Source organism: Oncorhynchus clarkii, chromosome 8, assembly GCF_045791955.1.
Source record: "Oncorhynchus clarkii lewisi isolate Uvic-CL-2024 chromosome 8, UVic_Ocla_1.0, whole genome shotgun sequence".
NCBI classification, from domain to species: Eukaryota; Metazoa; Chordata; class Actinopteri; order Salmoniformes; family Salmonidae; genus Oncorhynchus; species Oncorhynchus clarkii.
In genome coordinates, this window is record NC_092154.1 from 26,635,162 (window position 1) to 26,923,519 (window position 288,358).

At 43.3% G+C, this 288,358-nt stretch overlaps 12 protein-coding genes across 23 annotated transcripts in view; 9 read left to right on the forward strand and 3 right to left on the reverse strand.

The window, feature by feature from the left end:
- LOC139415611 (cdc42 effector protein 3-like) overlaps positions 1-2,859 on the forward strand; it is a 3,619-nt gene extending 760 nt beyond the window's left edge. For both annotated transcript variants that reach the window (XM_071163725.1, XM_071163726.1), the window contains exon 2: positions 869-2,859. In XM_071163725.1, coding sequence (XP_071019826.1) covers positions 965-1,585 — 621 coding nt within the window. In that variant the 5' untranslated portion in view covers positions 869-964 and the 3' untranslated portion in view covers positions 1,586-2,859. The remainder of the gene's footprint in view (positions 1-868) is intronic.
- Positions 2,860-21,857: 18,998 nt separating this feature from the next.
- LOC139415181 (inverted formin-2-like) lies at positions 21,858-49,373 on the forward strand. 3 transcript variants are annotated; one of them, XM_071163075.1, is made up of 22 exons: positions 21,858-22,051; positions 31,895-32,310; positions 32,425-32,540; positions 32,830-32,989; positions 34,372-34,405; positions 34,573-34,714; positions 34,802-34,934; positions 35,073-35,801; positions 35,952-36,091; positions 36,247-36,308; positions 42,167-42,269; positions 42,441-42,526; positions 42,618-42,718; positions 42,829-42,899; positions 44,402-44,580; positions 44,677-44,800; positions 44,955-45,119; positions 45,343-45,445; positions 45,900-46,052; positions 46,287-46,829; positions 46,946-47,002; positions 48,457-49,373. In XM_071163075.1, the coding sequence occupies exons 2-21, from the start codon at positions 31,914-31,916 to the stop codon at positions 46,999-47,001; spliced, it is 3,597 nt and encodes a 1,198-aa protein (XP_071019176.1). In that variant the 5' UTR covers positions 21,858-22,051; positions 31,895-31,913; the 3' UTR covers position 47,002; positions 48,457-49,373. The 3 variants fall into 3 exon arrangements, with proteins under 3 accessions (XP_071019176.1, XP_071019177.1, XP_071019175.1); XM_071163074.1 differs by lacking the exon at positions 46,946-47,002 and adding an exon at positions 47,023-47,163 and having other exon boundaries at positions 21,895-22,051; XM_071163076.1 differs by lacking the exon at positions 46,946-47,002 and having other exon boundaries at positions 21,882-22,051.
- Positions 49,374-49,512: 139 nt separating this feature from the next.
- On the forward strand, positions 49,513-62,561 carry LOC139415182 (adenylosuccinate synthetase isozyme 1 A). 2 transcript variants are annotated; one of them, XM_071163078.1, is made up of 14 exons: positions 49,615-49,951; positions 56,329-56,431; positions 57,743-57,805; positions 57,960-58,010; positions 58,543-58,609; positions 59,442-59,549; positions 59,658-59,739; positions 60,038-60,164; positions 60,465-60,619; positions 60,777-60,901; positions 61,127-61,224; positions 61,376-61,525; positions 61,611-61,701; positions 61,778-62,561. In XM_071163078.1, exons 1-13 carry the CDS (start codon positions 49,784-49,786, stop codon positions 61,661-61,663), a joined length of 1,350 nt encoding a protein of 449 aa, XP_071019179.1. In that variant the 5' UTR covers positions 49,615-49,783; the 3' UTR covers positions 61,664-61,701; positions 61,778-62,561. The 2 variants fall into 2 exon arrangements, with proteins under 2 accessions (XP_071019178.1, XP_071019179.1); XM_071163077.1 differs by having other exon boundaries at positions 49,513-49,951; positions 61,611-62,561.
- Positions 62,562-68,905: 6,344 nt separating this feature from the next.
- On the forward strand, positions 68,906-113,136 carry LOC139415190 (RAC-alpha serine/threonine-protein kinase). Of its 4 annotated transcripts, none has more exons than XM_071163089.1 (14): positions 68,906-69,079; positions 84,765-84,950; positions 101,372-101,500; positions 101,728-101,839; positions 105,034-105,160; positions 105,294-105,425; positions 105,528-105,593; positions 105,711-105,779; positions 106,389-106,514; positions 106,602-106,730; positions 106,895-107,109; positions 107,842-107,929; positions 108,210-108,312; positions 109,196-113,136. In XM_071163089.1, exons 2-14 carry the CDS (start codon positions 84,905-84,907, stop codon positions 109,273-109,275), a joined length of 1,422 nt encoding a protein of 473 aa, XP_071019190.1. In that variant the 5' UTR covers positions 68,906-69,079; positions 84,765-84,904; the 3' UTR covers positions 109,276-113,136. The 4 variants fall into 4 exon arrangements, with proteins under 4 accessions (XP_071019190.1, XP_071019189.1, XP_071019192.1 ...); XM_071163088.1 differs by having other exon boundaries at positions 68,931-69,079; positions 101,725-101,839; XM_071163090.1 differs by lacking the exons at positions 68,906-69,079; positions 84,765-84,950 and adding an exon at positions 87,072-87,266 and having other exon boundaries at positions 101,725-101,839.
- A 1,133-nt stretch (positions 113,137-114,269) lies between these two features.
- LOC139415427 (centrosomal protein of 170 kDa protein B-like) lies at positions 114,270-123,315 on the forward strand. The gene is made up of 5 exons (XM_071163526.1): positions 114,270-114,422; positions 116,719-116,856; positions 120,264-120,353; positions 123,023-123,082; positions 123,232-123,315. The coding sequence occupies exons 2-5, from the start codon at positions 116,752-116,754 to the stop codon at positions 123,313-123,315; spliced, it is 339 nt and encodes a 112-aa protein (XP_071019627.1). The 5' UTR covers positions 114,270-114,422; positions 116,719-116,751.
- On the forward strand, positions 123,245-136,702 carry LOC139415202 (centrosomal protein of 170 kDa protein B-like). The gene is made up of 16 exons (XM_071163102.1): positions 123,245-123,297; positions 123,456-123,573; positions 124,806-124,922; positions 125,086-125,604; positions 125,730-127,003; positions 127,349-127,537; positions 127,744-127,864; positions 127,964-129,754; positions 133,275-133,530; positions 133,666-133,837; positions 134,118-134,156; positions 134,688-134,825; positions 135,057-135,145; positions 135,286-135,379; positions 135,483-135,534; positions 135,744-136,702. The coding sequence occupies exons 2-16, from the start codon at positions 123,483-123,485 to the stop codon at positions 135,998-136,000; spliced, it is 5,199 nt and encodes a 1,732-aa protein (XP_071019203.1). The 5' UTR covers positions 123,245-123,297; positions 123,456-123,482; the 3' UTR covers positions 136,001-136,702.
- Positions 136,703-139,556: 2,854 nt separating this feature from the next.
- Positions 139,557-146,829, forward strand: LOC139415204 (G patch domain-containing protein 2-like). Of its 2 annotated transcripts, XR_011634948.1 has the most exons (11): positions 139,557-139,735; positions 140,269-140,512; positions 140,697-141,235; positions 141,463-141,527; positions 142,630-142,806; positions 143,051-143,171; positions 143,312-143,351; positions 143,474-143,538; positions 143,670-143,758; positions 144,384-145,783; positions 145,829-146,829. XR_011634948.1 is itself a non-coding variant. In XM_071163104.1 (10 exons), exons 1-10 carry the CDS (start codon positions 139,686-139,688, stop codon positions 144,551-144,553), a joined length of 1,563 nt encoding a protein of 520 aa, XP_071019205.1. In that variant the 5' UTR covers positions 139,577-139,685; the 3' UTR covers positions 144,554-144,729. The 2 variants fall into 2 exon arrangements, 1 of the variants encoding a protein (XP_071019205.1); XM_071163104.1 differs by lacking the exon at positions 145,829-146,829 and having other exon boundaries at positions 139,577-139,735; positions 140,697-141,238; positions 144,384-144,729.
- An 11,237-nt stretch (positions 146,830-158,066) lies between these two features.
- Positions 158,067-191,947, forward strand: LOC139415203 (estrogen-related receptor gamma-like). The gene is made up of 8 exons (XM_071163103.1): positions 158,067-158,391; positions 171,053-171,298; positions 171,390-171,547; positions 172,254-172,370; positions 178,354-178,464; positions 179,149-179,331; positions 189,179-189,448; positions 189,690-191,947. The coding sequence occupies exons 1-8, from the start codon at positions 158,336-158,338 to the stop codon at positions 189,932-189,934; spliced, it is 1,386 nt and encodes a 461-aa protein (XP_071019204.1). The 5' UTR covers positions 158,067-158,335; the 3' UTR covers positions 189,935-191,947.
- A 14,837-nt stretch (positions 191,948-206,784) lies between these two features.
- LOC139415205 (fasciculation and elongation protein zeta-2-like) lies at positions 206,785-222,345 on the reverse strand. 3 transcript variants are annotated; one of them, XR_011634949.1, is made up of 10 exons: positions 221,897-222,306; positions 218,613-218,721; positions 215,828-215,944; positions 215,566-215,707; positions 214,625-214,890; positions 213,958-214,038; positions 210,565-210,640; positions 210,367-210,432; positions 209,435-209,574; positions 206,875-209,382 (listed from the first exon to the last, which is right to left on the reverse strand). XR_011634949.1 is itself a non-coding variant. In XM_071163106.1 (9 exons), exons 1-9 carry the CDS (start codon positions 222,202-222,204, stop codon positions 209,558-209,560), a joined length of 1,182 nt encoding a protein of 393 aa, XP_071019207.1. In that variant the 5' UTR covers positions 222,205-222,306; the 3' UTR covers positions 206,875-209,557. The 3 variants fall into 3 exon arrangements, 2 of the variants coding, with proteins under 2 accessions (XP_071019208.1, XP_071019207.1); XM_071163106.1 differs by having other exon boundaries at positions 206,875-209,574; XM_071163107.1 differs by lacking the exon at positions 213,958-214,038 and having other exon boundaries at positions 206,785-209,574; positions 221,897-222,345.
- Positions 222,346-224,108: 1,763 nt separating this feature from the next.
- On the reverse strand, positions 224,109-238,845 carry LOC139415206 (WD repeat-containing protein 26). 2 transcript variants are annotated; one of them, XM_071163109.1, is made up of 14 exons: positions 238,104-238,845; positions 235,929-236,028; positions 235,313-235,369; positions 231,124-231,260; positions 230,236-230,333; positions 229,859-230,015; positions 229,071-229,209; positions 228,758-228,898; positions 227,957-228,076; positions 227,449-227,594; positions 227,021-227,099; positions 226,684-226,813; positions 226,184-226,378; positions 224,109-226,069 (listed from the first exon to the last, which is right to left on the reverse strand). In XM_071163109.1, exons 1-14 carry the CDS (start codon positions 238,394-238,396, stop codon positions 226,044-226,046), a joined length of 1,818 nt encoding a protein of 605 aa, XP_071019210.1. In that variant the 5' UTR covers positions 238,397-238,845; the 3' UTR covers positions 224,109-226,043. The 2 variants fall into 2 exon arrangements, with proteins under 2 accessions (XP_071019210.1, XP_071019209.1); XM_071163108.1 differs by having other exon boundaries at positions 229,841-230,015.
- Positions 238,846-283,273: 44,428 nt separating this feature from the next.
- On the reverse strand, positions 283,274-285,553 carry LOC139415613 (uncharacterized). Its single transcript, XM_071163727.1, has 2 exons — positions 285,523-285,553; positions 283,274-284,793 (listed from the first exon to the last, which is right to left on the reverse strand). The coding sequence occupies exons 1-2, from the start codon at positions 285,539-285,541 to the stop codon at positions 283,442-283,444; spliced, it is 1,371 nt and encodes a 456-aa protein (XP_071019828.1). The 5' UTR covers positions 285,542-285,553; the 3' UTR covers positions 283,274-283,441.
- Positions 285,554-286,031: 478 nt separating this feature from the next.
- LOC139415614 (alpha-N-acetylgalactosaminidase-like) overlaps positions 286,032-288,358 on the forward strand; it is a 3,993-nt gene continuing 1,666 nt past the window's right edge. The window contains exons 1-5 of the mRNA XM_071163728.1: positions 286,032-286,160; positions 287,028-287,184; positions 287,361-287,501; positions 287,821-288,032; positions 288,163-288,257. Coding sequence (XP_071019829.1) covers positions 287,030-287,184; positions 287,361-287,501; positions 287,821-288,032; positions 288,163-288,257 — 603 coding nt within the window. The 5' untranslated portion in view covers positions 286,032-286,160; positions 287,028-287,029. The remainder of the gene's footprint in view (positions 286,161-287,027; positions 287,185-287,360; positions 287,502-287,820; positions 288,033-288,162; positions 288,258-288,358) is intronic.

Genomic DNA, 288,358 nt, shown 5'->3' on the forward strand with positions numbered 1-288,358 from the left:
TTTTGCTATGACTATAAAATACAAATAAGACAGCATCAACTTCACATTTTAGGCAAATTAGGAAAGTCCCTAACCAGGTTGTCTTCCAGTCAGGAGTAAACCATTTTCCTTAGAATTCTCAAGGCACTGTTCCTTTACAGGTAACATGAAACACTGCCCTGGGGAAAAACGCTCACCTTCTTAATGAGAAGAAATGTGATACTACCAGTTACAACAAGCCACGACTGCAACACTGTCTCAAACGTTCAAGTAGCTTTAGACACATAAACATAGTGTGAACAATGACAACGAGTGAAACCAAAGCTAAAGCAATCACAGAAACACCAACAGTCAAAGAAAAAAGCATTTTTATCAGGTCAGAGATAAAAGTAATGGCCCTGAAATAAAACAAGTCTCCAAGGTTACTTATTAACAGACTAATGTGCCTCAGTGTTCACTTTCCAGTACAAGAGGTTGTTTAGACTTTTCCTTCCACGAGACAAATAATTCAGCATTCAGCACTCTTTAGGCATCAATTCTTACTAGATTAAGGTCACACCCATGACAAAACCTTTGTGCCGCAAGCTGTGTGTGTGAAGTTACACATGTATACAAGAAAAACAGGTTATTTTATTATACAGTCATGGCTGCAGTTACCAGTCCATATATGGCCATTGCTAGCTACCGATCTCAACCTGGAATCCAATTTCATGACAATCGTGGCAAATGATCATGATGATCATAAAAATTGTGGCAAAGGTTGTTTAGCATGGGCATTTTTAGGCTGTGTAGCTATGAAATGCCAAAATAAAAAATAAACAAAAGAAGGAGTATCAAATCATTTGAAGTGAGTTTTCTTAACCTAGTCTGTTTGTCCTCACATTTTCAGAGCTGCCTAAAGGTCAACTGGACCCTTCAACTGAGTGACCTCCACTTCAGCCTAAAAGTGTTGAACTCACTGACAGTACACGCCATTAAGTCCAAGATGCCTCTGAAGACCACCTTGTACCTCAAATCAGCCAGCATGCGCTGGCCCCGCAAGCAGAAGCGCCGTGAGCTGCTATCAGTCAACATGATCAGCCTACCCTTGGGTGACTTCCGCCACCTCTCCCACATCGGATTGGATGCCCACGGAGATGTCTTCGGCGACCTCGCAACCTTCCAGCGGACCGGAAGTCTCATCCTCCACAGCTCTCAAAGCCACCAGGACCTCTACTCAAACATCACCCCCAATGAGACCCCCCCACCCCCACCCAAGCCCCCACGCCTCCTCAGCCCAGAAGAGATGGATGCACAGGCCTCCAAAGCCAGAACCGATCCCCAGAGGTGCCTCTTTCTGCCTTTACTGGATGTTGTGGAGGTGGTGGCGCATGACAGGTTGCACCACGAAGAGGAGGTAAAGCAGGAGCAGGAAAAGAAGGAGGAGGGAGGGTTAACGATGGGGCCGGATGGATCCGAATTGAACACGGCCCCCCAACAGGCTCCTTGTCCCCCAGTGGAGGCCCCTCCAGGGGTCGATGAAGACTCGTCTTTTGTCCTGAACCTTGACTTGGGGCCGTCCATACTAGAAGACGTGCTGCAAGTGATGAACCAGCTTCACCAGTGAGACTTTGAGAAGTGTGGCCCTCGTGTAATATATTTTATTCTAAGGGCCTTTCAAGAAACACAACATATATAGGGGAGAAAGGGGTTATGTCATGGATGGAAAAATGAGCTGGACTATTTTCAATTGCCAGGATGCTAATTGGCACATTTATTTTTAATTACTGTCTTCATAGAAGACAGATTGTATAATATTTTCTTATTTTGGATGCAAGATGATATGAGCCTCTATTGTTAGTTTGGCTAACTAGAGCAATGTGTCATATCTGGGTCAACGCTTTGAATAGTTGCCTTTCTCAGGTGAAAGCTCTGTGAGCCAATGACACTCCACCTGGATCATGTGACTTTTGTAACGCAGGTGTATAGAGGAGACATGTTGTGAAAGGTAAGAAAGACAGACGGTAAACTACTTATGAGACATAGCTCTGAGGCAGATGTTTATCTGACAACTTCTATTGTGAAACACTGAAATAAGACTGGTGGATTTTGCTTTTCAATGTTTAGGCCTACTATACAGGGACAATGAACACTAGCTCTCCCATAGTCAGACATATGCAGTAGCAATAAGGACAGAAGCTGGGTCATTCTACGAAATGAGTCCCTTTTGCGTCCCTTTGATATTTTAAGTATAAATTGTGCACCAATCTAACATTTTAAAAGACTTTTTTTACATGAATCAATACTTGCTAAAGTGCCAAATCTATGCACCCTCTGTGACTTCTCGGAAGATTTTAACCCGCTTAACTCCAACATTTCTCCAAGTTGTCACCATCATTGTAAAGCCCTAGTTGTTTGGTTGCTTCGACAAAGTAATTTCTACATGTGATTATTGATTCATTTTTAGGTAAAAAAAAAAAACGTGTCCCTCATTTTAAGGTCAACCCTGTTAAGTGAACTGAACTCTGGTGTTAATATGGTGAAACTGTTACTTTAAAAAAAACATTGAACATCTAATAGTCAAATCATAATGTAATTTCAGTTTTTTTGTGTGTTGAAATACTGAGTGGGTCAAGCATAACACGTCAAACTTGTTACCCATAGATTGACAATTACACATTTTTGTATAGCTTGCATTCAATTGCTCCTTCCTGTTGCACACAACAAGCTTCCATTCCTCATGTCACAAGGGGATTTATTGCTGATTTAAGATGAAATCGTCAACCCTGTTTATATCGCAGAATGTTAAAATTAGTTGAAATAAAATGTTATTTTTGGGGGGGACCAAGTTGCACTACCCAAAAGGGACTTATTTCTAAAACGACCCAGCAGACTCACAAGAGTGTAGGCCTATTTTATATTTCTTGTTTTTCTTACAAAGGGGAAAGTTCAAATCTATTATAAGTTATTACAGGGTTTATGGTGTGACTGTGAACAGTATCAGTCTATAATAAATGTCTTTAGAAAATTAAAGCTCACCGACAATCCTCTCGTTCCTCATATCATAAACTTTTAGATATAATTTTGTTTTGGCTAAGGTGGAGCATGAACTCTGCCCGGCACAAGGAAATCACATTTGTGCACAATCTGTAAGCTTTCATTTGTACAATAAAAACCATAAAGCCAAGTAAAGATGCCTCTTATCGTTCGCATCGCTGAGCCAATCTTATTCTTTAACAACACTGCCACCTACTGGTGCCCTATCTTCTAACAACTATCACATCAGTTTGTCATTCCTCACCACCCGATGGCAGTATTTCCCAGCCTTTTATTGGGTGGCATGTAGTTTACTTCATTATTTAACGGTCAAGTCGGTACATGGCGATTATTTGATAGATAGATAGATAGACACATCTTTATTTATCTCACTCAAGCTATTTGACAGAAACTGAAATCAATGATAATCCATACATCTAATTTGCCCAATAACAAATAAAAATGTAATAAGAAACTGATGAATTTATTAGCTATATACTCAATATGGCCATCCATCTTTATAGTATGCTTTTACCACACTCAGACAGTTAGAATTTGGCAAATTTTCCTCCCTGTATCCTATTTAATATCCTACATTTTGTTCACTCTACTCTTGGGATTCAGAAAATCTCAACAATGGGACTGAGGCACAACCACACCATTGATTCTCTTCCACATCTGTGTGTGAGATAACATGAATCAGCTTTTGTCTGGGCCAGAATCACTATGTCAGGCTAGATCTACATCCCACTGCTGACCAGGGAAATGTCTAGGATTTGAAGACATTGGGGGCTTAGCCCAAAGCCAGTAGGGGGGTCCGGAGATGTCCTTCCCTAGTAAGAGAAAAGGAATTTCAACAGCTAAATGCATGAATTTGCTGCACTTTGAGATGAACATTGAGAGATTAGATCTTTTTCAGGAAACTTGCACTTGCCACAGCAGACACTGCCAGTACTCAATTACAGTAGCTACTTTGGGTCTCGCTACTCTGGAACACTCTCTATTCTGGAACACATACAGTACCAGTCAAAAGTTTGGACACACCTACTCGTTCCAGAGTTTTTCTTGATTTTTACTATTTTCTACATTGTAGAATAATAGTGAAGACATCCAAACTATGAAATAACACATGTGGAGTCATGTGGTAACCAAAAAAGTGTTATAAACAAAATATATTTTATATTGAGATTCTTAGCCACCCTTTGCCTTGACAGCTTTGCACACTCTTGGCATTCTCTCAACCAGCTTCATGAGATAGTCGCCTGGAGTGCATTTCAATTAACAGGTGTGCCTTGTTAAAAGTTGATTTGTGGAAAGTCTTTTAATGTGTTTGAGCCAGTCAGTTATGGTGTGACAAAATAAGGGTGATATACAGAATATAGCCTTATTTGGTAAAAATCCAAATCCATATTAAGGCAAGAACAGCTCAAATAAGCAAAGAGAAATGACAGTATAATGAAAATGGCTCTCATGAGGACCGCCACAGGAAAGGAAGACCAAATAAATGCTTAAGAGTTCAAGTAACAGACACATCTCAACATCAACTCTTCAGAGTAGATAACCTGGCCTCCACAATCCCCCAACTTCAACCCAATTGAGATGGGTTGGGATGAGTTGGATCACAGAGTGAAAGAAAATCAGCCAACAAGTGTTCAGGATATGTGGGAACTCCTTCAAGACGAGGTACGATCACGAATATCCTATCAATGGGACATCAAAAACTGTAATATCCTGTTTCACAGAATCGTGGCTGAATGACGACATGGATATTCAGCTAGCGGGATATACGCTGCACCGGCAAGTTAGTGGGCAAGATGGGGATGGGGGTTCTGTGCATAGTTGTAAACAACAGCTGGTGCACGAAATCTAAGGAAGTCTCTAGATTTTGCTCGCCTGAAGTAGAGTATATTGGGATAAATTGCAGGCCACACTACTTGCCTAGAGATTTTTCAGCTATACTTTTTGTGGCTGTTTATTTACCACCACAGACAGATGCTGGCACTAAGACCGCACTCAGTCAGCTGTATAAGGAAATAAGCAAACAGGAAACCACTCACCCAGAAGCGGTGCTCCTAGTGGCCGGAGTCTTTAATGCAGGGAAACTTAAATCAGTTCTACCAAATTTCTATCAACATGTTAAATGTGCAAACAGAGGGAAAACAATTCTAGGTCACCTGTACTCCACACACAGACGCGTACAAAGCTCTCCCTCGCCCTCCATTTGGTAAATTCGACCACAACTCTATCCTCATGATTCCTACTTTCAAGCTAAAATTTAAGCAGTAAGCACCAGTGACTCGGTCTATAAAAAAGTGGTCAGATGAAGCAGATGCTAAACTACAGGACTGTTTTGCTATCACAGACTGGAACATGTTCCGGGATTCCTCCGATGGCATTGAGGAGTACACCACATCAGTCACTGTCTTTATCAATAAGTGCATCGAGGACATCGTCCCCACAGTGACTGTACGTACATACCCCAAACAGAAGCCATGGATTACAGGCCACATTCACACTGAGCTAAAGGATAGAGCTGCCACTTTCAAGGTGCGGGACTCTAACCCGGAAGCTAATAAGAAATCCTGCTATACCCTGTGACGAATCATAAAACAGGCAAAGCGTCAATACAGGGCTAAGATTGAATCATACTACACCGGCTCCGACACTCGTCTAATGTGGCAGGGCTTGCAAACTATTACAGACTACAAAGGGAAGCACAGCCGCGAGCTGCCCAGTGACACGAGCCTACCAGACGAACTAAATCACTTCTATGCTTGCTTCGAGGCAGGCAACACTAAGGCATGCATGAGAGCATTAGCTGTTCCGGACGACTACGTGATCACGCTCTCCATAGCCGACACATGGACAAAAGGTACACATATGTGAGAATGTTATTCATTGACTAAAGCTCAGCGTTTAACACCATAGTACCCTCAAAGCTAATCACTAAGCTAAGGATCCTGGGACTAAACACCCCCCTGCAACTGGATCCTGGACTTCCTGACAGGCCACCCCCAGGTGGTGAGGGTAGGTAGCAACACATCTGCCACGCTGATCCTCAATACTGGAGCCCCCCAGGGGTGCGTGCTCAGTCCCCTCCTGTACTCCCTGTTCACCCACGACTGCATGGCCAGGCACGACTCCAACCCCATCATTAAGTTTGCAGACGACACAACAGCTGTCTCACCGATAACGATGAGACAGCCTATAGGGAGGAGGTCATAAACCTGGCCGGGTGGTGACAGAATAACAACCTATCCCTCAATGTAACCAAGACTAAGGAGATGATTGTGGACTACAGGAAAAGGCAGACCGAGTATGCCCCCATTCTCATTGATGGGGCTGTAGTAGAGCAGGTTGAGAGCTTTAAATTCCTTGGTGTCCACATCAACAACAAACTAGAATGGTCCAAACACACCAAGACAGTCGTGAAGAGGGCACGACAAAGCCTATTCCCCCTCAGGAAACTAAAAAGATTTGGCATGGGTCCTGAGATCCTCAAAAGGTTCTATAGCTGCAACATCGAGAGCATCCTGACCGGTTGCGTACGTGCGTACGGCCCAGTACAACACTGGGGCTAAGCTTCCTGCCATCCAGGACCTCTACACCAGGCGATGTCAGAGGAAGGCCCTAAAAATTGTCAAAGATCCAAGCTACTCCAGTCTTAGACTGTTCTCTCTACTACCGCATGGCAAGCTGTGCAGGAGTACCAAGTCTAGGACAAAAAGGCTCCTCAACAGTTTTTACCCCAAGCCATAAGACCCCTGAACAGGTAATCAAATGGTTACCCGGACTATTTACATTGTGTACCCCAACCCCTCTTTTACGCTGCTGCTACTCTCTGTTTATCATATATGCATAGTCACTTTAACTATACATTCATGTACATACTACCTCAATTGGCCCGACCAACCAGTGTTCCCGCACATTGGCTAACCGGGCTATCTGCATTGTGTCCTGTCACCCGCCACCCGCCAACCCCTCTTTTACGCAACTGCTACTCTCCGTTCATCATATATGCATAGTCACTTTAACCATATCTACATGTACATACTACCTCAATTAGCTCGACTAACCGGCGTCTGTATGTAGCCTCGCTACTTTTTTAGCCTCGCTACTGTATATAGCCTCGCTACTGTTACTTTTCACTGTCTTTTTACTGTTGTTTTTATTACTTTACTTAACTATTGTTCACCTAATAACTTTTTTTAGTTTTTTTTTTGCACTATTGGTTAGAGCCTGTAAGTAAGCGTTTCACTGTAAGATCAACACCTGTTGTTCGGCGCACGTGACAAATAAAGTTTGATTTGAAGACTGTTGGAAAAGCTGGTTGAAAGAATGCCAAGAATGTGCAAAGCTGTAATCAAGGCAAAGGGTGGCTAGTTTGAAGAATCCCAAATATAAAATATAGTTTGACTTAGTACATATGTAATTTCATAGTTTTGATGTCTTCACTGTTATTCTACAATGTAGAAAATTGTAAAAAAAAAAAAACCCTGGAATGAGTAGGTGTGTCCCAACTTTAGACTGGTAGTGTATATCAACATACTTAGCTTGCCTATCAACTAAATATACTGTTAAATAACTGATACCCACTAGCCTAAGGATGCTGAGTGCTAACGCTAGTTTATTAGCATATTCAACCTTGATGCTGATGGAAACTAGCTAGTTAGCTACAAACAACCCTACACAAACATGTGGCTAACTCTGCTGCTGCTGCACTTTGACTTTCTGGCTGTTCTGCCCTCTCCACCCCTGCCTGCTTGTGCTTAACCTGCTAGCTTTTTTTGCCTCTCTTTCGGAAGAAGTTCTGAATAGCATTATGCTCTGTGCTATACTACAGACAGGCGTTTTGTTGAATGATGACATTGACATCTAACCAGGGACGTATCACAGCATCTACCGTGTCACTTCAAAGGCTTCTTGCGATGCAAACTACTGGGTTTCCATTAGGTAACACAGCCACAAAGTCAGAATCCACAGCCAAAAAGTTAAAATTGGCTACAAAAATGTGCTTTGTGGTCTTAATTCAAGGTTAGGGCTAGGCATAATGTTAGCAGTGTGGTTACGGTTAGGTTAAAAATATGATTTAAAAAATATAAATTGTGGAAATGGGCAGGGTTTAGCCATATTTATGACTTTGTTAAGAAGTGACAACCCTACTACATTTAAGCAGATGCATTTATCCAGAGCAACTAGGGTTAAATTCCTTGCTCAAGGGCACATTGACAGCTTTTTCACTTAATCAGCACAGAGATTTGAACCAGCAACCTTCAGGTTACTGGCCCAACACTCTTAACTGCTAGGCTACCTGCCTAACATGGTATTCTATATTGTTTATTTTTGTCATAAGTTTGTCAGTAATTTATTTTTTTCTTATATACTGAATAGTGCAAGTGATCTGTGGTTATGGAAACTCTTATCAAACTGAAAAAATATATAAAATCTAGATATTTTTGACCATCAAAAGGTTCAGGGCTGGACCAAAAACATCTGGGGCTGAAGCCACTACTGCTGACTCATTCAAACACACAGCTGTCCTTGACAGGTCTCCCTTTTAGCAGTCTCTTTCACAGGCGTGGTAGAAGCCTGGGCATGGCATAGGTTATCCTTTAGCAAACCTCCACTGTTCCAAAGACATTTGCTGTGTTTGTTGACATGGTCATTGTATTGTAATAATTAATCCACGCTACAGTCTTATCATCATCTGGGTTCGCTTAATTTTCCGTTCTTTAAAAATCGAAATAAAGGTAACTGATTAAGGGTTATAGTCTGTTTTTATCGACTTAGTTAAATGCCGGATGTGTGAGAGATAACGATTGCAGTCAGCATGACTCAATGTTTACACACCCAGTGCTGAAAAATCTATTCAGCTTTAATCAAATTTGGAAGCTAAACTACTGTACCTTTTGGAGGAGCAGTGAAACAAAAGTTCCAAATACAGATCCCATCACAGGCTGAATAAGAGCAGCATTCTTCAATATATCATGGGTTAGGACAACCACATAAAAAGTTTATATTTGGAGAGTCATGTTTTCTCTAGTTACCCAGACAGCCTGTGTGATTGACTGACTTTGAACTTGAATCGTCTGTGTGCCCCTAGAATGTGTTAACCCGCTGAGCTAAAGCATAGTGGCCCACTCCTTATCATTGATCAGTTTACTGTTTTAAGGAGAACGTCAAGGTGCCTAAGTAGGCCTATGTTTTGAGGGACATCTTCCTGTAATGTGCATTGACTGACCCAGTCACAACAACATGATTATCCATTATCCAAACTGGCATGGTCATGTTCGTATATGAGCTAGGTTGACACTGGCAGGTAGCCTGTAGCAACAGGATAGAGTGTATCTTACGGACTGTTGAGATGAGGATTGCTTCTTTATGACTATCTATCATTAAAGGTGGGTATCTATCTATGCATGGTTGGCATTCCAATGACAGGTGGTAATACCGGAAATGCATTGGGCATGGTACATAGAAGCATAGCCGTAACTAGGGTCTGAGTTTTAGTGAGGTCCAGACAGGTGGCTCATTAAAGCTCATTTACTGCATTTCTATATAATTTAAAAACTCTAAAATGCTATTTGGAGAACAGCAAAAACTAGGAAAAATAACCACTGCAATTATCACATTGTCACGACTTCCACCGAAGGTGGCTCCTCTCCCTGTTCGGGCGGCGCTCGGCGGTCGTCGTCACCGGTCTACTAGCTGCCACCGATTCCCTTTTCTTTTCTGTTAGTTTTGTCTTGATTGTTTTCACCTGTTACTTATTTGTTGTTAATTATGGCCTATCTAAACTTCCAGGGCCCGCCTGCTTTTGTGCGGGCTTATTCTCACTGTCAGTGGGGAAATTGTTTTGATTATACGTATTTTGCTGTCTGTTATTTTCCCTGGTTTTGGGGACATACCTGATTATTGGTCATTTGATCTGTTTTTTGGCTAGACCAAGCTTAATAAACGTTTGCATTGGAAACATTGCTGTCTGCGCCTGACTCCACACCCACCACTCCTAGCTATCCATGACACTCATTGGTTGCTGGAACTTCATTCACCTCAGTCGATCTACAAACACATAGTCAATTAGCTATACAATTAGCCACTACACATTAACTCACATTAACTCAGCACCGGGATTAAAAAATATAATTTAATAATACATAGATCTGTTAGCAAAAAAAAACAGATTTAATTAACAAAAAGTTAATAAATGAGTTAGCTCTACATAACTTTTTGTTGCAGTTTTACAGCTGATTTCCTTGCAATTCTACAAATTTTGCCATGACTTATGTAATGTTAATATATCTAAGTGAGAGTTAACAAAATAAATTGGGGCCCCCTGGAGTTCAGGGCCCATGGGCACATGCCCTGCGTGCCTGATCGGTAATTGGGCCATGATTACTACTAGTTTAGATTGCTGGCTAGACTAATTTACTAATCTAAAAAATTGTTTACTGACATGGGCTAATTAAGTGACAGTCAGTGAGTGACATACAGGTTAAACATGAGGAAAACTGCTGAAAATTCAAAGAAATTACAATGTCCTCATATGTAGTTATAGCCCTGCGTACAAGGCATGTCAGGTAAGGAGAGCACATCGCCTGCATGAGCATGTATAGACTTGTTTTGAAATGTCTGTTCTCACTTTACCCTCCTGTGACCTAGCCTGGGTGGATTTGACTATCAGACGGCTTTACGTTTCATGTAGACCTAGACCCTTCACCCTTTATCTTAACCTATACAACCCATACTTCTCCAGCTAGAATAATGTTGAAGACTTCCTTATAGACATTTAAAACTTTTCAAGTGTACTCCTACACTTAACATGTGTGAATAGTGAGGTCAAGCACCAGGGGTAAAATAATTTTTATCTTGGATATTCGATTTTCTCTTGTCAATAGCTATTGAACCAAGCATGCCATGACTATGAAGACGGTATATTCTGAATCAGGAGTTGATGGAAAACAATATACCTTTTTTTGTGTGAAAATAAATTAAATACAATTTTTGGATTTCAATCTTCAATAGCTCTTACAGAAAAAGGTGGCATGACTATGAAAATTATATGTTCAGAATCAGGGGAGGACGGAGAAAAATCCACTGCTTTATTTTGTTGTTGATATTCATATACAGTACCGGTCAAAAGTTTTAGAACACCTACTCATTCAAAGGTTTTTCTTTATGTTTTACTGTTTTCTACATTGTAGAATAATAGTGAAGGCAACAAAACTATGAAATAACACATATGGAATCATGTAGTAACCAAAACGAGTGTTAAACAAATCAAGATATATTTTATATTTGAGATTCTTCAAATAGCCACCCTTTACCTTGATGACAGCTTTGCACACTCTTGGCATTCTCTCAACCAGCTTCATGAGGTAGGTAGCAGGTAGCCTCGTGGTTAGAGCGTTGGGCCAGTAACCGAAAGGTTGCTGGATCGAATTCCTGAGCTGACAGGTCATCTGTCATTCTGCCACTGAGCAAGGCAGTTAACCCACTGTTTCCTGGGCGCTGAAGACGTGGATGTCAATTAAGGCAGGCTCCTGCACCTCTCTGATTCAGAGGGGTTATGTTAAATGCGGAAGACACATATCAGTTGTACAACTGACTATCCTTTCCCAATAATAAGAAGCGACTTGCTTGGGCCAAGAAACATGAGCAATGGACATTAGACTGGTGGAAAATTGGTATTGAGTCCAAATTCGAGATTTTTGGATCCAACCGTGTCTTTGTAACTATGCAGTAATCAGAAACTTTCTGTCCAAAAATTATGCAGAAAACTGTATCCATGCTTTTGTCACTGTCACGACTTCCGCCGAAGTCGGTACCTCTCCTTGTTTGGGCGGCGTTCGGCAGCCGACGTCACCGGTCTTCTAGCCATCGCCGATCCACCTTTCATTTTCCATTTGTTTTGTCTAGTTTTCCCGCACACCTGGTTTACATTCCCTCATTACTTGACGTGCATATAACCCTCTGTTCCCCCCATGTCTGTGTGTGGAATTGTTTGTTGTAAAGTGTATGTACACTTCAGACTAGTTTGCGATGGGTTAGTTCAACCCGTAATTTGTTGTTCTGGGTGCAGTTTGTTTTGCCTCATTAAACTGCTCCTGTTGTTACCCATTTCTGCTCTCCTGCGCCTGACTTCCCTGCAGCCAGTTACGCACCTCTTACAGAATTCCACACCTGAATATGGAGTCAGCAGGAGCAGGTGCCCCTGGTATAGGGGTCAAGGAGCGCGTCCGGGAGCACGTGGCGATGCTCCATCATCTCGGCGCTGCCATGGACAGTGTCGTCTAAACCATGGACCGCTGGGAGAGACAGGGAGTTCCTCCAGTGCCTCCAACAGCACAACAAGGATCTCCACTACTCAACCCCCCTGCACCTGGTCCCAGTGGGATTTGTCTCGCCCTTCCCCGGGAGTACAATGCGACGGCTGCACGCTGCCAGGGTTTCGTGCTGCAGCTGGATCTATACCTGGCAACCATCCACCCGTCTTCTTCGGGCCGTGAGAGGGTGTCCACCCTCGTCTCGTGCCTCTTGGGGGAAGCCCTGGAGTGGGCCCACGCTGTGTGGGGAGAAGGGGACGCGGCGCTCGACCACTTCGAGGATTTCACTTCCATCTGAGGCAGGGGACGAAGAGCGCCCAACAGTTCGCAATGGACTTTCGGACCCTGGCCGCGAGATGGAACAACAGGGCCCTGATCGACCACTATCGCTGCAGTTTGCGCGAGGACGTCCATCGGGAGTTGGCCTGCAGGAACACCACCCTCACCTCTGACCAGCTGGTGGACCTGTCCATGTGGCTGGATAACCTGCTGGCGACCCGTGGACGTCCAGAGCGGGATCTGTTGGTTCCATCCCCCAGCACCACTGCTCCGATGCCCATGGAGCTGGGAGGTGCTGCTCTCAGGGAGACCGGAGGAGAAACCTTCACGTGCACCATCTGTGGCCGCAGAGGTCACACTGCCGGTCGGTGCCGGGTTGGTTCCTCTGGGGTTCCTCTCGAGGCAGCAGGCAGGGCACTCTGGCGTCACCCCAGGTGGGCCGGCACCATTCTCACCCAGAGCCCCTGTTGCACACCTGTTTTGTATGTTACTTTTCCTGAGTTTTCCCCGCATTCCCAGCATAAGGCGCTCGTCGATTCAGGCATGGCTGGGAATTTCATAGACCGATCATTCGCCCATATTTTAGGGATCCCCATTGTTCCAGTGGCTATGCCCTTCCCAGTTCATGCCTTAGACAGTCGACCATTAGGGTCAGGGTTGATTAGGGAGGCCACCGCTCCCCTAGGCAAGGTGACGCAGGTGGGTCACAAGGAGAGAGTCAGTCTCTTCCTCATTGACTCCTGCGTTTTCCGTAGTGCTAGGCCTACCCTGGTTAGCCTGTCATGACCCCACTGTTTCATGGCAATGGGGTTGTCGCGAGAGTGCTCGGGGAGGTGTTTAGGGGTTTCCGTTGGTGCTACTACGGTGGAAAGACAAGACCAGGTCTTCACCGTGCGTATTCCCCCCGAGTATTCCGATTTGGCTCTCACCTTCTCCAAAAAGAAGACCACTCAATTACCACCTTATCGTCGGGGGGATTGTGCGATAAATATCCTGGTAGACGCCGCACTTCCCAGGAGTCACGTGTATCCAATGTCACAGGCGGAGACGGCGGCTATGGAAACATATGTCTCCGAATCCCTGCGTCAGGGGTACATTTGGTCCTCTACTTCACACGCCTCCTTGAGTTTATTTTTTGTGAAGAAGAAGGAGGGGGATCTGCGCCCATGTATTGACTATCGAGAACTTAACCAGATCACTGTGAAGTACAGTTACCTGCTACCTCTCATAGCCAAAGCTTCTTCACGAAACTAGATCTCAGGAGCGCTTACAACCTATCCAGTATCCAGGAGGGAGACGAGTGGAAGACAGCGTTCAGTACCACCTGAGGGCATTATGAGTACCTTGTCATGCCATACGGGTTGATGAATGCTCCGTCAGTCTTCCAAGTCTTTGTGGACGAGATTTTCAGGGACCTGCACAGGCAGGGTGTAGTGGTGTATATCGATGACATTCTGATATACTCTCCTGCACGCACCGAGCATGTGTCCTTGGTGCGCAGGGTGCTTGGTCGACTGTTGGAGCATGACCTGTATGTCAAGGCTGAGAAATGCCTGTTCTTCCAGCAGTCCGTCTCCTTCCTAGGATACCGCATTTCCACCTCAGGGGTGGAGATGGAGAGTGACCGCATTTCAGCAGCGCGTATTTGACCGAGCGTTTTCTAGGGTTTTCCAATTACTACCAAAGGTTTATCCGGGGGTTTTGGTGAGGTAGCGGCTCTCTCTGGGATAGGAGCCGTGCACTCTCAGCGCTCGGGTACGCCACCGAAGCTCCGCCCTTGGGCCTTCTTCTCGAGGATGCTCAGCCCGGCGGAGCAAAACTATGATGTGGGGGACCGGGAGCTGTTGGCTGTCGTCAAGGCTTTGAAGGCGTGGAGACATTGGCTTGAGGGGGCTAAACACCCTTTTCTCATCTGGACTGACAACCGCAATCCGAAGTACATCCGGGCAGCGAATCCTCACCAGGCAAGGTGGGCCATGTTTTTTATCCGTTTTGTTTTCACCCTTTCATACAGACCAGGTTCCCAGAATGTCAAGGCAGACGCATTGTCCTGGCTGTATGACACAGAGGAGCGGCCCATGGATTCCACCCCCATACTCCCGGCCTCCTGCCTGGTGGCGCCGGTAGTGTGGGAGCTGGATGTGGACATTGAGCAGGCGTTACGTGCAGAGCCCGCTCCCCTCCAGTGTCCCGCTGGGCATCTGTACGTTCCGTCTGCTGTCCGTGACCGGCTGATCTATTGGGCTCACACGTCACCCTCCTCTGGTCATCCAGGTATCGGTCGGACAGTGCGCTGTTTGAGTGGGAAGTACTGGTGGTCCACCTTGGCCAAGGACGTGAGGGGTATGTTTGCTCCTGCTCGGTGTGCACCCAGTGTAAGGCTCCCAGGCACCTGCCCAGAGGTAAGTTACACCCCTTACCCGTTCCACAATGGCCATGGTCTCACCTGTTGATAGATTTCCTCACAGATCTCTCCCTATCACAGGGTAACACCACAATCCTGGTCGTTGTGGACCATTTCTCCAAGTCCTGCTGTCTCCTTCCCCTGCCCGGTCTCCATATGGCCCTTCAGACTGCGGAGGCCTTGTTCACTCATGTCTTCCGGCACTACGGGGTGCCTGAGAATATAGTGTCTGACCGAGGTCCCCAGTTCACGTCGAGGGTCTGGAGAGCGTTCATGGAGCGTCTGGGTGTCTCGATCAGCTTTACCACAGGTTTTCTCCCCGAGAGTAACGGACAGGTACGAGAGAGAAAACCAGGATGTGGGTAGGTTTCTGAGGTCTTATTGCCAGGACCGGCCGGGGGAGTGGACGGCGTTCGTGCCCTGGGCAGAGATGGCCCAGAACTCACTTCACCACTCCTCCACTAACCTCTCCCCCTTCCAGTGCATACCTTCGCATCAGAGTCAGACCGAGCCTCCTGCGGGGGACGACTGGTTCCGGTGCGCGGAGGAGACATGGGACGCCGCCCATGTTCACCTTCAGCATGCCGTTCTGCGCCAAAAAGCCAGCGCAGTGAGCCGCAGTGAGGCGGACAGGGCTATTGTCACCGCAGTGAGGCCCCGTTGTTCTTGGTCTGGCTCTCGACCTGAAACCTGCCCTGTCGGAAGCTGGGTCCGCAGTTTGTGGAACCGTTTAAAGTCCTGAGGAGACTGAACGAGGTTTGTTACAGGTTACAGCTCCCCCCAATTACCGTATTAACCCCTCGTTCCATGTGTCTCTCCTCAGGCCGGTGGTGGCTGGTCCGCTCCAGGAGTCTGATGTGCGGGAGGTTCCCCCGCCCCCTCTGGACATCGAGGTGGCCCCGGCGTACGCCGTTCGCTCCATACTGGATCCGAGGCGTCGGGCGAGGGGCCTTCAGTACCTCATGGAGTGGGAGGGGTACGGTCCAGAGGAGAGATGCTGGATTCCAGTGGAGGACGGGTTGGACCCTTCAATAATGCGGGAGTTCCACCGTCTCCGTCCGGATCGCCCTGCGCCTTGCCCTCCGGGTCGTCCCCGAGGCCGGTGTCGGCGCGCTGCTTGGGCCGCGTGTCAAAGGGGGGTACTGTCACGACTTCCGCTGAAGTCGGTTCCTCTCCTTGTTCGGGCGGCGTTCGGTAGTCGACGTCACCGGTCTTCTAGCCATCTCCGATTCATCTTTCATTTTCCATTTATTTTGTCTTGTTTTCCCGCACACCTGGTTTACATTCCCTCATTACTTGTCGTGCATGTCTGTGTGTGGAATTGTTTGTTGTAAAGTGTATCTGCAATTCAGACTGGTTTGCGATGGATTAGTTCAACCCGTAATTTGTTGTTCTGGGTGCAGTTTGTTTTGCCTCATTAAACTGCTCCGGTTGTCACCCATTTCTGCTCTCCTGCACCTGACTTCCCTGCAGCCAGTTACACACCTCTTGCAGTCACTTCTAGGTTAGACTATGCTCTACTTTCCGTCTACCCGGATAAAGCACTAAATAAACAGTAAATAAATAGTTAGTGCTAAAGACGTCTGCTAGAATCTTGACTAGAACCAAAACATTTGATCATATTACTCCAGTGCTAGCCTCTCTACACTGGCTTCCTGTTAAGGCAAGGGCTGATTTCAAGATTTTACTGCTAACCTACAAAGCATTACATGGGCTTGCTCCTAGCTATCTTTCCGATTTGGTCCTGCCTTACATACCTACAAGTACTCTAAGGTCTCAAGACGCAGGTCTCCTTATTGTCCCTAGGATTTCTAAGCAAACAGCTGGAGGCAGGGCTTTCTCCTATAGAGCTCCATTTTTATGGAATGGTCTGCCTATCCATGTGAGAGACGCAGACTCTGTCTCAACCTCTCTTCAGTAGGTCCTATGATTGAGTGTAGTCTAGCCCTGGAGTGTGAAGGTGAACGGAAAGGCACTGGAGCAACAAACTGCCCTTGCTGTCTCTGCCTAACTCATTCCCCTCTCTCCACTGGGATTCTCTGCCTGAAACCCTATTACAGGGGCTGAGTCACTGGCTTACTGGTGCTCTTTCATGCCATCCCTAGGAGGGGTGCGTCACTTGAGTGGGTTGAGACAATGACGTGATCTTCCTGTCCGGGTTGTCACCCCTTTGCTGGTGACACTGTCTGTGATTTATTTAGAATTCAAGGCACACTTAACCAGGATGGCTACCACAGAATTCTGCAGCGATACGCCATCCCATCTGGTTTGCGCTAAGTGGAACTATAATTTGTTTTTCAACAGGACAATGACCCAATACACCTCCAGGCTGTGTAAGGGCTATTTTTACCAAGAAGTAGAGTGATGGAGTCTTGCATCAGATGACCTGGCCTCCACAATCCCCCGACCTAAACCAAATTGAGAGGTTTTGGAATTAGTTGGACGGCAGAGTGAAGGAAAAGCAGCCAACAAGTGCTCAGGATATGTGGAAACTCCTTGAAGACTGTTGGAAAACCATTCCAGGTAAAGCTGGTTGAGAGAATGCCAAGAGTGTGCAAATCTATCATCAAGGCAAAGGGTAGCTATTTGAAGAATCTCAAATATAAAATATATTTTGATTTGTTTAACACGTGTTTGATTACTACATGATTCCATAAGTGTTATTTCATAGTTTTGATGTCTTCACTATTATTCTACAATGAAGAAAATAGTAAAAATGAAGAAAAACCCTTGAATGAGTAGGTGTTCTAGAACTTTTGACCGGTATTGTATATACAGTGCATTTGGAAAATATTCAGACCCCTTGACTTTTTCCACATTTTGTTACGATACAGCCTTCTTCTGAAATTGATTAAATTGTCCCCACCCCTCCTCATCAATCCACACACACAAGACCCCATAAAGACAAATCAAAAACAGGTTGAGACATTTTTGCAATTTTGTAAAAAATAAAACTGAAATATCAGATTTACATAAGTATTTAGACCCTTTACTCAGTACTTTGTTAAAGCACCAGCCTCAAGTCTTCTTGGGTATGATGCTACAAGCACGCCTGTACTTGGGGAGTTTCTCCCATTTTTCTCTGCAAGTCCTCTCAAGCTCTGTCAGGTTGGATGGGGAGCGTCGCTGCACAGCTATTTTCAAGTCTCTCCAGTGATGTTCGATTGGGCTCTGGCTGGGCCACTCAAGGACCTCCAGAGACTTGCCCCGAAGCCACTACTGCGCTGTCTTGGCTTTGTGCTTAGGGTTGTTGTCCTATTGGAAGGTGAACCTTCGCACCAGTCTGAGGTCCGGAGCGCTTTGGAGCAGGTTTTCATCAAGGATCTCTATGTACTTTGCTTTGTTCATGTTTCCCTCGATCCTGACTTGTCTTTAGAATAAGGCTGTACCATAACAAAATGTTTTTTTGGGGGAGCTTTAAATCTTCCATAGCTCTTCCACAGAGCCCCTATGACAATGAAAATGGCATATTCTGAACATGGGGCAAATGGAAAAAAAATCCACAGGTTGTTCTTGTTGATGAAATGTCGTTATTTTGTCCCATATCACAAGTTGTGGAAACTGAAAGCAGCGGCAAGCTGCTAAGTGGATGGGAGTGACTGAGATTCGAAGCAGATCGACATAAGGAATAGCTTCGCCTTCATCGCTGGGACTGCCTGTGTCTGCGACGGCAGGGCTAACTCCAACTACGCTGACTACAGCAGCAGCTTTGTCATCGAGTTCGGCTCCTTTCGCTCTCTCATCTGACGGGGCACTGCCTACTTGGGAGGTCTGGACCGATCGCCGGGAGCAGCGGTCATACGCTAATCTGCTTCTCACAGGCCTGTGAAAGACTCAACGACTTGTGTGAGGGGTGGGAATTCCCTTCTCCGGCCGTTGTATTGAACAGTTCATTGGCAAGAAATGTCTCAGTCCCTGGAGCAAAGATGTTGTGCTATCTGGGAGCACAAGTACAGGACATTAATAAGCTGCTCCCAAATATGTTAAACCAGCATCAGGAAATTGAGTCTTTCATAGTTGGTTCATTTGGTATTCAATGACATTACAAAGGGCAGCTCAGAACAGCTGAAGATGTATTTTAAAGAACTGATTGGCTCACTCTGCCATCCCTAAATCGTGGCATTGAACGTTCAGCAGACTTTTAGTCCTACATAATTGGCTACGAGACTATTGAAGCTCTGCGGGTGTTACATTTATTGACACTTTTGATACCTTCTGGAAACAAAGCTCATGTTATAAGGAGGATGGGATCCACCCACATCATTTGGACTCCTGGATCCTTTCACAGCAATTTAAGGCTGCGTTGAAACAATGACTTATCAATGACTCAAGCCCAGCTCATTTAAGCCCTACCATTGTGTCGCTGAGTTGTCATAATGCTTCAGTAAATGTACATTATCCCAGAGGGGCTGAAGGACTTAATGTAAGTACCCTAATGTATGTCCCTCTTACTGTCCTAAATGCTTCTGCTGATCCTACAGCTATTGTATGCAGTAATCATGTGCCTATGAACCAGAGTTATACTGTTGACAATGAGGCGGTGTCCTCTAGCAGGAAGTCCACTGTGTGCAGCTCACCCTGCACTAACGTAAATAACCTGAGCATGTCTACCTCTGCTAAGCTTCCGAGTAAAGCAATAAAAACAGAAAAGTGCTAAAAATAGCCCACATTAACATATGTAACTTAAGAAACAAGGTTCATTAAATCAATAATTTGCTAGTAACAGATGGCATTCATGTTCTGATTTTCTCTGAGACTCAATTACTAACTTTAAACATCAGCTATCTGAGCAGCTAACAGATTGCTGCAGCTGTACATAGTCCTTCTGTAAATAGCCCACCCAATCTACCTACCTCATCCCCATATTGCTTTTATTTACTTTTCTGCTCTTTTACACACCAGTATCTCTACTTGCACATCATCATCTGCTCATTTATCACTCCAGTGTTAATCTGCTAAATTGTAATTACTTCGCTACTATAGCCTATTTATTGCCTACCTCCTCACGCCATTTGCACACACTGTATATAGACTTTCTTTTTTTCTCTATTTTGTAATTGACTGTACTCTTGTTTATTCCATGTGTAACTCTGTGTTGTTGTATGTGTCGAACTGCTTTGTTTTATCTTGGCCAGGTTGCAGTTGCAAATGAGAACTTGTTCTCAACTAGCCTACCTGGTTAAATAAAGGTGAAATTAAATTAAATATAAAGAAATGAGGCAAAAGAAATGGCAACTAATTCTGGCTGCACAACCGATTGGCTAACATACTGCAAATTGAGAAATCATGTGACTAAACTGAATAAAAACAAGAAGAAACTACACCATGAAACAAAGATAAATTACATAAAGAATGATAGTTAAACGCTTTGGAGCACCTTAAATGAAATTTTGGGGAAAATGGTAAACTCCGCTCCGACAACTTGGATGGAAAATTACTGAGGATAATAGCGGACGATATTGCCACTACTATTTGCCATATCTTCAATTTAAGCCTACTAGAAAGTGTTTACCCTCAGGCCTGGAGGGAAGCAAAAGTAATTCCCCTACCTAAGAATAGTAAAGCCCCTTTTACTGGCTCAAATAGCCAACCAATCAGCCTGTTACCAACCCTTAGTAAACGTTTGACCAGATACAATGCTATTTTACAGTAAACAAATTGACAACAGACTTTCAGCACACTTATAGGGAAGGACATTCAACAAGCACAGCACTTACACAGCGATTGGCTGAGAGAAAATGATGATAAAAAGATTGTGGGGGCTGTTTTGTTAGACTTCAGTGCAGCTTCTTACATTATCCATCATAGTCTACTGCTGGAAAAACATATGTGTTATGGCTTTACACCCCCTGCTATATTGTGGATAAAGAGTAACCTGTCTAACAGAGCACAGAGGGTGTTCTTTACTGGAATGCTCTCCAACACAATGCGGGTAGAATCAGGAACTGCAGCTGTCTAGGCCCAGTGTGTCTGTGTATGCGGATTACTCAACACTATATACGTCAGCTACTACAGCGACTGAAATGACTGCAACACTTAACAAATAGTTGCAGTTGGTTTCAGAATGGGTGGCAATGAATAAGTTAATTCTAAATAGTTTAACATTGTATTTGGGACAAATTCACTAAACCCTAAACCTCAAATCTTGTAATGAATAATGTGGATATTGAGCCAGATGAGGTGACATATTGATACAACAGTCTGTCCATAACAAAGCACTGCTCTGCCTTCTTAACAGCAAGGTAGGTCCTACAGGCCCTAGTTTTGTCGCACCTGGACTACTGTTCAGTCATGTGGACAGGTGCCACAAATAGGGACGTAGGTAAATTGCAATTGGTTCAGAACAGGGCAGGAAGAGTAGCAGCTAATAGGGATCCAAAATAAATACATAATATAAAATGAGACATTCTGAATCAGGGGAAGATGAAGGCGTTTTTTTTGGGGGGGGGGGGGGGGGGGGGCTTGAGTTAGCTTGTTCCACAATAGGTGCATCCACTATTTATTTGGCCCTAGACATACATTGCACCTCTCAGGCTAATGTGACTGTTTCATCTAACTTGGCATGGAAATATGATGACATTGCTAAAGTAGGCAAATAATTAGTTGGAAACAACTTATCCATATTATGATGAGATCAAATATTAGGTACAGATATCCAATATGAAACCAATTTTCCCTCAGTATGACAGCCCTTTTCATATTACCTAGTCTAGAACATTTGAGAAGATGAATGATATAACAAGAGCATTGAGCCATTGAACAACTAACAGGACGACTGGTCCAAACTGGTCCATTTCGCTGAATTCATCAAAATCCAGATGTGTGGGTGAGGAGGCGGAGCTATGTTACTCTCTACCCTCACAATTTTTGTCACGCGCAGTCCGTGAGATGCAGAGAACAGCGCAGCAGGGTTTGGACACAACATTCTATATTCCATAGTTTCTACTAGAACGCAGGAATTGTGGGAAAGCGGTTACTTTTCGATATAAGTGTTGCCTTCGATTTGCTGTGGAATTCGTCCTTCGTGCAGGCTAAGGGACTCAGTAACGTAAGAGTAACACATTTCATAATGAAGACTTTATGGGAAAAAAATTGTAGCATCTGTAATTTGTTCAACTTAAGCAATTGTACGGAGAGAACCACATCACTCATTAACAATAACTTTTTGTCCAACATATGATAGTTGTATACTGTACCATGATGCGAATTCTACTGTCTTGCTCGTTCATAGCCTGGGCAAACAGCCTAGACTCAGGGGTAGACGTAACATAGTAAATGTAAATCCGGGATACATACTCTAATTAGTATGATGCTGTATGTTAAGTTCCATTGGTACTAATTTGATGATGTCCATCATCAATTTCGTATGTTATGAATTGGAATTCGTACAATATGTCACGAATCTGCAAAAACGTATGATTTGTTACAAATCCAATTTGTGGTAGCTGTAGTTAGTTAGGGTGGCTAGGTTGCTAATGCTAACATTAGCTAAGTGATTAACTTTAACTAGGCTAGGGGTTAAGGATACGGGTTAAGGGTTAGGATTAGCTAACATGCTAAGTAGTCACAAAGTAGCTAAAAAGTAGTAAATAGTTACAAAGTTGCAAATGAGCTAAAATGCTAAATTAGCTAAAAGTTGTCTGTGAAGTTATTCAAACACGAACCATTGGGTTGCTAGACGTTCACGTTATATATGCCTATCCTGACCAACCACCTTACTTTCATTTTTTGCCTTAGGTATCCTTCTGTCTATTGTAACCATACCAAACCTAACATTATACTAATTATACTAATTTGAGTGTGTTAGATTTACATGTATTATGTAACATCTAGTGTGAGAGACCAGGCTGGGGCAAATGTGAAGTTCCATTGCACACCTTCAATGTTCTGCCACTTTTGTGTCAGGCTTGTGAAGATAGCAATGGGCACAATATGTCACAAGGTAGCCTATTTCTTTACTACTAATTTACCAATTAGTAGTAAAGATCAAGATATATGTACAAATGTTAGTATGGGATTGTGTCTGTTCCTAGAGAACTGACATTGCACTTCACATTTGGTGATTGTTAGCCATATCTTTGACTAAGACGAGATACAAAGAACTCAGATTAGAAAACATATTTTCTTTTTAGTCATAGATATGGCTAGGTGATAGTGTGACGTGTATGTCTGTTTAATGACTGGATTATGTAAGTGGGCTATGTCCACTGAACTCTAGAGGGACTAATTTGTTCCTATGTCCATGTATTGTTTACATGTGTGAGTGACACAAAGGGACGGACACAAGGGGGCAGTCAGTGCTACCATGGCATGCCCATCTCACATACACAGCTGACCATGACAGTCTGGTGTTTCTACAGGCACATAGGCTTTACAGATCAGATGAGATGGGGTGTGTGCGTTATGTGTTGTATGCAGTTGTGCATGCGGCACAACCATGCACTCTGTAAACAAAATAAAACACAGCCACACAAATGCGGCCAATTAGATGTATGTGTTTGATTCAAAATCAGGGTCATTAAATATTGTGTGGATGAAGGGCAGATTGAATAAAGAGAAAAAATACCTTAAAAAATCCATAAATGTATAATTATTGTGCAATTTATATCTATAGGCTATAGGTTTTTCTTTAATTATTTTAAGCTAAATGGCATTAGTGCGTAAGCCTATAAGCTTTAGGGCCTAACTGTAGGCGTGCCAAATAGTCTACACGCCAATCGCCACATGTTTTTGGGAATGGGAACTCGTCAATCCACAGAGGCAAAAAGGACAATGTCGCAGTTTAATTAGAGAAAAGCTGTGAAATGGAGAGTTGAAAATAAAGAGGGACAGAAAAGTAAATGTTTGGGAAAGATTTGGTGAAATGGTAGGCTAAAAGAGGATGATAGCAGCTATGTTAGGACTATATGTGATGATTGTGAAGAGCCATACAAATTCAACAGTCACAAGATGGGGACTTCAAATAGGGAAATTCAAGGGAACTGTAGCCTACTGTTCAGATGGGTTAAATCTTCAGCTGTCTTTGACTGTAGCCTACAGCACATTTTCTATATTAGTGGGCTAGGGCCGGGTGCTGGCCTCAGATTTTCACCTTATCACATATAATCTGGTGGTTGAAGATGGGTTATTAGCAATTGCGGAAGGGTCCGGGTGACCCGGGCACCACTAGTGTTGGCATGGTGATGCTGACTAACAATCTGCTGACTGGGTCCCAAAGGGTGATGCCCTGGATTTATAGGGAAGAGGAACTGCTAGTGGAGATCCTCTGCTGACAAAGGTGCACATGCAGCTAGCTAGAAGGTCAACAGCTGTTGATTATGTTACTGCTCCCAGGGGCGGACTTAGTGATTTGGAGGCCCTATGCCGAGGCCAGTCTGAGGCCACTGCCCTTGTCTATAAAACACATTCATGGCTACTGAACGAAGAGCTTTTCGGGGGGTGGCTCTTTTAGATGAATGAACCAAAATGAAAAGTCTAGCTGAAAAGATTTGAAATGCCCTTCACTAGTAAGGTTTTTGTATCACTACATTGAACAGCAGTGGGCAATACTTTTGGTCCGAGGGTCACATTGAGGTGTCAGTTTTGTTCCGGACCCATTTGTTAATCAAAAGCAATTTGCGGGCCAGAAAAGGGCAGTTATTTTTAAATAGATAAGTCCATTAACATTTCTACATGTTTTCTATTTAGTTTTAGATGTTCAAGTTAGGGACCATAGACAACTCATCTTTTGCCCCATTATGGTGTCAACTCATCCCAAACCATCTCACTTTTTTTGCATCAAACCGTGAGTGAGTCTCATCAATCGGTAATAGCTTCCGTTCAAAAGCTGGAGCCAAATTCAAAGAAAACAAAAGGATTTTGAGATGCGCCAGATGATACATTTTTATGAACAAAACAGAAACCGCTCCGTTTACTGCTAATAGCGTACCTCGGAGGTAACTCACGAGTGGAGGAAGGCCTCAAGTGGAGGAGGCAAGATAACAGAGAAATTATGTATTATTAAACTAAATAATGGCAAGTTCACGAGGCCCCTGATGGATGCGAGGCCCCAGGCAATTGCCTTAGTTGTGTAATAGTAAGTCCGCCACTGACTGCACCAGATATGATATTGTTATAAAACCATTCCTTTGCATGAGATGAGCCAAGGTTTATTAGGTTTCAAACTTCCATGGCTACAGAACATCTTTATTCAGGTCTTTTATAGTGATTCCATCATCATAAACTGCATAGATTGCTCAGTTGCTCTGTAAGCATTTAAGGAGGTCACATTACATAGCCCATGGCCTGGTTCCTTATTTCACATGACTCCAGGAAGATTCTCTCTGCCAGGGTCATGCTGGTCTAGATAATGTTGATGTTGACAAGAAGTCCAATTGTACAGTATATCCAGCACTCCAGGAATGTCATGCTACACATTCTAAGGGACAGAATGCGCGTAAATGACAGTGGGGTGTGAATGAATGAATAACCAGAGTTTCTGCATAATTTGCATGCGTATCACATCCGACACAGTACTGTACGTCTTAGACTGCAAACACATCTGTGCTCGTGCTGTTTAGTTCCTGAATTGATTTAATTCAGTTGAACCCAACCTTGTTGATAACTGCATGGTATTGCCATTGAGGCCTCTATATGAACCAATAATGATCTCTGGGCTCTTTCATAAATCTCTGTCAATATAAACAAGCAAATCCATATAGATGACCCCAGGTCAACTTTGGGAGGAATGTGACTGAGAGAATAACACAACAAAAGTTAATAACTCTTTCCTAAAGAGTCTTTTTCTCTGTCTCTCTGTCTGTCCCCATCCCATCTTAAGCTGCAGGAAATATGTCTGTTTCCTTCAGCCTTTCCCTTCCAGGCAGCATAGAAGCAGAAGCCTGTTCAAATAATGTACCCTTTCAGACCAGGGATTCCTGTATCCACGGTAATGTGTTCTCAAGACTATGTCATTGTAGCTCCCGAAATTCCACAACTTGTTGAATGTCAGCATGTGCTTAGTTTAGGAAACGAAGCATGAACATTCCAGTCACATGGCAAGACTGTTTTCCTATAATGCCACTGAGTGTGGATTGGTTGTTACTTGTTAGCCCTGTATGCATGTGCTAAGTTAGAGGTATGGTGTCATTCCGGTTGGACAGGAAGCCTGAGGATTAGTGAGCAGCAATAGGGAAAAAAGCCATCAGCACAGATCAGGATTTTGTGTTTATGGAAAATCTTAGCCTTTCTACTCCAGCACCACTGGAAAGCGCAACATTAAAAACCTTCAAACTGACCTCGAAGTTGATGTCACAACTTCAAATAGACACACACGTGATGTCATAATGTAGCTTCTGTTGCAAACAGTTGCCTCAGAGTTTATTCATTAATTATTTTTTCTGTCAGTAGTATATTTCAAGCCTGGCTTGGATAATCAATGCAAACGGATGCAGAGTTTAAAGGCACTGTAATAGAGAGAGAGTGGACAGAACACAGACTACAGCAGGAGGATATGATTCACTAGCCTGAACTGTGTGAGTCACATTTCCTCAGTAGGATGTCTCCGCAGTGTAGTGCAGAGGGCATTCTGCACATTGAGGTTTCTGCTCATGTGGACCCCACCCATTCTCAGAACCGTGGTCTCTTAAAGGAGCACTTCATTGATTTTCTTCTCCCTATGCTAGAAGGAGGATACTCCAACCTCACCAATACGTCTGGCATGGATTCTTTGCATTCTTGTGCAATCACTGGAATGTGGATTTATCTACCATAGGGCAGTGGTAAAGGAATTTCATTGAGACTCTGATTTTTCACTTTAAAATGTATTCCAAACAAAAACAATTGATTTCAAAGTTTAACAAACCATACAACTCTATGCACAATGACTACTTTGAACAATTTACACAGTAAAATAAAAACATTTACTGGAAAAACTTGTAAATGAAAAGTTTGGTAACAGTTTTATTCTGTTACCAAACTTTGCATCTGCACAGTTTTTCCTGCAAATATGTTTTTTGGTAAATCTTCAGTGGAAATTGTTAAAATTAGCACAATTGGTGCAGCTCCACTTGAGAAATGCCTCATCGAGGTAAGAGTCTGCCACTTGCTTTAATCTATGAAACACACCAATTGACAGTTTAAGATGTCATACCACCTGAAGTTCCTATTTGTTACTACTGGTTTGGAAAGACTCCGGCATCTAACAAAGTTGAGAAACAAAGAAAGGGTGAGTGAGAGAGGGAGAAAAGGGGAGGGTCAGGGAAAAAGAGTCATAGAAAGAGAAATAGAAGGAAGGAAGTGTCCGAGAGAGAGACAGACAGGACAAAAATGTTTGTGTGTGAGGGGGAGAGAGAGACGGAGCACTCATATCAGATTCACTGCGAAGTATGTGATCATGTAGGCTAACAGGCCTGAATAGCTGACTGGGTCACTCTAGGGTTGGGCGGTATCCATATTTTCATACCTTTATACTGTTCCTGTAGCATACCGGGGTATATGGTATTACCGGCAGTGCACATATGGGGCGTTATTTCTTTCCAAAAGAAAACATTTAATAAAAAATAGGCATCAGGGATCTTCATCCAGGAGGGGGTTGATTGTCTCTACTGTAACCAATCTTGCAAGCTGGTCACTTAGCCAGCAAGTTAGCAAACCAAATAAATAGCTGGAGCCCTGAGCTGGAGATAATACATTTGGCACGTTTTAGATAGTTAACTTATAGTTAGTTCTAAGCAGTGGCTTATAACTCATGCTTGACGGTATTGAAAATCATACCATCGGTATTTTATAATACCCTGGTATACGGCAAACACGGTATACCGCCCAAGCCTAGGTCACTCCCTGTCTGTCTGTCCTCACAAAGTTGAGTGGCTGTAAATGTGCCAATCTGTCAGTCACTAATCTATGTCCCAATGGCACTGAATACTCTTTAAACCGCAGCTCCAAGCAACAATGGGACTGAATCAGTATACTCACAGAGCTGTTGCAAATTCAGCAAGTATGACACCAAATGTACTATGCATTATCCCATATTATGCTGATGGCTGTTGGTTGCAGCAAATTTTACAGAATGGCTTTTCAATTGAACCTGACTATACAAAAGCCTTTAACTTTTTCAATCAAAGTCAATGGAGGCTCGGTGATCGTCTATTAACTGTCTTGTCTATCAGTAAATGCCCCTCTTCTCACATTCGTCCATGACAACTTTTCACCTCCTTTTTGTGGTGGCCCATGGGGCTTAATTTCTGCCACATGCTGTCCATCTCCAGTTGCATGACCTGCAGTCAGATCTTACGACCTCAGTGAAAGACACAGCGATAGTGACTGATATTTGAGCTTTCTGTCTGGGACAGGGCATAGGCCTACTAGTAGTGTGCCCTCTATAGAACTCTGTCCAAACAGTCACACTCAGAACTGAAGTGGAAGTGATAGTTCACCCAACTTTAATTTACGTTTAATCTTCATCTTATACTGAAAGTGGTACAGTTGAAGTCGGAAGTTTACATACACTTAGGTTGGAGTCATTAAACTTGTTTTTCAACCAGTCCACACATTTCTTGTTAACAAACTATAATGTTGGGAAGTCAGTTAGAATATCTACTTTGTGCATGACACAAGTCATTTTTCCAGCAGTTGTTTACAGACAGATTATTTCACTTATAATTCACTGTATCACAATTCCAGTGGGTCAGAAGTTTAGATACACTAAGTTGACTGTGCCTTTAAACAGCTTGAGAAAATTCCAGAAAATGATGGCATGGCTTTAGAAGCTTCTGATAGGCTAATTGACATCATTTGAGTCAATTTGAGGTGTACCTATGGATGTATTTCATGGCCTACCTTCAAACTCAGTGCCACTTTACTTGACATAATGGGAAAATCAAAAGAAATCAGCCAAGATCTCAGAAAAAAATTGTAGATCCACAAGTCTGGTTCATCCTTGGGAGCAATTCCAAACGCCTGAAGGTACCATGTTCATCTGTACAAACAATAGTACGCAAGTATAAACACCATGGGACCATGCAGCCGTCATACTGCTCAGGAAGGAGACGTCTTCTGTCTCCTAGAGATGAATGTACTTTGGTGCGAAAAGTGCAAATCAATCCCAGAACAACAGCAAAGGACCTTGTGAAGATGCCGGAGGAAACAGGTACAAAAGTATCTATATCCACAGTAAAACAAGTCCTATATCAACATAACCTGAAAGACCGCTCAGCAAGGAAGAAGCCACTGCTCCAAAACCGCCATAAAAAATATTGTACTTTTTGGAGAAATGTCCTCTGGTCTGATGAAACAAAAATAGAACTGTTTGGCTATAATGATTATCATTGTGTTTGAAGGAAAAAGGGGGAAGCTTGCAAGCCGAAGAACACCATCCCAACTGTGAAGCACGGGGTGGCAGCATCATGTTGTGGGGGTGCTTTGCTGCAGGAGGGACTGGTGCACTTCACAAAAGAGACACCCCAGCAACTAGCAACTAATCGGGATGGCCGATTAATTAGGGCCGATTTCAAGTTTTCATAACAATCTGTAACCGTCATTTTTGGATGCCGATTATGGCCGATTACATTGCACTCCACGAGGAGACTGCGTGGCAGGCTGCCCATCTGTTACGTGAGTGCAGCAAGGAGCCAAGATAAGTTGCTAGCTAGCATAAAAAAAAAAAAACAATCAATCTTAACAATCACTCGTTAACTACACATGGTTGATATTACTAGTTATCTAGCTTGTCCTGCATTGCATATAATCAATGCGGTGCCTGTTAATTTATCATCGAATCACAGCCTACTTTGCCAAACGGGTGATGATTTAACAAGCGCATTCGCGACAAAGGCACTGTGGTTGCACCAATATATACCTAACCATAAACATCAATGCCTTTCTTAAAATCAATACACAAGTATATATTTTTAAACCTGCATATTTAGTTAATATTGCCTGCTAACATGAATTTATTTTAACTTGGAAAAATGGTGTCACTTCTTTTGTGTTCTGTGCAAGCAGAGTCAGGGTAAATGCAGCAGTTTGGGCCGCCTGGCTCGTAGCGAACTGTGTGAAGACCATTTCTTCCTAACAAAGACCGTAATTAATTTGGCAGAATTTTACGTAATTATGACATCACATTGAAGGTTGTGCAATGTAACAGGAGTATTTAGACTTATGGATGTCACCCGTTCGATAAAATACGTAACTGTTCCGTATTTCACTGAAAGAATGAACGTTTTGTTTTCAAAAAGGATAGTTTCTGGATTTTACCATATTATTGACCTAAGGCTCGTATTTCTGTGTTTTTATTATATTATAATTAAGTCTATGATTTGATATTTGATAGAGCAGTCTGACTGAGTGGTGGTAGGCAGCAGAAGGCTCGTAAGCATTCATTCAAACAGCACTTTCCTGTGTTTGCCAGCAGCTCTTCGCTGTGCTTCAAGCATTGCGCTGTTTATGACTTCAAGCCTATCAACTCCCGAGATTAGGATGGCAATACTATAGTGCCTATAAGAACATCCAACAGTCAAAGGTATATGAAATTCAAATGGTATAGAGTGAAATAATTCCTATAATAACTACAACCTAAAACTTCTTAACTGAGAATATTGAAGAGTCATGTTAAAAGCAACCACCAGCTTTCATATGTTCTCATGTTCTGAGCAAGGAACTTAAACGTTAGCTTTTTTACATGTTACATATAGCAATTTTACTTTCTTCTCCAACACTGTGTTTTGGCATTATTTAAACCAAATTGAACATGTTTCATTATTTATTTGAGACTAAATTGATTTTATTTATGTATTATATTAAGTTAAAATAAAAGTGTTAATTCAGTATTGTTGTAATTGTCATTATTACAATTATATATATATAAAAATCGGCCAATTAATCGGTGTCATCTTTTTTTGGTCCTCCAATAATCGGTATCGGAGTTTAAAAATCATAATCAGTCGACCTCTACAAGCAACAGCAACCAACTTCTGCATTTTAGACAATGCTAACGCTGCATTCATAGCATCTCATATATTCGTAAATGTGAACATACAACTGGGAATAATCCACTTCAATGCCCCTCCAAATCTTAATTGATAGGTGGAACTCTTGTGTCATTTCATCCTGAGCTCCGACTTCTCCCACATGATGAACTCTGACGTCACCTAGGCTCTTAGAGAAAAAAGGGTTCAAAAGGGTTCTTCGGTTGTCCCCATAGGAGAAACCTTTTTGGTCTCCACTCTGTGAAAAGGGTTCTAAATGGAATCCAAAAGGGTTCTACCTAGTACCAAAAAGGGTTCTACAAAGGGTTATCCTATGGGTTATCCTATAGATAGCACCTAGTATACTAAGGAAATTACCTCAATAACAGCATTATTTGCTGTTAAATGCAACAACAAAACATTATTTATAAAAATACATTTAGTTAATATTGTTTCTGAACACTATAAATTGGTTATGAGCATGATAGCTGTACTTTTTGTTTATGGTTGACACAGCTTGTTTGCCATTAGCCAATTAGGGGTTCTCACCAAGTTCAAAGCATGTGAATGGACACAACTTGTTGCTCCCAGTTCACAAGTAGGATTTTCAGAGTTTCAGCATTAAAGGATGTTTGTTTTTCTTTTACGCTTCCTGAGTTCAGAGGAAGTTCCTCTTCGGGCAGTTCCTGATGAGTTCCTCTTCTTTTACCCCCCCTGAGGTCAGAGGAAGTTCCTCTTCAGGCAGGTCTTTGACAATGGAGACCCTGCTTTCACGATCTCCAATTTTAGTGTTGTGTATCTTTCCAATAATGCTTTGTAGTTCCTCCAAATCAAACCAATGCATAGTTTACAGACTTATTTTTACATTTATTTTCAATTGTTGTGGGTCTCTGTTTCACTCTTATGTGTCACAACACGAACATTGCCCGATTTTTCTCTACCTCTAGCTCACCTTTATTGGTTGCCATGGCAGCCAAGGCATCCAAAGGGAAGTGGGAGGCCCTAAAGGAGCATCTGACCAGCAGCCCCCCGGACCCAGATGCTCACCTAGAGGCCAACTTGGAGAACGCAGATCCAGAGCTATGCATACGACTGCTACAGGTACCCACGGTGGTCAACTACTCAGGGCTGCGGAGGCGTCTGGAGGGGAGTGACCAGGACTGGATGGTGCAGTTCCTGGAGCTCAATGGGCTGGATCTGCTGATGGAGGCCCTGGAGAGGCTGTCTGGCCGGGGTTGTGCCCGCATCGCTGACGCCATCCTCCAGCTCACCTGTGTGGCCTGTGTGAAGGCGGTGATGAACTCCTCCGCTGGGCTGCACTTTATACTGGACAATGAGGGATACGTCAGGACCCTGTCACAAGGTGAGAAAGAAGGGTGGCAAGAGTTTTGGCAAAGGCCTGTCTGTCTGCCTGTCTGTCTGTCTGTCTGTATGTCTGTCTGCCTGTTGGAACATGATCTCTTTTTTTGATTGGCAGCACTGGACACGTCCAACACCATGGTGAAGATGCAGGTGTTTGAGCTGCTGGCAGCCCTCACCATGTTCAACCCACAGGGACACCACCTGGTCATGGACGCCCTGGATCACTATAAAGTAAGGTGTAACCCTGCCATCACCTTTTTTTATACAGAACAGCATAAATATACACAAAGACAAATTCTGATAATTATTTTCATATGGTTTACTTTCAAAGCAAATGTCAGCTGAAGCAGCATTGATACCCCCTTGAATTCATACAAAGTATTAAAAGAGGCCTATGAAAATGTATTGTACCTCGTCTAAGATAAGGAAAACCTACTTTAGATAAGGCATCTATCTCCCTGCTCTTCATGAATTAGGGATGCTGACTTATGTTATCTTCATAACTATATATCTTTGTCAGAGTGTGAAGATCCACCAGTACCGCTTCAGCGTCATCATGAACGAGCTGCATGCGACGGACAACGTGCCCTATATGGTCATCCTCATGAGTGTGGTCAACGTGATCATCTACAGGGTACAGGACCTGAGGAAGAGGGACAAACTACGCAAAGAGTTCATCGGTATCACTACCTCTTCATCATGATTTTTCAACAGTCACATACATAGAGAAGCACGGGTGTGAATGGAAGAAAAGAAACAAGGAGACCCTGCTTTCACTACCTCCAATTTTAGTTTTGTGTATCTTCCCAATAATGCTTTTTCTTATTTAGATTCACTTATTGTTTCTTGAGAAAGGTTTCCATTGCCATGTATATGTCTACTTGACCTTCCAATACTGTTGCCCAGGAAACGGAGAGGCTTAAGGAGTGTCTGTAGCCCTTTAAAGATCAACCATGCACAAATGTATTACTAGTAGTACCACAATAATGCTTATATACTGTAGCCTACATGGTGTAGAGTGCTTCATATGTTGAAAAATCTATCATAATGATGAAGATATTGCAGTCGTTATAAACAATGGCTTGAATACAGGAAATAGAGATGGACATTCATAGAATTAAGAATTAGAGTACTAGAATGGTCATGAACCTTCTTATGATGGCGTTAAGGTCAGCCATTTTGGTCAGGGAGTTGGTCAACCATGGTTTGCCCGTGCTGCGATAAGATATTGTGTAAAATAATGAATTTGAAGAATTTATCTGCACAGTATGTTTGTTAGTTTGATATCCAGCCAGTTTTAGAGGAATGATTCCATTAATTTGTTTAATTGCCAGTATGCCAATATCCAAACAATGCAGTCCACAGCCATACGCTGGCGGAAATCAATAGATGATATGACTTAGAAAAGTTGTAAATGCAACAAGCACTGATATTGTATCAAATAATAGGGCGGCAGGTAGCCTAGCCGTTAGCGCAGTGTGATAGTAACCGAAAAGTCGCTGGTTTGAATACCCGACCCAACAAGGTGAAAAATGTGCCGATGTGCCCTTGAGCAAGGTATTTAACCCTAATTTGCTCCAGTGGCGCTGTACTACTATGGCTGATCCTGTAAACCAACACATCTCACTGCACCTATCAGCAAAATAGTAAAACATATTTTTTAGATTTATTATATATACACTGTATACACAATAGCATGTTGACATGTTCTGTTTAAATATATTTTAGATGATTTTTATACAAAAAAAATGGTATAAAACCTGTTTAAACAGTATTTATAATTATATGACAATATTTTAGTTTGACAATAATTGTATTACACAATTTATGATATATATCACATGCCTTACTTTATAAGTAAAATCAGGATTATGCCTCTACTGCCATTAATTCAATTAGACTGGTTTGGATTTCTCCCTGTCCAATATGGCTGCCATTTTCATCCCATTGTAGAACTTTTAGGATTTGTAACATAGCCACTCTAGTAATTGAATAGGATCTCTATGTGGACATGTCAAACTGAATGAAAATGTCTAACTGTGATTTATTCTTTGTCTCGCAGGGCTACAATTACTGGATTTACTTCCAAAACTGAGGTAAGTTGAGTCTTTTGCAAAATACATTTTTATTTATTTCAAATATATATAAACTTTTTCGGAATAAGCAAATGCTCTGTTATGCACAGCACACCAATTTTCTTTCACACTGTTACTTGTTTTTTCCTGTGGAAATACGTATTTGTGTATGTTTGTGTGTGTTACAGGGAGACGGATGATGTGGACCTGAACATCCAGTGTGAGACCTTTGAGGACACCATGGCATATGATGATGCTGAGATGGAGAGCATGTACGGAGGTATTGACATGAGCAGTCACCAGGAAGTCTTCGCCATACTCTTTACCAAAGTAAGCACCAATTAAGGGTGTATTTATTTGTAAATTAAAACCCACAGCAGATAATACAAGTAATTTAACCCCCTCCCCTCGCTCCAGGTGAGTAGCTCCCCTGCCTCGGTGCAGTTGCTGTCCATCCTGCACGCGCTGTTGTTGTTGGGGCCGGAACACAGCGAGGTGTGGCTGGCCCTGGAGGCCCTGGCTGACCGTGCTAGTCTGCTGGCACAGGAACGTGAGTCTGAGATCAATCACCTTCATAGTCCATAAAAACATAATTTTCACCATTTATTTAGTGTGGCCATGTACATGTTTTGGCTGGTTTATATTATGTCACTCTGACATTGTCTCTGTGTGTGTGTGTGTTCTTTAGCTGAAGTTGACTCCACCGAGCGCTTGATGGAACGTCTGGTGTCCTCCAAGGCTCAGCAAGGGTTACCTAAGGTCAAGGTCAAGACCACAGACAGGGGCGTTCAGATAGACTTGAGAGAAAGATTGACCGATCATTTAGTCGTCCTCGTTAAAGGATCTACCTCCCCTGTTGCCACTGCACCCCCCCCTCCTTCTCCTCCTCCACCACCACCACTACAAGGCATGGCAGCTTTCGGCACACCCCCACCGCAACCTCCACCCCCACCACTTCTTGGCTTCTCTGGGATGCTGCCCCCTCCCCCTCCCCCGCCTCTCCCCGGTCTCCCTCATACCCAACCTCATCTACCAGGGATGGGGTATGGGAGTCCACCGCATCCCCCACCCCTGCCTGGCATGGGTCCCCCCCCACCACCACCCCTACCTGGCACAATGGGTCCCTACCCACCACCACCACCACCCCTGCCTGGGATGGGTCCCCCACCACCACCACCCCTGCCTGGGATGGGTCCCCCACCACCACCACCCCTGCCTGGGATGGGTCCCCCACCCCCACCACCACTGCCTGGTATGGGCCCCCCACCTCCCCCTTGTGGCGGTGACATGATTATGGCCCAGAGTGTGCAGACGCTGGGCCGATCCTACTATGCCCCTCCACCCAAGGCGGGCCGCTGCCCCACACTACGCATGAAGAAGCTCAACTGGCAGAAGCTGCCATCCAGAGTGGTGACTGGTAAGGGACCTGTCAGATTGTGTCACCATTGAATTAAACCAACAAATACAGTTGACCCTGACAAGTGCAAATTTGATACATTTCAACTCAAGGGTGTAGTGTATAAGTCATAATTCAAATACTGTACACCATTTTGTTCTTTTGCTCCAGACAGTCACTCCATGTGGACATCGGTACAGTCAGATTCTCTGGAGCCTGACTACTCCAGTATTGAGGAGCTCTTCTGTCTGCCAGTGACAGAGTCAAAGGCCAAAGGCAGCGCCCCTGCGGTCAAAAAGGAGCCCAAAGAGGTAGAGAGAGTAATCAATGTGGTCTTACCCCATCTCATTAGACTTTGAAATGGCCTTATAATCTCACTCTCTCTTCTCCCTTCATCATTATTGTCATTTTCCTTAACACATCCCCTGTTTTAATTTCAAGCATCACACTTTTTCTCCATCTACAGATTTCTTTCATCGATGCCAAGAAAAATCTCAACCTGAACATATTCTTAAAACAATTCAGATGGTGAGTATTTTCAGGCAAGAAATATGAAGAAGAGAGTCTTAGTAAAGGAGGCAACACAATAATTGATAGGTACTGTAGAAGAGTGTTGAAATACAGTGCCTTCAGAAAGTATTCGCATCCCTTGACTTTTTGTTGTGTTACAGACAGAATTTAAAATGGATGACATTTTGTGTCACTGGCCTACACGTACAACTCTATAATATCAAAGTGGAATGATGGTTTTTGAAATTTGTACAAATGAATTCAAAATGAAAAGCTGAAAATGTTTTGAGTCAATAAGTATTCAACTCATTGTAATGTCCGGGATGTAGTGGAGGAAGAAGTCAGACGCAGGAAACAGAGAGTTCAGAGTAGCGATACTTCTTTATTCACCACACAGGTGAAAACGACGCCACTCAAAAAAATGCCCCAAAACACAGGGGAACTAAACAGTATACACGTATACGCAAAACCGTGACTTACAGGCATGCACTAGAGTACACATAAAACAATCCCGCACACCCAGCAGGCGGGCCAGCTGGATAATAAAGCCCAACTAATTAACCTAACTAAACACAGGTGTAACTAATAAACAGACAAGGGGGAGGAAAAGGATCAGTGGCAGCTAGTAGGCCGGTGACGACGACCGCAGAGCGCCACCCGAACAGGAAGGGGAGCCACCTTCGGTAGGAGTCGTGACAGTTCGGTCAAGCCTAAATAAGATCAGGAGTAAAAATGTGCTTAACAAGTCACATAATAAGTAGCATTGGACTCACTTTGTGTGCAATAATAGTGTTTAACATGATTATTGTATGGCTACCTCACCTCTGTACACCACACATACAATTATCTGTAAGGTCCCTCAGTCAAGCAGTAAATATCAAACACAGATTCAACCACAAAGACCAGGGAGGGTTTCCAATGCTTCGCTTTGAAGGGCACCTATTGAAAAAGAAGGAAGCCTGTACAGAATTTAAATATTTCAAAATATGCATCCTCTTTGCAATAAAGTAAGTAAAGTAAGTTTTACTAAAGTAAAACTGCAAAAAATATGGCGAATAAATTAACTTTATGTCCTGAATACAGGTTAAAGTCTGCTTGAAAGAGCCGCTAACCTAGCTAAGCTGCTAACGTTAGCCATAAAGCTAACAAAGTTAGTCCCAGATGAGTTTTCCAATGGGGCCCTCTTTGTCTGGAGAGGTAAATGAACGGTTCCAGCGCTGTAGGAGTTGTATCTATTATTCTGTGTTTTAGGACAAACTGGATCACTCAGAGTTACAATGCGGCAATTGTTTGCTTGTCAAGGATTATAGGCTTGAGGTGGCTTCCTTGATCCCGCAGGTAGCCAGCCTACGTAAGAAATTGGGGAAAAACGCAGAGTGAAATGTTTACCTTTTCTACGCCGGTTGCTAGATGGCTTCCGCACATGTTGGATGCATCTCCGTCTTGTCGTTTGTCGTTATCGGACTGGCCGGTGTTGCCCGGAGTTTGTTCGCCAGGGGAGCCATCTCCTGCCTCTTCTCCCCAATCTGATAGCGGAGTCGAAGGAGCACAGCAAGAGGAGCATGGCAATCAACAATGGTCGCATGTCACGAGCCGTGTAAGCCGAAGATAGCGGCCTGCCGCAAAGCAATACTACACTCCCAATGAGAGGCCTGGAGTAGATACAAACAACGAATAGTTTCACCGCCCTGGGGCCTGATCTTCCTGCACCTTCGTCACTGGGGTTACCTGTGTCTGCAGCCGCTGTGCCTACTCCGTATGGGCTTCAGGCAGAAGTCATCACACTTTTTGATGTATTGTGACTGCAGTTTCCTCTGCTTGGAGCAACAGTGAAGTGGGCAGGGCAGTATGGATTTCTTCTCTTACATCTGCAAGCAGAGTCTGAACATCAAACAGGATGGCATTGTCTCCCTCAATCTGTGCAATGACTACTGCTATAGGTTTCAGGAGTTTCAGGCTGCTTACCACTCTCCCACAAAATAAATCATCCAGGAGGATGCTCTTGATGGGGTTGTCCATATCGGCAGACTGTGATATGGACATTTCTTGGAGAGACTCCTTCCCCTCCAGGAGACTGTCAAACATGATGACAGCACCACACCAAAAGGTGTTGCTGGGCAGCTTCAATGTGGTGCTCTTATTATTCTCACTTTGCTTGGTGAGGTAGATTGCTGCTGTAACTTGATGACCCTTCACATACCTAACCATTTCCTTGGCTCTCTTGTAGAGTGTATCCATTGTTTTCAGTGCCATGATGTCCTTGGGTGGGTGTGATGTGAGGGTGGGACTCCTCCACTTTAGACCAAGCAGCATTGTCTGTGAAAATACCTTCTGTGGTTAAAGGTCATTGATGACTGCCTTTAGCTCACCTGCAATGTAGAGACCAGTGTGTCTGTTGTCCCTTGTGTCTGTGCACTTGTAGAATACTGGTTGAAGGGTGGAGATATAGTTCATTATTCCTTGCCCACGAACATTCGACCACCCATCAGAGATGATTGCAATATAGTCTGCTTTCTCTATGATTTGCTTGACCTTCACTTGAACTATGTTGAACTCTGCATCCAGCAAATGAGTAGATAAAGCATGTCTGGTTGGAGGGGTGTATGCTGGGCAAAGAACATTCAGAAATCTCTTCCAATACACATTGCCAGTGAGCATCAGAGGTGAACTAGTTGCATACACAGCTCAAGCAAGACATTCGTCAGCATTTCTCTGACTATGTTCCTCCATTGAGTAAAAAAAACTTCTGATTCCAGAAGGACAATGAGCTGTTGCTACTGATAAGGTGTCTGATTCATAATTTTCACCTCAAATAGAAGTAGAGGGACTTTTGTCAGAGGCTGCTTGTTGTGAGCGCTGAGGGAACTTTATGCACTTGGCCAGATGATTCTGCATCTTTGTTGTATTCTTCACATATGATTTGGCACAGTATTTGCAAATGTACACAGCTTTTCCTTCTACATTAGCTGCAGTGAAATGTCTCCACACATCAGATAGTGCCAGATCAGATTTATTTTGGTAAAAAAACACAAAATAAACCCTATGTACAGATAAATAGTTAAGCAGTTAGATTAAACAACTCCTTTGTAAGATAAATGTTTTCAAATTAAACATGTATGGAAACAGGTGAATTAACACTCCTCATTTAGCAGGCTCAAGCAAGCTAGATCCCACATGGTAGCAAAAACTAACTAGCAGAAGTGGTTAGTTAGAAATAATTTAAACACACTTTGCTGTAGGCTACTATTTACTAATTAAGAAAAAATAATGCATGTCAAATAAAATATATTCACATCACCGAGTATAGTAATCAAAACTTACCAGAAAGAATGTAATCCTTGGCTTAGACAGTGTAGTAGTGTGGGCTCAATAGCATCTCATTAGGGTGGAAGATCTTAAGAATCAGCTGTACATGTGATGGAAGAGTGCACTGCACATGTGATGGAAGAATGCAGAGGGTTGCAATTCCATTGAATTGGGGATAGTTTAACCAAAATATGCCACAAGACCTAGAATTGCCTTAAAAAAGGTTCACTGTTATAAGCTTTTTTGAGGAATTTAATCAAAATTCACCAAATTCCAGGGCTTAAATTCCCATGGAAAATGTCGTACAAATTCCAGAAATTTACTGGAAAGTTTCCAACCCTTTGCAACCCTAGTTAAGAGGGATGAGGCAAAAGGAATGGAAAATAATTCTGGCTGCACAACCGATTGGCAAACGTACTACAAATTGAGAAATCATGTGACAACTGAATAAATAGAAGAATAAACTACACTATGAAACAAAGATAAATGACAAAGAATGATAGTAAAAAGCACCGTCAATGAAATGCTGGGGAAAAAGGCCAACTCAGCTCCATCATTCATTGAATCAGATCATTACAAAACTGACTGATATTCCCAACTACTTTAATCATTTTTTCATTGGCAAACTTGCCAGCAACATGCCAGCCACAAACGCTGACACTACACATCCAAATATATCTGACCAAATTAGGAAAGACAAGAATTGTAATTTTGAATTCCTTAAAGTGAGTGTGGAAGAGGTGAAAAAATTATCTATCAACAATGACAAGCCACCGGCCGGGGTCTGACAACTTGGATGGAAAATGACTGAGGATAATAGCGGACGATATTGCCAGTCCTATTTGCCATATCTTAAATTTATGCCTACTTGAAAGTAGGAGGGCAGCAAAAGTCATTCCGCTACCTAAGAATAGTAAAGCCCCCTTCACTGGCTCAAATAGCCCACCAATCATCCTGTTACCAACCCTTAGTAAAGTTTTGGAAAACATTGTGTTTGACCAGATACAATTCTATTTTACAGTAAACAAATTTACAACAGACTTTCTGCACGCTTATAGGGAAGGTCATTCAACAAGCACTGCACTTACACAAATGACTGATGATTGGTTGAGAGAAATTGATGATAAAAAGATTGTGGGAGCCATTTTGTTAGACTTCAGTGAGTTTTTTGACATTATCCATCATAGTCTGCTGCTGGAAAAACGTATGTGTTATGGCTTTACACCCCCTGCTATATTGTGGATACAGAGTTACCTGTCTAACAGAACACAGAAGGTTTTCTTTAATGGAAGCCTCTCCAACATAATCCAGGTAGAATCAGGAATTCCCCATGGCAGCTGTCTAAGCCCCATACTTTCTTTCAATCTTTACTAACGACATATCACTTGGCTTTGAGTAAAGCCATTGTGTCTGTGTATGCAGATGACTCAACACTATTATACATGTCAGCTACTACAGCAACTAAAATGACTGCAACACTAAACAAAGAGCTGCAGGTAGTTTCAGAATGGGTGGCAAGGAATAAGTTAGCCCTAAATATTTCAAAAACTAAATGCATTGTATTTGGGACAAATCATTGTGTAAATTTAGCAAGTTGAGGTGACTAAACTGCTTGGAGTAACCCTGTATTGTAAACTGTCATAGTCAAAACATATTGATACAACAGTAGCTAAGATGGGGAGAAGTCTGTCAATACTAAAGTGTTGCTCTGCTTTCTTGACAGCACTATTAACAAGGCAGGTCCTACAGGCTATAGTTTTGTCGCACCTAGATTACTGTTCAGTCTTGTAGTCAGGTGCCACAAAAGGGGACCTTTGAAAGGTATTACATGTTGAAAATCACAGAGCTTTCTGTTTAAAACAACTAGCACACAGTTCAGAAACCCATGCATACCCCACAAAACATGCCACCAATGGTCTCTTCACAGTCCCCAAGTCCAGAACAGACCATGGGAGGCGCACAGTTATACACAGAGCCATGACAATATGGAACTATTCCACATCAGGTAACTGATGCAAGCAGTAGAATCTTTTTTAAAATTTTAAATACAGATAAAAATACACCTTCTGGAACAGCGGGGACTGTGAAGAAACACAAACATAGGCACAGTCACATGCATATATACACATTATATTTGTGTTGATTTTGTGTTGTAGATATGTGGTACTGGAGTATGGGCCTGAGGGCACACACTTAATGTGTTGTGAATTCTGTAATGAATGTACTCTGATGTTTAAATTTTTTTTTATAACTGCCTTAATTTTGCCAGACCCCAGGAAGAGTAGCTGCTGCCGTGGCATTAACTAATGGGGATCTTTAATAAATACAAATACAAAGTGTTATGTTTGCAGTAAATCCAACACATCACTGAGTACAACGGTTCATATTTTCAGGCATGGTGGTAGCTGCATCATGTTATGTCATTATGGGGTATTGTGTGTAGATGGGTGAGATAAAAAAAAATCAATTTAATCCATTTTGAATTCAGGCTGTAACACTACTAAATGTAGAATAAGTCAAGGGGTATGAATACTTTCTGAAGACACTGTAATTTGTATGTCCCCTAACAGCTCACATGAGGACATTGTGGCCATGATCCAAAAAGGGGACCGCTCCAAGTTCGATGTGGAGGTGCTGAAACAGCTACAGAAGCTACAACCAGAGAAGCATGAGGTGCGTGCCGGCACAGGAATCCCTGCCAAGTTCATTGGTTCATTTCAAGCGGCCACACTGTATTTCTAGATCTAAATACATTTCCCATTTTGATAGGGACATAATGTTGGGAACCAAATGTTTGTTGTCAGTTTATGTTCATAGAAAGTTTTTTTTCTTCCCACCACTCAGATGGATAACCTCACGTCCTACCAGGGAGAGAGACAGAAGTTAGCTGGTGTGGACCAGTTTTATCTCCAGCTCCTAGCTGTTCCTTGGTAAAGTTCTCCACCTTTTTGCTGTTCAATGAGCTAGGACCGATTCACCCTGGATGTTGACCTTGGTTGTGTGTATGTGTTTGACCCCCAGCTATGCCCTGAGGATCGAGTGCATGTTGCTGTGTGAGGAGATCAGCTCAGTGTTACAGATGATGCAGCCTAAAGCCGAGCTGCTGGATGAGGCCTGTGAGAGTAAGTCCAGGCACCAGGCTGGCTGCCCTACAACTCTCATCACCCCTACGACTAATTAAAATTCCTTTTATTTAATTCTCTTTAATCGGTTATTATTTCTATCCTATAAGGTCTGAGGGTGAGCACTCGACTGCCAAGCTTCTGCAAGCTCATTCTGGATGTTGGAAACTTTCTTAACTACGTAAGAATCCATAACATGTGATGCCATATAGTACTAAACTCAGCAAAAAAAGAAACATCATCTCACTGTCAACTGTGTTTATTTTCAGCAAACTTAACATGTGTAAATATTTGAATGAACATAAGATTCAACAACTGAGACATAAACTGAACAAGTTCCACAGACATGTGACTAACAGAAATGGAATAATGTGTCCCTGAACAAAGGGGGGGGGGTCAAAATCAAAAGTAACAGTCAGTTTCTGGTGTGGCCACCATCTGCATTAAGTACTGCAGTGCATCTCCTCCTCATGGACTGCACCAGATTTGCCAGTTCTTGCTGTGAGATGTTACCCCACTCTTCCACCAAGGCACCTGCAAGTTCCTGGACATTTCTGGGGGGAATGGCCCTAGTCCACACCCTCCGATCCAACAGGTCCCAGACGTACTGAATGGGATTGAGATCCGGGCTCTTCGCTGGTCATGGCAGATCACTGACACTCCTGTCTTGCAAGAAATCACGCACAGAATGAGAAGTATGGCTGGTGGCATTGTCATGCTGGAGGGTCATGTCAGGATGAGCCTGCAGGAGGGGTACCACATGAGGCAGGAGGATGTCTTCCCTGTAACGCACAGCGTTGAGATTGCCTGCAATGACATCAAGCTCAGTCCGATGATGCTGTGACACACCGCCCCAGACCATGACGGACCCTCCACCTCCAAATCGATCCCGCTCCAGAGTACAGGCCTCGGTGTAACGCTGACTCCTTTGACGATACACGCGAATCCGACCATCACCCCTGGTGAGACAAAACCGCGACTCGTCAGTGAAGAGCACTTTTTGCCAGTCCTGTCTGGTCCACCTATGGGTTTGTGCCCATAAGCAACTTTGTTGCCGGTGATGTCTGGTGAGGACCTGCCTTACATCAGGCCTACAAGCCCTCAGTCCAGCCTCTCTCAGCCTAATGCGGACAGTCTGAGCACTAATGGAGGGATTGTGCATTCCTGGTGTAACTCGGGCAGTTGTTGTTGCCATCCTGTACCTGTCCCGCAGGTGTGATGTTCAGATGTACCGATCTTGTGCAGGTGTTGTTACACGTGGTCTGCCACTGCGAGGACGATCAGCTGTTCATCCTGTCTCCCTGTAACACTGTCTTAGGCGTCTCACAGTAAGGACATTGGCCATGTCTGCAGAGTCAGTAGAAAGGCCTCTTTAGTGTCCTAAGTTTTCATAACTGTGACCTTAATTGTCTACCGTCTGAAAGCTGTTAGTGTCTTAATGACCGTTCCACAGGTGCATGTTCATTAATTGTTTATGGTTCATTGAACAAGCATGGGGAACAGTGTTTAAACCCTTTACTGTGAAGTTATTTGGATTTTTACCAATTATCTTTCAAAGACAGGGTCCTGAAAAAGGGACGTTTCTTTTTTTGCTGAGTTTATAACCAAACACAAAAAAGATGGTCTCACAACAACGTTGTTAGTTGTTAGTGAGAGAACTGTCTGTCTATCTCTGTTCTACAGGGGAGCCACACGGGGAACGCGGAGGGCTTCAAGATCGGAACCCTGCTAAAGCTCACTGAGACCAAGGCCAATAAAAGTCGCATAACTCTGCTCCACCACATCCTACAGGAGGCGGAGCAGAACCATGATGACCTCTTGAACCTTCCAGATGATTTGGAGATCTGTGAAAAGGCTGCTGGGTATTGGAAAAAGCTGTATACAACATTGTGGAGTCTAATCAAAGCTTCATACGGAGGCTATGCTAACCTTACCACGTTTATTGTTTACTTCCACAGTGTGAATCTGGAGTCTATCCAGACTGAGGTGAGCTCGCTCATCAAGCGATTGAAAGATTCAGAGAAGAAGGTGGCTTCCTCTTCTGTGGAGGACATCAAGGAGCAGTATCTAACGGCAATGCAGGTGGGTTACAATACCTCTCCTCACCACCAGAGAGCAGGTGACTTTGTAGTTTCGCAAAAGCTCCCCTTTAATGGTTTTAGAGATGTGTGACTTCATCGTGATTGTTGCCAGATCATAACTAAATAAATCCCCCTGAATTGGCTGTCTACTCTAGGGAAGCCTGGAGGCCTGCAGGGAGCTGGAGGAGAGGTTTTTCTCCATTGACAGGAAGAAGGAGGATCTGGCACTGTATCTGTGTGAGGACTCATCCCGTCTCTCTCTGGAGGAGCTGTTCAGCACTATAAAGACCTTCAGGGGACTCTTCATCAAAGCTCTCAAGGTGAGAGAAGCAAATAACTAATGGACCTACTTAACCTATTGACGTTCCTATATAAAACCATTCAATTTAAGTATATCTTTCTGTGTTTATTCCACAAACCGGGTCATACATTTTGACTGCATAGGTCCTCCAATTTTGTTCAGAGATTAAATACCACATTGCTATTGTTTCACATTCTGGATACCTGTATTACTGTGTTTTCTCTTGCTTTTTAAAATCCCAGGACAATCAGACCCGCCGAGAGCAAGCCATCAAGGCAGAGAAGAGGAAGAAACAGCAGGAGGAGGAGGATTCCAAGCGACCAAGAGGGGATAACGGGAAGATAAGTGAGTCTAACCGCCAGCCAACACTCCAAATAACACTGTTACCTCAAGGCACTCCCTGGTGACTATAGTCATAACTCAACAGTGTCCCATTACCAACATCATAATCCTACATGGATCATTTGTAGCTTCTGAAAGGGATTCTCCCTGGCTGTGTCTCAATAGTCTTCAGAAGATCCCTTTCCTCGTCTCCTCCTCCTTCATCTGCAGAAGAACTGGGGAGGTGAAAGCATTGCTCACAAAATAGAAGGTTTCCATTGCCTTTAACTGTCCAGTCTTTCAGTGCAGATTAAGGAAAGGAGACTAGGAAATGATGCCACTTTCTAAGGACAGTTGACACCTATAAGTGCATGTTTGATAATTGCAATTCACCAGTCCAAATTCAAACGCACTACCAGAGCATTGCATGTATCAGGGTGGACTGTTTTGAGATGAACCCTCTGTCCCTCAACCCCAGTTCGTAAAGCCCCCCCAGTCCAAGAAGAGGGCTGCATAATCGACCACCTGCTGTCTGACATCAGGAAGGGCTATGCACTGAGGAAGACCAGGCCCCGGGCTGACAGGACAAGCCTGCCCTCTGCAGACAAGAAAAGGGACAGCAGTCTGCCGGGTGAGCATGAGGATGGGACTGGCCATTGATTCTGCTGCTGCCTTGAGCTGTTTGAAAGATATTACAAAGGCCCTGTCCAGAAACACCCTCTTACCTCTAAGCACTAGGCACTTGGGTAGATCTGAAAGGCTTGCATGTAGAATGTAGAAGAGGTTTGTAGAGGAGGTAAATGTAGTTAGTTATGCTTTATGTTACTATCTTTAATGAATAATTGTCCTTTCTCTCCTCCCCTAGAGCAGGGCACACAGCCTGAGGGATTGTCTGCTATAGATGCTAAAGATGGAGATGAAGTTGAAAAGGTGACATCACCCAATGACCAAAGACAACAAGACAGAGATTCAGTCGTAGGGGAGTCCTCATCCGGCCTCCCCACACACCCATCACTCATATCACGTTCACCCGAAACCTTAGGCCCCTCAGACCTCCATACCACCACCACCAAGGACCAGGGAACCTGTGATCACACACAGAGTGAGGACCTCAAACCTGGGATGGATTCCTTGGCTGACCGCCTGGTCGAGGAGGAGTCCCCAGAGGTGGAGAGGGTTAAGGCTGCTGATTCAGAGGTTGAGGATGTGAACAGGAATGCATTCTCAGCTGGTGGGGATGTTCCAAAGAGCGGAGACACAGAGATAGATGGGAACCAGGAAAGTGGAGCTGATGGAAAGGGGTTAGAGGAGAGTCAATCATCAGAGTCCCCCTCAAACACAGCTGCTGGTGACGCAGAGCCCAAACCACAGGCACAGAAACGGGAGGATACAAAGAGACATAGAGAAGGTAATGTCTTCAGAACTAGCCTCATCTCGATAGAAAATGAACCATTCTTGCTTATCTTGATTTTTTTTGTCCTGTAAGGAAAACTTTGTTTCTTGTCTTTAATTCCCTAAAAACAGACATGGGCTATGGAAAAGGCCACACTAAACCTAAAAAGAGTTGTGTATTACATTGAGGTAGGTTCTCCTCCTTTCAGGCTTTTCAGAATCCCAGAAACAACATCCACTAACCCTGCATGGATCTAACCAGGTCATTGGTGGGGCGTCAGGTAGCCTAGTGGTTAGAGCTTTGGACTAGTAACCGAAAGGTTGCAAGATCAAATCCCTGAGCTGACAAGGTAAACATCTGTCATTCTGCTCCTGAACAAGGCAGTTGAAAATAAGAATTTGTTCTTAAAACTGACTTGCCTAGTTTAAAAAAACGTAATAATAAATTGGTGATTTATGGGTCCTGTTTCACTGGTTTCCTTTCAATTCTGTGTCTTGTCCATCCTGCATATCCCTCCCCTTTCCTCAGTACCTTTCATACACCAGTTACTGTTCCTGCTCCAACTCTCTTCCATGTCTGGGCGGTATGTGGTGTGGTTAGCCTGGCTGGCTATGTGTTGGTGCTTTATGGATGACTCCCAGGGGCTTTTTGTTGGTTGTATATTGTCTGTCAGCTAGCACTGGGTGGTTGGAGATTTGTAGGCTTGCCATCATTGGATCCCCCCAGTACCCAAGGTGACCTTATGATGGGAGATGTGATACACCTCGCGCCTGGCGGAACGCATACCGACCTACTGAACACTGCAGGACCTCAGCCGAACTGCCTGTTCTCCCTACCAACAACCACCACCACACACAAACACATGCACGTGCACACACACACACACACAGAGTAAATCATTGAATTAGATCAGATCTGGGCCAGTGGTTTTGTGGGTCATTTCTAGGTTGTTATTGATTCACTCGGTTTAAGCAACATTTTGTGTATGTTACATGTAGTGCCTAACAAGGAACAAGTCTCTATAAAAATGATGTTGCATTTGATGTTAAGAACAACCCACTGGGCAAAGACGCCATCTATTCCACATTGGTTCAATGTAATTTCATTGAAATGGCGTGGAAACAACAATGATTCAACCAGTGTGAGCCCAGTGGGAACTTACTACTGCAAACTAATCCTTTTTACCAGATTTTCCCCCATTTTTTGTTTATTTTATGAATTTTTGCCCCCATTTTTATTTTATTTTATAAATGAACATGTCAGGGAAGCAATTTGTCGTCAGTGTGCTGTAAATCTTTGTCACTCTGCTATGGGATGTTAAAATCACAGATTAAAATATCTGACCCTAGATCAATTGTTAGGCGACAATTCTACCGACTTCACCTGAACGTACACAGCTTCACTAAAATCCCACAACATCAAGCTTAACCTATATTTGTGTCCTTGTCTCCATTGTTTGGGGGTGCTTCCTTTCCATGCGCTCTCATCTTGTTGATTTACTTTACTTATTCCTTTCAGCTCCTAGTGTAGCAACGGGTCTCAACTGTCTATCGTCTTGTATTCTGGGTGAAATTAAATTAGCTATAGCTGTGTGGTTGGTATATGCAACAACACTGATTCTATCTTGTATCTCTATTTCTAGGTGGACGCAAGAAGAAGGACAAGGCCAAAGGCAAAAAGAAACAATGACTGTTGACGCCATCTTCCAGTGCTCCACCCCTGTCTGCCAAACAAATACTATGGTATACATTAACATTATACTGTACTTACAAATATCTATATCAGCCATGCATGTTTTTCCTACTTTTTTCAACGAACCTAGGTGATGCTTGTTTTTCAAAATGGAGACTTCCTTATTAACCCCTATAGTGGGGTCTTTGTATGATTTACTACATCAATAACAGGATTTGACAATGATATGACAGGAACTGCTTTGCAACCAACCCCAGGAAGTATGGATGATGATGATGATGATGGGATAATTTGCATGTTACAATTTCATCATGGACATTCAATGTATTGGACACAATTTCATTGAAATATTATACATTATTTGACAATAATCAACATGTCTATGTATAGAATGTTTCAATTTGATACTGAGACAAATGTTTACAGTAGGTCTACATGTTATGTTTACTTGTTGATACAGACTCTCATTTCATTTGGCAAATAGAGGGCCCCTCATTTAATTTAGCAAATAGAGGGCCCCTCATTTCATTTAGCAAATAGAGGGCCCCTCATTTCATTTGGCAAATAGAGGGCCTCTTTTGCCTACAGCCAAGCATTGTTGTAATGACTGTAATGAATATTGGTTCATGATCAGTTAGCCATTAAATATAAAGGTAACAGCATAGATAGACCATAATAATAAACTCACCTGTTTTTCCAGACACAACAATGTTATAGTGATAATTTGCTCTAGTCTCTTTTGTAACAGTTATTGTTTCTTATCGCACTCTGCATTAACACTGTCATTTAAAAAAGGCTATGCTAATCAGGGATTTAGTAGGCTATAAAAATACTCTAATTACAATAAAATTATCTGATACACTCCCATGCATTTTTTTATTCGATTTCTCTATCTCGTTTATATGTGTGCTAATAGCTAGGGACAGTATGTTCACAGTTAAAATTGTTGCATATGGTGGTTCAACATACTGTGCGCAACGTGTGCGAGTAGTTTCATCCAAACGAGACTAGCGCTCGGAGAATGATTAGGCCTACACTATATGAATTCTCATTGGCTCTCGCTTTCGTGGTAGTCTTGACCAACGGATAAGGGTCTGACGGTAAATAGAGACACGAGGTCATGTGCAGTCTAGACTACGGTTGGTGTACCCCCTCGTAATCAGGCGGCATACCCGTTTTTGGTTAGACCGAATTCTTCTTGAGCACTGAGGGGACATTTTTCTCATCACATACGAGTTGTCATTTTACTGCGAGCTGTGCGCTGGCGTAGGATAAATATGTCTCACAAAAGTTGTTATACAAACCCTGGCACAGGGGGGAAGCGACCTCGAAACGACAAGGGGAACAAGGTGACAGTTGTACTTGGTGCACAATGGGGCGATGAAGGGAAGGGGAAAGTGGTCGATTTGTTGGCGACAGAGTCGGACATCATTTGCAGATGCCAGGTGAGGAAATAAAATACATAAAGAAATGTACTCATTGTTATATGTGTCTGCGTTTTTCTTTATTTGAGAAGTTTACACTTGCAAGACCTTTATGTTTATTTGGACACATTGTTTTACGCACCTGTTAACAATTCCAGCTGTTCCGCTGTGCATCTCTATGCAATGTCAGTCAGTGTAAAGTAGGTGCCATTGTGAAAACTATCTATTGATTCATAGTGCCTTAACGTTAATTTTGTTTCCAGGCGCATGAGAGAAAGCAGATTGGGCATTAACTATTTCAATGCAGCACCGTGAAATGTTGGGTTGAAAGACCCTGTGTTTATTCAAGGAAATACCTGTCTGTTGTAACATGAACCCGGCTCAACAGGAGTTAGGAGCTCTTTTTATGTGCTTAAGGGCTCTTTATATTTGCTTAAGGGCTAGGGCCCTTTTTTCAGAATTTCTGCCTGACTGACGTGCCCAGGACCAGCAATTGGTACCATTGGATAGAAAACACTTTGACGTTTGTAGAATGTTAAAATAATGTATGAGACTATAACATAATTGATATGGTAGCCGAAAATCCCCTGCTCTTTCAATGGAAAGCTATGGGTCCGATGCAATTCCCTCTTCCAGAATGCAATTCCTAAGGCTTCCACTAGATGTCAACTCTTTGTTCAAGGTTTCGGGCTTGTTTCTTCCAAAACGAGGAAGAATTTTGAGTTTTGGTACAAGGAGTCACAGTTGGAAATCCGTCTGTGGGTGCACACTTGCCAATTTTACTTTTCTATTGAACATACTTCTTTCCGTATGAAATATTATAGTTTAATTAGATTTTAGGGTACCTGAGGATTGATTAGAAACGTAGTTTGGCTTGCTTTAACAAAGCGCTTTAGCGGTAGCTTTTTGGACTCCTTTGTCTGCATGTTGAACGAGTGGATTACTGAAATCGATGGTGCCAACTAAACAAACTTTTTGGGATATAACAAAACGACCATTACTATTTCCTACATTGTAGAATAATAGTGAAGACATCAATAGTATGAAATAACACATATGGAATCACATAGTAACCAAAAAAGTGTTAAACAAATCTAAATATATTTTACTTTTGACATTCTTCAAAGTAGCCACCCTTTGTCTTGATGACAGCTTTGCACACTCTTGGCATTCTCTCAAACAGCTTCACCTGGAAAAATGCTTTTCCAACAGTCTTAATGGACTTCCCACATATGCTGAGCACTTGTTGGATGCTCTTCCTTCACTCTGCACTCCAACTCATCCCAAACAATCTCAATTGGGTTGATTGTGAAGGCCAGGTCATCTGATGCAGCACTCCATCACTCTCCTTCTTGGTAAAATAGCCCTTACACAGCCTGGAGGTGTGTTGGGTCATTGTCCTGTTGAAAAACAAGTGATAGTCCCATGAAGCGCAAACCAGATGTGATGGCGTATCACTGCAGAAGGCTGTGGTAGCCATGATGGTTAAGTATAGAGGTAGACCGATTATTATTTTTCAATACCGATACCGATTATTGGAGGACCCAAAAAAGCTGAAACCGATTAATCTGACGATTTTTTATTTATTTATTTGTAATAATGACAATTACAACAATACTGAATGAACACTTATTTTAACTTAATATAATACATGAAAATCAATTTAGCCTCAAATAAATAATGAAACATGTTCAATTTGGTTTAGATAATGCAAAAACAAAGTGTTGGAGAAGTAAAAGTGCAACATGTGCCATGTAAGAAAGCTAACGTTTGAGTTCCTTGCTCAGAACATGAGAACATTTGAAAGTTGGTGGTTCCTTTTAACATGAGACTTCAATATTCCAAGGTAAGAGGTTTTTAGGTTGTAGTTAATATAGTATTTATAGGACTATTTCTCTCTATACGAATTGTATTTCATATACCTTTGACTATTGGATGTTCTTATAGGCACTATAGTATTGCCAGTGTAACATTGTAGCTTCCGTCCCTCTCCTCGCCCCTACCTGGGCTTGAACCAGGAACACATCGACAACAGCCACACTCGAAGCAGCGTTACCCATCGCTCCACAAAAGCTGCGGCCCTTGCAGAGCAAGGGGAATAACTACTTAAAGTCTTAGAGCGAGTGACGTTTGAAACGCTATTAGCGCACACCCAGCTAACTAGCTAGCCATGTCACATGGGTTACACCAGCCATTAGGCTGATAGGCCTGAAGTCATAAACAGCGCTGTGCTTGGGAAGAGCTGCTGGCAAAACGCACAAAAGTGTTGTTTGAATGAATGCTTACCAGCCTGCTGCTGCCTACCATCGCTCAGTCAGACTGCTCTATCAAGTCATAGACTTAATTATAACATAATAACACACAGATATACAAGCTTTTGGTCATTAATATGGGCGAAATCCGGAAACTATCATTTCGAAAACAAAACGTTTATTATTTTAGTGAAATACGGAACCGTTCGGTATTTTATCTAACGGGTGGCATCCCTAAGTCTAAATATTTTTGTTACATTGCACAACCTTCAATGTTATGTCATAATTACGTAAAATTCTGGCAAATTAGTTCGCAATGAGCCAGGCGGCCCAAACTGTTGCATATACCCTGACTCTGCGTGCAATGAACGCAAGAGAAATGACACAGTTTCACCTGGTTAATATTGCCTGCTAACCTGGATTTCTTTTAGCTAAATATGCAGTTTAAAAAATATATACTTCTGTGTATTGATTTTAAGAAAGGCATTGGTGTTTATGGTTAGGTACAGTCGTCCTACGATTGTGCTTTTTTCGCAAATGCGCTGTTGTTAAATCATCCCCCAGCGTTGCATCGATTATATGCAACGCAGGACACGCTAGATAAACTAGTAATATCATCAACCATGTGTAGTTATAACTAGTGATTATGATTGATTGTTTTTTATAAGATACGTTTAATGCTAGCTAGCAACTTACCTTGGCTTCTACTGCATTCGTGTAACAGGCAGGCTCCTCGTGGAGTGCAATGAGAGGCAGGTGGTTAGAGCGTTGGACTAGTTAACTGTAAGTTTGCAAGATTGGTTCTCCGAACTGACAAGGTGAAAATCTGTCATTCTGCCCCTGAACAAGGCAGTTAACCCACCGTTCCTAGGCCGTCATTGAAATTAAGAATGTGTTCTTAACTGACTTGCCTAGTTAATTAAAGGTATAACAAAATTTAATTTTTTAAAAATCGGCGCCCAAAAATACAGATTTCCGATTGTTATGAAAACTTGAAATCAGCGCTAATTAATCGGCCATTCTGATTAATCGGTCGACCTCTAATTAAGTATGCCTTGAATTCTAAATAAATCACAAACAGTGTCACCAGCAAAACACCCACACACCATCGCACCTCCTCCTCCATGATTCACGTTGGGAACTATACATGCGGAGATCATCCTTTCACTTACTCTGTGTCTCACAAAAGCACGGCGGTTGAAACCAAAAATCTCAAATTTGGACTCATCAGACCAAAGGACAGATTTCCACTGTTCTAATGTCCATTGCTCGTGTTTCTTGGCCCAAGCAAGTCTCTTCTTATTATTGGTGTCATTTGGTAGTGGTTTCTTTGCAACAATTCGACCATGAAGGCCTGATTAATGCAGTCTCCTCTGAACAGTTGATGTTGAGATGTGTCTGTTACTTGAACTCTGTGAAGCATTTATTTGGTCTGCAATCTGAGGTGCAGTTAACTCTAATGAGCTTATCCTCTGCAGCAGAGGTAACTCTGGGTATTTATTTTGTGTTGTCGGTACTCATGAGAGCCAGTTTCATCATATCACTTGATGGTTTTTCCGACTGCACTTGAAGAAACGTTCAAAGTTCTTGAAATTTTCCTCTCAAAAATAAAATATATTTAGATTTGTTTAACACTTTTTTGGTTACTACGGTATTCCATATGTGTTATTTCATAGTTTTGATGTCTTCACTATTATTCTGCAATGTAGAAAATAGTCAAAATAAAGAAAAACCTTGCAATGAGTAGGTGTGTCCAAACCTTTGACTGGTACTGTAAATATTTTTGCAATAGTGAGGCACCGCCCCTAATGCTGTAATGGACGGGCTGCCACTGAGTCCGTCAGCTCACACTTTATAGATTGCTAGGTAAGTTAGTCTAGCCAGCTATCTGAACCTTGTAGTAATTATAGCAAAATGCTAATTGTTTTCTCCAAATCTTGCTTAGGCCTCCCAAAAAGCTAGAAACGGTCCTGACTGAAAGGGATACATTACTTATTTATTGGAAAGGCTCCTGTCAACATATTGCAACCAATTAGGGTGACAGTGTGGTTTCTGGGATTTGGACCCTTGTTAGTCCCCCTGTCAGCGCATCCCTTTACAAATGGATCACAAGCCTTTGACAGTTTGCATCCATCGTGTCAGTAGCTCCAGACCCCTTTCTATGGGATACAGCTTATAATGCATTCCATTATGCAACTCTAGCCCCACTGACGTGGACAGTATACACACTGTATCTCTCCTACTTCTGACACCGATGTCACCCAAGGGAATTTAATCCGTGTTATAGTTATGCAAAGTGACAGAGACATGTTGGCTTTCGTCTGTGTTCTCTGATTAACACTGGGGTCTTCGGAATGTTTTGAGATAAAAGATGTTAAAATCAGGAATCAATTTTAGCAGCTTCAGCATGTTTACCATTTGGTCACAAAAAAGTTACTGCAGTGGAAAAATACAGTGTTTTCCCCTGGCGTTTCATCCAAATTTATCTTGACTCTCTTGAGATGCTTGGGACGTTAAGTGACCACTTTGTCCAGCGACAACACAAAACTACAAGTCAGAGATACAAAATCTCCCATCAATTGGACGCCGAAATATTCTCTATCCGGTATTCAAAACCATGGCATTTTTGAAGAGTGGTGTTCAGTCATCCTAATTGAGAGTGTTTGGCAGTGAAAATGGGCAGCAGTGTCCTAAGGTCACTCAATGCTATCATTCTGAGTTGTCTGTGTAGATAAGGCTGTTTTCATGGATTTTGTAATGAATTATGTTATTGAATATCGCCAAATGGTGTTTAATCTCTGAACTTTTGTTGGCATGTTTGACTAACGTAAGTATTTTTCTAGATTCATTCTTTCATACTAGCCTCACGTTGTTCACTCCGTATTCATTTTCAGTGCTCCGGTGGAAATCATTTGAATCAAGAACATTCTGGTCCTTTGACTGGCTTTGACTGGCAACACTAGTCTTTTGTCGGAAAGTAGCCTTACAAATATGGCAGAGCGTATTTATAGTAAGTTTCTGCTGATGACAGAGATGTCTTCATGTTTATTTACTGTAATTGGCAGAGGTGTTACACGTGTTGGTTAACATTAGCACATTGGGATTGAGACGGGTATTGGTAAACCTGACAGCAAGTCTGTGATCCCACTGGTGGAGACGTAAGAGAGGTTCCTGCAGAAAGACAGGATTGAAATACAGCTGCAGAGGGGACACTGGAAGTAACAACATACTGTACACATCACATTTAGGACAATGATGCAAGGTCCTTAAATGCAACGTTTAACATCCTCAAACAAAGATACTTCAAATTGTGTGTATTGTGATTTTTTTTGATATTACTTGCTAAATATTACTGCACTGTTGCAGCTAGAAACACAAGCATTTCGCCTACACCCGCAATAATATCTGCTATACATGTGTATCTGACCAATAAAATGTTATTTGATTTAAGTGTCAGTTTGGGATGCCCCCATTCCTCCAGTGTGCCTGCCAGCCTAGGGGATAAAGAGGAGTCACATGCCTGGGGAAGCATGGATACATGAGAAGGGCAGACTGCACTCCACTCCCCATATCCCAGACTACATGGAGTACGTGTGTGTGGGGGTGTCGTGTCACCTTGTCCCGATCGTTGCTGCTGCTAAAATAGCCTATAGTCTAGTTCTGCAGACTGCCGGTTAGTTTGATCTGGGAAAAACGATTTCTCCAGGCACCCTTCCCCCAGGGCGTGTTATAGAGTGACTAGTCAGTCTTGTGTATCTGCAGGCAGGGGGGGCTGGAACAGAGAAGAGGGGATTAGGGGAGGAGGGGATGGCCTAGATAGGGGAGGAGGGGATGGCCTAGATAGGGGAGGAGGGGATGGCCTAGATAGGGGAGGAGGGGATGGCCTAGATAGGGGAGGAGGGGATGGCCTAGATAGGGGAGGAGGGGATGGCCTAGATAGGGGAGGAGGGGATGGCCTAGATAGGGGAGGAGGGGATGGCCTAGATAGGGGAGGAGGGGATGGCCTAGATAGGGGAGGAGGGGATGGCCTAGATAGGGGAGGAGGGGATGGCCTAGATAGGGGAGACTTGTTGGATTAGATAAAATAACCCATACGTTTGTTAAATTCCTGAGTGCCCTCTGTTCTTCTTGTTTTTCGGACCACAGGGCGGTAACAACGCAGGTCACACGGTGGTGGTGGATGGGAAGGAATATGACTTCCACCTCCTCCCCAGTGGGATCATCAACTCCAAAGCTGTTTCTGTGATCGGTGTGTACATTTCTATTCCCTATCACCAGCAGTTTGCCACTGTTCACCCTGACCAGTCACTCTGCTCTTTGGTTTGCCAGGAAGATGTAGGCCTACTGTCAAATCATTCAGTTCCAGTCAAAAGTTTGGACACACCTACTCAAGGGTTTTTCTTTATTTTTACTATTTTCTACATTGTAGAATAATAGTGGAGACATCAAAACTATGAAATAACACATGGAATCATGTGGTAACCAAAAAAGTGTTAAGCAAATCAAAATAGATTTTAGATTCTCGAATATAGACACCCTTTGTCATGATGACAGCTTTGCACACTCTTGGCACAAACCAGATGGGATGGCGTATCGCTGCAGACTGCTGTGGTAGCCATGCTGGTGAAGTGTGCCTTGAATTCTAAATAAATCCCAGATAGTGTCACCGGCAAAGCACCATCACACCTCCTCCTCCATGCTTCACGGTGGGAACCACACATGTGGTTACCTACTCTGCGTCTCACAAAGACACAGCAGTTGCAACCAAAAATCGCAAATTTGAACTCAGACCAAAGGACAGATTTCCACCAGTCAAATGTCCATTGCTCGTGTTTCTTGGCCCAAGCAAGTCTCTTCTTCTTATTGGTGTCCTTTATTAGTTGTTTCTTTTCAGCAATTCGACCATGAAGGCCTGATTCACTCAGTCTCCTCTGAACAGTTGATGTTGAGACTCTGTTAAGCATTTATTTGGTCTTCCTTTCCTGTGGCGGTCCTCATGAGAGCCAATTTCATCATAGCGCTTGATGATTTTTGCAACTGCACTTTAAAAACTTTAAAAGTTCTTGACATTTTCCGTATTGGCTGACCTTCATGTCTTAAAGTAATGATGGACTGTCGTTTCTCTTTGCTTATTTGAGCTGTTCTTGCCATAATATGGACTTGGTCTTTTACCAAATAGGGCTATCTTCTGTATACCACCCTTACCTTGTCACAACACAACTGGTTGGCTCAAACACATTAAGAAGGGACAAAATCCACAAATGAACTTTTAACAAGGCTTAATTGAATTGTTAATTGAAATGCATTCCAGGTGACTACCTCATGAAGCTGGTTGAGAGAATGCCAAGAGTGTTCAAAGCAGTCATCAAGGCAAAGGGTGGCTACTTTGAAGAATCTCCAAAATAAAATACACTTTTTTGGTTACTACATGATTCCGTGTGTGTTATTTCATAGTTTTGATGTCTTCACTATTGTGTCCAAACTTTTGACTGGTACTGTATGTAAAAATCATATCAAATCGCATCTATTTTTACACACAACATCCCTTCTCTCTCTGCAGGGAATGGTGTGGTCATTCATCTGCCAGGCTTGTTAGAAGAAGCGGAAAAAAATGAAAAGAAAGGTTGGAAGATTCAGATATCAATGTTAAGTGGAGTAATTAGCCTATAGTTTGTCTTAGAATGTTCACATTGATAATCTATTTAGAAAGGAACAGCAGTCAGCAGATGAGAGGACAGAGGGATTTTGCCTCACTATTTTATGTTTCCTTCCCACAGGCCTTAAAGACTGGGAGAAGAGACTGATCATATCAGACAGGGCCCACATTGGTAACTAACTGTCTCATGGGAAAACAGCTGCATTTAAAAGAGAGGGCAAAGGACATGTCGTTCAGATAGCACTTAAAACAGACAAACAAGATAGCACTTAAAACAGACAAACAAGATAGCACTTAAAACAGACAAACAAGATAGCACTTAAAACAGACAAACAAGATAGCACTTAAAACAGACAAACAAGATAGCACTTAAAACAGACAAACAAGATAGCACTTAAAACAGACAAACAAGATAGCACTTAAAACAGACAAACAAGATAGCACTTAAAACAGACAAACAAGCACAGTAACGGATGTGATTATTGCTGATTGTTCGCAAATCAATTGCTAATTGATGTATATGTTTGTACTTCGTGTCGTTGGTGTTGTGACAACAGTTTGTCAACAGTTGTTGCAGATAATTATAGAACCTGGAGATGCATTTATCCCATAGACTCTCATGTTGCTCACATGTTCCAGTGACACGTTATGCTGTTGTGTTTATGTGTCCATGGCGTGAAATAACCTGTTTACCCTTTGGACAGTGTTTGACTTCCACCAGGCAGTCGACGGGCTCCAGGAGGTACAGAGACAAGCACAGGACGGGATAAAGTAAGAACAGTAAATTACACCTTTTTTCTGCAGGGCTCAAACAACACTACTAAAAAAGTACACAATTGCATTATTTTAGTAAAGTTAAGATACCTTAACAGAAAATGACTCAAGTAAAAGTGAAAGTCAGCCAATAAAATACTACTTGAGTAAAAGTCTAAAAGTATTTGGTTTTGAATTTACAGTACGCAAGTATCAAAAGTAAATGTAATTGCTCAACTATACTTACTGTAGGTATCAAAAGTAAAAGTAAACATAATTTCAAATTCCTTATATTAAGCAAACCAGACTGAATTTTTTTTTCTTGTTTTTATAATTGACCTATATCCAGGGGAATACTCCAACACTCAGGCATAATTTACAAACTAAGCATTTGTGTTTAGTGAATCCGCCAGTTCAGAGACAGTAGGGATGAGCAGGGATGTTCTCTTGATAAGTGCCTGAATTGGACCATTTTTCTGTACTGCTAAGCATGAACAATGTAACGAGTACTTCTGGGTGTCAGGGAAAATATATGAAGTAAAAAGTACATTATTTTCTTTAGGAATGTAGTGCAGTAAAAGTTGTCAAAAATATAAGTAGTAAAGTAAAGTGCAGATACCCCAGAAGAGAAACATAATTAGTACTTACATGACACCACTGAATAATGCATTGTAAGACTTGAATCATGATTCATTACAAAGGCACACAACGCTTGTAATGTCCTATTAAGCATTACCTGCAGGCTTTAAGTAAAGTGTTACCAGATTAAGTGTTTTATTAGCATTCCTGTAGTGTTGAAATATTATTTTCCTCAATTCTAGTGTTATAATTCAACATTTACTTCATACAGTATTGGAACCACAAAGAAAGGCATCGGACCGACCTACTCTAGCAAAGCGTCACGTACGGGGCTGCGTATCTGTGACCTTCTAGATGATTTCAAAGACTTTTCTACGAGGTAAGGTTATGGGGAGGACCAGTTGGCATTTGGCTCTCTGGACAATAGGAACATTTATAATGAAAATAACAGTATATTCATGTTCTTCTGATGGTGACTTGGTTCTAGGTTCAAGAACCTTGCTCAGCAGTACCAGGCCATGTTCCCCACACTGGTGGTAGATGTTGATGGTCAGCTGAACAAATTAAAGGTGAGTTTCATGAAGTGCACTTTTTTACGTGTTTGTTTGTGTACACTATGTGTTGACATGGCGATGGGGTAAACAATCCCCCTCAGCTAGTAGAAAAAGTATGTCTGAATTGGGCATACTCCTAACTCATCATAATCATCATCACCCCATAATGACCCTGAAATGTACCACATAATGGGGTGATGTCTAAATTTAGCATCGGAGAAGCAGATGACAATTACAGTAGCTCTGCTCTCATGATCCATCTATCCATACAGTAGGAACAAATCTCACCTATGCACCCTGTCTAACCTTTTAGGAGTATGCTGAGCGGATAAGACCCATGGTGCGAGACGGTGTCTATTTCATGTACGACGCTATTAATGGACCCCCTAAGAAGATACTGGTGGAGGGCGCGAACGCTGCCCTGCTTGACATTGACTTTGGTAAGGAAATACTATACTCCCCTATGGCTGACCGTACGAGGTGGGTATAGATGCATGAATATGAGTAAGCACTGTTGGCCCGAGAATCATGGTATGTTCGTAGGCATGGTATGTATCCTTAGAGTAGGTTTGTGTTTGGGTCTACACAGTCCTTGTTTACACCTGTTGACACCACATATAGTCATTATAATGGAATAAGGACATTTCAAAAGTAGACATTGCCCGATAGTTCTGGGTCTGGTGCACATCCAGGAGGCTATCACAAATGCATTCCTTTAAAATCTTGCGCTCATCTCCCAGGTACATACCCATTTGTGACATCATCAAACTGCACCGTGGGTGGTGTGTGTACAGGACTGGGCATCCCCCCTCTGAACATTGGTGATGTGTACGGGGTGGTGAAGGCCTACACCACTAGGGTGGGCATCGGGGCGTTCCCCACTGAACAACTCAATGTGAGTCGAACCCCAAACATGATACATTAAATACAAATTAGAGGAGATCTATATTGTAGAACATGATGTTAGAATTCAACTCGAAGTAGTCAAGTCTACACAGAATAGAGTAGTTGATTGCTCAGACCAGCTTCTCTACTGTCATCCGTTCTTACAGGAGGTTGGGGAGCTGCTGCAGACGCGGGGCCATGAGGTGGGCGTGACCACAGGGAGGAAACGACGCTGTGGTTGGCTGGATCTGGTCATCCTGCGTTACGCCAATATGATAAACGGCTTCACGGCGTGAGTTTCACTGCAGGGTTTGCCCTGCCCTACGGTTGTGCAGTCCTGTATTTTTAATAGAAAAGTTGGGCTACTTTGCCACCTAGTGGATCTTATTGGGAACTTTAAGCTTAGATGCCATTTTTTAATTACATGTTTATTTTTTATTGAACCTTTATTTAATTAGGGGTTGACAAGAGATTAGAGATATATGTTACGTTTTTACCCTGTTTTCTTCAATAACAGGTTTGCATTAACCAAACTTGATATCCTTGATGTGATGGATGAAATCAAAGTGGGAGTGTCTTATAAACTCAAGGGCAAAAAGATTCCCTATTTTCCAGGTAAGACTGACAAGACAAGTGTACATATTCTCTTCATACATGTATACGTGGTGAATCAAACAAAGAAGATGATGTTGGCGTTATAAGATTCATTTGGAAATTGTTAACACGAAACCTTTCTCTATATTCTGTATGACCCATGTCCCCATAGCTAACATGGACGTCCTGCAGAAAGTGGAGGTGGAGTACGAGAAACTGCCTGGCTGGAAGAGTGACACCTCAGCCTGTAGGAAGTGGGAAGATCTGCCAGGCAAAGCCCAGAACTACATTCGCTTTGTGGAGAACCACGTTGGTGTACCCAGTAAGTATTCTCTTCCAAATGCAGGACTTACATGTTATTTTAAAATTCAATAAATCAATATGGAATCAACTTTTTCTCTTTCCAGTCAAATGGGTTGGAGTGGGCAAGGCCAGGGAGTCTATGATCCAGACGTTCTAGGACACAACAAGACCTTTGTCCTTCTTCTCTCCATGAAGGTGAATTGAGGTGGTATGGCTTTATCTTCTCTGGTCAGATTTCTTCTGTTTTGAAAATGTTTTTTTTTTTTTTAAGGGGCTGCAGCAGCTGCACAGACCCCAACTCCTGGACTAACAAACAGGTTCAAATGAGAGTTTGTGCAACCACCATGCTCTACTATACATGGTTCAAAAAGCACAATAACGTGAGCAAATAATAGTTATATTGATTGTGTCACAGTAGTTCTTCTCTGTTGCAATTTACAAACCATGAAATTGTCTTAGGTGAGTTCAAATAGACTTGTTTCTGTTCCAATTACGTTCTTTGCACTGATCCAGCATTTTCGTCTTTTGTTGAATATTGTTTTGATTTGATATTGCCGTCATGTCAGCTAACCTACGTTGTTTAGACTTTAATTAACATTGGCCAGTATCTGCTGTCTAATATAGTACTTGCATGCTAGAACTACAGCTGATATGTCAAACTATTTTGAACAATGCAATGTGCAATGGCCAGAAGGAGGTAGTTGTATGACATGTTGTTGTCAAGGTGGAAGTCATGTGTCCTGATACTTGTCCATGAACTGAAGTGCAATACTGTATTTTGCTGTCCACACTATGTTGAAAAATCACAGGGAACTTGTTATTTGCTTCTGTGACACATTTGGTTATATAAAACAAATGTATTGTTGTAGCAATTAGAGCTCGGTTTCTATGGATTTTTCTGCCAGTCAAATTGATTTTTTCCCAGTAATAGTATGTCCCCCATTGACACTGTACTGTAACAGCTAAGAAAATGACACTGTGAGACCTAAGAAGTTTTCTAGTGCAAGACTTTTACAAGTGGAAATCTGATATGCAAATAAATCTGCTACATCACATACATTGATCTGTTGTGTATTATCTATGTTTTGTTTGTCTAGTTTGAGAAACAGATGGCTCACATGTCCTCAACTGGCAGCGTCATTAAATAGCACCCGCAAAACACCAGTATCAACGTCAACAGTGAAGAGGCGACTCCGGGATGTCTGTTTCTCAAACTAGACACTCTAATGTACTTGTCCTCTTACTCAGTTGTGTACCGGGGCCTCCCACTTCTCTTCTATTCTGGGTAGATCCATTTTGCGCTGTTCTGTGAGGGGAGTAGTACACAGCGTTGTACGAGATCTTCAGTTTCTTGGCAATTTCTCGCATGGAATAGCCATCATTTCTCAGAACAAGAATAGACTAATGAGTTTCAGAAGGAAGGTCTTTGTTTCTGGCCATTTTCAGCCTGTAATCGAACCCACAAATGCTGATGCTCCAGATACTCAACCAGTCTAAAGAAGGCCAGTTTTATTGCTTCTTTAATCAGAACAACAGTTTTCAGCTGTGCTAACATAATTGCAAAAGGGTTTTCTAATAATCAATTAGCCTTTAAAATGATAAACTTGGATTAGCTAACACAACATGCCATTGGAACACAGGAGTGATGGTTGCTGATAATGGGCCTCTGTAAGCCTATGTAGATATTCCATAAAATCTGCCGTTTCCAGCTACAATAGTCATTTACAACATTAACAATACAGTATCTACACAGTCTTTCTGATCAATTTGATGTTATTTTAATGGACAAAAAATTAGCTTTTCTATCAAAAACAAGGACATTTCTAAGTGACCCCAAACTTTTGAACGGTAGTGTACATCTCTGGCTCACCCCTCTGTCAAGAAAAGATAACAGTAGGCAGAACTCTGGCGAATACTGGGGAATTGACATCATGTACCGCACTGGATTATTTAAATTGGCTGCATATCTCTACAGTCTGAAGGGGTTTCCTCTTTCTATCTCCTTACCTTTATCTGCACCATTCTGAGAACACAATAGGTGGACATAATACATAGGAAAATGTCATTCAAGGGACTTTCTTTCCACCTGTCAGAACCTGAAATCCCTCTATTTATTTGGCATCGGTGTGGATAGTAACCTGCTGGTGAGTCAGTGGTGATGGGAACATTGTCTCTATTTAGTCTCATCAGACAGGCCGGTACGACTGCACCGCCATTCACTGCTGAAATAGTGGCAATGAGGCTCCTGTTTGGCCATTTCAGGTTATCAGATTAAGACCCTTTGAAATCAAATCACAGCCACTTGTCCCTTTTACCACACCTGGTCCCCATGACCCTCCCACCTGCTCTTGAGTGTCACCCCAGAAGGCCACCGCCACCCGCTGTCACTTCCCTGAAAATAGCCAGAGACCGTGACCCAGGGATGGGCTGTGTCATGAGAAGGTTAGAGCATATTAGATACAAGCCTGCTGGAGTTTCTCATCCGGTTAGCAGGGGGCCATTGTGTCTCTTTTACTGACATTAAATCCATAGTTGCTATGAGAAAATGTTCCTGGAACTGTGTCCCTGCAGGGGAGGAACAGGAGGTATTTTCACCTGTTTCGCTACTTAACATCTCTTCCTCTCCTTGTACATTTATATTTATGTGTTTGTGCCTTCTTTTCTGGATGCTTGTTGTTATACCTGTTGTGTTCCTCTGGTCCAGCAGGAGCCAATACTAACGTAATGTTGAAGCGAGGTCATATCTTTGCTTCTGGCTTTATACTGGCTGTTGGAAAACTTTTAATTACCGATATTGAGGAGGATGTCCACGTTCTTTATTTCTTGTAATGTAATTTACAACATGCTAGAGTCTGGGTTTCAGAAGCACCTCAGAGAGATATGTACGAGCTAAAATGGCTCTGATTTCAAACAAAGCCATTAAATCCCACATAGAACTTGAACAGTTGAAGCACAATACTTAAATTGAGGTGAGTTACATTGCAATTACTTTAGATTGTAGTTGCATTACTATTACATCGTTGTTGTAGATTGATACTGTAGGTGTGTCTCAATTACAATAACCTTCCCAGTAGGACCCTCACTATAAGTGGGCAACACAGCAAAGACAGATTGGGCTTGAAGAGAAAAGGTGCTCTGTGTGGCTTTCTTTCACAGACTGGCACTCAGTATTTTGCACAGTAGGGGTGTCGCTGTCTTCTGTCACACCATCTGCCTCCAATTCTGCTGTTGCTCTATCTTTCTATTCACCTCACATTCTTCCTCTCTCTCTTGCTTTCTCTCTTTCTCACTCTCCCTCTTGCTTTCTCTTTCTTGCTTTCTGCCTCCCCCTCTCTATCTCTTGCTTTCTCTCGTTCTTTCTCTCTTTGCTTCATCTGGGAAAACATCCAGTCATAATAACACTCAAAGACCTGACAGATATTAGTGAAAAATAATTTGTTGCAGCTTGAGTTAAAACATACAGTAACCATACTGTGGTTTTGCCATGGAAATTCCTTTTTGAAGAGGTAGCGATGTGTAAAAGTGAAAGCTGTGGTCAATTAAAGTGTTAAATGACACCTAAAACAGTTCTCGGCAGGTGTCTGTTGCTTTGGGCAATACCGTATTTCTCTTTTAGAAGAAAACAAAACCTTGCATCACTAAATGTGTCATCACAAAGACCCAAGGGAGAAACGGTTATCTTCTCATTAATTGGATTTAAGAGCTCTATTTTTTTCTGGCTGTGTGTAATTGTAAGAAAAACACTTCAGGGGAGAAGAAGGTGCCAGATGCTTTGGCAATCTGACCTTTGCTTTGGGGGGCTGAGTTCTTACCGGAAAATATATACATATATATATATATATATATATATATATACACAGTGCATTCAAAAAGTATTGAGACCCCTTCACTTTTTCCATATTTTGTTACGTTACAGCCTTAAATTGTTTCCCCCCACATCAATCTACACACAATACCCCATAATGACAAACAAAACCAGGTTTAGACATTTTTACAAATGTATTAAAAAATACACTGCTCAAAAAAATAAAGGGAACACTTAAACAACACAATGTAACTCCAAGTCAATCACACTTCTGTGAAATCAAACTGTCCACTTAGGAAGCAACACTGATTGACAATAAATTTCACATGCTGTTGTGCAAATGGAATAGACAACAGGTGGAAATTATAGGCAATTAGCAAGACACCCCCAAAAAAGGAGTGGTTCTGCAGGTGGTGACCACAGACCACTTATCAGTTCCTATGCTTCCTGGCTGATGTTTTGGTCACTTTTGAATGCTGGCGGTGCTTTCACTCTAGTGGTAGCATGAGACGGAGTCTACAACCCACACAAGTGGCTCAGGTAGTGCAGCTCATCCAGGATGGCACATCAATGCGAGCTGTGGCAAGAAGGTTTGCTGTGTCTGTCAGCGTAGTGTCCAGAGCATGGAGGCGCTACCAGGAGACAGGCCAGTACATCAGGAGACGTGGAGAAGGCCGTAGGAGGGCAACAACCCAGCAGCAGGACCGCTACCTCTGCCTTTGGGCAAGGAGGAGCAGGAGGAGCACTGCCAGAGCCCTGCAAAATGACCTCCAGCAGGCCACAAATGTGCATGTGTCTGCTCAAACGGTCAGAAACAGACTCCATGAGGGTGGTATGAGGGCCCGACGTCCACAGGTGGGGGTTGTGCTTACAGCCCAACACCGTGCAGGACGTTTGGCATTTGCCAGAGAACACCAAGATTGGCAAATTCGCCACTGGCGCCCTGTGCTCTTCACAGATGAAAGCAGGTTCATACTGAGCACATGTGACAGACGTGACAGAGTCTGGAGACGCCGTGGAGAACGTTCTGCTGCCTGCAACATCCTCCAGCATGACCGGTTTGGCGGTGGGTCAGTCATGGTGTGGGGTGGCATTTCTTTGGGGGGCCACACAGCCCTCCATGTGCTCACCAGAGGTAGCCTGACTGCCATTAGGTACCGAGATGAGATCCTCAGACCCCTTGAGACCATATGCTGGTGCGGTTGGCCCTGGGTTCCTCCTAATGCAAGACAATGCTAGACCTCATGTGGCTGGAGTGTGTCAGCAGTTCCTGCAAGAGGAAGGCATTGATGCTATGGACTGGCACGCCCGTTCCCCAGACCTGAATCCAATTGAGCACATCTGGGACATCATGTCTCACTCCAACCACAGACTGTCCAGGAGTTGGCGGATGCTTTAGTCCAGGTCTGGGAGGAGATCCCTCAGGAGACCATCCGCCACCTCATCAGGAGCATGCCCAGGCGTTGTAGGGAAGTCATACAGGCACGTGGAGGCCACACACACTACTGAGCCTCATTTTGACTTGTTTTAAGGACATTACATCAAAGTTGGATCAGCCTGTAGTGTGGTTTTCCCCTTTAATTTAGGTCCTGAGCGCTCTGGAGCAGGTTATCATCAAGGATCTCTCTGTACTTTGCGCTGTTCATCTTTCCCTCGATCCTGACTAGTTTCCCAGTTCCTGCCGCTGAAAAACATCCCCACAAGATGATGCTGCCACCACCATGCTTCACCGTAGGAATGGTATTGTCCAGGTGATGAGCGGTGCCTGGTTTCTTCCAGACGTGACGCTTGGCATTCAGACCAAAGAGTTCAATCAGAGAATCTTGTTTCTCATGATCTGAGAGTCTTTTATGTGCCTCTTGGCAAACTTCTAGCGGGCTGTAATATGCCTTTTGCTGAGGAGTGGCTTCCGTCTGGCCACTCTACCATAAAGGCCTGATTGGTGGAGTGCTGCAGAGATGGTTGTCCCTTTGGAAGGTTCCACAGAGGAACTCTGGAGCTCTGTCAGAGTGACCATCAGGTTCTTCTCTCCTGATTGCCAGATCTAGGAAGAGTCTTGGTGGTTCCAAACTTCTTCCATTTAAGAATGATGTAGGCCACTGTGTTCTTGGGGATGTTCAATGCTGCAGAAATGTTTTGGTGCCCTTCCCCAGATCTGCGCTTCGACATAATCCTGACTCAGAGGTCTACGGACAATTCCTTCGACTTCATGGCTTTTGCTCTGACATGCACTGTCAACTGTGGGACCTTATATAGATAAATGTTTTCCCTTTGTCATTATGGGGTATTGTGTGTAGATTGAGGACATTTGTTTTATTTAATCCATTTTAGAATAAGGCTGTAATGTAACAAAATGTGGAGAAAGTGAAGGGGTGTGAATACTTTATGAATGCACTGTAAAGAGAGAGAGAGAGAGAGAGAGAGAGAGAGAAAGAGAGGGTGAAAGAGAGAGAACGAGTGAGGGGGGTCAATATACAGTATAATATACAGTAAAGGTTTGCTCGTTAATCCATTTCTGTTGATTACTTTAAACAACAGTAATACTATAAAAGCCAAACTCTCTGTGTCACAAAGTAAAGAGGTATGGAAATAAACAACCTACATATAAGCTTCCTGATCTCATAACTAAACAAATTATGACTGATAATGAAAGTGTAGACATTTAAGGAAATATAGTTTCTTTTTGAGACAAAGTCTGTGAGACAGAACAGTTAGACAGCAGTAGCCTTGTTAAGCATATAACTACTCCAAATGAGGTCAATGAACCAAAGTGGTGTCACAGAACACTGAAAAGTGTCCGAGTAGTTTTCCAATAACAAATAGCTCATGAAGCACGGCTGTGTGTGTGTTTCTCGTAGTTGAGCCAGCTGAATGGAGGCCTTTTGTCCTGCTGGCAGACCCACTCTGCTCTGACTTCTTGTTTACCGGCTGAGGCTCTGACAGGGGATTTCCTCTGTGGCAAAAAAAGAATCCCTAAATCTCATCATGGAGGCTTTTTACCGAAACTGTGTTGAAGTGTTGTCATTGTGGCATTACCTTTATTACACACTTACACCTTTATTACACACTTTCATGTGTACTATGAGTAGGCACACACACACTACTCCCCACCCCACACACACAAACGCTGCACCATAATTCTAATGCACTCCCTCCCAATTATTATGGTAAATATGTGCCATTCATGTAACCTATCAAGAAAGAAGAGCCCAACTAATGGTTTGCTAAACTGTATACTGTAAGTAATTACCTTACATAACTAATGGGTATTTTTCTGCATAAATTATAGACTCATAATGGGTATTAATTCTCATTTTAGCAATAATGATGATAGAATATTCTCTCAATTAAACAAAATATTCTCTCAATTACCCGTAAATACATTAGATAGATACAAAGCAAGTTGTTTCTGCCTACAGTAAAGTGCTCAATTTTATCCTCATCATCCCGTACAACGTTCTAGTTTAACAACACAGTCCCAGAAAACGTGGCATTTTGCATCTTGAGTGACACACTCAATGCAACGCACACACTGAACTCTTGAAACGGGTGAAAAGGCAAATGAGGTTACGGTACAGGTATAGAGTTGGCTTTAGGACCCAGGAGCGATTCAAATGTCGTTCAGACATAAGGCTCGGTTGGTTTAATGGGAGAAAGGCTAGACTTCTTGTGCACGAGGATACATTAACGAATACGCATGGACATATCTGCTGATAAATTGTCAAAGAGTCCAAGCAATGGCCCGGAATAACATTTGAATTGGTTAAGGTACAGTACTGTGTTTGATTTCTTATTTTGTTGTTTCAGTCTTCAGTCATGCCAGAAAGGGTAGTTCCCATTGTAGTCAGTGGGATGCGGATATCTTCTTCACCCAATCTACTGCTAGGCCTAGAACTGTAAAAAAAAAACGAGCCAAAATATGAGAAATATTTACAATTCGGGATATTGTTCCACTTAGCCGACTGTGTGTAATGTGTAGCTTTGTGACGCATAGCTCATTTCCACAGTAATGCACGTTATTACATTTCTTACATTATATTTACGAAGGGTTCACATAATTACTATAAAATCTTATTTTTTTAGGTGTCGCGCACAGTGCTCGGGAAACTAAAGTCATTTCTCTGTCATTAATTGTTATGTTAGTAGTACATTTGCTTTATGCCGCTTGGCATCATTTGGCCACAGCAAGGAGTGTAAATCCGCCGTACAGCGTTATTAGTGAGAAGTCCAATAAGTTTTCCAACATCTTTTTGTTCTTTGGTGAAGCTCAGCCTATTCACTCATTATTGTCTTGTAGCCTAATTTAGTTGAAACTTCGTTCAATTATTTTATTGATGAACCTAAAATAACTGACCGGGACTTGAAGGTTGTTCCATTGATATATTTTCTACATAGTAGGCTAACCATTGAGAATAAGGGAACCTGCTTTTTGCAGTAGGCTAACACGTGTGCTGTAACCCTACTGTACCAATGGCCCCCACTTATTGCGTTATAGTGTGGAAACGTATCCATATCGTGTGTCAACCCTAAAAGTTTGGCTGAAACGTTGTATTCAAACGGTGATTTAATTACAAAATGTATTTCATGAAAAGCAACCACTGTATGAAGTTCTAAATTACCTATTTTACTGCATAAAAAATATAGGATTTCACACTGTCTTTGTGTGATAGATTTGTGTCATGACATGCCATTTGCAAAAATGATGTGATGTTAAACTGTCAGATTTACAGTGCATCTGCCTATTCTCAATTATGGATTTTGCCATAGGTGAGGAAGTGCAGTAATCACCATGATTCTTTATGATTTTTTAACTTTTACTCCATATTACTTAGAGAACAAAATATAGAAAGTTTAGGAGATAGTGAGATTGTGTGTTTGTGTTGAAGCATTTAAAAACAAGATGTGATGGACAGAGGCTAGTATTCATTATCAATCTCCAGGAATAATTGAGCTGAAATTATGCCTACAGCAAAAATACCTCTCAAAACACTACAATTACATAACAGAAAAATTTACTTAAAACCCTTACACTGACAAAGTGACCAGTGAAAATGTAGCAAGGCTTTCCTCTGGTACCCAACTCAGCATCTTTCGATACCAATGTCCAAGCCAAGGGCAGGGTTATTGTGAGCATAATGAATAACACGCAAATTAAATCAGACACCACGCACACACGTTGTCTCTCTCACACAACTGCTATCTCCTCTTAGACATGCTCCTAAAATCTAGTGTGTGTGGATTACCTTGAGAAGAGAGAGAGCACACACTAACAAGGAGGTCAGACAGGATTCAAGGCAGAGTTGTGGTGATGCCAGGGTACCACTGACAGTTTTTCGGAGGAGGAAGGGGGATCATAGTGAGGCTTAAAACAAACAAGTTGCCATGAAAATAATCCATTCCAGTTGGGAACAGTTCTCCACTAAATGTCAATATCTTTGTTTGATCATGGTCATTACTCACAGTTGTTGCTAAACATGGCAGATAAATAATTTTGAAGCCAGAAATGAGATGGTTACGAACGTCTCACATATAACGTGTGTGCCTGGGGTTGTTTTGAGGAACAGGAGACCTAAAACATAATACAAAGACTGAAAAAACACACCAGAGGATGGAGAGTGCAAGAGACAGGCTGTGACAACTTTTTGAAGTAAGCAGCAGTGTGAACTGTTTGCCCTGTGGATGTAAATACCTCATATTTGGTTGTAGCCTGAATATGAGGAATGTCTCTGGAGTCTGCTGCTGTAGCACAGACAAGCGTATTGTGCCGGTCAGCGAGCCAAGAGGTTCAGATGTACTATCAGACAATGTCAACCGCGCGCACACACACAGACATACACACAACCTCCAGATCTCATGACATTTTGACAAGGGGTCCACCCTCACCTCTTACAACCCTCAAAGCATTTCACTGTCTCTGTGTGTTTGGGAAAGATAACCCTTTGAATCCCATCAGAGGTCAAGGAGTGGGGCAGCATGAAGGATATCAGTCAAACAACATGTCAGTATTTGAGTCTTTCAACCCAATTTATTGTCTAGACAGATGAGGTCTGGAAGAAACGTCTAATCATGGCTACTTCTCAAGGGTTTACGAATTAACTAGCCACAGCCACCTTAAAACAGCCACTTCTGTTTGCAATCCATAGTCAGTCTCTTTTGAACTCTTTCTCACGCACAGACATCCAGTCAAGCTTACAGCGCCAGCCTAGTTGTTACACCCAGTAATAGTCTCTCTTAACTAAGCTGAGTGTATTTCATATGCTTATGTTTTACAGGGAGGTAAAATATGCTGTACACTAATTGCATAAATAAGCACTCTTTTACCCATCTTCACGCTCCTCAGGAAAAATGTGGCGACTCACTCAAGGTGGTCCATTTGAAAACAAGGGGGGGTGGTGGTTGCTTAGTTACCTAACATAAAAACAAACAACAATCTAAACACTGTAATTCAGAGGCGAACCACCCTGTCCAAAGTCATTAGAATTCAAGGAATGGATCTGGAAATGAGTTTTATATTTGGGTCCTGTAAATGCTCCTTCTATGCTATTCACCCAATCATTGTTCCCTTTTGCTCAGCCTGTTCCCGAACATTAGCAATTAATGCAAAGAATGTTGACAGCCTACTGAATGTGAGGATGTTGACAGCCTGCTGAATGTGAGAATATTGACAGCCTGCTGAATGTGAGAATATTGACAGCCTGCTGAATGTGAGGATATTGACAGCCTGCTGAATGTGAGGATATTGACAGCCTGCTGAATGTGAGAATATTGACAGCCTGCTGAATGTGAGGATATTGACGGCCTGCTGAATGTGAGGATATTGACAGCCTCTTTTAAACAACTCCTAACAGAAGTTACCTCCACACTGATTACATGAGTAACGTTTGTCACGTTTCTGTCTCAATTGATTCTGGCAGATTATTCAAAGTTGCCAGACATGATTGGAAACAACAGTCAATCTGAAGAAAGTCGCACAACACAGGATTGGGGGTCTTTCTTTAGAATATTGTGTACTAGAAGATGAGGGATCATTAGCTAACATGGTCAGTGGTCACCTGGTTAGTAACCAAACAGAACAGCAAATAAAATAGTATGTCTAGTATGGGCAACGTGGCTGACTCTTGTATTTGCATCATTTCACCCATTTAGTGGAATGAACCTGGGGAACTCTACCTGTCAGGAACTGTACCTGGCAGAAACAGCTGCTACATGTATGAGTCGTTAGGACTAAGGGTGATTCCACATAAAAGTCCTCCCTCAGCCTTTACACTGCACACACTGGCTCATGCATATTATCTACCGTCTGCAGTTTCGGGCCTGGCAGACTTTGTGTGTTAACTCAATCCGTTGACAAAACTGCAGGTTTATTTTCCTGCTATCATCCTTTTCAAGGGCCAACATCTCCTGTACTTTGAAAGGCACACTTGCACAGAGCCGCTGCTGGGATGCACCCTATTCACCATAAAACCCTGCTACTCCACATGTTAATTAATGTCAAGGCATGTCCACTGACATCCCCCAAATCCCAGCTGTGGATGTGCAGCTGCGTGGCATGAAGAAGAGTCCATCCTCTTTCTTGCTGTATTTTATACACTCCCTCTCTCTTCTCTGCAGCAGCTTCCCTGGCTCCCTGACACTGGGGCGCGTGGTGCACACTCCACCATGACGAGGCCACAAATGTCGAACTAGGCGTGGCGGTGGCAGCCCTAAGGGGCCTCTGTTTTTCCTCTTTCCCTCTTTCTTTCTTTCCCTCCCTCATTTCCCATTCCTCCCTCTCGTTCTCCCTCCCTCTGTATCAGTCTTTCTCTCGCTCCTACTCTTTCTCCTTCTTTCTTCCTTCTCTCCTCCCCTCCCTCTCTGGCTTGGCCACGTGACCAGCTGTGAGGGCGTTGGGTTCATTCGAGTGCTGCAGTGTGTGTGTGTGTGTGTGTGTGTGTGTGTGTGTGTGTGTGTGTGTGTGTGTGTGTGTGTGTGTGTGTGTGTGTGTGTGTGTGTGTGTGTGTGTGTGTGTGTGTGTGTGTGTGTGTGTGTGTGTGTGTGTGTGTGTGTGTGTGTGTGTGTGTGTCTGAGGGAGCGAGTGTTTTGGCCATGGGCCAAGTCTCTTTTCCCCTTAGCAGCCAGCCGGCAGTGGCGGGGTGGGCGGGTGGGGGGGACGTGCAGGCGTCTTTGGGAGGGGTGGAGCGCTCTGGGCTGCAGGAGTGTGCATGAACCAGGAGGAGATGTCAGTGTGTGTGTGTGTGTGTTGTATGTATGAGACATTTTTGTGTGGTTTTGGTACGGTAGCATTTGTTAGAGTTATTAGTCTGGTTTTGTGTGTGCATGACATGACCATTTGTATCAGCCTGTAGGTGTTTTTGTGAGAATGTGTTTACTGCACATGTTTCTATGTGCTCCCATGTGTTGGGCTGCATGCTGTTGATAAGGTGTGAGAGGAGTGAGTGTTTCTGTTTCTTACATGTTTTGTATGTCTGTTGTTGGATGATTTAGTGTTAGCTGTTTTGTGTGCATCAATGTGCTTCTGCTAGCATAATACGAGTGTGTGTTTGTGCATCCGTGTGCTTCTGCTGGCATAATACGAGTGTGTGTTTGTGCATCCATGTGCTTCTGCTGGCATAATACGAGTGTGTGTTTGTGCATCCATGTGCTTCTGCTGGCATAATACGAGTGTGTGTTTGTGCTGCACGTTGGGGCAGGGGAGTTAACCACATGGGCAAGAGGGCTGTTGTTAAAGATTTCTGTCGTTTACAGGCAGGAACACTGTGGTCTCTTTCTGTGCGTACCAAGGAAATCGGAAAGGGACCATCGCGCTCTCCCAGAAGTTTGGTTGATGCGTAAAATCTGTGAATTCTCAAAGCAAAAGGGTGTGATGGGTCCGCACTAAAGAATGTCACATAAAGCTTACTTCATTTTTGACCTTTTTCAACTGTTTGAGTACTCGCACTACTTTTTTTTTCTTCCAGTACTCTTAATAATAAATAAATAAAAGCTGTTTTTAGAACACATTGCCTGCACTGGAATTTGTTTGTGGTGAATTTGTCTACATGCCTAGGTTTCCCATGCTCGGTCTTGGGGACCCAAAGGGGTGCACATTTAGTTTTTGCCCTAGTACTACACAGCTGATTCAACTAATCATCAAGCTTTTATCATTTGAACCTTCAGCAGTGTGGTGCTTGTTTGTAGGAGCCTATGGCTGTGCAATGGCATAGCCTTGTTTTGTTAATTTAGCAGACAAGATGCTCTTATTTCCCGAGCCCTTATCACAGTCAAGACACATTTTCTAGTAAAAAATAGAATAGAAGTGATGCACATCTCCTGTCTGGAACACTTATTCTCAAACAGTGATCATTTGAGAGTTGAAAAAAATTTTTTAGGGGTACAAACCAAAAAATCGGTCTTCTTTTCGATATACAGACATTTTTGATATAGTTTATCCTGACTGTTAACAATTCCACATTGGGACACCAGTGTTTGGTGAGTAGGTCTATTCTTAATGATTCTGATGAAAATATGAACTTTGTCTTTATCAAAATAATGTTTAGCATATTTTCAGTCTGGAACCTGTCTATTTAGGGTGGTTATACCCTAGTCTAACCAATTATAAATGGCACTAGCAATTTGCAAAGTAGGGGTCATCACTAGCTACCACAGCCACAAAGTCATAAACAATAAATTGTTAATCATAAACCCTGCCTGTTTCTAAATCAAATCAAATCAAATGTATTTGTATAGCTCTTCGTACATCAGCTGATATCTCAAATTGCTGTACAGAAACCCAGCCTAAAACCCCAAACAGCAAGCAATGCAGGTGTAGAAGCACGGTGGCTAGGAAAAACTCCCTAGGAAGAAACCTAGAGGGGAACCAGGCTATGTGGGGTGGCCAGTCCTCTTCTGGCTGTGCCGGGTGGAGATTATAACAGAACATGGCCAAGATGTTCAAATGTTCATAAATGACCAGCATGGTCAAATAATAATAATCACAGGCAGAACAGTTGAAACTGGAGCAGCAGCACGGACAGGTGGACTGGGGACAGCAAGGAGTCATCATGTCAGGTAGTCCTGAGGCATTTCTACAATTTCTCTTTTTAAAATCAGATTTTAAACTTAACCCTGAACCACACTGCTAACCTTATGCCCAACCTTTCATGAGTTTTTCTAATATAGAGACTTTGATTTTGTGACTGGCAGCTAGTGACAACCGCAAAGTAGCTGAAGCGGGAAATTACGCAATTGTTCCAAACTTGCAGCTCATTATTGTAACACATATTTTGCTACTTCAGTCAACCAGTCCATTTTACATTTGTGATAAAACTGTCGTCATCCCATCAGTTAGATATGTTTTTAAAGGCATTTATTTCTGTAGGCACACTCCAGTGTGTAGAGGGAGCGCTCGGAACACAATTGAGTGAGACACGGAGGTGTAAAGGCTTTTAGGGAGCAGAATGTGTGATGCTTGGCTTGGTTAGTTTTTTCTTGTGTCCCGCAAATGCACAGGTACAAATGGAACACTAGAGTTAAAGTAAATGACAACATTTTGACCAAATAGTTTTACGGTATTAGACTTTCTTTAAAACATTTGTTTATTTTTTATCTCTAGTTGAGTTTTGACGTCTGTTTGAGTACTTGATTATTCATGCCCACCCCTACCAGATATTAATGGGTGGTGGGTGTGTGTGTAGCAAGGAGGAAGAGGGGTGTATGCTGGGGGCAGCAGGATTTTTATCTGGAATTAGTCTACCTTTTACCGTCTCTGTTCTCATTGGCTAGTCCCAGTCAATAGGGCCCTTGCCCCCCCTTGCTATCACTGGATCATCTCAAAGCAATTCCTCTGGTCTGCCTATAGGTCCATCTGAGATTCATTACACTGTACATTCCATTCTGGGTGAAAAAACGTGACTTCAAATCAAATGTACAGTCGTGGCCAAAAGTTTGGAGTATGACACAAATATTAATTTTCACAAAGTCTGCTGCCTCAGTTTGTATGATGGCAATTTGCATATACTCCAGAATGTTATGAAGAGTCATCAGATGAATTGCAATTAATTGCAAAGTCCCTCTTTACCATGCAAATGAAATGAATCCCCCAAAAACATTTCCACTGCATTTCGGCCCTGCCACAAAAGGACCAGCTGACATCATGTCAGTGATTCTCTCGTTAACACAGGTGTGGGTGTTGACGAGGACTAGGCTGGAGATCAATCCAGATTGATCCCCAATCTGTCATGCTGATTGAGTTCGATTAACAGACTGGAAGCTTCAAAAGGAGGGTGGTGCTTGGAATCATTGTTCTTCCTCTCTCAATCATGGTTAACTGCAAGGAAACACGTGCCGTCATCATTGCTTTGCACAAAAAGGGCTTCACAGGCAAGGATATTGCTGCCAGTAAGATTGCACCTAAATCAACCATTTATCGGATCATCAAGAACTTCAAGGAGAGCGGTTCAATTGTTGTGAAGAAGGCTTCAGGGCGCCCAAGAAAGTCCAGCAAGCGCCAGGACCGTCTCCTAAAGTTGATTTAGCTGCGGGATCGGGGCACTACCACTACAGAGCTTGCTCAGGAATGGCAGCAGGCAGGTGTGAGTGCATCTGCACGCACAGTGAGGCGAAGACTTTTGGAGGATGGCCTGGTGTCAAGAAGGGCAGCAAAGAAGCCACTTCTCTCCAGGAAAAACATCAGGGACAGACTGATATTCTGCAAAAGGTACAGGGATTGGACGGCTGAGGACTGGGGTAAAGTCATTTTCTCTGATGAATCCCCTTTCTGATTGTTTGGGGCATCCGGAAAAAAGCTTGTCCAGAGAAGACAAGGTGAGCGCTACCATCAGTCCTGTGTCATGCCAACAGTAAAGCATCCTGAGACCATTCATGTGTGGGGTTGCTTCTCAGCCAAGGGAGTGGACTAACTCACACTTTTGCCTAAGAACACAGCCATGAATAAAGAATGGTACCAACACATCCTCTGAGAGCAACTTCTCCCAACCATCCAGGAACAGTTTGGTGACAAACAATGCCTTTTCCAGCATGATGGAGCACCTTGCCATAAGGCGAAAGTGATAACTAAGTGGCTCAGGGAACAAAACATCAATATTTTGGGGTCCATGGCCAGGTAACTCCCCAGACCTTAATCCCATTGAGAACTTGTGGTCAATCCTCAAGAGGAATTCCCAAGAGAAATTCTGACAAACTCCAAGCATTGATTATGCAAGAATGGGCTGCCATCAGTCAGGATGTGGCCTAGAAGTTAATTGACAGCATTCCAGGGCGGATTGCAGAGGTCTTGAAAAAGAAGGGTCAACACTTCAAATATTGACTCTTTGCATCAACTTCATGTAATTGTCAATAAAAGCCTTTGACACTTATGAAATTGTCACGATGTTTGTAATAATGATGGTCGGACCAAGGCGTACTTCGAGTTCCACATACTTTTAATGAATAAAGTGAAACTTAAGCAAATACAACACAAATAAAGAACAAACGAACCGTGACAAACAATGCAGTGCGAAAAGGCAACTAAACATAAACAATATCCCATAACCCACAGGTGGAAAAAATGCTATTTAAGTATGATCCCCAATTAGAGACAATGATAACCAGCTGCCTCTAATTAGGAATCATGCAAATCACCAACATAGAAAATCAAACATTGAACCCCACATAGAACATATAAACTAGAACAACCCCCCCAGTCCCACCCTGACCTACTCTACCATAGAAAATAAAAGCTTTCTATGGTCAGGATGTGACAGTACCCCTCCAACGCAGAATAAGACTCTGTCCTTGGAGCTGGACTGGAAGCCGTGTTTAGACTGGGCATCGGCGCAGGGGAAGGCTCCGGCCATGGAGCTGGAGGTTTCGGACCATTTACCGTCTCAGGAGGTTCCGGACCGTGGACCGTCTCAGGAGGTTCCGGACCGTGGACCGTCTCAGGAGGTTCCGGACCGTGGACCGTCTCAGGAGGTTCCGGACCGCGGACCGTCTCAGGAGGTCCCGGACCGCGGACCGTCTCAGGAGGTCCCGGACCGCGGACCGTCTCAGGAGGTCCCGGACCGCGGACCGTCTCAGGAGGTCCCGGACCGCGGACCGTCTCAGGAGGTCCCGGACCGCGGACCGTCTCAGGAGGTCCCGTACCGTGGACCGTCTCAGGAAGTCCCGGACCGTGGACCGTCTCAGGAGGTTCCGGACTCTGAAACGTCGCCGGAAGCTCTGGACTGGGAAGTGTCGCCAGAAGCTCTGGACTGGGGAGGCGCACTGGAGGCCTGATGCGTGGGGCCGGTACAGGTGGCACCGGACTTGTGACACGCACTTCAGGGCGAGTGCGAGGAGCAGGAACAGGATGCACCTGACTGGAAAGGCACACTTGAGGGAGAGTGCGAGGAGCAGGAGCAGGACACGCCTGACTGGGAAATCGCACTTGAGGAAGTGTGCGAGGAGCAGGCACAGGACGTACCTGACTGGGAAGGCACACTTGAGAGAGAGTGCGAGGAGCAGGAACAGGACATACCGGACTGGGGGAGGCGCACTGGAGGTCTGATGCGTGGGGCCGGTACAGGTGGCACCGGACTGGTGACACGCACTTCAGGGCGAGTGCGGGGAGGAGGCACAGGACATACTGAACTGGGGACATGCACTTCAGGGAAAGTGCGAGGAGCAGGCACAGGACGTACCTGACTGGGAAGACGCACTTGAGGTAGAGTGCGAGGTGCAGGCACAGGACATACTGCGCTGTGAAGGCGCACTGGACACCTGGTGCGTATAGCCGGCATCAATTGTACCGGAACTATAACACACTTCTCAGGACGAGTACCGGGAATTGGCAAAGGACGTACTGGGCTGGGAAGGCATACTGGAGACCTGGTGCGTATAGCCGGCATCACTTCTACCGGAACTTTAACATACGGAGAGCTGACTCAGGTGGCTTTAAATCGATAACACGCTCCTTATGGCAAATGTCGTGCAACCTCCACCAATTCAATAACTCTCATTTCTCTCTCCTCCACATTCTCCCTCAACTCACTGACAGTCTCTGGTTCACTCCCCTCAACTTTCTCCGACCACTCCTCGCTCAATCTGTCCCAATATTCCTCCTCAGTCTCTGACTCAACCCTCAGCGTCGCCGACCACTCTGTGTGCCCCCTCCCCAAACAATTTGGTCTGTCTTTTGGGCTTGCGTCGTGGCCGCGAACCCTGGTGTCGTCGCTGTCCTTCCCTCACCTCTTGCGTCTGTTTCCACGGAAGGCGATCCTGTCCTGCCAGGATTTCTTCCCAAGTCCAGGATCCCTTCCCATCCAGAATCTCTTCCCAAGTCCAGGATACTTCCTCCTCCTGGGCACGCTGCTTGGTCCTTTTGTAGATGGGATATTCTGTCACGATGTTCGTAATAGTGATGGTCGGACCAAGGCGCAGTGTACTTCGAGTTCCACATACTTTTAATGAATAAAGTGAAACCCAAGCAAATACAAAACAAATAAAGAACAAATGAACTGTGACAACAATGCAGAGTGAACAGGGAACTAAACATAAACGATATCCCATAACCCACAGGTGGGAAAAATGCTACTTAAGTATGATCCCCAATTAGAGACAACAATAACCAGCTGCCTCTAATTGGGAATCATACAAATCACCAACATAGAAAATATAAACTAGAACAAGCCCGAGTCACGCCCTGACCTACTCTACCATAGAAAATAAAAGCTTTCTATTGTCAGGACGTGACAGAAATGCTTGTAATTATACTTCAGTATTCCATAGTAAAATCTGACAAAAATATCTAAAGACACTGAAGCGGCAAACTTTGTGGAAATTAATATTTGTGTCATTCTCAAAACTTTTGGCCACAACTGTACAGTTAGGGGCCTGTCTGATTTGTTGAAGACTACATATGTCTTCAATGCGCCTTAAAACATCACAACGGATGTAGTCTGACCTATAGTGAGTTTGTACATCCTATGGAAATGTGCGTTTTATGTTGACGGACAGTTTCCCACAAAGTCTAATCACTGAAAAAACACTGTCTCGCAATCTCCCCCTTCCTGGCTTCCTCACCTTAACCTCTGCTTAGTCCTGTCAGCATTCTTTCTGTGCTGTGCAACGTGAGTGTGGTTTGACAGTGGGGCTCCATGTACTGCAAGGCAGCAAGCAAAAAAGGTCACTGCAAGGTCTCTAACTTCATGTTTGCCTCAACGCAGACAAAACATGCCTCTGGGAGCTGTGTACGACCTCCTGGTGAACCCCTCCGGGTTTGTTCGCTCTCTCCTACAGGCAACTCATTACACGAGACATTGCATACACACAACCTCTTGACCCTTGGCTTGCCCCTTTGTACTGCACAGATTGAAGCCCTACCAGGGCTTTAGAATAACGTGTAGATTTCTAATATTTTGCAATTCACCTTTTGTTGTTGTTGTTACTGTGGGGTAGCCTAACTAGTTAGATTTGACTGGCCAATTGCAACCACCTTGCATAGTGCAGGATTTCTTCAAACTCTACCAATGGGAGATGACAGCCTTTAAGCAGCCTTGCTTGCAACCAAAAACCCACAAGAGTAAACCTGCAGATCCGTCGATCTCATGTTTGCTTGATTTAGTTACACATTTTAGATGTGGACAGTTCAGGGATGTTTTATTTTCCCCTCTTGATAAGAAATTACTATTAATACAAATTATTAAAGTAATTGTCCAGTGTTTCCAGATTTCTATGAAGTTTGACTTATATGAGTGAAATAGTTTTCCTTACCAACATTTTTGGAATGATGTATGTTAAAAGCAGCTTTTCCGTGTTGGAATAGTGTGAGCGTATCCCAACAACAGAATGGTGTGGGCGTATCCCAACAACAGAATGGTGTGAGCGTATCCCAACAACAGAATGGTGTGAGCGTATCCCAACAACAGAATGGTGTGGGCGTATCCCAACAACAGAATGGTGTGGGCGTATCCCAACAACAGAATGGTGTGGGCGTATCCCAACAACAGAATGGTGTGGGCGAATCCCAACAACTGAATGGTGTGGGCGTATCCCAACAACTGAATGGTGTGGGCGTATCCCAACAACAGAATGGTGTGGGCGTATCCCAACAACTGAATGGTGTGGGCGTATCCCAACAACTGAATGGTGTGGACGTATCCCAACAACAGAATGGTGTGGGCGTATCCCAACAACAGAATGGTGTGGGCGTATCCCAACAACAGAATGGTGTGTGCGTATACTGGTCATAAAATAATATTTATACTGATAGTAGGCTGATTGGCCAGCTCATCCTCCTCAGGAGTATGACATACTTTATGAGGAAATAGCAAACATTTTTTTAATGGTCTGTTTTATATACAGTTTAGGGTGTTTTGTTGTGTGTGTTTTTTCTTCAATTTATGCTTTGGCCACAAATACAGGATCAGTCAACAACATTTATATGGGTATGAGTTAACAGAATAAGAACTTTTAAAAGTACATTTTCACTGGACAGTTACTTAGCACTTGTATTGATGGTTTAACTGGAGCTCCCCTGGATATAATTTGGTGACCACCGATGGTTGCAATAGGCCTGGAGAGAGGTTTTCAAATGAAGAAATCAGAACATGGCTAGCAGCTAGTTAGTTAAACAGAACCAAATAGTCTGGTGGGCTACGATCGACTGAATTGCCATTTTGTAAACATACTTGCTCCTCCTGTCTTTCATGTCTGTTTGTTTTGGGCTTCTGAACAGTTCACTATGGGCATCTGTTATTTTTTATCCTAGGTGAAATGATACTTGATCGGTAGATCAAAAACATGAAGCTGCATAGTAAAGACAGTTTCAGGTTGTTTTATGTAATTAGCTGCTAGATGGAGCATGTAGTGTTGTGCAGTGGGGAGGGGTGTTCTGTCTGGGCTTCGTCTACAGAACTGCTGCCTCCTTCCCCAGCCCTGTGCCTTGAAGTCATTGGATGACATCTTTACCATCTCAGCACAACCACATCAACATGCTATAACCATCCTGTAATTTGTATAGACGTGCAGAAAATGTATATCTGGAATGCATCCATTTCCATACAGAGTTTGACAGTAGCAGTAGAAACACTTGGCATATTGCTGTGCTAGACAGCACCTGCTGTCTGTTGAAGCCATATTAAATCATGTGAACCTGCATTAACCCCTCTCTATATCGTACAGATCTTCTGCCAATGCATTCATAAGCTCTTTTCATGGCTAGTCATATCATTCTGATGAACAGGGGTGTCATTTAATATAATATCATTGGGTTGCAGTCAAGGGGCAGGATTTCAACAACCAGAGGATTTGGACAAATAAAGATCCGCAAGGCTCAGCAACGGTTCTCTTTATTTTTTAGCCTAGCACTAATATTAATCATGGTGATCATAGTGTAGTTATAGTACAATATTATAATTTTTAGGCCTACCAATGGAAATCTGAAATGTCCCTAATTCCTTGAATATACCTGATTTAGTTTGGTCTAACAGCAGAACACCCAACCTGTGAACCACCTTGATTATTATTTAATTTCATACAACGGGTGGTTCTAATGCTGATTGGTTAAAACTGCATTTCAGCCGGTGTCTTTTCTGTTCCATCTGACTGCACAATCCACTGTCTCATCAGCCCAGCCAGGCAATTTGTAAACTTGATCTCCACTATAAAAATACGTTACCTCACATTTTATTTTTAGACTAACACTTTGTTTTCTACAGCGGAGGTTTGTATAAACCTAGCTGTCTGGCTCTCTGACATTCGATCTCAAGCTGTCCCATAGTAATGAACGTGTCGGGATGAGACAGACAGGCAGGCAGCTTTTCTTAGCCATTCGAAATCATGAAACAGCTGGCATAATTTTTATGGCTATATATATATATATATATATATATATATATACACACACAAAAAAATGTCAATTGAGAAAAGAAAATGAAACGAAGTGCAGCTAGCTTGTAGTCTTTCCAGCTTAATTTTGAAGTGATTGTATTAGTTGTGTTGTTGACTAGCTCCTCTGAACAACAGTGTCCTGATGAGAGAGCACATTTTCTATACCAGGTGAAATCGCGCCTATGGATGCATCCAAATAAATGTCACTAGAAAACTGCTTAAACAAATGCAGCTACTGTTCTGGCTGCACTGTTTGACATGACTGTAAGTTAGCTGTAGTTGGCTAGCAAGCAAGGGATAAGAATGTTGTCAGCCAGTATGGAAATGGAACATTTAGATTGAAGACCTGTGTCGCGTCCATAGATACAGTACAAAAAGACTGAACGACTGGGTCGCGTCCATAGATACAGAACAAAAAGACTGAACGACTGGGTCGCGTCCAAAGATACAGAACAAAAAGACTGAACGACTGGGTCGCGTCCATAGATACAGAACAAAAAGACTGAACGACTGGGTCGCGTCCATAGATACAGTACAAAAAGACTGAACGACTGAGTTGCGTCTCTGGCAACCAAACCGATAGAACGAACGACCAGCTGGCTTGGCTAGGAACTCTAGTTCTGTGTTGGGACTATATCTTGTGGAAGGATGAAATAGTATGAATACATTTATCAAAAACATTTTTTTAATGAAAATATGTCGATCTTTATTTGAATATGTTGGTAACTCGGTTTGCCTTCCCTTGACTTTGTCTGGGGCCTAACAACACCCGTGCCAATATATCCTTCAAACACCGGCTTCAAGGGCATTATCACTTAAACGTATTAAATGATCTTATTTGGCATTGCACAAAGTAGGCTATATATCCAAGGGACAATTTTGGTGCAATATTTCCACTGTTGAGGGATACGTGAGGGTGGTAGCCATAACAAGGTAAAAAGATATGACAGCTGCTAAACGGTCTGCATAGTTCTGTGTCTTGGTGCCATCCGAGTAAAGACCCGGTCTTCTAATTTAACAAATAAGGCACGAGGGGGTGTGGTATATGGCCAATATACCACGGCTAAAGGCTGTTCTTACGCACGATGCAATGCGGAGTGCCTGGACACAGCCCTTAGCTGTGGTATACTGGCGATATATCAGAAACCCTGAGGTGCCTTATTGCTATTATAAACTGGTTACCAATGTAATTGTAAAAATAAATATACGGTCTTATAGACCACGGCTGTCAGCCAATCAGCATTCAGGGTTTGAACCACCCAGTTTATAATTACAAATACCAGACACTTGTTCAGTAGGGTGCAACGCTACAGAAAATACAGATAGAAGTGGCAACACTAAATGAATTTGTCCTTATTCATGTGTAGTAAAACTGTAATTACTCTAACATTGTATTTTGTTACATAGTGATTTAATAATGGCTTTGTAATTGTATAGTAAATGATTTTCTGGAATAATAACTGATTGCCATTTGTAGTCCTTGTTTCTTTGTCTTTTAATGTTGCTTTATCACTGCCTGTGGTGTGTTAATATATGCAGCATTGAAAAATGTGTAATAGGGTGTCCTAGTTCAAATCCAGCCTGTCTCTTTGTCTTACTCCAATAGGTAACCAGTGCTGTCTGAAACCTTCCCCAGCACTAGACCGCTTCTGATTTGAGTGAAGGGGACCAGAGTGTCCTCTCCTTCTGTGGGACTCCCTCAGTGGACAGAACCTCCCCCTTACCCCCATTCCTCCACAGACCACCATGGGCGAAGTAGTCATTGTGAAGGAGGGATGGCTTCACAAACGAGGTAAATACATATTCCCTCAATCTCCCCCACCCTCTTAACTAAGGCTTTGGAAATCACACAATCTTTCATTGATTCTTCCTGTTTTGATATAAAATAAGTGTAGATTTCTTTGTTGATTTTTCTGGTCATTTTTGCATCTTTTTCAATTAGCCAACCTGTTGTTTTTGGACAGATAACCAGGTCTACAATGCAAGTGATGCAATGTCTATGGTCCTCAATATTGTTTACGGTCTATAAGAATGTTTACTGTTCTGAAGTATTTAATTGCCTCTACGAAGGTCCATAAAATGTTTGTTACTGACACCTACGGCCTGTGAATACATCCTCATAACAAATCTGTTAGTGCACACACACTAGTAAAGGTTATATCAGGACTTAGGTGGGTGAAACAAAATATTTGCCCTTTTCTGGATAGAAATGCACTATTAAATTCAAAGGGTTGTTTTTCAACCATTTCTATTGTTTTGGATTAGTCTGTGTGTAGGTTGAACTCTGGGTCTCTGCTGTGACCCAAGCCAAACCTTGTGCATGTTTTCCACTTGCACCTGCTTCACCTTTGACCCTTTCTGTGTTCTATAAACAAAGAGGATGACACCCCCCACTGTATGACTGAACTGTCGCCAGCGCACGCCGCCTCACCTCGACACAGCTGTAGCCACGGGGAAGAACGGATTGCAAAATGAAGGAGTTCAGAGAATGACTGACAATGACAAACGATGGTTTCAGCCACTTATGTTTGTTTTCACATATGAAATCCTCTAATTGCCTACACGGGATATTTCCGAGTGAATTCTGTTATTGGGTTGTGTACAACACCCTTTTTCAATCACAGAGGCGCAACTTAACTTTCTGCAATGGAGCAGGGATAAGGGTGTGGTGGAGGGCGACAGCAGCAGTAAGACTCCTACACACTCTGTGGAAGTTGGACGGTCGAGGAGTTTGCAAGGCCAATGGGTTATTACGGGAGAATCCTCCCTCCCTCCAGCCTCGGACAGTCGGACAGTGTAGCGCCGTGTCTAGGAGTTTGGGGGTCATCCCAGTTCAGCTATGCAGACAGACACCACCCGGAATGGCTCTGGGCCCTGTTCAAAAGGAAGGCAGCCGACGCTGGATTTGTGCCGCTTAGTGTGGCGGCAAGCCTGTTTTGCCCACAAGGGATTTGGGGGGAGATGTTTTTTCTCTCTCGATGTGGCCATGGTGACATCACCCATGGGAAACCATGAAGGCTGCAGGGTGGTGCTGTCAGGCTCTTTCAGCTCAGAGTGCATTTTAAAAATGCTCATGCTTTGCCCACCTGTCACTCTCAAACTTTATACAACAACTTTAGGTTAGGAGGGTCATGCTCATTCAGGCACTGTATGCCAGTCACCTAATTTAAACATGCCAATGTGCATCATGTCTCCTCTGTATGGTTGACAATATGCTGAACTGGTTTGTATGTAATTGAAGCAAGGTATATAACTGTAGCCTGAATGACCCGATTATGCCAGGTTTCTTTCATCAGATAGGGCTGTATTTTAGCGTGAAGTGGGTCAACTATTTGGATTTAAGCGATTACTGAAGGGCATTGGTTCCATCACTGCAGACCGAGTTTGGACTTTCCCACTGTTCCAGGGATAATCAAAGCCACGGATGGATGCTAGGACGACCTCCATGGGACTCTTCACATTGAAACACGGCAGGGCCTCCAACTAAGGTGTTAGTCAACCATTGGAAAAGCTCTGAGGAAAACATCTGGACTCCCTGGAACGCATCTACCTTTCCCTTTTTTTGCCAATATCTCAGCATGGCTCGGAGTCCTCTGATTCCAAGCAAATGAGTCATACACGAGGTAGGAGAAAAATGTGGTTTGGATGTGACTCCTGGACTCAAAATTCACAACTGGAAAGGCTTATTCTTAAATCCCATCCTCAGCCTAAACACTATTTAGTGTCCTGGCAGCTGGTTGGTTCCTGATATGGCAAAGTAGCCACACCCTTTAGCCTGCGGCTATGTGGCTTGCGATAGTGTGCCACTCTTGCCTGATCAAAGCATTCCGTTCGCAAACGTTGCAGAGGAGACGGGTACACATATTGAGGAGTGGCTGCAAGGCAGAGACATACTGGTAGTGGTGGCTCCTCTTAACACTTACATATGGATGAGAAATGTGTGCCGAGTTATCAAAGGGATACACACAGCACTTACTGTACCACATTGTTGTGTTACCGAGGCCTAGCATAAGGTTCATAGTTGCTTGCAAATGGGACCGCTAACCAGAAGACAACGGGCGCACTCGGTCGTCTGTGCTTGTGCTTGAAAGGAAGAGTTCAGAGACAGGTATGATATCTGACTGATGTTTTGACCCACTTGTCTATCTCAAGTATAGATAGGAACTGTCTACCCTTGCATTCATTCTGCTCACAAGCAATTTGCATGGCATACTCTTTTCACAGTGATATATATATATATACAGTGGGGGAGAACAAGTATTTGATACACTTGTCCTACTTACAAAGCATGTAGAGAGAGGTCTGTCATTTTTATCATAGGTACACTTCAACTGTGAGAGATGGAATCTAAAACATAAATCCAGAAAATCACATTGTATGATTTTTAAGTAATTAATTAGCATTTTATTGCATGACATAAGTATTTGAAGTATTAAGTATTCTTACCAACCAGTAAGAATTCCGGCTCTCACAGACCTGTTAGTTTTTCTTTAAGACGCCCTACTATTCTCCACTCATTACCTGTATTAACTGCACCTGTTTGAACTCGTTACCTGTATAAAAGACACCTGTCCACACACTCAATCAAACAGACTCCAACCTCTCCACAATGGCCAAGACCGGAGAGCTGTGTAATGACATCAGGGATGAAATTGTAGACCTGCACAAGGCTGGGATGGGCTACAGGACAATAGGCAAGCAGCTTGGTGAGTAGGCAACAACTGTTGGCGCAATTATTAGAAAATGGAAGACGTTCAAGATGACGGTCAATCACCCTCGGTCTGGGACTCCATACAAGATCTCACCTCGTGGGGCATCAATGATCATGAGGAAGGTGAGGGATCAGCCCAGAACTATATGGCAGGACCTGGTCAATGACCTGAAGAGAGCTGGGACCACAGTCTCAAAGAAAACCATTAGTAACACATTACGCCTTCATGGATTAAAATCCTGCAGCGCACGCAAGGTCCCCCTGCTCAAGCCAGCGCATGTCCAGGCCCGTCTGAAGTGTACCTATGATAAAAATGACAGACCTCTACATGCTTTGTAAGTAGGAAACACTGCCGATTTTGCAGGTTATCAAATACTTGTTCTCTCCACTGTATATATACATACACATACATGGATGATCGCTCCCCCAATAAAGGTGGTGGTACTTAGTTTGAGTTGCTGCTGTTGTAGCTATTCACATGCATACAACACAATAGTGTACAGTGTTTGCCTCTTTTAGAAGAAACTGCCTATTCGAGGGGCCTGGTTACCACACTGTAGGCTGAGCTGAATTAGATTAGGCCTTTGTGTGTGGGTGTGTGTGGGTGTGTGTCCCCGAGTGGGCGTGTATCAGAGCGAGTGTGTGTGGGTGTGTTTCCGAGTGTGTATGTGTGGGGGAGGTACAGGAGGAAGTGGATTCTTATTATAAGCCACACAGTTCCTTTGAAACCACATCCTCCTCCTATCCCAGACTGCACTGGTATCTCTTATCTTCCCTGTCACTGCACCACTATGCTCAGCCACTGTTGACTTATGTCAGCAGTCATAGAATTGCTATAGCGCCATCCACCCTATGAGAGAACAACTGGGGCCTACCACAATCCTTACTACCACACCCTCACATCCCCTCATCAGCAGTACCACAGCTTCTCATAGTGGACCTCCCATAATTCAGACACTCAGCACAAGAGTTCAGTAACCAGACCCAGTGCAACTCCTCACTACCCACACCAGCACATTCCCCTCGTCAGATAGGTCTGACCAGACCTCCCTTAGATCCTCACATCCCAGTCCCAGAGTGCCAGCAGAGCCATGCTGGGACCCTCAGGAGAGAGGAAGACAAGGAAAGGCCACCTGTGGTCTTGGTTTTTTCCGGTTATTAAACAGCCAATTGACCGACGTCTGATCAATTACTTGAGTTCCATTTAGGGTTTTTTTGTGAGCCCAATGCACCGTTTCTCTGGAGAGAAATCAAATCATTCACAAGATAAATTAAGTCAAGAACTATATGGGAAGATGGGCTGAAGGGAGCTGTTTTACTTGAGCAACCAAGTTCAGCAACCAAGTTCAGCAAATAAACGTGGCAATTAACTACACTAACCATAATCCATTGTGCCTGTTCTTTTCTGGCTCGGACACAGATGGATACACTTTTACGCCTGCTACTTTAGGCTACTTTAGGTTAGATACACACACACCACATACGCCGGCACATGAGAGGAATGTAGACAACACAACGATGAGAGGAAGGGATAGAGAGTTCATTAAATGACTGAGCCCTCTCCTGTACTCCCTGTTCACCCACGACTGTGTGGCCATGCACGCCTCCAACTCAATCATCACGTTTGCAGACGACACTACAGTGGTAGGCTTGATTACCAACAACAACGAGACAGCCTACAGGGAGGAGGTGAGGGCCCTCGGAGTGTAGTGTCAGGAAAATAACCTCACACTCAACGTCAACAAAACAAAGGAGATGATTGTGGACTTCAGGAAACAGCAGAGGGAGCACCCCCCTATCCACATCGACGGGACAGTAGTGAAGAGGGTAGTAAGTTTTAACCTCAGGAGGCTGAAGAAATACAGCTTGTCACCAAAAGCACTCACAAACTTCTACAGATGCACAATCGAGAGCATCCTGTCGGGCTGTATCACCGCCTGGTAGGGCAACTGCTCCGCCCACAACCGTAAGGCTCTCCAGAGGGTATTCAGTTCTGCACAGCGCATCACCGGGGGCAAACTACCTGCCCTCCAGAACACCTACACCACACGATGTCACAGGAAGGCCATAAAGATCATCAAGGACAACAACCACCAGAGCCACTGCCTGTTCCCCCCGCTATCATCCAGGAGGCGAGGTTAGTACAGGTGCATCAAAGCAGGGACCGAGAGACTGAAAAACAGCTTCTATCTCAAGGCCATCAGACTGTTAAACAGCCACCACTAACATAGAGTGGCTGCTGCCAACATACTGACTCAACTCCAGTCACTTTAATATTGGAAAAATTTATGTAAAAAATGTATCACTAGCCTCTTTAAACAATGCCTCTTAATATAATGTTTACATACCCTACATTACTCATCTCATATGTATATACTGTACTCGATACCATCTACTGCATCTTGCCTATGCCGTTCTGTACCATCACTCATTCATATATCTTTATGTACATATTCGTCATCCCTTTACACTTATGTGTATAAGGTAGTTGTGAAATTGTTAGGTTAGATTACTCGTTGGTTATTACTGCATTGTTGGAACTAGAAGCACAAGCATTTCGCTACACTTGCATTAACATCTGCTAACCATGTGTATGTGACAAATAAAATTTGATTTGATTCTGCAGCATACTTAGGCAGGCTAGCCTAGCTAAATAGGATGACTAAAGACAGTATAGTATGGGGAGAACAGAGATGATGTTAGATGGTTGGCTGGCTGGGTGCTAGTGCCTGAGCAGAGATGAGATGATTACTTTAAGGAATGAAAAATTATAAAGTCATCAAATAAAACTAAGTAATATACACAATTGAAATATATTTTATTTAATAGTAATTTCCTACTTTTCTATGTGGCCCTGACCGAGACAATGGAATATTTTCAAGGTTTTGGCAGTTGAATGTTCACAATTTGTGGCTTTGTTATTTCCATGAAAAAGCACTAATCATTTAAATTTAATGATTTTAATAATTAATTTAATGTTTAAAAAAATTGCATAAACCGTGATTGTTCTTTTTAATGATTGAACTGAAACCGAACCGACCTTAAAAAGCAGTACAAGTTCAGCACTACTGGCATGTCAGTCTGTCAAGCAATACATTAAATGGGGTCAAAGGATGCCATACATCCTCCAAGATCAAGACCACCCAGAGAAACAAGCACCACCCTGCACCACCAGCCCCCACCCAGAGAAACAAGCACCACCCTGCATCACCAGCCCCCACCCAGAGAAACAAGCACCACCCTGCACCACCAGCCCCCACCCAGACAAACAAGCACCACCCTGCACCACCAGCCCCTACCCAGAGAAACCAGCACCACCCTGCACCATCGGGCTCCACCCAGGAAAAACAGCACCACCCTGCACCATCGGGCCCCACCCAGAGAAACCAGCACCACCCTGCATCATCGGGCCCCATCTAGAGAAACCAGCTCCACCCTGCACCATCGGGCCGCGGGCAGAGAATCCAGCTCCATCCTGCACCATCGGGCCTGCGGGCAGAGAATCCAGCTCCACTCTGCACCATCGGGCTGCGGGCAGAGAATCCAGCTCCATCCAACACCATCGGGTCCCATCTAGAGAAACCAGCTCCACCCTGCACCATTGGACCCCATCCAGAAAAGCTAGCACCACCCTGCACCATCGGGCCCCATCCAGAGAATCCAGCTCCACCCTGCACCATCGGGCCGCGGGCAGAGAATCCAGCTCCATCCTGCACCATCGGGCCTGCGGGCAGAGAATCCAGCTCCACTCTGCACCATCGGGCTGCGGGCAGAGAATCCAGCTCCATCCAACACCATCGGGTCCCATCCAGAGCGGCCAACACCACCCTGCACCATCGGGCCGCGGGCAGAGAATCCAGCTCCATCCAACACCATCGGGTCCCATCCAGAGCGGCCAACACCACCCTGCACCATCGGGCCGCGGGCAGAGAATCCAGCTCCATCCTGCACCATCGGGCCCCTTCCAGATTGGACAGCACCCCCCCCCCCCCCCCCCGCATCCCACTACCTCCATGCTTACAGGACAACACCCCAATCAGAAGGGACCAGCAGTCCAGAAGTGGAACGAAGAATAGAGCACCGTGCTGCAGCTGTCACGACTTCTTCCCTCTCCTTGTTCGGGCGGCGTTCGGCGGTCGAAGTCCCCGGCCTTCTAGCCGCCGCCGATCCACCTGTCATTTTCCATTTGTTTTGTCTTTGTTTTACACACCTGATTTCAATCCCACTATTACTTGTTCATTATTTAACCCTCTGATCCCCCATGGGTTTTTGTGAGTGATTGTTTGTTGTATTTTCGTTCTGCCATGGTGTGCGTGTATTTGTACCTTTTGTATATTTCTATTTTGAGTAAAAGTACGTTGATTACTCATCTGCTGTCCTGAGCCTGACTCTCTACACCAGCTACACATAGGACCCATTACAGAATCACTCACCTGAAGAATGGAGTCAGCAGGAGCAGACGCCCTCCCTGTTCCAGTGGAGGAGCGGATTAAGCAGCACCGACCATGTTGCAACGTCTCGGCACTGCCATGGATCGCGTGCTGCAAACTATGGATCGTTTGGAGAGAGGAGGAGTTTTTTTTCCCCTGGTCCCAGTGGGATTCGACTTGCGCTCCCGAGGGAGTATGATGGGACGGCTGCCGGATGCCAGGGTTTTCTACTACAACTGGAGCTCTACCTGGCGACCGTCCACCTGGCTCCTTCGGGGCGTGAGAGTGTTTCCGCCCTCGTCTCCAGCCTCTCAGGCAAAGCCCTGGAGTGGGCCAATGCTGTATGGTGTGAGGAAGATGCAGCGTTGGATCACTACGCAGAGTTCACCTTCCACTTTCGGGCAGTGTTCGACCACCCGCCTGAGGGTCGAGCGGCAGGTGAACGTCTGTTCCACCTGAGGCAGGGGACGAGGAGCGCGCAGGAGTTCACCTTGGACTTCCGGACCCTGGCCACCAGCGCGGGATGGAACGACAGGGCCCTGATCGATCACTACAGGTGGAGTCTGCGCCAGGACGTCCATCGGGAGTTGGCCTGCCAAGACACCACCCTCACATTGAACCAGCTGGTGGACCTGTCCATCCGGCTGGACAACCTGCTGACTGCCCGCGGACGTCCGGATCGGGACCTGTCAGTTCCATCCCCCAGCACCCCTGCTCCGACGCCCATGGAGCTGGGAGGTGCTGCACTTAGCGCGACCGGAGGAGGGGCTATTCCCTGCACCATCTGTGGCTGCAGAGGGCACACTGCTGGTCGGTGCTGGAGTGGTTCCTCAGGGAGTCGAGGCAGCAGGCAGGGCACTATCGTGTCACCCCAGGTGAGTCGACACCAGGCTCATCCAGAGCCACCTGTTGCTCACATGTATGTGTTTATTTCATTTCCTGAGTTTTCCCCACATTCCCAGCATAAGGCACTAGTAGATTCAGGTGCAGCTGGGAATTTTATTGACCTTTCATTTGCTCATAGTTTAGGGACTCCCCTTGTTCCTGTGGATATGCCTTTCCCTGTGCACGCCCTAGATAGTCGACCATTAAGGTCAGGGCTGATTAGGGAGGCCACTGCTCCACTTGACATGGTTATGCAGAAGGGTCATGATGAGAGAATCAGTCCTTATTCCTAATTGATTCTCCTGCATTTCCCGTGGTTGGCCTATCATGACCCCACTATTTCGTGGCAACAAAGGGCTCTCAAGGGGTGGTCACGAGAGTGCTCAGGGAGGTGTGGGGGTTTCCATCGGTGTGACTACCTTGGAAAGTCCAGACCAGGTCTCCATCGTGCACATCCCCTCAGAATATGCTGATTTGGCTCTCGCCTTCTGTAAGAAGAGGGCGACTAAATTACTACCTCATCGATGGGGGGATTGTGCGATAAATCTCCTAGTAGACGCAGCACTTCCCAGGAGTCACGTGTATCCTCTGTCACAGGAGGAAACGGTGGCTATGGAAACATGTCTCCGAATCCCTGGGGCAGGGATACATTCGGCCCTCCACTTCACCTGCCTCCTCAAGTTTATTTTTTGTGAAGAAGAAGGATGGGGGTCTGCGCCCGTGTATTGACAATCAAGGGATCAATCAGATCACTGTGAGGTACAGCTACCCGCTGCCTCTCATCGCCAGTGCGATCGAGTCAATGCACGGGGCGCGCTTCTTCACAAAATTGGAACTCAGGAGAGCTTACAACCTGGTGCATAATCGGGAGGGGGACTAGTGGAAGACGGCATTTAGTACCACCTCTGAGCACTATGAGTACCTAGTCATGCCGCACGGGTTGATGAATGCTCCAGTCTTCCAGGCCTTTGTTGACAAGATTTTCTGGGTCCTGCACGGGCAGGGTGTAGTGGTGTATATTGATGACATTCTGATAGACTCCGCTACATGCGCCGAGCATGTGTCCCTAGTGCGCAGGGTGCTTGGTCGACTGTTGTAGCATGACCTGTACGTCAAGGCTGAGAAATGTCTCTTCTTCCAACAGTCCGTCTCCTTCTTAGGGTACCGCATTTACACCTCAGGGGTGGAGATGGAGAGTGACCGCATTTCAGCCGTGCGTAATTGGCCGACTCCCACCACGATAAAGGAAGTGCAGCGGCTTCTGGGGTTTGCCAACTACTACCGGAGGTTTATCCGGGGGTTTGGTCAGGTAGCAGCTCCCATTACCTCACTGCTGAAGAGGGGACCGGTGCAGCTGCAGTGGTCGGCTGAGGCGGACAGGGCTTTTAGTCACCTGAAGGCTCTTTTTACCTCGGCTCCCGTGCTGGCTCATCCGGATCCCTCTTTGGCATTCATAGTGGAGGTGGACGCGTCCGAGGCTGGGATAGGAGCTGTGCTCTCTCAGCGCTCGGGCACACCACCAAAGCTCCGCCCCTGTGCCTTCTTTTCGAAGAAGCTCAGCCCGGCGGAACGAAACTATGATGTGGGGGACCGGGAGTTGTTGGCTGTTGTGAAGACTCTGAAGGCGTGGAGACATTGGCTTGAGGGGGCTAAACACCCTTTTCTCATCTGGACTGACCACCGCAATCTGGAGTACATCCGGGCGGTGAGGAGACTGAACCCTCGCCAGGCAAGGTGGGCTATGTTCTTTACCCGTTTTATTTTCACCCTATCCTACAGACCAGGTTCCCAGAACGCTAAGGCAGACACACTAACCCGGATGTATGACACAGAGGAGCGGTCCATGGATCATACTCCCATACTTCCGGCCTCTTGCCTGGTGGCACCGGTGGTGTGGGAGCTGGACGCGGACATCGAGCGGGCGTTACGCACAGAGCCCACTCCCCCCCAGTGTCCAGCTGGGCGCCTGTACGTTCCGTCTGCTGTCCGCAACCGTTTGATCTATTGGGCCCATACGTCACCCTCCTCTGGTCATCCTGGCATCGGGCGGACGGTGCATTGCCTTAGTGGGAAGTACTGGTGGCCCACCTTGGCCAAGGACGTGAGGGTTTATGTTTCCTCCTGCTCCGTGTGCGCCCAGTGCAAGGCTCCCAGGCACCTGCCCAGAGGGAAATTACAACCCCTACCCGTTCCACAACAGCCGTGGTCACACCTGTCGGTGGACTTCCTGACGGATCTTCCTCCCTCACAGGGCAACATCACGATCCAGGTCATTGTGGATCGGTTTTCTAAGTCCTGCCGTCTCCTCCCTTTTCCCGGTCTCCCTACGGCCCTACAGACTGTGGAGGCCCTGTTCACTCATGTCTTCCCGTTCTACGGGGTGCCTGCAGGTGGAGAGAGAGAACCAGGATGTGGGTAGGTTTCTGCGGTCATATTGCCTGGACAAACCGGGGGAGTGGGAGGCGTTTATCCCCTGGGCAGAGATGGCCCAAAACTCACTCCGCCACTCCTCCACTAACCTCTCTCCTTTCCAGTACGTACTGGGGTATCAGCCGGTTCTGGCACCGTGGCATCAGAGCCAGATCAATGCTCCTGCGGTGGACGAATGGTTCAAGCGCTCGGAGGAGACCTGGGACGCCACCCTGGCTCTCGACCCGAAACCTGCCCTGCCGGAAGCTGGGTTTGTGTGGCCATTGAAAGTCCTAAGGAGACTGAACGAGGTACGCTACAGGTTACAGCTTCCCCCAGATTATCATATTAATCCCTCGTTCCATGTGTCTGTCCTCAGGCCGGTGGTGGCTGGTCCACTCCAGGAAGCTGGGAGGTTCCTCCGCCCCCTCTGGACATCGAAGGGGCCCCGGCGTATGTTGTTTGAGCTATCCTGAACTCGAGGCATCGGGAGAGGGGCCTTCAGTACCTCGTGGAGTGGGAGGGGTACAGTCCGAAAGAGAGATGCTGGGTGCCGGTGGAGGACCTCCTGGACCCTTCGTTGCTGCGGGATTTCCACCGTCTCCATCCGGATCGCCCTGCGCCTCGTCCTCTGGGTCGTCCCAGAGGTCGGTGTCGGCGCACTGCTGGAGCCACACGTCAAGGTGGGGGGGTACTGTCACGACTTCCCCTGAAGTCTGTCCCTCTCCTTGTTCGGGCGGCATTTGGTGGTCGACGTCACCGGCTTTCTAGCTACCGCCAATCCACTTTTAATTTTCCATTTGTTTTGTCTTTGTTTTACACACCTGATTTCAAACCCACTATTATTTGTTCATTATTTAACCCTCTGTTCCCCCATGGGTTTTTGTGAGTGATTGTTTATTGTATTATCGTTCTGTCATGGTGTACTTGTATTTGACTATTTTTAGTAAAAGTACGTTGATTACTCATATCTGCTGTCCTGTGCCTGACTCTCTACACCAGCTACACATAGGACCCATTACAGCAGCCGAGCTAAACCAGGCATCTGCTTAACATAATCTCCTCAAAAATCGATGAATTCCTTTAGTTAATTATCATAAATAGAATTATTAGAAATCCAACCTATTTATCATTGAGTTCAGTTTTATATAAGCTACCCCAGAAAGGATTAAAGTTAGCTCATATAAATATATCTAGCCTCATGAGATGAATAATTTGCTAATCTAAGATACAATTTATATATTAGCCTTTTCTAGGTGCTGACAGCACCTTTGATACAGCAGTAGAAATACAAGGATATAACATATACTGAATGAAAATATAAATGCAACATACAACAATTTCAAAGATTTTACAGGGTTACAGTTCATATAAGGAAATCAGTCAAATGAAATAAATTCATTAGGCCATAATCTATGGATTTCACATGATTGGGAATACAGATATGCTTCTGTTGGTCACAGATACCTTGGAGAAGAAAAAAAGTAGGGGCTTGTATCAGAAAACCAGTCAGTATCTGGTGTGACCACCATTTGCCTCATGCTGCGCGACACATCTCCTTCACATAGAGTTGATCAGGCTGTTGATTGTGGCCTGTGGAATGTTTTTAGATATTGGCGGGAACTGGAACACGCTGTCGATCCAGAGCATCGTGAGCATTTGCCCCACTGAAGTCAGTTAAGACACCGAACTGCAGTCAGGTCAAGACCCTGGTGAGTGCAATGAGCACGCAGGTGAGCTTCCGTGAGACCGTTTCTGACAGTTTGTGCAGAAATTCTTCAGTTGTGCCAAATTCTCTAAAACGTTGGAGGCGGCTTATGGTAGAGAAATTAACTTTAAATTATCTGGCAACAGCACTGCTGGACATTCCTGCAGTCAGCAAGCCAATTGCACTCTCCCTCAACTTGAGACATATCTGGCATTGTGTTGTGTGACAAAACTGTACATTTTAAAGTGGCCTTTTATTGTCCCCAGCACAATGTGCATCTGTGTAATGATCATGCTGTTTAATCAGCTTCTTGAAATGCCACATCTGGCAGGTGGATGGATTATCTTGGCAAAGGAGAAATGCCCACTAACAGGGATGTAAACAAATGTCTGCACAAAATTAGAGAAATAAGCTTTTTGTTGCTAATGGAACATTTCTGGGAACTTTAATTTCAGCGCATGAAACATGGGACCAATACTTTACATGTTGCGTTTTATATTTTTGTTAAGTGTATATTGAAAAGACAGGAATGTCTAGGGGGGAGGCGTTCCTGTATATATTCAGAGCCATATTCCTGTAAAGCTCAGAGAGGATCTCATGACAAATGAAATAGAAGTGCTGTGATGCAGATTCACCTGCTACACCCGAAGTCTCTTATTTTAGGGTGCTGCTATAGGCCAACAAGTACAAATTGTCAGTATGTGGAGAATATGTGTGTGATGTTAGATAAGGTCTCTGATGCAAACATAAATGTATTTTCTACCTAAAAATGGTAAAGCACCCTTTGCTGGCTGTAACAGCTGCCTGTTCTTAGTAAGCTGTTGGAGAGTGTTGTGTTAGAACAAATGCAATGCTAACTACAGACACTCAGCATGCATATAGGGAAGGGCACCTAACTTGTACTGCATTGACTCAGATGACTGATGATTGGCCAAAATAAATGGATAATAAGATGATAGTTGGAGCTGTATTGCTAGATTTCAGTGTTCCATTTGTTATTGATCCTCATTTGTTATTAAAAAAAACTCTGGCTTTACATCACCTGTCATCGCATGGTTGGAGAGTTACTTATCCAATATAACTCAGTATCCTTCAATGGAAGCTTCTCTAACATCAGATATGTACAGTGTCGGGTCGTTGTCCTGTTGGAAGGTGAACCTTCGCACCAGTCTTGAGAGCAAGTTTTCATCAACAATCTCTGTACTTTGCTCTGTTCATCTTTGCCTCGATCCTGACTAGTCTCCCAGTCCCTGCCACTGAAACACATCCCCACAGTCCGTTGCTACCTCCACCATGCTTCACTGTAGGGATGGTGCCATGTTTCCTCCAGATGTGACGCTTGGCATTCAGGCCAAATAGTTCAATCTTGTTTTCATTAGACCAGAGAATCTTGTTTCTCGTGGTCTGAGAGTCTTTAGGTGCTTTTTGGCAAACTCCAAGCATGCTGTCATGTGCCTTTTTACTGAGGAGTGGCTTCCGTCTGGCCACTCTACCATAAAAACCTGATTGGTGGAGTGCTGCAGAGACGGTTGTCCTTCTGGAAGGTTCTCCCATCTCCACAGAGGAACTCTATATATAAAAAATATAATATTTGGAGGATTAGAAATGATGCAGACAATTACATTGATGATGTAATACATGCATGATAGTCTTTCATGGTTGAGAAATTGACTGACTACTAAGAAGTAATTGTGTGTTGAAAATGCCTAATCACATGCATAATCTATTTGCATACACTTCAAACAGACATACAGTACCTACCCCACCAGACATGCCACTATGGCTTTTTTCACTGTACCCAAACCAAAAACAGATTTAATGCATCGCTCGGTTATGTATAGAGCCATGTCATCATGGAATGTTCTGCCACCACAGGTTACTCAAGCAAAAAGCAAGTTTAACTTAAAAGAATTATCTTAGAGCCTCTCCTCTTTCTAAAGATCTAATTTAACTGTACTGAATATGTATACACAGTGAACAAAACATTACAAACACCTTATTATTGAGTTGCACCCCCCCTTTGCCCTCAGATCAGCCTCAATGACCTCTAACCTGTACCCCCGCACACTGACTCTGTACCGGTACCCCCTGTATATCGCCTTGTTATTGTGTTACTTTTTATTATTTTTTACTTTAGTTTATTTGGTAAATATTTTCTTAACTCTTTTTGAACTGCACTGTTGGTTAATGGCTTGTAAGTAAGCATTTCACGGTAAGGTCAACACTTGTTGTATTCGGCGCATGTGACAATTAGAGTTTGATTTGAATTCGTTGGGGCATGGACTCTACAAGGTGTCGAAAGCATTCCACAGGGATGCGGGCCCATGTTGACTCCAATGCGTGCCACAGTTGTCAAGTTGGCTGAATGTTCTTTGGGTGGTGGACCATTCTTGATACAGATGGGTAACTGTTGATCGTGAGAAACCCAGCAGCGTTTCAGTTCTTGACGCACTCATACTGGTGCTCCTAGCACCTACTACCATACCCTGTTCAAAGGCACTTAAATATGTTGTCTTTCCCATTCACCCTCTGAATAGCACACAGACACAATCCATGTCTCCATTGTTTAAAGGCTTAAAACTCCTTCTTTAACCTGCCTCCTCCCCTTCATCTACACAGATTGAAGTGGATTTAACAGGTGATATTATTGTCATGGAAAGAGCAGGTGTTCCTAATATTTTGTACACTGTCAATATATATTTTTTATCTTGTGGTCTTTCCTATATATAACTCATATTTATTTTGAATTGAATGTACTATCTCATGTCGTTCTTGTCTATTACTGTTCTGTACTTTGTCATGTATTTGTACGTTTTGTGGACCCCAGGATGAGTAGTTGCTGCGTAGTAAGTAGCTAATGAGGATCCCAATAAACTGAACTTCCTGCCTGCCTGGGTAGCGCTCCATCATTTATGCATTATTAGTGTGCATCTCAATTTTCTACTGCGTCTTCCTCGACTTCCCTCCTTTACCCCAACTGCACCGATCTGGCATTAGGGTGGAGGTGTATGGATGGATTGCTTTCACCTGTCCAGTTCTGTCACTAGAAATCACTGTCCTTGGAGTATCTATTTAGCAGCACACTGCACAGGTACTTACAGCACAGTACATTATCATAGGCTCACCCACTTAAAACATGTACCTTCAAACATGTTTTCAGGCTTATGTGCTGTTTGTAAAGAAATGGGTTGGAGATGAGTGGCATTGGTGTGTGAGTCTAGACAGGCACCATGCAACAACACTTAATAGACAGAGATGGATTGACTTTATAAGTTAACAGCTTGTTCATTAGCTCACTCTTTGCCCCAGGAGCATCCTGTGCACCTGCAGCTGTTGGCTATGTGAAAACACCATCCGGTCCATGCCACGTGCATGCACACACGAAAACGTGCACAGGCTCGGTAGCATGCACACACTCCGCTGCTTTATTCATTAGGCATGCCATTGCAGTGTGTGCGTGTGAAAATAAAACTATTTTCCGAGGATTCTGATCTCATCGCACCTCCTTTGAGCGGTTAACAAATGAGTCAGCAGCAGCAGCACTGACATTAGACCTGATTGGGGTTTGTTCTTTTCTAACTGTGGTGTTTACCCATGCTGTTAGTGTGTCACTTCCTGTTTTCTAGAATCTGGTTGTTGATTACCAGAAGTACCTCTAGCCACAGTTATAAAAATAAAAAAACTGGGTGAGACCCCGTGTTTACTAGCTGCCTGTCTTAAAGCTACAGTACAGGTTGGCAACACACACCATAATGTGTAAAGAGGAGATAAACAAGCAATAATACAAATACATAAAAAGGAGAAGGAAAAGGCCTAATGAGAGAAGTTCCGTTTTCTCTGAAACCACCAGGAGAAAGGCCTCAGTTTGCGGTCAACCAGACTGAGAGAATCTGTCTTTCTCACACACTTGTCCAAGGTGCTATCATTACTAGCTTACCCTAGGGTTAGCGATAGCGCTGTGTTGTTAATGCTCTTCTAGGATTGCACTTTCCAAGGTTGACAGAGTATTGTCCTTTCTGATGTGATATGCACTCGCTCACTCTCTGTGTCTCTCTCTTTTGCTCTCTCAGGAGAGTACATAAAGACTTGGAGACCCAGGTATTTCTTGCTGAAGAGCGACGGTACGTTCATTGGCTACAAGGAGCGACCGCAAGACATCGACCAACTGGAGACGCCACTCAATAACTTCTCAGTAGCACGTAAGGCAACCCTATGACACTCTCTGCCCTAACCACAACATTTTACAAAATAGTTGTGCAGTGTTTCTCAACTCTGGTCCTCGAGTTCCTTCGAGGTTCCACATTTTTGTTCTATCCTTGCACTATACTCTGTGCATCCCTGATGTTTCACTTGACCGCATGACATATCTCTCGCTCGCTCCCTGTCTTTCTCTCCCTCCCTCTTTCTTCTTCCTTATGACCAGCAGAATGTCAGCTGATGAAAACAGAGCGTCCTAAGCCCAACACATTCATCATCCGCTGCCTGCAGTGGACCACTGTCATAGAGCGCACCTTCCACGTGGATAGCCCCGAGGAGAGGTAGGTTACACACGTGCACACACAGTACTCTATTTTAACGAACCTAACATAATGGTAAATCTTAGCGCTGGTGGTTGGGTCAGGGGTGTGTCTGAAGTACTTTAGCTATTTTCACAACCAGAATTATGGGCGTAGTAGCTGACGGTGTCGCGAAAGGGCTGGGTTTTGATTGATAAGTAACTTGTGGGTGTGTCTAGGCTTGATCCCTGGCTGGCCAACCAGAATGTGCTCCATGGCTAAATATGTGGATGCTTCAAGTTGTGTATGTAAAGGATTTTATATATTGTGTTTTCACAACTCCAATTCGAGTGTTAGTCTGTTGTAGCCTAGTTTGTTAAATAGCCTACAGAAACAAAAAAACTAAATGTAGGCCTATCCCATATTTTCTAAATATGTTGAGCATAAGAAATTGCACGGCTTCAAAATGGATTCACACTGAAATAGGCCTACTGTAAAATGCATTATGTCTGAGCCATGGACATGCCAAACATGGTCAATAATCAATATTAAATTCATTATTGATGAGACCTAAAAAGACAGTGAATAATTCCAATAAAACATTTTTAACAAAAAACAACAACTTGTTTTAAAAAGGCTGTCTAAATACAGTTACAGGCACCATAATTCTTCCACGTGGGCATATGATATTAGGCCTAAGACGACGTAGACTATGGAGGGTTTTACACACATCCAAACGAAACGTTTGAGTAGGTGTGTCCAAACTTTTGACTGGTACTGTATATTTGGGAGCAGTATAACAGTGAGTGGACATTCCCACTTTCTCCTTACAGTTGATCTTCTTCCAGCTCCTATGTTTCATAGGAGCTGGAAGAAGATCAACTGTAAGGAGAAAGTGGGAATGTCCACTCACTGTTATACTGCTCCCAAATATACAGTACCAGTCAAAAGTTTGGACACACCTACTCATTCAAGGCTTTTTCTTAATTTTTTAAAACTATTTTCTACATTGTAGAATAATAGTGAAGACATCAAAACTATGAAATAACATGTATGGAATCATTTTTGTAACCAAAAAAGTGTCAAAGAATATCAAAATATATTTTATATTTGAGGTTCTTCGAAGTAGCCACCCTTTTCCTTGATGACAGCTTTGCACACTCTTGGCATTCTCTCAACCAGCTTCATGAGGTAGTCACCTGGAATGCATTTCAATTAACAGTGAAAAAGTTAATTTGTGAAAAGTTAATTTGTGGAATTTCTTTCCTTAATACGTTTGAGCCAATCAGTTGTGTTGTGATAAGTTAGGGGTGGTATACAGAAGACAACCCTATTTGGTAAAAGACCAAGTCCATATTATGGCAAGAACAGCTTGAATAAGCAAAGTAAAATGACAGTCCATCATTACTTTAAGACTTGAAGGTCAGTCAATGCTGAACATTTCAAGAACTTTGAAAGTTTCTTCAAGTGCAGTTGCAAAAACCATTGAGCGCTCTGATGAAACTGGCTCTCATGAGGACCGCCACAGGAAACAAAAACCCAGAGTTACCTCTGCTGAGGATAGGTTCATTAGAGTTACCAGCCTCAGAAATTGCAGTCCAAATAAATGCTTCACAGAGTTCAAGTAACAGACACATCTCAACATCAGCTGTTCAGAGGAGACTGTGAATCAGGCCTTCACGATCGAATTGTTGCAAAGAAACCACTACTAAAGGACACCAATAATGAGAAGAGACTTGCTTGGGCCAAGAAACATGAGCAATAGACACTAGACAGGTGGAAATCTGTCCTTTGGTCTGATGAGTCCAAATTTGAGATTTTTGGTTCCAACTGCCGTGTCTTTGTGAGACGCAGAGTAGGTGAACAGATGATCTCTGCATGTGTGGTTCCCATTTGTGATGACATGGAGCAGTTGGTTGTGATGGTGTGCGTGTGCTTTGCGGGTGACACTGTCTGTGATTTATTTAGAATTCAAGGCAAACTTAACCAGCATGGCTACCACAGCATTCTGCAGCGAAATGTCATCCCATCTAGTTTGAGCTTAGTGGGACTATCATTTATTTTTCAAAATGACAATGACCCAACACACCTTCAGGATATGTAAAGGCTATTTGACCAAGAAGGAGAGTGATGGAGTGCTGCATCAGATGACCTGGCCTCCACAATCACCTGACCTCAACCAAATTGAGATGGTTTGGAATGAGTTGGACAACAGAGTGAATGAAAAGCAACGAACAAGTGCTCAGCGTATGTGGAAACTCCTTCAAGACTGTTGGAAAAGCATTCTTCATGAAGCTGGTTGAGAGAATGCCAAGAGTGTGCAAAGCTGTCATCAAAGCGAAGGGTGGCTACTTTGTAAGAATCTCAAATATATTTTGACTTGTTTAACACTTTTTTGGTTTCTACATGATTCCATATGTGTTATTTCATAGTTTTGAGGTCTTCACTATTGTTCTACAATGTAGAAAATAGTAAAAAATAATAAAAAGCCTTGAATGAGTAGGCTTGTCCAAACTTTTGACATGTAATGTGTATATATAGCTATAGCCTACCATTGCCGTTGATATGCTTTGCCACGTGAAAGGTAAACAAATGGGCAAATATAGCCTACAAGCGGATTAAGCACCACAGACAGCGATCAGATCTCCCCCAATTTGCCACAATTTGGAAGATTTTTTGATCAACAAAAACAATAAGCAGTCTTTTTCAATAACTTGATGTTCCTAAACAGGCTTCCTACAGTTACAGACACCTTTCATGCGCATCACAGATAATGAGTCCAAACTTTTCACAGAAGCTGAAAAAAAAGAATGAAAGGGGAAGTTCTGTGACTGTTTTGCTGCTCTGATATTTGAATAAAACATTAGTGATGTAAACTAATGTAAGGCTACTGTTTGTGCCTCCGCTGGCAAAATCAATGCCGTAACCAATTGAGTTAGCGCTAAGACCAGATGTTGGTTGGCCTTAAATATCTCTAGTTTCACTGACTGAATTATTATTTTTTTTTTCGCTTACCAAAATTGGCTTATTATTTCCATCCCTCCCACCTCAGTGCAAGCGAGTTGATGTGAGACATGTAAATTACCAAACCTGGCCTAAGGTGGGGAAAATGAAAGTGCGTCTGTTTTTACTTGACGGAATTGCAAACTAATGTTCATTTGACACTTGCGCTTCCTTAGCACCAGCCGAAAATAGAGCCCGTAGAGTCATCCCCCTCTGGTTCCTTCCATCCTTAGGGAGCAGTGGACGAAGGCCATCCAGGAGGTGGCTGATGGGCTGCAGAAACAGGAGGAGGAGAGGATGGACTCCTCGCCAGACCCCATGGACATGGAGATGTACCTCACCAAACCAAAACTTAAAGTGGTGCGTACACCCAACCCTAGCCCTAACCCTTTCTACTTAGCATATTTTGTTACTTTAATACAAGACAAATACCAGCGGCAGGGTTTTAGATATGGTCAAATAAAGTGAATCCAACTCTGTTCTCAACTCCTAGACTATGCCCGACTTTGAATACCTCAAGCTCTTGGGAAAAGGCACTTTTGGGAAGGTTATCCTGGTGAAGGAAAAAGCCACAGGAAAATACTACGCTATGAAAATCCTCAAGAAAGAAGTGATTGTGGCGAAAGTGAGTAGACGAGTGTGTGCGTGTGTCTTTGTCTCAGTTTGTGTCTGCACATACTGGTATTTCCTTTACTTGGATCATGCTCATCTCCTTACTCTTTTCTAGGATGAAGTAGCTCACACGCTCACTGAAAACAGAGTACTGCAGAACTCCAAACACCCCTTCTTAACGGTGAGAGACCATTCCATTGGTGTGCATCAGCAAATGTGTTCCCTCTGTTTGCTGTTATCCTAATATAAATGGGTAGCATTGTGTTTCTTAAACGTTTTCCTTCTCCTTACCATTAAGGGTTTGAAGTACTCCTTCCAGACGCCTGACCGCTTGTGTTTCGTCATGGAGTATGCCAATGGAGGAGAGGTGAGTACTGTGTTGCATTTTACCTGGGGTATTATAGGTCTTATCAGTGAAGTGAAATACTCTGAACCTTGCAGATTAACTGTAATAAATAGAACAGACATGGTTCCTTAATCTACATGTAAGACAATTGATGGGAGTGAACTTAATACCGGTAAGGGTGAGGGGAAATGGGTTGGATTTATGTGACCCTAAATGTATGTAATTGGGTGCGTGCTGGTGGCAGGGAAGTCAGGCGCAGGAGAACGGAATTGGTATAAACAGAGTTATTTAATAAATGCTTACAAACTCCGAAAACCAACATACTAAATAAAAAAAGTGTGTAAAAATCCGCCGCACACCATAACATACTTGGCACCAATACATACAACGAACAATTCCCGACAAGGACGGGGGGGAAACAGAGGGAAAATATACAATATGTAATTAAGGAATTGAAACCAGGTGAGTGTGAAAACAAGACAAAACAAATGAAACATGAAAAATGGATCGGTGATGACTTGAAGGCCGGTGACGTCGACCGCCGAACATCGCCCAAACAAGGAGAGGAACCGACTTCGGGCAGAAGTCGTGACAATGTAATTGACACAATCGCCATCTCCTTCCACCTAGCTGTTCTTTCACCTATCACGAGACCGTGTGTTCTCCGAGGAGAGGGCCCGGTTCTACGGAGCGGAGATCGTGTCGGCGCTGGACTACCTCCACTCGGAGAAGAACGTGGTTTACAGGGACCTGAAGGTAAGTTAAGGAGTCGGAAAACGTTTCGCAAGGACAATAAAAATATGTGTTCTTATTGGAACCTCCCTAACTCTCTCTCTACTGTAGCTGGAAAACCTGATGCTGGACAAAGACGGCCACATCAAGATCACAGACTTTGGCCTGTGTAAGGAGGGCATCAAGGACGGGGCCACCATGAAGACCTTCTGTGGGACGCCAGAGTACCTGGCCCCCGAGGTAAACACCTACCCATCAACCCTGTTCTTCCACTGATAGAAAGCTATCATCAGTGAATCAGAACCACTAACATAGAAGTTAAGGGTTTGAAAGCCCTTCCAGAGGATCTACTAGCCATCTGTACATGACACTCATGTTCTACCTCCCCCTTTCCTAACACACAGGTGCTGGAGGACAATGACTACGGTCGTGCTGTGGACTGGTGGGGTCTGGGTGTGGTCATGTATGAGATGATGTGCGGTCGGCTGCCCTTCTACAACCAGGACCATGAGAAGCTGTTTGAGCTGATCCTGATGGAGGAGATCCGCTTCCCTAGAACCCTGGGGCCCGAAGGAAAGTCCCTGCTCTCTGGCCTGCTCAAGAAGGACCCCAAGCAGAGGTAAGACAGGGGTGTGTGTGAAGTATGTTTCTGCATGTGTATGTGGTGGTGTTACATACCCAAGCAAGAAAACCAAAAATGGTGCTAAACAGAAGGGGAACTAACAAAGAGTCACTGACCAACAAGCAAAAACGGGGGGTTTAGGATCAATAACAACTGGAACCTAAAAGACGTCGACTAAATTTGCCCAAGAAGAGGCAAAAAAAAATCTTACACCAAACTTAAAGATAGGAAGCAAACAAAAAAGGTGGAGCAAAATTAGATCAGGGAAATCAGAGAAATTAATGTTTTTCTAGAAACCAAATAAGGAGAGCCAAATAAAGGTGTTGACCCTCCACATCTCTCAAGACAACTGGAGCGCTGGGCCAGACACTCTTAAATTGCACCTGAGCCAGCACAGATGAAACGCCTTCCCACTAACGAGATGGCAACCAGCACAGGTGTAACACTGACTAAGGTAACACCAATCGGAGCGCCCTACGTGCTAACGACCAATACGTGCTAAAGCTGTCCTCCACTCTGTAAAGCACTTTGTGACATCGGCTGATGTGAAAAGGGCTTTATAAATACATTTGATTGATTGAAAGTACAACCTCAAAACACCTTGCTTGTAACAATGGTCATTCAATAAATGAAGTGCTATGGCAGCCTGAAAAAGAAAGGCTCTTAACTATAGCTAAAGTAGTGCAAGACACTGAGTCAGTGTGTGTGTGTGTGTGTGTGTGTCTTTAGGTTAGGTGGAGGGCCTGATGACGCCAAGGAGATAATGCAGCACAAGTTCTTCGCTGGGATCGAGTGGCAAGACGTGTATGAGAAGAAGGTATCCTTAGCTTTCTATGTGTTCTCATCGCAGGAGGTCGGTGCTACCTTAACTGGGGAGGACGAGCTCGTGGTAATGGCTGGAGTGGAAGAAGTGAATTGGTATCAAATACATCAAACACAGGGTTTCCTTGTGTTTGATGCCATTCGCTCCGTTCCAGCCTTTATTATGATCTGTCCTCCCCTCAGCAGCCTCCACTAGTTCTCATTGTTCTCATGGTTATGACAAGTGTTATGACATGTAGGTACCCACTATCATGACTCCTTCCTTTTCTTCTCAGCTGGTCCCACCCTTCAAGCCCCAGGTCACCTCGGAAACAGACACCCGCTATTTTGATGTGGAGTTCACCGGGCAGACCATCACCATCACGCCTCCAGGACAAAGTACCCTCCCTCCCCTTATATATATTGTATGTTAAGCATATGGGGCAGCAGGTAGCCTAGTGATTAGAGTGTTGGGCCATTAATTGAAAGGTTGCTGGATCGAATCCCTGAGCTGACAAGGTCGTTCTACCCCTGAACAAGGTTGTTAACCCACTGTTCCCCGGTAGGCTGTCATTGTAAATAAGAATTTGTTCTTAACTGACTCACCTAGTTAAATAAAGGTAAAATAAAAATCCACTCATGGAAACACAACATCGCTATCAGCGAAGATGATTGGAGAGATGGACTATCCTGCTAGAATACAGTCACTGCTTTGCCTATCCCGTTCTTCTCATCAGCCTCTCTGCTTGTTTCGCCTTCCCGCTTCTCGCTTTAGAGGCACTAATTCGTCCAATTTCAGCAAACTCTGTACACCATTCCACAAGCAAGGTGCAAAATAGCTAAAGGCAGATTTACCTAACTCTGTTGAGATCAAAGGGATCTCCAGAGTTAGCCTGAGACGGTGTCTGATATCTGGTATTTCTGTAGGTTAACAGAGAAGTGGGGTACGGTGGTAGTTTATGCAAAAAGGCTGTATAAACAAAAATGTGCAATGCATCGATCTACAAGACTTCAAAGAGGATCACCCTATTTTCTGATACTGAGTGCAGTAATTTGTGCCCCCGCGGGCCATATGTTTGACACCCCTGCTTTAAAGAGTTTATGGATTTATAGCACAATGACTACCCCTAGTGGGCTTAGTAGCTTTCATACTACTAGTTAAACCACAATTTGCCTTAATTGCTTTGTTGTTGAGTTTTATTATTTTGGAACATGAATGTCAGTTTTGAATTAATTTTGCTTTAACTCTCTTTCTCGAACTTGCCCTCCTTTTCCTTCCCAGATGACAGCATGGAGTCTTTCGACAGCGACAGAAGACCCCACTTCCCCCAGTTCTCCTACTCTGCCAGTGGAACAGCCTGAACCTAAACCGAAGCCTAGACCCCCTACCCTCTCCTCACCCTCTTATAGACCATACTGCTCTCACCTTAATGCACCAATCTCTGAACAGACCTCATCCTCATAGGCCATCTATGACCTTACTCATGTTTATCTTCTTTTTTGTCTGTTTGTTCTGTAATTGTTGGGGCACATCTCAATTGTCTAGTGTGGCTTCTTAGCCTGTTCTCCTCTTCAGATGAGTCCAGGGGACGAGAGGAGATGAGGAGTGGAAGGCCACTTTCGACTATTGAGTCTCCCTTGTTGTCACCAGTGTTTCAAATACTGTACTTGTGTTGCTTAGAGGGGAGGAGTCGGTTACCTGCCAATAGGAACACACTTGGACTAGAGGTCAAAAGTCACTAAGATACAGTGGTGACCGGCCAACCTAATTCTTCATGGCAACATGATTTCCTGTCAATGATACATATGCAGCTAGCCTCAAAAGAGAAAAAGAGAAGCACAGTTATAAACAATCTTTGAAAATGAGCTTTTTAAACGGTACACTATCTATTTCTACAAATTATTAGCTTTATATTTTGATGGAGCAAAGGAAACATCATAGCGTGATCTTTAGAAATAGTCCTCCTTCTTCCCATCTTCTACTAGCCACCACTGCCATTGTGCTCTCAAAGACTCACAGATATTCAGAGGTTTGTGAGAGGTAACACTAAAGCTCCACACCTGGGTTGTGTTCAGTAAGGCACCACAAAGCAAAACATTTTGAAATAGAAAATGAAAATATGTGTTCTTATTAAACAAGTTCCCGTAGCACAGGGATGGGCAACTTTGGTGAGGGTGGGGGCCACAAAAAAACGGAACTCATCACGAGGGGCCGCAGTGGCTCGCGGGTCTGCTTACCCAAATCCATACCCACACATGCAGTCAGTCCGGCCCTAGCCTTTTGAGGGGCCCTAAGTTAGAATTGCAATTCTACACATTTTGCCTATGGGAGGAGAGAGACTTTTTCAGTTTTACAGCTAATTTGCTGCTATTCTACACATTTTGCCATAGGGTGGAGAGAAATGTTTTTAATATGCAGTTTTGCAGTTTTTAATATATCTGAGTGAGAGTGACTAATAAAATAAAATGGGGCCCCCGGCCGTTAAATTGACCATAATTACTACAAGTTTAGATAGCTGGTTAGACTAACTACCAATCTATAATATCTTAGCTGACATGGGCTAATTGAGGGACTGTCAGTGACTGATATAACAAGAGAAACTGCTTATGCACAACCTAATTTCAAAATTGCACCTTGTGTATTCTACTATTATTACTCTAAACAATCAGATACTTTGTTTTTGGAAAGCTGCCCATCCCTGCCGTAGCACCTCCTGTTTGCTTTCTCCTATTTTGTGACTTCTGAACATGACCCTGCTGTCTCTCACCTCTCAAATGTTGATCCTCCCAAACACACACACCTTCTAGTAGCAGTGAGGACTAGAGTACTGAAATGGAGTCTATAGAATGATCTGTTATTCTACTTTTCTTCAGTGTTCCTGGCCTCCCTCGCCTTCTGGCCTAAGCTTTCCTTAGTTAGAGTGACTACAGTACAGTGAAAGTTTGGTGAACGGGATCACACCATCTGTGAATTGGCGTGGCGCAGAGTGAAATTCACAAAACGGTGATTATAAAGGACATTTTTTGTGGGGTGTTGGTGTATCTGGCTACTTTTATGATTTGGGAAATAGATTGTTTTCATGCGAATAGCAATCTTGGTATTCCGGTACAACTCAGCGGGCAAAAGTTGCTGCTCCAACCACAGTAGGGAAGATATGTATTTTCCCTGATACATATTAGGTTGTATGGTGAAATGACTGGATGTACGTACTTATTTTGTTAGAAAGGCCACTATATCCATTTACCCATTAAACAAATGGGCTCTGTTGAAATCATGTGTAAGGAACCCTTTTGTTGGTTTATATTTCTCTATCAAAGCTATAGACATATACAACTTCAAAGTACATTGAGATAGCTAATAAAAGTCACTTTTTTATATCTAGCAGAGAACCATGCTCGTAGACCTGTTAGCTGCTAGCTACATGATGATAATAGAAATCAACTTTAAAAAACAAATGTGTTTTTCTACCAGCATGCCATTGAATGCTGACACATGCATGGCTTTAACAACGGAAGAGTCTGAAGCTCGCCTGTAAAGATTTTAAAACGATTTACCAACCAAGCAGTTGCTCCACAACTATCTGGTATTGAGAGCACAGGTCACAGTCCGAACAATATATAACAAAACTCTTACCAGCCATGTTCCAGTACATATTCTGAAGACCCTTAGCTTGGTGGACAGTTTCTGTATACTGTGGGAAGACTACCTGGTCTAAGTAAATGTAATTGTGCAATAACATAGGGCTGTGATATGAGAGGAAAGAAGGAGCAAACATATTTGTGACTGGAATCCTCGTGAGGGTAGATGGGATAGGGGGCTGGGCAAAGCTGATACAAAATGGATGGTTTGAAATGAATGTCTTTCTTTTAGCTAGAACTGTGACCAAAGTCTTGTTTAGTTTGTGTGAGATTTACAACCTCGCCCTGACCCTTAACCTTACCGGAGTCGCACTGACTGACAACTGGGGGATATGATCATCTGAAAGGCATGCTCATGTACTGATACGAACCTTTGGAATTGAGTGTACAAAATGAATGGTGTGAATGTTCTGTTCTACCAACAAATTGACCTTCTCTTTGCTGTTAGATTGTCAACAGGTAGCCTATTATTTGTTTGTACGTTGAATTGTTCTATTGTTTTGCGATCCTTTCCAGTTATTGGGTGTTTTCTCCCCAGTGCTTTTAGCAACACCTCACTGAGGTCACTGTTACAATACTCAACCCTTTTAGACAGACAGCTACTGTACATAGACAGTTACTGGTGCAGCGAAACACACCAAGGCTGTGACTATCCACCATCAAGGAAGGAGGACTATGTATTTGTGTGTGTGTACACAAGCGATTGTGCGGACAGGTCTGTGAGGCCAACAATTCAATGCATTTGTATCAGTGATTTGTCACAAACTCACTGGCTATGTATGGTATGTTAGTCAAGGAAAACAAATGAGAATCTTAACTTTTTACATATTAAATCACAAATATTTGAGACGTAAATACCTCAATGGTCTTAATTGAATCCAAGTGAGGGTATCCACATTTTGCTAATGGTAATTTATGTTGTGTCCAGATGCCCTAGATTCTAGGTTTGTTAAGTGTTAAGGCCTTATTTAATTTGAAGTTAGTTGAAACCCCTCTGAATATAAATTATTTATTTAGGAAATGGTTCAAAATGTTCACTGAACAATACAATTAATAATTAATGTTAAAGAAATTATAAATGAATGTAAAACATATATTTAATTTTGTTGACCCATTCCAGTTTTGTATATTTACTTATTTTTTTACTTCCTTATTTTGAAATCATTGACCTAATTGTTGATTATCGACCGGTCCTTCCCTGGTGATTCACCATGTAAGTTGGGGGGGTAAGAAAATGTTAAAGAATTTATATTTAAGTTATTTCATTCCCTTTGATGCCCCCTTTGTAGATGAGAAACTGAACAATTGAATGCACCAGCTTTTGTGAACAAAGAACCAGTGTAGGCTGCTGAAGGGAGGACTGGCTGGAACGGCGCTAATGGAATGGCATCAAACACATGTAAACCATGTGTTTGCTGTATTTGATACCATTCCACTGATTCCGCTCCAGCCATTACCACAAACCATCCTCCCCAATTAAGGTGCCACCAACCTCCTGTGCAAAGAATGTTTTCCTTTGCTGTGTGGGCATAAATGTGGCATTATTTTTCATTGGGATTCAGAAATAAAGACTTTTTGGACAAATATTATGATTTTGATTTGTTCAATTCACTCAAGCTCCCCACTTGTATAAAGAGTATATCAAGTAGCCTACAAATATTGTCCAGCACATAATTTGCTGGCTCATCCTCTGGATCTCTGTATTGGGCTGACAATGGCGGCCCAGAGCCAAGTGCAGATTGCCCAGGCCAGCCCAGGATAAGGAGAAGAGTTCTAGGGAGACAAACACAGGGTTTTCGGGGTCCAGCTGTGAGCTCGGTTCTGGAGCATTACATTTGGGATGTTATTTCTTCAGCTAGTTCCTCAAGGAAATTCTAGTTCAGCAAAGCCATATTTGGCATGCATAGTGCGCCATCTTCTGGCTCAAAAGGCTATGCAGTTTATTATTAAATGTAGTAAATAGTGAAGGTTGCATTATTTTCCGTTAATCTTAATCAAGATAGGCCCATCTTGGATCAAGTGTAATCATAAGATCACAAAATAAGAACAGACATGAAAGGTTAATCATTAGATTTTTTGGGGCACATAATGGCCAAATTAAGCATCTAAATCATCCATGACATGATAGTTTTACAGGAAGCTGATTTGAATTCATTATTTATAATTGACCATTAACAGAAATTACACCAATTTCAATAGCCTCCTGTAGGCTACTATGTAATCAAGGGCGTGGATTTACAGGCTATCCAAAAGCGCGAGGTACAGACATGTAGTTTACCAGGCCTACCTGGCAGTCCGGGTGGGATGAGAAGGCACAGTCAATATCCGTAATAATAACACACTTTTGCAACATTTGAATTCGTATCAGCAATTCAAAATTCGCTGTCAGCCTACACTACAATAATTTGTTTTATTATAATGAAAACAAAAGACGTGACGTCATCACATAACGGTGTCCAATGCCCCTCACGTGAATGATTTTGAAACCACATTTTCAATATCCAAAAATATTTCAGCAAGAATCTGCAACGAATCTTCGTTAGACAACGCTTGTTCATATTTATTTGGGATAGACATAGCTATATAATCCTGCATTCGGCATACATTAGAGCAGGTGCACCACCAGATAACTGAGCATCAGATATTCGCCGTTGGTCCTGCTGGGCGTTTGGAGGCGGCGCGCTGGGCAGACAGAAATGCCATAACAGCAGCATCGATATCCTCACCCGAAGTGCAAGTTGTTCACCTGGACCCGCGTAACGAGATCGATTTGAAGCCACATTTGACCACAGACTGGGCTGGTGCTGTCTATTTGATGGTGACATCGTTTGTTGCTTTTTTTGTGGGGAGCAGCATCTGGAATATTGTAGGTAGGTCGTGAGGATTTCAATATTAGAAAATTACATTATTTCATCATGCCAGTGGCCTAGGCCTATTTTATTTGGTATGGTCGACGGCGATATATTTTGGGTTAAAACGATAAAGATCTAGCTGGTCCTCACTGAATGGGGCAGTAGACTACTCCAGCCTTTTGGCGCTAAACGCGCCTTTTTAATGTTAGCTACATTGATTGTAGCATTCTGTCCATGGCAGTATCGACAGTTGCATCCTCTGCCTATAGCTATTAGGCTATTGCGCCCAGTCAATTGTATAAGTTGTATCGCAGTAGGACTATTTGAACTAACAATAGTGCTGGGCTGGGCATATAAGGCAGACATCATCATCCAGCGAGCATCCGGCACCAGCTGCGCTGTCTGATCCGGTTATTTAATGAACAAATTAAAGGCGTTGGAGAAACTATTGAAGAAGCGAGTCAGGTCGCCTCAAGGACACATTTAGGTTGAGCTTGAATGTAAATGGGATTTCAATTATCCTATAACGGTGCATGTTTCAAAGAGGGCATACAGACATTATGTAGGCTATCACGTGCATCTTATTGGCTACTGACACCGGCCTGTAAATGTAGTGTGGAAATTGATGCGATGCCTATTCTTAGTATGAATAATACGTGTGTTTATGAATCATTAAGATTTGCTTCAGAAATATGTTCCATTGTTTCCATTTGAGATGAGATTTCTTATAGTCAGTATGTCGCTACCTATTATGCAGTAATAATATTCATCACCATAGGCCTACATTGTTATTTTGTATGGGCAGCTCTGGTTTTGGGTGTCTGTAAGGCTTACTTAGCAGCAATACCACTTTCTCGGGTGTTCACTGTAACACGGAGCTATTGTAGTGAGGATTCTAGTTAGGGAAAAACTATTGAATGTGAGAAACCTCAATGAAATGTGATATTACACAAAACCGTGGTCTTAAGAAGTAATATCACAGTGCTGTAGGGATAGGGCAGGGATCTTCCATCCACATTCTAGCTGCTATAAAGACCTCTCCATCTTCTTCTCTCCATTTATTTCTAATGTGAGCATTGTTGCCTTCGTTTTGGTATCAGAGCAACACCACCCTTGTCCATTGCAGTACATTGGCCCTTTTTTAAGCTTAAACCTCCCTGTTGAAAGACAAGCATTCAGATTACAGATCAGAGGCCTGCGATGCTGTTTGCTGCTATTAAAGCCCCTCATCATTTCAGTGCTATAAGGCTGTGCTATATCGCTATCGCCGTGCTAGCAGTATCCCCCTGTCCTTAACAACCCTGATCTAATACACGTGACTCAGCATCCTGATGAGCAGCTAATGAGTTACATCAGGCGTGTTAGAGCAGGGCTGGAACAAAAGCCTGAGCAGCCAGTAGCTCTCTAGGAGAGGGCTGGCCCTCTCTGGTCTAGGGCGTGGTTCCAGTGTTTTAGTTACAACGTAGCATCTTGGGCCCTCTGTTTCACATCCCTTGCCACCAGTCCCAAAGCGTGTGGTGTCATAGCAGCGCTGACTTCTAAACAGAGGGCTATGGGCTTACCTACACCACTGACCTAGCTACAGTACCATTCATTCCCTGTTGGTGACATTGAACCATTGCAAAGACACACTGACAGTAGTTACTGATCATTCTCACAGAATGCTTCATTAGTGTCATTTGAAAAAAATGCTCTCAATCTCATTTCCATCCAAGCATAAGCCTGCCTTTGATTTTTCACTGATACCACCACCCTTTCTCATGTTATTTCCTGTGAATCAGCATCCTGCACGGCATGTTGGGACTGCAGTATGAATAGTCCTGTGAGTGAACAAGTGAACTCAAATAACAGGTCAATCAATTCATGTCCTGCTCCCTCAAGGGTGTCCATAGCCAGGCCTACGTTGAGCAGATCGATGTACAATGGAAAGTGACAGCATTGAAATCAGCAGTTGATAGTTTGTTGGTTGAGTTGATGAATAGGTTACGGTTCTTTGACGTTTTCTAGACATCGTTTAACTCTATTTGCTGATGTGTCTACAAGACTTGACAGTGTGCTGGACTTTGTGTGTTACCACAACACTGGAGCAATGTAAATATTTATGTGCCACAAAATGTCTATCTAATGGAGAGACCTGCCCATTGGATGCATTTTATGATGGCAAAAAAACATTTAGACATATTTTAAGGGACAATTGGTCAGTATGATCGATTGTTCATGATTATGGTGATGGCTACCTCCCGGAATGGATACCATACTGTACGTTGCACGTGTCCTACCCTGACATACTGTATGCGTCTCCTGTGTGTCCCAGGATGCAAAGGGGTTTCCCAGGGGGCCTGTGAAGATGAGCGTGACATCATGGTTCCTGGTCAGCAGCTCTGGCACCCGCCACCGTCTTCCACGAGAGATGATCTTCGTGGGCCGGGAGGACTGTGAGCTGATGCTGCAAGTAGGTGACGTGGCCCTGGCCCTGACGACCTCCTTTAAAAAGCTTAATATTGATGTTACTCTCTAATCTAATGCATCATCTTACCCTCAGGCGCAGATAACTAGAGATACTATTGTATACCATGTAGTCCTCTTCTTCATGAGGAAGAGGGGGAGTCTGTGAGTAAAACTCAGTGACTACTAAGATCATTCAGAGTTGATGTCTGTGGCTGGAGTAGGGCAGTAAATAAAACTGTGTTGTCTGTCATGCTACACGGGAAAGCGAGAAAGGCTGAAGAGGGTTGTCTGATGGGGTAGTTTACTCACTGTCCCATGGGCACCATTAGCAGAAGGTAGTTGTGCCCATGGGACAGTGAGTCATCCACCCAGTCAGAAAAGCCTCTTCAGCCGCTGTCTCTTTCCTGTGTAGCATGAAAGACAACAAATTGATCAACACTCAAAATATGTCAATCTATCCTCCTTCTGAAAGCATGCTCACTTTTATCCGATCATGTCAGCGTTTGCTGTCTGGAGGACCTGTGCAAGGGTTTCTACAGTGCAGTAGCAGAGACTAGTATTTTTTAAATCCAATCAGAGGAGCCTTCAGGGGGTGCCCAATTTTGTTGTATCCCACCTGATTCAACTAATCAAGGGCTCAGTGATTAGTTGATTAGTTCAATCAGGTGTGTTAGTGCTGGGCTAAGACAAAATGGGAACCTCCTCAGAATCCTTCCAGAAACACTGGCTGACTATTTGTAATGGTAAAGGCTCTTTTTAGGACTATCTGATTGGCTACCATACAGTAGGAAGGGGTGGCATAAAGGGGAAATGGATGTCAAACATCACAGAAATCACTGAAGGAAGCAGACGCCTCTCAACAAAGGTCTCTTATTTTGGGATGGTCAATGAGATGGTATGTCGATAAGGTTGTCATCTGGTTAGGGCTAGCACTCTTGTCTGTCGGCTGGAGATCACTACCTTCCTTATTGATGTGTGGGTGGAACAGCACCGTCATTTTACATACAGATATTTATAGCCACATTGATGTACCATTTCACTGCATAGTTCAGATGACTGTAACGTTACTCTGAACAAAACGACTGGCTATCTACTATTGGTGTCAGGCTTTGGCCAGTCAAAGCCTCAGCCCTTGATATGACAAAAAGCAACACCTAGATACACTCTGATTTGCTACTAGAGGAAGACCTCAGTTCTCAACAAAAGTCTGAAGTGAAAAAGAGGTTGTTTAGAGCGCTGGGAGTTATTAACCTTGGCATGATCCAAAATGCGGCCTGTTTTTTAATTTTATGTACAGTATACTGTATATAGTTCCTACCAGTTGCCATGGCGCCAGCTCGGAGATCCTGATGATGCAGAGCTGTCTGCCCCACAGTGTCTTCTGATGTGGCCATCTGTTGCCAATAGCAACAGCTGAGATGGACTTTTTCCTCACACGGCGAATGGGTGGCCTGTTGCCATCCGGGAACAATATTGTGTTATAGGACTAATGCTTTCTCACCCGCTCCTTCAATCTAAACCCAATTTGTTAGTATACCTGCACTTTAAAGTTAGTCTCATTATCCTCCCGAAGCCCTCTGAAGGGGACAAAGGTCTTCTCTTCTCTGTGTTGTGTGTAACTTACACTTCCTCCATATTGTTGGCCACAGATAACAGGCCTTTGTCCTTCCTACCTGCCAAGCCACAGCAGTGTCTGATTCCAGCACTATTTATCACCTTTTTTTTATTTGTTTAGCGGTGAAAGTTACCTCATACATCTGGCAACAATGATTGTATTGTGTAGCTCCAAACACTATTTTGAATATATGACACACTGGTGCAACTACACCATTTTATTGAACTGGATTATTTGTCATGATGTTATTATTAATTGAAAACGGATACAATGCTTGTACAAAGCTACTGTTTTGATAGTAGCATTGTGGCCCTTAGCCATTTTAGTGCCATTACTGCCATAGAGTATTTTGTTCAGTGGTATGGGGCCCCCCACCTGAGGTGGTTCATGACTGAGTTGGACTACCACCCTTTGTCTCTTGTATCAGGCTTCAGTATCACTAGGTCTTTCATCATTATGTGTCTAACAGTGATTTTTGCACTGAACTAGCCTAGCAACTTGGCTAGGCAGAATGCTTTTGGTCTCTGTCTGAAGCACTCTGGATACTTGTCTGGATGGTGGCTCCTGTCATGATGTGGTTGAGTTTCGTCTCTGACCCATTTCACTTCCCGGATGTATCCACATTGGAACATTTCCCTCTTCCTTCCGCTGTCTAGCCTTCTCCCCTGTCATAGTAGGGAAATCCTTTTCAACTGACATGGCCAACTTTTTAGTAACTGTACCCAGTAACTTGTTTTGTGGGTGGGGAATGTATTGAGAAATGGATCGAGAAACACTGCTCTTTAGTAGTGACTATCAAGGCAAACGCCTGCCATTGTGTTAGTGTACTCAGCACAGGCATGTTCAAGGCAGTAGTGAGTAGGAGGATGGGAATGTAAAGTACCATTTTTTTTGCTCATCATTCATACAATTCACCGAATACAACTAGATGCTATTAATCATCTAGTGAGTCATTCTCCAGTTCCCTTGCATTTTTATAGAGGCCTGTTGGACATGCATCGCTCAGATTCCTGAGACACACGCTTTTAGATAGTCTGGTGGGATTGAATTATTCGTCTTTTAAATGGTGTTATGGTTGTGAGAGTGTTCTAACTTTTGCGTAGTCGCGTCCCACAAGAAAATAGCACGGGTGGTTAATGGAATCCACGTGGCTTAGTTTGAGGAGTCTTATGGTGAGCTGTATTGAATTTAGCTTGTGAAGTCTTTCCCTCACATGTAGTTGAGAAACAGGAGTTCGGAGTTTGCACTTTTGGTTCTGTTCCGTTGGTTCCCATAGGGACTGAATCAAGTATTTGACATATGTGCCTGTAACCGTTAACTTCCTAGCATGAGGGTATAGAGTGTCATACACAGTATTGACATGTTGCTTACTTCATATGAGTAATGGAGGTATTGAAAATAGTCTTGCAAATTGCATCACTGCAGAATGTAAATTATAGATTTTACAGTCACTGTCATGTGTAGTAATGGTACATCTTAAGGTACAGGTGTAGGATCTTCATTTGAGCCAGTTTTCTACAGCAGGAAAATAATCTTGTAGCAAGATAAAATGTGGATTATAATTCATGGACATTTTTGTAGGGGTTGGTACATTGTTTGTAAGGGAAAATTAAGTCTTTTTAAACCTCAAATGCACTACAAGTTTAGCTTTTTCTGCATTGCAGGAAATGTATCCTGCAATAGGGTGATCAAATTAAGGTCCTACATCTGTAGTATGACATTTATTTAAAAAGAGATTGTAATTGTAGGGCACAGTGGAAGTAAACCATCCATTGTTTTCTCATTTTCTTTTCCAGTCTCGAAGTGTGGACAAGCAGCATGCCGTCATCAACTACAACCCTGCTACCGATGAGCACCTGGTCAAAGACCTGGGCAGCCTCAATGGAGTGAGTACCCAGGGGAGGGAGGGGTAAAGAGGAAGGTACAAGCTAAAATACTTTCAATAGAAAGTTAAATGGTCTTTGGTACAAGGACTCCCCTTACTACACACAGAGATAAAAAGGCCCTAGATGTTTCAGTGTTCTGTTAAGTAGTTCTAAGCTTAGCATAGTAGATAAGTGCCATTACGTGCTTGCTTAAGCCGGTTATCTATTTTACATGGGTGTGTTAATGCTAGCTAAAAGAAGCAGAGAATTATGAATGGTTAAGAGCTGTCCTATGACGTTAGAAACACAGAAACTATCTGCTCATGCTGTATGTAGGCTTCTGTGCAGTGACAATGTAAATGCTAGTTCTAAGCTTAGCATAGAAGATACGTTTCATTAAGTGCTTGCTTAAGCTGGTTATCTATTTTACATGGGTGTTTATAAACTGGACGGTTAGAGCCCTGAATGCTGATTGGCTGAAAGCCGTGGTACGGTATATCAGACCGTATACTACGGGTATGACCAAAAAAAAAAAAATTGAAATAACTTTTTTACTAATTATGTTGGTAACCATGTAATAACAGCAATAAGTCACCTTGGGGGTTTGTGGTATGTGGCCAATATACCACAGCTAATGGCTGTATCCAGGCACTCCACTTAAGAACAGCTCTTAGCCTTGGTATATTGGCCATATACCACACCACTTCGTGCCTCATTGCTTAAAATATACAGTGCCTTCGGAAAGTATTCAGGCCCCTTGACTTTTTCCACATTTGGTTATGTTACATCCTTATTCTAAAATGTATTAAATAAAACATGTTCCTCAGCAATCTACACACAATACCCCATAATGACAAAGTGAAAACAGGTTTTAGACATTTTTGTAAATGTCAGAAATATTTTATTTACATAAGTATTCAGCCCCTTTGCCATGAGACTCGAAATTGAGCTCAGGTGCATCCTGTTTCCATTGGTTATCCTTGAGATCTTTCTACAACTTGATTGGAGTCCACTTGTGGTAAATTCAATTGATTGGACAGGATTTGTGAAGGCACACACCTGTCTATATAAGGTCCCACAGTTGACAGTGCATGTCAGAGCAATAACCAAGCCATGAGATCGAAGGAATTGTCCGTATAGCTCCGAGACAGGATTGGCTCGAGAAACAGATCTGGGGAAGGGTACCAAAAAAAATCTGCAGCATTGTATGTCCCCAAGAACACAGTGGCCTCCATCATTCTGAAATGGGAGAAGTTTGAACCACCAAGTTTGAACCACCTTCCTAGAGCTGGTCGCCTGGCCAATCGGGGGAGAAGGGCCTTGGTTAGGGAGGTGAAAGCCACTCCTCAGTAAAAGGCACATGACAGCCTGCTTGGAGTTTCCCAAAAGGCACCTAAAGACTCTCAGACCACGAGAAACAAGATTCTCTGGTCTAATGAAAACAAGATTGAACTATTTGGCCTGAATGCCAAGCGTCACATCTGGAGGAAACATGGCACCATCCCTACAGTGAAGCATGGTGGAGGTAGCAGACTGTGGGGTGTTTTTCAGCGGCAGGGACAATCAAACATCTCTAGAGAGACCTGAAAATAGCTGTGCAGCAACGCTCCAACCTGACAGAGCTTGAGAGGATCTGCAGAGAAGAATGGGAGACTCTCCTCAAATACATGTGTGCCAAGCTTGTAGCGTCATATCCAAGAAGTCTCGATGCTGAAATCGCTGCCAAAGGTGCTTCATCAAAGTACTGACTAAAGGGTCTGAATACGTATGTAAATTTGATATTTCCATTTTTAATACATTTGCAAAAATGTCTAAACTGTTTTTGCTTTGTCATTGTGGGATATTGTGTGTAGATTGTTGAAGGGGGGGGGGGGGACGACGACAATTGCATCCATTTTAGAATAAGGCTGTAACGTAACAAAATGTGGAAAAAGTCAAGGGCTCTGAATACTTTCCAAAGGCGCTGTACCAAGGCTAAGAGCTGTTCTTAGTCACAACGCCTTATTGCTATTCTAAACTGGTTTCCAGCATAAATAGAACAGTAAACAAGTATTATTGTGTCATACCCATGGTATATTGTCTAATCAGCATCCAGGACCCAAACTACCCAGGTGATAATGACATACAACAAGACAACTGTAGACCAACAGTGCTGCTGAGGCCATTTTACTGAGTAGTCAAGCAGCTATTTTCCCTTTAAATTGTAAAAGCCTCTGGATAGTGCTGTGAGATGGGAAATTGTTGGGTCGGAGCGGGAGATTAGCTGTTATATAGTTCACTGAACTGTTTGTTGTGCAGCTGATGCAGACTTCCCTCAGTAGTAGGTGGGCAACATGGACACTTTCCAAATAGCTTCCACTAGACTGGATTGATCATGTCAAATTAGCCCAGCGCTACCGTTAGGCTAAGGGCTTGTATCTATGCGTTGTTAAATCTCTAGCAAACATCTCCTGTTTGCATCCTGGTTGTTTTCTCTTCACATATGGGCTGTGCCACTAGTTTACCCTCGCCTTAGCCATACAGTTGTTCTTCTGTACTGGACTGAAATACCACTGAAATTCTTGCTCTTGTGTTGAAGGTGGATGAGTGGTGCACAGTGTTTATCCCAGGACATCGTGGAGACTCATGTTACATGTGATCCTTCAACATCTCCTGTTTACAGTAACCAACTATGTTGTGTTCCCCTCTAGACCTTTGTGAATGACCTGAGGATCCCAGACCAGATTTACATTACCCTCAAGCTGTCTGATGTCATTCGCTTCGGATATGATATCCTTTTTTTCCCTCACTCACGTCATCAGTGCATAATTCTTGTGCCATATATGGGTAATCAACATTGGCTTTGGAATTTGATTGAAATTGCTTGTCTGTGATGTGATTGGCTATTGCCTTAACCTAGTATTTACATTCCCATGTGTACGTCCTGGAGAAGAGCCAACACAAAGTCCCAGAGGAGGCACTCAAGGTCAGCTTTCTATGCTAATGCAAACCTCAACTGTATTGAACAATAAACCCTAGCTTTTCAGACCGTACTGGTCTACCATCGCATCATTTAGCTGGAGCTCTCTTAGGCAACCTGAGTGTGTTGTTTTTTGAGTTGTGTTGCGCCTCCTGCTGTTTCAGCATGAGAAGTACACCAGCCAGCTGCAGATGGGTCTGAGAGCTTCAGAGGGGAAGAGGGCTGAGCACCTGGATGACAGGTCCAAGCTAGAGAAGACGGACAGGAAATCTCTGTCTCAAGGTGAGCGTTAGCGAAGGCTTCAAACCTGTTTAAATGCTCTTCCACCGTGTATTTTCACGGTATGTGTGTTTTTTTTTTCTCTCATAAAACAAAGCTCATTAGTAGGAGGTCTAGATACATGTCGTGCTCATATTGATAGACCTGTTTGGATAACTACATGATGTGATAGAGGCTTTGAGCTCACGACAACTCCGGGAATTGGGACATAGTGGGTTGCTCTCTTTTCATTTATCTCACTGATTAATCCTTAAGATTGCGTCAATCTAATGAACATAATATTTGATTTTGATTTAATACAAAAATCCCCATCGAAATCCGTCAGCTTAAGCTAGAGAGATCTGTTTTTTGGGCTGCGTCTCAATCCACTGCATCCGCCGATGACGCCCCTCCACGTCTGCTGTGGAGGGACATGGTGTGTTTTTCTATTTCTTTTGGGATGATACTAACACAGCTGTATAACTTGGCTGAATGATCCAGGATTATTCTGATTTGTAAACTGTGACTCAGTAATATCTGGAAGGGTATGGTGTGTGAGGATGATGAGTATTTGAACTCTGCTCTGCTCCTCAATAATAAATAAATGTCCCTCGACCATGATGTCAGCATCAGCTCATTCTATGTCAACATGCTCCCCCTCCTTGTCACCCCTCTCTCTCCCTCGTCGGCGGCTGCATGCGGACATATCCAGTCTCCATGGTGATGGCTACCGCACCCATAGTCTCAGCTCAGCACCGATGGCCTGCTTGATTTTTTTTTTTGCTCTGTAATTCACACTGGCATCCCCACTGCCAATTGCTCTGCCAGAGAGTAATCCTTACGTCATAAACAGGTCACAATCAACTATCTACCGACTAAAGGCAGCTTTATAGGCTGCCTGTGTTGTGACCTCTGGCTGATGATTCCCTGATACTTTATGCTTGCCCTGCGAGGCTGTGACGGCATAATTATAATCCAGTGGTTTACTCAAATCAACACTGTAGCCTCGGCAGTAAAAACCTTGAACGAGCGCTGCCTCGAGATCAACTGGATGTGCTGGACACATTGGATGAAATACTATGTCATAAATAACAAGCTTTATGTGTGTCTGATTTGATGTATTCTAGTGGGGTAGAGACAAACCTTGAATATTCTTTCTCTAAACTCCCAGTGGACCAATAGTAGATGATGACTGCTGCAGAGAAATTAGTCCTCTCGTGTGTGTGTGTGTGTGTGTGTGTGTGTTGCGTGTTCAGAGACTCCAACCTCCCGGCCCACTCCATTGTATGGCCAGCCCTCATGGTGGGGGGAGGAGGATGCGGCCAGCAAAAGACAACACAGTGAGGGACATCGGTCAGAGGAGGGTCACCCAGGTCAGTGAATCTTCGATTCACACCATTTTCATTTAGGAAATATCATGTAAAAATGTTTGCATTTCCTTTTTTAAAGAATAGAAATGCACAAAGAATGGTTTATGCTTGTCTTTTGATTTGCTTGTGTAGCCTCATTGGTGCTTTCATACCTATCCATTTGCAGAGATTCCTAAAGAAGGTTCAGCGTTAGATTCAGAGGTGAATGGCTCCCTGTTAGAGTACAGGGACGCCCAGGGCAAGTCCAGCTTCTCCTACCATCGGGAGCCCAGCTACTTTGAGATCCCTACCAAGGAGTTTCAGCTGCATCCCAAGTCCCCGGGGGCAGAGCTCCACGAGATCCCCACCAAGGACACGGACACGCCCCGTGCCCCTTCCACCCCCACCTCGCCCACTCCCCCCGTGGTGCAGAGCCACGCCTCCTTCACCATAGAGTTTGACAACTGCACCCCAGGCAAGATCAAGATCAAGGACCATGTCACCAAGTTCTCCTCGCGCCAGAGGAAACAGCAGCAGGTGTCCGGCAAAACTCTGGCCACCACGCCCACTGAGGTGATGTCAGCCGAGTGCAAGGTAGCAGATTGGTTGGTGCACAGTGATGTCAGAATGATGAGAAGGCGTCCCACGTGTGAGGATGTTTACAGTGTCAAGAGTGACCAGGCCGTAAACATCAAGAGCCTCAAAGGTAAGAGAGTGGTACTTTAAAAAAATAAACGTTCATAGAATTCTGTATGGTGTTGGGAGGTTTGGGAAGGGGCTGTGTGTGTGTTTTCTGTCCCTCATTTGTGGTTTGAATGTATCTGTTTCTAGGACACCAGCATGACGATGGGACCCAGAGTGATTCTGAGGACCCGGTTTTAGGGAAAGGGAAGCAAAGCAAGTCACACCACCGGATCCAGTCGCAACATTCGATCCAGTCTGAGCTTTCCCAGTCAGAGCTGTCAGAACCGTCACAACAGACTGTGCGGTCATACCAATTAGTTCCGTCACAGCAGACAGTCCAGTCGCACCATTCAATTCAGTCTGACCAGTCAGTGCCGTCACAACAGACAGTGCTGTCAGTCCAACCACACCAGACAGTCCCGTCAGTTCCATCACAAATGTTACTCCAGCCTCAGTTTTCTCCTCCCAAACAGACCCCAGTCTCTCCTGTGGTCCCTGAGAGGCCCCTGTCTGAAAGCCCGCCTGAGGTTCGCTCCCCCACCATGGGCCCCTCTAAGCCCGACCCCCAGGAGCCACTCAGCCAGCAAGCATTCATCATCGAGTTCTTCGATAACCCGCGCAAAAAACGCTCCCAGTCCTTCACGGCCAACCCCGCCCACGCAGACTCTTACTCCACCCTCAAGGCCAAGCTAGAGCGGCGGAAGGGCGGGGAGAGGCCAAACTCCATGCACGGACACATCCCCCCCACCCAGCAGGTGACTGTTCCTCTGAAGGGCCAGGGCCATGGCGGGCCTCTGAGGTCGAGCTCCCTGAAGAGGGAGAAGACAGAGGAGCTCCTGAGTGGAGGTAGTGCCTCCTCTTCCTCCGGTTCTGGGCCTTCTTCTCGTGCTTCTTCTGGCATCACCATCAAGCTGTTTGGCAGTGTGGGGAAGAAGTCCAAGCTGGCCCAGGAGTTTGCAGCAGAGTTCCTGATGAAGGATGCAGCCCACGGAGCATTGTCCCCCACCAGAGATAAGACGTCTCCTCCCATGTCCGCTCCCCCGGTGATGATGATGTCACCCTCTCGCACCCGCATTCCGTCTCCCTTAGACCCCCCTTCCTCTGTTTCCTATCCCTGCACCCCCTTGCAAACTACAGCACCACGTTCCTACTCTCCAACTCCTGCCCCTCATTCCCCAGCTCTAGCCCTCTCTCAGCCCCCGTCCCGCAGCCCTGTCCAGACTGCCTCTCCAGTTCGCTCAGCCGTCCCCTCCACGACCCCTCTAATGCCGCTGGGTCTGGGGGTGTGTGGGGTGGACCCAAAAGCCTCCAGGGTGGTGAGGAACGAAGAAGAGGACAGTCTGAGTGATGCCGGCACGTACACCATCGAAACAGAGTCCCAGGACAAAGAGGTAGAGGAGGCACGCAACATGATCGACCAGGTGAGATTGTAGCAGCCGGAGGTTCACCTTAAACATTCTCAATTTTTAAAGTCTGTCACCACCATGACTTCTTTGGTGGGATGGTGGACCTTTTCACATGCTGCGTATAATTATTGTACTGTATCTTCTCCACTGTTTGGATTGCTACAATTCTAACAAGTGGTATAGTTCTAGAATAAATCATACGATACCTTAATAGGAATACCTTGAGGGATGCATGCTGAGAACTTCCTCTCCTTACCCAGTATCCCCTTCCACCCCGTCCTTCCTTCTTCCCCTTGCAAAGTCCCATTGTCCCTTCTCTTCTCCTACCTACCTCATGCATGCTCTGTCCCTCCCTGACAGGTGTTTGGTGTCCTCGACTCACCGGAGTACAGTGGTGCCGGAGTGTATAGACCCATCATTAATGATGGCAAGGACGAGCCGGCAATGCTCCGGCCTAGTGACGCTAGCACTGTGGATCAAATGAAAGCAGTGTCTATGCATGGCTTTAACCCAGCCGCTCTCAGTGGGGCCCCCTCAGGCCCCTTCCAGGTAACCTCACCGTCCTACGCTACTGGAGAAATAAGGGACTTAATACGTTTATTATTTGTCCTTCCTTTACTCCCTTTGGCTTCTACAGTGTCTCTCCTTACAATGTTAGGATTGTTCTTGGAAGGAGATTATAATGGTGGGTATCCTTCGACGTTGTGCTCTGTATAGCTGCATCTAACCCCTCATAGTTTCCTACACGGTTTCAGGTGCCGTCTTCTAACACTGCAGCGCAGGAGGGGCCTAAGTGGGTTTCTCGCTGGGCCAGTCTGGCAGACAGCTGTGCAGAACCAGGCTGTACTCCACCTCAAGGGGAATTTGCAGAGGGAGGTGAGTCGTCTGCACCCACTGACCGCTCTGCTCAGAACTTATGTGAGCCAACTGGAATTAAAATATCTTTCTGAATTAAAATATGTTTATCTTTTCTAGATTTACGATTGATGAGTCGGTTGATGCCTAGCCACAGCGTGGATAACTCTGAGTCAGAGGGGAGCCAGAGTTGTAGGATCAGGAGGCTGCTTCCCCAGGTTCCCCCTGGAGACGGAGACAAGCCAGAAAGCCCCACCCCCAGCATCCTGATCCGCCACGAACCCCCCTACCCAGGCCCCGAAACCCCCCTGGAGAGGAGTAGTGGTACGCCTCGGCATCAGGACTCCACCCAGAGGCTGTGCATCCAGGATGATGTAGACCCAGACAGCTTGAGTGATGCCAGCCGCTCTGACGATGGCTCTGTACTGGAGAGGACCAGGAAGAGCCAGGGGAGGACGAGTGGCGCTACCTCGCCCGGGGACGCTGGACCTCACTATAGGGGTCAAGATAAGCTATCTCCGACTCAACCTACCAAGTCCACCTCTTTTTACATTGGTTCTGAGGAATGCAGCTTAGGCAAGCCGGACCTGGCCCGAAGCCCTTTTCTGTCTCAGGGGCCTGATAGGGGGCGAGATGCCCCTACCAAAACCTTCCCCACCACCGTCCTCATCAGGCACCTGAGCAGCCACGAGCCCCGGAGGTTGGGCATCAAGCCGAACAACTCAGCCCCCAACCTCCACTCCCAGCAGGACAAGGAGTCTAAAGACCCCAGTAAAGACTCTCTAGGGACTTCCTCGTTCGTCAGGCAGGAGAGCTTCACCAAGGAGCAACCCAGTGACGACATCCAGATTAAGAGGCTCCCCCACATCTCCAGTCACCCCACCCTGAGGGACATGGAGCAGAGGAGAGAGACTGCAAAGGACCCACAGCCCTTCCTCCGGGAAGCAGCAGACGCCTCTCTCTCCTCCCTGGAGGTCAAGTTACCCTCCTCAGGCTCCGGACACAGTTCTAAGAGAGGAGGTTCCTCCAGTCACATGGACGACTCTCTGTCTGGGGAATCCGATGTGGATACAGCCAGCACCGTCAGCCTGGTCAGCAACAAGAACACCCACGTTACCACAGGCCCCAAGAAGAGGGCGGCCGCCAGGTCCTCCTCCAGTCCGTCTGTCCAGGAGAAGGGCCACCGCCAGCCCACGGCCCGCGAGCGCCTGTCAGAGAAACGCCGCAGCCACGCAGCTGCCGGTGATAACTCCAGCAGCAAGGCCGAGCAGGCCAAGCGCTTCCAGATGCGGCGCAGCACGGGGAACTGCGGTTCCCTGGACCTATCAGAGGACCAGCAGAGTTCTGGCCAGCACTGGCCTGACACTGCCTCTGACCATGAGACCGGCTCCCGGCCCGCCAGCCGCAACAAGAAGCTCATAGCTCCCCTACAGAAAGAGGACAATGGGAAGACCCCCAAGAGTGCAGCACAGCAGGCACTGATCCGCTCCAACAGCCTGTCGGCACCACGGCCCACCAGAGCATCCATGCTGCGCAGGGCACGCCTGGGAGAGACCTCTGACAATGATGGTACTGAGACTGACCGGGGATCCCAGAACTCAGACCACATCGTTGCTCCCTCCAAGGTGTCTGCTGACGGGAAGAAGCTCCTCTCCAGACTGGACATCTTGGCCATGCCCAGGAAGCGAGCAGGCTCCTTCACTACGCCTAGTGACAACGAGTCCTCCATCACCACCCCTTCAACCCGGCCTGGCTTCTCCAACCGGAGTGCAGAATCAACTGGGCCGGTCAGGAAGACATCAGTGGGTGAAGCAGGGGCAAAGCAGGGGGTCACAAGAGGGTCTGGAGCCCCTGGGAAGCAGCCCCTCACCCGCACACGCTCCAGCGGGACTAAATACTCCAGCACAACCAGTGAGTATTATTGAAGTTACCATTGAGTAACTTCTCAATCTGCATAGCCATGCTATTTGCTTGCACAAAGCAATGCAGAGAACACGTTTTTGTATCTTGAATTGTAATTTGTGATTTAAAAGTCATAGCACCTTTTTTTGTAAGAGTATCTAGAACCTGAAGGATTCTTCAGTAGTCCCCATAGGAGAAACCTTTGAAGAACCCTTTTAGGTTTTACCTGGAACCCCAAATAATTATACTTTGAACCAAAAAGGGTTGTCTTATGGGGATAGCCAAAGAACCCTTTTTTTCTAGAAGTGTATACAGTATGATCAAATTTGTCATGATACAAATTCATATTTTTATGATACTGGGATGTTGTATGTGTTCTTAATTACTGATTTAAGGTTACTGCTTTTCAGGACCATAACTGCCTGCCTGCCACTGGCTCAATACAGACTTTCTCTGCAACTGTCAGTGCAACAGACACCTTTCCACATTACACTAAAGAATTGTTATTCATGATTTAAAAGTCCTACAGTGTGTCACGTTCTGACCTTAGTTCCTTTGTTTTGTCTTTTGTTTTAGTATGGTCAGGGCGTGAGTTGGGTGGGTTGTCTATGTTAGTTTGTCTATGATTTTCTATTTCTGTGTTTGGCCTGGTATGGTTCTCAATCAGAGGCAGCTGTCAATCGTTGTCCCTGATTGAGAACCATATTTAGGTAGCCTGTTTTCCATTGTGTTTTGTGGGTGGTTGTTTTCAGTCTTTGTGTGGCTGCGCCAGACAGAACTGTTTCGGTTGTTTCTTTGTTTTGTTGTTCAGTTGACTTTATTAAAAAGATGAACACGTACCAGGCTGCGCATTGGTCCTCACCTTCTTCCCACGACAGCCGTTACACAGTGCTGTGAAAAGGGATTTGCCCCCTTTCTAATTTTCTCTACTTTTACATATTTTTCATGCTGAATGGTCTACTACCAAAACCTAATATTAGATAAAGGGAACCTGAGTGAACAAATAACACCATGACATACTTATTTAATTTATTTATTCATAAACTAAGTTCTGCAACACCGAATGCCCCTGTGTGAAAAAGTAATTGCCCCATTACACTCAATAACTGGTTGTGCCACCTTTTTATCTGCAATGACCGCGAACAAACGCTTCCTGTAATGTTTTTGGTTTTGCAGCGTTTGGTTTTCGCCAGGCATAATGGGACCCATGTTGTCCCAAAAGTTATACTTTTGACTCATCTGTCCATAAAACATTCTTCCAGGAGTTTTGATGATCATCCAGGTGCTTTTTTGGCAAACTGGAGTCTACTTTTTAGGCAACATGGGTCCCATTATGTCTGGCGAAAACCAAACGCTGCATTCCACAGAAAGAACCTCATACCAATGGTCAAGCATGGCAGTGGTAGTGTGATGGTTTGAGAATGATTTGCTGCTCCAGAACCTGGATGACTTGCCTTAATAGAAGGAACCATGAATTCTGCTCTGTATCAGAGAATTCTACTGGAGAATGTCAGGCCATCTGTCTGTGAGCTGAAGCGCAGCAAAACAAATTATCCAAAACACACAATCAAGACTACATTAAAATGACTAAAAAGCAACACATTTGAAGTTTTGGAATGGCCTAGACAACGTACAGACGTGATCCCAATTGAGACGTTGTGGCAGGATTTGAAACGAGCAGTTCCTGTTTGAAACTCTACAAATGTTACTAAGTTAAAGCAGTTCTACATGCAAGCGTGGACCAAAAATTCCTTGACAGTGATGTGAGAGACTGATCAACTACTACAGGAGGCATTTGGTTGCAGTCATAGCAGCTAAAGGTGGCACAACCAGTTATTGGGTGTTGCATAACATTGTTAATTAAATAAGTATAAAAAAATTTAAACTCCGGTTCCCTTTATCTAATATTATGTTTTGGTTGAAGATCTGATAACATTCAGCATTAAAAATGTAGACAATCAGAAAGGGGGCAAACACATTTTCACGGGACTGTATATGATCAAATTTAAGATTTGAAAACTAATTCAGGTGCACACAAAAACACAGGGCCACTGAGTATTGAAACAGGGCCTGACAATGAGTTGAAGTGACCTTTTCCCCCCTTCATAGTGAATGTGACTCAGTCTCCCTTTTGAGATGCATGCTGGTAGGCTGTATTTTGGCTTGTCCTGTAGGAGCTCAGTGTAGTTGCTACCAAGCAGTGTGATGATGCCCTCTGCTGCCTGAACCAGCCTGAACCAGGTTTTCCTCTAGGATTTTGCCTGTGCCTATCTCCATTCTGTTTATTTGTTATCCTGAAAAACTCTCTAGTCCTTAATGATTACAAGCATAGCCATGACATGATGCAGCCACAACTTTGCTTTATATGGAGTGGTACTCAGTAATGTATTGGATTTGCCCCAAACATAACACTTTGTATTCAGGACAAAAAGTGAATTGCTTTGCCACATATTTTGCAGTATTACTTTAGTGTCTTGTTACAAACAGGATGCGAGTTTTGGAATATTTTGTTTATTTTTATACTTCCTCCTTTTCACTGTGTCAATTAGGTTAATATTGTGGAGTAACTACAATGTGGTGAAATCCCTGGGTGGTTTCCTTCCTCTCCGGCAACTGGGTTAGGAAGGATGCCTGTATCTTTGTAGGAAGGATGCCTGTATCTTTAATGATTGGATGGTGTATTTTTTTTGACCCGTCTACCAATAGGTGCCATTCTTTGCGACGCATTGGAAAACCTCTCTGATCTTTATGGTTGAATCTTTGTTTGAAATTCACTGCTCGACTGAGTGACCTTTATAGATAACTATGTGTGGGGTAAAGAGATGAGGTTGTCATTCAAAAATCATGTTAAACACTATTGCACACACAGTGAGTCCATGCAACTTATTATGTGACTTGTTACTAAGCACATTTTTTACTGAACTTATTTAGGTTTGCCATACCAAAGGGGTTGAATACTTATTGACTCAAGACATTTCAGCTTTTTAATTTTAAATAATCTATTAAAAAAATCAGAAAACACAATTCCACTTTGACATTATGGGATATTGTGTGTAGGCCAGTGGCACAAAAAAAACTAAATTTAATCAATTTTTTTTAAGTCTGTAACACAGCCAAGCATATAAAAAGTCAAGGGGTGTGAATCATTTCTGAAGGAACTGATAATTAATGACCCATATCATGCAGAGCTGGTGTATTGCGTTTTTAATATTGTGGCCTAGTATTTTTAATATTGTGGCCTAGTATTTGCAATCCCAAGGGTCTGTCAATGACTAATGTTGTTCATATTCTAAAGGTGGTGCTGCTGGGAGTCCCTATTTCTGCAGAAAAACTATGATTTTTTTTTAGCTGAAATGTTTTTATTTATTTGAAACACCTTTTTTGCCCTTGTGCAAGACACTTGCCCCTGGAGCAAATTAGGGTTGCCGCACTTCATGGCTGGCCCTTTAAAACAACACATTTTTTTTGTATGTATCCTGTAACTGCATGAGATATGGATCAAATGAAAAACCGTGCTGTTATCTGGTAGGTTCCCGTCAAAGGCAGAAGGGTTCAGATTCCACCTCCACATCTGAAGAGGAATATGAGGCCAGCTCTGGAACCCCCAAACACAAACGCTCCTCCCACATGTCTGCTGCCACACAGACCCCCCGGGCCCAGAAGGAGAAAGCTGCTGCAGAAGTTGCCCGGTCCAAGTCCGGTTCACTGGAGTTGGAGGAGGACGAGGTCCAGAATGAGGATGACCACTACCAGAACTGGACCACACACAGCGCCGAGATAGCAAAGTAGGGTGACATAATGGCACTATGGATCACCTGGCTGAAACCACATATTGAGCCTTATGATTGGCAGCTGTAGAACATGCATTCTGTACGTATGTATTTTTTAAATGGTCATGACTTGTGTTTCTGTCTTCCCAGGCTCAGTCAGGACTTGGCCAAGGACCTTGCCATCCTGGCCCGTGAGATCCATGACGTGGCGGGGGACGGGGACTCTCAGAGTTCCTCTGGAATGGGCACCAACCCCTCCCCCAGCTCTGCACCCAACACGCCCGGGCCCGCATCCACCATCCCCATTTCTAGCCGGGAAGAGGTGAGCCCGTCCACTACCCATAATACACTTCAAATATGCCCCCCCCCCCCGACCTGCACCTCACGCTATGTACAGTTATTTCCATCCCTTTGTAATGTTCTAATGCATAATACAACTGCACTGGAGCCTGTGGGAATTTTCTTCCCTCTCTATAAGTTATTTTAAACATGTGCCACTAAGATCTTACATCAAAATGATGTACAGGTCCAGTGACACGTGCAAAGGATCCCTTATCATTTTTTAGATTATCATGAGCATGTTTCTGTTCTCTACTGTACAGAGGCCATGTACATCTTTGCGAGGGGTCCTCCCATCTCAGGTGCATACCTCAGATACGTCTGTGTCTGTCTCTGTCTGTCTCCTGCAACGGTTGATATTTGTTTCCTTCACCTCCCACACTCCTCAGGCTATCATCACTAATCCAAACACTCGTATGCTGTTGGATTTATCATACTGGGATGTTCCATGTGTTCTTAATGAGTGTTTACAGATTTTCTGGACCATAATTGCTTCCCACTGGCTCACTTCAGACTTTCACTGTCACTGCAACAGACACCTTTTCACCTTCCACTAATGTCGCTTTTTTGTATCCCAGCAAAACTAAAATTCACTGCTCACAGTTCAACTGCTCTCACTCCTGCATGTTGCCTTGGTGCATGCAATCACAAAGCACTAGTCACACTGGCTGATTTTTCTCTAGTACAGAATAACAGAGATATTGTAACTTCTTATTCTCACTGTGCCCTTGAAGTACAGTAGAAGGCCTTGAGGCACTGACTCCCTCAGTAGTCGTGGCCATGTCAGTTGTTCAGGACGTGCGGACCATGCACTGATTCTATTCTCTTTCCAGCTAGTCCAACATATTCCTGAGGCCAGCTTAAACTACCAGAAGGTTCTACTATCGCCAGGTTCTACCGCTGTCATGGACCTGGATCCTAACATGAATGACCAAGACCCAAGCTCTAAGCCCCGGTGGAACCGTGAAGAGGTCACTTTCCTGTCACCCTTGTTTCTCCTCCCTTTAGAATTGTACTTTCACTAATTATCAATGATTTGGAAACTTAGGCTCACTCAGAAACAAACTGGCACTCAGGCTACACAAAATGAGCTGTTGCAGTTAATTTTGGTCTTCTGGGAATTAGACTAATGTATATTAATGTGTGTGAAACTATTTTGCGAACACTTTGGGTGTTTGACATTCACCATTTTCTCCCTCTAGGTGATTTTAGACAATCTGATGTTGAACCCTGTTTCTCAGCTCTCTCAGGCCATTCGGGAGAACACAGAACAGCTGGCTGAGAAAATGAAGTAAGGGAACTTGATGTGCCTTGGCTCTTACCTTGTGTAATATTAGCATTGTATGTTAAATGGAAAAGAGCTAGTCAATGTATTCCTCTCTGCCTGGCTCTGAAGGATTATACAGTATTTAGTATTTTTTATTCTGTCAGGGTTTTATTCCACAACAAGACTGAGGCCTGGGAGGAGATCGAAGCGAAGATCAATGCTGAAAACGAAGTCCCCATCCTCAAAACATCAAATAAGGTACAGAATTGGTAGACAGTCACATCTTACGTTGATAGTGTAAAACTGAGGACATTATATGGGAAAATGTGTAATCGTAATAATTTTAATTCTACTGTCACAGGAAATCTCTTCCATCCTGAACGAGCTGAGAAGAGTACAGAAACAACTAGAAAGTAAGAGTTACACATGGGTTTTTCTTTGTAGATAAAAAAGAATAATAATCTTCCTAAAAATGTACTGGGAATGCGATGTTGAATTGCTTTTCCTGAACGGCTTCATGTCTGCATGACCCATTCAGGACATGTAAATAAAGCTGAACGCATATGATCCAGCAGGCCTACGGAATCTAATAGAACATGGACTGTTCCCTTTGTTGTTGTAGTGATCAACAGCATTGTGGAACCCGGTGGAGCTGGCAGTGGAAACCCTAAGGTGGCAGCAGTGGCTACTGCTGCTTCAGGAGGACAGGCCACCAGGTCCCCCTCGCGGCAGAAGAAATCCCCCAGTAAGCCCACTGGGCCTGGGGACAGACAGCGTGGTGCTGGCCCTTCAACCAGCCCCACCACCTCCAAACCCAACGCCAACGAAAGCACCAAGAGGACCACTCGAGGCCCCAAAGGGGCAAACTTTATGGCCTGATCAGAGTTCCCAGGTTTCTGTAGCATCTGCTGGTGGCGACTGCCTCCCTTCACCACACGGTCATTTGTAATGTAAAACTATCATGATATACAGTATACTGTATCTGTTTTGACTGGTAAAGGTGTACTGTAATTGAGCACCGCTGTAACTGAGTACCACTGTTTAGAATGGCTTCTTCCACATTTGTACAAGCTCAACTAAAAGTAGGCAAAGCTGAGTAAAATAAGTTGTAACTTGTTGCTTTAATAAGTGGATTGTGTACAAAATAATGTCCATATGCCTTGTCTACCTGTCCTGTACAATGTGCAGTAGCTCAGTACTGTAGGCTTGGCCAGATGCCCAAGATAAGACAGGCTACATTCTTGCACCAACTTTGTTACCATAGTAATAATCCTGATGAAAACAGTCCTAGGTGTCCATGAGAACATGTGATGGACTACTTCAATGACATGGCAAAACAGAGCAGCATTAGAGAGGTTGGTTGCAGTGTTCTGTGCTTGTCTTGTAAAATATGGTTCATTGAATGTTCCTGAATGACTTGGATATTTTACTGCTTGGAAAAAAAGCTACTGAATGAACTGACGGACCACCAGTCTCCCTTTTCTCAACTTGATTGTCTGATATTGTGAATATGCTTAAGATTTGTTCTATATGAATGCTGTGCGTACAGAATGTTAGGATGGTGTGTCATACAATGTTCCAGATCCCAAATAAATGCAGTATACACTATACAGCATCAGAAAGAGGGGAAAGAGCATACTTAGAAGGCCAGCATCCCAGAGTCGCCTCTTCACTGTTGACGTTGAGACTGGTGTTTTGCGAATACTATTTAATGAAGCTGCCAGTTGAGGACTTGTTTCTTAAACTAGACACACTAATGTACTTGTCCTCTTGCTCAGTTGTGCAATGGGGCCTCCCACTTCTTTCTATTCTGGTTAGGGCCAGTTTGTGCTGTTCTTTGAAAGGAGTAGTACACAGCGTTGTACCAGATCTTCAGTTTCTAGGCAATTTCTCGCATGGAATAGCCTTCATTTCTCAGAACAAGAATCGACTGACGAGTTTTTGGCCATTTTGAGCCTGTAATCGAAACCACAAATGCTGATGCTCCAGATACTCAACTAGTCTAAAGAAGGCCAGTTTTATTGCTTCTTTAATCAGAACAACAGTTTTCAGCTGTGCTAACATAGTTGCAAAAGGGTTTTCTAATGATCAATTAGCCTTTTAAAATTATAAACTTGGATTAGCTAACACAATGCGCCATTGGAACACAGGAGTGATGGTTGCTGATAATGGGCCTCTGTACACCTATGTAGATATTCCATTTAAATATCTGCCTTTTCCAGCTACAATAGTCATTTGCAAAAACAACAATGTCTACACTGTCTTTCTGATCAATTTGATGTTATTTTAATGGACAAAAAATGTGATTTTCTTTTAAAAACAAGGTCATTTCTAAGTGATCCCAAACTTTTGAACGGTATGGAAAAGAGCAAAGCCTAGGTCAAATCTTAGATTGTTCCTATGCTTCAAATTAGTAAATTGGCCCAAGATGACTGTAGGCCGTCTCCTAAATTGACTGTATTGTAGTGTGCTAGTAGCTCTGTAAAGGTAGAATGGAGCAGTTCCTTATTGTCCTGTGTGTGTGTGTGTGTGTGTGTGTGTGTGTGTGTGTGTGTGTGTGTGTGTGTGTGTGTGTGTGTGTGTGTGTGTGTGTGTGTGTGTGTGTGTGTGTGTGTGTGTGTGTGTGTGCGCACTAAGAGTGCCTGTGAGTTATGTAGCTGTTGTGGGCTAAACCAATGTCACAGTTTACTCCCTCCATCTGCAAAGGCAGCAGGGATATGTGGGATTGTGTGTGAGGAATCCTGTAAGTTAAAGAATAAGAACAGACAAAAAAAAAAACTATTTTAAAACTATTTTGTGAAAGTGCACGTGTAACATAATGATATAGTTTAGTTGGGTGAGAGTTCGGGCTAGTTTGCCAAATGTGCACTTTTTCATTTTGAGATACACCTCATAAGCCATGCGTGGAACTGAAAATAAAGCAGTATGTTTAATTAAGCAGTAAAAACAATGACTTGTAGCTGAAATGTAGGTTTAACAGGCTGTTTTAGAGTATTGCTTATCAGTTTGATATCTGTCAAGTACTTAAGCCTACAACAGATCATATCTATGCTAAATGCAAAGCTTTTTTTTTCTTTCTTTTTTTACAGTCATCAATGGTGCCATGGTGTTCACTGACCCTAAAGCTATTGAGAATGTATGGATTTGTCACCTACCCAGAACAGACATCTGACTGGCTATTGGTCTGACTATGTCACCACTGCTGCTAAGGGTGATGTCAGCTTTGGGCTACTTACTTCTCAATATTAATTTTGTTTTTGCTACAATGCATGTAACTCAAGTATAAGTGTATAAAAATACTGCAAAGTGCTAACCAAACTGTACGTGAATATCTGGTGGTATACATCAAAAACATGTTTGTTTTTTTATGACTTTGAGGTTATGTTCACACTGTTCTTCCAAATTATTTATTTAATATTTGTGTTGTACTGAATATATTTACAGATGTTATGGATGGATGGATTTTACATACCAGTTTGTGCATCATCATGAACATTGATTTGTACCATTATATAATTTGTAATAAACTGATTTCAGTCATAAATGCTTTATTTTATTCTAGATGTTATAGTTAACAACAAAAAATGATGACCTACAGAACAATTGTACACTACTGCTGCATCATGGTGTTAGTCTCTAGACAGCTGGGCTGCCTCCCACAATGTACCAAATACTATTTGAGCTTATAGTGCTGAAACAGTGCTGTTGCTGCCCTAGGTCTGGGATTTCCGAGACTGTCACGTTGTGGGTAGGCCTACACTTTGTTGCTGCCCTAGGTCTGGGATTTCCGAGACTGTCACGTTGTGGGTAGGCCTACACTTTGTTGCTGCCCTAGGTCTGGGATTTCCGAGACTCACGTTGTGGGTAGGCCTACACTTTGTTGCTGCCCTAGGTCTGGGATTTCCGAGACTGTCACGTTGTGGGTAGTCCTACGCTTTGTTGCTGCCCTAGGTCTGGGATTTCCGAGACTGTCACGTTGTGGGTAGGCCTACACTTTGTTGCTGCCCTAGGTCTGGGATTTCCGAGACTGTCACGTTGTGGGTAGGCCTACACTTTGTTGCTGCCCTAGGTCTGGGATTTCTGAGACTGTCACGTTGTGGGTAAGCCTACGCTTTGGGAAGGAGTGAAGAGTTTCGAACAAAAGAGCAAAGCCTAGGTCAAATCTTAGATTGTTCCTATTCTTATCACTGTGGCTTGTCGTAAACCAGACCCACACCAAGTCTCTACATTTCTGCTATGTGACAATATTTGAAAATTGCTGTCCAACAATGATCCCCAACCAAACATATTTTGCAATTTTGTCAAGAATGAATAGCCTAATGTTGCCTCTGGTGTACAAAGCATGTACTTCCACAAAGTTTCTGGAGAGAGACACTTTAGTCCAGTAGGTGGCCGTAATGCACCATTAATGTTGGTAGCCAACCACAACAACACCACAGAAGAAAAAGTGTTTCTTCTGGGCTTTCGCAGATTTGTTAGGCTAGCTTTGTAAAAATGGTTACTCCCTTATTTAGGCGTGTTCCCGTCATTTTTGGTTAAAAGTAACAGGCTTTGGGGGGCTTTAATGTCAGGTGCAGCTAATTTAAAGACCTTTAGTAAAGCGGGAACCAGCTGGTAAGTGATTTTTGAGAAAATTGCTAGCTAGCCAGCCGATTAGCCTAGCTAGTTACCTGACTGGACAGCTGCTTATATTTTGAAGACATTACAATGTTAATCGGCTAACTAGTTATCAGATGTTTACATTTTGACAGCAAAATGGTCCACTAACGTTAGCTAATAAATAGTGTGTCAGCTAACTAGCTTGTTTTTCTTTTTTGGTTTAGCCAACTATGCTAGCTAGCTTTTAAATGTAGGTCAGATCTCCATGGATTGGATTAACACATTGGCAGTGCCTGGGTCGTTTAGCCCAAGCTCTGCATGGAAGTTCATCCAACATTTGGCTGCAGTTAATACTTACCTAAGCAATAGCTAGCTGGCGTTAAGATGGTATGTACACAGATACTACTATTAGATTGATGCCAGGTCTTATACTCATGCCAAGGGACAGTTTTCCAAACACACACGATTTGGGCTATACACACACAAATTCATATATTCTTCACTGTTTGTACCACACACACTCACACCTCCTTTCTCTCCTTCCCCAGGCACTTTAGCCGGACGATGGACGAGCTGGTCCATGACCTGGTGTCGGCGCTGGAGGAGAGCTCGGAGCAGGCGGCGCGGGGGGGTTTTGGGGATGGGGGGGACCACGCGCTGGCTGTGGGCTGCCTGCTGAAGAGACAGGCCCGGAAACGCCGTGGGAGGAAGAGACGCTCTGACAATCCCCACCCGCCCTGGGAGACTGGCCACCTCAGTGAGGGCTCCGAGTCCAGCCTGGACGAACACAAGGTGGGGAGGTGGTCTCGGATGGTCCAGGACCTCAATGAACCTCGCATATCTTATTAATTGTAAAGGAACAGTACCTTGGTAACTGTACAGTAAGAAGATTCCTTAAGAGCACAGATACTGTCTAAACATGTGTTGTAAATGTTTGTCTTAATCTATTTCTCTTCCCTCGCTCCCTTCCTGTCAGGACTACCGTGCCACCACAGGCAGCGTTGCCAGCAGTAACAGCCACCCCCGTGACAACAGCGACTCTGACGAGCAGCTAGGGCCCAAGCGCCGTACCCCTCTGAACCCTGACACAGGACGTGGCAAGCGCCCCCTCTGGCAGGAGGACCTTGGAGGAGTGGGGAGCGCGGAGGGGTCCCGCAGTTTGAGACGCCGCCGCAAGGTCAAACGCATGGCCGTCGATCCCCCTCTGGAGGCAGTGACCTCCAATAGCACCACCCCCATGCTAGGTCCCCCGCCTGTCCCCAAGCCCCACGGAGGGTGCAGGATCCCTGGGGTGAGTGCAGCTGACGGCAGGGCAGGGATGGAGCTCACTGGTGGCGGAGTTGGCGGGAAGTGCAGGGTGAAGAAGAGGAAACTGGCAGCCCACAGGCTCGGGTTGGAGGCGACTGATGAGGGCGTATTGGTGGAGCGTGGGGACGCCATTATGCGGCAGGCGGGGCCCAAGGACAAGATGGAGTTTGAGGAGCAGAAGGGCTCGGACGAGGACATGAGTGACAGGTGGTTAGTGTTTCCCTGCTCCTTTGTGTATGCCTATACGTTCACAGGTACGCTCACCTGGTTGAAAGCAGGGTTTAGAAGGCTTGTTTAAGGTCTCCTACCTCAGAGGTTTCGCTGTATGATGGACACTGAAAATTGACTTCAGACTTTTCCCTTCTTTTCCCATCTCTCCTTACACTCCCATCTTTTATCCTTTTATCGATTTCTTTCTATCTCTCTTTTATTAGTGAGACCAGCAGTGTGAGCAACAGTAGTGATGGTGGACTGTACACCAATGATGAGGGGAGGCAAGGTAACCATCTATTTGACCAAATCTTGTCATTTACAGGGACTGGTGGAAGAAGGGGTGCGGCTGCACCCACTGGTCTACCACACCTTTCAACTTGAGTTTCATCATCAACTGAAATGTGGACAGTGACTGTAGGCCTATAACCTCTCACATGTAGACTTATGTCAACTGAACTCATGCAGAATTAAGTATTTATTTCAGTGCAGTGATACACGTAATGTATATTTTGTCTCTGGAACAGAAACTTTGAAATATGATATCTTTCAGCATCTCTTGAGCGAATGCAAGTGGCCTGATACGTTATATGCAATTGACACTTTTCATAAAAGCAGACCGTATTAAAATCACACATTATGCATCCAAGACGAGCGGAAATCTAATTTGAAACATGTTGGATCGTTGTACAGCCTTCAGCAAGGGAAGAATCATTACCTTGTGTTAGCTTTTCTCCCATTCCCTAGATCTCTCATGCTGTGAGAGAAGCAGTAATGGATCAGACAACTTTACCGACGTCAACTATATTATTGATGCATTCATTCTATCAATTTGTAACATTTGTTGTGAGTACTGATTTTTATAGGTCAGCGAGTTATGACCGAAGACAAGATGCATGTATCTAATTATAAACAAGTTGACTAACAAATATCCTTCCAAATATCTGAAATTTATAAGCAGAAACACATTTTAAATTAGGCTTTTAAAAAAACATTTCCCGCACCCACTAGGGGAAAGGAAAGGAGGATACCTAGTCAGTTGTGCAACTGAATGTCTTCCCGCATTTAACCCAACCCCTCTGAATCAGAGGTGTGGGGGGCTGTCTTAATCGACATCCACGTCTTCTGTACCCGGGGAACATTGGTTTAACTGCCTTGCTCTGGGGTAGAACGACAGATTTTTACCTTGTCAACTCTGCGATTCGGTTACTGTCCCAACACTCTAACCACTGGGTTACCTTCCACTATGTATGTAATTTATAGCAGTGTTATCAACAATAATAAAACATGTCTTTAAAAAAGGTTAGTCCAAAATCTAAATAAGTCAATGTTTTGTATGGAAACTTTTCTCAGCCTTGACCTTTAACCTCTGCCCCCTCCCATTCTCCCAGGTGATGATGAGCAGAGTGATTGGTTCTATGAGGGGGAGCCAGGGGGGGCGTGTGGGGTTGCGGGGGTGATTCCCTGGTGGGAGAGGGAGGCAGGGGAGGAACTGGACCTGGCTGACCCGGTCTTCAACAGCATCCTCACCGGATCCTTCCCCATCATGAGCCCCGGAGCACAGAGAGGTAGCTGGACCCAGACCTGTCTGTTTATATATCTGCCTGTTTGTTTGAATCTCTGGGCCCAGTCCTGCTTCTCTTTCTTTTTCTTTGCATGATTGTAGAATTTGTTTTATACAACGAGTTGTGATCTGTCATATGGCCAGTAGGGGGCATTTCCTGCACAGGGTTTATCATTTAGCCTCTACAGCTGCCATAGTGTTTCTTCTATTCCAGTCTGATGTGTGCGCTCTGCTGCCTCCTGTGTCAGGGTTCCAGGCCAGGCTGAGCCGGCTTCATGGGGGGCCCCAGGGCCAGGCTTCTCAAGGCAGCCCAGGACAAACCTTCAACGAGCGACTGGGACGACACCACCAGGACCCCCACTCACACGAGTCAGTCTCCCTTACCTCCCTCGCAGTCACCCGACTTGTAGAATATCTGTCTATACATTTAATTTTTCCCTCATTCTGTATTTTTCTCTATTTGAATTGACTGTGTGCAAATAAACTAAACAAATCTGTGTCCTCCACAGCCCATGGTTTAGTCCGGGATCTAGAAGAGAACATGGACAGGTAAGACATGTTTATTACTTAGCGGCACTTTCAGAACAGTACCGGCTATTATACACTTGTGGTTGATAATGCCCAGATGTATTTTACATTTGCTAATGGCTTTTCATTTGTTCTCTCTCTAGATGCACTGGGACTCACGGTCAGACAGAGGCCATCGGAGGAGCTGCTCAGTAAAGACGGCCAGCAGGTACAGGAGGAATGGTCCAATCAGCGAAGGATGTAGCAGACATATGATACAGTTGTTCCATCCACAACAGCACATTGTTTCTAGAATGTTGCCAACAGATGGATGCTTATTTCCTGGTTGTGGTTCTGCAGGCAGACGAGTGGTCACCTGGGGTCTCTGTGTACTGGGGATGTCAAGAGGAGACGCAAAGCAGCACCCCTTGGCTTACCTCCGCCCACAGGTAAACTCTTTGACACACCACTGTACTGACACACTCTTGACTCACCCATCCATCCCCTGTTAAATCCATCTTTGGCTCTCAACCCTCCTCTCTAATCTGGATTGGACAGCAGTCAGTTGACAGGCTCTGCAGTCACAGAGAGATACCAGATTAACCCTAAGCCAATGACGGCTGTGTATCCCAAACCACACCTGCTCCACTCCCACCCTTCACCTCTACCTCTTAAGTTGTGTGTTTGATGAGAATGAGGAATTAAAGGGTTAATGGGTCATAACCAGGTACCCATCTTGGTTCCAGGAAGAGGATATGAAGGTATTTACCAATGGCTACAATAGAAAGTGATGCAACCGGAGTCTGCTCTACTGCCCTCATCTCTCCTGGCTACATAAGAGCAAAGGAAGAGAGACGAGATGTCTATTGTGACCCAGTCATTGTAGAGCAGGCCGGTGCTAAATCATTAGGTTGGAGTGGTAGAGGTCAGGGGTTAAATACTGTAGCTCTCAAATCAATAAGCCATCATCAAGATCATCTGCTCGTATCTCTTTCCGTCTCCCCTTCCTTCTCTTGTCTGTCTTTTTCTCTATTCTAACTCTATGTTCCTGTTCTTTTATCTCTCCTTCTCTAGGGTTGGTAGGTGAGAATGCGGGGCCCATCCCAGAGACCAACATGGGAAACCGGATGCTGCAGAGTATGGGCTGGAGCCCCGGCATGGGCCTGGGTCCGGAGGGCAGGGGCATCACCGAGCCCGTTCGGGCCACACAGAGACCCAAGGGAGCGGGTCTGGGTTTTAACTGAGCCTCAGGCTTTAGGCCCCAACTGAACAGGCCAGTAGGCCTCGATGGAGATGGACCCTACCGAGAGCAGGGAGGACTGTGGTCAACTCTCTCTGGGAAAGAAACTCTGATGGAGCAGCAGAGCTGGATGAAGGAACGGATGCAAGTCGGCAAGAACAGTTTTAACTAATAGGAAGACCGAAAGGATAATCTGAGGTGGGAACCCCAACGCTCCATGCACTTCCACTCTTAACCAGGGCCGGAACTCATAAGGGAAGTTTTGACCCCGGTTAGGGGAAGTGCATGGAGCGTTTGGGTTCCCACCTCAGATTTGTAGTTGGGATGTCCAATGTTTCTACCAGGGAAAAGGGAAGGAATGGAAAACCAGACCCAGGCGTTGTTGTTGAGTTTGATTGTATGAGACTAGCCAGGTTGTGTAGTTGGACTGTGTGTACTGCACAGCACACTAAAAGGCTCAGTTTCACAATAATATAATTTCTCTTCAATCAGTGGTTGTTCTGATATTGCACAGTATGACAAATATATTTTAGGTGAATATCACTGTACGCATCAAAATAATGTGTGTGGTGGAAGTTTCTATTTGATTTTAAATATGTTTTGCGACACTACATTGGTGTTATTCCAGGGTAATTATAATGGAATAACATTATTCCCGTGGCTTAGTACAAAAAGGTGATGGCTGAAGTGTTAGCAAAGTACTGCATTAGGTTAAGGTAATTACAATTATACTACTTGTAGTTTCTCTGGTATAACGCTAATGTAATGTAACTGGCAAATGTTTTTTAAATGGGTCTATATGGTTCCTTTTGGGATATTGGGCAGTTATATTTGATTGTAGATGACGGTTATTGGTTATATATATATATATATTTTAAGATGCCAATTTTCTCCTCTGCTCCTGACTGCATGTGCTCCCATAGAAACAGAATGAATCGGACGGGCATCCTCATTCAAGTCAATGGTGGCATAATGGGTTGACTGGCTAGCATTGCAAGTGTACCCATAGGAGCAACGTAGGAAGTGTACCCATCAATTTGTGGTGCGATTTGTTTTGATTCAACTCAACTGATTACAAAGAAATACATTCCATTAGCCACATCAGTTAACATAAATTCAATAAATTTTCTACATCACCATTGAAATTATTGAATACAGTACCAGTCAAATTGCCAGGGTTAGAGGTTCCCAAACTCGGCTCTGCCCCACCCCAAACCCCCGGGTGCACATTTAGGTTTTGCCCATTTAGGTTTTGCCCATTTAGGTTTTGCCCATTTAGGTTTTGCCCATTTAGGTTTTGCCCTAGCACTACACAGCTGTTTCAAACAAACAACTCATCATTATGCTTTTTTTTATTTTCTTTTACGGTTATGACATTTATTTTGTTTTCATGATGGTGTTCATCCATAACCGGCGGTATATGGTAATTGTGCCGGCGTAAAGATGGTATTCCTGAGGGACGTGGGAATAATTCAGGAAATGAATCTTGAAATAAAATCATTGTATGTATGGTATTGAAGTAGAATGTTCAACCCTGAACACTCCAGAATAGTGTTTATTTTATTAAAAAGGCAGTGCAGTTAACTTGATTTCCTGTTTTTTGTTTTGACATTGAATTAACACTTGGAAATTGTGAAAATGATCATATTGCCCTTTTTGTGTAAGAGCTGTTTGAAAAATAATTCCAGGAATTTCAGCCTGTTCAAGTGGTGTGGAGTTATTGGACAAGATCATGACATTACAATCTGATCTGATTATTCTGACCAATGACCAGTCATCTTTTATTTGCGTGCTTATCCTACTTTGAAGGGATTAACGGAGTAGGCTCTGGCCAAGACGATCCTATCCGCCAATCAGGGCTGTTGGGCGATCAGACTGAGCATTTCAATGGCAAAAGGAGGCGTAGTTATTTTGCATTAAATAAATACACAGTGTTTTATTAGACATACAGTGATAATTTAAACGTAACATTAAAAAGACTGCATGGGGGCTTTAAAAAGAAGCCAAACAAAATTCTGTTTCCCAATCATGCTGTACTTGCTATGTATGTGTAGCAACCATCTCATGGCAATGTCTTTACAATAACAATTCCCAGAGTGTACAGTAGACAGTAACATGTTTTATAAAGTGAAAAAATGATATTGGTTACACTTTACAGTCTTCTATTTACCTGGTAAATAACAACTGAAATAGGTTTGTAAAAAAAAAAGTGTTACTGTTGCCAATGTAATGTTCATTAAACTTGAGGGCCTGAGTGAAACAATCCCCCTGGTATGAGCAGATTCAGTTTGTGGGTTCAGTTTGTCTTACCATGTCTCTCTTTCTTTCAAAAAGCAACAGAAAAATACTCCCTAAGAAAACATCAAAATAAAGAATATTTAAAAAACACGCTTCATAAATAGTACTCTCTCACGAACTCGATTGATATACACAACATGTGGACACAAAAGTATGTGGACACCTGCTCGTCGAACATCTCATTCCAAAGTCATGGGCATTAATACGGAGTTGGTCTCCCCCTTTGCTGCTATAACAGCCTCCACTCTTCTGTGAAGGCTTTCCGGTAGATGTTGGAACATTGCTGCGGGACTTGCTTACATTCAGCCACAAGAGCATTAGTTCGGTCGAGCACTGATGTCGGGTGATTAGGCCTGGCTCGCAGTCGGCGTTCCAGTTCATCCCAAAGGTGTTTGATGGGGTATGTGCAGGCCAGTCAAGTTCTTCCACACCAATCTCGACAAACCATTTGACCTCGCTTTGTGCATGGGGGCATTGTCATGCTGAAAGGAAAGGGCCTTCCCCAAACTGTTGCCACAAAGTTGGAAGCACAGAATTGTCTAGAATGTCATTGTATGCTGTAGGGTTAAGATTTCCCTTCACTGGAAGTAAGGGGCCTAGCCCAAACCATGAAAAACAGCCCCAGACTATTCTCCTCCACCAAACTTTACAGTTGGCACTATGCATTTGGGCAGGTAGCGTTCTCCTCGCATCCACCAAACCCAGATTTGTCTGTCGGACTGCCAGATGGTGAAGCGTGATTCATCACTCCAGAGAATGCGTTTCCACTTCTCCAGAGTCCAATAGCGGCGAGCTTTACGCCACTCCAGCAGATGCTTGGCATAGCGCATGGTCATCTTAGGCTTGTTCGGCCATAGAAACCCATTTCATGAAGCTCCCGGTGAACAGTTATTGTGCTAACGTTGCTTTCAGAGGCAGTTTGGAACTCGGTAGTGAGTGTTGCAAACAAGGACAGACGATTTTTACGATCTTCAACACTCGGTGGTCCCGTTCTGTAAGTTTGTGTGGCCTACCACTTCGCGGTTGAGCCGTTGTTGTTCCCAGACATTTCCACTTCACAATAACAGCACTTACAGTTGACCAGGGCAGCTCTAGTAAGGCAGAAATTTGAGGAACTGACTTGTTGGAAAGGTGGCATCCTATGATGGTGCCACTTTGAAAGTCACTGAGCTCGTCAGTAAGGCCATTCTACTGCCAATGTTTGTCTATGGACATTGCATGGCTGTGTGCTCGATTTTATACACCTGTCAGCAACTGTGTGGCTGTAATAGCCGAATCCACTCATTTGAAGGGTTGTCCACATACTTTTGTATATGTAGTGTACTTGCATCAAACTCACATGCTGACAGAGAACCTCACTAAAACATGATGCTCTTGCCTCTCTCTTTCCCTTCCTCTCCCTCCCCTTCGCAAGGCTGCTACAGCGATCCCTGTATCTATGGCAAATGCAGAAGAGCTGTGTCCTCTACTTCCTCTCTATCCTCTTCCCCTATCACACACACACACACTCAGGACTGAGTGGGGTACGTGAAGCGCTGGTCCAGAGGAGAGGAGAGAAAAGTCTGTGCTGCTGCATCGCTGAGCCACAGAGAGGAGAGGAAGGAAGAGAGCTGGGTAGAGCTGAAGGCACAGAGAGGAGCGGAAGGAAGAGAGCTGGGTAGAGCTGAAGGCACAGAGAGGAGAGGAAGGAAGAGAGCTGTGTAGAGCTGAAGGCATTTGTCCTTGAGACTGACTGACTGACTGCAGCTGGTTGCAGGGCTCTGGAGGAAACAGGGAGAGTGAGTACTGAGTCGGACGGGGCAGGGGCTGGATGGGATGTTAAAATATGTTGTTGTGGGGTATTTAGACTGGGGGCATTTAGAGGGTATTTGAAAGTGTGTATCTAGAGTGGGGTATTTTGACCAGGGCAGTTGACTAGAGGGCATTTGGGCTGGGATAGAAATGTTTGTGTGAGTGTGTGTGTGTGTTTCCTTTGTCCAGGTGGGAGAGGTCTGTCCTGTACTTCAGGTATACCCACCTAACTTAGGTTTCTATCGGCTTCCTGCTCTCCCAAAACAGTGTGTGCCACTACCCACAGTTAGTTTTGAGAACAGCTATCTTATTGCATTCCTCAATCTTCCGCCTGCATTCTAAGGTCTAAGTTGGTCAGTGATGAGTTGTTCTCTGTCATTTTTCCAATAGATGTTCATCCTTCATTCCATGTCGCATGGGTTGAGTAAACATTTCTTTACAGAGATTTACTGTCCCCATCCCTCCATCCCTCTACTGCCTCCCTTTCTCTAGTGTTGACAGATCGATAGTTATACATCTATAATTGGAAGACATCAGTTATGGCGGTCCTCCAAAGCCAGTCATTATCGTGTGTAATCTTGGAGTGGTGCTCCTGGCGTAGCTGAGACCCACTGGTCTGGCTGATTGGCTGCTGCTCAACCGATCCACCTTCATAGGAGAGAGAGGGAGAGGGAGGGGGGTGGGGAGAGGTAGAGGGCATAGAGAGAGGGACAGGTATGTGCGAAGGAGGAGAAGTAGGAGGGACAGGAGAGGGGAGAGAAAGGAGAAAGATGGAGAGGAATTGGGGGAGAGAAGGAGAGGCAGAGAGAGGACAGGGGATAGAGAGAACAAGAATGATAATGAGGGAGAGAAAATGGAAGAAGGAGAATGGGTATAGGAACTGGAGAGAGTGAGAGAGAGGAAGAACAGAAGAGAGGTGGGATGAAGTGGGAGGAAATTTGCACCTAAAAACCCTGTGTATTAAGTCGACTGCCAGACAGAGTAAGATTATACCACCTGTGGAGAGAGAGGTTAACTGTGAGGTGGTAGGCCAGGTAATCCGATCTTTAGAGTGTGTCTGCCTGTTTGTCTGCCTGCGTGCGTGTGTGTGTGTGTGTGTGTGTGAGGTTCCTGCTGTCGTCAGCAGGTGTCTGAGTTTGAGACATCATGCTGAGAGGGTCAGGTGCTGACTAACAGTATTCCACCTGTGTAAGCACCACCCTGGTGGCTTCACACCTGAGATGTGCCCCGTGATAGGCCTGGGAAGCAGGTGTGTGTATACAGAAAACACCAGATATAAGGATGACAAAGAATACAACAGAGATAAGGTGTGAAGAGCCGTGGTGACCTTGGTGAATCTTCTCCCTCCCTCTTTTTGTTTTGTTTTCTCCATATCTCTGTTCATCATTTGAGGAGAGGTGAGCAGACAAGAAAGAGAGATACAAAGAAAGAGAGAGAAAAGGAAGAGTATTAAGGATTAGGAAGGACAGGAAGACAGAGACAAAAATATATGTAATTTAGAGAGATATACTACATGACCAAAAGTATGTGGACACCTGCTTGTCAAACATCTCATTCCAAATGCATGGGCATTAATATGGAGTTGGTCCCCCCTTTGATTCTATAACAGCCTCCACTCTTCTGGGAAGGCTTTCCGCTAGATGTTGGAACATTGCTTATCTTCCAGACCGAACTCAACAAATCATTTCTGTATGGACCTCGCTTGTGCATGGGGACATTATCATGCTGAAACAGGAAAGGGCCTTCCCCAAACTGTTGCCACAAAGTTGGAAGCACAAAATTGTCTAGAATGTCATTGTATGCTGTAGGGTTAAGATTTCCCTTCACTGGAACTAAGGGGCCTATCCCAAACCGTGAAAAACAGCCCCAGACCATTATTCCTCCTCCACCAAACTTTACAGTTGGCACTATGCATTTGGGCAGGTAGCGTTCTCCTGGCATCCGCCAAACCCAGATTTGTCTGTCGGACTGCCAGATGGTGAAGCGTGATTCATCACTCCAGAGAACGCATTTCCACTGCTCCAGAGTCCAATGGCGACGAGCTTTACACCATTCCAGCCGACACTTGGCATTGCGCATGGTGATGTTAGGCTTGTGTGCGGCTGCTCGGCCATGGAAACCCATTTCACAAAGCTCCCGACTAACAGATCTTGTGCTGACGTTGCTTCCAAACTACCAGTTTGGAACTCGGTAGTGAGTGTTGCAACGGAGGACAAACTATTTTTATGTGCGATGCATTTCAGCACTCGGCGGTCCTGTTCTGTGAGTTTGTGTGGTCTCACTTAGCAGCTGAGCTATTGTTGCTCCTAGACGTTTCCACTTCCCAATAACAGCACTTACAGTTGACCGGGGCAGCTCTAGCAGGGCAGAAATTTAACAAACGTACTTGTTGGAAAGGTGTCGTCCTATGACGGTGCCACGTTGAAAGTCACTTAGCTGTTCATTAAGGCCATTCTACTGCCAGTGTTTGTCTATGGAGATTGTATGGCACTATGCTCGATTTTATACACCTGTCAGCAGCGGGTGTGGCTGAAATATTATAATCCACTAATTTGAAGGGGTGTCCACATACTTTTGTATATATAGTGTGTCTGTACATAGGGAGATAGATAAAGGGAAGTGAACTTGTTAATCCTGTGCTCCTTGCTGAGAGGACATCCCATCTGTAATCCTCCAGTGGTTAAAAAAGGTCTGCTTACATGACCAGCTGAAAATACAGGTTGGTGGGTTATCTGCTAAACACAATGACAGAGGGAAAGAGAGAGAAAGAAGGTGGGGGGTAGAAGGAGAGGGAGGGAGAGAGAGAGGTTATACCTGTCATAGGTGAAAGCAAGTGTACTACGTTATAGTTTCAGATCAGTGATTACTCCAATGAAGGGGGGAAGAAAGTATGTTGGCTTTATAGGACTCCACTAGAGGGCAATCCAGACCAAAGTGTTTAGGGACAGCTGCAATAGGCTGGCTATGGTCCCGCAGTCACCCAACAGTGTTTTTTCCTTCCCTCTGTATTCCAAACGGGACCATACAGGGAGGGTCGTGTGAGCAGTGCAAACCATTTAAAACCATTGATTAGTTGGTTGTCACCATAGACTAAGTAACAGTTTTATGGTCAGTGGCATGATCAGGTGGTCCCAGAGGTTCTACTGCAGTTTCCCACTCAGGGAGGGAACAGCCACTGGTGGCAAGGCTCTGATAGTGAATACATCCTGTTTCCTGATCAATATTTAATGTGTGAGTGACTGATCAATATTTTGACAAATCTGCTCATCCTGGCACTAAACTATCAATCTCTCAGTCTATCTATCCAAAGACCCATCCATATAGTCTCTCCCTCCCTCCCTCTCTCTTCTCCTACTCCTTACCCCTTCCTCCAGTAATCCTCCCTCTATCTCTCTCTCTGTCTGTCTATCTCTCTGTCCCTAGCATGTACTATATCTGTGCAGTGAGACGATAGTGTTTGCCTACAACATGTCTAAGTAATTGATGGATTGCACTGAGTTGGACGATAGCTAAACTCATTATTCTCAGTGCGTCTCGCAGTGATGATGTCAGAAGTACCAAAGGAAGAATGATGAGGTGAGACAGTAGGGGGTTGGGGACACCAGAGAGAGACGCTCTTGGTTTAGAACTCAATCTGACAGCTGTCCCTATAGAGAGGGTGCTGGGATTGGGAAGGGAGTACAGTAAATCAAGGTGAGTTGAAATCACTGAGTAAAAACAAATAGAGTTAAATTGACCCCACTGGAGTTAGTGTTGATAACTGGAGTTGAATGGGAGGGAGTACTTTTAACTCCATTAAGAGTAACCAGAGACAGGGAGTTAAAACTATGGAGTGTCCACATATGTGGGAGGGACATCATTGTCATATTTCCCAGCATGCTCTGTTTCAGGTAGATTTTTAAAAATGGTTTGTTTCAATATCTGTGTTTTCACATGTACATTGATTGTTTTTGATCTTATGCAACACAATGATATGTAACATACATTTTCTTAACTAAACTAAGCTTAATAAGTGGTTGGATTTATTGGAACCTTTACTGAAAAGACTGTTCTAGTTTACATGATGTACTGGGTAGTCTGAAACATCTGTTCTCTCATATCTCTTCTGACATGCATTCTGAGTGTAAGTCCTGGGTGATTGCTGGATAGCCTCCCTCTGAAATGGATAAAATAGTGACTGGATGTCATATTGTAAACCACCATAATATGACACAGAAATATGTAAATGAGATGTTACACCTCAAATGGAACTGTATAAATCCCCAAAATAGTGTTGAGTTTGTCTCAATAGGAGTTTAAATAACTATTGTGATTATATTGTGAGAGTAAATGTTACCCTAAATAACTAACTCTAGAATACTGATCAACACTGCAGAGAGTTAAAAAAGTCACAGGGTTATTTTCCATTAATACCGTACAGAGTGAAACCCAATGACACAGAGTTAAATATCAACACTAAATATGAGCAGATACAACTCTAAAAAAATAACTCTGTTGCCAGAGTATGTTTTACTATTTTTAGACTGGGACCAAATGTTAACTGTAGCAGAGTTAAATCTTCTTCAATTAAAGTCAAATTTACTCTGCCGTTTTTTATTGTGTGAGGTTTGAGGGTTGCTTCCCCCACTCTCTCAGATTGAGAAAAACAGAAGTAATCCATACTATGGTCAATGCTGACTGCTTAGTTTTGTGTTACAGGTCTCTCCTTTTCAGAGCTTTGAGAAGGTAGGCTACATAGCATCGACCTCTGGGTAGAGAGCTTATCGAACATGAGAAAGTGGGACCTTTATTTTAATAGATTCCCCAAAAGTCTTGTCAATCTTCCTTGAAAAAGCCAATCTATTTAATATGCTGGACATACATTTTCATGAGGCTCATGAAAAATGACATTAAGCTTAGGGCACCAAATACAGAACAGTACCCCGGGTTTGTTTCATATGTTTTTTTTCAGAAATGCATTAAAATAAATGAGTGTCTTGAAATTACAAAGTGAATAGGAACGGTCTGGTAAGGTGATGCAGGTATTGTCATTAGAGCGGACAAACTCATTTCCTGTGATATTAAACTCAAGTGGCTAACAAGACGCCACTGTGGCCCTGCTCTTGTGTGTCTGTCTCACTGTTATGGTATTCCATCCCAGCATGACTGCTTTGTGCCATAGAAAATGTCAATCTTGCTCAAACAACGACTTCATTGATCGAATAAGTCATATTTGCTCTCCTCTCCTTATTACATTTGTTTATGGCTTTGTACCTGAATTAGCCAAAGTGTACGACCGAACGAATAAGGCTATAAAGAATATATTGGTAGTAACAGCTACTAAAATCTATTAGGGGAACTTCTCATACATAAGCCATATTCTTCCTAAAGGGTTTATTGAAGATCATTTCCCTGTGTTACATGTACGTTGGGGATTAGGTTGAGATTTGGTGATTGTATATGATAGCAGCACTGAACACAGACACAGATATTTTGACACTATGGTCATATGACACGAAAATAGAGGTCTTTGGCCACATCAGCAGTGGGTTTGACATTTCGAAAGGACAATGCATTGTGTGACGGCCCAGAATTTTTCTGAACCGTCTCAGTGCTTCTCCTTCCAATAGGGCGCTTTCCCTTTAATTCCCAATTAAATAGTGCTTCTGCTTCCAATAGGGCGCTTTCCCTTTAATTCCCAATTAAATAGCCAGCATCAAGCTGCGCAAAAGTGGGGTTGTGATGGAGACGTGAATGAGGATGTGCTCAACACTCAGTGTCAAAGCGTCTCTATTCCGTTTGTTTTGTAGCCTAATAGAGTTTACCCAGGATCGGATCCACTCTTTGCGTCCGTGGACTACACCTCTCCGTTCTTCGTGGCCTTTCTCCGCTGGAGATCTGTTGATGGATTGGATTGTCTGACTGACTACAACCTTTTTGTATACGGTATTTCATTTGTTTTGATGTGATGTATACTGTGATGATTTATGTAGTTAGTTGTAGTTGAGGACTTAGTAAGAGTTGATACTCTTTAAAGTTGTGTGGTAAAATAATTGTTATTGGTTGTATGATTAATACTGGGTTTACGCTACACTTGAATGAACGGACAAACATTGCGTGACAAAGGTCACTTAAGTTCCCTGAACTCCTTTACCTGGCTGGATTTAAAAAAAAAAAATGTTTAAGCCCGAGGTACATGACATTTCTGGAGGAATCAGAACTCATTGTGTTATATTATTATATGTGTGTGTAATCATTTGTTGGTAATACAACCCACGCAAAAGAAAACAGTTGTTTTTGAAGTTCTTTCCAATGTTAAGGGTTTATGAAAAGTTAATTTCCATCCTGACTTTTCCATTAGTCCTTTGTACCAAGTGTAGACTTGACGGACCAGATGGGACTCATTCCCTCCCAAACCAAAAGGAGAAACCAATGTTTTTTCTGGTAGGCACAACCTACCTGGCACCCCTATAAATAATAACCTCAAGTCAAAACCGTTACATGTAGAAAATACATAATCCCTACTGTAAAATATGGTGGTGGATCTTTGATGTCATGAGGCTATTTTGCTTCCACTGGTCCTGGGGACTTTGTTAAGATCAGTTGCACAATCATGAACTTTACCAAGGACCAGGACATTTCAGCCAAAACCTGGTTGTCTCTGCCAGGAGGCTGAAAGTTGGCTGCAAATAGATCTTCCAGCAGGACAATAACCCCAAGCACACATCAAAATCCATGAAGAAATTATTAATTGACCAAAAAAATCAACATTTTGCAATGGCCATCTTGGTCTCTGGACATGAAAACCTGTGGTTTGAATTGAGAGGGCAGTCCATAAGTGCAGACGAAGGATATCAAGGATCTGGAAAGATTCTGTATGGAGGAATGGTCTAAGATCCAGCCAAATGTGTCCAATATCATAAAATACAGGTATTTTAGGAAAAGGCTCAGTGTTGTTATCCTCACAAGGGGAGGGGGCTGGAGAATTGAAAACAGGGGATCCAATATTTTTTTTGTATTACTTGCTAAACAAAATCTTTCTCTGAGAAATTGTATTAGGTATAAAAATATGTATTTTTAAAATGTTTTGAGCATACAATACAGCTCATTATTCGTGTTATTTATTTTACAGGTCTTTATTGGCTTATCTTTATCAAGGGACGCAATAATTCTGATCCCCACTGTACATTGTGTGCGTGTTTTGTGAGGTGTTTTATGCGTCATGTGTGAGTGAGGTGTTTAATGTGGAGCTCATTAGCTGTGTGATAAGAACCACTCCATGGAGTCTGGTGTTTGGGGATTAGCAAAAAGCAGATAAGCAAAGCGATTTCTCCTTGCTTAAGTTTGTTTTTCCAGGGGTCGCTTCAGAACATGATATTGTGTGTTGTACAGCATGTGCGTATGAAAAAGAGAGAGGGGGGGGGGGCGAGGTTCACTTCAAAACACGGCACACTACTCAGACTACCTAGATTTGACTCTGAAGTGTCCGTTTCCACTGATTTGATATCAAGACCACAGAAACCCATACTGTATGCACACTTACTGTTCACCCCTGCATCACCTTCCTTTGTGTTAGATGACCAGCTAATGAAATTAGAAAAGACAATTGGAAACAGCCGTTGTAATCTGGACATGCGCTCCACCTCTTCCTCTCTTTTCTCCATCTGTCTCTCTTTTTACCCCTCTTTCTTTCTCTCTCTTCTCTCCCTTTCTGTGGTTTTGTGTGCGTTTTTGTATTCCTCTCTCTATATTCTTTCCTCTAAGCCTTTCTGATACAGTAATCCATCTGAGAGGCTTTGTGGGGTGATTTGGCCGCTGGCTGATCGCAGGCAATCTCTCTTTTAAGTGATTCACCATCCAATGATCAGAGATTTCCTAAGACTCAGCTGGGACATGCTGAGGACTAAAGAGGGTCCTGAGTTCTTTAGTAAAGGAAAGAAAATTAAAATATGTACCTTGTAGAGAAGACATGAGTGGAGTGTCTTCAAAGTATGCTGTAAGCATGCAGGCATAGTAATGTGTTGCTGGTCTTATTTTTCACATCAAGTCAGTGTGCTCCAGTGGGAATTCTAACACCGCTTTTCACCCCTTGAACATTGTTGCTCCTCTTTGATACCTGCTCGTGTGCCAGAGGTGGCAAGTTGCCCAGAGTCACACTCCAGCGTGTGTGTGTGTGCGTGTGCATATATGTGTGTGTGTGTGTGTGTGTGTGTGTGTGTGTGTGTGTGTGTGTGTGTGTGTCAGTCAGGGAGAGGTCAGAGCTTCTGATTAGGCACATTTTAGTGACAGATCCAGGTTTGGTGCCAGGGGATCTGTGAGTTACACAGTTAGAGAGGCTTGCATCATTGTTACTTAATTTATGTCAATCAGGGCTTTTAAATAAAGGAAATCAACGTGCATGTGTGTTTGTGTGTGTTTGTTTGGGGGTAGGGGTGGTTGGAGGGAGTGCTGTGGCACCTGTTGTTCAGTATGACATCGACACAACCTAGATAGATGTATGTATAGAATGTCCTTAAGGATCAGGTATCATCACAGTAGGACAAAAGCTTTCAGAACTCACTGGCCTCACTACAAACAGGCAGGGATGAGTAGGTTACTTTCTAAATGTAATCCGATACAGTTACTGGGCACAGACGTCAATTCAACGTCTATTCCAAGTTGGTTCAATGTAATTTAATTGCAATGACGTTGAAACAATGTTGATTCAACCAGTGCCAAGTGGGTAGTTACCTGTCCAAAATTATAGTCAGTAATGTAACTTTTGGATTACCCAAACTCAGTAACGTAATCTGATTACTTTCAGTTTTACTTTCCCATTAAGAGGCATTAGAAGACAAAAAGGACCCATCAAATGCATTTGGTTTGTCATCATAGTGGTCTCTGACTTGTGGTCAGACTCATTCAGGTGGAAGAAACTTAAACTTGTGCCTTTTTTCAACGCTGAATTCAATGTCATTTAGAAAACAAAGGTAAAAAAAAATTGCAAGTATGCTTTCTCAATTTAAAAATAATCCAAGATATAATAACCACATTTTTCAAAAGTATCTGTAAACTGATTACAATATTTATGCTGGTAATGTAACTGATTACATTTTCTTTTAAATCAGATTATATGTAACTGATTACATGTAATTGGTTACCCCCCAACCCTGCAAATACGCACGAGCACACACACACACACATCTCAACTGCAACTCTATTCAAATGCAACAATTAATTTAAATTGCTAGCCTCCCAGGCTGTAATGTACTAATGGAAAATGTTTTTATTAGGAAAAGAGAGAGATCCTTACCAGAAATTCCGATTTAGAGTCTGGCCGGCTCTCATTGGAGTAGACGGTGGCCAATCAAATGCCGACATTGTGGTACAGGGGGAGGGGCATGCAAAATAGTTCCTGGATATTCATGAGGGCCAGCCCTAGCTTAGAGTGCTCTATCATAGAGCGAGCCACAACAGTTAAGACCTCACTGGCTGGAGTGTCAACACTGCTGCTAGAGGGAAGTCAGTGAGCGCATGAGAAATAGAGACAGAGACACACAGAAACAGAGAGGGAGCGAGAGAGAGACTGTTGCTCCAGTGAAAGTGTGTGTATAAGAGAGAAACAGAGATTGGTAGAGACACAGAGAAAGAGAGTTATAGGGAGACACAGACCAACTAAAGAAAGAAAGAGGAAGCTGACAGGGATCGTTGCTCCTCAGAGTATGGTGTCAAAGAGCACATGGATTTAGTAGAGCTGTACCTCCCTGAGTGTTTCACCTATCACCCTGACACTGAGTAAGTACATGGACTATTCTGATCCATATTCTGTATGTATACAAACTGTCGGTGGAGTGTAAAGAAAGTTAGCACAGTGATGTTATTTAGGTAATGGTAAGCATTGAACAGTGTGCATGTGTACTACGACTTGCTGTCTCGTTCTCAAATGAAGACCTTACTTTGGGTGTTTTTATTTGCTATTTAGTGTGGTGGCGTCTTCTATGTCAGTACAAGCACATCTGTGTGAAACAAAGGTAGTGGGCTGTCATATGTAGTTATTTAGGGAACAAGTGTACCTCTTGGATTTTTACTGAAAAAGAGTGTCTGAATGAGAGGATAACTTTGACGGATGAAACCCACATACCTGAGCTGAGGGACTAGGTCTGAGAGGGAAATAGAAGGTGGGTGGGAGGGAGAAGAGCAACAGGGTGTGAAAAGGGAGAGTTGGAAGTGGCCATGAAAGAAGATTAGGAAGTAGAGAGAGATGAGGTGAGGAAAGCAGCGAAATGTGTGGTATCTTACCCCATGCAGAGCAGTGAGGATCAGTAAGGGTTCATAAACTGCTGCAGACTCTAGTCTACTGTCGTTCCACTAGTATGCTGGTGCACTGAAGACTGTACTTACAGTTGTGATGGCTTTTGCCACAATTTTTTTATACTACTGTGTACTCTTGAACTTGTTTTTATCACTGAATATTCCAACATTGTACAAGTGGAAAAATAACACAACTGTCCAAATTGAATCTTTTTCTTACTCCCTGTAACAGGTTACTTAATTGATCATTCATAATTGTTAAATGAGTTACCATTATCATTTTGTTTACATGTTTGTTATCAATCTGCATTGTGTTGTGTGAAGCATTAACACTGCAGAGAGAGGTACGCTTCTGTAGGTTGGTGTTATTAGCTATTTGTTGCAACACTGAAAAGCAAATCCTGTTAACCCTGTGATAATACAGAACTAGACAACAGCTCAGACCCTAACCGGAGGATAACAGGATATTAGACATTGAGGAAGAGTGACAGAGAGAGAGAGAGGGAGATGGAGGAGGGGTGAGTAGAGGATGCAGAAACAGAGACGCTTTTATGTTTTGTGTAACTATGTGTTGTTGATAGTGAAAATATGTGGTCCTCTGTAGCTCAGTTAAAGCTGCAATATATATCTTCTTGGGTGACCCGACCAAATTCACATTGACAGATACATAACACACATTTCTTTCTCATTGAAAGCAAGTTTAAGAAGCAGTAGATCTGTTCTGAAACTGAAATTAAGTGAACTATTCAATTTTTTTGCAACCAGGAAATGGAGTGATTTCTGCATAGTGCATCTTTAATAGAACATGGCGCTTGCAACGTCAGGATAGTGTGTTCGATTCCCGGGACCACCCATACATAAACTGTTTGCACGCATGATTGTAAGTCACTTTGGATAAAAGTGTCTGCTAAATGGCATATATAATATACAGGTATAGGAGAAGTGTTACCATGTTTATCCCCTTCCCCAGTCTGTCGAGACATAGGCTGTCATTGTAAATAAGAATTTTTGACCCAACAGGTCCAGCCCTTAACTGGTTTAACCCAACATCTCCAGCACCAACTGATTTGACCCAAGCCCTTTACACACTTAAACTAAGAGTCATCAGTGATGCTAGTGTTTCAACTCTGGCCTGATACCTCATCTCCTATTGGCCCATTAGGAATCACCATGCACAAGACTCCTTTGACCCAAATCACTGACAAGGGGGTTAGAGGCTAAATGAGCAAGTTAAGGAGGATGCATAGCTAGAGTAACCTAAATCCACATCTACCAATACTTGACATCTTTGATAATCTTTTAGGTACGTGTTATATATTTTTTTTCAAAACGGACTACTAAACGAATGGGCACAAAAACAAAATATACCCAAATAATAATTTAAATGAGACTTGAATGTATGGTTTTTCTACCTGCCTTTTAGTCCTGCAAACAATTTGACACATTCCCTCACTCTACCTCTTTTTCCTTCCCTGTGTCTGTGTGTCCCCGGCTCTCTTGTCCTTTTGGTCATCGTCTGTATTGTGACTGCTCATTTGAGAGTGAGTGTTGCCTCCTCTCGTTGCTTCTTCCTTTCTTTCTACACACCCCGGGTTAATGGCCCAGCGATTGAGCCCTTTCTTTCTCTCCCTTTCTGTTTTTCACATTCTCTCTATCTGTCTGCTCCCATCTTTCAGTCTGACCGTCAGTCGTTTCACGCTGCATTTTGCTCTTTGTTTCCAAGGTGCAACTAGAGTTGTTTTGGATACGAGCACACTCACACACAGCCTGTTGCTTTATAATGTTCCTCCGAGTCTGTGATTTACACCCAGAGTCTATGGGAACTGCGCGATTAGCTTTTTTGAAGAGCTATAGATTATAGATCTGTCAGGTTTAGATACCACACCATGTTTTACCATTCCACTGTAATGCTAATGCATTATGGGGAAATTCCGACCCGAGTTAAATGCGAGTAAATGGAACGTAATTCCCTTTTTATGCACTTTTCTCTCTATGCATACTTCAGCATGAGAATAGCATATTCACCAGCTATTCATTTGCGATGGAGATCACAGATATGGAGGTGTGTCGACAGATAAAGCCGTATTCTGACCTTGATTTAATTCCATAATTATTCCACCAGTTTTTAAGCGCGAGGAAAACATGAATAAGGTTGAGCGAACCTGCCGGTTCCATTTGGAAAAAGCATCTATCTTTTTTTCCGATATAAATAATACCATTCTCCTTTCACTGTAATTTATGCATTGATAAGAGCTATTGACAAGAGCTGGGAAAATTAGTAATCCGTTTGGAGAAGGGGATTGTAAATTCATATACCAATTGTTTTAGATTATTTTTCTTCGCGATCCCTGGAGACGAAGGTGAAACCAGTCATATTGAAGCAAACCAGGGGTGAAAGTAAAACAAAACAAAATGTCAAGAAAACTGTTAGTTATTATACTATAATTTATCATTACCGCATGTCAGAGGCATGAAAAATATGTGAATGGACTTGAAAACGGGTGGTATAGCCTACGCACCAAAATGCGATGTGGTTCGACAAGAACACTGGCATTTTGCCAAGGCAGAGATGGGTGGCCGATACGAAGACTCACGAAAAACAGTGGACGCATAAATTATAGCCTAATACCAATTGCCAAATGTCATTAGGACTACACGTTTTGTGTAAATTATGTCTCTTTCCATTCACCACTGTTTGGAGGCTGAAAATATGCTGTTAGTGGACGAACATGCATTGGTACCCTAGTAAAGGAGCCCTTTGAAGTTATATTTATATATTTTGTAAAACTAAAATTAGAGGGTAGATCAGCTTTAAAATATTGCAGATTGTAGCTTCCATCAATGTAATTGTCTGCATCATTTCCAATCCCCAATATATATTTTTGTAAATATATATATATATATATATCTATCTCTATATATCACACATACAGTTGAAGTCGGAAGTTTACATACACCTTAGCCAAATACATTTAAACTCAGTTTTTCACAATTCCTGACATTTAGTCCTAGTAAAAATTCCCTGTTTTAGGTCAATTAGGATCACCACTTTATTTAAAGAATGTGACATGTCAGAATAATAGTAGAGAAAATGATTTATTTCAGCTTTTATTTCTTTCATCACATTCCGTCAGAAGTTTACATACATTCAATTAGTATATGGTAGCATTGCCTTTAAATTGTTTAACTTGGGTCAAACATTTTGGGTAGCCTTCCACAAGCTTTTCACAATAAGTTGGGTGAATTTTCGCCCATTCCTCCTGACAGAGCTGGTGTGACTAAGTCAGGTTTGTAGGCCTCCTTGCTCGCGCATGCTTTTTCAGTTCTGCCCACAAATTTTCTATAGGATTGAGGTTAGGGCTTTGTGATGGCCACTCCAATACCTTGACTTTGTTGTCCTTAAGCCATTTTGCCACAACTTTGGAAGTATGCTTGGGGTCATTGTCCATTTGGAAGAGCCATTTGCAACCAAGCTTTAACTTCCTGACTGATGTCTTGATGTTGCTTCAATATATCCTCATAATTTTCCTCCCCTATGATGCCATCTATTTTGTGAAGTGCACCAGTTCCTCCTGCAGCAAAGCACCCCCACAACATGATGCTGCCACCCCTGTGCTTCACGGTTGCGATGGTGTTCTTCGGCTTGCAAGCATCCCCCTTTTTCCTCCAAACAAAACGATGGTGATTATGGCCAAACTGTTCTATTTTTGTTTCATCAGACCACAGGAAATCTCTCCAAAAAGTACGATCTTTGTCCCCATGTGCAGTTGCAAACCATAGTCTGGCTTTTTCCCGGCGGTTTTGGAGCAGTGGCTTCTTCCTTCGAGCGGCCTTTCAGGTTATGTCGATATAGGACTTGTTTTACTGTGGAAATAGATACTTTTGTACCTGTTTCCTTCAGCATCTTCACAAGGTCATTTGCTGTTGTCCTGGGATGGATTTGCACTTTTCACACCAAAGTACGTTCATCTCTAGGAGACAGAACCCGTCTCCTTCCTGAGCGGTATGATGGCTGCGTGGTCCCATGGTGTTTATACTTGCGTACTACTGTTTGTACAGATGAACGTGGTACCTTCAGGCATTTGGAAATTGCTCCCAAGGACTTGTGGATCTACAATTTTTTCTGAGGTCTTGGCTGATTTCTTTTGATTTTCCCATGATGTCAAGCAAAGAGACACTGAGTTTGAAGATAGGCCTTGAAATACATCCACAGGTACACCTCCAATTGACTCAAATATTGTCAATTAGCTCTCAGAAGCTACTAAAGCCATGACGTAATTTTCTGGAATTTTCCAAGCTGTTTAAAGGCACAGTCAACTTAGTGTATGTAAACTTCTGACCCACTGGAATTGTGATTTAGTGAAATAATCTGTCTGTAAACAATTGTTGGAAAAATTACTTGTCGTGCAGAAAGTAGATGTCCTAACTGACCTGCCAAAACTATAGTTTGTTAACAAGAAATGTGTGGAGTGGTTGAAAAACAAGTTTAATGACTCCAACCTAAGTGTATGTAAACTTCAACTATATATATATATATTAGTACCAGTCAAACGTTTGGACACCTACTCATTCAATGGTTTTTCTTTATTTTTACTATTTTCTACATTGTAGAATAAGAGTGAAGACAAACTATGAAATAACAGATGAAACGGCTGAGTCATTTATAGAATATCTACATAGGCCAATAGAGGCCCATTATCAGCAATCATCACTCCTGTCTTCCAATGGCACATTGTGTTAGCTAAACCAAGTTTATCATTTAAAAAAGGCTAATCTGGCCTTTTTTTAGACTAGTTGAGTATCTGGAGCATCAGCATTTGTGGGTTCGATTACAGGCTGAAAATGGCAAAAAACAAAGACCTTTCTTCTGAAACTCTTCAGTCTATTCTTGTTCTGAGAAATTAAGGCTATTCCATGTGAGAAATTGCCAAGAATTCAAGATCTCGCACAATGCTATGTACTACTCCCCTTCACAGAACAGCGCAAACTGTCTCTTACCAGAATAGAAAGAGGAGTGGGAGGCCCCGGTGCACAACTGAGCAAGAGGACAAGTACATTAGAGTGTCTAGTTTGAGAAACAGACGCCTCACAAGTCCTCAACTGGCAGCTTCATTGGGAAAAAAGTGTTATGGACAGACGAATCTGAGGTATTCGTATCACAAAGAAGAACTTTCGTGAGACGCAGAAAAAATAAAAGATGCTGGAGGAGTGCTTGACGTCATCTGCCTCAACCATGCTTGACAATGTGACAGTCTGGGGGTGCTTTGGTGGGGGTAAAGTGGGAGATTTGTACAGGGCAAAAGGGATCTTGTCACGAGAATAATGTTCTCAATGTTCATAACGAAATCAATTATACTACTCAGTCTGCAACCCATAATTTGTAGGATACTGGTTGAATGAAACCGACAGAGGACCAGCTAAAATAGTCAAAATGTTTATTCACTGGCACGCAAGTTCATTGTACAAAAACATTCATTTTATACTAGCTCCTTACGCACATACTTTTGCACACAAACGGAATTCATATGCACATACATTAGGTATCCTACGCACATACTGTATCAATACCCAGCCGACAAAGATTAGGGACCGTGAGAAGCACTCACTGCCCTTTCCAAATCTCTCATTGGCCCCTAACCAAGGTCTGCACCAAATGTTGCTCAGACAGTCTGTGTTTAAGATACTATAGAGACATATTGTACAGATACACTAATTCTGACTAAAACTACACACACAATTTATTATAATTTTACTGACAGACTACACACATCAATAATAAGTGGATGATTCTAATGTATTTCATTGATTCTAATCAATTCCATACAATTATATAGTTTCAGGGTGGAACATTCTGTTCATTCATTTAAACGTATAAATTCCACCAACAATCCACCCTTAATGACTAAATAATACACCCTCATACATCAATTGTATACAAGGATAATCCAAAGCAATACTTGTATGTACATTCAATATTCATCAATGACTGTTATAGGCCTATATCCGTTAAAAGAAACGGCGCCATCTCCTAGGCCTGGAGGCCTGTATTCGTCATCCCACTGATGCTCGGAATCGGTCCGTACCTCACCATCTGTTGCGTCATTGACTTCTCCAGAGTCCTGGTGATCAAACCTCTCACACACGGAATCAAATAACATCCACACAGAACCAAAACACTCATACAGGTGAAAGTTGCCCACAACACAGTGATTATGACATTTTTCCATTTCTCAAACACACTGTCAAAACAATTTGTTAGAGACTTATCCACCCCTGAGTTCTCTGCTAAATCGTGAGCTAATGTGGTTAACTTGTTATGGCAGCAATCCCACTACCGGGATCAATATGACAACTACCAGTGAAAATAGAGGGCGCCAAATTCAAACCACAGAAATCTCATAATTACAATTCCTAAAACATACATGTGTTTTATATCATTTTAAAGTTAATCTTGTTGTTAATCCCACCAAAGTGTCCGATTTCAAATAGGCTTTTCAGCGAAAGCACTACAAACAATTATGTTAGGTCTCCACAAAACCACAATAAGCACAGCCATTTTCCAGCTAAATATAGCAGTCACAAAAAGCAGAAATAGAGAATTCACTGATCCGTCTGGAGCTGTGTTATCAAAAAATAAACATACAGCAATGAACCCCAATCATTCTACATACCCTGCCCTTTTCTGCCAATTAACATAAAGAGAGTCAGTCTATTTTACCAGGTCATGAGGGAGGTGGCGGATAATTGGTCAGAGAACCCCTTTACTGCATCCCCAGTATCATTCACGAATCTCTGATTATAATAGATGTCATTAATCCAATCCACATTTTTATTTATTGTCAACCACCAAAAGAACGTAGTGGTAAAGTCTTCACCTATATGATTCATAGCTTTGAAGAAGGAAGGCTGTCACTCTATTTTGCAACGTCATGCCATACCCTGTGGACGGCGCTTAATTGTAGCCAATTTCCTCCTACAATAGGACAATGACCCAAAGCACAGCTCCAAACTATGCAATAACTATTTAGGGAAGAAGCAGTCAGCTGGTATTATGAAATACCTTATTTACATAAGTATTCAGGCCCTTTGTTATGAGACTTGAAATTGAGCTCGGGTGCATCCTGTTTCCATTGATCCAGAGCTGTCTGCACGGCCAAACTGAGAAATCGGGGGAGAAGGGCCTTGGTCAGGGAGGTGACCAAGAACCTGATGGTCACTTTGACAGAGCTGCATAGTTCCTCTGTGGAGATGGGAGAACCTTTCAGAAGGACAACCATCTCTGCAGCACACCACTATTCAGGTGTTTATGGTAAAGTGGCCAGACGGAAGCCACTCCTCAGTAAAAGGCTCATGGCAAAAGGCACCTAAAAGACTCTAAAACCATGAGAAACAAGATTCTCTGGTCTGATGAAACCAAGATTGAACTCTATGACCTGAATGCCAAGCGTCACGTCTGGAGGAAACCTGGCACCATCCCTACGATGAAGCATGGCGGTGGCAGCATCATGCTGTGGGGATGTTTTTCAGTGGCAGGGACTGGGAGACTACTCAAGATTGAGGGAAAGATGAATGGAGAAAAGTACAGAAAGATCCTTAATAAAAACCTGCTCCAGAGCGCACAGGACCTCAGATTGGGGCAAAGGTTGACCTTTCAACAGGACAACGATCCTAAGCATACAGCCAAGACAACGCAGAAGTGGCTTCGGGACAAGTTTCTGAACGTCCTTGAGTGGCCCGGACATGAACACAATCGAACACCTGAAAATATTTCGCTAGGTGTAAGCAAGACCATAAGCAAACAGGTCAACTGTGATATAACTAAGGAGTTAATCAGGGGGATTTTTCCACAAATAGACAGGTCTTTTCCTTTCCATGGCAGCAAGATCTTATCTGTTTTGCTAACTTTCTATAAACATTTATTGTTGTGAGATTTTTTTTCTTTCGGAATATGTATACCGAGTATGTCCACATCACCATCAGACAATTTTATTGGTAAACTACACAGTAATGTAAAAGTTGTAATTTTTTGTGATCCAATATCACTTATAATAATTTGTTTGTAATCCAGAGAGGTTAGAAAAAATATCTAGATCCTCTATGAAGCTGTGGAGGAATCCAAATTGTGGATTTAAAATAAAACGTGAATCACCAGCGTACAATGACACCTTTTTGTTTTTAAGCCCTGCATTTCTAACCCCTTAATATTGTTGTTGGATCTGATTTTAATAGCTAACATTTCAATGGCCATAATAAATATATATGCCGATAGTGGACAACCTTGTTTTACTCCTCTTGACGGTTTAATACTTTCTGAGAAGTAGACATTATTTACTATTTTACACCTAGGGTTACTATACATAACTTTAACCCATTTTATGAGATTCTGCAAAATTGAAAGATTCTAGGCATTTATATAGAAATTCCAGTCGTACTTTATCAAAAGCCTTTTCAAAATCGGCTACAGATTTTTCATAGTGTTCTATTTTTTCCAGTACTTGTCTTATATTATCTCCAATGCATCATCCATGTAAAAAAACTGTCTGATTAGGATGAATAATATCTGACAATGCCTTTTTTAGTTCTATGCGCTATGCATTTTGCTATAATTATTGCATCACCACACTGAAGTGTAAGAGGCTGACAATTTTTTAAAATGGACTGGATCTTTATATTTACCACATGGATCCTGTTTTAGTAATAATAAAATCAGACCTTCTTGTTGAGTATCTGATAATCTACCATTTCTATAAGAGTGGTTAGGAGACCCAAGATATAGGCTTCTGTAGGGCTGAATACATTCAAATGTTATAATTATATATGCCCTGGATTTTCTATCATGTGAATATTTGCCACTATCGGGAGCCACCATCAGTAATAGCCACAAGCATTTATAAGTGTCACTTTATTGTTAATTTCCTTCATTTCGTAGCCTACATTCTGCGCTGTTCCATTTACCTTGCTTTCCTATGCCATGTCCGTGCAGTTGTTCCTGGGGGTCGCTAGCATTAGTAGATCATATTAGGCTAAAGTTGTGCAATAATTTGGGACATGCAGACTTTTTTTCACCTTCCAATATTTAATGGATGTAACAATTGAATATGGCAATTTACAGGATGAGTCAAACCACTATTTTTGATTCACCACTATAATTTGTGCGTAAAGGTTCTCCAAACTATTTTTTTATTTATTCATAAATACTTATAAATACTTTCCTAACCCTAAAACATATACAAGATCTAAGTATTTTTAAATCTACCAATTGGTGCTAAAAAGGAGATAAATGTGTGTTTTTTTATATGGCTTTCTTTCATTGATTCCTAATATTCTGAACCATTCTCTCCATATATTCTAGTGAGAAAATTCAAGGTATACCAAATTTAAAGGGATGGCTTTAAATGAAATTGACTAAAACCCTATTGAATGAAAACTCCACGAGAAAATTGGCCAGCAAGTAGGAAGTTTTCCAGTGGTTTAATTAAATGTATTCAGCGCGCGCAAGGGAACCATGCCTGCAAAGCCAGTTAAGCACCTTCATAAGGTAAGTCGGAATTCCAACTACTGAGAAGTGCATAGGAAAGGCATGTGTAGGAAAGGCGTACATTTCTTATTAAGTCTGAATCGGGCCTTTTGAAAGAAATCTATGGCCACCAAGTAATTTGAGAATGCCTTAATTCAGGTCTATGGGAAGCTGACACAGCAATATCTACCTGTATGATGGATAGCTGATGAGAGAACAAACTGGTCTCTTCACAGTCCATTGTACTCTGCCAGCTTTGTTGGACCACTTTGGAGGCAACAATATATTAGTAAATCCAATTTAGAGCTGAAGTAGAATAAGGTTAAAGTTTGAATGACAGAGGTCTCTCTCTCTCTCTTGTTCTTTCAATGTCTCTCTTTCTCTTTTTCTTTCAATATCACTCTCTCTGTGGATTTCAAGGGGCGATAGAGCGTGGTCATGGTTGATTCTAGTGATGTTTAGGGCAGCCAGATAGTTTGCCTACCAAATGAGTGGTGGTCATTACCGTGCGGATTTACATAGCAGGAACAGAGCTTGGGTTCCACCACACAGACAGGGAGTGTGTGAGTGATTTTAAAAGAGCCACTTCCTTTGAAAAGCAACAAATCCCTTTTAAAATGGCCTATGTGGCATCGATATGAGTCAGAAACATTTATTCTAGAGTCAAAATCGACTACAAAGTATAAATAGGATAATTTTGGTAATGAAGTCGGTCTCATCTAAAACGGAATAAACAAATAAATGAAGGTTGGGTTTTGATTTGACAATGTCCATTGCCCACTAATATGGGGTGAACAGCTGCGGTGATTGCTCACTATCCAGTAGCATAGACAGTGAAGCAGACCTGCCCAGCACCTCTGACTTTGTTTATAGGAGACAACACGTCGCAAATGTCTTTATTTAAGGAATACTGCACCAAAGACCTTAGATGTAAAATTGCTCAACTAAAACATCCTCGGCAAAAACATCCAAATTTATTACAGATTTCTTGAGTCATCTTAGATTCATATAGTACCACAGTATGAGTCATAAAACCTAGTGGTCAAACAAGGAAATGGTTCCAATCATTTTTCCCAAAGTGGATTTTGGAAGAACTTAAAATAAGGGCTGTGTTTTGTATAGGTTTACCCTGGTGTGACATTTTGATAACTGTACATCTCTTTCAGACAAGGTGACTTTTTTATCAATATATTCGCCTGTATTCACCCCCCCCCCCCCCCCCCCAAATTAGCATTTTAGAATTCGAGAGTAAACAGAGCTAAATATATTGATAAAAGTCACCTTGTCCGAGAGAGATTTCCATGGTTATCAGAACATCACGCCAGGGTAAGCCTACACGAAAGACAGCCCTTATTTTCAGTGTTTAAAAAATTCACGATGGGAAACATGAATGGTGGAGAGAAAAAAATGACCCATAAAACCTAGCGGTCATTATGACACCTCCACTGTGGGGCATTATTCAGGGAGTGAAATAGGCTTCCCCTGTCTACTCTCATGGGGGACAAACATCCATAACCAAATGCAGAATCGGTCAGGAAATACACTTCCAAGACTGAAATCTTGTTTTTCTAATGAGCAACAGAAAAACACAATCGCAAATCGGCGTGTTCAGTGGCTCTAAGAGTGGGTATGGCAACACACGATAGTGTGTGTGCTAACCTACGGCCACATGGGTCAGCACAGCATTTACGTGTGCTTGTAAACACCATACATTTTGGAATACTTTCACGTGCACTGTAGGTATCAGTTAGTCTACAATAATTATACGTGTGCCCAGTTCCTGAACCACATAACAACATTCGTGTCTATTCTGCTCTTATCTCTCACATGGGCAGGCTCATCTATGCATTAACATGCATGAATGTAGGGGGATGAACACAAATCCATACAGTAGAATGTGAAAACGCATGGCTTACAGTTTGAACAATGCCATTAACATACAGCACTAGCATAGAAACCCATTACATTCCCAAAATGAATACCTCTACAACTCTAAACTTGACAGAGCTGGAATTCTGATAAAAGGACTTGGCTTCTGGTAACTGAACACAATGGGTAATATCTACTACATCATACCTTCACCAAGAGATCTGTGAGAATAAACCTCTGAGCCAGAATCTTTGTTTTGATTTCCATATGTTTGCCTACGCAATCTCCTGTTGTCATAACAAGTTGGTCTAATAGACCTCAGCTTTGCATATGTGGGAAACTGCAAACGGCTGGGTGGGTGAGCGTGGAGATGGATGGATAGATAAACAGATCAGGAGAGGGGGATGGAGGCACAGAGGAAGAGGCAGAGAGTGACAGAGAACGGAGAAAGGGGAAGATGGTTCCTACCCTTTTTCTTTTTGAAAGGGATAGGGGAGCGATAAAGGAGGTTTTGGTAAAACATCGGTGCTGGAAGACGGTTGGTTATCAGTGTGTACGTGGTCAGAAGAGGTATGAGGTTGAATGGGTATGCATGGGTGGGTGTATTTGTGTAGGTCTGCATAGACGTCAAGTTTTCTAACTGACCGATAGATCTAGACAGAAAGGACATCATGCACACATCCAAGCCAGTGTACCGCCCATTATGTTACGAGATGTTACCATAAATTAATCCTATGCATCCCCCCCCCCTCCTGTCAGTATCCTGGGCAGGATGTCTGTGAGGGGCTTGGACACCTCCTGTCCCCCCATAAAGCGCGAGCCCTCCAGCCCCAGCCCCAGCTTCCAGGGGGACAGCCCATCCCAACCCAGCCCTGAGGGCTCCTCCTCAGACACCAACTCCAGCTTTGGTCTCCTGGGCAAGAGTCACAACCACACCAACGGCTTGGACTCACCAGGGCTCTACGGACACACAGCGGGCATGGGGAACAATGGAACAGCCAACAGGTAGGTGTGTAGGGGTTTATGCTTGGGTGCATGTACCATACAGTATGTGTGTCTAACCCCTTTCTCTCTCTCTCTTTCTCTCTTCCGCCAGGCGGTTTGGTGGTGAGGATGGCCAGGTGAAGTGTGAGTTCTTGCTGGATTCTGTGGCTAAGAGGCTGTGTCTGGTGTGTGGAGATGTGGGGTCAGGGTACCACTACGGAGTGGCCTCCTGTGAGGCCTGCAAGGCTTTCTTCAAGAGGACCATCCAGGGTAAGACAATTACAATAATTCACATAAACAACGGGGTTAAGAGTTCACCTGAAGTGCCCACGTGTGTTACAGTATATATGGACAGACACCAGAAGTGTATGGCTTTGTACTGGTAAACCTCCAGTAGGCTGATAAGTTCCTAGTTCCTGTTTTAGTATCAACACCTGATCAACTCTAAGGACGCAAGCTTACAGGTTTCCTTACAGTGTGTGTTTGTATGTGTGTCTCGTCCATATGTTTGCAGCATGTTGTGTGGGTGTTTTAACGTGATTGTCTGTGACTGTGCCTGTTCCAGGGTCATGGCCCTCGTTTTAGTTTAGGCTCCTTAAGCCTCCTCCGCATGCAAATGGACATACCCAGGCTCAAAGTTCATACCTGGATGTCTGTCAGATAACATTTTTTATATTAGATCAGGTGATCAGATGCGTCCTGATTTTAAAAGGATGTGGCAGCTCAGAGTGCTGTTGATTAGCTGACTTCCAGGATATATTCATAGTTTTCCTCGTTGGAGTTTCCTGTGTCTTTTCAGCATCTTGTTTGTTTTGAAGTGGTTTAATGAAAGGTTTAAGAAGTGACAGACAAAATTGTCCCCTTTTCTTGACTGGATTTTTTGTCTCGCCATCTCTCCCTCTCATCTCTCTGTCTTTACCTGTTTCTCTATATTTCTCTCTATCTATCCCCCCTTTCCTTTCTTTCCCACCCACAGGTAACATCGAGTACAGCTGCCCGGCCACCAGTGAGTGTGAGATCACCAAGCGGAGGAGGAAGTCGTGCCAGGCCTGTCGCTTCATGAAGTGTCTCAACGTTGGAATGATGCGAGAAGGTGAGGAAGGAACTTCTCTACACCTCAAAGCCAAATAAATGTACTCCTCTATGTACCTTTAAAAATAAACTGAGCGTAGAAAACCTTGTTAATTCCACTTCAATTAGTGTAGATGAAGGGGAGGAGATAGGTTAAAGAAAACATGTTAAGCCTTGAACATTGAGACATGGATTGTGTTTGTGTGCCATTCAGAGGGTGAATGGGCAAGACAAGACTTAAGTGCCTTTGAACGGGGTATGGGAGTAGGTGCCAGGTGAACCTATTTTAGTGTATAAAGAACTGCAACGGTGCTGGGTTTTTCACTCTCAACACTTTCCTGTGTGTGTCAAGAATGTTCCACCACCCAAAGAACATCCAGCCAACTTGACACAACTGTGGGAAGCATTGGAGTCAACTTGGGCCAGCATCCCTGTGGAATGCTTTTAACACCTCGTATAGTCCATGCCCTGACAAATTGAGGCTGTTCTGAGGGCAAAGTGGGGGAGGGGGTGAAACTCAATGTTAGGAAGGTGTTCCAAATGTTTGATATACTCAGTGTACACAATCCATGTCTCAATTGTCTCAAGACTTTAAAAATCCTTCTTTATCCTGTCTCCTCCCTTTCATCCACACTGATTGAAGTGGATTTTAACAATCAACATAAATAAGGGATCATATTTTTCACCTGGAATCACCTGGTCAGTCTATGTCATGGGAAAAGTAGGTGTTCATAATGTTTCTGTATCCCAGTGGATCTTTATCGGTTCAGTACTATAACAGTGTTTTAATTCAATGAAGAACTACAAATCAAGATCTAGAATGTCTTTGTGGATCCAGACTCCCTCTACACAAATAGATTTTCCAACAAACCTGTTGTCTTAACTTCAGAGGGAAATGTAATCCCTTTGCCTGTTTAACAGGTCCAGCCCCTTAGTGCCTGCTAGCATTACTGCTCACTGCTCAGTATTCATGTATGGTGTTAGCAGAACAATGCCCAGTATCTTTATAGGACGCTACTGGCTACGGTACCTCCGAAATAGAAAATGGCTATCTGCCAGAGTATGTGTGTGTGTGAACATGTCTCTATCCTCTTTCTCTCAGACATACAGTCTCTTTTCCAATGTGTCACACTACTCACACATGCGCAGAATAGAAATAGATGATCTAGAAACAACAGACATATCTTACATTCTACATCTATAGCCCCTAGAGACTCTGGAGAGTTTTATAGTGCGTGTCTGGGGCAGCGGTCTCATGGTCTTATGGTTAGGACTGGAGTGTGTGGCTGCCGGTGACATATTGTTGGCCAAATATAGAAGAGACCCAAAAAGGCAAAGCTTCACTGTATGAACCACTTATTGAAGGCTGTGTGTGAGCAACCGACACCTGTTTATCAAAAGGAGAGAGAGAGAGAGAGAAGGAAGGAAAGAGAGTTTACTGCTACCTGCTCCCTCCCCTTTCAGCTCATCAGCTTTGATTTAATCATCCCCTCAACCAGGGTGAGAAGATCAAGCATCTGTCTATAGTCACCCCTTGTGTGTGTGTGTGTGTGTGTGTGTGTGTGTGTGTGTGTGTGTGTGTGTGTGTGTGTGTGTGTGTGTGTGTGTGTGTGTGTGTGTGTGTGTGTGTGTGTGTGTGTGTGTGTGTGTGTGTGTGTGTGTGTGTGTGTGTGTGCGGGCGTCTGCTCGTGCGTGTGTGTGTCTCCTTTTTTTAATTAGCTTATTTTTAATAGGGGACGGGCATCTCCAGCACCCAGCTCTGGCTCCTATAGCAATTCACCCCCCCCCCCCCCCCCCCCCTCGTAAATTCCACCAGATGCCTTGTGGGAATTCTGGACCTCCATGAAATGTGAACCGCTCCTCGTAACTCCCGTCGTAACCCCCCTGGTAGCGGTTCTCGCAACGTGCCTCATCGTGCCTGGTAACACCCCTCTTCCTCTGGGGGGCTGCAGTAAAGGTAGAGACAGGGTGGTGTGACTTTTAACTGAGAGAGAGGTCCATGTCAGCACAACACACAGCTAATGGACCGAGACCCTTGGTCTAGAATAAAATTTGATTGAGCACAGAATGAGTGCTCCGTTTCACAATTCAGTAGGGCTGTAGACTAACAAACATTGTAATTGTTCCACTACTTGGAACACTGGTCTTACCTCATGTGGTTGAATCAGAAAAATCAGTGCATTGTGTGCATCTATCAGGCTTTTCCTTGTGTGTCGACGAGGATATGGCAGCTAATTATATCACATAGCACTAATCACATGGAAGACTTAATATACGTTTTGGGCACACTGTTGAAATAGAATGAGTAGATTTCTAATTATATAGGTAAGGACTTACCTATACCCCAAAATAGCTCCATTCTTTAGTTTGTTTATCTCTTTAAAGAATAAGAGCTTTTGACATCCTTTCATGACCCAGTGCCTGACTAACAAGCTTGCAGTAGGCTAATAAGTAAGGGCATTCGATGACATCAGACCATTATCCGAGGCAGCTTAAGATAGTCCCCTGTCAGTGGCTTTTCTACTACACATACAGTACATGCAGATGGCTATGTGTCAGGTCTCTCCCAGGGGGAAATTATGTCATGTAGAATGACGATCCTGGTAAGTTTTCTTGTGCTCAGTGGACATCCGTGCTCTTGATCCCGTTGGGTGTGTTTTGGGAATGTGCAAATCCCCCTTCGAAAGGTGCAGGGGACTTCAAACAGGGGTGAGGGCAGAGGGGGAAGGGGGGGTGACCCAACACCCGCCTCCTTATCGGAACCCTCAGATCTCTCCGACACAGAGAGGTGTGTGTGTGTGTGTGTGTACACTGTTATCCTCCAGGGCTATTCTTGTCCCTTTGGTTGTCAGCACATTCCTCTCTGAAGAGTTACACTTAGCTCAGATGCCTATGAGTAACTCTTTGACCATCCTCACACACACACACACACACACACACACACACACACACACACACACACACACACACACACACACACACACACACACACACACACACACAGAGAGAACAAACCTTACTGCCTCTAATACACCTATTGCTCCTTTGCTTTCATATAATCCAATGTGTGTCAACACAGTGAAATCCTTCCCTACACACACACACACACACTAATCACCTGTCACAAACTTCAAACTGGAGCACTTGCCAACCGTTAGACTAATCCAGACTGTGTTTCCGACCACAGTGGAAGGACTGACATCACTAAGGTCCAGGGGTCCTAGCTTACCCATCTGTCCAATCCTTTTAATACCCCTCTCATCTCCCCAGGCCTCCGCGTCCAATCCTTAATACCCTCCCTCACCCCTTAACCCTCGCCCCTCTTATCTTACTATTGAGGGACTATTGATGTGTTAGGAATCTGAAACCCCTGACCCTAGCCCCAACCCTAGCCCCAACCCTAGCTCTAGCCCCAACCCTAGCTCTAGCCCCAACCCTAGCTCTAGCCCCAACCCTAGCTCTAGCCTCAACCCTAGCTCTAGCCTCAACCCTAGCTCTAGCCTCAACCCTAGCTCTAGCCTCAACCCTAGCCTCAAACTAGCTCTTGCTTCACGTCCATATCCTGGCTCAAACCTAACTCTAACCTCAACCGTAACCCTCAACCGTAACCCTCACCTCACCTCAACCGTAACCCTCACCTCACCTCAACCGTAACCCTCACCTCACCTCAACCGTAACCCTCACCTCACCTGTAACCCTCACCTCAACCGTAACCCTCACCTCAACCGTAACCCTCACCTCAACTCTAACCCTTACCCCTCATGCTAATAAAAGCTCTCTCAAGTCAAGATTCTCTTTGGAGGCGTATAGGATATCACTGGATGGTGGAATGTGAGTATGGTATTGGCACTGACCCTGGAACTGATCCTGTATATAGCTTACTTACTTTCTCGTGTTCTTCTTATTTCTATTTTTCGTGTGTTTTTGTTATACTTTACTTTTGTTTTTATAGGACTACTGCAGTGTTGGGAAAGAGCAAGCGAGAAAGGAATGTCCCTGTACTAGTGCACGTGACATAAAACATTTGAAACGTGAACTGTGTTGGTGTGTGTATGTAAAGGGACCGCTGTGACCAGCCCACACCATGTTTCCCTTCTTACCCCCTAACCTTGCTGTTAGCTCCTCATCTCCATGGCGATAAGGTTACCGCTGAGCTTGTTAAGATGACCCTGTAACATATTGTGTTACAGGGTTGATGTTGCTATGCCAGCAATGTGACTTCTCTCTAAGGCTCCCTATAATCTTAGAGATGTCACGAGGGAGAAATGTCAATCAAATGAACTTGAATAGTGCATCACTCTCCTGGTTTTGACATTGGGGTAGTCTGCTAAACAGGAGTACTGTGTTTTCGTGTAGAGTCGTGGCCAGAAGTTTTGAGAATGATACAAATATTAATTTCCACAAAGTTTGCTGCTTCATTGTCTTTAGATACTTTTGTCAGATGTTACTATGGAATACTGAAGTATAATTACAAACATTTCATAAGTGTCAAAGGCTTTTATTGACAATTACATGAAGTTGATGCAAAGAGTCAATATTTGCAGTGTTGGCCCTTCTTTTTCAAGACCTCTGCAATCCGCCCTGGCATGCTGTCAATTAACTTCTGGGCCACATCCTGACTGATGGCAGCCCATTCTTGCATAATCCATGCTTGGAGTTTGTCAGAATTTGTGGGTTTTGTTTGTCCACTCGCCTCTTAAGGATTGACCACAAGTTCTCAATGGGATTAAGGTCTGGGGAGTTTACTGGCCATGGACCCCAAAATATTGATGTTTTATTTCCCAATCCACTTAGTTATCTTATGGCCTTATGGCAAGGAGCTCCATCAGGCTGGATAAAGCATTGTTCGTCACCAAACTGTTCCTGGATGGTTGGGAGAAGTTGCTCTCGGAGGATGTGTTGGTACCATTCTTTATTCATGGATGTGTTCTTAGGCAAAATTGTGAGTGAGCCCACTCCCTTGGCTGAGAAGCAACCCCACACATGAATGGTCTCAGGATGCTTTACTGTTGGCATGACACGGGACTGATGGTAGCGTTCACCTTGTCTTCTCCGGACAAACTTTTTTCCGGATGCCCCAAACAATCGGAAAGGGGATTCATCAGAGAAAATGACTTTACCCCAGTCCTCAGCAGTCCAATCCCTGTACCTTTTGCAGAATATCAGTCTGTCCCTGATGTTTTTCCTGGAGAGAAGTGGCTTCTTTGCTGCCCTTCTTGACACCAGGCCATCCTACAAAAGTCCTCACTGTTCGTGCAGATGCACTCACACCTGCCTGCTGCCACTACCAAGCTCTGTACTGGTGCCCTGATCCCGCAGCTGAATCAACTTTAGGAGACGGTCCTGACGCTTGCTGGAATTTCTTGGGTGCCCTGAAGCCTTCTTCACAACAATTGAATCACTCTCCTTGAAGTTCTTGATGACCCGGTAAATGGTTGATTTAGGTGCAATCTTACTGACAGCATTATCCTTGCCTGTGAAGCCCTTTTTGTGCAAAGCAATGATGACGGCACGTGTTTCCTTGCAGGTAACCATGATTGACAGAGGAAGAACAATGATTCTAAGCACCACCCTCCTTTTGAAGCTTCCAGTCTGTTATTCGAACTCAATCAGCATGACAGAGTGATCTCCAGCCTTGTCCTCGGCAACACTCACACCTGTGTTAACAAGAGAATCACTGACATGATGTCAGCTGGTCGTTTTGTGGCAGGGCTGAAATGCAGTGGAAATGTTTTTGGGGGATTCAGTTCATTTGCATGGCAAAGAGGGACTTCGCAATTAATTGCAATTCATCTGATCACTCTTCATTACATTTTGGATTATATGCAAATTGCCATCATACAAACTGAGGCAGCAGACTTTGTGAAAATTAATATTTGTGTCATTCTCAAAACTTTGGGCCACGACGTGTGTGTGTTAAATTTACCTAAATGTGTCTCTCTCTCTCTCTCTCTCTTTTTCTCTCTCTTTTTCTCTCTCTTTTTCTCTCTCCTTTTCTCTCTCAGGTGTGCGTCTGGACCGGGTCCGTGGGGGCAGACAGAAGTACAAGAGAAGGATAGACTCTGAGAACAGCCCCTACCTCAACCCTCAACACGGCCTGCCACAGAAGAGAACATGTAAGAATCAGCGGTGGAAAAGCACCCTTTTGTCAGACTTGAGTAAAAGTAAAGATAAGTTAACAGAAAATGACTCAAGTAAAAGTGAATGTCACCCAGTAAAATACTACTTGAGTAAAGGTCTAAAAGTATTTGGTTTGAAATATACTTAAGTATCAACAGTAAATGTAATTGCTAAAATATACTTAAGTATCAAAAGTATGAATAATTTCAAATTCCATATTTTAAGCAAACCAGACAGCATCATTTTTTGGTTTATTTAAATTGACAGATTGCCAGGGGCACACTCCAACACTCAGACATCACTTTCAAATGAAGCGTGTGTTAAGTGAGTCCGCCAGATCAGAGGCAGTAGGGATGACCAGGGATGTTTTCTTGATAATTGTGTGAATTATCATTTTCCTGTCCTGCTAAGCATTCAAAATGTAGTACTTTCTGGTGTCAGGGGAAATGTATGGAGTAAAAAGTGTATGTGGAGTAAAAGTACAAGTTGTCAGAAATATAAATAGTAATGTAAAGTACAAAAAACTACTTAAGTAGTACTTTCAAGAAAATAAAACACACTCTCGCCTTTCTTTTTTTACTCGCTCGCTTGCTCTCACTGTCTTTGTCTCTAATGACATTCTCACATTTGTGCATTTAGATATTAATAAAGTATATTTTAAATCTCTCTCTGTCTCTCAGTTCCTCTAGGTGGTCTGGTAGAGAATAAGGTGGTCTCTCTCCTGCTGGTGGCTGAACCAGAGAGTATCTTTGCCATGCCGGACCCCACCGTCCCCGACAGTGACATCAAAGCCCTGACCACACTTTGTGACCTTGCCGACCGTGAACTGGTGGTCAACATCGGCTGGGCCAAACACATCCCAGGTAGGAAGACACACATACATGGGTATACACACACACACACATACGGGCATAAACACACATCATATTCAATATAAGACTCCTATCAGCTCAGAGTGGAGATTGTTGTGTCCTGTGTTGGATTAAGACTTTAGTCCAGAAAGTAAGTGTGTGTGTGTGTGGTTGTGTCTATGGTCTGCTAAGCGAAGGTAAGAATGTGGTACTTGAACATGCGCCAGAGTCTAGTGCTACCTGAAAGTATTAGCAGTAGTTTCCTTCAAAACCTTAATGTGGTAGTGTCGCCATCTGTTTGACAAGAATACTCTTAAATACTCTTCGGGCCAGACGTCACTGTGGACAAGGGGCCACAAAACATGCAATGTTATGATTTTCAGTTTGCTTCCATACGACTGACTGGGTTCACATTTGTCTCCAGGGATCATAAGGCAAAATAGGATAAAACAATTGCTATGTGTATTTACAGTCCCTTTCTCCAAACGGATTACTCATTTACCTAGCTCTTATCGATAGCTCTTATCAATGTATAAATTACAGTGCATGGAGATTATATCAGAAAAAAAGATAGTAGATGTTTTTTCCACTTGGAACCGGCAGTTTCGATAGACCTTATTCATGGTTTCCTCACGTGTAAAGGTGGTGGAATTATTAAGGATGTAGGTCAAGGTCAGAACACACCGTATCTGTAGACCTCCGCCAGACCTTCATTTATTAAATCTCCACCCCAAATGAATAGCGGGTGAATAGCATGCTATTCCCATGCTTAAATTCAAGGTCAGAATATGTGGAGAGAGAAAGGTGCATACAAATGGAATTAAGTTCCCTTTACGCCTGCTCAACTTGGGTCTGAATTACCCCCTTAATGTTTCTGCCCTTCGTCCCAAAGGATATTCCTCGCTGCTAAGAGAAGTCTTTAGGGAGAACTTCTATATTAGGGTTCTCCTGGATGGAAGCTTTGGAAGCAAGAGAAGCTGTTTAAACCTATTAAGATTAAGTTATGGTTTAGTTGTGTAGTGACAACACATATGGACCATCGGACACACACTGATGGTGGAGATAAAGAGGAAAGAGGCCATCTATCTTCAGCCCCTTTGTTTAGTTTGCATTCCACTCTGATGTGGATACATGGTTGAGCTTGTGACAGCCCCCTGGTTTCTCTCTCTGTCTCTCTCTCTCTCTCTATGTCTGTCTCGGTCTCTGAATTCAATTCATTTCAATTCAAAGGACTTTATTGGTATGGGCAATAAACAAAAAGGGAAATAAACAAGGGAAATAAACACAAGTTTATATTATATTATTATTGGCTATGTACAGTTCATTCGGACAGTATTCAGACCTCTTGACTTTTTCCACAATTTGTTACGTTACAGCCTCATTCTAAAATGGATTAAATATCCATTTCTCCTCATCAATCTACACACAATACCCCGTAATGACAAAGAGAAAATAGGTTTTTAGAGATTTTTGCAAATGCATTAAAAATAAACAACTGAAATACCTTATTTACATACAGTACCAGTCAAACGTTTGGACACCCCTACTCATTTAAGGGTTTACCTTTATTTTTACTATATTCTACATTGTAGAATTATAGTGAAGACATCAAAACTATCAAATAACACATATGGAATCATGTAGTAACCAAAAAAGTGTTAAATAAATATATGTTATACAGTTGTTGTTGGAAGTTTATATAAACTTAGGTTGGAGTCATTAAAACTTGTTTTTCAACCACTCCACAATTTTTTTGTAAACAAAATAGTTTTGGCCTCATTTTGAGTCAATTGGAGGTGTACCTATGGACATAATGGGCAAATCAAAAGAAATCAGCCAAGACCTCAGAAAAAATATTGTAGACCTCCACAAGTCTGGTTCATCCTTGAGAGCAATTTCCAAACGCCTGAAGGTACCACGTTCATCTGCACAAACAATAGTACGCAAGTATAAACACCATGGGACCACGCAGCTGTCATACCGCTCAGGAAGGAGACGCGTTCTGTCTCCTAGAGATGAATGTATTTTGGTGTGAAAACTGCAAATCAATCCCAGAACAACAGCAAAGGACCTTGTGAAGATGCTGGAGGAAACCGGTACAAAAGTATCTATTTCCACAGTAAAATGAGTCCTTATCGACATAACCTGAAAGGAAGACGCCACAGCTCCAAAACTACCATTAAAAAAGCCAGACTACGGTTTGCAACTGCACATGGGGACAAAGATTGTACTTTTTGGGGACAAAGATCAAACTTTTTGTCCTCTGTTCTGATGAAACAAAAATAGAACTGTTTGGCCATAATGACCATCATTATGTTTGGAGGAAAAAGGGGGAGGTTTGCAAGCCGAAGAACACCATCCCAACCGTGAAGCACGGGGGTGGTAGCATCATGTTGTGGGGGTGCTTTGCTGCAGGAGGGACTGGTGCACTTCACAAAATAGATGGCGTCATGAGGAAGTAAAATGATGTGGATATATTGAAGCCACATCTTAAGAAATCAGTCAGGAAGTTAAAGCTTGGTCACAAATGGGTCTTCCAAATGGACAATGACCCCAAGCATACTTCCAAAGTTGTAGCAAAATGGCTTAAGGACAACAAAGTCAAGGTATTGGAGTGGCCATCCCAAAGCCCTGACCTCAATCCTATAGAGAATTTGTGGGCAGAACTGAAAAAGCATGCGCGAGCAAGGAAGCCTACAAACCTGATTTAGTTACACCACCTCTGTCAGGAGGAATGGGCGAAAATTCACCCAACTTATTGTGGGAAGCTTGTGGAAGGCTAACCGAAACGTTTGACCCACGTTAAACAATTTAAAGGCAATGCTACCAAACACTAATTGAGTGTACGTAAACCTCTGAACCACTGGGAAATGTGATGATAGAAATAAAAGCTGAAATAAATAATTATCTACTACTGACAAGTAACATTCTTAAAAAATAAAGTGCTGATCCTAACTGACAGGAACAGGGAATTTTTACTAGTATTAAAAGTCAGGAATTGTGAAAAACTGAGTTTAAATGTATGTAAACGTCCGACTTCAACTGTATTTTAGATTCTTCAACGTAGCCACCCTTTGCCATGATGACAGCTTTGCACACTCTTGGCATTCTCTCAAACAGCTTCACCTGGAATGCTTTTCCAACAATGTTGAAGGCGTTCCCACATGCTGAGCACTTGTTGGCTGCTTTTCATTCACTCTGCGGACCAACTCATCCCAAACCATCTCAATTGGGTTAAGATCAGGTGATTGTGGAGGCCAGATCATCTGATGCAGCACTCAATCACTCTCCTTCTTGGTCAAATAGCCCTTACACAGCCTGGAGGTGTGTTTTGGGTTATTGCCCTGTTGAAAAACAAACGACAGTCCCACTAAGCGCAAACCAGATGGGATGGCGTATCGCTGCAGAATGCTGTGCTAGCCATGTTGGTTAAGTGTGTGTTGAATTCTAAATTAATCACTGACAGTGTCACCAGCAAAGCACCCCCACACCATCACACCTCCTCATCCATGCTTCACGGTGGGAACCACACATGCAGAGATCATCTGTTCACCTACTCTGCGTCTCACAAAGACACGGTGGTTGGAACCAAAAATCAAAAATTTGGACTCATCAGACCAATGGACAGATTTCCACCGGTCTAATGTCAATTGCTTGTGTTTCTTGGCCCAAGCAAGTCTCTTCTCATTATTGGTGTCCTATGGTAGTGGTTTCTTTGCAGCAATTTGACCATGAAGGCCTGATTCACACAGTCTCCTCTGAACAGTTGATGTTGAGATGTCTGTTACTTGAACTCTGAAGTGTTTATTTGGGCTGCAATTTCTGAGGCTGGTAACTCGTATGAACTTTTCCTCTGCAGCAGAGGTAACTATGGGTCTTCCTTTCCTGTAGCGGTCTCATGAGAGCCAGTTCATCATAGCGCATGATGATTTCTGCGACTGCACTTGAACAAACTTTCAAAGTGATAGACATTTTCCAGATTGACTGACCATTTCTTAAAGTAATGATGGAGTGTCATTTCTCTTTGCTTATTTTAGCTGTTCTTGCCATAATATGGACTTGGTCTTTTACCAATTAAGGCAATCTTCTGTATACCACCCCTACCTTGTGACAACACAACTGATTGGCTCAAACACATTAAGAAGGAAAGAAAGGCGCACCTGTTAACTGAAATGCCTTTCAGGTGACTACCTTATGAAGCTGGTTGAGAGAATGCCAAGAGTGTGCAACGTTGTCATCAAGGCACACATCTGTCTATATAAGGTCCCACAGTTGACAATGCATGTCAGAGCAAAAACCAAGTCGTGGTCGAAGGAATTGTCCGTTGAGTTCCGAGACAGGATTGTGTCGAGGCACAAATCTGGGGAAGGATACCAAAACATTTATGCAGCATTTAAGGTCCCCAAGAACACAGTGGCCTCCATCATTCTTAAATGGAAGACGTTTGGAACCACCAATACTCTGCTTAGAGCTGGCTGCCCGGACAAACTAAGCAATCAGGGGAGAAGGGCCTTGGTCAGGGATGTGACTCTGACAGAGCTCGAGAGTACCTCTGTGGAGATTGGAGAACCTTCCAGAAGGACAACCATCTCTGCAGCACTCCACTCCACTTGAAGTTTGCCAAAAGGCACCTAAAGACTCTCAGACCATGAGAAACAAGATTCTCTGTTCTGATGAAACTAAGATTGAAATCTTTGACATAAATGCCAAGCGTCATATCTCGAGGAAACCTGGCACCATCCCTATGGTGAAGCATGGTGGTGGCAGCATCATGCTGTAGGGATGTTTTTCAACGGCAGGGACTGGGCGACTAGTCAGGATCGAGGGAAAGATGAACAGAGCAAAGTACAGAGAGATCCTCGATGAAAACCTGCTCCAGAGTGCTCAGGACTGGGGCGAACGTTTACCTTCCAACATGACAATGATCCTAAGCACACAGCCAAGACACCGCAGGAGTGGCTTCGGGACATGTCTCTGCATGTCCTTGAGTGGCCCAGCCAGGGCCCAGACTTGAACCTGATCTAACATCTCTGGAGAGACCTGAAAATAGCTGTACAGCAATGCTCCCCATCCAACTTGACAGAGCTTGAGAGGACCTTGACAGAGCTTGAGAAGAATGGGAGAAACTCCCCAGATACAGGTGTGTCAAGCTTGTAGTGTCATACCCAAGAAGACTCAAGGTTGTAATTGCTGCCAAAGGTGCTTCAACAAAGTACTGAGTAAAGGGTCTGAATACTTATATAAATGTGATATTTCTGTTTTTTATTTTGAACACATTTGCAAAAATGTCTAAAAATCTGTTTTTGCTTTGCCATTATGGGCTATTGTGTGTAGATTGATGAGGGGAAAAAACAATTTAATTAATTTTAGAATAAGGCTGTAACGTAACAAAATGTGGGAAAAGTCAAGGGTTCTGAATACTTCCTGAATGCACTGTACAATGTGCAAATAATTTAATTATGAAAGGGAAAATAAATAAACATTTAAATATAGGTTGTATTTCTAATGGTGTTTGTGCTCTATCGGCTGCCCTTTTCTTGTGACAACGGTTCACAAATATTGCTGGAAATCTCTGTCTCTCTCTCCTCCCCTCTGATTTGATGTACAGTATACATGTACATTGTGGATACATGGATGAGCTTGTGACAGACCCCTAGTCTCTCTCTCTGTCACTTTATTTATGTATATTTACATTTGTCTCGCTCTCTGTCTCTCTCTCTCGCTCTCTCTGTCTCTCTCGGTTTGGTAATTCTTTGTTTTGGAAAGGCCCTTGGGCTTCGGCCAACTGTGTTGATCTGGGCTAACTGGGAAAACTAGCCCCTCCCACAACTACACCCATGGTCAGACTCAGATAACTATCTAACTGTCCTGCCTCTGTTGGCCAAACAACGTCAGATCCCTTTTAATATACTTTAGGAATATTTAATTTTCCAGTTGAATTTCCTTACATAAGTACTGTTACATAATTTGTCAAGGTACACAAGCATTTAGAAATCGAATGACTTTCCCCAAAAAGATGACAGCCAAGTAGATAGCAGTGGAGGTAGATATGGCCATATGTGGCTCAATTCAGGAAGGTGAGCTTACATGTATGTCGAATTTTCAAGATTGCCTTTTTTTGTAACATTTTATAAAAGTACAAACTTTTAGCTTCAAAATGGTATAACATACAGTGCAGTTGAGGGGGGAAATGTAAATGAGCTAAACTTGTTATCCCACTTTTGAGACAAGTAGGAGACAAAATGCCCTTGAATGATTTTCACGTTTTCTACAGAGCCCTTTGTTTCCACCCATTCAGGATCATTCATACCCTCTTAAGCCATAGCCCCACCCATCTCTTTAAGATTTCACATGTAAACACATGAGTGAGCATGTCCTCCAGAAAGTAGTCTGTTTAATATCCCCCTCCATTATCTCAGCTAATCATGGATCCTGCCTTTCTCCCGATTTTACTGTAGCTCGGTGCTTTCTCCTTGGCTAAACTAGGCTATTTACTAGGTCTAACTAAGCATTTTGATTCACATTTAAATCAAATCAAATCCAATTTTATTTGTCACATACACATGGTTAGCAGATGTTAATGCGAGTGTAGCGAAATGCTTGTGCTTCTAGTTCCGACAATGCAGTAATAACCAACGAGTAATCTAACTAACAATTCCAAAACTACTACCTTATACACACAAGTGTAAGGGGATAAAGAATATGTACATAAAGATATATGGATGAGTGATGGTACAGAGCGGCATAGGCAAGATGCAGTAGATGGTATCGAGTACAGTATATACATATGAGATGAGTATGTAAACAAAGTGGCATAGTTTAAAGTGGCTAGTGATACATGTATTACATAAAGATGTAGTAGATGATAGAGTACAGTATATACGTATACATATGAGATGAATAATGTAGGGTATGTAAACATTATATTAAGTAGCATTGTTTAAAGTGGCTAGTGATATATTTTACATCAATTCCCATCAATTCCCATTATTAAAGTGGCTGGAGTTGAGTCAGTGTGTTGGCAGCAGCCACTCAATGGATCCCACACAAGTTTGTAATTCAGGCATATGAAAGTTCACATTTTCCAGAAAACGTTTGTCAGAAAATATATATACAGGACCAGTCAAAAGATTGGACACACCTACACATTCAAGGGTTTTATATATATATTTTTTTTACTATTTTCTACATTGTAAAATAATAGTGAAAACATCAAAGCTATGAAATAACACATATGGAATCATGTAGTAACCAAAAAAGGGTTGAACAAATCAAAATATATTTAAGATTTCTCAAAGTAGCTACCTTGTCACAACACAACTGATTGGCTCAAACGCATTAAGCACACCTGTTAATTGAAATGCATACCAGGTGCATACCTCATGAAGCTGGTTTGAGAGAATGTCAAGTGTCATGTGTGCTCCCTCTCCGGCTTCTAGGTCACCAGGCTGCTTGTTATGGTGAACACCATCGTTATGCGCACCTGCGCGTCATCAGACTCACCTGGACTCCGTCACTTCCCCGATTACCTTCCCTATATATGTCAGTCCCTTAGGTTCCGTCCCCAGGCGTCATTGTTTCTGTTCCAGTGTCATGTCTGTGTGGTGTTTGTTTCTTGTTTGTATTTAGTTGTGTTTATTTATTAAAACACTCACTACCTGAACTTCCTGACTCTCAGCGCACATGTTACACTGAGAGTGTGCAAAGCTGTCATCAAGGCAAAGGGTGGCTACTTTGAAGAATCTCAAATATCAAATATATTTTGATTTGTTTAACACTTACTACATGATTACTACATGATTCCATATGTGTTATTATTCTAAATTGCAGAAAATAGTATAAATTAAGAAAAAAGCTGGAATGAGTAGGCGTGTCCAAAGTTTTGACTAGTACTGTATGTATAATTAACATCCCTACTGTGAAGTAGGAAATGGCGTCAAACGTCCCCGATCCTGAATCCGATCACATATATCCAGTATCTCTTCCTTCGCACGCTCTCTTTCCCCAAGCTTTTTCTCTCTCTCACTCAGATGAAAGTCTTTTGGCTCTATCAGCAGTTAATGTCCTGTTCACACCCAAAACATCACCAGGGAATCACCTGTGTTTTTGTTAACGCTTGTCCAGTAATGCTTACACAACATGCTGCCTAAGCAGGTGTGTGTGTGTGTGTCTGTGTCTTTCCTGATCAGCACTTTCTCCGTTCTCAAAGAAAGAACGAAGAGCAACAAAGTGTTCCCCTCCTGAATGCCTTGAAACTCTTCTTCTCTGCTTGTCACCAGTGTTTACTGTCAGAGTGGGAGTCTAACCTAGTCAGTCACATGGATGTGTGTATTTGTAGCCCTTTGCCAGTGGAGCGTTTGTCTGTCTGGAGGAGTGGGGCAGCCATGGGAAACAACCACCGACACAGACACACCAGGGACCCACTTGAGGGGATAATGGAGAGAGAGAAACTGAGGATGAGAGAGTGGGAGGCCGATAGCGAATGAGCAAGAAGGCAAGAGAGAGATAGTCAGCGAGATGTTGCGAGAGGGGAAGAGATACAGTAGATAAGGACAGAGTGATGAGGGACACAGAAAGAGAGAGAAAGTAGTCTCAGCTCTAGACCCCTGGTAGCACCGTAATGGTGGTGTCACATTAGCTCTGTTTGAGTGGCAGGCTACGGCCCATGGCTGGGGGAACCAGTGGTCCTGGCAGAGGGGCCCAGGCTGTCTTTGCTACTGCCCTGGGGGAGGTTAGTCCAGCTCGGCCACTCAGCACCCTGTCCCCCCGCCCCTTCCCTGTCTGGTCCTGTCATGGAGACTGACGTTGATTCTGTCTGAGGGCTATGCTGGGAGGAGATGAGCTTGGCTTAAGACCCTCTCTCACACCACACTTTGGCCTTTTTTAGGCTGCTGTAAGCTGGCTGTGAAGTTATTATGTGTGTGTTTCTGTAGGGGCACAGCTGAACCCTTCCAGCCCAGATAACCCTCTCAAATTGAAGCCTGTACGCCTGTATCATTGTTCCAAGCGCTCCTCATACCCTAACCCTTAACTAAAGCATTGAGAATGACATCCCATGGACTAACTGCTCTGGGTTAAGTAAGAGAACCTCTTTGTCTCTGCCGGCTTTGTCTTGTCTCTGCGGAACAGAGGACGTCTCTGATGCTCCTTTATGTGTCCCCTTGTGTGTGTCCATGTAGAGGTGTCCTCAAAGACAACGACACAGACACAGACTCACACAATGCTTCTCCTTCTCCTCTGCTGAACGATCGTTCTGTACCGGAATGCTGATCCCTATCAACCAATGAAAGAGTCTGCAGACAGCGTTCCAATCAATCTGGGAGAGATAAGAGAGGAGCGGGAGCCACAGGCGTGCACATGGCAATTGTAAAAGCACCCGACCCTGATAAGAATCACTGATGGTGTAAAAAAAAAAAAAAGCCTTCCCCTCATACTCCTCTTCCTTTCCCTCCATTCTGTAAAACTAATCTTCTGGTTTTTAATTATGGTGTGTGTGTGTGGAGACTACAGATTGAGTGGATATAATCATGCTCACATGGGGGTGTATCTGTTTGTTAAAGGGAGTGTCTTTATTGGATTGACAACTTATGGGCTTTCACTATTCAACTGTTCCACACAGCTGCCTCCGCCCCTCTAGCCTTTACTGACCCCTCATCCAATGACCCTTCGGTTGACCTTGGTCTAATAATTCCAATGGGTCCAGCCATTCTGACTAAAACCATCACAATTCTATTTTCAAATGCCAATGTTTTTATTTTTGGGTTGTATCTTTTCGATTTAAAATTGTCCTTCCCCTCTTTGTCCTCCCTAATTAGACCTAGCTAAAAACTCCATCTCTCCTCCATCCCCCTTTCTTCAGGTTTCCCCTTGCTCTCGCTGGCAGACCAGATGAGTCTACTGCAGAGTGGATGGATGGAGATTCTGATCCTGCGTGTGGTGTTTCGCTCGCTGGCCCTAGAGGATAAGCTGGTGTATGCTGAGGACTACATCATGGATGAGGAGCAGTCCAAACTGGCAGGTGTACTGGACCTAAACAACACCATACTGCAGCTGGTGAAGAAATACAAAGCCATGAGGATCGACAAGGAGGAGTTTGTTGTCCTCAAGGCAATCTCATTGGCTAACTCGGGTATGGAACTTCACTGTGTTGGTGTAATTGAGGTTGAGTTAGGCATGTATTTTCCAATGGCCATTTGTCTTTGCTAGTGTTCAATCTCTGCATATATGCCAACATCATCTCACAATATCATCCTTCCCCTGCCCTATCTGTGTTCCTCCCTATCCACCTGCCTTCCCCTGCTCTCTCTCCTCCTCTCCCCTGCTGCCTCTCCTCCTCTCCCCTGCTCCCTCTCTCCTCCTCCTCTCCACAGACTCCATGCAGATAGAGGATGTGGATGCAGTCCAGAGTCTCCAGGATGTGCTCCATGGGGCCCTGCAGGACTACGAGAGTGCCCAGCACACGGAGGACCCTCGGCGGGCAGGCAAGCTCATCATGACCCTTCCCCTGCTCCGGCAGACGGCCGCCAGGGCTGTGCAGCACTTCTGCAGCATCAAGCAGGACGGCCGTGTGCCCATGCACAAACTGTTCCTGGAACTGCTGGAGGCCAGGGCCTGACCAGCCACGTGGGACTAGGATCACATAGAGGAAGGATAGGGCAGTGATGTCATAAAGGTCAAGATTAATGCAGGAAGTGGTATTGTGCTGGAAGAACAGAGTGAACAGCAATGAGTGGACCTGAACGGAGACAAAATGGCTCCTCTGTGAAGTTCCAGATGCTCTTCTATTAATAAGTAATTGTTGTCCAATCCTTCTTTATGCCATTCTGGGACTGTTGTGAGTTTGACAAGGCTAACACAGCCCTGCTCGCCATTACAAACTCAGGAGGAGAGGAGGAAGGACTGACATCACCTTAGTGACAGGGATAACTGCCTTATGAGGGATTTTGATGGCAGTTCTTAATATAAACCTAAACAGTGCTAGTGAAATGAAGAAAGACACCCAAAACTTGAAGATCCTCTAGGATTATTATTTGTGTGAAACCAGCTCTAAGCCTGTTCATCTTGCATTGTAGTGCTTGAATAACTTTTCTTTTTTTTATATCAAATGAACTGTGGACAGGCTTGCCAAAGAACGGTGTGACACACTTAGTCAAAGGATGCAGCAAGCGGTCACAATAACGTATGTAAGGCACTCACCTATAATAAGTTAGTGAACTTGATTTCATTAAGTCACTGTAACTCTTTTTTTTTTAACCTTTATTTAACCAGGCAAGTCAGTTAAGAACACATTTTTATTTTTGATGACAGCCTAGGAACAGTGGGTTAACTGCCTTGTTCAGGGGAAGAATTACAGATTTTTACGTTGTCAGCTCGGGGATTTGATCTTGCAACCTTTTGATTACTTGTCCAACACCCTAACCACTAGTCCACCTGCCGCCCCAATGATTATGAAGGTGAGGGGAGATATTGAAAAAAGGCCTATATTCAATCAGCTCAAGAGTTAACGGCGAAAGCAGACACCCGCATAGCGGATGTTTTGGTGGAGTCGCAGGTGGAACTGTCAAATCGGTGAGCAGCTGCTCTTCCGATCATTGTCACGAAGCCACACCCACTGGCGTTAGAAGTTCAGAATGAAAACGTGTCGAAAGCTATATAGAAATAATGATGCTCGAATGTAAAAATCATTAAACTAAATAATGAGGGTTTCTATCATCCTAATGGAGGTATAGATTACATCTCACATTCCAGTGTTGAACTTGTAAAGAAGGCTGCATGGGTTTTCAGATAATGTGACTCGGTGCAGCCAATGGCAGTGTCCGATTTAGGTATAATGCCCGGAGCCACTTGTGGATTTGACAGCTCTTAGCGCAGTTCCATCTCCAACACCATCAAAACAGCCGCTACGCAGATGTCAGCTAAAGCAGATCTGATTGAATAGAGCCCTAAAAATGTATTTATTGTTGGCTTGATTATTTTGTTTTTTTCGTTTTTTTATTTACCAGTGTGGCATTAATGAAGAATATTAAAGGAATAAATACAGATCATTTTCTAAAGATGAAGTCATTTTGTTTTAATAAGTAAATAAAACGTTTTGTACTAGCTTCACTACTTCACTCATGGCACTGATACCTGTACTATACCATAGCATCGAAGGCGATATAATAACGTGATGTACAGTACTTGATGACATTGAACCATGCATTGAGTTGTAGATTACACACTGTGCAAAGCACCTTTCTTTCTTATGATGAACATCTGGTGGTGGTATTTCAAACGTGTCTCTGTGTTTCCGTTTTCAGAAAGTAGAAATCTTGGAAAATCACAACTGGTCAAATGAATGGAAACTAAATCGGTAGGAATGTGAAAACCGCTTTTAAACTCCCCGTACATTACGGACAACTGTATTTTTATTTGCTCCAACTGTGCGGAATAATCTGTATATTTTTGTGACAAAGTATATCATAAAGTGTGATCCAGCAATACTGTGTGAAGGGGGTGTAAATGTATGTATTCTGTATATAAAGTTCAGCGCCAACTGAGTTGTAACCCATGTTCAGATGAGATGTACACTACTACTACTATTCTCAGGACGATTCTAGGGCAATAAAGATGCTTCCAGTTCCAGAAAGAGTCTTCATCTTTCTATCTGTTATAGGTTTATGACACAATCACATGTCCCAGTCAGACGGTTGGGAAAGAGGGAGGCAGAAGGGGAGACGTCCTCATTGATAAAGAGAGGGGGAATGAAAGGAGGGAAGAGAATGGGGAAATAGTGAAGCAATGGAGAGGAGTAGACGTAAATCAAGAGAAGATCAGTGCAGAGGAGAGGTGGCGTAGGGAAAGATGCAGGCACTCTGTCTGACGTTACAATAAATAATGGACACCCACATGCTACTGCAGTGACTTGTTTCAGAAAACAGACTGCTGTCACTTTGAACGATTGTCTATGACAGGCGCCTCGTTTCTCAAGGTGGCCATAAATGTTGGCTTGAGGTGTGTCTATTGGACAGATGAGTAGGAAGTGTCGGGCTGGTAGGGGGACGGTCCCATATGAGAGGATCCATAATTAACGACATTATTTGAATGAAGTCTAAAAGCGCCGCTGGGAACAGATTGTCAAGGTTGTTGAAATCAAGCACCTGACTTCCTCTCAGTCAAAGGTTGTGATTGCCTGACAGGATTATTGCCTTTATGAGGCAGAGACGATCACAAACTGTGTGTCTTTCAGCACAAACCTAACAGGGAAAACTAGGCACATATAACAAAAATTGTCCTTGAAATATCAACCTGATTTCAAATTGCTTCAGTACAAAAACATAAGACAGAATGATTGCCATTAAAGGAAAAATCCACTCAAAAATGATGACGCACATTTTTTCATTAGTCCACTGTTGCTTCAGTCCCAAAATGTTTTGCATGTCAAGTTTTCAAGAAACAATTCTAAATCAGGTGGATATTTCAAGGATTATGGTCTTATGTGTGCTTGTGCTATAAAATACACAGTCTGTAATAGTCTCTGCCTCATAAAGGCAGTAATCCTGTCATAATCCTGATTGAGGGGGGTAAGAGGGGTATAGCTTCTATATGGTGGAGATTTATTAGATTTTTATAATAATGAAAATGTGGCTCTGTTGATAGAGACCTAACTTCAACTTGTAGCGTCACTACAGACCCTGGTTCGATCCTGGGCTGTATCATAACCGGCCGTGATCGGGAGTCCCATAGGGCTGCGCACAACTGGCCCAGCGTCGTCCGGGTTAGGGGAGGGCTTGGCCGGGGTAGGCAGTCATTGTAAAATAAGAATTTATTCTTAACTGTCTTGCCTAGTTAAATAAAAAATAAAAAAATAAAAATCTGTAATGTTAGTTCTGAGTTGTAAGGACCTCTATGACACCATCATTCCATCAAAGGAAAACAAATTGAATTCCTAGTTTTTAATTTATCTGTTATTTAACCAGGTAAGTTGACTGGGAACACATTCTCATTTGCAGCCACAACCTGGGGAATAGTTACAGGGGAGGAGGGGGATTAATTAGCCAATTGTAAACTGGGGACTATTAGGTGACCGTGATGGTTTGAGGGCCAGATTGGGAATTTAGCCAGGACACCGGGGTTAACACCCCAACTCTTACGATAAGTGCCATGGGATCTTTAAATGACCTCAGAGAGTCAGGACACCCGTTTAACGTCCCATCCAAAAGATGGCACTGGGATACTTTTTTTAGACCAGAGGAAAAAGTGCCTCCTACTGGCCCTCAAACACCACTTCCAGCAGCATCTGGTCTCCCATTCAGGAACTGACCAGGACCAACCCTGCTTAGCTTCAGAAGTAAGCCAGCAGTGGTATGCAGGGTGGTATGCTGCTGGCTAGTAAAAACATTCTCAGTATGCTTTAATGCTTTTGATACAGCACAATGTAACTAAATTAATTACAAATCAACACTCAAAAGGATGAGTATAGATGTTTATTACAGAAAAAAAGAAATTGGAGAATTACAATCATAAATGTTGTTGGTTTTTCAGAGTACAGATGACTGGAGCAAACCTTTCAATGATGGTGTTCAGAGTCAATATGAGAAGCATTCGCTACAGCTGCATGGCTTTCAATATAAATATATAATTGCTGGTTATTACACAAATAAAGTTGGCACTCATTACATCTAGCCTACTCACAACTTTTAGTGGTTGATCAACTGTATTGCAAGCATATGGGTAAGCTACAGTGTTGCGATAGGTGCGATAGGAGATTGACATCATATCCGTTTTAATTTCAGAGCCTTTAGAGTACCACAGTATGAGTCATAATACCCATATAACCTAGCGGTCAAACAAGGAAAGGGTTCCAAACGTTTTTCTACCAGTCATTTTTCCACAGGCCGGATTTTAGAAACGCTTCAAATAAGGGCTGTGTGTTGTGTAGGCTGACCCTGGTGTGAGGTTTTGATAACCGTGTAAATCTCTCTAGGACAAGGTGATTTTTATAGAAACACAGCCTTGATTTTAAGTGTTTATAAAATCCCCTATGGGAAAAATGAATGGTGGAAAATTCCCTGTTTCCCATTCCCATTTCCCTGTTTGACCACTTTGCTTTATGGGTATTATGAAACCTCCACTGTGGGGCTCTATACCAAGGCAGGAAATAGAAACAATCATGAATTGATAAACCAAATATTGAACAACAATTCACATTTTGCATAGAAGTGGGGACTGTAAGCAGCATTTATTTTTTAAATTGTTCAATAAACAAACAATCTTACAGAATGCGCATCCAGTGTTTGGCACTCGCTATTGCGGCAAGCATATTTTTGAATTAAAAAGTCACAGCAAAAGATTATAACATTCTGCCCACACCTCCACAGAAATGTGATCACATCTTCCAGTGTGCTTTCTTTTAACAACTATCATGGCCCAGTTCCAACACCTCCAAGTCATACAGCAAATAAGGCGTTGTTCCCATAAATGGTGAACGGAGGACGTTTTCCAGGCCGGGTTGTGGTTCTCCTTCAGGAGCTGATAAATATAGTTTGGCTCTGATTTATCAATGAAAACATGTAGATTGGGGTAAATTGAGCCAAAGGGGTAGTATGTTGACCCCCCTTGTTTCTAGGAAACCATAGGCCTACACAAAATGTATAATTTGACCAAATATTAAGGAAGAAGTCATTGTTACATGGAGTCTGAGAAGGAGGAAATCACATGGAAAAAGTGGTAAGTAAGTTAAGTCCAAAAAACGGATTTTCACCAAGTCAAATGGATTTATTGTGTTAGAGCAGGGATGGGCAACTTTCATGGGAGTGGGGACCACTAAAAACCTTAAATACTCATGAGGGTCCACAGTGGCTCGTATGTCTTCTACCCACATATGCAGTCACATGTTTTGGGGGCCATAACAGCAAAACATTTTAGTGGATCCACTCTTGACAACGGAGAGACAGTTTTTTTAGTTAATTTCCTGCAATTCTACACATTTTGTCAAGGGGTTTAGAGAAAATATTGCAGTTTTAAAGCACGTTTGCTGCAATTATTGTCACGCCCTGACCATATAGAGCCCTCGGGGTTCTCCATGGTGTTTTAGGTCAGGTCGTAACTTGGGGGGTTTCTAGGTATTATATTTCTATGTTGGTGTGTGTGTATGGTTCCCAATTGGAGGAAGCTGATATTCGTTACCTCTAATTGGGGATCATACTTAGTGTGTCCTTTTTCCCACCTGCTATGTGGGATATTGTTTTTGTTTGAGTGCTAATGTGCGCTACGTATTTCACGATCGTTATATCTTTGTTGTTTTGGAAGTGTCACTATCATTAACATGTGGAACTCTACTCACGCTGCGCCTTGGTCCAATTATTCATACGACGGCCGTGACAGAATATCCCACCATAGCAGGACCAAGCAGCTTGCCCAGGAGGTGAAGGAGAGTTGGTCATGGGAAGAGATACTAGGTGGATGCGAGACCCTTCCTTGGCGGGAGTCGCTGAGGAGTTAAGGAGTACGGTGCAACCTGTGCCGGCTCCACGCACCAGGCCTCCAGGGCGCCTTCCCAGCCCGGGTACGTCCTGTGCCAGCTATCCACACTCGCCCTGAAGAGTGTGTAATCAGTCCGGTGCATCAATCAATCAATCAATCAATCAAATTTATTTTATATAGCCCTTCGTACATCGGCTGATATCTCAAAGTGCTGTACATAAACCCAGCCTAAAACCCCAAACAGCAAGCAATGCAGGTGTAGAAGCACGGCGGCTAGGAAAAACTCCCTAGAAAGGCCAAAACCTAGGAAGAAACCTAGAGAGGAACCAGGCTATGTGGGGTGGCCAGTCCTCTTCTGGCTGTGCCGGGTGGAGATTATAACAAAACATGGTCAAGATGTTCAAATGTTCATAAATGACCAGCATGGTCGAATAATAATAAGGCAGAATAGTTGAAACTGGAGCAGCAGCACAGTCAGGTGGACTGGGGACAGCAAGGAGTCATCATGTCAGGTATTCCTGGGGCATGGTCCTATGGCTCAGGTCAGTTGAAACTGGAGCAGCAGCACAGCCAGGTGGACTGGGGACAGCAAGGAGTCATCATGTCAGGTAGTCCTGGGGCATGGTCCTAGGGCTCAGGTCCTCCGAGAGAGAGAAAGAGAGAAGGAGAGAATTAGAGAACGCACACTTAGATTCACACAGGACACCGAATAGGACAGGAGAAGTACTCCAGATATAACAAACTGACCCTAGCCCCCCGACACATAAACTACTGCAGCATAAATACTGGAGGCTGAGACAGGAGGGGTCAGGAGACACTGTGGCCCCATCCGAGGACACCCCCGGACAGGGCCAAACAGGAAGGATATAACCCCACCCACTTTGCCAAAGCACAGCCCCCACAACACTAGAGGGATATCTTCAACCACCAACTTACCATCCTGAGACAAGGCTGAGTATAGCCCACAAAGACCTCCGCCACGGCACAACCCAAGGGGGGGGGGGGGGGGGGGCGCCAACCCAGACAGGATGACCACATCAGTGACTCAACCCACTCAGGTGACGCACCCCCTCCAGGGACGGCATGAGAGAGCCCCAGTAAAGCCAGTGACTCAGCCCCTGTAATAGGGTTAGAGGCAGAGAATCCCAGTGGAAAGAGGGGAACCGGCCAGGCAGAGACAGCAAGGGCGGTTCGTTGCTCCAGAGCCTTTCCGTTCACCCTCCCACTCCTGGGCCAGACTACACTCAATCATATGACCCACTGAAGAGATGAGTCTTCAGTAGAGACTTAAAGGTTGAGACCGAGTTTGCGTCTCTGACATGGGTAGGCAGACCGTTCCATAAAAATGGAGCTCTATAGGAGAAAGCCCTGCCTCCAGCTGTTTGCTTAAAAATTCTAGGGACAATTAGGAGGCCTGCGTCTTGTGACCGTAGCGTACGTGTAGGTATGTACGGCAGGACCAAATCAGAGAGATAGGTAGGAGCAAGCCCATGTAATGCTTTGTAGGTTAGCAGTAAAACCTTGAAATCAGCCCTTGCTTTGACAGGAAGCCAGTGTAGAGAGGCTAGCACTGGAGTAATATGATCAAATTTTTTGGTTCTAGTCAGGATTCTAGCAGCCGTATTTAGCACTAACTGAAGTTTATTTAGTGCTTTATCCGGGTAGCCGGAAAGTAGAGCATTGCAGTAGTCTAACCTGGAAGTGACAAAAGCATGGATTAATTTTTCTGCATCATTTTTGGACAGAAAGTTTCTGATTTTTGCAATGTTACGTAGATGGAAAAAAGCTGTCCTTGAAATGGTCTTGATATGTTCTTCAAAAGAGAGATCAGGGTCCAGAGTAACGCCGAGGTCCTTCACAGTTTTATTTGAGACGACTGTACAACCATTAAGATTAATTGTCAGATTCAACAGAAGATCTCTTTGTTTCTTGGGACCTAGAACAAGCATCTCTGTTTTGTCCGAGTTTAAAAGTAGAAAGTTTGCAGCCATCCACTTCCTTATGTCTGAAACACATTCTTCTAGCAAGGGCAATTTTGGGGCTTCACCATGTTTAATTGAAATGTACAGCTGTGTGTCATCCGCATAGCAGTGAAAGTTAACATTATATTTTCGAATGACATCCCCAAGAGGTAAAATATATAGTGAAAACAATAGTGGTCCTAAAACGGAACCTTGAGGAACACCGAAATTTACAGTTGATTTGTCAGAGGACAAACCATTCACAGAGACAAACTGATATCTTTCCGACAGATAAGATCTAAACCAGGCCAGAACTTGTCCGTGTAGACCAATTTGGGTTTCCAATCTCTCCAAAAGAATGTGGTGATCGATGGTATCAAAAGCAGCACTAAGGTCTAGGAGCACGAGGACAGATGCAGAGCCTCGGTCCGATGCCATTAAAATGTCATTTACCACCTTCACAAGTGCCGTCTCAGTGCTATGATGGGGTCTAAAACCAGACTGAAGCATTTCGTATACATTGTTTGTCTTCAGGAAGGCAGTGAGTTGTTGCGCAACAGCCTTTTCTAAAATTTTTGAGAGGAATGGAAGATTCGATATAGGCCGATAGTTTTTTATATTTTCTGGGTCAAGGTTTGGCTTTTTCAAGAGAGGCTTTATTACTGCCACTTTTAGTGAGTTTGGTACACATCCGGTGGATAGAGAGCCGTTTATTATGTTCAACATAGGAGGGCCAAGCACAGGAAGCAGCTCTTTCAGTAGTTTAGTTGGAATAGGGTCCAGTATGCAGCTTGAAGGTTTAGAGGCCATGATTATTTTCATCATTGTGTCAAGAGATATAGTACTAAAACACTTGAGCGTCTCTCTTGATCCTAGGTCCTGGCAGAGTTGTGCAGACTCAGGACAACTGAGCTTTGAAGGAATACGCAGATTTAAGGAGGAGTCCGTAATTTGCTTTCTAATAATCATAATCTTTTCCTCAAAGAAGTTCATGAATTTATCACTGCTAAAGTGAAAGTCATCCTCTCTTGGGGAATGCTGCTTTTTAGTTAGCTTTGCGACAGTATCAAAAAGGAATTTTGGATTGTTCTTATTTTCCTCAATTAAGTTAGAAAAATAGGATGATCGAGCAGCAGTAAGGGCTCTTCGGTACTGCACAGTACTGTCTTTCCAAGCTAGTCGGAAGACTTCCAGTTTGGTGTGGCGCCATTTCCGTTCCAATTTTCTGGAAGCTTGCTTCAGAGCTCGGGTATTTTCTGTATACCAGGGAGCTAGTTTCTTATGAGAAATGTTTTTAGTTTTTAGGGGTGCAACTGCATCTAGGGTATTGCGCAAGGTTAAGTTGAGTTCCTCAGTTAGGTGGTTAACTGATTTTTGTCCTCTGGCGTCCTTGGGTAGACAGAGGGAATCTGGAAGGACATCAAGGAATCTTTGTGTTGTCTGTGAATTTATAGCACGACTTTTGATGATCCTTGGTTGGGGTCTGAGCAGATTATTTGTTGCAATTGCAAACGTAATAAAATGGTGGTCCGATAGTCCAGGATTATGAGGAAAAACATTAAGATCCACAACATTTATTCCATGGGACAAAACTAGGTCCAGCGTATGACTGTGACAGTGAGTGGGTCCAGAGACATGTTGGACAAAACCCACTGAGTCGATGATGGCTCCGAAAGCCTTTTGGAGTGGGTCTGTGGACTTTTCCATGTGAATATTAAAGTCACCAAAGATTAGAATATTATCCGCTATGACTACAAGGTCCGATAGGAATTCAGGGAACTCAGTGAGGAACGCTGTATATGGCCCAGGAGGCCTGTAAACAGTAGCTATAAAAAGTGATTGAGTAGGCTGCATAGATTTCATGACTAGAAGCTCAAAAGACGAAAACGTCATTTTTTTTTTTGTAAATTGAAATTTGCTATCGTAAATGTTAGCAACACCTCCGCCTTTGCGGGATGCACGGGGGATATGGTCACTAGTGTAGCCAGGAGGTGAGGCCTCATTTAACACAGTAAATTCATCAGGCTTAAGCCATGTTTCAGTCAGGCCAATCACATCAAGATTATGATCAGTGATTAGTTCATTGACTATAATTGCCTTTGAAGTAAGGGATCTAACATTAAGTAGCCCTATTTTGAGATGTGAGGTATCATGATCTCTTTCAATAATGACAGGAATGGAGGTGGTCTTTATCCTAGTGAGATTGCTAAGGCGAACACCGCCATGTTTAGTTTTGCCCAACCCAGGTCGAGGCACAGACACGGTCTCAATGGTGATAGCTGAGCTGACTACACTGACTGTGCTAGTGGCAGACTCCACTATGCTGGCAGGCTGGCTAACAGCCTGCTGCCTGGCCTGCACCCTATTTCATTGTGGAGCTAGAGGAGTTAGAGCCCTGTCTATGTTGGTAGATAAAATGAGAGCACCCCTCCAGCTAGGATGGAGTCCGTCACTCCTCAGCAGGTCAGGCTTGGTCCTGTTTGTGGGTGAGTCCCAGAAAGAGGGCCAATTATCTACAAATTCTATCTTTTGGGAGGGGCAGAAAACAGTTTTCAACCAGCGATTGAGTTGTGAGACTCTGCTGTAGAGCTCATCACTCCCCCTAACTGGGAGGGGGCCAGAGACAATTACTCGATGCCGACACATCTTTCTAGCTGATTTACACGCAGAAGCTATGTTGCGCTTGGTGATCTCTGACTGTTTCATCCTAACATCGTTGGTGCCGACGTGGATAACAATATCTCTATACTCTCTACACTCGCCAGTTTTAGCTTTAGCCAGCACCATCTTCAGATTAGCCTTAACGTCGGTAGCCCTGCCCCCCGGTAAACAGTGTATGTATGATCGCTGGATGATTCTCAAGTCTAATACTGCGGGTAATGGAGTCGCCAATGACTAGAGTTTTCAATTTGTCAGAGCTAATGGTGGGAAGCTTCGGCGTCTCAGACCCCGTAACGGGAGGAGTAGAGACCAGAGAAGACTCGGCCTCTGACTCCGACCCGCTGCTTAATGGGGAAAACCGGTTGAAAGTTTCTGTCGGCTGAATGAGCGACACCGGTTGAGCGTTCCTACAGCATTTCCTTCCAGAAACCGTGAGAAAGTTGTCCGGCTGCGGGGACTGTGCCAGGGGATTTATACTACTATCTGTACTTACTGGTGGCACAGACGCGGTCTCATCCTTTCCTACACTGAAATTACCCTTGCCTAGCGATTGCGTCTGAAGCTGGGCTTGTAGCACAGCTATCCTCGCCGTAAGGCGAGTACAGCGACTGCAATTAGAAGGCATCATGTTAATGTTACTACTTAGCTTCGGCTGTTGGAGGTCCCGACGAACAGTGTCCAGATAAAGCGTCCGGAGTGAAAAAGTTGAGTAGGAAAAAACAAAAATATAAACGGTAATTAAAAAGTAAAAACCGTAAATTTGTCAGGTAGCAAAACAGGTTGGCAACAAAACGCACAGCAACTCAAAAACAAGTCTGCAAGTCGTGACCGGACCGCATCCTGTGCCGACTCCACACACTGGGCCTCCAGTGACCGGAGACTCCAGCGACGGTCCACGGCCCGGAGACTCCAGCGATGGTCCACGGCCCGGAGACTCCAGCGACGGTCCACGGCCCGGAGCTTCCAGCGACAGTCCAGGGCCCGGAGCTTCCAGCGACAGCCCGGAGACTCCAGCGACGGTCCACGGCCCGGAGACTCCAGCTACGGTCCACGGCCCGGAGCTTCCAGCTACGGTCCACGGCCCGAGGCTTCCAGCGACGATCCACGACCCTGGGGGCTTCCTGCGCCGGTGCCATGGCAGGAGGCTTTCCCTGCGCCGGTGCCCAGTGTTCAGCCCGGCTCCATGGCCGGATCCGCGATCTGAGAGGGTGCTACGTCCTGCACTGGAGCCGCCACCGACGCCAGTTGCCCACCCTAACCCTCCCCATCTAGTTTCAGGTTTTGCGGTCGGAGTCCGCACCTTTTGGGGGGGGTACTGTCACGCTCTGACCATAGAGAGCCCTCTGGGTTTTCCATGGTGTTTTAGGTCAGGTCGTGACTAGGGGGGTTTCTAGGTATTATTGGAGGCAGCTGATATTCGTTACCTCTACCTCTGTGCACTACGTATTTCACGATCGTTATATCTTTGTTGTTTTGGAAGTGTCACTATCATTAAAATGTGGAACTCTACTCACGCTGCGCCTTGGTCCAATTATTCATACGACGGTCGTGACAATTCTACACATTTTGCCATGGGGCGGAGAGAAATGTTTGCAGTTTTTAATATGATATCTGAGTGAGAGTGACTAACAAAATCTATGGGGGCCCCTGGTTACCGACCACGATTACTACAAGTTTAAGATAGCTGGCCACTAGACTAACTTAGCCTACCCCCCAAAAAAATGTTAGCTGACATGGGCTAATTGAGTGACTGTCAGTAGCTAGGTTTCCGTCCAATATGCGACCGAATTACAATATGCGACTGAAAAAATCTGCATATAGAAAATATGTGCATTTTCCTACCAGTGGTGTGTTTCCACCAAACGGACTAGTTGCAGAAAAAATATTAATGGTGACATGTGCAACACCATTTCACATATTTGATATAAATCATTAAAATAAGACAACCTGGCTTAGCTTTTAAGTATTGCTTACTAAAGCATTTCTAAATAAAACTGATTCAATGGATTAACACATTTCTGTGAAACCCTATGCCATAATCATCTACCACGGTAACTGGGGCTTTACCCCATGTAAACTGTAGCCATTTATTTCCCTTTAGTTTATTCGCCTAAGCATGACCTTCATCCACATATTCATTTTCTTTGCTTTTTTGTCTCAGCAATGAAACGTTGTTCTTATGGGGGGCTAGTTACCCCCAGTACCCTACGCACGGCTGATAACTGAGGCCCCGGGAGAGGAGGGTGGCGTCGGGTCAAAGTGTCAGTCGTAAGACTAATTGCACAGAGCATACTCAAGATGGATGGATGAATGAGTGTAGCCGACATCTCCCCAAAAATCATCCATCGGTTTATTTACCAGTCATTCAAGCTGAAAAGGGGCATGATGGAAGTCGGCATCCAACACGTTTCGCCACATCGGCTGCCTCTAAGTGAGTTAGTGATGGCGAGTGACGTCCCAATATATCACCTACCCTAAGTGAGTTACCTTGTGAGTGACATCCCTATATGTCACTCTCTCTAAGTGAGTTAGTGTGTGTCTACCATCTCAGTCTCCCAGACACCCTGTGATGGATGAGGTCTGGAGGAGATGGGCTGTAAAGGGCTGATTCTGCCACTCTGCAATGAGATCACTTCCACAATAAAAAGCCATTGTCCCTAATCATCCCGGCAAGGTATGAATGCTGATTAGAGTATTATAAGGATGAGAGGCGCTCCCTTCCATCTAAATACGAGCTTTGGTTTGATATAAGGGCCTTTTCCCACTATAGTCAGACCACGATCCATCAATAACCAAAGCCACCAGAAGGACGTCAGTAGAACATAACACCTGCACGGTGATGTCTCAGTCTTTTCAAACAGCAAACAATACTTTTTAGGATTTCATATGCATCTACATAATTCACAGGGTAGCTTTATCTCTTACACTCTCATGTATAGTCTAGTGCGGTACTTTTAGTGGGCTTCTTTTCATTTAGCTAATAAGACAATGTGTTGCACAATGTGTTCCACAATCTTCCACATGACATAATGAAACACAGAATACTACAGGACTCAGAGCAGGTACTGCACAGTAGCAGGCCATAAGGTAGTATTGAGTTGTTACTTAGCACCACCATGTGGCAAAATAATTCAGTGCAGGCGTCACTGCATTAATGTCCCTATGACTTGGATCTGTTGTTGTGTTACATCTGCCAAGGCCCCATCCATGTAATACTACCACTCATTTAGTTCTCATTTTGGAACACACCTCAAAATCCATACAGATCAGGGTTGACATTTTGAAAGTGACTTTCAAAGTGAAATTGGCCTTCACCAGAACATGCCAACTCCGGTGAATCATAAAGACACTACTACTACTACTGTTTTTCCAGTGAGGTGGAACAAGATCGAGGTAGTTACTGTTAAATGCGTGTATTAGAGAGGCATGGTACTCTGACTGGCCGTCACCCTGCCTCTCAAGGTAAGCTGATACCTGACACCTGGCTGTTGCCATGACGCTGCTGGGGGGAAGCAGGGGTTGATGGGAGATCTCTGAGGTGAGGAGGACACCTTAACAGCACTCAGAAGTTGCATCTCTCTATTGCCTCTCTTTTTCACTGACCACATCCTGACCACACCACTAGACCAAACTGCAGGGGAGCAGGGTGGACAAGACAACAGAGTACTTTGATTTTTCAAACCTTCCGAAGACATTTGCGCTCATTTGCGGGGTGTTGCAGAGTGTGTATCAGCCAAGGTAAACAGCGGTGTGAAATATTGATGGGGCAACAGGTGTGATCCCTTACCGTCGGTCAGTCCTTGCCCCCCTGATCACATGCACCTCACGGAGAGGGGGTGTCTATGCCCCCGCCACACACCACAACACGGACACCAGCACTGGTGAGGCTCTGGACTGGCCAGTCAACCTGATCTTATTCTCTTTCCCTGTCTTCATACCTCCCTCTAGTCTCTCTTTTCCTATCAACTGTCATTGCCTTCATGATGTCTACATTAGGTGTGATCATCTAAACTAACATATATCAGATGAAATGTAGTTTTAAAAAGATGTGGGTTTGATGCTACCAGGAGTTAAGAAAACTCTAGTCATTGTGTATAGAAAGTATGGTGTGTCAAACAAAAATGTTGCACTGTGAATACACCACAAATACTCTGGTTCAGAGAGCTAGCAAACAAAGGACAGAAATATCACAGCAGTGGGTCGCTAAGAGATGGTTGGATGAGAGAGGCTGCTGAAGGAGTGCGATCAGAGAGGGATAGAAAATAGGCCACGCCAACAAGTGCGTCTCCAGTTACCTGGTTATCTCCTCTCTCTCTCTCTCTCTCTCTCTGTGTGATCACCTTTCTAAGAAAGAGTGTTGACTTGGGCCCATTACCTTGAGCTGTAGCCCCTAGAACTCAGAGTAAGCCTGGGACACAATGGCATTTACTGATAAAGAGACCATTAGTACACAGAAAGAAACAGCTATATAAAGACGATGAGTAGGTTTGTCCCAGACGTGATAGTGGCGGGTGCATGACGTCTTTAGGATTGAAGAATCAGACAGCAAGTTGGATATTATTCCCAATTAAACAGGTTCAACTGCTGTACACTTGTGTTTCCTCCGTCCCTCTCCCCCTCTAGATCAGGTGGAGCCCACTCCTCCCGGTGGGGAGCGGGCGGAGGGGGGTAACGGGGACGGGTCTCTTTTCTACAGGGAGCTGTGGTTCATTGTGCTGATGACAGGGGTAGCCCTGGTGGTTCTAGCTATCGTTCTGGGGATCATCCTGCACAAGGCCCTGAAAAGAACCCCCTTCACTCGAGAGCGCCCCCCTCTGGTGGCCCTGCCCATGCAGAAGAGGAGCCCCATGGCGGTGTATCCCCCCAGCGACTCCTACCTGGTGAGACGGCCCAACTGGGTATGTGGGAACATCCTATGAAAGAGATGGGTCATTCAACTTTAATTCAACTATATGCACTTTCATAGCATATAGAAATTCACTTTATTCAGATGAGTTTGCATACAACATGGTGGAATATTTTATCTCAGGTGGGGTATATTCGGACTATCTCAGTGGAAAACATGAGATATGTGTCAAATGTCTCGCTCTGTAACACATTCTCTCTCCTCTCAGTTTGACACGGTGCCCAACACAACAAGCTCCTCCAACAGTGTCACACTCAAAGGGTTCACCATGCACCTGGAGGTTAGAGACCAGGCAGGCACAATCTCAATTGCATACTCCCCGTGTCCTCTCTCCTCCTTCTCAACACCCATTAGATGAGAAAGCCAGCGGTTACTCCCCTCTGATCTTCTCCTCCAAAGGGTTTTAAGGAGAGAACACTAGGAGTGTGCAATTTAAATTCTCCCACAGACACATACACATCTATTTTGGACAACAGTAACTTGCTGCCTTGTCTCCTATCTGTGCCCCAAGGGAGTGGAGGACAGTAAGTTTTGGGCAGGTGGCGACGCCCCTCCGGAGGGTGAGCTGGGTATCCTTAATGTGTCCAGCCTCCACGTGTCCGCTATCCATGGCTCTGCCCACTCCCAGAATTCTCTGCGGCGGAGCGTGAGCCAGATGATGGACAGGAAGTCGCTGACAGGGGAGGAGGAAGTGTGGGACTCTCACATTCAAGGCCACGACAGCGGGATGGTGAGACACCCCGAAATCTAGGCCCTGCTTAGAGGACGTTTCTTTGTTTGTTTATTAACTCCTCCTTTCTCCCCCTCCCTCTTTCCATCCATCATCCACCAGTTTATGGAGGACGAGGAGTTTGTCGACACTATTAAAGGCTTCAGCACGGTGCGGAAGGAACACACCATGTTTACCGACACTAACCTGTGACCTGCTGTGACCTTTGAACTCCACCCCTCACCTTGTCAGGTCAGACAGGTCGACTGGAGGGGCAGCCCCTCACAAAGGGAGGTCGGATGGGTAGAAAAAGCAAGCCATACACATTCACTAATAACATCCTATTTGACTATGACTGCAACCGACCTACCAAACAGCACTCTTGGGTTAAATAAAAAATGGAATACAAAAAATAAAAGTGCAAATACGACTAACTGAAGAATATCCAAGAAAAGGACTTGTCTTGCAAGCCAGGCTATTTGGTCATAATTCAGGGACAGAAATGTCACCATGAAAGAGAAGACTCCCGATGAGATAGAGGAACTGATAAGAGAGATAGGGAAATGTTCTCAGTGAACCTGTTCGTTTCAATGAGCAGTATCAAGGCATCCATTTATATAAAAATTTGTTTTGGGATTTCTTATAGCTACACTGACCTAAAATACAAAGAGAACAGTGTTTTCATTTTATATAAACATATTTGTATATTGACTTGCTGTTGCATTGAATGTAAGAATGCCTTTTGATAAGTCGCTGTCTAATAAAAGTGTGGACCAATTTATTTTTGATAGTAACTTAAATGAGTAATTATTGATAATGGATGCACCCTACAAACCAAAAGCATGATACCAAGTCAACATATCATCATTTTATTTGAAATGAGCTCCAGATGCAATTCTGGCCCAAAAAGTTTGTACCACTAGTCAATAATATGGTTACAAAACAAAAACACTTACCGAATAAATTAATGTACTGTAGTACCACATGACAAGACATGTAAACATAAAAAAAACCAAATGGGGGAAGAAGTATAGTGCATTAAAAATAAATGAGTAGATTATATATACAACATTTTAGGCATTTACAAAGGCAGCCTTTTTTGTTGCTTGTGTTTATATAAATATAATTCTCTAGATAAAGTGTGGATATACGCTGATATGTTTGCTAAAATAGAGGGACCAGGCGACGAGAGGGGCAGAGCTCCATCCGAGTCAATAACCTTCTCTGATCTCCGTGACAACGCTGTGCCGCTCCAAAGACAACCCAAATTATACTACTCAATTAGTTTCAAGGAGTCCAAACCCCACCCAAGCTAGTATACATTTCAGTTCGGCTTAACTTTCTCATTGCAACGTGGTTCAATGCTAAGGATTCCTTTAGTGTGTCATTGCTTACCATTCATTTGATTTATCTGAAGTAAAAGTGCATGCAGCACATGCTAGGGTTGTGAATGCTTTTAAAGCTAGCTACAATTGAAATATAGTTGCATGTGATTCTGTACAGTACCTATAGGTCTGCTGGCTTCCCTTACTAAAGAAATCTACCTTCGGGGACATTCAACTGAAACCCATTACCTCGTCACACTTTGATCCAGGAAAAAGCTTCCATTAGACACCATGATTCGACTTCTAATAGCGAGGACAGAACTGGCACTACCGTGGACTTCTTACCTAGGATGTCTAGTTGCTGTCTATAGGTGTCAGGCTTCTAAATACTTTGTCCAGCAGTTACTACAACAGTAGTTTTACTATAGAGCTACAAGCTGATGCTACAACAACCACTTGGCTAGGTCTTCAGGTTCTAGCCTATACTTATCTGTAGCCTTATCAATCACTGATGTCATTATACTACTCAGGCCTAGGTCTGCCAAAACCTACTACATGGCTACTCAAGCTGCAGGATGCTGGGCTTGCTAATGTTAAAACATACCCCCCCAAACATGGAGTAACAACATCGCCACCACTGCTCTTGGTGTAGAGTAGTGATAGACTGGACACGATCGGTTTGTGTGCGACTGCAATTATTGTGCACTGAGCTTAGTTACCTGCTGACGATTTGACAGGTTTGTGGCGTACCAAGCATAGCGTTGCCATGACAGATAGTGCTGGTGAAGGTTGGCGGTTGTGGATGTAGACAAGAGGTTATAGAAATGTTGGTGTTTGAAGGATCTCTCCTGTCTTTGAACAGAAACCTCCCTACCTCCGTTACATTGTCTCCATAAGTACATACAACGATTTAGTGTTCTACTACTGTTGCTACATCCACTGGACAAGAACAGATCACCGACTGATTACATCATCACTTGATCCTCAACACAACATCAAAGAGTTATTGGTTTTAAAAACAACATGGTAGGATCAACTCACAGCAATTACACCATTATTTCAACATCCTAATATTAGTGTTATATCCACTGAAATACTCAACCCTGAACTTTCAGTACATACTAAGAGGTGAGGTATGAGACAGGCAAGTTTACAGGGTCATAATGTAACATGTCACTAGGAGGGGTCAGAGGTTGACAGCTATTGTTTACATAAGAATGGTGATGTCATAAGTGGCCACACTACAGGCAGCAAAAAGTCCCTAATTTCTTTAAAACTACAGAAAAATAAAAAGCTGTATAAGCTTGTTCTTTCAGGTTACCTTCTAACTTCTGTCATTATTTTTTCCCTTTTTCGAGAAGTTATCAATTAAAAATACATGTTCTATTTGTGCAATTTCCCCATTGTAGTATACAAAATAATGATTTATAACATGTCACTACACTAGTGTAGCTCTCTAATCCTATGTACCAGCATGCAAAGACAAACTGACAGGGTTTGTGAAATGTAAAAGAGATGGGGGAAAAAAAACAAGGCTTCTGAATCCCACTAATACCATAGTCTGTCAATCATTAATTACTCTGATCCATAGGATCTCTCTGTTAAAGCGGAGCGCTCCCATTGGACTCCATGACTGATCCCACCCATAGAGGTTCAAGAAGCCTTATTTCCCCATCCCTCCTATATACCCCAGTCAGAGGGCATTGGCCAGTCTAACAGAGGAAAGACGCATTCCAGTGGTCAAGTGACTTCTCCTTGTCTCCTCACCCTATTTCTTACTGATGTGAAAAGACAGACCGGTGAATGTAGAGACAGGAATTAGTTTCCCCTCTCAAGTTCTTTCACATTAGTGCAAACAGAGGATAGAAAATAAGTACAGAAAGACACTTTAGACAATGGAGAGTAATACTGCCAACAGGCTAACAGAGACACTAACATGCAGAGAAGACAAAACGAATGTGAGATTATAGCATTAGAACATTAAAACACACTTAAAAATTACATGTAAAAAGGTAAAGCATCAGGTATTAAAATGTGAATCTTATAAGTCGAGGGAAAAGATGGAGTCGTCGCCCCCCCCCCCCCCGCCACAACAGGAAGAGTCCACCTTAGAGGGGTGGAGGGGCTCTCCTTCCATTGGTATGTTCCAGAAATCTGCAGCTCCTGAGTGTTCCGTCAGAATGTTCTAGAACAGGGGGCTCCTCCACTAGGTCTATGTGGGACACAGTACTGCAGCGACAAGAATACACAGAAAACAGCTGTCAACCAATAAATGATCCACCAAATGAAAATATGTGCGTAAAAGAGGATTCATCGCACAGGGAGGAGAGCCCCTAAGGGATGAGAGGTTTGTGAAAGAGAAAGAAGAGAGGGACTCACTTAGGTGAACAGGACAGCAGTCACGTGAATAGCTCTATAGTGCTAAAAGCTTGGCGGGAAGTGGGAGTGAGCAAGAGTGTGTGTGAGTCTAGGAGGGAGTGCGTGTAAGACAGAGGGTAAGTGAGTGTACACCATAGTCACAAGCACGGCAGAGTATACAGCACAAACCCATTGAAGGGTGTCGTCTGGAAGGAGGTGTGTGAGGGGGCTCTTGACACTTTGCATGTGTATGTATATATACATGTGTCCATGATTGTGTGAGTCTGTGTGCCTCACAAACCTCCACGTCCAGCCCTCTCATACCAGAGCTAGCGAGAGAGCAGCGCAGCAGAGACGAAAGACAAGGAGGGTAAAGGTCAAGATGGAAGGCTCAGAACAACCTTGCAGGCCTAGAGAACTTCAGGGGACAAAGAACACACTGGAAGTAGACCCTCCTAACAAAATGTCCTAACCCTTGTGTCCTGCAGTAACTTTCTCGGGAACTAGGTGGTAGTGAGACAGTCAATCTGGACAAAAGCGCTGTTTTGAATGGGAGTAATATTTTATGAATGGGAGTAATATGAGTACCTTTGAGAATGTACATCGCCGTGTGTGGTCTTTTGAATGGGAGTAAGAGTTTTGTAACTGGTAGAGAATGAGTACCTTTGAGGATGTAGTCTGTTAGGAGGCTGGGTACCTTCTCACTGTCCTCCCTCATGGCATGCAAAACTGCAGGGAAGAGCATAAAAGTGATTTGGGAGTGAATATTATGGTTATAACGCTGCTATTCTGGCATTACAGTTCAACTTTCATGGTAACTTGCTAGTTGACAGACAAGTGTGGTTTGCGAGCAGTACTCACTCTTGGTGAGGATCTGAAGGTCTTCCACAGAGGGGGAGCCAGCCTTCTTCTCATAGGGGATAACTGTGGTCAGATACTGAGAGAGAGAGAGAGAAACACGTCACAAACACAGCACGAGAGGGAGGGAGTACAAGACACTGGTTCCAGTACTTCAGAAATGGCCAGCCTCCTGGGCTTTTCACGCACAACAGTTTGTAGGGAGATGCAGAACAGCATCTCGGGACGCACAACTCGCCGATCCTCGTCTTGGATGGTTTAATGCAGCAGACGACCACACCGGGTTCCACTCATATTAGCTAAAAAACAAGAAGAAGCGGCCCGAGTGGGCGCACGATCACAAACATTGGACAATTGAGGAGTGGAAAAACATCACCCGGTCTGACAAATCCAGGTTTTTGTTGCGTCATGCTGATGGAAGAGTCCGGATTTGGCGTAAGCAGCACGAGTCCATGGCCGCATCCTGCCTGGTGTCAACGGTACAGGCTGGTGGTGTTGGTGTAATGGTGTGGGGAATGTTTTCCTGGCACACGTTAGGTCCCTTGATACCAATTGAGCAACAATTGAACGCCACACCTTGTAGAATCCATGCCCTGAAGAATTTAGGCTGTTCTGGAGGCAAAGGGGGTGGGACCCAGTAATATATGGGTGTACCTAATAAGCTGGCCACTTAGTGTATATTTTAGAGGTCGACCGATTAATCAGAATGGTCAATTAATTAGGGCTGATTTCAAGTTTTCATAACAATCGGAAATCTGTATTTTTGGATGGCGATTTTGCCAAAGCACAATTGTTGCACGACTGTACCTAACCATAAACACCAATGCCATTCTTAAAATCAATACACAGAAGTATATATTTTTAAACCTGCATATTTAGCTAAAAGAAAGCCAGGTTAGCAAGCAAAATTAACCAGGTGAAATTGTGTCACTTCTCTTGCGTTCATTACACGCAGAGTCAGGGTATATGCAACAGTTTGGGCCGCCTGGCTCATTGCGAACTCATTTGCCAGAATTTTACATAATTATGACATAACATTGAAGGTTGTACAATGTAACAATTATATTTAGACTTCGGGATGCCACCCGTTAGATAAAATACCAAACGGTTCCGTATTTCACTGAAATAAACGTTTTGTTTTCGAAATGATAGTTTCCGGATTTGACCATATTAATGACCAAAGGCTCATATTTCTGTGTGCTATTATGTTATAATTAAGTCTATGATATGATATTTGATAGAGCAGTCTGACTGGGCGATGGTTGGCAGCAGCAGGCTCGTAAGCATTCATTCAAACAGCACTTTTGTGCGTTATGCCAGCAGCCTTTCGCAAGCACAGCACTGTTTATGACTTCAGGCCTATCAGCCTAATGGCTGGTGTAACCGATGTGAAATGGCTAGCTAGTTAGCGGGGTGCGCGCTAATAGTGTTTCAAACATCACTCGCTCTGAGACTTGGAGCAGTTATTCCCCTTGCTCTGCAAGGGCCGCGGCTTTTGTGGAGCGATGGGTAACGCTGCTTTGAGTGTGGCTGTTGTCAATGTGTTCCTGGTTCGAGCCCAGGTACGGGCGAGGAGAGGGGCGGAAGCTATACTGTTACACTGGCAATACTAAAGTGCCTATAAGAACATCCAATAGTCAAAGGTATATGAAATACAAACGGTATAGAGAGAAATAGTCCTATAAATACTATATTAACTACATCCTAAAACCTCTTACCGTGGAATATTGAAGTCTCATGTTAAAAGGAACCACCAGCTTTCATAGGTTCTCATGTTCTGAGCAAGGAACTCAAACGTTAGCTTTTTTACATGGCACATATTGCACTTTTACTTAAATTTGGTTATTTAAACCAGATTGAACATGTTTCATTATTTATTTGAGGCTAAATGTATTTTATTAATGTATTATATTAAGTTAAAATAAGTGTTCATTCAGTATTGTTGTAATTGTCATTATTACAAATAAATAAAAAATAAATAAAATGTAAAAAATGTAAAAATAAATTGGCCGATTAGTCAGTCTCTGCTTTTTTTTTGGTCCTCCAATAATCGGTATCGGGGTTGAAAAACCATAATCGGTCAACATCTAGTATATTTCAACACTACAAACCACTTAAGAACTCGAGTATAAAACCTTACCATCACCATTTGTAATTGCCTGACTACTCAAAATGAATAATTCCACTGCTCTATCGTTCGCTACATACTTCAGTCAGAGACTGCCATCGTTAAAGTCGTGTGTGTGGTGACGTCAAAATGAGGGGTGTTGTACAAAACAAAGTCATCAGCGATTGGATCATCTCTAACCAATCAGAGTATCAAAGCCAATGACACATTTTCAAAACCTAGCTTTAACACGTGTGTTCTGGCTCTTGCCCAACCCATCGGTTTCTGGGACCAATCAGAATGTGTTTGCGTTCTATAAATCGTCAGGGAGACACTCAGATCCACACTCATTGCGGAGTAGAAACTAACTTCTGTGGGCGTGGTGTATCATTTGGGTAGGAGTTTGGGTAGCCAGGCAATACCGGCATTTGTTCCAAATCAAGAAACGGATTATTTGCGAGAGCGAGAGAGTTATTGGTCGACTGATCGGAAGCTCCTAGCTCCCAGTGTGAAATTTCACTTGAATGACACTCCAAGTCAGAATTACAAGTGGGAAACTCAGAATATGTTGTTACCTGAGTTGCGACATTTCACCACTGACCTTTTACCTTTTCAACCAAGAGATGTCAACAAATCAGTTTGACATTTACAACCGTATCAATACGGAGAATGTAGCTAGTTTGACCATATGTCAATGTTACAAGCTAGCTAACTTTATTATTAGCCATGTACAATCTTATTGGTTAAAGAATTGTTCCGACTTCAAAAAAGGCACGTGAGCACAATGTCGGACTTACGACTTCCAATTTCCCACGAGCACACCCATAGTAATAAGGGGACGCTTGTTTGCAGGAAATAAAGAGCACACTATTGGATGATTCAGCATCAAGTTCCTGCCAATCTCAAGACAGAACTCTCAGTTCAACAAACAGGACCACCCATATGTAAAAATGTATGCACGCATGACTAAGTTGCTTTGGATAAAACAGTCTGCTAAATGGCATATTATATATTACAGTATATTACAGGAAAATCATAGGAAACAAAAAAGACACACAAAAAGAGAAGGATATGAAAGCAGAGAAGCAGAAATGCTTAATTTGTATTTGATGGACATAGAATGAGCCAGAGGATAAGACAGCAGAGGGCTTAAGAAATAGTTTGATAGAAAAAGTGAAAAAGAAAGATGGTCAAATAAAGAGGACATGGTGAGAACATAGTAGCAGCAAAAGCTGTAGAGAAAAAAACTGAAAAAAAGAGGATGGGTAGCTAGAGAGAGAGAGGGGCACCTGTTTGTCCCCTCCTGTGCTGCCGAAAGTTTGACGGAGGCCGTTCTGAATGACAGTGGAGAGTCCCTCCATAGTGAAGAGCTAGAAGGAGGAAGCGGAAGGAGGGAGAGAGAGATAAAACTACCAAAGAATGAGAAACCCTCCAAAAAGACATGAGCACTCCAGAGAGCAGGAGAGGGGTATAGAGCTGGATTCAACCCTCTATCATTTTAGGTTCTGAAAAGGAAAGGTTATCCACACGGAAGTCCAACAGTTCAAAATGGACAAAAACAATGGCAGGGTGAAGTCAGACCGCCAGGTTGTTTTATTTGACAGTCCTGTTTTCAGCTGGTATTTACTAAGACATGTCAAAATGTCACCATGTACATAGGAACTAGCTGGAAAATAGCTGACTGTAGAATAAAGTGTAAGGGCAGAGAGACCCAACAGGGTCTGCAGGGTGAGTGTGGCAGGAGTTAGTACAGCACTGCAGGGTGTTTTGTTGCTTTTCCGTGCATTTGCACCCCCCCCTCCCCACAGTTTCCAGTGCATGCATCTTCCCTTGTGGTGCGTCTATGAATGAGGGAGTGTCCACAACACACATATCTATACGCGCATGTCTGCATCACAACATGCATTATATGGATTTCAATGTATACAAAACTACGTATGCATCTGTCTCTCTCACCGTCCCAGGAACGTGTGTCCTGTCTGCCCTCAGGGCACTGCCTGTGGGCCTGGTCTTCTTCTTCTGGCGAAGCAGCTCGCGGTGCTCCTTCTGCCGGTTCTGCACTTCGATGAGCAGCGAGATGAAGCTGTTCTTCACCTCCTTCTCAAAGTCCAGCTCGTCCCTCAGAGCCAGGACCTGGATCAGCTCCTCACTGTAGCGCCTGATGGCCGTCTCCACCTCCTCCAAGGCCTCACTCAGCTCTGAGACTGACAGACGATGCAGGCCTGACAGACGACGCAGAACATACCAACACACACTTAAACAGGGCTTGACAAATCACATTACACATGGGGGGGGTATCACATACTAACACACACTTACAAGGTCAGTCACAAATGTTTGCATTAAAGTCTTGATTTGATGTGCATTTACGAGTTGCATAACAAACATGCAGCAATTGCTGTTCAGTTGTATCTAATGTCTATTACATAACAATGCTACTGTGAGCCTGTATCTGCTGTCCACTTGTATCTAATGTCTATTACATAACAATGCTACTGTGAGCCTGTATCTGCTGTCCAGTTGTATCTAACGTCTATTACATAACAATGCTACTGTGAGCCTGTATCTGCTGTCCAGTTGTATCTAACGTCTATTACATAACAATGCTACTGTGAGCCTGTATCTGCTGTCCAGTTGTATCTAACGTCTATTACGCAACAATGCTACTGTGAGCCTGTATCTGCTGTCCAGTTGTATCTAACGTCTATTACGTAACAATGCTACTGTGAGCCTGTATCTGCTGTCCAGTTGTATCTAACGTCTATTACATAACAATGCTACTGTGAGCCTGTATCTGCTGTTCAGTTGTATACATGTACGGGTTGTGCAATGTAGCTGCAAGGAGCTGTTAACACTTTAGTTGTTAGGGATTTAGATGAGAGTTAGGAGTAACTCACGGTCCTCATAGCTGGTGTTGGAGCTGGAGCGTTTGAGGTTGCTGAGGTCTTGGGAGAGCATGGACAGGTCTGACTGGGACGGGCTCTCATCATCCTCTGGGTCTGGAGACTCCTCCATCAGCTCCTCAATCTCCTCGATCACCTGCAACAAACAAACACACACACAGGGTTGTGTGTTACGGGTGTGGCTTTGTAAGTAGGAGTGTGTGTGTGTAAGGTGTATTTGAGACGTGACAGAAAGAGAGAGCGAGTGTGTGTGTACCTGCTCGACGGTGAAGAGTGGCTCGTCGTTGACGCAGGACACGATGATGGAGTGCATGTCCATCTGTTCCCTCAGCTCCTCATCATCAGACAGGTCAAGAGGCATGTTGTCCAGCTTCTGTCCATCACAGAGAGAGGGAGCAGAGAAACAGAGAGATGGAGAGAGAGCAAAAAAGGGAGATGCAGTCAGCTTGGTGGGGAGGTGCTAGGGCGATTATATATATATAAAATTAGTTCTAGTATATTCCAAATGCCTGTATTTTTTATTTTTATGAGTGTTTATGTCCACATGTTCTCATAGAGTCTTTTTGGTCTCGTCTGCTTCTGCGCAGCACACCTTCCCATTTACACACACGCCAAGCCCCTCCCAAAAATGAGAGATCCCTTGTTCCTCTCTGACAAGCGGGTTCAACTCACAATTTGCAGTTGAGGTTTGGTCCAACAGAATGGGTCATATGGTCACCAAAACACATTGAGACATTATTTTACTGTAATAGAGAAGTAACCCTCCAACTATATCCCTTTTATGTCTCTACTCCTTATACTGCACACAGAGCAGACACTACTAAAACAGGAATATCAATAAACGTTGATTTGGGAAATGTATGCTCAGTTTGTTGTGTGTGGCATTGCGTTAACACGTACCACTAGCAGCATTTTAGCCAAAGACTGTTATACTAGCTGTCTATTCTGTGTTTTATAAATCTGTAATAAGCATAAAACAATTCTATAAGGAATTGTCATCTCATTCTGAGAAATAAGGTAGGCAACTTGATTTCAACATCTGAACAAAGTGGACAGGCCAGCATGCTGTTCAAACAGTTGGAGACGGAAGGGTGTGTTCATAACATTTCAACTGTCCTACCTTGTTAGCTAGAAAATAGATCCAAGTTGGCTACATTTGAAATATAAAACTTAGCTGGCTAGTCACTAGCATGTAGGCTTGTGCTTGAGAGATGGTTTATGAGACTTGAATACATTTTCTATAATGCCTGCTACAATAAGTCATTATTAGTGAATGTGCATCATGTATGGTTCTGGTCAAATTTGTAACAAAAAGGAATTTTCATAGACTTGAATGCCAGATCATTGATCATTGAAAAAAAGCAGGTGACACAATTTTGATTAAATTATTAGTGGGTCCTGTAGTTGTAGAAGGCTTATATTAATCCTAGGAACAATTTCACAAGCCTTCAATTCATTACATTATTGCTGACTGTTTGAAATGCAGTGTATTTGACCCTTAATTGTACAACAAAGCTTATTTAGAAGAAAAAATATATATATTTTAATCGAGATGTATATATATTTTAATCAAAGATCTGGAAATCAGCATTTGTCCTACCACTTTTAAAAGGGGGAGATCCAACTCTTAAATAATTATAGGCCAATCTCAAAGCTGTAACCCCTGGTGAAAATACTTGAAACCCTTGTAAGTGAACAGCTAAGAGTTATTTACTAGCTCTATTTTATCAATGTACCAATCGGGCTTCAGGAAGAAGCATAGCACAATTACAGCAGCCATGAAGGTTTTAAAAGATATCACTGAAGCCATTGACAAAAAAACGGCACTGTGTCTCACTTTTTATTGATCTCGCTAAGGCTTTTGATACAGTTGATCATGCTATACTAAGGCAGAGATTGTCGAATGTAGGTCTTTCGGAGCATGCAGTTGCATGGTTTGCTAACTATCTGTCTGATAGTGCACTCAATTTGATGGGCTTATGTCTGCTAAATTGTCTGTCTTGGTGTGCCCCAAGGCTCTGTACTTGGTCCTCTCTTATTCACTATTTATATAAATGATTTAGACAAATGTCCAAAAATGCACAACTCAATTTTTATGCTGATGATACTGTAATTTACTGTTGTGCCTCATCTCTTACAAAAGCTTTCCAGAACATGCAAACTGCTTTTTATACTGTTCAATATACCTTGCGTCAATTGAAGCTTATCCTCAATACTGACTAAACTAAACTAAAGGTGTTTTCTAATGCAAGAAATAAGGCCTGTTTTTCTTTTGAAGCCAGGAGGCGGCTAGTATCAGCTACATTTATGTATTTACGAGACTATGGGGATATTTTATATATGAATGCTTCCGCTCAGTGTTTGAGATGAATTGACACTCTTTACCATGGCACTATGAGATTTATTTTAAACTGCAAAACCCTTACGTACCACTGCACTTTGTAAACCAGGGTTGGCTGGCCTTCTCTAGTCACTCGTAGGCTCAGTCACTGGTATACTTTTATTTACAAAGCCATTTTGGGTTTACTACCTTTTTATTTGTGTATTTTTATTGTTCAGAAATGTGGTGGGTACTCTCTTCGTTCGCTGGACTTTATCCTGCTAACTGTTCCAAATGTCCAAACTGAATTTGGTAATTTGGCTTTTATGTACACTGCGCCATCGTCTTGGAACACCTTACAAAATACTTTTAAACTGGAAGAACTTGTCACGATTGGTGTTTTTAAATCACTGATGAAGGATTTTGAGGCTGATTCCCTGACCTGTCAATGTTTTTAATTTGCTGTTTTATACTCTTGTGAATTCAATGGTTTTTACTAGATTACTTGTAGTTTCTCCCGTTGTCTGTCTGTAATGACTTGGTGTTGCCTATCTTGGCCAGGTCGCTCTTGAAAAATAGATTTTAATCTCAATGAGCCCTTCCTGGTTAAATAAAAGGTTAAATGAAATTAAATATTGATTTAAAAAAAATCTCGATATGATTTTTAAGCCATACATTTAAGCCCTAGGAGGTGCAGACCGTGTATGTATGTGTGTCTTACCCCCTGCTCACAGAGATTGAGAGTGGGGAGATGCAGGGAGCGAATGTGAGAGGTCTTCCAGTCCACTGGCATCACATTGCCGTAGTTATCGGTGAGAGCATTCCACACGCTGAGGGAGGGAGAGAGGGAAAGAACGGTCAAAGAGGAATATGGTGAGGGGAATGAAGAGAATGAGAGGGTGACAAGAGAAGAGTAAGTGGGGGAGAATTAATTGAGAACGATGTGAGGTCGAAAGAGGGTGAGAAACGAGGAAGGGAGAAAGAAAGAGGAAGAAAGAGAACATTTTCATTCACAGCACAAAAAAACCTTTCCACACTGACACATCATTAGTTGGCAGTAGTTTGTCATCCTCTTTTCTCACCAGCCACCCACACACCACTTGTCTCTGTCTTTGATACAGCTCGCATCTCTCTGCTCGCTGCTAACAGCACAGGAATCTAGCATTTCTCAATGCCAAATGTATTGTCCAAGTCTTTTCTTATAAAAGGGCACTGCTTTACGCTACAGGAAAATACAGAATACATTTTCATGGACCTTTCTTCCAATTTGTACATAGATACCGCTACACAATTGGAGTGAGCATGTGTAAGATACATGCGAGGAAGAGAATGTGTTTTGCGTAAGATACATGCGAGTATGAGTGTGTGTGTGCGTCTGTCTGACCCTGACTGCTGCGAGTGCACTGAGGGCAGCGGAGTCATTGTGAACCCACGCGTCAGAAAGGCTTTGCATCAGAGAGATTGCTGCCCACACAATCCAATGAATAGACAGACATGTGTTATTCGCATAACACCACTCTCTCCCTCCCGCTTGCTTTCTCACTAACACAGCATTATTACCATTAACAACATACAGTTTTGGGATAGGTTCCCTAAAAATGGGGCAATGCCGGCAGGAACCGCTTTGGCCCCGTGTCGGTGTCACCCTTTGATCGTGGAATTGCTATTGCACACACCCTGCATAAAACACAATCAAATCAAATGTATTTGGTTAGCAATGTTAATGCGAGTGTAGCGAAATGCTTGTGCTTCTCGTTTCGACAATGCAGTAACAACCAACGAGTAATCTAACCTAACAATTCCAAAACTACTACCTTATACACACACAAGTGTAAAGGGATAAAGAATATGTACATAAAGATATATGAATGAGTGATGGTACAGAACGGCATAGGCAAGATGCAGTAGATGGTATCGAGTACAGTATATACATATGAGATGAGTAATGTAGGGTATGTAAACAAAGTGGCATAGTTTAAAGTGGCTAGTGATACATGTATTACAAAGATGCAGTAGATGATATAGCTAAGTATATACATATGAGATGAGGGTATGCAAACATTATATTAAGTAGCATTGTTTAAAGTGGCTAGTGATAAACAAGCCTCTCTGTGACCAGTGGGTCTATGTAGCTTCATGAGTAGTTCTCCTTCTGTCCTCCTATGCCAAGGGAAGTTGATCCTGAAACTTTGCCCAAAAGCATATTAGGGAATATAAAACACACACACTCCTTCCAGTCTTCCTGTCATCCTCGCTGTGTGTCTCTGCATGGAGCTAGGCCATTAGCCAACTACAGAGCTAGTTAGGAGGCAAGGCATGTCCTCCAAATGGGCAGTCACTCATGAAAGGACTCCGCTGCCCTCAGTGCACTGCTCTTTCTGTCCAAACTCCCCCCTCCACTTCCCTCACACTCATCCTCCTCACCCTAGTCCTAATAGTGGCATTGCAAAACTAGGTCTGTGTGTACATGTTCTCTCTCGGTGTGTGTGTATTTATGCGTGAATTCAATTAGCTCTTTCCCTGGAAATTGATATTATGACCAAAGCGGAGCTGACATCGCCAAGGTTGTATCTGTATTGAGTGGGACAGCCCAGGAGACCATTTTAGGGAGATGACACTGGCTGTACTGTAGTCGGAGCATGCTGATGAGTCATACATAGACCAACATCACAGGCTAACAGATCCTCTGCCATCTCCACAAGTCTTTATTATAGTGATAGCCAAGCTACCTTTGTTATGTGTTACTTAAGCAATAAGGCCCGAGGGGGTGTGGTATATGGCCAATATACCATGGCTAAGGGCTGTTCTTACACAACACATCCCGGAGTGCCTGGATACAGCCCTTTGCTGTGGTATATTGGCCATACCACAAACCTGGAGGTGCCTTATTGCTATTATAAACTGGTTACCAATGTAATTAGAACAGTAAAAACAAATTTGTCATACCCATGGTACATGGTCTGATATACCACGTATTTCAGCCAAATCAGCATTCAGGGCTCGACTCACCTGGTTTATAATATTCTAAAACAGGGACTGTTTAGTTTAGGCCTACATATGGGAGCGCATTTTATTGTAAAAGGGTACAGTGTTTCCCTCAAGATTCTTTGGACCTGACTCAAGAGCAACGTACAAGGCTGCCAATATCAAAAGACACGATCTCGGTAGGCTGTGTGTGAGTGTATAGAGCAAGTTGAGGGGTGAAGAGGAGGGTTGAGCTTAGACGTCCTCTACAGATCACTGGTTTTATAAACGCTGTCCATCACATAATCTGAGCTGAAGTGTGCCCTTTCAATAACCATTAAAAAATGTACCTCGATGTATGTGTTTTCAATTATTTAAAATGTCACGACGTGTTTCATCAGCAGTGCGTCAATAGAGAACAGCCCAGACTCCCGTCTGTCCTGAGTTTGGACAGACTCAGATGACTTGAAAGTCAGTATACTAACTAACTACAGTGCCGGAATGGTGAAAACGAATTGCAGTGCACATAGCTAATGCACGAGACACACGGTAGTCTAATATGTTGAAGTCACTTATGTGAAAGGAGGGACTGTATAGGAAATCACTGCATTGTCGGAACTAGAAGCACAAGCATTTCGCTACACTCGCATTGACATCTGCTAACCATGTGTATGTGACAAATACATTTGATTTGATTTTGATTTGCAATGCAAATATCAAGTTTTTTACAAACTAAAGTTGGGTCGCTAGCTACATTGAAAACACAGGTCAGTTAGTGTTATAGCTAAGTGCTAGAAACAATATACAAATGTAACCTCTCGAAGACTCTGGTTTTGAAGTCCTGATTTTCTTAAGTTACCTTTGTATCACGCGCATTCAACAGAACCGTGGCTATCTAGCGAACAATCCTGTTGGTTAAATGGCTAGCTAGCAGCAGGCTAACCTTAGCAATGGTGGGCTAACTAACTAGTTTAGCAAACAGATTTCAAATGATAGGTTAACAATGCTAAAGTAATAAAGTAGCACACAATTCACACTCACTCGTCGTCCTTGAGGAAATTATCTTCTGTGATAGGTTTAATGGGGGCTATGTTTTCAGTTTCAGTGTTGTAATTTCGGAAGCAAACTGTCAGCTTCTCATCGAAGTCGTGGACAAGATCCTCCATTGATTTGAAGCTACATATCTCCCCCGAGAAGCTGTTGTCGATGTCCGAGAAATCCTCCACCAGGCCCGTGTCAGCCACGTTCGAGGAGTTCAGCTGGTCCAGTCGGTTTGGCGACCCTGAGGCCGCCTTGAATTCGTTGAAATCCTGCCAGTCTTCATCGAAGTGGGCTAACGGCGCCGCCATGACTACCGCAGGGACTCGGTTCGGCTGCCCTACCCCTGGATGGTGCTCTATCCTCGGCTATAACGAATGTGCCACTGATGATGAACATGGAGAAGACTGGTGAAGAAGCTAGTGGGCTCTGCCTCTGCTGACGTCACGCGTGGTGGGTAACATTTTATATTGTTAGACTGTTTAAAACTATGCAATTGTATTCTTTAATATTCATGTAAGGGACTGTGGTCAGTAGCTTGCCTTACAGGATTCTTAGTTAAAATGCACATTTGGCTTATTTCACCTAACGTTTCAAACTGGAGGAAAAGGTAAAACAAATGAATAATTGTTGAATATTGTCTTGAGTATTAAGGCATTGAACTGTTATATGTAGGCTATGTTATGTAAATAAAATGCTATGGAAAATGTTATTGCAAGCATATCATTTCCCACCTGGTGGCGGTGGTGCGCTAATGTAAAGAGGAATGGAGAGAAAGGTCTATAGTTGAAAGATTATGCAATTACTCTATGGCCTGTGTAATACACGGAGAAAACGACTTCACAAACGCACCTCAAATTAGAAATGTATTTCAAACAAGATTGTTAACTTAAAATAGTCACAATTTATTGGTAGCAGTTCTTGTTTATCCCTACATTTGGCATTTGATCCCCTCTGATGCACACACTACTATGCCTCTTTGCTGCCATGCTGTTTCTCTGAATTACACCAATGTCATCAAATGTTCAAGTGTGTGAACCAGTCAACAGTACTAACAAAGTTAAACACAGGAAAATGGAGAGCTCCTTTCAGTCTGAGAACTCAAACTTTTCTCTAAAGTCTGTTGAGACATGTTGCCTCTTTACACAAACCTATGGTCAGTTGAGCTCTGTACTCCCTCATGGTTATGGGGAACTGTGGATAGGATTGGATAATGTCAACTGATCCCATATCTGTAATCCAGCCCCTTGATACTTCCATGTTGGGCCACAGCTCTTTTTCAAAACCCTGAAAGCTTTATTGAAAATATGCACACAACACTTCTCCTACACAACGATACAAAACAGTACAATCACTTTTGTAAATAAAACAAACGCAAACAGATCCCCGTCCCACAATTACTCTTTTAATCTGCTACCGTAAACCCATACTCCCCCACCCAGCCCCAACACCTCCAGAGAGAGAAATAAGATAGTTATTAGCATCAAATCATAAACAGTCCTAGAAACTCCAAGACAAAGGAAGAGTAGACACCAAGTTGCATTCAGACATAGCATGTCACCAGCAGGTGAATTATAACTTTGTGAAAGCTTTTGGGTTCTTCACTTTTTATTTGCCTCAACTCCTCAGACATGACAGAAGGTGTGGATGGGCAGTTCAAGTCCATTCAGGGGTCCAAGAGATGGAAGGTTCTAGAATGGGAAAAGCACCATTCCAGAATGTGAAACACAGACCATGGAATCACACATACCTACAGAGCCACGATCGAGTCTCAAGTGCTTTGATTTTGGTAGGGGTAGAAACAGCAAACGCAACCAACAGTGGCACAAAAAAAAATTATTTTTTTTTGTCCTGGACATATTCCACAGAGACATGAGTATTGAATCACTGCACAATGTCTCACTTTTAAAAGACGAGGGGTGGACATTTTAAACCTGATTCTTAAGGTAACACACTCCCAAAACATAACTCACCCCACTCATATTGGCATGAGTGTTACTGTGCATATTCACTATTAATATGTAAGAAGTAGTGAATAAGTAAAAATGAAACCCGAAAGACAAAACTAATCATAAGATGAATTAAAAAAAATATATAGGACACCAGTTGTCTGGTTATATTTTAATATGATAATACAGGGAGAGAGAATGAAATGATATAATGAGAACAAAAAATGAAAGTAAGAAAATATTTCATAAAAACTGACAGAAAAGCATTCTTTTTAAACATTTAATATCAGTCCATAGCAAATAGTCATTACATACCCCGAATCGGGAGGAAGAAAGCTCTGTATGGTGCCTTCATCACTGAAAAGGAGGACTTGGCTGGAGAGAAAGGGGTGTTGTGCAGAAATCAGTCTTGCTCAGTAAGGGCTGTAAGCCTATGTAAGATGGAGCAGCTATGCCTGTGTATATGCCGGAGGTTGTGTTTGGTTCTGTATGCTTAACATTAAGAACGCTGTACTACTGTGTACTGTGTAGGGTGCATGGAAGTGTGGCGTGAGCCAGATTCCAATATGATCACTTCCACCCATAAAACCTTGCCTATACCTATCCAGCTCTGTCAAAGGTGTGACTAGGGGTAGACCTCAGTTTTGGGCGTACATGTGGGTGTGTGTCTGGAGGGGACAGGCGGGGGTGTGTGTGTAAAGGGGAAAACTCTGTAAAGCTGTGAATTTTCCCACAAAACTGATCCAACTCCGGTATCTCAGTGCCATTCCAATGGTAGGTGTTGTTAAGGAGAAATATATAAAAAAGCAAAGTCAAATGTAAAAAGAAAAGCCCAAGTTAAAAATAAAAAAAATTGTTTCTACAAAATGGCTCTCCAAGTATTCTTTGTTCCACAGATAGAGGTCGCTCTGGGGTTTTGGATTAATTTGAATGGGATTAAAATCCTCTTTAGAATTTCACTGGGGGAGGAGGGGAAAGCATGATCTTCTGCTGGTGTGCATTCCCCTGCATTCACTCACCTGAACAAAAACACAGAAGTTCACCCATACACACAAGCTCATCCACACACACACACACACACAAGCAAACACACAGAGGAAGGACAGGTGCAGTCCTCAGTGTACGGCAATAGTTGCATGTACAGACCTCTACATCCAAGAGTATGTCATTCTTAGAGATACTCAACACGAGGACTGGTTCACGCTTGGCCCTACAGCGGAGACGCAACCACACTACACCAGCTACCACTGACCTCTCACCTTTACCCCCTCCCAACAGGCAGATCTAGTGGAACTGTGAGCTGTGCGGTTGATAGCTTAAGCTCGGAAGCGGGAGATAGGGGGAGTCAGAGGGTGCGACTCGGGGGACATTGGCGCGAGTGTGTCCGTGTTAGACTTTAAACAAGGGATAAAAATAGCTTTTCCTAATTGAGAGAGTATTCTTCACACTAAAGCACTCCACGGCCACTACTCCTAGTTCAACCCTAGGATTCACCTGTTAAATGATAACAATAAGAATGCTATGACTATCGTAAAAAAAAATCCAAAGTAAGCATAGCCTTTGAGTTTTTCTTTGTCGGTTGGTTGGTTTTGTGTTGATTTTCTGCTTTCATCCAACAACTCAAGTGCGAAGAAAGGAGCAAGAGGAGAAAGGAGAACAGAAAAACTAATAAACGGAAGAGTTGCTATAACCCCCTCCACCCCTTTTAACACCCCATCACCCTCCCCATGGACACACACGGGTAGGTGAGAGAGACAGATGACAGACACGGTCCAATCTGTGTAGATGGTCTGTAATGGCTGTCTGAAGGGGTCAGGGGCGTGATGCTGTGCCTGAGGCCCAGGGAAGAGGTGGGTTTCCAGGGGAATATTCAGGGGAGAGCCCCTGGTGTGGCTGTGGCCTTGCTGGGAAAGGGGGTGGGGCGGAAGAAGAGGGAGCCAGCAGGGAGTACCAATGGATCAGATCGATTTCCCAGGTCACTGGTCTTCCAAGTCACTGGTTCTGGTTTTGGATGAAGACCTAGTTTTGTAAGAGTGTTTTCATCCTCACCTCCATAGTTTTGCCCGGTCATGAGACAATTGATTTACTTTTCTCTGTTTTGTAAGGTTTTGGATTTCGTTCTCGTTTTGATGTTTATTTCTTGTTGGTTGGTTTTATTTCTTGATGTAAAAGAGAATAAGTTTTCCATTCCAACGTCACCATCAACTGTCCATGTTGCTGCAGTTCTCTGGGGAGAGATGAGAGTGACATAATTACCTGTAAAACTTTTGGCCTTTCTACGGCCATTGAACTTATGGCCTTACTACGGCCATTGAACTAACAAAATGCTAGTGGTATTTACCGTTGAGCCCGTCGACCACCTGTGTGTCAAGGAAGGGTGCGGGGCCCCAGACACGCACAGTGCCGTCGTCCGAGGCGGAGGCCATGAGGCCTGGGATGGCGGGGTTCCAGCTAACGCAGTTGACTGTGCGAGTGTGCCCTGTTAGTTCAGCGATGGGTAGCTCACTGCGTCGGTGCCAGATATAGACCTTATGGTCTTGGGGGGGGGGGGTGTAAGAGAGAGAGGGGGTGGGGGGGGGGGGTACAATGGTATTAATAAAGAAAATATCAGCCTTATGTCAACCTTCCTATGATATGCTGAAAAGGTTGCTGTATTTGTGTGCTTATGTATGTGAGAGATGGAGACATGGGTTGAGCCCATAACTGGAACACACCCATAGTGAGGGACACAGTGGTGAACACGTTTGTTGTAGGTCTCAACAACTACAACACTAATCCTAAATTTGAGGAGTATCTGTGGTCAGTGCCTAAAATGGCTGCTGTTGGGTCTGTGGGTGGTACCTTCGCTGCCGCTGGCAATGAAGTCTTCATTGTGGCCTCCGAAGCAGGAGTGGATGGTGTAGAAGCCCTGGGTCACACCTTGGTACTTCCTCACCAACACTCGGTCCTGCAGGTCCCAAAGATGCACTCCCTGTAGGGGGAGAATGGAGGGAGGAGGGGAGGAAGGAGAGGGAGCAGTTAGACACTAAACACAGCCATTAGCACTGGTACATTCTCCTCCATCTCCCTCACACAAACAGACACTAGTCCACACGCACACACAGAGAGAGACAGACACACAGAATACTGCTGGTACAGTCCTTTCAGTATTCAAGTATAGCACCCTCTCCCCATTCACCTGAGTTGCTACATTTAACAAAGCTAATCTTCCGTTCTTGGAAACAGTGAAAGACATGATAGGATGGTCCTCCTGAACTCTGTAAAAGAGGAATTCACAACAGAGATCAATCACTGATCTGTGTTCTGTTCAATGATATCTGTATACAGACAACTTCATATGTAAGGAGTCATTCTGAAGGTATTACTTGGTCCAGTAAAGCTTCCTTTAGGTCTGTTAATAATATATTTATAAAACATGAATAAAAAGTAGGAAACAGTTAGTAATTCATGTATAATTTGTTAATGTATTCATTATGCATGTATAAACCATGCATGTATAAACCATTTATTACTAAGACTTCTGAACCATTTTGTTGTTGTTAATCTACTGAATAATAGTCAGGAGGGTGATTGTGATCTGGTACGGGGAGAAACCGCAGCCCTCACATGTTTCTGTCCGTTAGGTCCTCAAAGTTGTAACCCCGGATCCGCTGGTGAGTGTCTGACGCTAGCACAGTCCTGCCGTCCCCCACACACCAGAGGCACTGCACACGCACGCCCTCCCACGAGTCCAACAGGTTGCCATCCAGGTCCTGGCAATCATACACACAGGCCAGAAACAGGTAGAAAATCAGATTCAGAGACACAAATACACAGTTTGTAATATACTAGATCCTGACAGTCTCTGTTCTGAAGGTCAGCAGGTTCTTGTCAGATAATCAATAAGAAGTGAAGGTGCATATCTAAAAGTAGTCTGTCCATTTACTGTATTGTATTAGTCCCTCCCCACTGCAGTATAATTCTTTCATGCTGTCCTGTATCCACCCCACTACTCACACACTGGCAGGACAAACTGGAAGAACCAACTGACGCTGGTATATCTGGTGGATAGATCACACACACAGCAAACTGGTAGAACACACTAATACACACATCCTCCTTTTACAATACTTACACACTGGTAGAACTGTCCCCTCTGTCCCCCGGTGACAAAGCGTTTCCCGTCAGGGTTCCAGGCCACACTGGTCAGACTGTCCTCGTGGGACTGGCTCATCTTGGTCCGCAACTCGCCCGTCTACCCACCAGGGCACAAACACCACTCAGTCAGTACACAGACACTGAAGAGTTCCCAGCCTGGATGTCTACTGCACGGCTGTTTTTAACAGGCCCATGGGTCTCCCGAGTGGCGCAGTGGTCACTAGAGATTCTGGGTTCGAGTCCAGGCTCTGTCGCAGCTGGCCGCGACCGGGAGACCCATGGGGCGGCGCACAATTGGCCCAGCGTCGTCCGAGTTAGGGGAGGGTTTGGCCGGCAGGGATGTCCTTGTTCCATTGAGCACTAGCGACACAGTCGTCAGGTGTTTCTTCCGACACACTGGTGTGGCTGGCTTCCGGGTTAAGTGTGCATTGAATCAAGAAGCAGTGCGGGTTGGCTGGGTCGTGTTTTGGAGGACGCATGGCCCTCGACCTTCGCCTCTCCTGAGTCCGTACGGGAGTTGCAGCGATGAGACAAGACTGTAACTACCAATTGGATACCACGAAATTGGGGAGAAAATGTGTAAAAAAAAAACAGGCCCATCTAAATCAGGTACTCTGACCAATAAATTACATTAATTTGTGTGTTTCTATTTATTTAACTAATTAATTAATTCAATCAACCCTTGTCCTGGACGGCTGCAGTCTATGCCTGTACAGATTTTTTTACCTGCACTAACATACTGTTTTGCCATCCGGGGTATGTGTGTGTGTTGCCATACCTGGACGTTCCAGAGCCAGAGTTCGGAGCAGTCATCAGGTCCGCAGGCGATCAGGTAGGCGTCGTCAGGGCTCCAGGCCAGGTAGGACACACCGTAGGCATGGCCCTCTAAGGTCCGCAGCAGCTTCAACTGGTGGCTCTCCTAGACAGCACACACACAGACACCAGGCTCTGGGTTAGAGTAAAGCACTAACGGAAAGACAGTAGATGGTGGCCATCTTTGCCATTAATGCAGCAGATGACTCCTATAAGGCATATAATGGGAATGTACACAGCAGATAGTGTGGGGGATTTGGGCTCAGTGTGGTACTCACAGGGTCCACCTGCCAGATGATGACGGTGGTGTCTTTGGAGCCGGTGGCCAGCTTGGTGCCGTTGTTGGAGAACTTACAAAACCACACCTCGTTACAGTGCTCTGTGAGGATCTGCTGCGTGTAGCACGGGAACTGCTTCCTGTGGACAGTGCCAACCAGGAGAGAGGTCAACCAAGGTCAATCGGTCAAATAAAAGGGAGAGAAAGAAGAAAATGAAGGACAGTGGAGAGGGACAGAGAGAACAAGGTAAAGAATGAAGAAGAGCGGATAGAGAGGCTACTGATGGGAGTTGGTCATTTATTCCTCGTGTCCCTAATAAAAACGTTTTTTTATTTTTTAAACTAACTCTGCATTGTTGGAAAAGGACTCGTAAGTGAGCATTTCACTGTTTTTCTACACCTGTTGTTCACAAAGCATGTGACAAATAAAACGTATGTGGTAAATGATTGAGGGTGATCTTTTCTGTTCACTTTACGACTCTTGCAGTGCGCAACATTTCTGAAATCAAAAAACATCGTAGCATTCCAAAAATATTGCAGATCGCTACTGCATTACATGCAACTGATCTGGGCTCTTGAGTTTTTCCAGGTCAGGTCAGGAAAGCTCTGTATCACACACAAATACCCTGTATTTAAACACATGGCTTTCTTTATATCCACATAAATGATTGCCTCCATCTTTACCGATGTCTACAGCAGGCATCGTAAAAAGGAGAGGTTTTCAGGTTTAGCTTTTTGCACATTTCAGCTGTGTTTGGCAGAAAATGTCACCCTGAGTGTGTTGCTGACCGGCTGCAGACGTGGTCCAGGAGCAGGGAGACAGAGTCCAGGCTGCTGTCCAGTTTGGTGTTGTGGTAGAGGCAGCGGTCCCTCTGCAGCTCCACAGCCTGTCTCAGCAGGGTCTGCAGCCTGCGTGGGGGAAGCATCACCGACGGGGGCAGGTACGCTGGAGAGGGAGTGGGTTGGAGAGAAGGACAAGAGACAGGAGTCAAACTATAGTCCAGTCTGAAGTGCATCCCTAGACCCCTGTGAAGCCCTGTGTGACTTTGTGTATACGGTGTCATGAGGCTGTATGTGACGTGGTGTGTGTATTTTTGTGTTTATATGAAATGTGTGTTTGTGTGTGTGTGTGTGTGTGAGTCGTGGAATGTGGCCAGTGTTCTCACTCTGTAGCTTGTCCAGCAGTCGGCAGCGTGAATTTGCGCCTTTGCCGTCCCACTCTGCCTTGGCGCGCAGGTCCTCTGCATGGCTACACATCAGATACCTTCACAAAACAAAAAAACAGTCAGACTACAACATACTCCACTGGGCAAACACTTGTTATGCTTGACCTCTAATAACAGTTTAATTAACCTGTATACGCTGGTTATTACTCCAAAGCCACATTGAACTCTCACTCATCTCATATGTATTTACTGTATTCTATACTATTCCACTGTATCTTAGTCCGTGCCGCTCTGACATCGTTCGTCCATATGTATATAGTATTAATTCATTCCTACTTAGATGTGTGTGTATTGGGTATATGTTGTGTAATTTGTTAGATATTACTTGTTAGATATTAGTGCACTGTCGGAGCTAGATGCACAAGCATTTCGCTACACCCGCAATAACATCTGCTAATCACATGTATGTGATCAATAAAATTTGATTTGACAACGTGGCTGATCAACCACTGACGCAAATTTGGTTGTTAGTTTTTCTTGATAAATGTAGGTTTCCACTGACTGCTTGAGAGACAGAGTGGCATACTTAGTGAGCATGCATCTGATATTGACTCATTGATTTATTATTTTATTTACCCACTGAATATTTGGATCCTGTCCCGAGTTGTACTTGACCGTGTGACAGTTGATGATTGACTTACGTGTTGACTTATGTAAATGGTGCGATTGATAGACAGGCAAACCCTCTGAGGATGCTGTTTGCACAGATTGATCAGACAGCGGATTGATATGATTGGTAGAAACAGTAATGCGATACTGACTGACTGTGTGGAGCACTGATCGATTGAATCATCCGACCATTAAAGTGATCGATAGGTAATGGCGTACCCGCTGAGAACATGGATGCGGTCCGTGTTGTACTTGAGCGGCGTGAGCTCTCCCCTGAGCACCTGCAGAGCCTCGAGAACCTTCCCGTCCTCCAAGTACTCCAGATACTTCTGCTGCAGGAGCAGGAACTTCATACGCTACAGAGAAAGAGGGAGGGAGAGGGGTAGATGAAGGAGAAGAGAGAAAGGTGGAGTAGGAGGTGGTGAGAGACGAAGAAATGGGAGAAATTGAGAGAGGGGCAGGAGGGGGGTTGATAGATTATGTAGACAAAGGATGAGAGAGAAAAGGGGGAAGAAAAAGATGAGTAAAAAGGAGAAACAAATGAAGTAAGCAAGTGGTGACAAAAGGGTTTCATAAAAAGCGTCGGGAGCCCAGAAACCTGACCAACAGATTTTAGATGAATAGTAATTAACTAATTTCAGAACATAACACCTCCAACAACTCTGATCCTGTGCTTCAAAGGGTGCAGGCACTCATACCAGAGAGAAAGAGGCAAAGCGAGAGGCTCGACTCTGCCCCAAGATCTGTCTGAGCGAAAATACAGCGAGAAGCAGAGGAAGTGGGGATTATTGGTATGGAGGTCAATGAGAGAGTTGAATTTGGTCAACATAAAATGTTATTGCTAATTTCCTATGCAAGGCTTATTTGATCGGATAGAAGTTCCATATTTAGGTTGTTAGAAATGTATCTATATACGTGGCATTGCAGAAACTAAAAAAAAAAAGATTTTAATTCAGAGTTGTGCCTGTTGTTTACACAAAGTCTTAACAAAGGGGCCCCCCAGGGGTGTGTCCTCAGTCCTCTGCTGTACTTCCTGTTCACCCACAACTGCGTGGCTTTAAACGACACAAACATCAAGTTTGCTGACCTGATAAACAACAATGACGAGTCAACCTATAAAGAGGTGGTAAGTGAACTGGCATTGTGGTGTCATGACAACAACCTCTCACTCAAAGTCAGGAAAACAAAGGAGTTAATTTTTTACTTCAGGAAGCAGAGGAAACATGCCCCGACCCAAATCAGCGGTAGAGTCACAAGTTAAGTTCCTCTGCGTTCACTTGTCATGAAACACCACCGCTCGTCCAGATGACGCAACAGCACCTCTACTTCCTAAGGCGGCTGAAGAAATCTGGCATGCCGACCCAGGTCCTCTCTAAATACTACAGCTGGACAATCACGGCCTGGTACAGCAATTGCGCCATCCACAACCACAAGGCCCTCCAGCAGCTGGTGAAGACAGCTCAGTACATCACTGGGACCGTGCTCCAACCCATTCAGGTAATCTACTCAAAACGGTGCCCGATGGAAAGCATGGGGCAGCCGGTATCGGAGCATGAGGTCTGATTCCAACAGGCTCAGAGACAGTTTCTATCTACAAGCCATCAGACTGCTGAACACTTGACCTGGACTGACCACCTGCTCTGATTCTCCTCAGCTTAGCACACACACACCAGACTCGTATTAAACTGTTCAGTTTATACACTGCCCCCACCATCCCCAAAACACATGTAAATATTGGAGTATAAATTGTGCCTTCCTGTATTATCCTTATGCTAAAAATGTTATTATATTCTACTGCCATTTACTTTATTTATTATCACATTGTCGATAAGGAACCTGCAAGTAAGCATTTCGTTGGACGATGCATACCATGTGTATCCCGTACAAGCGGCTAAAAAAAAAAAACGTGAAACTGGTTGGCTAGAATGTTCTCGCCTCCTCCTGCATGAATTCCGCCTTCGTGGACACTTATGCCCATTATTAGAGCAGTCAATCCCACATAGTTCATCTTTGCTCATACCGATATCATTTGAGTGACAGGCAGCATTAACATGGTGACAATGAATTGGGGAGGTATTGGTTGGCCTTCGTGTCATGTGGTGGTCGTTGGCTTAACCCCAGAGATCTCACAGCGCCAGCTGTAACTAGCCACTTCCTCGTTAACTTAATACTTGTGACCACAAGAGTGTTAACCAGTCTGAGTATTTTGGTCAATGCTGACATTTATGGTATTTATTTATTTAACCAGGCAAGTCAGTTAAGAAAAAAATCTTATTTACAATGATGGCCTACTCCGGCCAAACCCGGATGACGCTGGGCCAATTATGCGCCGCCTTATGGGATTCCCAATCACGGCTGGTGGTGATACAGCCCGGAATCAAACCAGGATCTGTAGTGACGCCTCTAGCAATGAGATGCAGTGCCTTAGACCGCTGCGCCACTTGGGAGCCCTATTATTAAAGGAATCCATCTTATCTTGGGCTTGCCACAGCCCAACAGACGAGTTACCGCACCCTAACATAGACAGACGTGTGTCCAAGTGCACAACACACACAACCTGTCAGAATGACCAACACGGTTTGACCTTTTCAATTATAACCATGACTCTAGCATATAAAATGACCATTGTTAAGTGTCCACCATAATCAGCTTGACATAACTTGCATACCTTCTTGCTATATGGCACGGGAGAAAACTACTATTCCTTTTTAGACATTCATAAAACAGGATATAGTTTACCTCGAGTTAAAATGAATTGTGCAATAAGAAGCCTTTGGTGCACCAGAATAAAACTCCACAGGCGCTTGACTAAGCCACAGGAGACCATTTTGAGATCTATCCTTTTCATTCTACTACCACTGACTTTGCTGATAGCTACATTGAAGAAATGTGATTGATGATTGAGATATGTGGTTGTCCCACCTGGCCACCTTAAAATGAATGCACTAACTTAAGTCGCTCTGGATAAGAGTGTCTGACTCAATTGTATCTTGTCTCCTAATGAGCTAGCAAGGTCTAATCCTCATCATTTAGCCTAGCTGCAGTCCTCCGTGTTCTTTAGATGACATCTGAACGCGCTGTACCCGTGGTAGAGGCGACTCCCCTCATTAACAATCTCAGAAGAACAGCTAAATGAGCTCCATCTCAGGGCTCCACCAGAATATGTATGGATATTAGATGATATACAGAAAACAAAATGTACAAGACATACAGTTGACTGAAAATCTACAATGAACCCACTAACCACATTTCCATCTACAGTCTTTATGCAACAAAATTCATACCATATTAAAAAATATCACGACAGCTGTGATGGAAACAGGAAGTTACTTTAAAATTGTATAAATGCCAAAATATAATTTGTTTGTTTGATATGGTGGGATCTTTGTCTAAAATTAATTATACAAGAAAATGCAGTGGAAACACCTTTGAGCAAATATTGATATAACCATCATATCGAAGTAAACTCAAGTGTCACGCCATGGTGTCCCCTCCCACTACGACTAGGGAAAACATGCAGTTTAAATTAGGCTACAGATGAAAAAAGTTATGATGAACTTCACAGGGTAGTGAAAGTGCATGGTATGAGTTCAATGCTCCTTTCCAATAAAATGTCACAGGTCTTATTCTGGTGACATGATGATCAATGCTTGACTGCCAAGTTGACAAATAAAAATATTGTAGCTCTTATCCATAATCTCATTATGTAGACCAGCCTACCTACACTACATCTGCGAGTTGTTGGCTACAGTGCACATGCCAAGACCAGAGTAGGCACATTTGCTATCTAACGCAACAGCTTGTGACAAAACGATCGGTAGAGTTGAAAATGTGATGGAAACACATTGAACATTAGATTTTTATTCCGTACATGAAAATTAAGCGAAAAAGTACATTTTTGTGAGCACTAAGTCATCACGCACTGATTTCTATCTGCAACAAGTCAGTTCGATGGAAACACACCACTAGTGGGGAAATTCACATATTTTCTTTATGCAGATTTTCAAAATTTTTGCATGAAAATCTGTCACCAATTAGATGAAACCTAGCTACTAATAATGCAAAATTCTTTAAACACTAACAATGTGATTATACAACTGTGTTTTTGTTGAATAATAATATTGGTGGAACATTTTACTGATAATCATTCCATACACTTAGCATCTGACCAGCAAATTATTAAATGCAGGATACTATACCCCCATATATGAGGATATCTGTTGTAAACATTCCATTCAGTCCGTCCGAGGTATTCTGGAACACTTGAAATTCCAGTCAGAATGGATCCGCCTCACAAAGGAGGGACTTTCTAATCTAGAACAGTCACTTTGGGGACGGAACCGTTCTAGAACCCGTGGTCCCCTTTCACTGCGTTGATGACTGTCATTCAGGTCAGGTTTGGGCTTACCACAATAGCGTTGGGAGAATGCATCAGTGCCCTCAGCTCGTTGAGATCATTCTCAGCCTGGACCAAAACAAAGAGAGAGAGGGGAGACAAATAGTTGGCTCAGCACTTTCAAGCCACAAAAACGACAAATCAAAACAGTTGACCACTACAATAACCACACTCTTTCTCTGTGGAGGAAGTCAATAACTGTCATTGTCATGGTGGGTGAAGCTATTTTGTGGCTACAGTTCAGATAATGCTCAGTAATATCTGTACTTTTATGGGATTAAAAAAATATTATGAACATTTTTTACAAGCCTTATTTGGCTTGTAAGGCTCTTGGAATGGGAGTATTGTGGCAATGTAGAAGAGAAAGTAATTACACAAACAACTCTAAGATCCCTACTAGGAACTTAGCAACCTATATTTTCATCAACAAGTTCCAATATTTTATTAATTGGCACAAATGGTTATTAACAGCACCATTTATGTATTCCATATGTAGCTTAATGTTGGTGTTGTACATGTGATAGATACTTAGTAACATAACCATGTTAAAGGTACTCTTGAGGAAAATGTGTGCAGGCTATGCCTAACATTAAAGGTGCATGTGTAACTATGGTAACGTGGGACCCACCTTTTCCCACTCCCCCTCCATGACGTTGTTGCGGAACTTTGTGGCTGAGGTATGTTCCAGTCTGCAGCCCGACTCCTGCATTAGCAGGTCCACTGTTTGACTGCAGAGAAGAGAGTGGGGAAACATTTTTTATTTTTGTTGTCCTTTATTTCACTAGGCAAATCAGTTAAGAACAAATTCTTATTTACAATGACAGCCTACACCGGCCAAACCCTAAACAGGACGACACAGGGCCAATTGTGAGTAGCCTTATGGGTCTCCCGATCATGGCCTGTTGTGATACAGCCCGGGATCGAACCAGGGTCTTAGACCGCTGCACCACTCGGGAGCCATAAAAACATTACCTCAATGTTTACAGCAAACATTAGCTGACCATTTGAAAGAGACGGACATTAACGTACAGATGTAAAGGAACTGAAATGTCAGCCCAAAATCAATTGACCACGGAGAGATGAATTAAACATGAATTGCCTAAACATTCATAGCAAACAGCTTAACATTGGCCAACAAGACAGCCAATGAACCTGATATGTTATACCAAACCGACAGAGACAGGCATAACATAATCTAAACCATATCCAGCAATAAGTTATAATTCATTAGTAATAATTATAGACTAGACCTGTCAACTGTGTGTACCTTTTCTGTAAATCTCTATAAGTGTGCCGAGAAGGTGTCTGTGATAAAATGGAGTGGGGCTGTACTGACAACATAACATGATGACATCATCCTCATGTATCAAAGAAGAGAGTGGTGCAGCAGTGTTTACAGCGTCACCCTGCTGAGTTCGGACACCATTCTCACATTCCATTCCACTTTTGAAATGTAGGGGCGTCATGCTATGTATGTATTTATCCCCCCATCTCTTAGCAGCTCCTGTAATGGCAGTTCTACTGGCGAGCAGTAGCAGGCTGGGTCTATCAAACACTGCATTAACAGTCCATTATGGTGACATGGGCCAATTTAGCCATGGAGGGCTCAAAATATTGTGTTCCCCCTATCTATTATTAGAGTCAATCAACGTTTCTAATCTATAACAGCTGAATAGATGCGCATTTCACAGCAGCCATGAAATCATACCCTAGTGGGGAAGTCATTCTGATTACTTCACGGGCCACCATTACCACCAATAATGAATGATACGAGTTAAACATCGCTCTGACTTTGCATCTGGGGCTATAAATGGTGATTGTGTCCATATTTAGACGACTGCCATTGTTGACATGGATGACAGACTGTCATATTTATTTGTCTGCAAATAGCAACGCCAGAATAATACACGCGTTTAGAAAGATATAACCACTGGTTTAAGAGTCTGTACCATGGTTGTTGTTCAAGACGACTGCCGCTCAAAAGGTTTCAAAAGAAACACTGACCCTGTCTTTTTCAACTTTACAGCAATGTATCAAGCAAACTCCTTTATCGACGTTATCTTTGTAAACACCAAATGTCAATGTCATGAAAACACGCAAGCCATCGAAAGGGCCAAATATGGGAAACACAGGGGAATGAAAACAAATTGACGCTGTCAAACAGAGTATCGTTATTCTCCCTACGCACTTTTGCACAATCCTCTAAAAACGCAGGCATTTCATTTCTGACACCTATTCTAACGTTACACGGTGCCACCACAGTATAAAATAGGCGAAATCGATAAGGTCATTTCAAACAGGCTATGGTCATTTACATCCTTAGTAGCCACAAGTCAATATATATTTTGCAGCATATTTCGCTGGATTACAAGGTGATGTAATGCGATTTCCACCCGTGTAACAAAATACATATACAACTCACAACACGCAGTTCAACTAGCCCTATAAGGTTACTCTGAAAAAAAGTTATTGTGTGGGGTCAAGGTAGCCAACCAAATTATGAACTGTCTTGAGTTTTTATTCTGTATAAAAGGTCAGAATAACAATCGTAACGAAGACTGGTGGTTCTATCGACCTACCACTCCGTATTGTGCAAAATGGACCCCTTCTTCCTCCGACTAACGTTAGCTTGCTAACTACCCCCTCCCCCATGTTTGTCTGTCAAACGCAGAATTCCGTTTATCAACCGCCACCACGCAGTTCGCCATTTGAAAAAAACCTCACAAATAAATGATATTTCATGAATCATGTGCTTTGACATGTTAGGGGTTTTTCCTTCCAATGACACGTCGTGTAAACTTACTTTAGCCCTAACCCGTGGAGATGTTGTCCTATTAATCGGATGACATCTTCCTCCGACTGCGAAAGGCGTTTCTTCTTTTTCATGGAGCCGACCTCCGAACCAGAGGCTGTGGAAGTCCCTGAGCCCGGTCCGGCTCCGTTATTGGTACCGACACCATTCCCATTGTTTGTGCTGACCAGAAGCCCGTTGAAGTGCGTTCCCCCAGCCGAGGATGACTCCCCGTTTTGCGCGCTGTTCAGGCAGGAAAGCTCTGAATCCTGTCCCTGTCCCTGTCCTGCCCCGTTTGACTGCATGTTATTGCCGCTGAGATTGTTGACAAGGGTCCGGTTAAAGTGAATAGCAGAGGTGGCTTGGTGATGTGGAGAAGTAGTAGCAAGTCCCAAAACAACTCCAGAAAGGCCTGTCGCAACTGTTGAATCCCCGGACTCTCCTGCTCCCTCCGCCGCCGAGGCTCGGTGTTTCTTCCGTGGGGGCGGCGACGCTCCGCCGGTGTCCGAGTCGGAGGAGGAGGAAGCGGAGGCCAGAGTTTCCTCACCGAGAGCGGCCGTGGTTAGAAGCCGGCGAAGCCCCGGGTGGGAAAGGAGGTTTTAGCTCCCAGAATTTAGACTTCGTAACCCGGCTGACAACGCACTGACTCCGTGATAGTTCCGTCAATCGCTCCGTTTTTGTTGTTGTTTCTCTCAACAGCTGCAACCCCCTAATGGAGTCCAGACACGCTGACGTAACCGGAAATTCCTATACTACCCTGCTTCCGGTAGAATTATATAATGCATGGGTGGCGCATTGGGACCAATTTTGCATATTGATTATGGTTTTATGATAGTTTTAAAGAATTTATATTAAAATTCCAGGCAAAAATTGATTCATAAAATCAGTTTTTTTTATTGGAGGAGTCGCAATGGCTTACATTCAAATAAAATAAAATTGTATTCGTCATATGAGCCGAATACAACAGATGCAGACCTTATCATGAAATCCTTACTTAGAAGCCCTTAACTAACAATGCAGTTAAAAAAATAGAGTTAAGAAAACATTTACTAAATAAAGTTAAAAAAATATAAAATCAAAAAGTAACACATGAAAATTACATAACAATAGGGGGTACTGGTCCAGAGTCACTGTGCGGTGGTATAGGTTAGTCAAGGTAATTTGTAAAGTCACTATCCATATTCAGAGGTGATGATCACTTGCACTCAGTGGCGGAACTTGAGTTTTATACACCAGAAACCAGACCAGAAATAATACTGCAACTCACAGTCATTTCACTGTGCTGAGGATTGCTGGAAATACTGTTCTGTACAAGGTTCAAATACACACAGACCTAATAAATGGAAATTAAAACATTTTTAGTTAACACATTATACATACATAATATTTCAAGTGGCATTATCTTACAAAACCTGAGCTCAACTGTTTGAAAACAATAATAGAACATAAAGGATAATCATACTCAAGGCAAAACAAGTCCTGTCACACTAGTTTAGTTGGAGTCATAATATGGACTTTGGGTGGAGTGGCATATGTTGTTCTATGAAGTAGTTGCCTATATCTGAATATACACACAGTAGCTAACATCTTGTACATGTACCCATCAATGTAAAAAAGGTATGATTTCATCTTTCAGAGAGCAAGCTGTGCTGCTCATTATAAAGGTGTATAAGCTAATAGGCCTACTTTCTCTACTTTTTCACTTGGACTATCAGTTGCCAGAGAATCCAGATGTGGCTATTGGAGTACAAAAGTGAATGTGTTTTTGTTTTTCTTAATATGTAGAAACGGTCCGCTTGCCCATGGCATTTAAATTTAAGCCGTTAAAACATGTCTCCAGTGTGTTCATATATATAAGAATGATGACTCCATGTGTAATCTGTACTATGTCTGTTGTATCAGCAGGTGTGGATCAGGAATGGCCCACTACTTGGTGAGGCAGTGCTGTAGTGGTGGTGGGACCAGTGCTGTTGCTACTTTCATGAAGAAGGTTAGTAGCTCCCCCTTCCCTTTGACAAAGATAGCCCTCTCCGGATGAAGTGGAATCCATACTCCTTCATGATGTTATAGCAGTCCTCCACCACCTAGGGGCAGTACATCATAGGGTAATGACAGATAAAAATGGTCCACAGGTCTATATGACAAAGTGACGTTTTCCATAAACATTCGGAAGCAATCTCTCCCCATTGAAAGCAGTTCAGCCTAAAACTGTTTAGTAAATCCCGAATTCCAGCAATAACAACACACATACAGTTCCAGTCAAAAGTTTGGACACACCTACTCATTCAAGGGTTTTTCTTTATTTTTACTGTTTTCTACATTGTAGAAATGCCGAGAGTGTGCAAAGCTGTCATCAAAGCAAAGGGTGGCTACTTGGAAGAATCTCAAATATAAAATATATTTTGATTCGTTTAACACTTTTTTGGTTACTACATTATTCCATGTGTGTTATTTCATAGTTGGTACAGGACGGCAGGCAGGAAACAGGAGACAAAGGGCTGTGAGACATAGGTTTAATCCTAGACACATGAAAAGTGGGATTGAATACAGAGGGTGCGAGGCAACAGAAGAAAGCAGAGGGGCTAAGGATTTTAGAGATGGGGAAAGGGACTATGAAACGAAGGGAAAGTTTACGCGACTCCACCGGAGGGGCAGGTCCGGAGTGGAAAGCCATACCCTTCTTCCTGAGCCGATAGCGTGGAACAGGGGCCCTGTGGCAATCCGCCTGTCGCCGATACCTGGATGTGGTCTTTAGAAGAGCGACCCGGGCTCTCTTCCAGGTACGACGACAGCGGCAGACGAACATCTGGGCAGAGGGTAACCCAAGGAACACTCGAAGGGCGAGAGACCAGTGGCCAAGCAGGGAAGGGTGTTACTGGCATATACCAACCACACAAGTTGCTGGCTCCAGGTGGGGAGGTTGGCGGAGACGAAGCAACAAAGAGCCGTCTCCAGGTCCTGATTGGCTCACTCCAACTGGCCATTAGATTGGGGGTGATAACCAGAGGATAGGCAGGCCGACGACCCTATGAGGATGCAGAATGCCTTCCAGAACCGGGAGGAGAACTGAGGACCACGATCGGAGACCATGTCGACCGGAAGTCCATGGATCCGGAAGACCTGCTGCACCATGAGCTGAGCCCCCTTCTTGGCTGAGGGTAACTTGGGAAGCGGAATAAAATGGGTGGCTTTAGAAAATCTATCCACCACCGTCAGGTGGTGTTGCCATCTGACGGAGGAAGACCAGTAACAAAGTCCAGGGATATATGGGATCAGGGGCGGTGAGGAACGGAGTGGTTGAAGAAGGCCAGCCGGAGTTTGCTGCAGAGTATTATTTTGTGCACACACAGTGCAGGCAGCAACAAACGCGGAGACGTCAGAAACCATGGAACACCACCAAAAGCGTCGTCGGATGAAAGCCAGGGTCCGACGGGAGCTTGGATGACAGGTCAGTCTCAAGGAATGTGCCCATTCCAGGACCAGGGAATGGGCGGGGTCCGGAACAAACATCCAATTAGCGGCTGGGAACAATGCGCCTTACGGACCAGGATCTCTATACCACAGACAAGTGCAGCCACCAGACAGGAGTTAAGGAGGATGGTCTCTGGGTCAGACAGAGTAGCAGCGAGGCTATACAAACGTGAGAGTGCGTCAGGCTTCACATTCTTGGATCCCGGGCGGTAGGAGAGAGTGAATTTGAAACAGGTAAATAACGACCCAAAGAGCCTGCCTAAAGTTGAGGCACTTGGCGGTGCGGAGATATTCCATGTTTTTATGGTCAGTCCACACTAAGAATGGGTGTTCCGCCCCCTCCAACCAGTGCCTCTACTCCACCAACACCATCTTGATAGTGAGGAGTTCTCGATTATCATAGTTCCTTTCAACAGGGGTAGGACGATGGGAGAGAAAAGCACAGGGGTGCATCTTTTGGTCCTGGGCAGAACGCTGGGACAGGATAGCCCCCACTACGACATCCAAGGCGTCAACCTCCACCACAAACAGAGGGGACAGGTCCAGATAGATTAAGATGGGGTCTGTAGTGAATCAATGCTTGAGGTCCGAGAACACCTGGTCAGCTGCTGGAGACCACGTGAATGGAACCTTGGGAGAGGTGAGTGCTGAGAGGGATGTGGGTTGAGGCCAATCCACCACCGCTCTCACCTTATCTGTATCCATCTGTATATGTCCTGCAGCGATGACGTATCCTAGGAAGGAGAGGGTAGAGCGATGCAATTCACACTTCTCCACTTTAACGAAAAGTTGTTTCTTCAGGAGACACTGAAGGACTTGTCAGACATGGAGGACATGCTCTTGAGCTGGAGGTACCTCTGTTGAGGTAGACAAACATGAACTGGTTCAGCATGTCCCGGAGCACATTATTGACCAGGGCCTGGAACACAGCAGGAGCGTTGGTCAGTCCAAATGGCATAACCAAGTACTCATTGTGCTCACTAGCCATGTTTAACGCTGTATTCCACTCATCTCCTTTCGTATCCGAACCAGATCATAGGCGTTCCGAAGGTCCAACTGTGAGAATAGGGTCGCTCCCTGAAGAGGTTCGAAAGCCTAGGAGATGAGTGGTAGAGGGTAACGTTTCTTAACCGTGATGTCATTAAGGCCCCGTTAGTCGATACACGGGTGCAGGGTTTTGTCCTTCTTCTCCACAAAGAAGAACCCTGCATCGGCAGGAGAGGCAGATGGACGAACATTCCCTGCAGCGAGAGAGTCCTCAATGTACTTCTCCATAGCCTTGGTCTCTGGACCTGACATGGAGTAAAGGGACCATGTTGAAGACCTCCCAGAGGTCCAGGTACTCCGTGGCAATGGCGGAGATATCCGAGGCTTCTCCCAAGCCTGCAGGAAGACATCCCGGGGCAGGCTGTGCCGACTTAAGGCAATGTGCATTGCAGAACGGGCTCCAACCCACGATAGAACCAGTAGCCCAGTCACTCAGGGGATTGTGCTTCTGGAGCCATGAATACCCCAAAACCATGGGTACATGGGGAAATTCTATAAGCAGGAACTGCATACACTCACTGTGATTTCCTGATACTCGTAGGTTGATAGGAAGCGTATTGCAGGTGACTCTACCAATAGAGCGCCCTTCCATCGCTCTGACGTCCATGGGAATGGAGAGGGGTTGAATGGAGATGCCCAGCTCCAACACCAAGGTAGCGTCGATAAAGCCCTTGTCGGCCTCAGAGTCAATGAGCACCCAAAGATATTTGGCCTGGTCACCCCACAACAGGGTGTCATGGAGAGGGGTACGAGTAAGGGGAGATTGGAATAACTTCGTATGGCTCACCAGAGTACTCGTACCTGCAGATGAGCCTGGTCTTTTTAAATGGACAGGTGGAAATATAATGTCTTGTAGTCTCACAATACAGACAGCTCCTGGTGCATCTAGCCCTCAATCTAGACAATCTAGCCCTTCCCAGAAGCTTGGGCTCTGGAGGAGGTGAGTCGACTGCCCTCTGTGATTCCCATTGGGCACTCAGGTGACATCGGATTCCCTCTGTAAGGTGGACATCGGGAACTTCCGGTATTCCTCGGAGGCGAGGTGGAAGCAGTGGGTGAGCGAGTGTGACCGGGAACAGAACTCCTCTCCCTCCTACGTTCCCGTAGCCACCCATTAATCCGTAAGGTCAAGGCGATGAGGGAGTCGAGGTCCATGGGAAGCTCCCGGGCTGCGAGCTCATCTTTAACATCCTCCGATAATCCGTGAAGGAATGTGTTGAAAAGAGAATTCAGGTTCCAGGCAATCTCAGCGGCCAACGTGCGGAAATCTACTACGTAGTATGCCACACTATGGGAGTTTTGACGCAGTTGGAGTAGCTTCTAAGCAGCCTCTCTCCCAGACAACGGAGAATCGAACACCTTCCTAACAAATTTCCCAGCTAATGAGAAAACAGTCATGATGTTTCATTTCAGATTTAACAAGACAACCGTGGGGCTAATTTGAATGGGCACCAACAGTAGATTTTTGGGGATCTTAATATCCGTACTAGTATGACTCATGTGACGTCACAAGGTTTTATAAGGGTTAGAATGAAAAAGAAGGTAGTAGACATGAGAGGAAATGGGACAATGTGCGTTATCTGAATGTTGCCCATCACCCCTGTAGACTCCATTCTGCTGGCTATGTTGACTGTGTTGCCCCAGATGTCATAGTGAGGTTTACGAGCACAGATCACTACAGCCAACACAGAGCCCTTATTCAGACCTAAGGGGGAGAGGTATGTTATGACACACACACACACACACACACACACACACGCAAAGCATGAAACTGTTGAAGGACTGGTTGTTGAGTTTGGTGAGAATTATTTACCATTATTTAACTAGGCAAGTCAGTTAAGAACAAATTCTTATTTTCAATGACGGCCTAAGAACAGTGGGTTAACTGCCTTGTTCAGGGGCAGAACGACAGATTTTGTACCTTGTCAGCTCGGGGATTCGATATTGCAATGCCTTCGGTTACTAGTCCAATGCTCTAACCACTAGACTACGCTGCCTCCCCAATGACCCTGCATGGCCAGAGCAATGTCTGCCAGGTCAGCTAAGTGCTGCCAAAGCTCTAACAATGAGTAGAGGAGCAATAGAGCCTTCATCATTATCCTCATCACAATCATCATCAACACCATCATCATCAACACCATTAGCAATGCTGTTATCCTCTACATGATCGTGTCCCCCCCGCGTGTCGGTTGAGCTAACGTGCTCTAATGTAATTAGCATGACACTGTAAGCAACAAGAACATTTCCCAGGACATAGACATATCTGATATGGGCAGAAAGCTTAAATTCTTGTTAATCTAACTGCACTGTCCAATTTACAGTAGCTATTACAGTAAAATAATACCATGCTATTGTTTGAGGAGAGTGCACAGTTATGAACTTGAAAATGTATCAATAAACCAATTAGGCACATTTGGGCAGACTTGATACAACATTTTGAACAGTAATTCAATGGATCATTGTATCAGTCTAAAACTATGCACATGCACTGCTGCCATCTAGTGGCCAAAATCTAAATTGTGCCTAGAGTCCTAAGTCATATGGCCTTTCTCTTCCATTTCAAATAATATTTATTTAAACGCATGCTTTTTTCTTTGTATGATCTTTTACCAGTTTTAATGTATTATATTCCCCTATATTAATTTCACATTTCCACAAAATTCAACGTGATTCCTTTCAAATGGTTTCAAAAATATGCATATCATTGCTTCAGGTCCTGAGCTACAGGCAGTTAGATTTGGGTATGTCATTTGAGGTGAAAATTGAAAAAAGTGGTCCGATCCTACATTGAGCTTGATTTGACATTCTGTATATTGAGCTCAGTGTTATCAGTTGCTGTGGTTACCGGATCTGTTTGTATTGTTCTCGAGTGTGACTCCATACAAAGAAGAGAGACCCGCCCCCCAACCCGACCCAAAGAAAGCATTCCTCCCACCCCTTCCCATCCCACCCAGCAACCAAGGTTGTTTATCAGTCCCCCTCCTAACCATCCATCCCCTGAGTCTCCCCTTACAATCCCCCCAATCACCCCCATCATCCCCCACAAAGACCAGAGACACCAAGTGCCACCCCTTCCTCGTGGGCCTGGATGCAAAGAAAGTAACAAATGTCTAAATAAATATATATTATTGGTTTGTATGTGTGGGGCTTCAGCAGAGACGGTTCTTTTCAGAGTCAAGTATACAGTATTTGTCCAGGCCTCAATTGTTCCTTGACGAGCACCATTCATTCTCGCTGGAGATAATTCTAATGTTATAACTTGTAATAGTAACTGTATCCACTGATTAAATGGGAGAGAGTGAGGTGATTGCCATCTTAGAGCTAACATCTTTTTTCTCTCGCAGCAGTACTGCCTGCCAGCAGTAATCTTCTCTGATTAATTGAGAGATTCAAGGGGCTATCATCGTTAAGTAGCATAATAGATGCAAAGCATTTCATATTTAAATTCATGCACTTTGAAATGAATTTTGTAACTTTGCCCCAAAAGCATTTAACCGCAGGGCACTCCCACATCATATGAAGGAATGTTCCTACCTGAGTTAGGGGACACAGTGAACAGTTGGGAGTTGGGGCCAATTTCATCGTAAAACGTTTCCTTGTTGTTAAATACCGTCTGTAAACAAACTTAAAATGTATAAATTGATGGTTTGGATTATGGGATGCAAAGGTCATATTTTTCCATATTTTGTTCCAGTTGAAGTGGTTGTTCAGATTCAATTAGATCTGTGGACCATACTTTTTTTAAATATAGATCAGTCCTTTTGTGAACCCAGATAATTTATTTATAAATACCATCATTGGATGGTTCGGTAGTTGGGTTTCGCAAGGGACTCCATAGGCCAGCATAGCTGACCTAAGTTGTAAATATAGAAAAAATGAGTTGCCTGGTAATGTGTATTATTCAAATCATGGAATGTTCTGCAACCATGACTGTCCATGACATCGTTAAGGGTACCGATTCCACATTTGGACCATTGGGAGGGATGCAAAAGGCCGCCCTCCAGATCGCAAAGCATTATTGTGAAATATTGGAGTATGGGCTTGCCATGTTGATTCTGTTTAATTTTTATTTTTTAAATTTTGAGCCAAATATAAATCGTGTTAGCAATAATAATAGGACTAAAGCAATATGCAGAAATAGCTCTGCAATTTCCAGGTTGCAAAAATTCTAATAGTTTTGCCTAATTTCTGTTTGCATGACAAAACAAGCAATGTACAGTGTAGAGAATCATTGTACCATCAAAACCTCTGTGAAAAACATTTTCAATCACCAAAAATATTGTATTTTCAGCTGTTTGAAGCTGGTGTACAAAACCAAAAGTGAAAGACACAAAAACTAAACCTAAGCACAAGAAGCATAGAAATAGCGCACATAGAACAGATATAAAGCTTCTTAGACTTGCTTTCAATGACAAATCTATAATTCACATTTATATGTGAATTTGGTTGGATCGCCCAAAAAGTTACATATTTCAGCTTTGACCTCTACGGGATCGGTGTCCCTATACCGGGAAGGTTGTTGCTAACGTACACCAATGTCACTAGAATGATGTAAGTAACAGCCAACTTTCCAGGACATAGACATGTCTTATATGTGCAGAAAGCTGAAATTATTGTCAATCTAACTACACTATCCAATTTACAGTAGCTATTACATTGAACAAATACCATGCTTTTGTTTGAGGAGAGTGCACAACAATAAAAAACTTTTATCACGGCAACTGGTTTGATACATTCACCTCTGACAGTGTCTCCTGACCCCTCCTGTCTCAGCCTCCAGTATTTATGCTGCAGTAGTTTATGTGTCGGGGGGCTAGGGTCAGTTTGTTATATCTGGAGTACTTCTCCTGTCTTATCCGGTGTCCTGTGTGAATTTAAGTATGCTCTCTCTAATTCTTTCTTTCTCTCTTTCTTTCTCTCTCTTGGAGGACCTGAGCCCTAGGGCCATGCCTCAGGACTACCTGGCATGATGACTCCTTGCTGTCCCCAGTCCACCTGGCCGTGCTGCTGCTCCAGTTTCAACTGTTCTGCCTGCGGCTATGGAATCCTGATCTGTTCACCGGACGTGCTACCTGTCCCAGACCTATTATTTGACCATGCTGGTCGTTTATGAACATTTGAACATCTTGGCCATGTTCTGTTATAATCGCCACCCGGCACAGCCAGAAGTGGACTGGCCACCCCTCATAGCCTGGTTCCTCTCTAGGTTTCTTCCTAGGTTTTGGCCTTTCTAGGGAGTTTTTCCTAGCCAACGTGCTTCAACACCTGCATTGCTTGCTGTTTGGGGTTTTAGGCTGGGTTTCTGTACAGCACTTTGAGATATCAGCTGATGTACGAAGGGCTATAAATACATTTGATTTGATGGTAAATTCAATTGAAATGTAGGAAATGGGTTCTACGGTTTGAACCCCTGATTTTTCTGGCCCTACACCTACCCTGCCATCTAGATGTGTAGGGAAAATAATGTATGACCTTCCTGGGAGTGTGTAAACCTTTATTACCATATAATTTGTGTATGTTCTCTATAGTTATGTACTTGAAAATGTATCAATTGATCATTTTGGCACATTTGGGCAGACTTGAATCAAAATGTTGTGCAGTAATGTAACACCATGCCCAAACCTGACCCGTTGCATGCACGAGCGTTGCTAAATAAATGTACACATACATGTTATTCAATCATTGCACCCACACTGCTCGCGCGCAACACAACTAGCGTCTGTGTTGCCGGGCGCTAAAATAGGTGATTCTATTTGTGACGCAGAACTCGCTGCAAGTTCTGCCTCTTCCATCTGCTCATTGGTTTTTAGAAGCATGTACCCATGTGGGTGATTGAAATATGAACTGAGGTCGGTTGTGGCAATGTACCTTATATGAAAGTTAGTTTCCAATCGCCATATAAAGTACAAAGAAGAAAAAGTTTCCTGGAAGGAGGAGAAATGACTGGAAACGATTCGGTTGACCGCTTTATGTTTGGATTATTTGTCAGAGTAGAGGACCTTATGTATTTCAGGTAAAATAACAACTCAATATTTATAACCCAGGACAAATGATCTATCAACAGAAAGCTAGCTAGCTAAATATGACAAATTAGTTAGAAACTACAAGCTAGCAAGCTACATTGCCATAAATGGTTAATGCTTTAATGCTTTTCGACCTGTCCCCAAATTAATTCAATTGGTTCAGAGTTTGTTTTGATATTTCAATCTACGTGTCGTGGTCGCGTTTGGTGTAGGGGGACAAAATCAATTTGCACACGATGGCGCATGCGCAAGTCCGGCATAGTGGAAACTGGATCAGTCTGAAACTTTGCACACACACTGCTACCATCTGGTGGCCAAAATCTATATTGTGCCTAAACTCCTATGTGATTTTATGGCCTCTTGCATTTCAAAGATTATGATTTTTTTTTATTTATAGAAAACGCATGTTTTTTGTTTCGTATTATCTTTTACCAGATATAATGTGTTATATTTTCCTACGTTAATTTCAGATTTCTACAATTTTTTTCCAAAGCAGTGGTTCGCACTTTCAGTTTTGCGCGAATGGTTCCATCAATCCACGGTTTCTGATTGGGGAATGTTTTAATGTTTTAATGCTTGTGGGTTATGCTTGTGGGTACAACATCACCGATGCACTTGCTAATGAACTCGCTCACCGAATCAGCGTATTCATCAATGTTGTTGTTTGACCCTATGTGGAACATATTCCAGTCCACGTGATCGAAGCAATCTTGAAGCGTGGAATCCGATTGGTCAGACCAGCGTTGAACAGACCTGAGCACAGGCGTTTCCTGTTTAGTTTCTGTCTATGGGCTGGGAGCAACAAAATGGAGTCGTTGTCAGCTTTTCCGAAAGGAGGGCGGGGGAGGGCCTTATATGCGTCGCAGAAGTTAGAATAACAATGATCCAGGGTTTTACCAGCCCTGGTAGCACAATCGATATGCTGATATAATTTAGGGAGTCTTGTTTTCAGATTAGCCTTGTTAAAATCCCCAGCTACAATAAATGCAGGCTCAGGATGTGTGGTTTCCAGTTTACATAGAGTCAAATGAGGTTCGTTCAGGGACGTTGATGTGTCTGCTTGGGGGGGAATATACACGACTGTGATTATGATCGAAGAGAATTCTCTTGGTAGATAATGCGGTCGGCATTTGAATGTGAGGAATTCTAAGTCAGGTGAACAAAAGGACTTGAGTTCCTGTATGTTGTTATGATCACACCACGTCTCGTTAATCATAAGGCATACTTCTTCTTACCAGAGCGCGATGCGATAGCGTGTCTCGAGTGAGCCATGTTTCCGTGAAACAAAGAATGTTACAATCTCTGATGTCTCTCTGGAAGGCAACCCTTGCTCGGATTTTGTCTACCTTGTTGTCAAGAGACTGGACATTGGCGAGTAGTATACTCGGGAGCGGTGGGCGATGTGCCCGTCTACAGAGCCTGACCAGAAGACCGCTCCGTCTGCCCCTTCTGCGGCGCCAATGTTTTGGGTCGCCGGCTGGGATCCGATCCATTGTCCTGGGTGGTGGGCCAAACAGAGGATCCGCTTCGGGAAAGTCCTGGTCGTAATGTTGGTGAGTTGACATTGCTCTTAAATCCAATAGTTCCTCCCGACTGTTTGCAATAAAACCTAAGATTTCCTGGGGTAACAATGTAAGAAATAACACATAAAAAAACAACATACTGCATAGTTTCCTAGGAACGCGAAGTGAGGCGGCCATCTCTGTCGGCGCCGGGTGTTGTTCAATTCAATAAAATAAAATGCACTTACAACATGTCTACAAAGGACTATAAACACAGCATCAATATAACATGAACTTGAACATTCACCTCTTGGAGAGAGAAAGCGAAACCAATTACTTGGATTGACAAAGGGTCAAGAAGTATGGCACCTTCTTTCTCCAGCCTTGTGTGAACCTGCAGGCTGAGACATCAGTTCTGCCCTGCAGCCACAGTCATAAATTACTCTGCGCATGAGCAACCTCCAAGAACTGTCTGGCATCACGGAAAATGCTGCGGTAGCGTGTGCATGCAAAAGACAATGCCCGCCAATACAACAACCAAACTACTTCTGCAAAAGCACTTGTGCAACCAATACAACAATAACATCAATGGCTGTACGGAATAATACTACAAACAACAAACAAGAGAGATGCTAACGAGCAAGGGGGAAAACGCTGGTAGGTTTCACAAAACAAAACAAACTGGCAACAGACAAACAGAGAACACAGGTATAAATACACTGGGGATAATGGGGAAGATTGGCAACATCTGGAGGGGGGGGGGGGGGTGGAGACAAGCACAAAGACAAGTGAAACGGATCAGGGTGTGACAGTCAACAGAGAATAAATGTATTTTAAAAAACCTGCGTTGGGCTGTGTGGACTAATTTGAGTAAGTAAGTCTTCGAGACTGGACAACAATATTTTGAAAACAAATGAATATCTGTGTTTATCAAAGATAGGGGGCAATAATGAAAACACTGGGTAGCAGCTTACCCTTTTTTTTTTAAATAAAGCTAAATTAGTGCTGTATTCACATCTCTCCCAAATGAACCTTGTGAACAGCTGTATTAATCATTTTGAGCAATAGTGGACCTAATTGATTCCAACATTGTAAATAGACCTTAGGAGGAATAACTGGCCCATCCAGGTGATTTGCCTTTATTCATGCTATCCAATGCCCTTTCGAGTTCATTTAAAGAGATTTGGGCTCCCAGCGAGGTGTCTTCCTCTGTTGAAAGAAGAGGAGTTCTTAATTATTTTAGAAAGGACTTAGTCTGGCTTGGTGTGGATTTAAAATCAGAGGTGTACAGTTCTTTATAGAAGCGGGAGAATCTTTGATTCATTTGGGTTCTGATCGTATTTCCCTGTTTCAGATTCAATAGTTGCTATATCAGCTAATTGATCATTACTGCGTACCTTGTTGGCCAGTAAACGACTGGGATGATTACCATGGACGTAATGGTTGAGTCTAACTCGATGGATGGCAAATTCTGCTCTCTGTCTTATCGATAAATTAAGTTCTGTCTTGACTTTGGAAAGAGTATAGCTACCAGGTCTGAAAACAGTGTTCGTTGTGAACTTAACAATGACCTTAACTTGGATCTCTAGGGGCGCTATTTCATTTTTGGATAAAAAACGTTCCCGTTTTAAGCGCAATATTTTGTCACGAAAAGATGCTCGACTATGCATATTATTGACCGTTTTGGAAAGAAAACACTCTGAAGTTTCAGAATCTGCAAAGATATTGTCTGTAAGTGCCCCAGAACTCATTCTACAGGCGAAACCAAGATGATACGTCAACCAGGAAAGGAGCAGAATCTCTGAAGCTCTGTTTTCCATTGTCTCCTTATATGGCTGTGATTGCGCAAGGAATGAGCCTACACTTTCTGTCGTTTCCCCAAGGTGTTTGCAGCATTGTGACGTATTTGTAGGCATATCATTGGAAGATTGACCATAAGAGACTACATTTTCCAAGTGTCCGCCTGGTGTCCCTGCGTCGAAATTGGAGCGCAGAGCCAGGTCCAATTATTTTTCCATTTGAGAGCAAGGAGAAACCAGGCTTCCACGAAGGATATATCATCGAAGAGATATGTGGAAAAACACCTTGAGGATTGATTCTAAACCACGTTTGCCATGTTTCAGTCGATATTATGGAGTTAATTTGGAAAAAAAGTTCACGTTTTGAGGGCTGAATTTTCGTTTTTTATTTTATTATTATTTTTTTTTTGGTAGCCAAATGTGATGTACAAAACGGAGCTATTTCTAATACACAAAGAATCTTTTTGGAAAAACTGAGCATCTGCTATCTAACTGAGAGTCTCCTCATTGAAAACATCAGAAGTTCTTCAAAGGTAAGTTATTTTATTTGAAGGCTTTACTTGTTTTTGTGATAGTTGCCTGCTAAATGCTAACGCTAATGCTAACGCTAAATGCTACGCTAGCTAGCTACTGTTACACAAATGATTGTTTTCCTATGGTTGAAAAGCATATTTTGAAAATCTGAGATGACAGTGTTGTTAACAAAAGGCTAAGCTTGAGAGATAGCATATTTATTTCATTTCATTTGCGATTTTCATGAATAGTTAACGTTGCGTTATGGTAATGAGCTTAGGTCTATAAATAGAATCCCGGATCCGGGTTTGGTCGTCGCAACAGGTTTTAACAAACATTTCCCAATCTGATATCTCCTTTAATTGTGATTTATTCAAGTTTTTTTTTAAAATAAAACCTTTGGTGGCATCTCATAGAATCCGAGGGTCATCCACTGAATTTTTATTGATCATTATTAATTTATTTAGTTCAATTTCAAATTGATCACAGAATGTAGGATTTTGTAGTAATGAAATATTGAAATGCCATCTTGTGGCTCTTTCAGGAGATTCTGAAATTTGAAGTTGGCAGTAGTAAGCGTGGTGGTCAGTAAAGTGCATTGATCGAATTTCTATTTGCTTGATTAAAGACATGTAGATAATAGTATGTAATCGATTTGTGAGATTGATTTATGCCTGTTTGAGTAGAAAGTGTACTGTTTTGCTTTAGAGTTATGAGCTGACCAGGCTTCAATGAGGTTGTAATCAGAGAGTATATGCTAGAGAGCCTTGGTTGCTTGTGGATTATTGTTGTTCTTATTAGATTTGTCTCGCATGTACAAAATGGCATTCATGTCTGTCCCAATAACCAGATGGAATTGCAGATATTTATGAATTTGGAGCGTACACATTAATAAAGGCAATTTTCTTTCCATTATGGATAACTTTAGGGAAAGTGATTCTGCCTTCTTGGTCTTTACCCATGATGGGGGGAATCTTATGGTATTGAGAAAGAAAGAAACTAAAACATGAAATAAGTAAACATGTACCCCTTCAGACCTTTAAATGTAAGTTTGCAGACTTGATGAAAAGAAGAAGAGAAAAGAAGTAGGCGAGATATAACAACAGATTTGCAAGGCTAAAGAGTCAAATAGGATGGCTGTAGGAGTAATAGCTTTGATTGATAATTGATCCATTATCTTCATTATTATTAGGAATATTGTAACGGCATTCTTCCTCCTCTTCTGAGGAGGAGTAGCGAGAAGGATCGGAGGACCAATGCGCAGCGTGGTAAGTGTCCATAACGTTTATTTTAAGATATAAACTGAACACTATGAAATATAAAACAATAAACATGAACGAAAACCGAAACAGTACCGTGTGGCGACAAACACTCACACGGAAACAAACACCCACAACTCAAAAGTGAAACCCAGGCTACCTAAGTATGATTCTCAATCAGAGACAACTAACGACACCTGCCTCTGATTGAGAACCATGGCTGAACTCAAAACCCCAACATAGAAAAACACACATAGACTGCCCACCCCAACTCACGCCCTTACCATACTAAATAAAGACAAAACAAAGGAAATAAAGGTCAGAACGTGACAAATATGGTCTAAATGACTTTAAACATAAAGTACCCTCAATATGTATTAAGCATTTAGGTGCTCTATACTATGTACAAAGAAAGAAAAAAGTAGAGTGTATGTGCAGGAAATGCAGGCTTAAATCTTCACAATAATTAATCATGGCCTGTAGCCAAGTCCTCCTGGGAGATACATTCAGAAGTGTAAACAGAGGGGGACAGCCATGAAAAAAAAGGATTGTGTGGTATCCCATTTGGGACTGGCCATCTATTCTAAACAATTTAGCCCACTTAATGCGCTGTAGCCCCACAAGGAAGCAGCCCCAGTCTGTCTGACACTTTAATATATTGTCCATTGTTCATTAATTGACGTGAAGTTATCATTATCTAAATGTCCTGGACCATAGGCAATATAATGAGAATGAAGTCCAATGTTCAGCAATAATAATAAGTGTTCCTTTTACCCAATTGAAGGGTGTCCTCGTTGTTTTATGCTGAGGGCAGCATCACAGCCATGGGCTAGACTGCATGATTGTGCATGGACAGAATACCTGAATATATTTGTCGGCTTGTCCCTTTTGTGTGTTGGGCTTGATGTGTTTCTTAAGGAAGTATTGAGCCTCCTTGGCAGTGGAAAACGTGTGTTGTATTCTGGAAGGTTATGATGAGTTTTGCCGGGTGGATGAAGCCGCATCTCAGGTTTAGCTAGCAAAGCTCTGATCTCACCTCATTGTACTATAGGTCGTCATCTGTTTCAGCAGTTCGGCACTCAGATCTGGGTAGATGCTGATCCTCTTCTCCACATAAGTAAGAGCTCCCGATTCCCGATTGAGACGAACAATTTGCCGTTTGACTTAAAAACTGTGGATTCCAACAATCATACACTGGGATCTGTTCCGGAGGGGACCCATGCGCCTTGCTTCTCCAGACAAAACATCTCATAGAAATCATTGGTCATGAAGGATGTTGGGTTGCTCACTTCCATGCCAGTTTCAAGTCCTATGACCCGCACATTGAATTCACGGGAATAATTTTTGAGTGATTGTGTTTTCTTTTTTAGGAGATTGATTTCCCCTTAGCTTAGTTTGCGCTGTGTCCAGATCATGGAGTCAACCCTTTGTCACATTGGCCGAAAAATGGGGAAGCTCGCAAGCCGAAGAACACCATCCCAACCGTGAAGCACAGGGGTGGCAGCATCATGTTGTGGGGTGCTTTCTGCAGGAGGGACTGGTGCACTTCACAAAATAGATGGCATCATGAGAAAGGAAAAGTATGTGGATATATTGAATCAACATCTCAAGTTGAAGTTAAAGCTTGGTCGCAAATGGGTCTTCCAAATGGACAATGACCCCAAGCATACTTCCAAAGTTGTGGCAAAATGGCTTAAGGACAACAAAGTCAAGGTATTGGAGTGGCCATCACAAAGCCCTGACCTCAATCCTATAGAACATTTGTGGGCAGAACTGAAAAAGCATGTGCGAGCAAGGAGGCCTACAAATCTGACTCAGTTACACCAGCTCTGTCAGGAGGAATGGGCCAAAATTCACTCAACTTATTGTGGGAAGCTTGTGTAAGGCTACCTGAAACATTTGACCCAAGTGAAACAATTTAAAGGCAATGCTACCAAGTACTAATTGAGTGTATGTAAACTTCTGACCCACTGGGAATGTGATGAAAGAAATACAAGCTGAAATATATAATTCTCTCTACTATTATTCTGACATTTCACATTCTTAAAATAAAGTGGTGATCCTAACTGACCTAAGACATATTTTTTACTAGGATTAAATGTCAGGAATTGTGAAAAACTGAGTTTAAATGTAGTTGGCTAAGGTGCATGTAAACTTCCGACTTCAACTGTACGTGATATTACATGTTGAAAATTCTTTAAAAATAAGCCATGAGAAAGCCACATGTTATCCAATTATTCAGTTACTGTACTAAAACAAACATGCACACGCACACACACACACACACACACAGTGGGTTTAGATGACTCACACTGTCAAGTGTGTCTACTTGTGTGAAGTCACCGACTCCCCTTCATCTACGGAAAAAATAATCGCAGCAGCCCCACCTCTAAACTACTTCCCGTGGCTATGTAATCTTCTCATCATTTGACTGTCTGTACAGCTCCTACAGAGGAGAAACCAAACTGAAGGGTAAGAAAAACGTTTTACAGCTCGCTGTATTTTCTCCCCTTACCCTTTCTTTGGGAGTCTCTCTCCCTTCTTGTTTGTATTTTCATTTTCCCTCTATCTTTTTACTCCCCATTCCTTCTCTCACCTCGTCTCTCTTAGAGCCCTGGAAGTGTTGGGCGACATGTTCAGGCTAGAGGTCGACCGATTAATCGGAATGGCCGATTAATTAGGGCCGATTTCAAGTTTTCATAACAATCGGAAATCGGTATTTTTGGGCACCAATTTGCCGATTTTTGAATTTATTTTTTATACTTTTATTTAACTAGGCAAGTCAGTTAAGAACACATTCTTATTTTCAATGACGGCCTAGGAACGGTGGGTTAACTGCCTCATTCAGGGGCAGAACGACAGATTTTCACCTTCCAATCTTGCAACCTTACAGTTAACTAGTCGAACGCAATAACGACCTGCCTCTCTCTCGTTGCACTCCACAAGGAGACTGCCTGTTACGTGAATGCAGCAAGCCAAGGTAAGTTGCTAGCTAGCATTAAACTTATCTTATAAAAACTATCAAAATCACTAGTTAACTAACTACACATGGTTGATGATATTACTAGATATTATCTAGTGTGTCCTGTGTTGCATATAATCTGACTGAGCATACAAGCATACAAGTATCTAAGTATCTGACTGAGCGGTGGTAGGCAGAAGCAGGCGAGTAAACATTCATTCATACAGCACTTTCGTGTGTTTTGCCAGCAGCTCTTCGTTGTGCGTCAAGCATTGCGCTGTTTATGACTTCAAGCCTATCATCTTCCGAGATGAGGCTGGTGTAACCGAAGGGAAATGGCTAGCTAGTTAGCGTGCCCTAATAGCGTTTCAGACGTCACTCGCTCTGAGCCTTCGAGTAGTTGTTCCCCTTGCTCTGCATGAGTAACGCTGCTTCGATGGTAGCTGTTGTCGTTGTGTTGTTGGTTCGAGCCCAAGGAGGAGGGAGGAGAGGGACGGAAGCTATACTGTTGACTGGCAATACTAAAGTGCCTATAAGAACATCCAATAGTCAAAGGTTAATGAAATACAAATGGTATAGAGGGAAATAGTCCTATAATTCCTATAACTACAACCTAAAACTTCTTACCTGGGAATATTGAAGACTCATGTTAAAAGGAACCACCAGCTTTCATATGTTCTCATGTTCTGAGCAAGGAACTGAAACGTTAGCTTTCTTACATAGCACATATTGCACTTTCTTCTCCAACACTGTGTTTTTGCATTATTTAAACCAAATTGAACATGTTTCATTATTTACTTGAGGCTAAATTGATTTTATTGATGTATTATATTAAGTTAAAATAAGTGTTCATTCAGTATTTTTGTAATTGTCATTATTACAAATAAATAAATAAATAAAAGCGGCCGATTAATCGGTATCGGCTTTTTTGGTACTCCAATAATCGGTATCGGCGTTGAAAAATCATAATCGGTCGACCTCTAGTTCAGGCAGCATGTTGGTGACCAGTGCTTTATCTCAAACACCCTAACCTTCTAGTCATGCACCTCAATCTTTCACAGGAACAGCTTATTTGACTGCCTCTCCACCTAGGTGTATGTGTGTGAGAAAGAGAGAGGTCAGGAAGCGGAACGTGTGGGGAAAGCTCATACAGACTATTGATGTTGGGGGAATCAGAAAGAAGATTATTATTATTATTTACGAGTTACAGGCTGAGGCTCGTTGAGGTCTGACTCAATCTGGTTCTGAGGTGTGATTGTGAGGATGGTCAGGAGGAGGTGACTCACATGTCTGGCAAAGTAGTAGAAGCTTATCCTCATGATAATGACTATCACTGTCATCAGGTACTTGGAAGGGACTACAGATGTCCTGAGGACAGAGAGAAGAGGGGGGAGAGCGAGAGGGAACATATTGAGTATCCACGGCTTTACACTTTACCTACCTACCATTTCAGTACATGTTTTTAGCACCACTTGAGGGGTTATTGTTCCTCACCTGTAGCTGGTAAATCGTACGAAGTCATATAGTTCGTAGATGTCCCTTTTTTTAAAAAATAAAGCTAAATTAGTGCTGTATTCACATCTCTCCCAAATGAACCTTGTGAACAGCTGTATTAATCATTTTGAGCAATAGTGGACCTAATTGATTCCAACATTGTAAATAGACCTTAGGAGGAATAACCGGCCCATCCAGGTGATTTGCCTTTATTCATGCTATCCAATGCCCTTTCGAGTTCATTTAAAGAGATTTGGGCTCCCAGCGAGGTGTCTTCCTCTGTTGAAAGAAGAGGAGTTCTTAATTATTTTAGAAAGGACTTAGTCTGGCTTGGTGTGGATTTAAAATCAGAGGTGTACAGTTCTTTATAGAAGCGGGAGAATCTTTGATTCATTTGGGTTCTGATCGTATTTCCCTGTTTCAGATTCAATAGTTGCTATATCAGCTAATTGATCATTACTGCGTACCTTGTTGGCCAGTAAACGACTGGGATGATTACCATGGACGTAATGGTTGAGTCTAACTCGATGGATGGCAAATTCTGCTCTCTGTCTTATCGATAAATTAAGTTCTGTCTTGACTTTGGAAAGAGTATAGCTACCAGGTCTGAAAACAGTGTTCGTTGTGAACTTAACAATGACCTTAACTTGGATCTCTAGGGGCGCTATTTCATTTTTGGATAAAAAACGTTCCCGTTTTAAGCGCAATATTTTGTCACGAAAAGATGCTCGACTATGCATATTATTGACCGTTTTAGAAAGAAAATACTCTGAAGTTTCAGAATCTGCAAAGATATTGTCTGTAAGTGCCCCAGAACTCATTCTACAGGCGAAACCAAGATGATACGTCAACCAGGAAAGGAGCAGAATCTCTGAAGCTCTGTTTTCCATTGTCTCCTTATATGGCTGTGATTGCGCAAGGAATGAGCCTACACTTTCTGTCGTTTCCCCAAGGTGTTTGCAGCATTGTGACGTATTTGTAGGCATATCATTGGAAGATTGACCATAAGAGACTACATTTTCCAAGTGTCCGCCTGGTGTCCCTGCGTCGAAATTGGAGCGCAGAGCCAGGTCCAATTATTTTTCCATTTGAGAGCAAGGAGAAACCAGGCTTCCACGAAGGATATATCATCGAAGAGATATGTGGAAAAACACCTTGAGGATTGATTCTAAACCACGTTTGCCATGTTTCAGTCGATATTATGGAGTTAATTTGGAAAAAAAGTTCACGTTTTGAGGGCTGAATTTTCGTTTTTTATTTTATTTTTATTTTTTTTTTGGTAGCCAAATGTGATGTACAAAACGGAGCTATTTCTAATACACAAAGAATCTTTTTGGAAAAACTGAGCATCTGCTATCTAACTGAGAGTCTCCTCATTGAAAACATCAGAAGTTCTTCAAAGGTAAGTTATTTTATTTGAAGGCTTTACTTGTTTTTGTGATAGTTGCCTGCTAAATGCTAACGCTAATGCTAACGCTAAATGCTACGCTAGCTAGCTACTGTTACACAAATGATTGTTTTCCTATGGTTGAAAAGCATATTTTGAAAATCTGAGATGACAGTGTTGTTAACAAAAGGCTAAGCTTGAGAGATAGCATATTTATTTCATTTCATTTGCGATTTTCATGAATAGTTAACGTTGCGTTATGGTAATGAGCTTAGGTCTATAAATAGAATCCCGGATCCGGGTTTGGTCGTCGCAACAGGTTTTAACAAACATTTCCCAATCTGATATCTCCTTTAATTGTGATTTATTCAAGTTTTTTTTAAAAATAAAACCTTTGGTGGCATCTCATAGAATCCGAGGGTCATCCACTGAATTTTTATTGATCATTATTAATTTATTTAGTTCAATTTCAAATTGATCACAGAATGTAGGATTTTGTAGTAATGAAATATTGAAATGCCATCTTGTGGCTCTTTCAGGAGATTCTGAAATTTGAAGTTGGCAGTAGTAAGCGTGGTGGTCAGTAAAGTGCATTGATCGAATTTCTATTTGCTTGATTAAAGACATGTAGATAATAGTATGTAATCGATTTGTGAGATTGATTTATGCCTGTTTGAGTAGAAAGTGTACTGTTTTGCTTTAGAGTTATGAGCTGACCAGGCTTCAATGAGGTTGTAATCAGAGAGTATATGCTAGAGAGCCTTGGTTGCTTGTGGATTATTGTTGTTCTTATTAGATTTGTCTCGCATGTACAAAATGGCATTCATGTCTGTCCCAATAACCAGATGGAATTGCAGATATTTATGAATTTGGAGCGTACACATTAATAAAGGCAATTTTCTTTCCATTATGGATAACTTTAGGGAAAGTGATTCTGCCTTCTTGGTCTTTACCCATGATGGGGGGAATCTTATGGTATTGAGAAAGAAAGAAACTAAAACATGAAATAAGTAAACATGTACCCCTTCAGACCTTTAAATGTAAGTTTGCAGACTTGATGAAAAGAAGAAGAGAAAAGAAGTAGGCGAGATATAACAACAGATTTGCAAGGCTAAAGAGTCAAATAGGATGGCTGTAGGAGTAATAGCTTTGATTGATAATTGATCCATTATCTTCATTATTATTAGGAATATTGTAACGGCATTCTTCCTCCTCTTCTGAGGAGGAGTAGCGAGAAGGATCGGAGGACCAATGCGCAGCGTGGTAAGTGTCCATAACGTTTATTTTAAGATATAAACTGAACACTATGAAATATAAAACAATAAACATGAACGAAAACCGAAACAGTACCGTGTGGCGACAAACACTCACACGGAAACAAACACCCACAACTCAAAAGTGAAACCCAGGCTACCTAAGTATGATTCTCAATCAGAGACAACTAACGACACCTGCCTCTGATTGAGAACCATGGCTGAACTCAAAACCCCAACATAGAAAAACACACATAGACTGCCCACCCCAACTCACGCCCTTACCATACTAAATAAAGACAAAACAAAGGAAATAAAGGTCAGAACGTGACAAATATGGTCTAAATGACTTTAAACATAAAGTACCCTCAATATGTATTAAGCATTTAGGTGCTCTATACTATGTACAAAGAAAGAAAAAAGTAGAGTGTATGTGCAGGAAATGCAGGCTTAAATCTTCACAATAATTAATCATGGCCTGTAGCCAAGTCCTCCTGGGAGATACATTCAGAAGTGTAAACAGAGGGGGACAGCCATGAAAAAAAAGGATTGTGTGGTATCCCATTTGGGACTGGCCATCTATTCTAAACAATTTAGCCCACTTAATGCGCTGTAGCCCCACAAGGAAGCAGCCCCAGTCTGTCTGACACTTTAATATATTGTCCATTGTTCATTAATTGACGTGAAGTTATCATTATCTAAATGTCCTGGACCATAGGCAATATAATGAGAATGAAGTCCAATGTTCAGCAATAATAATAAGTGTTCCTTTTACCCAATTGAAGGGTGTCCTCGTTGTTTTATGCTGAGGGCAGCATCACAGCCATGGGCTAGACTGCATGATTGTGCATGGACAGAATACCTGAATATATTTGTCGGCTTGTCCCTTTTGTGTGTTGGGCTTGATGTGTTTCTTAAGGAAGTATTGAGCCTCCTTGGCAGTGGAAAACGTGTGTTGTATTCTGGAAGGTTATGATGAGTTTTGCCGGGTGGATGAAGCCGCATCTCAGGTTTAGCTAGCAAAGCTCTGATCTCACCTCATTGTACTATAGGTCGTCATCTGTTTCAGCAGTTCGGCACTCAGATCTGGGTAGATGCTGATCCTCTTCTCCACATAAGTAAGAGCTCCCGATTCCCGATTGAGACGAACAATTTGCCGTTTGACTTAAAAACTGTGGATTCCAACAATCATACACTGGGATCTGTTCCGGAGGGGACCCATGCGCCTTGCTTCTCCAGACAAAACATCTCATAGAAATCATTGGTCATGAAGGATGTTGGGTTGCTCACTTCCATGCCAGTTTCAAGTCCTATGACCCGCACATTGAATTCACGGGAATAATTTTTGAGTGATTGTGTTTTCTTTTTTAGGAGATTGATTTCCCCTTAGCTTAGTTTGCGCTGTGTCCAGATCATGGAGTCAACCCTTTGTCACATTGGCCGAAAAATGGGGAAGCTCGCAAGCCGAAGAACACCATCCCAACCGTGAAGCACAGGGGTGGCAGCATCATGTTGTGGGGTGCTTTCTGCAGGAGGGACTGGTGCACTTCACAAAATAGATGGCATCATGAGAAAGGAAAAGTATGTGGATATATTGAATCAACATCTCAAGTTGAAGTTAAAGCTTGGTCGCAAATGGGTCTTCCAAATGGACAATGACCCCAAGCATACTTCCAAAGTTGTGGCAAAATGGCTTAAGGACAACAAAGTCAAGGTATTGGAGTGGCCATCACAAAGCCCTGACCTCAATCCTATAGAACATTTGTGGGCAGAACTGAAAAAGCATGTGCGAGCAAGGAGGCCTACAAATCTGACTCAGTTACACCAGCTCTGTCAGGAGGAATGGGCCAAAATTCACTCAACTTATTGTGGGAAGCTTGTGTAAGGCTACCTGAAACATTTGACCCAAGTGAAACAATTTAAAGGCAATGCTACCAAGTACTAATTGAGTGTATGTAAACTTCTGACCCACTGGGAATGTGATGAAAGAAATACAAGCTGAAATATATAATTCTCTCTACTATTATTCTGACATTTCACATTCTTAAAATAAAGTGGTGATCCTAACTGACCTAAGACATATTTTTTACTAGGATTAAATGTCAGGAATTGTGAAAAACTGAGTTTAAATGTAGTTGGCTAAGGTGCATGTAAACTTCCGACTTCAACTGTACGTGATATTACATGTTGAAAATTCTTTAAAAATAAGCCATGAGAAAGCCACATGTTATCCAATTATTCAGTTACTGTACTAAAACAAACATGCACACGCACACACACACACACACACACAGTGGGTTTAGATGACTCACACTGTCAAGTGTGTCTACTTGTGTGAAGTCACCGACTCCCCTTCATCTACGGAAAAAATAATCGCAGCAGCCCCACCTCTAAACTACTTCCCGTGGCTATGTAATCTTCTCATCATTTGACTGTCTGTACAGCTCCTACAGAGGAGAAACCAAACTGAAGGGTAAGAAAAACGTTTTACAGCTCGCTGTATTTTCTCCCCTTACCCTTTCTTTGGGAGTCTCTCTCCCTTCTTGTTTGTATTTTCATTTTCCCTCTATCTTTTTACTCCCCATTCCTTCTCTCACCTCGTCTCTCTTAGAGCCCTGGAAGTGTTGGGCGACATGTTCAGGCTAGAGGTCGACCGATTAATCGGAATGGCCGATTAATTAGGGCCGATTTCAAGTTTTCATAACAATCGGAAATCGGTATTTTTGGGCACCAATTTGCCGATTTTTGAATTTATTTTTTATACTTTTATTTAACTAGGCAAGTCAGTTAAGAACACATTCTTATTTTCAATGACGGCCTAGGAACGGTGGGTTAACTGCCTCATTCAGGGGCAGAACGACAGATTTTCACCTTCCAATCTTGCAACCTTACAGTTAACTAGTCGAACGCAATAACGACCTGCCTCTCTCTCGTTGCACTCCACAAGGAGACTGCCTGTTACGTGAATGCAGCAAGCCAAGGTAAGTTGCTAGCTAGCATTAAACTTATCTTATAAAAACTATCAAAATCACTAGTTAACTAACTACACATGGTTGATGATATTACTAGATATTATCTAGTGTGTCCTGTGTTGCATATAATCTGACTGAGCATACAAGCATACAAGTATCTAAGTATCTGACTGAGCGGTGGTAGGCAGAAGCAGGCGAGTAAACATTCATTCATACAGCACTTTCGTGTGTTTTGCCAGCAGCTCTTCGTTGTGCGTCAAGCATTGCGCTGTTTATGACTTCAAGCCTATCATCTTCCGAGATGAGGCTGGTGTAACCGAAGGGAAATGGCTAGCTAGTTAGCGTGCCCTAATAGCGTTTCAGACGTCACTCGCTCTGAGCCTTCGAGTAGTTGTTCCCCTTGCTCTGCATGAGTAACGCTGCTTCGATGGTAGCTGTTGTCGTTGTGTTGTTGGTTCGAGCCCAAGGAGGAGGGAGGAGAGGGACGGAAGCTATACTGTTGACTGGCAATACTAAAGTGCCTATAAGAACATCCAATAGTCAAAGGTTAATGAAATACAAATGGTATAGAGGGAAATAGTCCTATAATTCCTATAACTACAACCTAAAACTTCTTACCTGGGAATATTGAAGACTCATGTTAAAAGGAACCACCAGCTTTCATATGTTCTCATGTTCTGAGCAAGGAACTGAAACGTTAGCTTTCTTACATAGCACATATTGCACTTTCTTCTCCAACACTGTGTTTTTGCATTATTTAAACCAAATTGAACATGTTTCATTATTTACTTGAGGCTAAATTGATTTTATTGATGTATTATATTAAGTTAAAATAAGTGTTCATTCAGTATTTTTGTAATTGTCATTATTACAAATAAATAAATAAATAAAAGCGGCCGATTAATCGGTATCGGCTTTTTTGGTACTCCAATAATCGGTATCGGCGTTGAAAAATCATAATCGGTCGACCTCTAGTTCAGGCAGCATGTTGGTGACCAGTGCTTTATCTCAAACACCCTAACCTTCTAGTCATGCACCTCAATCTTTCACAGGAACAGCTTATTTGACTGCCTCTCCACCTAGGTGTATGTGTGTGAGAAAGAGAGAGGTCAGGAAGCGGAACGTGTGGGGAAAGCTCATACAGACTATTGATGTTGGGGGAATCAGAAAGAAGATTATTATTATTATTTACGAGTTACAGGCTGAGGCTCGTTGAGGTCTGACTCAATCTGGTTCTGAGGTGTGATTGTGAGGATGGTCAGGAGGAGGTGACTCACATGTCTGGCAAAGTAGTAGAAGCTTATCCTCATGATAATGACTATCACTGTCATCAGGTACTTGGAAGGGACTACAGATGTCCTGAGGACAGAGAGAAGAGGGGGGAGAGCGAGAGGGAACATATTGAGTATCCACGGCTTTACACTTTACCTACCTACCATTTCAGTACATGTTTTTAGCACCACTTGAGGGGTTATTGTTCCTCACCTGTAGCTGGTAAATCGTACGAAGTCATATAGTTCGTAGATGTCCCTTTTTTTTAAAAATAAAGCTAAATTAGTGCTGTATTCACATCTCTCCCAAATGAACCTTGTGAACAGCTGTATTAATCATTTTGAGCAATAGTGGACCTAATTGATTCCAACATTGTAAATAGACCTTAGGAGGAATAACCGGCCCATCCAGGTGATTTGCCTTTATTCATGCTATCCAATGCCCTTTCGAGTTCATTTAAAGAGATTTGGGCTCCCAGCGAGGTGTCTTCCTCTGTTGAAAGAAGAGGAGTTCTTAATTATTTTAGAAAGGACTTAGTCTGGCTTGGTGTGGATTTAAAATCAGAGGTGTACAGTTCTTTATAGAAGCGGGAGAATCTTTGATTCATTTGGGTTCTGATCGTATTTCCCTGTTTCAGATTCAATAGTTGCTATATCAGCTAATTGATCATTACTGCGTACCTTGTTGGCCAGTAAACGACTGGGATGATTACCATGGACGTAATGGTTGAGTCTAACTCGATGGATGGCAAATTCTGCTCTCTGTCTTATCGATAAATTAAGTTCTGTCTTGACTTTGGAAAGAGTATAGCTACCAGGTCTGAAAACAGTGTTCGTTGTGAACTTAACAATGACCTTAACTTGGATCTCTAGGGGCGCTATTTCATTTTTGGATAAAAAACGTTCCCGTTTTAAGCGCAATATTTTGTCACGAAAAGATGCTCGACTATGCATATTATTGACCGTTTTAGAAAGAAAATACTCTGAAGTTTCAGAATCTGCAAAGATATTGTCTGTAAGTGCCCCAGAACTCATTCTACAGGCGAAACCAAGATGATACGTCAACCAGGAAAGGAGCAGAATCTCTGAAGCTCTGTTTTCCATTGTCTCCTTATATGGCTGTGATTGCGCAAGGAATGAGCCTACACTTTCTGTCGTTTCCCCAAGGTGTTTGCAGCATTGTGACGTATTTGTAGGCATATCATTGGAAGATTGACCATAAGAGACTACATTTTCCAAGTGTCCGCCTGGTGTCCCTGCGTCGAAATTGGAGCGCAGAGCCAGGTCCAATTATTTTTCCATTTGAGAGCAAGGAGAAACCAGGCTTCCACGAAGGATATATCATCGAAGAGATATGTGGAAAAACACCTTGAGGATTGATTCTAAACCACGTTTGCCATGTTTCAGTCGATATTATGGAGTTAATTTGGAAAAAAAGTTCACGTTTTGAGGGCTGAATTTTCGTTTTTTATTTTATTTTTATTTTTTTTTTGGTAGCCAAATGTGATGTACAAAACGGAGCTATTTCTAATACACAAAGAATCTTTTTGGAAAAACTGAGCATCTGCTATCTAACTGAGAGTCTCCTCATTGAAAACATCAGAAGTTCTTCAAAGGTAAGTTATTTTATTTGAAGGCTTTACTTGTTTTTGTGATAGTTGCCTGCTAAATGCTAACGCTAATGCTAACGCTAAATGCTACGCTAGCTAGCTACTGTTACACAAATGATTGTTTTCCTATGGTTGAAAAGCATATTTTGAAAATCTGAGATGACAGTGTTGTTAACAAAAGGCTAAGCTTGAGAGATAGCATATTTATTTCATTTCATTTGCGATTTTCATGAATAGTTAACGTTGCGTTATGGTAATGAGCTTAGGTCTATAAATAGAATCCCGGATCCGGGTTTGGTCGTCGCAACAGGTTTTAACAAACATTTCCCAATCTGATATCTCCTTTAATTGTGATTTATTCAAGTTTTTTTTAAAATAAAACCTTTGGTGGCATCTCATAGAATCCGAGGGTCATCCACTGAATTTTTATTGATCATTATTAATTTATTTAGTTCAATTTCAAATTGATCACAGAATGTAGGATTTTGTAGTAATGAAATATTGAAATGCCATCTTGTGGCTCTTTCAGGAGATTCTGAAATTTGAAGTTGGCAGTAGTAAGCGTGGTGGTCAGTAAAGTGCATTGATCGAATTTCTATTTGCTTGATTAAAGACATGTAGATAATAGTATGTAATCGATTTGTGAGATTGATTTATGCCTGTTTGAGTAGAAAGTGTACTGTTTTGCTTTAGAGTTATGAGCTGACCAGGCTTCAATGAGGTTGTAATCAGAGAGTATATGCTAGAGAGCCTTGGTTGCTTGTGGATTATTGTTGTTCTTATTAGATTTGTCTCGCATGTACAAAATGGCATTCATGTCTGTCCCAATAACCAGATGGAATTGCAGATATTTATGAATTTGGAGCGTACACATTAATAAAGGCAATTTTCTTTCCATTATGGATAACTTTAGGGAAAGTGATTCTGCCTTCTTGGTCTTTACCCATGATGGGGGGAATCTTATGGTATTGAGAAAGAAAGAAACTAAAACATGAAATAAGTAAACATGTACCCCTTCAGACCTTTAAATGTAAGTTTGCAGACTTGATGAAAAGAAGAAGAGAAAAGAAGTAGGCGAGATATAACAACAGATTTGCAAGGCTAAAGAGTCAAATAGGATGGCTGTAGGAGTAATAGCTTTGATTGATAATTGATCCATTATCTTCATTATTATTAGGAATATTGTAACGGCATTCTTCCTCCTCTTCTGAGGAGGAGTAGCGAGAAGGATCGGAGGACCAATGCGCAGCGTGGTAAGTGTCCATAACGTTTATTTTAAGATATAAACTGAACACTATGAAATATAAAACAATAAACATGAACGAAAACCGAAACAGTACCGTGTGGCGACAAACACTCACACGGAAACAAACACCCACAACTCAAAAGTGAAACCCAGGCTACCTAAGTATGATTCTCAATCAGAGACAACTAACGACACCTGCCTCTGATTGAGAACCATGGCTGAACTCAAAACCCCAACATAGAAAAACACACATAGACTGCCCACCCCAACTCACGCCCTTACCATACTAAATAAAGACAAAACAAAGGAAATAAAGGTCAGAACGTGACAAATATGGTCTAAATGACTTTAAACATAAAGTACCCTCAATATGTATTAAGCATTTAGGTGCTCTATACTATGTACAAAGAAAGAAAAAAGTAGAGTGTATGTGCAGGAAATGCAGGCTTAAATCTTCACAATAATTAATCATGGCCTGTAGCCAAGTCCTCCTGGGAGATACATTCAGAAGTGTAAACAGAGGGGGACAGCCATGAAAAAAAAGGATTGTGTGGTATCCCATTTGGGACTGGCCATCTATTCTAAACAATTTAGCCCACTTAATGCGCTGTAGCCCCACAAGGAAGCAGCCCCAGTCTGTCTGACACTTTAATATATTGTCCATTGTTCATTAATTGACGTGAAGTTATCATTATCTAAATGTCCTGGACCATAGGCAATATAATGAGAATGAAGTCCAATGTTCAGCAATAATAATAAGTGTTCCTTTTACCCAATTGAAGGGTGTCCTCGTTGTTTTATGCTGAGGGCAGCATCACAGCCATGGGCTAGACTGCATGATTGTGCATGGACAGAATACCTGAATATATTTGTCGGCTTGTCCCTTTTGTGTGTTGGGCTTGATGTGTTTCTTAAGGAAGTATTGAGCCTCCTTGGCAGTGGAAAACGTGTGTTGTATTCTGGAAGGTTATGATGAGTTTTGCCGGGTGGATGAAGCCGCATCTCAGGTTTAGCTAGCAAAGCTCTGATCTCACCTCATTGTACTATAGGTCGTCATCTGTTTCAGCAGTTCGGCACTCAGATCTGGGTAGATGCTGATCCTCTTCTCCACATAAGTAAGAGCTCCCGATTCCCGATTGAGACGAACAATTTGCCGTTTGACTTAAAAACTGTGGATTCCAACAATCATACACTGGGATCTGTTCCGGAGGGGACCCATGCGCCTTGCTTCTCCAGACAAAACATCTCATAGAAATCATTGGTCATGAAGGATGTTGGGTTGCTCACTTCCATGCCAGTTTCAAGTCCTATGACCCGCACATTGAATTCACGGGAATAATTTTTGAGTGATTGTGTTTTCTTTTTTAGGAGATTGATTTCCCCTTAGCTTAGTTTGCGCTGTGTCCAGATCATGGAGTCAACCCTTTGTCACATTGGCCGAAAAATGGGGAAGCTCGCAAGCCGAAGAACACCATCCCAACCGTGAAGCACAGGGGTGGCAGCATCATGTTGTGGGGTGCTTTCTGCAGGAGGGACTGGTGCACTTCACAAAATAGATGGCATCATGAGAAAGGAAAAGTATGTGGATATATTGAATCAACATCTCAAGTTGAAGTTAAAGCTTGGTCGCAAATGGGTCTTCCAAATGGACAATGACCCCAAGCATACTTCCAAAGTTGTGGCAAAATGGCTTAAGGACAACAAAGTCAAGGTATTGGAGTGGCCATCACAAAGCCCTGACCTCAATCCTATAGAACATTTGTGGGCAGAACTGAAAAAGCATGTGCGAGCAAGGAGGCCTACAAATCTGACTCAGTTACACCAGCTCTGTCAGGAGGAATGGGCCAAAATTCACTCAACTTATTGTGGGAAGCTTGTGTAAGGCTACCTGAAACATTTGACCCAAGTGAAACAATTTAAAGGCAATGCTACCAAGTACTAATTGAGTGTATGTAAACTTCTGACCCACTGGGAATGTGATGAAAGAAATACAAGCTGAAATATATAATTCTCTCTACTATTATTCTGACATTTCACATTCTTAAAATAAAGTGGTGATCCTAACTGACCTAAGACATATTTTTTACTAGGATTAAATGTCAGGAATTGTGAAAAACTGAGTTTAAATGTAGTTGGCTAAGGTGCATGTAAACTTCCGACTTCAACTGTACGTGATATTACATGTTGAAAATTCTTTAAAAATAAGCCATGAGAAAGCCACATGTTATCCAATTATTCAGTTACTGTACTAAAACAAACATGCACACGCACACACACACACACACACACAGTGGGTTTAGATGACTCACACTGTCAAGTGTGTCTACTTGTGTGAAGTCACCGACTCCCCTTCATCTACGGAAAAAATAATCGCAGCAGCCCCACCTCTAAACTACTTCCCGTGGCTATGTAATCTTCTCATCATTTGACTGTCTGTACAGCTCCTACAGAGGAGAAACCAAACTGAAGGGTAAGAAAAACGTTTTACAGCTCGCTGTATTTTCTCCCCTTACCCTTTCTTTGGGAGTCTCTCTCCCTTCTTGTTTGTATTTTCATTTTCCCTCTATCTTTTTACTCCCCATTCCTTCTCTCACCTCGTCTCTCTTAGAGCCCTGGAAGTGTTGGGCGACATGTTCAGGCTAGAGGTCGACCGATTAATCGGAATGGCCGATTAATTAGGGCCGATTTCAAGTTTTCATAACAATCGGAAATCGGTATTTTTGGGCACCAATTTGCCGATTTTTGAATTTATTTTTTATACTTTTATTTAACTAGGCAAGTCAGTTAAGAACACATTCTTATTTTCAATGACGGCCTAGGAACGGTGGGTTAACTGCCTCATTCAGGGGCAGAACGACAGATTTTCACCTTCCAATCTTGCAACCTTACAGTTAACTAGTCGAACGCAATAACGACCTGCCTCTCTCTCGTTGCACTCCACAAGGAGACTGCCTGTTACGTGAATGCAGCAAGCCAAGGTAAGTTGCTAGCTAGCATTAAACTTATCTTATAAAAAACTATCAAAATCACTAGTTAACTAACTACACATGGTTGATGATATTACTAGATATTATCTAGTGTGTCCTGTGTTGCATATAATCTGACTGAGCATACAAGCATACAAGTATCTAAGTATCTGACTGAGCGGTGGTAGGCAGAAGCAGGCGAGTAAACATTCATTCATACAGCACTTTCGTGTGTTTTGCCAGCAGCTCTTCGTTGTGCGTCAAGCATTGCGCTGTTTATGACTTCAAGCCTATCGTCTTCCGAGATGAGGCTGGTGTAACCGAAGGGAAATGGCTAGCTAGTTAGCGTGCCCTAATAGCGTTTCAGACGTCACTCGCTCTGAGCCTTCGAGTAGTTGTTCCCCTTGCTCTGCATGAGTAACGCTGCTTCGATGGTAGCTGTTGTCGTTGTGTTGTTGGTTCGAGCCCAAGGAGGAGGGAGGAGAGGGACGGAAGCTATACTGTTGACTGGCAATACTAAAGTGCCTATAAGAACATCCAATAGTCAAAGGTTAATGAAATACAAATGGTATAGAGGGAAATAGTCCTATAATTCCTATAACTACAACCTAAAACTTCTTACCTGGGAATATTGAAGACTCATGTTAAAAGGAACCACCAGCTTTCATATGTTCTCATGTTCTGAGCAAGGAACTGAAACGTTAGCTTTCTTACATAGCACATATTGCACTTTCTTCTCCAACACTGTGTTTTTGCATTATTTAAACCAAATTGAACATGTTTCATTATTTACTTGAGGCTAAATTGATTTTATTGATGTATTATATTAAGTTAAAATAAGTGTTCATTCAGTATTTTTGTAATTGTCATTATTACAAATAAATAAATAAATAAAAGCGGCCGATTAATCGGTAACGGCTTTTTTGGTACTCCAATAATCGGTATCGGCGTTGAAAAATCATAATCGGTCGACCTCTAGTTCAGGCAGCATGTTGGTGACCAGTGCTTTATCTCAAACACCCTAACCTTCTAGTCATGCACCTCAATCTTTCACAGGAACAGCTTATTTGACTGCCTCTCCACCTAGGTGTATGTGTGTGAGAAAGAGAGAGGTCAGGAAGCGGAACGTGTGGGGAAAGCTCCTACAGACTATTGATGTTGGGGGAATCAGAAAGAAGATTATTATTATTATTTACGAGTTACAGGCTGAGGCTCGTTGAGGTCTGACTCAATCTGGTTCTGAGGTGTGATTGTGAGGATGGTCAGGAGGAGGTGACTCACATGTCTGGCAAAGTAGTAGAAGCTTATCCTCATGATAATGACTATCACTGTCATCAGGTACTTGGAAGGGACTACAGATGTCCTGAGGACAGAGAGAAGAGGGGGGAGAGCGAGAGGGAACATATTGAGTATCCACGGCTTTACACTTTACCTACCTACCATTTCAGTACATGTTTTTAGCACCACTTGAGGGGTTATTGTTCCTCACCTGTAGCTGGTAAATCGTACGAAGTCATATAGTTCGTAGATGTCCCTTTTTTTTAAAAATAAAGCTAAATTAGTGCTGTATTCACATCTCTCCCAAATGAACCTTGTGAACAGCTGTATTAATCATTTTGAGCAATAGTGGACCTAATTGATTCCAACATTGTAAATAGACCTTAGGAGGAATAACCGGCCCATCCAGGTGATTTGCCTTTATTCATGCTATCCAATGCCCTTTCGAGTTCATTTAAAGAGATTTGGGCTCCCAGCGAGGTGTCTTCCTCTGTTGAAAGAAGAGGAGTTCTTAATTATTTTAGAAAGGACTTAGTCTGGCTTGGTGTGGATTTAAAATCAGAGGTGTACAGTTCTTTATAGAAGCGGGAGAATCTTTGATTCATTTGGGTTCTGATCGTATTTCCCTGTTTCAGATTCAATAGTTGCTATATCAGCTAATTGATCATTACTGCGTACCTTGTTGGCCAGTAAACGACTGGGATGATTACCATGGACGTAATGGTTGAGTCTAACTCGATGGATGGCAAATTCTGCTCTCTGTCTTATCGATAAATTAAGTTCTGTCTTGACTTTGGAAAGAGTATAGCTACCAGGTCTGAAAACAGTGTTCGTTGTGAACTTAACAATGACCTTAACTTGGATCTCTAGGGGCGCTATTTCATTTTTGGATAAAAAACGTTCCCGTTTTAAGCGCAATATTTTGTCACGAAAAGATGCTCGACTATGCATATTATTGACCGTTTTAGAAAGAAAATACTCTGAAGTTTCAGAATCTGCAAAGATATTGTCTGTAAGTGCCCCAGAACTCATTCTACAGGCGAAACCAAGATGATACGTCAACCAGGAAAGGAGCAGAATCTCTGAAGCTCTGTTTTCCATTGTCTCCTTATATGGCTGTGATTGCGCAAGGAATGAGCCTACACTTTCTGTCGTTTCCCCAAGGTGTTTGCAGCATTGTGACGTATTTGTAGGCATATCATTGGAAGATTGACCATAAGAGACTACATTTTCCAAGTGTCCGCCTGGTGTCCCTGCGTCGAAATTGGAGCGCAGAGCCAGGTCCAATTATTTTTCCATTTGAGAGCAAGGAGAAACCAGGCTTCCACGAAGGATATATCATCGAAGAGATATGTGGAAAAACACCTTGAGGATTGATTCTAAACCACGTTTGCCATGTTTCAGTCGATATTATGGAGTTAATTTGGAAAAAAGTTCGCGTTTTGAGGGCTGAATTTTCGTTTTTTTTTTTTTTTGGTAGCCAAATGTGATGTACAAAACGGAGCTATTTCTAATACACAAATAATCTTTTTGGAATAACTGAGCATCTGCTATCTAACTGAGAGTCTCCTCATTGAAAACATCAGAAGTTCTTCAAAGGTAAGTTATTTTATTTGAAGGCTTTACTTGTTTTTGTGATAGTTGCCTGCTAAATGCTAACGCTAATGCTAACGCTAAATGCTACACTAGCTAGCTACTGTTACACAAATGATTGTTTTCCTATGGTTGAAAAGCATATTTTGAAAATCTGAGATGACAGTGTTGTTAACAAAAGGCTAAGCTTGAGAGATAGCATATTTATTTCATTTCATTTGCGATTTTCATGAATAGTTAACGTTGCGTTATGGTAATGAGCTTAGGTCTATAAATAGAATCCCGGATCAGGGTTTGGTCGTCGCAACAGGTTTTAACAAACATTTCCCAATCTGATATCTCCTTTAATTGTGATTTATTCAAGTTTTTTTTTTAATAAAACCTTTGGTGGCATCTTATAGAATCCGAGGGTCATCCACTGAATTTTTATTGATCATTATTAATTTATTTAGTTCAATTTCAAATTGATCACAGAATGTAGGATTTTGTAGTAATGAAATATTGAAATGCCATCTTGTGGCTCTTTCAGGAGATTCTGAAATTTGAAGTTGGCAGTAGTAAGCGTGGTGGTCAGTAAAGTGCATTGATCGAATTTCTATTTGCTTGATTAAAGACATGTAGATAATAGTATGTAATCGATTTGTGAGATTGATTTATGTCTGTTTGAGTAGAAAGTGTACTGTTTTGCTTTAGAGTTATGAGCTGACCAGGCTTCAATGAGGTTGTAATCAGAGAGTATATGCTAGAGAGCCTTGGTTGCTTGTGGATTATTGTTGTTCTTATTAGATTTGTCTCGCATGTACAAAATCGCATTCATGTCTGTCCCAATAACCAGATGGAATTGCAGATATTTATGAATTTGGAGCGTACACATTAATAAAGGCAATTTTCTTTCCATTATGGATAACTTTAGGGAAAGTGATTCTGCCTTCTTGGTCTTTACCCATGATGGGGGGAATCTTAAGGTATTGAGAAAGAAAGAAACTAAAACATGAAATAAGTAAACATGTACCCCTTCAGACCTTTAAATGTAAGTTTGCAGACTTGATGAAAAGAAGAAGAGAAAAGAAGTAGGCGAGATATAACAACAGATTTGCAAGGCTAAAGAGTCAAATAGGATGGCTGTAGGAGTAATAGCTTTGATTGATAATTGATCCATTATCTTCATTATTATTAGCAATATTGTAACGGCATTCTTCCTCCTCTTCTGAGGAGGAGTAGCGAGAAGGATCGGAGGACCAATGCGCAGCGTGGTAAGTGTCCATAACGTTTATTTTAAGATATAAACTGAACACTATGAAATATAAAACAATAAACATGAACGAAAACCGAAACAGTACCGTGTGGCGACAAACACTCACACGGAAACAAACACCCACAACTCAAAAGTGAAACCCAGGCTACCTAAGTATGATTCTCAATCAGAGACAACTAACGACACCTGCCTCTGATTGAGAACCATGGCTGAACTCAAAACCCCAACATAGAAAAACACACATAGACTGCCCACCCCAACTCACGCCCTTACCATACTAAATAAAGACAAAACAAAGGAAATAAAGGTCAGAACGTGACAAATATGGTCTAAATGACTTTAAACATAAAGTACCCTCAATATGTATTAAGCATTTAGGTGCTCTATACTATGTACAAATAAATAAAAAAGTAGAGTGTATGTGCAGGAAATGCAGGCTAAAATCTTCACAATAATTAATCATGGCCTGTAGGCCAAGTCCTCCTGGGAGATACATTCAGAAGTGTAAACAGAGGGGGACAGCCATGAAAAAAAAGGATTGTGTGGTATCCCATTTGGGACTGGCCATCTATTCTAAACAATTTAGCCCACTTAATGCGCTGTAGCCCCACAAAGAAGCAGTCCCAGTCTGTCTGACACTTTAATATATTGTCCATTGTTCATTAATTGACGTGAAGTTATCATTATCTAAATGTCCTGGACCATAGGCAATATAATGAGAATGAAGTCCAATGTTCAGCAATAATAATACGCGTTCCTTTTACCCAATTGAAGGGTGTCCTCGTTGTTTTATGCTGAGGGCAGCATCACAGCCATGGGCTAGACTGCATGATTGTGCATGGACAGAATACCTGAATATATTTGTCGGCTTGTCCCTTTTGTGTGTTGGGAGCCTCCTTGGCAGTGGAAAACGTGTGTTGTATTCTGGAAGGTTATGATGAGTTTTGCCGGGTGGATGAAGCCGCATCTCAGGTTTAGCTAGCAAAGCTCTGATCTCACCTCATTGTACTATAGGTCGTCATCTGTTTCAGCAGTTCGGCACTCAGATCTGGGTAGATGCTGATCCTCTTCTCCACATAAGTAAGAGCTCCCGATTCCCGATTGAGACGAACAATTTGCCGTTTGACTTAAAAACTGTGGATTCCAACAATCATACACTGGGATCTGTTCCGGAGGGGACCCATGCGCCTTGCTTCTCCAGACAAAACAGCTCATAGAAATCATTGGTCATGAAGGATGTTGGGTTGCTCACTTCCATACCAGTTTCAAGTCCTATGACCCGCACATTGAATTCACGGGAATAATTTTTGAGTGATTGTGTTTTCTTTTTTAGGAGATTGATTTCCCCTTAGCTTAGTTTGCGCTGTGTCCAGATCATGGAGTCAACCCTTTGTCACATTGGCCGAAAAATGGGGAAGCTCGCAAGCCGAAGAACACCATCCCAACCGTGAAGCACAGGGGTGGCAGCATCATGTTGTGGGGTGCTTGCTGCAGGAGGGACTGGTGCACTTCACAAAATAGATGGCATCATGAGCAAGGAAAAGTATGTGGATATATTGAATCAACATCTCAAGTTGAAGTTAAAGCTTGGTCGCAAATGGGTCTTCCAAATGGACAATGACCCCAAGCATACTTCCAAAGTTGTGGCAAAATGGCTTAAGGACAACAAAGTCAAGGTATTGGAGTGGCCATCACAAAGCCCTGACCTCAATCCTATAGAAAATTTGTGGGCAGAACTGAAAAAGCATGTGCGAGCAAGGAGGCCTACAAATCTGACTCAGTTACACCAGCTCTGTCAGGAGGAATGGGCCAAAATTCACTCAACTTATTGTGGGAAGCTTGTGCAAGGCTACCTGAAACATTTGACCCAAGTGAAACAATTTAAAGGCAATGCTACCAAGTACTAATTGAGTGTATGTAAACTTCTGACCCACTGGGAATGTGATGAAAGAAATACAAGCTGAAATATATAATTCTCTCTACTATTATTCTGACATTTCACATTCTTAAAATAAAGTGGTGATCCTAACTGACCTAAGACATATTTTTTACTAGGATTAAATGTCAGGAATTGTGAAAAACTGAGTTTAAATGTAGTTGGCTAAGGTGCATGTAAACTTCCGACTTCAACTGTACGTGATATTACATGTTGAAAATTCTTTAAAAATAAGCCATGAGAAAGCCACATGTTATCCAATTATTCAGTTACTGTACTAAAACAAACATGCACACGCACACACACACACACACACACACAGTGGGTTTAGATGACTCACACTGTCAAGTGTGTCTACTTGTGTGAAGTCACCGACTCCCCCTCATCTACGGAAAAAATAATCGCAGCAGCCCCACCTCTAAACTACTTCCCGTGGCTATGTAATCTTCTCATCATTTGACTGTCTGTACAGCTCCTACAGAGGAGAAACCAAACTGAAGGGCAAGAAAAACGTTTTACAGCTCGCTGTATTTTCTCCCCTTACCCTTTCTTTGGGAGTCTCTCTCCCTTCCTGTTTGTATTTTCATTTTCCCTCTATTTTTTTTCTCCCCATTCCTTCTCTCACCTCGTCTCTCTTAGAGCCCTGGTAGTGTTTGGCGACATGTTCAGGCTAGAGGTCGACCGATTAATCGAAATGGCCGATTAATTAGGGCAGATTTCAAGTTTTCATAACAATCGGAAATCGGTATTTTTGGGCACCAATTTGCCGATTTTTGAATTTATTTTTTATACTTTTATTTCACTAGGCAAGTCAGTTAAGAACACATTCTTATTTTCAATGACGGCCTAGGAACGGTGGGTTAACTGCCTCATTCAGGGGCAGAACGACAGATTTTCACCTTCCAATCTTGCAACCTTACAGTTAACTAGTCCAACGCAATAACGACCTGCCTCTCTCTCGTTGCACTCCACAAGGAGACTGCCTGTTACGTGAATGCAGCAAGCCAAGGTAAGTTGCTAGCTAGCATTAAACTTATCTTATAAAAAACTATCAAAATCACTAGTTAACTAACTACACATGGTTGATGATATTACTAGATATTATCTAGTGCGTCCTGTGTTGCATATAATCTGACTAAGCATACAAGTATCTAAGTATCTGACTGAGCGGTGGTAGGCAGGCGAGTAAACATTCATTCAAACAGCACTTTCGTGTGTTTTGCCAGCAGGTCTTCGTTGTGCGTCAAGCATTGCGCTGTTTATGACTTCAAGCCTATCATCTTCCGAGATGAGGCTGGTGTAACCGAAGGGAAATGGCTAGCTAGTTAGCGTGCCCTAATAGCGTTTCAGACGTCACTCGCTCTGAGCCTTCTAGTAGTTGTTCCCCTTGCTCTGCATGAGTAACGCTGCTTCGATGGTAGCTGTTGTCGTTGTGTTGTTGGTTCGAGCCCAAGGAGGAGGGAGGAGAGGGACGGAAGCTATACTGTTGACTGGCAATACTAAAGTGCCTATAAGAACATCCAATAGTCAAAGGTTAATGAAATACAAATGGTATAGAAGGAAATAGTCCTATAATTCCTATAACTACAACCTAAAACTTCTTACCTGGGAATATTGAAGACTCATGTTAAAAGGAACCATCAGCTTTCATATGTTCTCATGTTCTGAGCAAGGAACTGAAACGTTAGCTTTCTTACATAGCACATATTGCACTTTTACTTTCTTCTCCAACACTTTGTTTTTGCATTATTTAAACCAAATTGAACATGTTTCATTATTTACTTGAGGCTAAATTGATTTTATTGATGTATTATATTAAGTTAAAATAAGTGTTCATTCAGTATTTTTGTAATTGTCATTATTACAAATAAATAAATAAATAAAAGCGGCCGATTAATCGGTATCAGCTTTTTTGGTACTCCAATAATCGGTATCGGCGATGAAAAATCATAATCGGTCGACCTCTAGTTCAGGCAGCATGTTGGTGACCAGTGCTTTATCTCAAACACCCTAACCTTCTAGTCATGCACCTCAATCTTTCACAGGAACAGCTTATTTGACTGCCTCTCCACCTAGGTGTATGTGTGTGAGAAAGAGAGAGGTGAGGAAGCGGAACGTGTGGGGAAAGCTCCTACAGACTATTGATGTTGGGGGAATCAGAAAGAAGATTATTATTATTATTTACGAGTTACAGGCTGAGGCTCGTTGAGGTCTGACTCAATCTGGTTCTGAGGTGTGATTGTGAGGATGGTCAGGAGGAGGTGACTCACATGTCTGGCAAAGTAGTAGAAGCTTATCCTCATGATAATGACTATCACTGTCATCAGGTACTTGGAAGGGACTACAGATGTCCTGAGGACAGAGAGAAGAGGGGGGAGAGCGAGAGGGAACATATTGAGTATCCACGGCTTTACACTTTACCTACCTACCATTTCAGTACATGTTTTTAGCACCACTTGAGGGGTTATTGTTCCTCACCTGTAGCTGGTAAATCGTATGAAGTCATATAGTTCGTAGATGTCCCTCCAGCTGTAGATGTTGACGACACCCGTTGTCACAACGACCAGCAGCATGAGCCCCAGCTTGACCAGCTGGCTGACCCCGCACCAGTATATGGTGGTCGCCACGAGTGACAGCACCGCCATGTAGCTGTGGTGTTTGGGGTTCTCGGAGCAACTCCCTATTCTATCCACTCTTTCCCCTTCTCCTCCTCACTTACGTCTCTTCGTTCTCTCTCCAGCAGCTCCAGGTTAGGTAGTCTATTCAGCTCCTGTTCACACTCCCTGGCTTCCGTCTTCTTGTTTATCTAACGCTGAGGGCTTGTCACAGGTCAAAGGTCATAAATAGGCTCACAGTGAAATTCACACACTTTAGTCAAATATAAAGGAAATCTTAAACTGAAAAATTGAAAAATCAGGGTCACACAGTGTTTCTTGGTAGATTTAAACAAATCTACTTTGGAACAGAAGTATACACCTCACACACATGGTTATGGGATTAAAAATGTTGAAATATATTACATTTTGAGTTATGTACATCACAGAAGACTGAAATATAACAAAACCATTTGACATAGAAACACCGGATTTTCGGCAGGTTTTTTAAAATAATGTTTATTATAAAATTATGAAAAATATGAATAACATTCCACCCATGAGGTCACTAGGTAATTTGACTGCAGGAATGGGCTACATGTTAGGTGTACCTGTGTGTCTTCCTGTTTGCACTCTATTGGCGTGGCCCGGACTGAGCCAATGCTCCCATTGGTCTATGTGGTGTTAATCAACTGGGGAGAGTTTCCATTCTGAAAAACGAGGGGGGAGATAGAGGGAGAGGAATATAAAACATTTCACTTACAGAACCATGCTAGACAGAAAGAGGTCATCTCTCACCACCCCGTTGAGTCTGTTGACCTGGGTGGTTTCCTTGGGGACCAGTGTCTATGCCTTTCTCCAGCAGGTACTTACACCTCTCCCCTCAGTTTCCCAGCTCTAGGTCAAACTCTCCATAGTCCTCTGGGAGATGTGGACACGCAGGGAGAACACTTGCACGCATGCACTCTCATCCTTCCCCTAACTTACGAGACGGCCTCCACCATGGCCAGGCCCATTATGATGGCGCAAGCTGTGTGGTCGTCACGGTAACCAGGCAGGACACAGATACAGTAGTAACAGTCTCCCAGGATCTTGATACACAACTGGTGGTGTTGCTGCATGGAGGGGGAGGGTGGAGAGAGGAGAGAATCAACGACAGACATGATATGAATGTATGTCATGAGCTGTGTGTGTTTGTGAGAGAAATAAACAGTGTATTTTAAAAACAGCACAAGGAAGTCAGATGAGTGTGAAAGTCTCATAACATGACATTGTCATGAGAGATGAGGAGAGGGAGAGAACAACACAAGAAGACTTCACTTGCTTTGGCAAAGATAACATATGTTTCCCATGCCAATAAAGCCCCTTGAACTGACTTGAAACAACGCCATGGAGAGACAAAGCAAGACATACACGCTGAGGAAAGCTGCTTAAAACCCACTAAATCACCAAACAGGATACTGCAAGAGAGACAGAGACAGAGAGAGAGAAGGGGGGGGTCAGAGAAAACAAAATAGCTTAATAGATGTGTTCTGATAAACTGGCTGCACTCATCTCTCAGAAGCCTCCACTGCCCCTTTGGTACTCTGGGAATGCTCTCTCTCTATAGGGCCCATACTGTTTGCTCCACAAATAGTAGCAGTCAGGGACAAGCGTAGGAGAGGATAGAGGATGGAGGGCACGATAATTGTCTCATCAGCTGCAGTGACTTCAGACTGTAATTCAAGCAGCACTGAGTGTTCCAGCACATTACTAACAGCTATAGGTGACAGCACACCTGTAAAGTGGTAAAAGGTCAGTGGGGCATCAGGCCACACACACACACACCTGCTGGGTACATAGCTGCGGGAAGTAGTTTGGGGGTGGGGCTGCTGCGATTTCTTTCCGTAGGTGAGGGGGAGACGGTGACTGCACACAGGTACAACACCCAGTTAACCAGGAGCTGGGGGAGAGGGGCAGATAGGGGGAGGCATGAACATATCAACATGCTGCTGAAAAGGAAGTCGAGACTGACAGGTTTTGAGGGGTGCTGTGGGAGCATTGTGATGCTCAAAACCAATATATGCTTGACCCGAAAATGTGGTCGGAGGCGCTGTATGGATGTTGTGACGCAATTGCGAAGCCTCTGGAGGCATGCAGAGGCCAAATTGAGTTCAGTGCCGCATCACCATGTGCCGCCCAAATGATGTAACAATGCGGAGGGCTCCCTATAGCTCTGCATTGACATGATTGGTTGACGGTAGGTGGGGGTGGTAGGTCCTGTATAAACACAAACTCACTTCCTTGACAACAAGTTCTGCTTCAACAACAATCTTCAAAAAATAGCCTCAGCTCTGTGTCCCACAGATCCCTGCAAAGCTGGCTTGCCTAACTTGATACACAAAGGCAACTGATTAGCTGAGTTTAGAGTGTTGTGTGATGTTTCAGGTCTTCTCACCTGTATCATGCCCTCTGTTACCGGCCAGTGTTTCACTTACACAAGCACCCACCTCCCATTCTGCCCACACCTCCCAATCTCTACCCACGTCCACCTCTCCTTTACCTGTCTGAGCAGCATGGTTCCCTGCAGGCTGTCCTGGTGCCTCTGTGCGATGATGACCCCCAGCACCAGTGTGTGGTTCCCACAGGACAGGGCTGTGAGCAGCAGGAGATGGACCAGGGTCAGTGAAAGGAACCAGGGTCTGGTAGTTCAGCCCCAGATAGCACAGCACGTGCACGGCTATCATCAGCAGGACTATGTATGGTACCTTAGCGCAAGCAACAGATGCCGCAGGGAGCTTGCACAGCGTGTAGAGTACAATATCCCCCGCAAGGCCAACTGCCAGTACCACGACCATTGCAAGTTTGTCCGTCGCACACATGACGAGGTCGGCAGTTGAGAAGTGAGGAAAACACCACCAGCACTGAAAAGAGTTTCCTGTTGCTCAGTGGTGTAAAGTAGTTAAGTAAAAATACTTTAAAGTACTAGTTACGTAGTTTTTTGTTGGAATCTGTACTTTACTATTTACATGACTACTTTTACTTCACTACATTCCTAAAGAAAATAATGTACTTTTTAATCCATACATTTTCCCTGACACCCAAATGTACTCGTTACATTTTGAATGCTTAGCAGGACAGGAAAATGGTCCAATTCACACACTTATCAAGAGAACATCCCTGGTCATCCCTACTGCCTCTGATCTGGCGGACTCACTAAACACACATGCTTCATTTGTAAGTTGTCTGAATATTTGAGTCTGCCCCTGGCTAGTCGTTTGCTTAATATCTGGTTTGCTTAATATAAGGAATTTTAAATTTAAATGTACTTTTGATACTTAAGTATATTTCAGCAATTACATTTACTTTTGATACTTAAGTATATTTTAAATCAAATACTTTTACTCAAGTAGAATTTTACTGTATTACTTTTACTCAAGTATGACAGTTGGGTACTTTTTCCACCACTGCTGTTTCTGCCGTCAGAAGACCTGGCAGAGCCATTCGAGGGACTCAGCCCAAAGGTGATACGCATGACGCTTGGCAGGCACACGCAGCAGCCAGGCGTATGACCTGCCCCATGCCCGACGTGACTGCTGCTGAACATTCTCCTGAATCATCTGTGTCTTGGGGAAGGGATGGAGCAGGGAATGGAGAGAATAAGGAAGAAGGGAGAGGGTGGTAGTTCTCATACATCCATAATTAAACCCCAAACCCAGTCCTGCAGCCTCCTAATGACCATCCTCATAATCAAAGACAAATGATACACACCTTGATTTATACTTCAAGTTTATTGGGATTTGTTAGGTCATTAACCTGTCATTGTCAGCAAATAATGTCAATGTATTCTGTAAAGTCTCAGTAACGTACAAATACGTGCACACACACACAGAGAGAGAATTAGCAGAGATAACACAGTCTGCTGCTGGAAGCCCCTGTCTCAGGCTCCCAATCCACATGTAGTTTTTCCCAGGGCCACTACCGCTGCCACCAGTACTCCTACTGTCCCCAGTCTTCCCAGTGCAGCAGTTCCTAGCGCTGCTGTTCCCAGTGCCCCCGCTCCGAGGGGTGCAGCAGCCGCTGTTACTGTTTCCATGCCGATTCCTCCTATCAGGCGGGTCCCTGTGAGGACCTCACCCCTCAGTTTAATCTGAGTGTGGAACGGACTCTTTGGTGCACCCAGTATAAAGGCCCCCACTGCAACAAAGGTCACTGTTATCATTTCTGCTGGTCCCAGAATGACAGTTCCCAGTGCTAGACCCCAGAAGCCTAGCACCGCACCTACTGCTACAGAGCCTAGAACTACTAGTGTCGTCGCTCTGGTTCTAAATTCCGATCCAGCAGCAACACTCGCGGCCCCCAGTGACACCCCTGCAGCCGTGGCTCCCCCTAACAGACCCCCTATGCTGCCCCCCGACCCCAGCAAAGCGCATACTGGTAGAATGAGTCTCAGGGTACAAGAGGATGCCACTGCCGCCCCCACCGCCACCCTTGCTGCCCCCTCTGGTCCCAAACTCACCACAGCCACTGTTCCCAGAGCAGCTCCTAGCAGTCCTGCAGCCAGGGTCCCCACCCACAGCACTGACCCCAGCATCACAGTCACCTCTGACCCTGTCCCACCTGTATCCCCCGTACCCATAGGGAAACCTACTATTGCCACAACAACTGAGTATAGCAGTAACCTCTCTGACCATTTGCTGTTTCCTTCAGCTCTCTGCTGTATTCTTCTCTCTGATAGGGCCTTCAGTAGGACACAGAGGGACGAGATAGCAATGGCCATAGTAAATAGTCCTGTGATGACGCCCAAACGGCCCATCGCCACACTGAGGTAGAGAGTAGAGAAAAAAACAGAGAGGACCGCGGTCATCTCATTCACGTAAGTGTAAGGGTACACTAGCAGGACCATGACGCACTGGACCAGGAAGTGGCCCCACACGGGGAGTGCGCCCACAAGTGTTCCAGTTACCACGGCTCCCACCGTGATGGTGACCCCTCCAGCAATCTCCGCCGCCTTTGCTCTAGCTCCACCTCCTCCTTCCCTCCCCATCAGTCGCATCACCATGGAGGCGAGGAGAAGTCCGGTTCCCATGGATACCAACGCCGTAGTGAACACCAGGCACGTGGCTACCGCTCCCACCCCCGCCACGCCAACCTCTCCTGCTGCTCGGGCAGCGGTGATCATAAGTGGTCCAGTAGTGGTCAAGTAGGGTTCGGCTGCAGCCAGAGCCGTGTCTCCGATGGCGAACCCAGCCGCTACGCTCCTCAGGACCACCTCCACCATTCCAACCACACCTAGGGAGAGACAGAATATGATTCTCTACTTTACCACTGTGAGTATGAACAGTTCTGGAAGAGCTACACCCACTTTGAATAGACCTAGAGTCTAGACTGAGACCACTCATATTGTCCACCAGGTGTCAGTGATGGACAAGAGTAGAATAACCAACACGAGAACGCACTGTCACAGCTGAAAAAGCTCAATCAAATACATTTTTTTTGGTCACATACACATGGTTAGCAGATGTTACAGCTATAATGTGAATAGATATTGTATCACTAAGGAATGCAGTGACGTGTGGGAAACCTGTTAATAACCAGGCCAGACAACAAAACTGTCAGTAATACACTCTTCCTTCCTTGTCAAGACTAGTCACTCTGTCACGGTATACGGAAACTGAAACCACACTGCACCCGATCTCTTAACACACTGAAATTCAAACCTGAAAGAGTGACTGACTTACCTTTAAAGTCAACAAACTAAACTCAACAGACCATTTCTGTCCATATTGTAACGTTATGACGCACAAAGTTGTCTGCAATATTCAATGGTGTTTCTACTCAGAGTTTATTGCTCTTAACTCAACTCTGTCATGCCTGCAAGCTACCTAGGTTTTATTAAAAAAGCAGGTTCTTACTGGATAGAATATGTGCTAACAGGTACACGGAGACAGAAAACATACAGAGTAAAATTACAAATCAAAGTTACTTTGAGTGTTAAACTACTACAGACGAGTACCTTACCCTGGTCTGTTCCTGCCATAACAGCAAGTGGATCACTGACTTCCTGTCTTTAGCTCCACCTCTAGGATTCTCATGACATGTGACAAGCACTGCAGTTTTTCCAGTAACTAACCCATTCAAATAATAATAATAATAATAAATATATATATATATATACATATATATATATATATATATTACTGTCATTCTTGTTATTAATGTATGACAAGTTGACACATTTGTTTTATTACTACTCATTCTTACATTCTTAGACTCCCTTAACATCCTAGAACTTGCAATGCAAGTAGGTCGCGGTTATGTTTTTCAAAATTCATTTCTCAAGATTTTGTGTGGAGCAGTGAGTATGTCACGTGTCACATCTGTACTTCAAGGAAAGGAGGGAAGGCTGCATTTATTTGAATATTATTCTAACAGGGTTTAGGTTCCTTCCTAACCGTAATTGCTTCCTTTCCTTCTCACCCTGTCACCGCCCCTCTTTTGTCAGCTGACAACAACGCGCTGGATCATGTGATAACCGCTTCCTCAAATGTGTGATCAGATGTGGTTTGTATTCTTTTCAAAGCAGAGCATAGGCGAAACCCTTGAGGCACTAACCGAACGCTGCTTTGCAAGCTGTAAAAAAAATAAAAAATAACCCAGTGAGTATTGAATTCATTCTTGCATATTTTGATACAGGATTTGTGCTAATTGAAAGTCGATTCTTGTTAAATATATTTTCATCTAAAGTTGCATAGTATCTGTATCAGGCTAAAGTTACTAGACTCCCTTTGAAGAACCAGTCAATTGTTACAATGTATCACTCTTGCGGTGTTCTGCTAAGTGATGCGTAGCGACAGTAGCAATTCAAGTCGCTGTTCCCTATCCAAGGACTATATACTTACTGTACGTTACTTGAAATCTATATCAATACGTCAAACCAACTAACATTTTCTCATGTAGGCTAATGGTCAGATTATCAGGGTATTACTATAATGTATCTGTCGTTTCTGCCTAGCTCTGGGCCATATTGTGTCATTAAGTTTTTTTATTTTGTATCCTGGTTTATTTCGTATCCTAGTTTATTTCGTATCCTGGTATTTGCTTGTGTTTCAATGTATGCACTGTGCATATGCACAAGCTAACCATTCCTTGAGTTCAGTTATGGTCAGGTGACTTGTACAGCTCAGGTATTATTAATGTGTAGTGTTTGTCTTATAATGGTAAATGGTTAAACAGGTTAGTGTTGTCACGCCTTCTTTGGTTTCCCACCCCTCCTCCTTTCCTACCTCAGTTGGCAGTTGGCACACCCAGTCAGTCATGCGACTCTCAGGTGTATCAATACACACTGCACATTGACTCTATTCAGTTATGTAGAATGTCCACCAGGGTCATGTTCATTATGCCTGTACAGAAGCAGATACTTTCAAATTAAAGCCATTTACGTGCATTCCTTGTGTTTGGGCAAATCTGGATGCTACATCCCAGTTTTAGTGACTTGTCCTGTAACAAACGTCTGTCTCTTTCAGGAATGCGATTTGCAGTAGCATTGTGTGTGCTGGCGCTCTTCGTGTCCACCCTGGCCCTGGACAATGGTCTGATGAGGACCCCTCCTATGGGCTGGTTGGCATGGGAACGCTTCCGCTGTGACATCGACTGTCAGAACGACCCCAAGAACTGCATCAGGTAAGACAAAAATATGATTCTGAACTCTTCCCATTCTTGGGAATGCCTTTCATAACAAGGAAAGGAGACAAGGTGAGGAAGAGATTTCTGAGCCAACATTGACACTTAAAAAAAATAATATAGGCCATAGGAACTCCTGACATTTTCCTCTCTCCCTCTGCTTCGTCCTCCCACAGTGAGGTTCTGTTCCGGGACATGGCAGACAGGCTGGCTGAGGATGGCTGGAGGGAGCTGGGATATGTCTACGTCAACATAGACGATTGCTGGGCCTCCAAGGACAGAGACAGCAATGGACGCCTGCAGGCTGACCCTAAGCGGTAGGCTACTGAACGGAGGAACACACACGTTTTGTTGTTCTCACAAGCACTGTTAATGTTTACAACTTTATTTCACTTGTTTCTCATGTATCTTATCTATGTATTGCCATATTGTCTACTGTCAGGTGGAATATATCTATGTTGAGGTCGTTGACATGTATTGTACCAATATATTGAGGTCACTGACTTGTCAGTCATATGATACTCATATAGCCCATTCTCTTAGGTGGGGTATATTGGCTTTTATTGTGCTTAAACTATTGTCTGTATGAATATGTGTAACATGTCTAACTTGTGTATCTATAACCTCCTCTCTCAGGTTCCCAAGTGGGATCCCCAACCTGGCGAGCTACATCCATGACCGGGGGCTGAAGCTGGGTATCTATGGGGACATGGGCACACTCACATGTGGAGGGTACCCTGGGACCCCCCTGGACAAGATCACTATAGACGCTCAGACTTTCGCTGACTGGAAAGTGGACATGCTGAAGTTTGATGGCTGCTACTCCAACGCTACGGAGCAGGAGCAGGGTGAGGAAGGGAGGAGAGTTGGAGGCATGAGTAGGGGGAGAGTTGTGGGTGGACATACTGAAGGTTGAAATGGGAGATAAGTGGTTTACTCAACCCTCAGTTGCTTGCTTGACACAGTTCTTTCTTATAGGCTACCCTGCCATGTCAAAGGCTCTGAACGCTACCGGACGCCCCATTGGCTACTCATGCAGTTGGCCAGCCTACCAGGGTGGACTCCCACCCAAGGTTAATCAAATTTCATTTAAATAATTCAATATTTTTGTAATAAGTCAATCCAGTTTATATACAGATCATATTTAAACATTTTCTAAGTTGACCTCTTCTAC

What these genes read in the sequence shown, in the direction of transcription:
- LOC139415205 (XM_071163106.1), bottom strand. Translation starts at nt 222,204, where the DNA reads ATGGCGGCGCCGTTAGCCCACTTCGATGAAGACTGGCAGGATTTCAAC. An exon ending in TCAATCTCTGTGAGCAGGGG is followed by an intron (nt 215,945 to 218,612) that starts GTAAGACACACA and finishes TGTGATGGACAG; the next exon opens with AAGCTGGACAACATGCCTCT. An exon ending in GCACAGGAGGGGACAAACAG is followed by an intron (nt 210,641 to 213,957) that starts GTGCCCCTCTCT and finishes TCTCTCTCTCAG; the next exon opens with TATCTGACCACAGTTATCCC.
- LOC139415203 (XM_071163103.1), top strand. Translation starts at nt 158,336, where the DNA reads ATGGATTTAGTAGAGCTGTACCTCCCTGAGTGTTTCACCTATCACCCT. An exon ending in ACCTATCACCCTGACACTGA is followed by an intron (nt 158,392 to 171,052) that starts GTAAGTACATGG and finishes CCCTCCTGTCAG; the next exon opens with TATCCTGGGCAGGATGTCTG. An exon ending in CCTGCCACAGAAGAGAACAT is followed by an intron (nt 178,465 to 179,148) that starts GTAAGAATCAGC and finishes TCTGTCTCTCAG; the next exon opens with TTCCTCTAGGTGGTCTGGTA.
- LOC139415190 (XM_071163088.1), top strand. Translation starts at nt 84,905, where the DNA reads ATGGGCGAAGTAGTCATTGTGAAGGAGGGATGGCTTCACAAACGAG. An exon ending in GTGGATAGCCCCGAGGAGAG is followed by an intron (nt 101,840 to 105,033) that starts GTAGGTTACACA and finishes TTCCATCCTTAG; the next exon opens with GGAGCAGTGGACGAAGGCCA. An exon ending in CATCACGCCTCCAGGACAAA is followed by an intron (nt 108,313 to 109,195) that starts GTACCCTCCCTC and finishes TTTCCTTCCCAG; the next exon opens with ATGACAGCATGGAGTCTTTC.
- LOC139415202 (XM_071163102.1), top strand. Translation starts at nt 123,483, where the DNA reads ATGGGTCTGAGAGCTTCAGAGGGGAAGAGGGCTGAGCACCTGGATGAC. An exon ending in CAGGAAATCTCTGTCTCAAG is followed by an intron (nt 123,574 to 124,805) that starts GTGAGCGTTAGC and finishes TTGCGTGTTCAG; the next exon opens with AGACTCCAACCTCCCGGCCC. An exon ending in CCCGGTGGAACCGTGAAGAG is followed by an intron (nt 134,826 to 135,056) that starts GTCACTTTCCTG and finishes TTCTCCCTCTAG; the next exon opens with GTGATTTTAGACAATCTGAT.
- LOC139415206 (XM_071163108.1), bottom strand. Translation starts at nt 238,396, where the DNA reads ATGCAGTCAAACGGGGCAGGACAGGGACAGGGACAGGATTCAGAGCTT. An exon ending in ACTGCTGGACAAGCTACAGA is followed by an intron (nt 230,016 to 230,235) that starts GTGAGAACACTG and finishes CTCCCTCTCCAG; the next exon opens with CGTACCTGCCCCCGTCGGTG. An exon ending in TCTGGCTCTGGAACGTCCAG is followed by an intron (nt 228,077 to 228,757) that starts GTATGGCAACAC and finishes CCTGGTGGGTAG; the next exon opens with ACGGGCGAGTTGCGGACCAA.
- LOC139415181 (XM_071163074.1), top strand. Translation starts at nt 31,914, where the DNA reads ATGGCAGCCAAGGCATCCAAAGGGAAGTGGGAGGCCCTAAAGGAGCAT. An exon ending in TACAACCAGAGAAGCATGAG is followed by an intron (nt 42,270 to 42,440) that starts GTGCGTGCCGGC and finishes CCCACCACTCAG; the next exon opens with ATGGATAACCTCACGTCCTA. An exon ending in TCTTCATCAAAGCTCTCAAG is followed by an intron (nt 45,120 to 45,342) that starts GTGAGAGAAGCA and finishes TTAAAATCCCAG; the next exon opens with GACAATCAGACCCGCCGAGA.
- LOC139415204 (XM_071163104.1), top strand. Translation starts at nt 139,686, where the DNA reads ATGTCAGGTGCAGCTAATTTAAAGACCTTTAGTAAAGCGGGAACCAGC. An exon ending in CAGGACCCCCACTCACACGA is followed by an intron (nt 143,172 to 143,311) that starts GTCAGTCTCCCT and finishes TGTCCTCCACAG; the next exon opens with CCCATGGTTTAGTCCGGGAT. An exon ending in TGGCTTACCTCCGCCCACAG is followed by an intron (nt 143,759 to 144,383) that starts GTAAACTCTTTG and finishes CTCCTTCTCTAG; the next exon opens with GGTTGGTAGGTGAGAATGCG.
- LOC139415427 (XM_071163526.1), top strand. Translation starts at nt 116,752, where the DNA reads ATGAGCGTGACATCATGGTTCCTGGTCAGCAGCTCTGGCACCCGCCAC. An exon ending in ACTGTGAGCTGATGCTGCAA is followed by an intron (nt 116,857 to 120,263) that starts GTAGGTGACGTG and finishes TTTCTTTTCCAG; the next exon opens with TCTCGAAGTGTGGACAAGCA. An exon ending in ACCTGGGCAGCCTCAATGGA is followed by an intron (nt 120,354 to 123,022) that starts GTGAGTACCCAG and finishes GTTCCCCTCTAG; the next exon opens with ACCTTTGTGAATGACCTGAG.
- LOC139415182 (XM_071163077.1), top strand. Translation starts at nt 49,784, where the DNA reads ATGTCTCACAAAAGTTGTTATACAAACCCTGGCACAGGGGGGAAGCGA. An exon ending in GGAAAAAAATGAAAAGAAAG is followed by an intron (nt 57,806 to 57,959) that starts GTTGGAAGATTC and finishes TCCTTCCCACAG; the next exon opens with GCCTTAAAGACTGGGAGAAG. An exon ending in GAACCACGTTGGTGTACCCA is followed by an intron (nt 61,526 to 61,610) that starts GTAAGTATTCTC and finishes TTCTCTTTCCAG; the next exon opens with TCAAATGGGTTGGAGTGGGC.